This window comes from Drosophila bipectinata, chromosome XL (genome assembly GCF_030179905.1).
Source record: "Drosophila bipectinata strain 14024-0381.07 chromosome XL, DbipHiC1v2, whole genome shotgun sequence".
Classification (NCBI taxonomy): Eukaryota; Metazoa; Arthropoda; class Insecta; order Diptera; family Drosophilidae; genus Drosophila; species Drosophila bipectinata.
In genome coordinates this window covers 2,928,853-3,169,345 of record NC_091734.1, presented here as the reverse complement: position 1 = coordinate 3,169,345, position 240,493 = coordinate 2,928,853, and the positions used below count along the sequence as shown (strand labels likewise).

At 43.2% G+C, this 240,493-nt stretch overlaps 46 protein-coding genes and 1 long non-coding RNA gene across 63 annotated transcripts; 21 read left to right on the top strand and 26 right to left on the bottom strand.

Moving 5' to 3' along the window:
• Positions 1-3,148: 3,148 nt before the first annotated feature.
• On the top strand, positions 3,149-7,538 carry SmydA-4 (SET and MYND domain containing, arthropod-specific, member 4). The gene is made up of 5 exons (XM_070281831.1): positions 3,149-3,609; positions 5,329-6,353; positions 6,645-6,767; positions 6,995-7,188; positions 7,248-7,538. The coding sequence occupies exons 1-5, from the start codon at positions 3,589-3,591 to the stop codon at positions 7,463-7,465; spliced, it is 1,581 nt and encodes a 526-aa protein (XP_070137932.1). The 5' UTR covers positions 3,149-3,588; the 3' UTR covers positions 7,466-7,538.
• Positions 7,539-10,430: 2,892 nt separating this feature from the next.
• On the bottom strand, positions 10,431-11,624 carry LOC108120487 (uncharacterized protein CG1552). 2 transcript variants are annotated; one of them, XM_017234189.3, is made up of 4 exons: positions 11,405-11,624; positions 11,199-11,313; positions 10,683-10,991; positions 10,431-10,609 (listed from the first exon to the last, which is right to left on the bottom strand). In XM_017234189.3, exons 1-3 carry the CDS (start codon positions 11,559-11,561, stop codon positions 10,733-10,735), a joined length of 531 nt encoding a protein of 176 aa, XP_017089678.2. In that variant the 5' UTR covers positions 11,562-11,624; the 3' UTR covers positions 10,431-10,609; positions 10,683-10,732. The 2 variants fall into 2 exon arrangements, with proteins under 2 accessions (XP_017089678.2, XP_017089677.2); XM_017234188.3 differs by having other exon boundaries at positions 10,434-10,609; positions 11,160-11,313; positions 11,405-11,620.
• A 3,973-nt stretch (positions 11,625-15,597) lies between these two features.
• LOC108120494 (uncharacterized) lies at positions 15,598-17,954 on the bottom strand. The gene is made up of 3 exons (XM_017234197.3): positions 17,594-17,954; positions 16,948-17,068; positions 15,598-15,828 (listed from the first exon to the last, which is right to left on the bottom strand). The coding sequence occupies exons 1-3, from the start codon at positions 17,796-17,798 to the stop codon at positions 15,705-15,707; spliced, it is 450 nt and encodes a 149-aa protein (XP_017089686.2). The 5' UTR covers positions 17,799-17,954; the 3' UTR covers positions 15,598-15,704.
• Positions 17,955-20,719: 2,765 nt separating this feature from the next.
• LOC108120490 (uncharacterized) lies at positions 20,720-22,412 on the bottom strand. Its single transcript, XM_017234193.3, has 3 exons — positions 21,783-22,412; positions 21,038-21,170; positions 20,720-20,953 (listed from the first exon to the last, which is right to left on the bottom strand). Exons 1-3 carry the CDS (start codon positions 21,967-21,969, stop codon positions 20,845-20,847), a joined length of 429 nt encoding a protein of 142 aa, XP_017089682.2. The 5' UTR covers positions 21,970-22,412; the 3' UTR covers positions 20,720-20,844.
• A 264-nt stretch (positions 22,413-22,676) lies between these two features.
• LOC108120488 (uncharacterized) lies at positions 22,677-27,062 on the top strand. Its single transcript, XM_070278199.1, has 4 exons — positions 22,677-22,683; positions 25,025-25,225; positions 25,296-25,410; positions 26,347-27,062. Exons 2-4 carry the CDS (start codon positions 25,111-25,113, stop codon positions 26,510-26,512), a joined length of 396 nt encoding a protein of 131 aa, XP_070134300.1. The 5' UTR covers positions 22,677-22,683; positions 25,025-25,110; the 3' UTR covers positions 26,513-27,062.
• A 5,999-nt stretch (positions 27,063-33,061) lies between these two features.
• sev (receptor protein-tyrosine kinase sevenless) lies at positions 33,062-50,147 on the bottom strand. Its single transcript, XM_017234217.3, has 12 exons — positions 49,976-50,147; positions 47,491-48,312; positions 43,661-43,735; positions 43,102-43,167; positions 42,564-42,980; positions 42,275-42,511; positions 41,881-42,209; positions 37,199-41,829; positions 36,862-37,139; positions 34,119-34,313; positions 33,600-34,051; positions 33,062-33,540 (listed from the first exon to the last, which is right to left on the bottom strand). The coding sequence occupies exons 2-12, from the start codon at positions 48,169-48,171 to the stop codon at positions 33,225-33,227; spliced, it is 7,677 nt and encodes a 2,558-aa protein (XP_017089706.3). The 5' UTR covers positions 48,172-48,312; positions 49,976-50,147; the 3' UTR covers positions 33,062-33,224.
• Positions 50,148-52,402: 2,255 nt separating this feature from the next.
• On the top strand, positions 52,403-53,332 carry Vago (vago). The gene is made up of 3 exons (XM_017234246.3): positions 52,403-52,558; positions 52,694-52,829; positions 52,902-53,332. Exons 1-3 carry the CDS (start codon positions 52,474-52,476, stop codon positions 53,170-53,172), a joined length of 492 nt encoding a protein of 163 aa, XP_017089735.2. The 5' UTR covers positions 52,403-52,473; the 3' UTR covers positions 53,173-53,332.
• Positions 53,333-53,521: 189 nt separating this feature from the next.
• On the top strand, positions 53,522-55,316 carry LOC108120530 (growth hormone-inducible transmembrane protein). Its single transcript, XM_017234245.3, has 6 exons — positions 53,522-53,939; positions 54,012-54,123; positions 54,264-54,405; positions 54,481-54,817; positions 54,881-55,013; positions 55,083-55,316. Exons 1-6 carry the CDS (start codon positions 53,726-53,728, stop codon positions 55,162-55,164), a joined length of 1,020 nt encoding a protein of 339 aa, XP_017089734.1. The 5' UTR covers positions 53,522-53,725; the 3' UTR covers positions 55,165-55,316.
• A 333-nt stretch (positions 55,317-55,649) lies between these two features.
• On the top strand, positions 55,650-58,172 carry LOC108120529 (lanC-like protein 3 homolog). 3 transcript variants are annotated; one of them, XM_070279080.1, is made up of 3 exons: positions 55,650-55,792; positions 55,935-55,995; positions 56,135-58,172. In XM_070279080.1, the coding sequence occupies exon 3, from the start codon at positions 56,242-56,244 to the stop codon at positions 57,499-57,501; it is 1,260 nt and encodes a 419-aa protein (XP_070135181.1). In that variant the 5' UTR covers positions 55,650-55,792; positions 55,935-55,995; positions 56,135-56,241; the 3' UTR covers positions 57,502-58,172. The 3 variants fall into 3 exon arrangements, with proteins under 3 accessions (XP_070135181.1, XP_070135179.1, XP_017089733.1); XM_070279078.1 differs by having other exon boundaries at positions 55,652-55,873; XM_017234244.3 differs by having other exon boundaries at positions 55,652-55,873; positions 56,121-58,172.
• A 1,124-nt stretch (positions 58,173-59,296) lies between these two features.
• On the top strand, positions 59,297-66,046 carry LOC108120561 (apyrase). 2 transcript variants are annotated; one of them, XM_017234288.3, is made up of 8 exons: positions 59,297-59,784; positions 60,002-60,227; positions 60,281-60,478; positions 63,388-63,790; positions 65,120-65,277; positions 65,339-65,435; positions 65,489-65,846; positions 65,897-66,046. In XM_017234288.3, exons 1-8 carry the CDS (start codon positions 59,648-59,650, stop codon positions 65,991-65,993), a joined length of 1,674 nt encoding a protein of 557 aa, XP_017089777.2. In that variant the 5' UTR covers positions 59,297-59,647; the 3' UTR covers positions 65,994-66,046. The 2 variants fall into 2 exon arrangements, with proteins under 2 accessions (XP_017089777.2, XP_017089778.2); XM_017234289.3 differs by lacking the exons at positions 65,120-65,277; positions 65,339-65,435; positions 65,489-65,846; positions 65,897-66,046 and adding exons at positions 64,033-64,190; positions 64,264-64,360; positions 64,422-64,776; positions 64,843-65,009 and having other exon boundaries at positions 59,321-59,784.
• A 340-nt stretch (positions 66,047-66,386) lies between these two features.
• On the top strand, positions 66,387-69,899 carry Hsp60A (Heat shock protein 60A). The gene is made up of 3 exons (XM_017234255.3): positions 66,387-66,543; positions 67,640-69,010; positions 69,075-69,899. The coding sequence occupies exons 2-3, from the start codon at positions 67,640-67,642 to the stop codon at positions 69,423-69,425; spliced, it is 1,722 nt and encodes a 573-aa protein (XP_017089744.2). The 5' UTR covers positions 66,387-66,543; the 3' UTR covers positions 69,426-69,899.
• Positions 69,900-70,793: 894 nt separating this feature from the next.
• Positions 70,794-83,216, bottom strand: LOC108120497 (titin). Of its 2 annotated transcripts, none has more exons than XM_017234199.3 (4): positions 82,968-83,216; positions 79,235-82,164; positions 73,907-79,172; positions 70,794-73,847 (listed from the first exon to the last, which is right to left on the bottom strand). In XM_017234199.3, the coding sequence occupies exons 2-4, from the start codon at positions 82,086-82,088 to the stop codon at positions 71,237-71,239; spliced, it is 10,731 nt and encodes a 3,576-aa protein (XP_017089688.2). In that variant the 5' UTR covers positions 82,089-82,164; positions 82,968-83,216; the 3' UTR covers positions 70,794-71,236. The 2 variants fall into 2 exon arrangements, with proteins under 2 accessions (XP_017089688.2, XP_017089689.2); XM_017234200.3 differs by lacking the exon at positions 82,968-83,216 and adding an exon at positions 82,486-82,680.
• Positions 83,217-83,301: 85 nt separating this feature from the next.
• On the top strand, positions 83,302-84,908 carry Rpt3 (26S proteasome regulatory subunit Rpt3). The gene is made up of 3 exons (XM_017234203.3): positions 83,302-83,460; positions 83,518-83,601; positions 83,663-84,908. Exons 1-3 carry the CDS (start codon positions 83,425-83,427, stop codon positions 84,782-84,784), a joined length of 1,242 nt encoding a protein of 413 aa, XP_017089692.1. The 5' UTR covers positions 83,302-83,424; the 3' UTR covers positions 84,785-84,908.
• Positions 84,909-84,986: 78 nt separating this feature from the next.
• SrpRalpha (signal recognition particle receptor alpha) lies at positions 84,987-87,313 on the bottom strand. The gene is made up of 3 exons (XM_017234201.3): positions 87,074-87,313; positions 86,361-87,014; positions 84,987-86,297 (listed from the first exon to the last, which is right to left on the bottom strand). Exons 1-3 carry the CDS (start codon positions 87,209-87,211, stop codon positions 85,203-85,205), a joined length of 1,887 nt encoding a protein of 628 aa, XP_017089690.2. The 5' UTR covers positions 87,212-87,313; the 3' UTR covers positions 84,987-85,202.
• A 2,267-nt stretch (positions 87,314-89,580) lies between these two features.
• On the bottom strand, positions 89,581-91,109 carry LOC138926245 (uncharacterized). Its single transcript, XM_070279650.1, has 2 exons — positions 90,080-91,109; positions 89,581-89,908 (listed from the first exon to the last, which is right to left on the bottom strand). Exons 1-2 carry the CDS (start codon positions 90,980-90,982, stop codon positions 89,585-89,587), a joined length of 1,227 nt encoding a protein of 408 aa, XP_070135751.1. The 5' UTR covers positions 90,983-91,109; the 3' UTR covers positions 89,581-89,584.
• Positions 91,110-93,110: 2,001 nt separating this feature from the next.
• Positions 93,111-100,137, bottom strand: Klp10A (kinesin-like protein 10A). 4 transcript variants are annotated; one of them, XM_017234224.3, is made up of 5 exons: positions 99,958-100,137; positions 97,749-99,030; positions 96,352-96,598; positions 95,460-96,287; positions 93,111-94,069 (listed from the first exon to the last, which is right to left on the bottom strand). In XM_017234224.3, exons 2-5 carry the CDS (start codon positions 98,828-98,830, stop codon positions 93,749-93,751), a joined length of 2,478 nt encoding a protein of 825 aa, XP_017089713.1. In that variant the 5' UTR covers positions 98,831-99,030; positions 99,958-100,137; the 3' UTR covers positions 93,111-93,748. The 4 variants fall into 4 exon arrangements, with proteins under 4 accessions (XP_017089713.1, XP_017089716.1, XP_070137977.1 ...); XM_017234227.3 differs by lacking the exon at positions 99,958-100,137 and adding an exon at positions 99,293-99,407; XM_070281876.1 differs by lacking the exon at positions 99,958-100,137 and adding an exon at positions 99,293-99,368 and having other exon boundaries at positions 97,749-99,197.
• Positions 100,138-100,489: 352 nt separating this feature from the next.
• CDK2AP1 (CDK2-associated protein 1) lies at positions 100,490-101,973 on the top strand. Its single transcript, XM_017234238.3, has 2 exons — positions 100,490-100,781; positions 100,847-101,973. Exon 2 carries the CDS (start codon positions 100,879-100,881, stop codon positions 101,704-101,706), a length of 828 nt encoding a protein of 275 aa, XP_017089727.2. The 5' UTR covers positions 100,490-100,781; positions 100,847-100,878; the 3' UTR covers positions 101,707-101,973.
• Positions 101,974-102,885: 912 nt separating this feature from the next.
• ssp7 (short spindle 7) lies at positions 102,886-103,426 on the bottom strand. The gene is made up of 3 exons (XM_017234241.3): positions 103,289-103,426; positions 103,118-103,229; positions 102,886-103,055 (listed from the first exon to the last, which is right to left on the bottom strand). The coding sequence occupies exons 1-3, from the start codon at positions 103,353-103,355 to the stop codon at positions 102,965-102,967; spliced, it is 270 nt and encodes an 89-aa protein (XP_017089730.2). The 5' UTR covers positions 103,356-103,426; the 3' UTR covers positions 102,886-102,964.
• Positions 103,427-103,526: 100 nt separating this feature from the next.
• On the bottom strand, positions 103,527-103,986 carry LOC108120526 (uncharacterized). Its single transcript, XM_017234239.3, has 2 exons — positions 103,751-103,986; positions 103,527-103,686 (listed from the first exon to the last, which is right to left on the bottom strand). Exons 1-2 carry the CDS (start codon positions 103,984-103,986, stop codon positions 103,578-103,580), a joined length of 345 nt encoding a protein of 114 aa, XP_017089728.2. The 3' UTR covers positions 103,527-103,577.
• LOC108120527 (uncharacterized) lies at positions 103,937-109,068 on the top strand. Its single transcript, XM_017234240.3, has 3 exons — positions 103,937-104,038; positions 108,550-108,762; positions 108,837-109,068. The coding sequence occupies exons 1-3, from the start codon at positions 104,013-104,015 to the stop codon at positions 108,955-108,957; spliced, it is 360 nt and encodes a 119-aa protein (XP_017089729.3). The 5' UTR covers positions 103,937-104,012; the 3' UTR covers positions 108,958-109,068.
• On the bottom strand, positions 104,324-106,591 carry LOC108120524 (uncharacterized). The gene is made up of 2 exons (XM_017234237.3): positions 105,221-106,591; positions 104,324-105,157 (listed from the first exon to the last, which is right to left on the bottom strand). The coding sequence occupies exons 1-2, from the start codon at positions 106,112-106,114 to the stop codon at positions 104,339-104,341; spliced, it is 1,713 nt and encodes a 570-aa protein (XP_017089726.2). The 5' UTR covers positions 106,115-106,591; the 3' UTR covers positions 104,324-104,338.
• Positions 109,069-109,970: 902 nt separating the features above from the next.
• Positions 109,971-110,515, top strand: LOC108120534 (uncharacterized). Its single transcript, XM_017234248.3, has 3 exons — positions 109,971-110,072; positions 110,127-110,289; positions 110,408-110,515. The coding sequence occupies exons 1-3, from the start codon at positions 109,991-109,993 to the stop codon at positions 110,487-110,489; spliced, it is 327 nt and encodes a 108-aa protein (XP_017089737.2). The 5' UTR covers positions 109,971-109,990; the 3' UTR covers positions 110,490-110,515.
• An 862-nt stretch (positions 110,516-111,377) lies between these two features.
• On the bottom strand, positions 111,378-114,711 carry Ran (RAN, member RAS oncogene family). The gene is made up of 3 exons (XM_017234247.3): positions 114,561-114,711; positions 112,532-113,015; positions 111,378-112,467 (listed from the first exon to the last, which is right to left on the bottom strand). Exons 2-3 carry the CDS (start codon positions 112,964-112,966, stop codon positions 112,252-112,254), a joined length of 651 nt encoding a protein of 216 aa, XP_017089736.1. The 5' UTR covers positions 112,967-113,015; positions 114,561-114,711; the 3' UTR covers positions 111,378-112,251.
• Positions 114,712-115,327: 616 nt separating this feature from the next.
• mthl1 (methuselah-like 1) lies at positions 115,328-125,399 on the bottom strand. Its single transcript, XM_017234256.3, has 2 exons — positions 123,203-125,399; positions 115,328-118,274 (listed from the first exon to the last, which is right to left on the bottom strand). The coding sequence occupies exon 1, from the start codon at positions 125,155-125,157 to the stop codon at positions 123,205-123,207; it is 1,953 nt and encodes a 650-aa protein (XP_017089745.1). The 5' UTR covers positions 125,158-125,399; the 3' UTR covers positions 115,328-118,274; positions 123,203-123,204.
• Positions 125,400-125,675: 276 nt separating this feature from the next.
• On the top strand, positions 125,676-129,025 carry Top3beta (topoisomerase 3-beta). Its single transcript, XM_017234269.3, has 5 exons — positions 125,676-126,017; positions 126,099-126,846; positions 127,017-128,067; positions 128,128-128,521; positions 128,583-129,025. The coding sequence occupies exons 1-5, from the start codon at positions 125,927-125,929 to the stop codon at positions 128,927-128,929; spliced, it is 2,631 nt and encodes an 876-aa protein (XP_017089758.2). The 5' UTR covers positions 125,676-125,926; the 3' UTR covers positions 128,930-129,025.
• Positions 129,026-134,962: 5,937 nt separating this feature from the next.
• Positions 134,963-137,498, top strand: Ubi-p5E (Ubiquitin-5E). The gene is made up of 2 exons (XM_017234230.3): positions 134,963-135,128; positions 135,500-137,498. The coding sequence occupies exon 2, from the start codon at positions 135,505-135,507 to the stop codon at positions 137,335-137,337; it is 1,833 nt and encodes a 610-aa protein (XP_017089719.2). The 5' UTR covers positions 134,963-135,128; positions 135,500-135,504; the 3' UTR covers positions 137,338-137,498.
• A 414-nt stretch (positions 137,499-137,912) lies between these two features.
• LOC108120520 (cytochrome b5) lies at positions 137,913-139,727 on the top strand. 2 transcript variants are annotated; one of them, XM_017234232.3, is made up of 4 exons: positions 137,913-138,102; positions 138,163-138,251; positions 138,328-138,396; positions 139,239-139,401. In XM_017234232.3, exons 1-4 carry the CDS (start codon positions 137,995-137,997, stop codon positions 139,306-139,308), a joined length of 336 nt encoding a protein of 111 aa, XP_017089721.1. In that variant the 5' UTR covers positions 137,913-137,994; the 3' UTR covers positions 139,309-139,401. The 2 variants fall into 2 exon arrangements, with proteins under 2 accessions (XP_017089721.1, XP_017089720.1); XM_017234231.3 differs by lacking the exon at positions 139,239-139,401 and adding an exon at positions 139,453-139,727 and having other exon boundaries at positions 137,915-138,102.
• Positions 139,728-139,873: 146 nt separating this feature from the next.
• On the bottom strand, positions 139,874-140,790 carry LOC122321062 (uncharacterized). The gene is made up of 2 exons (XM_043210143.2): positions 140,452-140,790; positions 139,874-140,400 (listed from the first exon to the last, which is right to left on the bottom strand). Exons 1-2 carry the CDS (start codon positions 140,687-140,689, stop codon positions 139,940-139,942), a joined length of 699 nt encoding a protein of 232 aa, XP_043066078.1. The 5' UTR covers positions 140,690-140,790; the 3' UTR covers positions 139,874-139,939.
• Positions 140,791-143,202: 2,412 nt separating this feature from the next.
• On the bottom strand, positions 143,203-146,022 carry LOC108120470 (uncharacterized). Its single transcript, XM_043209764.2, has 2 exons — positions 145,635-146,022; positions 143,203-145,583 (listed from the first exon to the last, which is right to left on the bottom strand). Exons 1-2 carry the CDS (start codon positions 145,870-145,872, stop codon positions 143,242-143,244), a joined length of 2,580 nt encoding a protein of 859 aa, XP_043065699.1. The 5' UTR covers positions 145,873-146,022; the 3' UTR covers positions 143,203-143,241.
• Positions 146,023-146,921: 899 nt separating this feature from the next.
• Positions 146,922-153,957, bottom strand: Spt6 (transcription elongation factor Spt6). The gene is made up of 6 exons (XM_017234211.3): positions 153,821-153,957; positions 153,523-153,607; positions 152,758-152,987; positions 152,570-152,689; positions 152,360-152,511; positions 146,922-152,284 (listed from the first exon to the last, which is right to left on the bottom strand). The coding sequence occupies exons 1-6, from the start codon at positions 153,857-153,859 to the stop codon at positions 147,304-147,306; spliced, it is 5,607 nt and encodes a 1,868-aa protein (XP_017089700.3). The 5' UTR covers positions 153,860-153,957; the 3' UTR covers positions 146,922-147,303.
• Positions 153,958-153,959: 2 nt separating this feature from the next.
• Positions 153,960-156,646, top strand: LOC108120509 (uncharacterized). 2 transcript variants are annotated; one of them, XM_017234212.3, is made up of 3 exons: positions 153,960-154,086; positions 154,332-155,184; positions 156,376-156,646. In XM_017234212.3, the coding sequence occupies exons 2-3, from the start codon at positions 154,366-154,368 to the stop codon at positions 156,484-156,486; spliced, it is 930 nt and encodes a 309-aa protein (XP_017089701.2). In that variant the 5' UTR covers positions 153,960-154,086; positions 154,332-154,365; the 3' UTR covers positions 156,487-156,646. The 2 variants fall into 2 exon arrangements, with proteins under 2 accessions (XP_017089701.2, XP_017089703.2); XM_017234214.3 differs by lacking the exon at positions 153,960-154,086 and adding an exon at positions 154,093-154,115.
• Positions 156,647-157,741: 1,095 nt separating this feature from the next.
• Positions 157,742-158,327, bottom strand: LOC138926793 (uncharacterized). The gene is made up of 3 exons (XR_011443455.1): positions 158,211-158,327; positions 157,980-158,132; positions 157,742-157,916 (listed from the first exon to the last, which is right to left on the bottom strand). It is a non-coding gene; the product is annotated as an uncharacterized lncRNA (long non-coding RNA).
• A 278-nt stretch (positions 158,328-158,605) lies between these two features.
• schlank (ceramide synthase schlank) lies at positions 158,606-168,226 on the top strand. The gene is made up of 6 exons (XM_017234250.3): positions 158,606-159,410; positions 166,164-166,284; positions 166,343-166,564; positions 166,622-166,959; positions 167,024-167,168; positions 167,234-168,226. Exons 1-6 carry the CDS (start codon positions 159,226-159,228, stop codon positions 167,447-167,449), a joined length of 1,227 nt encoding a protein of 408 aa, XP_017089739.2. The 5' UTR covers positions 158,606-159,225; the 3' UTR covers positions 167,450-168,226.
• Josd (Josephin domain containing) lies at positions 164,652-165,526 on the bottom strand. Its single transcript, XM_017234251.3, has one exon. The coding sequence runs from the start codon at positions 165,453-165,455 to the stop codon at positions 164,781-164,783; it is 675 nt and encodes a 224-aa protein (XP_017089740.3). The 5' UTR covers positions 165,456-165,526; the 3' UTR covers positions 164,652-164,780.
• Positions 168,227-168,286: 60 nt separating the features above from the next.
• Positions 168,287-169,837, bottom strand: Spx (Spliceosomal protein on the X). The gene is made up of 3 exons (XM_017234182.3): positions 169,686-169,837; positions 169,541-169,624; positions 168,287-169,478 (listed from the first exon to the last, which is right to left on the bottom strand). Exons 1-3 carry the CDS (start codon positions 169,717-169,719, stop codon positions 168,571-168,573), a joined length of 1,026 nt encoding a protein of 341 aa, XP_017089671.1. The 5' UTR covers positions 169,720-169,837; the 3' UTR covers positions 168,287-168,570.
• Positions 169,838-170,095: 258 nt separating this feature from the next.
• Rbcn-3A (rabconnectin-3 alpha) lies at positions 170,096-185,380 on the top strand. The gene is made up of 15 exons (XM_017234204.3): positions 170,096-170,323; positions 172,534-172,751; positions 172,814-172,962; positions 173,833-180,936; positions 181,003-182,088; positions 182,154-182,378; positions 182,460-182,816; positions 182,877-183,141; positions 183,201-183,288; positions 183,345-183,614; positions 183,682-183,751; positions 183,819-183,893; positions 183,950-184,083; positions 184,155-184,238; positions 184,296-185,380. Exons 1-15 carry the CDS (start codon positions 170,237-170,239, stop codon positions 184,494-184,496), a joined length of 10,413 nt encoding a protein of 3,470 aa, XP_017089693.2. The 5' UTR covers positions 170,096-170,236; the 3' UTR covers positions 184,497-185,380.
• A 2,484-nt stretch (positions 185,381-187,864) lies between these two features.
• On the bottom strand, positions 187,865-190,464 carry LOC108120480 (uncharacterized). 4 transcript variants are annotated; one of them, XM_017234177.3, is made up of 6 exons: positions 190,161-190,464; positions 189,853-190,052; positions 189,393-189,410; positions 188,951-189,224; positions 188,570-188,789; positions 187,865-188,513 (listed from the first exon to the last, which is right to left on the bottom strand). In XM_017234177.3, the coding sequence occupies exons 1-6, from the start codon at positions 190,342-190,344 to the stop codon at positions 188,396-188,398; spliced, it is 1,014 nt and encodes a 337-aa protein (XP_017089666.1). In that variant the 5' UTR covers positions 190,345-190,464; the 3' UTR covers positions 187,865-188,395. The 4 variants fall into 4 exon arrangements, with proteins under 4 accessions (XP_017089666.1, XP_017089668.1, XP_017089667.1 ...); XM_017234179.3 differs by having other exon boundaries at positions 189,011-189,224; XM_017234178.3 differs by lacking the exon at positions 189,393-189,410.
• A 1,714-nt stretch (positions 190,465-192,178) lies between these two features.
• On the bottom strand, positions 192,179-202,831 carry dtn (transmembrane protein 132C dtn). Of its 2 annotated transcripts, XM_017234216.3 has the most exons (13): positions 202,128-202,831; positions 201,633-201,928; positions 200,445-201,575; positions 200,179-200,384; positions 199,958-200,117; positions 199,497-199,897; positions 199,081-199,439; positions 198,596-199,024; positions 198,393-198,528; positions 198,205-198,328; positions 197,752-198,142; positions 197,439-197,692; positions 192,179-197,375 (listed from the first exon to the last, which is right to left on the bottom strand). In XM_017234216.3, exons 1-13 carry the CDS (start codon positions 202,171-202,173, stop codon positions 197,361-197,363), a joined length of 3,948 nt encoding a protein of 1,315 aa, XP_017089705.2. In that variant the 5' UTR covers positions 202,174-202,831; the 3' UTR covers positions 192,179-197,360. The 2 variants fall into 2 exon arrangements, with proteins under 2 accessions (XP_017089705.2, XP_070132341.1); XM_070276240.1 differs by lacking the exon at positions 192,179-197,375 and having other exon boundaries at positions 197,550-197,690.
• A 442-nt stretch (positions 202,832-203,273) lies between these two features.
• sqh (Myosin regulatory light chain sqh) lies at positions 203,274-205,450 on the top strand. Its single transcript, XM_017234268.3, has 3 exons — positions 203,274-203,433; positions 204,400-204,899; positions 204,960-205,450. The coding sequence occupies exons 2-3, from the start codon at positions 204,480-204,482 to the stop codon at positions 205,062-205,064; spliced, it is 525 nt and encodes a 174-aa protein (XP_017089757.1). The 5' UTR covers positions 203,274-203,433; positions 204,400-204,479; the 3' UTR covers positions 205,065-205,450.
• A 52-nt stretch (positions 205,451-205,502) lies between these two features.
• Positions 205,503-211,564, bottom strand: LOC108120547 (uncharacterized). The gene is made up of 2 exons (XM_017234266.3): positions 210,602-211,564; positions 205,503-205,832 (listed from the first exon to the last, which is right to left on the bottom strand). The coding sequence occupies exons 1-2, from the start codon at positions 211,514-211,516 to the stop codon at positions 205,554-205,556; spliced, it is 1,194 nt and encodes a 397-aa protein (XP_017089755.2). The 5' UTR covers positions 211,517-211,564; the 3' UTR covers positions 205,503-205,553.
• Positions 206,096-207,074, top strand: LOC108120548 (uncharacterized). Its single transcript, XM_017234267.3, has 2 exons — positions 206,096-206,429; positions 206,483-207,074. Exons 1-2 carry the CDS (start codon positions 206,192-206,194, stop codon positions 207,040-207,042), a joined length of 798 nt encoding a protein of 265 aa, XP_017089756.2. The 5' UTR covers positions 206,096-206,191; the 3' UTR covers positions 207,043-207,074.
• Positions 211,565-212,611: 1,047 nt separating the features above from the next.
• On the top strand, positions 212,612-213,954 carry LOC108120476 (uncharacterized). The gene is made up of 2 exons (XM_017234173.3): positions 212,612-213,578; positions 213,629-213,954. Exons 1-2 carry the CDS (start codon positions 212,676-212,678, stop codon positions 213,884-213,886), a joined length of 1,161 nt encoding a protein of 386 aa, XP_017089662.2. The 5' UTR covers positions 212,612-212,675; the 3' UTR covers positions 213,887-213,954.
• Positions 213,955-213,988: 34 nt separating this feature from the next.
• Positions 213,989-215,558, bottom strand: LOC138926256 (uncharacterized). The gene is made up of 2 exons (XM_070279797.1): positions 214,592-215,558; positions 213,989-214,523 (listed from the first exon to the last, which is right to left on the bottom strand). Exons 1-2 carry the CDS (start codon positions 215,501-215,503, stop codon positions 214,188-214,190), a joined length of 1,248 nt encoding a protein of 415 aa, XP_070135898.1. The 5' UTR covers positions 215,504-215,558; the 3' UTR covers positions 213,989-214,187.
• Positions 215,559-215,830: 272 nt separating this feature from the next.
• On the bottom strand, positions 215,831-217,319 carry LOC108120471 (metallophosphoesterase 1 homolog). The gene has a single exon (XM_017234167.3). It carries the CDS (start codon positions 217,231-217,233, stop codon positions 216,133-216,135), a length of 1,101 nt encoding a protein of 366 aa, XP_017089656.2. The 5' UTR covers positions 217,234-217,319; the 3' UTR covers positions 215,831-216,132.
• A 2,312-nt stretch (positions 217,320-219,631) lies between these two features.
• Positions 219,632-221,089, bottom strand: LOC108120486 (uncharacterized). Its single transcript, XM_017234187.3, has 2 exons — positions 220,090-221,089; positions 219,632-220,021 (listed from the first exon to the last, which is right to left on the bottom strand). The coding sequence occupies exons 1-2, from the start codon at positions 221,011-221,013 to the stop codon at positions 219,698-219,700; spliced, it is 1,248 nt and encodes a 415-aa protein (XP_017089676.2). The 5' UTR covers positions 221,014-221,089; the 3' UTR covers positions 219,632-219,697.
• A 3,154-nt stretch (positions 221,090-224,243) lies between these two features.
• Positions 224,244-226,897, bottom strand: Efr (ER GDP-fucose transporter). 3 transcript variants are annotated; one of them, XM_070280120.1, is made up of 3 exons: positions 226,575-226,897; positions 226,351-226,449; positions 224,244-225,579 (listed from the first exon to the last, which is right to left on the bottom strand). In XM_070280120.1, exon 3 carries the CDS (start codon positions 225,565-225,567, stop codon positions 224,506-224,508), a length of 1,062 nt encoding a protein of 353 aa, XP_070136221.1. In that variant the 5' UTR covers positions 225,568-225,579; positions 226,351-226,449; positions 226,575-226,897; the 3' UTR covers positions 224,244-224,505. The 3 variants fall into 3 exon arrangements, with proteins under 3 accessions (XP_070136221.1, XP_017089751.2, XP_070136223.1); XM_017234262.3 differs by having other exon boundaries at positions 226,344-226,449; positions 226,575-226,895; XM_070280122.1 differs by lacking the exon at positions 226,351-226,449.
• Positions 226,898-227,400: 503 nt separating this feature from the next.
• On the top strand, positions 227,401-229,310 carry Btnd (Biotinidase). Its single transcript, XM_017234260.3, has 2 exons — positions 227,401-227,481; positions 227,591-229,310. Exons 1-2 carry the CDS (start codon positions 227,422-227,424, stop codon positions 229,211-229,213), a joined length of 1,683 nt encoding a protein of 560 aa, XP_017089749.2. The 5' UTR covers positions 227,401-227,421; the 3' UTR covers positions 229,214-229,310.
• Positions 229,311-240,493: the final 11,183 nt, after the last annotated feature.

Genomic DNA, 240,493 nt, shown 5'->3' with positions numbered 1-240,493 from the left:
CTACAAAATACTAAACTATTATATAATACCATTTTTTGTGATATCCTTTCATTTAAATATAATTTCTCCAAGTGTGGCAACAGCAGCTTGAATCCTCTCGCCTTGCTGACTGGCAAATATTTGCCGCATAGGCAAACTTGTGCCACTGCCCCTGGGCATCCGCCTCCACCCAGGCACCAAGGCATCAAGGCACCGAGGCGGGGCACCAACTCTCCTCCGTGGGCCGAAGGTTTCGCTTTGTTTGGGTGTCGCGCGAATTTGAAGCGCCTCCGGGTGCGATATAAGGGGCGTGATGTTCCAAAGGGGGCATCCGGATGGGAGAAACGATTCGTCGTGTACTCTGTACGTATCGTTTCCGCTCCAGATCATAAACAAAGCGAGCGCGTGCGGGGTTATGTACATAAATACATGCAAATTTGATGTCACTCTCTCTCTCCAAGTGTGTGTGTGAACCAAAGTCACCGATATAGTGCCCGAGGTGTAGTGGCCCACACTCCCACAACTGCCCTAGAGTACCACCACTCCACCCACTTTTTGTATCCTTCATCAGGTATCACAATACCCGCGGCCATTTAGCATTGCATACTTTTTGGCTGCAACAGGCACTTTTCTTGCCAAAATGTTTCTTTCCTCCGTTTTTGTCTGACACTGTTTTGGTCTTTTTTGAAAGTTAATTTTAATTAAACTAAGCAAAAAAAATAAAAAATAAAAAAGCAAAAGCAATTAGTCAAACAAACGCAAGCCAAACAAAAACACACACACTTTTCACACTTTAAATTTATTTAATCAAAAAAATCATTAACTTTTCGCTGACAAACCAGTTTTTTGTTTTATTCTGTTATATCAGTACTCTTTTTTAAGTTTTATGTACATTTAATTAAAATATGTAAATGCAAACATAACTATATTATGAACTGGCAATTTGCAAAAATCAATAAATCACAAAACACAAGTCTGCCTAAAAAGTCAAATTTAATTACTAGAAATATAAAATATTCTTAAACCAAAACAAGAAAGACTATAATGGGGATTCTCTTCTCTGGATATAAAGCTCTCTAAAGCTATAACTCTCCAAGTTCAAATATGACTTATAACCGAAGTACATTCACTGATTTTATATTGGTTTCTCAATAATATGCACCAAAATCCTGGATTTCCATATGAGGCCCAGAGCCATAGCTATATCTCAGCCAATTCCCAACTGATTCTCAAACGAAATACATCAAATGATTTGTGGATCGATTCTCTATTAATCTGCATCAAAATCTGAACACCAAATATTTTTTAGATTTTGTTCAAAATTTTGTGGGGCATCCCCTGCAAAATCCTGGATTTCCAAATGAGGCCCAGAGCCATAGCTATATCTCGGCCAATTCTCATCCGATTCTCAAGCGGGATACACCAAATGATTTGTGGATCGATTCTCTATGAATCTGCATCAAAATCTGAACACAAAATATTTTTTAGATTTTTTTCAAAATTTTGTGGGGCATCCCCTGCAAAATCCTGGATTTCCAAATGAGGCCCAGAGCCATAGCTATATCTCGGCCAATTCTCATCCGATTCTCAAGCGGGATACACCAAATGATTTGTGGATCGATTCTCTATGAATCTGCATCAAAATCTGAACACAAAATATTTTTTAGATTTTTTTCAAAATTTTGTGGGGCATCCCCTGCAAAATCCTGGATTTCCAAATGAGGCCCAGAGCCATAGCTATATCTCGGCCAATTCTCATCCGATTCTCAAGCGGGATACACCAAATGATTTGTGGATCGATTCTCTATGAATCTGCATCAAAATCTAAACACAAAATATTTTTTAGATTTTTTTCAAAATTTTGTGGGGCATCCCCTGCAAAATCCTGGATTTCCATATGAGGCGCAGAGCCAAAGCTATATCTCGGCCAATTCTCATCCGATTCTCAAGCGGGATACACCAAATGGTTTGTGGATCGATTCTCTATGAATCTGCATCAAAATCTGAACACAAAATATTTTTTAGATTTTTTTCAAAATTTTGTGGGGCATCCCCTGCAAAATCCTGGATTTCCATATGAGGCGCAGAGCTATATCTCGGCCAATTCTCATCCGATTTTCAAGTGGAAAAATCGATTTTAGATATAATGATTTGTAGATTGATTTCGGATTAATCACAAAAGATAAAAGCATATTTTCTCCTAATTTTTTTTCCTTAGTTTCACTTCTACAAATACAGGGTAAGGGTATATTCCTTGTACTCTACGACTGCCCGGTATATTCATTATGTTCTCGCTCGCCCCTGGGGCAATTGAAATAAAAACAATTAAATTCAAAAGCAAATAGAAGCAACTGAGATTTTCAACCCTGTGGCACATTTTCAAAACTAATTGAAATGCCCTCGCACATAAGGACGCAAATTGTCCTGAAGATGAAAATGCATATGTGTCCGGGTGTGGGGAAATGGAATTAAAATGGGATGACGGCTCTGAAGTATATTTTTGAGAGACAAATATTGCAGAAAATGCAAAGGTTTTTTTTGTTTTCGTTGGAAAATTTGAAAAGCTTGCTAAGTCGGCTTAACTTGCCGTTGACAGCTGAAATTTTTTGGGCCAAAAGGCAATTTTATTTATTATTGGCCACTTTTGAAATGAAACTTGCTATCAGACCGGAGAGAGAAGGATACTTGCAATATGAACTGATGTCCCTTTAAGCGGTTCAGGTGAAATATGTTGGCTTTTGTGTATATTTTGGCAAATAAATTATTTATTGCCTGGGTTTAAGGATATTTTGTTTCTGCCTTGGTTTGGTTTCACTTTAAATTCTTGGATACTTTGTAACAGGCCTCCATTCATATTTCATTTTATAGAATATTTCTCACTAAGCCTTATGGTCTGAAATATTAAATTCAAAAACAAAAATCATCTCATTCCTTTAATAGTTTTGAGATTTCGATCGGTTCATCTTGACAGTGGCATTGAAGTGGCCGTCAGACGTTTAATCAAATGTGGCCAAAATGCCTTCAATATCATAAATTTTTTAAAAATATCAACCCATACATTTGAGAAGTCTGTGTCTAGACAAGATGCTTTGAGGGTGTGTATGTGTTCTTGTATTTTTTGGCCGGGTCCGTTGAATTTGAATGTGTGCCAAGAGTCTACGTCTCCGTGTCCGTCTCCGGCGGTTTTTGTTCGAAATTTTTCAACGTTGAACGTTCGACGACAACTCGACAGTTGCAATTTGTGCGTCGTGTGGTTCGAACAACGCGTGGCCAGAATTCATTGGCTTTGTTTTCCGATTTTTCCCGCATTTTTTCATCGTATTTTCCGATTTTCCATTTTCCGATTTCCCCTCCCCTCCTCCATCGCACTGACACAATTTGATTCTCGCAGCGCCATTTACAAGCGTAATTAATTGACAAGTTGTTAAACATATCTATTAAATAGCGACCATACCTTTAAATAACTCTTCACGTCTCTCCGTCTCCGTCTCCGTCCACTGTCGCGTTAAAATTATCAATTAAAATCAATTAACGTTGCACCAGGCCAAATAAATAAAATAAAATCAAATTTAAATTTAAATACAAATACAAATAAAATAAAAATCGAGAATGCCTGGCAGAAAAAAAAATGTAAACACCGCAGGTAGCGCGCCAGTTTGGCTGCATAATTAAAAATTAATTTACCACACACAGCGCATGAGAGACACTATAAAAAAAATTGATACTAAAAAGTGCAATACAATTTAATTTAAAAAAAATATATATCTTTATATATATCGACTTTAAATGGAAATGAAAAAATAAAATACACATTGTACTAAAATTCCAAACATCCAACAAAACATCGAGTTCTTTAGTTCTATTTTAAGTTTTAAGAAACAAAAAAAACATGGAACCACTGTGCATTGACTGGGCGGTGGCTCGTGGCCCGGTGGTTGGATGATTGGGCGACTGGGCGGCTGGGCGGCTGGGTGGTTGGGTGGTTGGGCGGTTCTCTGCCGCATTGTTGTGTTTTGTTTTATTTATAACGGGAGCGGGACGCTCGATGTGTGTGCACAGCGATATTCAAAAGCGTCGCCGCCTATAAATAAATCGGATATGAATGAATCCGATATGCAGGCGTCGAAAGACCCCCGGAATATGGAAATTGATTTTCCAAACGCCACGCTCTCACAGCCCCGTGAATCATTATCCGTTCTGATCGCTCCGAAAATGATATATGTGTGTCCGTTAGAACCGCAAAAATGTTACGAAAATTGCTAAATATTTATGCATAAATTAAATGAGAAATGAGATTTATGAGAGGGTTTATTGGAAACACATATTTGTTGGAGAGATTATTATGAAAAGTAGTGTGGTATACAAAGTTGGAAGGCTAATTTAAGTTTTTAGAAGTCTTAGAAAGATCATGTTTTGAAACAAATTAGCTTATTTATTAACCAAATATTTATCAAAAAGAAAACATTAGAAAAGTAAAGTTTTTTAGATATCTTTTGAAGATGAAGCCTTTTTCGGATAAAGAACTATACAAATAAAAATTAAAAGAATTATTTATAGAGCCTAAAAGTATATTAGCCTAATTGTCTATTTAACTATATTATTATCCTATTTGAAATATCGAATATATATAAACTAAATAATATAATAAAGGTACCAAGCCCCTTTTATAAGCCTCTTCAATAAACTATCATAAAAATACTTAATTATTTAATACTTTGTAGTCAGTTTCCTCTAAAGATATTAAAAACATTTAATGATAATTTTCAAAAATAGAATATAGTAATTAAAACAGATTTTTCAGATCAAATGCATTATTAAAATTAAAGTTGGAAAGCTGCCAAGAAACTAAAATCCAAACAAAACAAATCTGAAAACCACAACATAATAAAGACATTTTAAAATCTAAAATTAGCCAAAAAAGTGAAAATTTTATAAAAATTTAATAAATTTCATATCAAATATTAAACAACCTTCTTTGCTTATGTTTTTATTTTATTTTTTATTTGTGTTAAATATTTAAAAATGAATTTTAAAGTGTGCCTTTGAACCGCAAATCCATTAATCCCAGCCGCCTGATCGACAGATTCTGTGAAATACTTGTACATGCCGGGGGCGATGTGGGCTGGTGTACATGTTTGTGGGCGTGGCATGGGGGCACCTGTTGCGGTGGCCTGAATGCCATTTAATGGCCACTCTGGTGACAACGGGCGTGAGGATGTTCTGGCCCCCGGAGCAGGCCGGTGATTAATGACAAAATGCCCAGGGACAGGAAGCAATTAGAATACAATTAGCAGGAGAAGCAGTGGCCACTAATGAGAATCTCTTGCTTGTACCCCGAATCTTCTCCAGAATCACCATCACAAGAACAAAAAGCACCAGAAGTCGCACCACAAAGAACGAAACCCCGACAAGGAGCAGGGCCAGGAGGAGGAGGAACAGGAACAGGAGTCACCTTACCGGATTGAACAATCGGATATTTATGGAAGGTACTTGGTGGCCAGTCGTCAGCTGGAGGCGGGGGAGCTTCTCATCACAGAGGAGCCCCTGGCCATCGGGCCCTGTGTAAGCGGAGATCCTGTATGCCTGGGCTGCTACCAGCCCGTGTCCTTGGAGGCCACGCAGTACCGTTGTCCTGGTTGCCAGTGGCCCTTGTGCCGCGACAGCTGTCCCGGAATCCATAAACCCCATGGCCATACGGCGGAGGAGTGCGAACTGTACGGCGCGAGGAGAGCGGTGGCCGGCGGACTGCTCACGGATCGCACCGGTCCGGCGGAAGTGCGTGATCTCTACGAGCTGGTAATGATTGTCCGCATCCTTCTGCTCCGCCAGCGTGATCCGGAGCAGTTTGCGGCCATCGAACGAATGGAATCCCACACCGAGGAGCGTCGCAAGAACCAGGTTCTCTGGCAGCACTACGAACAGAAGGTGGTGCAACGGTTGCGGGAGGTGTGGCAGTTGGAGGACCTCCAGCCGGAACAGATCCATGAAGTGTGCGGCATATTGGACGTCAACTGCTTCGAGATCGGACAGAATGGAGCCAAAGCGCGGACGTTATATCCGAGCGCCTTCCTGCTCGCGCACGACTGCTCCCCGAATACGGCGCACACCGATCACCCGGAGTCCTACGCCATCATTCTAAGGACATCGCGGCGCGTGCGCGAGCGGGAAGCCCTCACGCTCAGCTATGCGTACACGCTCCAGGGCACCCTCAAGCGGCGCTCCTTTATGTACGAGGGCAAGCTCTTCTGGTGCGTCTGCCGGCGCTGCTCCGATCCCCGGGAGCTCGGCTCCGATTGCAGTGCTCTCGTTTGCCCCATTTGCCGCCAGGGGTCGCTGCGAGCCCAAGAGCCATTGAATCAGGACGGCAGTTGGGGGTAAGTACAGATCGGAATACGATTTTTAATAATTTTTTCCTAAAAAAGAAATAAACTAAAATATAAACTCTACCTAAACTTATTAGTTTTAATATAAAAATTCATAAAAAAAGTCTTCAATTGGCCGCCATTTTGTTCTCTTGTCAGTAAACTTTTATATACGAACTAGTTCTTTCCTAAATACTTGTCCGCACTACTTCCATGGTAGGTTCCATGATTTAGAACTAGTTCTTTAAACTTATTTTAATAAAACCATAAAATTTTGCTTAAAAACTTTTAATTTTTTTACAGCTGCGATAAATGTGATCACAAAATGTTGGCCAAGGATCTGGAAAGTCGCCTCGACCGCATCAACAATGATCTAGAGGCCATAGATGTCCATGATATACCTGGACTCGAAAACTTTCTAATACGGTGGGTATTTCTAGGAAATCTTAAGATCTTAAGAGAATTTAAAAGATATAACTTCACAAATCACTATGGCTTTACCTTTTCTCAAGCTCTAATTAATTTCATTTTCAACAGCCTAACCAAAAGTATCTAAATGGTGACTATAAGCCCTAAGTTTAGGCCATTATGAGAACTTAGAGATAGTATCAATGGAATACATATTTATATTTAATCTATTTGATTATATTTAGTTATCAAGAGGTCCTGCGTCCGAACCATTACCTCCTGCTCTCAGCCAAGTACTCGTTGTGTCAGATCTACGGCCGGATAGAAGGATACTTGTTGCCACAAATGTCGCCGGAGGATATTGCACGAAAGGAGAGATATTGCCGTGAGTTCTTGGAAGTTGTTGATCTCCTAGAGCCAGGACTAACAAGATTAAGAGGTTAGTTTTCCTATTTACTCAATTATCATTATTATCCTTTAATCAATTATCCTGTTTAGGTCTCATTATGTATGAACTGCATGCTCCTGTGATGGTCTTGGCCCAATTGGCTCTCCAGACTGGAAAGATCTCGCGGCAGGAGTTCCAGCGCCGCCTCAAGGAAGTAATCCGGCTGCTGCAGCACAGCAAGGACATCCTTTGCCTGGAGCCTGAAGGATCCAATGAGCATGAAATGGGCAAGGCAGCCGCCGATGCTCTCAGCAAAATGGGTTGCTAATTTATATTGACTGAAAATTAATATAAAAACTGTTTTTTTTTTAATAGTAATTAATAAAATGGTGTATTGAAAATGAACTTTTGGCTTATTTTAAGCTTGAACTTAAGTTTTAAACTTGTTATTCAATCCAAAGCACTTCAGAAACCCTTCTCAGACAAACTGTCTCGTCATTATTGATCCTAAAACTTCAACTTTATTCAAAAGTTATTCCCAATTTTTATTTCTATTTTGATTTTCTCTCGTTTATTGTTGAAGAATGTCAATAAGGAAAAAGTCAAAGTGCTTCTGCGACAAACTCAACTCCGACTCCGCCTAATTGTGTGCCCCCGGAAAAGTCGGCGGCAAAAGTCCGGACGGAATCCATTTATCCACTGGGCTGAGAGTTTCTCCAAAAAAAAAGTTTCGCCAACCCGATGTTAATTAATGAACATTTCGGCATTTTTCTTCTCAATAAAAGGTCGTTGTCGTCATGACACCCAACAACAAAAAAAATGATGAAAACTTTAATTTTTCATAAAACTCTCTACTTAAATTCTGGGAAAATCTTCCTTTTTATCCTTCCTGGAAGGGTTTAAGTAAGGCATGCCTAAGTTGGCTTTGGCAAAGCAAAAACACTATTATGAATGCATTGAATTTTTATAATCATACTCACATTGTGTGGCCACATGCAGATAAAGTATATTATACATCAACACACACGCACACACAATGGTAGATACAAAGATACTGATACTAAGATACAACTGCACTTTTCGCTGCCGCATGTTGCAGGTAGCATGACGACAAAAGGGGCTGCGACACGCCCCACATATCATCCGGGATATGTATGGGTGTGTAAGGATATGTGGCATCGTATATAGCCAAGTATATGGCATCACCAAGGACATAAATGAAACAAAAACATATGGCCAAGATAAACAAAACAACGAAGATTTGATGTCCTTTTTGGGGTAGTAAGGGGTCCTTTTTTTAGAAAAATATATAACTGATATTTATTAAAATTATTTGAGTAATATTTACGAATTGATAATTAATTCATAATATTTTTTTAAAGATTTTTAAAGATGTTTCAAGAAGACCAAAGCTTTCATTGGAAGGCTACAGAGTTATTTTCTTTATCTCATTTTCTTAAAGTACCTAACCTTTAATATTTTATTAATAAATTATCTATCTGATGAAAAATTTTAATTTTAATTAAAATTGCAATCTAGAAAACTGCAAATACCCCATTTTTTAGGGCCAAAACTAACAAAAAGCGTCTAGAACTAAAAGCGTACGATAAATATAAATTGCATTGTGCAATAATCTTCAAAGTGCAACAAAGTAAAAAAAAAAAGGACATAAAAACAACAACAAGACATGACTACAAGGCGCCACACCAACACAAACACAACACACACAGATACACACATGCAACAGCATGAGGCACAATGAGATGTTGCGGCATAAAGCCACATAAAAAATAAGACGATGGTCGGAAGCAGAAGGAGTGGAACGGAGCCCAAAAGGAAGCCCAGTTCCAGTTCCAGGATGTAGCCACACAAAGTAAACGAGGTGGGCTAAAAACTAAAGGATAAGAAAGGGACATGGGGGGCAAGGGAGCTGTTGCCACAAAGCCAAAGACATTGACGTGGCAAGCAGCTTGGGGAGTCTCGAAAAAGTGCCGGCAAATGACTCGTAATTGTTTGCAATTTCCCCCATTCGCTCTGATTGTGATTTCACCTGTTATTGCAGATCCTGATGCCCAGGACCAGGTACAGTTGTGTCCATCAATGGCTGGGCAATCAGTTTTACTTCCTATTTCCCCCAAAAAATGGACACAAAGTATCAATAGGAGTGGACTTTCAAGTTGCTACTTTATTTTACAAAAGTTTTTTAATTATAACTTGAGAAAGTTTGTGAAGGAATGTCCTTGAAAGTGACTAAGAGTACCGGATATTATATAGCTTTTGGTTATTTTTATTGAAATATTTGGGGGAGAAGCTTTTAAAGAAATTGTAAATATTTTAATATTGAAAATTATAGTTTTAGGATGAATTCATAAAACTATTATACTTTTTTGGCTAAAACATGTTTAAGAAAGAATTATAAATGTTTAATCACTTAGTGGATATTTTATATATTATTCTTCTCTCTATTATCTCTATTATTTTCTCTTACACTTTAAAAATTTAATTGTAAAAAAAAATAAACAAATTTTTTAAACCAAAACCCTTTTTTTTTGAAAAGTCGACGCCTCTGTTTTTTGGCGCAACATTATGGCAGGCAACGGTGAGCCGATGATGCCGAGTATCTTTTGTATTTACTGCAGAGCCAAAGAAAGGATGCCAGTCCGGGTCCAGGACAAGGATAAGGAAAAGAAGTCAGAGACAGGAGACGGGAGACAGGAGACAGGAGGAGCATCAGTAGCAGAGCTGGAGACAGGAAGCAACTCCAAGGAGAATGCTCTCTGGCTTGCTCGGGCTATCAAAAGTGTTGCTTATTAAAATAAAATTTATTGCTTGTTTGCAGATAAAAATGAAGACAGAAAAGCACCGAAGCACCACAGCAGCACAGCAGCTGCAGTTGCATCTGCTACATAAAAGTGTTAAAACGATAAGCGGAAACAGGAAGCTGACTAGCAGGATACATGCCACACACACATACCCACAAAAAACCCCTAATGAGAATAACTGTAGATTGGGGCAACTACAAGAGCTCTCTATCTCTGTCGTTTTCTATACTTGGACACGACCACCTAAGGAGTTAGAAAATAAAAAAAAATAAAAAAGAGAAAAATATAAAAAACGTCCCCAAACTTGGACCCTTTCGAGAGGCTGTCTAGACAGAAACCCAAAAAAAAAATAGAGTGACAGGCAGGAGTTCAAAGTTAATGCACCGAAAACAAAATTATAGTTTTAAGGACTCTCCTCCACGCTTCTCATAAAGTTTAGTTAAGAAACCTTTGTTTATCTTGAGAATTCCTTGTTCATTACTATTTTATGTACGTTTTTTTTTGAACTTATACTAACAGTTTTAATATTATAATATTAAGATACGATATACTTTTCAAGATTCTAAGCTATCATCCAGTTTTGTAAACATCTTTGAGGGGCGTGATGTGATGCTATGGTTTTTTGGCTCAGTGTACTGGCGACAGAATGCCTATAATTGAGGAATACAAGTGGACAAGTTCACAAATCACCGCATAATTTGATTGGCCCCAAGTGCCTCTTGCCTCTTTTCCGGACCTCCCGGATGTCCTTCCATACATCTCCAATCCATAGCCTAGTAGTTGTTGTAGACAAATTCGCTAAGCAGGGAGTTGGTGGGACCTTCGCCGCCGGAGGACGAGGAACTGCCAGAGGAGCCGCCGGACGAACCGTCCTGCATATTCCGCAGCAGGCGATGCCGGAAGTGCATGGTGCGGAGGCGCTGCATCCGTCGCTTCAGATTGCAATAGACCGGACAGCAGTCTGGGAATGGCTTGTACATCAGCTCCTCCTCGTCGCCCTGTTCACACTGGTCGGGCAGAATGTCCAGGCAGCTAGAGGAGATCGATCGAAAACAGGCCATATAGTGGCATTAGTTCTGGGTTTTCTTCTGGGAATTCAAATGGATATATCGGCATGCATTTGGGAGATTTGGGGGAGCAGGAGCTAGGACTGGGTAAGTGCACATGCTTAACTACAGTGAACATAAAAATTGCAACTACTCATTCGGCCTAGAAACTTTTTCCACTACGAAAATAGACCTGGAACGCGACATAATGTGATTGTTCTCGCAGAACAGATTGGAGCACAGGCTGAGGAGGACGAGCCGGCGGGGCAGGAACTTCGATTGCTCCCACATGCAACGCCGGAAGGTGCCTGCAGTGAAAGAAAAAAAATATAATTAGCTTTCAAAATCTTAGGTATCTTTTTTAAAACCATTTAATAATTTTCCACCCGAAAAACTTACGTAAAACACTATTATCATTTTCGCTGGAATCCTCTTGGGTATTATAGTTCCTTTGCAGTTGATAGTGTTTCATATGAAACTGGCCAAAACTGTGAACACCGCCAATGGCCACAAGGGTGAGGCCGAGCAGGATACCGATCTTCTCCAGCTGCAACATCTCGGTGGGGACTTGGTGACTCGGTGACTGGCGGGTGCAAACTACGCGCTAAGCTCACACCACCGAACAACACAACACAATACAGCCCAGACCAGAACACAACAAAAGTTATTATTTAGTCCGTATTACGTATACGCAACGTATGACGGCCGTTGTTCGGTCGTTCAGTGTTTCAATGGTTCGTTTGTGTTTTCTTCTTTTTTTTTTTGCTATTTTTTTTTTCGTTGAATTGGCGTTTGTGCCACGGCACTTGATTAAATTAAGAATAAAATTGCAATGAAAATTTTTGCGTTCCACCCATGGATGTGGATGTCCATGATGTCGTCCAAGTCCATGCCCCAAGTCATAACCCATGATTAATGCCACACTCGCCCCAATGCCCCTCTTTTTGGATCCTCACATCTCAGATACGAGTCCAACCAAACAGTTGGCGAGGTGATGAGAACGGCAACAGTTTATCATAATAATAATAGTTTATTTTTTGCGCAAAACAAAACCAAAAAAAAGAAAGAACAAAAAAATACACAATAATGTCAAGTGCAAGTTATATGAATGGCAATAAAAAACAAATCATCACATTTCCCATTCAAAAGTTCAACAAAAATTTACTAAATGAAGGTTGCTTTATTTTTATAAATAGCTTTATAAGATGAACCCCTAAAGACATTACTTTCTAAACCCATCTGTTAGTTTTTCTTTGCCATTCTCCAGTTTCCTATTTTCCTTTTTTTTCTATAGATTTCTTCCCATTTTTTTTGTTGCAACATTGTTTAGGAGGAAAAAGTGGGCGTGGTCTGTCAACTCATTAGTTGCCCCCTTGTTGTAACTAAGTAGCTTAAAAGCTTTTTTCCAGAACAGCATCTTTGTAGCTAAAAATAGTTTCTTAAACCCTGGCCAAGATTTTTTTCTTAAACCAACTACTGTAAAGGACAATTTCTTTGTAAAGAAACAAAAAAAAAAATGTTGATAAATTATCCAGAGGATATAAAATAATTATTTTAAGTTTATAGAGTTCTGGGAAATATGTTGGAGGACAGGGGATTAGCTTTAAAGTTTTGCCAGAGTTGGTCTGCGGCTGGGAACCTGTAAATGGATAAATACCAAAAAACAAAAAAAAAAAAAAACAAGGAAAACAAAAACTAAACTGCATCCACGTTCTGGGTAAACTGACGGGATTCGACGCAAAATGCCACTAGCAGCGGCGGAATGGAAAGTAAAAGTTTCATCTTCTCGGCCTTCTCGAATCGCTGCACGCACTAATACTCCAAAAAACTTTGACTGAGAGCCACGAAAAAAAATAAGGAAATAAATAGAAGAGGGTCTGGAAATGACTTACGGTAGAGACAAAAATTATATACACTTAATAATAGTTATTAATGAAATACTAAGCAAAAGAGGGTTTTTGTTCGAAATTTTAAGAAATACAAGACACCCAATGTTTCTAGAGCTTCAAGATCAAAAGTCTTCAGGAAATATTATATTATGGCTAGAATAACTAAAGGCCAAGCTTTCGGACAGATGGACAATAGGATAATTTTAATACGGACAGACAAACACAAATACCCTTTCATAAAAAAAGAGTATAGTACACTAAACTACAGAGAGTGCGAGTAAACGCAAGGGAAGTGAAAAACAAAATTTTTGAAAACTTCGACTGGCAGTTTTGAAGGACTCTCTGGGAGTTGGAGTTTTCTTACCAAAACTTCGCGATGATGATGGAAAATTGTGGAGAAAGTGTGAGAAAGTGCCGCCTCCTGCCACCACAAATCGAAAGGAGCAACATCAGCCAACCAGTTTTATTTGTACTCACTTCGCCTACACTCGCGTACAGTTTCAACTGTCGTCGGAAAATCGTATAAATAATTTCATGGCATCTTTTCTCTTCTGCTGAAGCATTTTTTGAAGCGCATACAGCGCAAAGAAAATGATTACAAACTTTCCCAAATGACATCGTAAAAAGTTAAATAAGTTTTCAGCGGGTAGCTAGCGACACGATAAGTGCCAGAGAATTCTATGCGTAATTGCATTCTGAATATTTATTCGACAGAGTTGAAGTTGAAGTTGCACAGCGCACACTTGAAACACTCACTCACTCATCCCATCTCGCAACGTACCACCTGACGTATACGTAATATGGTTAAACCGACAAAAGCTAGAAAATTTTGTTGGCCAAAAGTAAGTCTCAGCCGTTAGCCCGGTACAAAATCACCAGGGAGACGCTTTAATTTAATTTATTAGGACTTTTCCTTTGTTCTTGGCGGTTTCTTGGCATTAATCATATTTTCTAACTTTGTTTTTCGCAATTTTTAAATCACGTATACGCCGTGTGGTACGTGTTGTCTGTTTTAATTATTAAAATCTTAATAAAAATCTTGTATAATCTCTATTAATTTCACATTTTGAAATTTTATTAAATATATTGTTTAACTTGCAAGACAATGGCTATGGTTTGGTTATGAAACAGAAACCAAAACCACCCACTAACCACCACCCAACCATCTACCCCGTCCAGCTCGAGCAGCCATTGAAAACTCGGCGATTTCAAAAGCTTTGGAAAGACACTGGTCTGTGTTATATTTAGAGCCGGCAACAATTAAGTTTGTAAAAGTTAAAAGTTTTCCAGTGACAACATTGTCTGCGACGACCTTTTGTTTACACGTGGCTGCTATAAAACACCCCACCCCCACCCCACAAAAAAGGGCCAAAATCCCCCTTCCGCTTGGCCAATTCCACTAAGCCACATCCACTGATACCAGAGATGCCAGGCCATGTCTGCAGTCCAGAGACCACCTGCCGCGGCTACAAAAGGGCTCTTCAGGGGAAGGAGTGATGGTGGTATGGGTGTGGGTGGTGGCCGCGAGACATTCGGTGGGGCGTGAGAGACATCTGTACGTGTTGTTGCGAAAGGCGTAAACTGTATTTTTATGACACTAAGCAAACAATTAACTCGAGCGGCTAAGCATTACGAAAGTGAGACAAATACACTGGAAACAAAAATAATTAAAGAAATTTTAGATTATTCTATGATCGTCTACAATAATAGATTATTCAAAAAAAAAAAATATTCTCCCCAAAATAACTAGATAATGTACCTAAACTATGGTTTCTAAAATAGTAATCTTTCACCAAAAAAATCCAAAATAAATTTAAGAAACACTTTTTGACTCACACTTTCATAAACCCAAGCTTCAAACAAGTTTCTCCCAGTGTTAAGTTAGTAATTTTATTGGCAGAATGAAAAGGCCATGAAATGTTTTTGCCATTCGCCAAGACAATGGCCAGTATCGCGAGAGAGGCTTTTGGCCAAAATACAAATGCAGCCAGGACCTTTAGGACAACAATGAAGGCGATCTGGTGCTTTTGCCAACAATTGGGGGAGTTGGGGAGTTACCAGATTCAGGACCCCCAGGGCTTCAGGCTGGTTACTTTATTTTTGGGCTCGAGTCAATTAGAATGCTAATTTATATGCAAATATTTGCGAATTGAATGAGGTTAGGCTATCCTGTCTATCTATCTAGGTATTTGGGTGTCTCTTTGTATGTGTGTGTGTGTGGGTGTTTCAGGATTCAGGATTGTGTCCCTTTGTTTATTTGTTTGTTTGTCGTTTATTACGGAACCGGAAATAAACTAAAAGCCAGCCGAAAAGGAAAGTGAAGGAAATTGCCTGCAGCCACCGGCCACCAATTCCATAAACACCTCTCTCTGGCAACCTCTCGCCGTGGCTCCCCAAGTGCCTCAAGTGGCAAGTGGCAAGTGGTAAGTGGCAAATGACAAGTGGAGAACACTGGCAGACACAATTCATCATAGACTCCTTGAGAAAGTTCTTCAAGAAAGCCGATTGGCTTTAAAAGACTAAAACTAAATGATTTGTTTTTACTTCAAAGGGGTTGTTTTTAAATACAAAATGTTTAAACTTAATTCTAAAATATTTAAATATTATTATTAAAAATTTATTAATTAATCAATTCTTTAAAACAACAAAACAAACTTTGTTTAAGGCAGTAAACCTCTTTTTATTGAAGCATACATCTCATAGTCATGAAAAATACTCGATTAACAAAAAAAAAAACGAAGCAGGTGGCTCAGGTGAAGGCGTTGCTTGAGAAGGAGGCGTGGCTGGAGGATAACATTTCCCGGATGACGTCAGAGGTTGGGCTCCTTGCCGAAAAAGGAGAAGGTCTCGTTGCAGCGGATTTCGTAGCAGTCCGGGAAGGAGGTGAAGTGCCTCGACAATCGCAGATCGAATATGAATTCGCAGTACGGATAACTGCAATCAAAACAAAAAAATGGAGAAAAAAATAATAAAAAATACAATTCAAGAGAAAGGTTTGTTTAGAACCTCAACTTTGATACCCTTAATGGTTTTGGGAATTTAAAAACAAAGGTCTTGGAATTATGAAGTTAAACATATGGATTTCATGGGGATACTTAAAATTACTTAAGGTTTAAGGATTTAAGAAACATATACATAGGTAGAGGGATATGAAAATGGAAAAAAATAGGGGAAGACCAGTAGGCAGACAACCAAGGACATAGCTTTAAGATAAACTATCGAATAAACTAGAGAAAACTATCGGAAATGAAAACAGGCAAATACCGAAGAGGACAATCAGGCAACAGTATTACGGACAAACTATTGGATAAACGAAGACAATAGGTCCTTAAATAGGCGGGAAAACGCCAAAGGATAAACTATCAAAAATAAAATACCAATTAAAGTATCGAAAAACAAACTATCGCACCAAATTATCGGTTAAACTATCGATATAATTAAAGAACAAAGCTTTATCTTCTCTAAAACATGATCTTGTAACCAAAAAATTGAAGATAATCCCTTTACGATTCATATCATACCCCAAAACCATAATACCCTTTGATAGAGTATCAAAAAAATAAACGTTGAACCAAAAATATACTGAACAAACACCAGAAGCCATTTTTCGATGCACTGAAAATTGAATGGAATACTACTACATGGGTGGCACCAACACCCACCACGGGCAAGAAAACGTACGAGCTACCCCGATAAAATATTTATTCCAATGGCGATGGCGATGGCAGTATAAAAAGAAGCCAACACAAAAAGCCAACTTTGCTGCCAGCCATTTTAATTGTTATGCAATTCAAATACTATATAGTACTCGCATAGAGGAGACGTGTTGGTATGAGAGAGTGTTTGCTTGTTAGCCCCCAAAGCTCAAGTCCAAAATGGCCAAGAACCCCAAAGCTAAAGCCAAACAAGTTTATTTTAAAATGCAATTCACACTACAAAATAACAGGCATGCATAAATTGCAAATTGCAATGGGAGTATTGTATGGTTTGTATGGATTGGGTTTAGTTTTGGGGGCTTCATAGAATGGGTGGTTGAGTGATTACATAACTTACATTGGCGGAAACCAGAGAAAGCAACGATATGTGCAGAGTATACCAAAGGGTCGCTTAAATTGGCCATCTGGCGTTTGAATCGAACCGGTATTCTGTTTCTTCCAGCATTGTGATGCCCAACCTGTAAATGTTTTCAATACAAAGTATATTTTTATAAGTACTTTTTATAGATATCCAGGATTTATTTCTAGATATCTTTCTTTTTAAAGAAATTGCTCTAAGACTCTACTACAAGTTTTTAGGAGGTTTTAAGAATGTTTTTCACTATTTATTATTTTCTGAATTCATTTTATAGCTATTTACTTTGATTATTAAATAAAAATATATAAAATATCCAATACATTGTAAAATTAAATGAGAAGGCTCATTTTGTAAGCCTGTGTATAATATTCTTTTTAAAATATTTACTTAAAACTATATCAATTAGACAGAAAGATTAATTTCATTAATTTCTTATACTTATATACTTATAACCATATAATTGTCAAGTATACTTCAATTGATGACGTCAATTCTATACTATTATTATATCCAATAAAAAAAACACAAACACCCACTTAAAAAAAATTAAATGTTCCAAATACAACAAAAAACACACAATAAAAAAAAAAGAAAAGGAATTTTTAAAGAGAAAAACAAGACATACTTCCATAATTGTAATCACATAAACAACAAAGAATTAAAAGCAAAATAAATGCCACTGTTGTTGCTGTTGTTTTGCGTGTATATATCGGAGTGATCACTGTAGGTTTCGATGTTCTCGATGTTTCCATTTCACAACAATCGTAAACACAATCGGAATCGATATCGGAAACCGATTTTTGACTCTTAAATGATTCTGAAACTGCCATGAAAGTGACTTTTTTCAAAAAAGGCTTTTCGAAATTATGGATTTTTGAATTTTACGTATAACTGTTTACGGAATTTTGGGGTTTTTATTTTTTGTTTGGATTTGCGCTGCGTGGATATGTCTCGGCGCGGTTTTAACCGCGAGTGTGCCGTACCGAAAAACGCTAGCGAAACGAGCAAATCAAAAATAATATAAACAAGCCAAAACGGGCAAAGAAATGCCACGGGCTTCTGTCTGGGTTCTCTGTATTTAAATTGATGCCAATTGATAAATTATCGCATGCAACTGTGTGGGTAGCCAGCCCATCATGCCTTTCTTCCTTTTGGTTTTTTTTATGGGTATTTGCCACCTCAGCGTATTGCTAATGTAATTACTGCACTGGAAGAAAAATATTGTGGGTCTTGAGGCTTACAAGTTATTGAGAGGATAAAGGAACACTTAAATTTAAGTCAAACAATTTTTAATTTAAAAAGAGATACCTAGGGCCTTAGCTTCTATATAAAATAAAAGGCCAGAAGAGTACCGGGTATCATTTATTTTTTTTCCTTAGTCTTCTTTAATATAAATTGTTCATAAATAGAAAGTATTTTATTTAATTAATAAAAAATATATTTCCCCTTAATTAAAAAAAAAACAAAATAATATTATAAATTAATACCTTTCTCCGTGTAATCACCCCTACGTTTCTCAGCTTTTGAATACTCAGTTGAACGTTTTGGTTTCCATTTCGGTTTCAGTTTCGGCATTCATTTCGGAATCCATGCATCTGTATCTGTAATCGTAGTAGGTGCATCTGTATCTTTATCCGTATCTGTATCTGCCACTGTTGTTGACACCTTTTGAAAAATGTGGGGGGGAGGGTGGTGCAGAAGGATGATTGGGTGGCCGGAATAGATTGCATTCTGGGAATGTAAACTGCATTTTCAGTGTGAAAATATTTGATCCATCTAACTGGTCGGGTAATCAGTCATAATCATTGCAATGGAATGCCAAATATTCAGACTGAAATTCGAATATATGTATGATGAATCATATCAAGTACTAAAGGATGCTTTTGAATGATTTATTTCGGTTTCATTTTTCCTCTTGCAGCTAAAGGTATCTATGGTATGCAACTATTTATAAAACATAATTCATTACATGGACACTTAAAAATTGGCATTGCAATTGTGACTGCACCACGACAGCATATATTGTCGTAATACGCAATTAATTTGTTTATAACTATTTCAAAATAATCTAATTCCCAGCCCCCGAGAAATTGCCGTAATTTGCCAATCAACATTGAAATAGAAGCCACCAACGAGAACGACAAACGCCAACGCACTCAACGCACCCATATAGAACCCATATACCATCCACATGCCAGCAAACTACGCACTACGATCTTTTTCCCAGATCCCCATTAATATATATCTATGTACATATATGTATGTCTGTGCGCATATATATATATGGTATTTTTTTTTTTTATATGGCATTTTAAACGCACAACGACCACGACCCAAATCCCAGTTATGAATACAAACAGACGGATCCGAAACAAACCAAACCGAGAATCGAGTTGATTTGAGTTAAAATTGCTTGATCTTCTGTTGCGGGTCCGTTGGCCTTCAGCGATCAATGTCATTTCGTTTGATTCCATTAAAGTGCGGGCCCCATCTGGCCAAACATCAAAATAAATAAGAGTACGTCAACAAAAAAAAATAAAAACTTAAATATTATTAAAACCCTCACGAAGTCTTGGAGTTAAAGCTTCCTTTGCTTAGAAAGGCCTTACTTTAAAACTTTAACCAAAACTTGAAAACCCTTTACTAAGAGTATCCAAAATTAAAGCTACTTCTCAGGTTCGACCCCCAAAGTCAAATAATTTTTATTTCATTTTGTTTGAATACCAATCCAAAAAGCCAAAAGAGGAACCCTTCTTCTGACCCAGGTGCGCGCGTCAGTTAACAGCTCCATTGACTACAGCCACATAATTTATCTTATTTTTAGACACCCTGGAAAAACTCACCCACACCATCCAAATAATGGCCAAAATATCAGGGTGGAGGAGGTGGAGCAGTGTGGGAGTATACAAATTTTTGCAAGGAAACGCTTTGGCATAACTTTGACGGGCTTATAAATGTCCAACGATTTATTTGCGGCTGTTTGGCGCGAAGCAAAAAGTTCAGGTATAACCATTTGGTTGTAGACTATACAAGTTTGGTTAACTCCCCCTCCCATCCCCCTCAAGCTACCAAAAATCCCCACACCACCATTTTGGCCATCAACTTGGAACGGATATATAGCTTTTAACCGGAAAAAAATACCAAAAAAAAAGAAAAGAAACATAAACGTTGGTAACAAAGTGTTTCAAATTTGTTTACTGCAAAAAGTGGATTGCTTTTTGGCCCAGCTCAGCTCAGGTATGTGGCCAGGTAATTGGGCGTGGCCCGCCCCAAACCTCTTACCAAAAAAAAAAGAGAGAGAGAAAGGAGGAGGATGGTCCATTGATAGCTTTTGTGGCTTTTCAACTTTGCCATCAAATGGAGTGCGAACAGGAGCGTTGTTGACTCTTTGGCTTTTCCAGTAACTTTAAGTAGACAATTGCCATGAACTTTGGCCCTTTCTGAACAAAAAAGTCTATATATTTTGCTCTAAGAAACTACTATTTCACACTACTTACCAAATGGGAATTTAGGGGAAAATAAAATCAAAGTGGTTCACAAAATATAAGACACAGATGAGGTTCGAAATTGTTACAGAAACTTTTACCTGTTTATTTTTTCACATTAATAGGAAATGTTCGTGGATATTCTTTAATTATTTATTTAGTTTATTATTGTATTTATTTTTTAATCTCCCCAAAGCCACAAATAAAACCACAAATATTTTCATAAATTAAATTTTTTCTTTTATCATCATAATTACTCCCCCAGACATGATATAAAATTTACCAAATAATCAGACTTATGCTATATAAAAAAAAAAAAACCAAAAAAAAACAAATAACAGAGAATAAAAAAAAATAGCTTAAAACTGCACTGAAAATAAATACACTTAGTTTACTCAAAGTAATTCAAGAGCGTACACTTGACGTTGGTGCAGTCGGGTAGTGAAGTGAACAGCACGCAGGATAACTTATAATCGTAGATGAACTCGCAAGTGGGAAAACTACATTTATAAAAGGATACAAAAAGAGAAAAAAAACAAATTATTAAGAACTCGAAGAATTGGATAAAACACACTCTCACTCACCTGGTGGTGAAGAACCAGGTGCACTTGAAATTGCACAATATGCCGTAGGGCTTCTTCAGTTGTTCCTTTTTATTGACGACTGTGTTCTGCAGATTGTAGCCATCATAGCGACGCCAGCAGTGGTTAATGTTGCCTAAAAAAATGTATTTAAAAATAATTATATTTATTATTAAAGTTTAAAATTAAATATTCTGATCAAACAACATGGTTATCTGCTCGATAACCGATGGTTTTAAGGCTTTTGATATTCTCTAATGCTTTGTAAAAAATCTAAGTATTAAAAAGATCCAATTCGATATGTTTAAACTAAGATTTCGATTTTTTTCGATAAATTTCACTAATTTTTTTTACTTTCCGATAGCCAGCTTATAGTTTGTTTAAGGCTTATAAAGTATTATGCTTTAGAATGAGTCTTAAAATGTTTAATGAACTCCAAAGATAATCCAAATGGTCTCCTTGAGGAAATCAAATTTCAAATTTAAATTTTAGAAATATTTATCGATACATTTCCGTGTTTTTATTCAGTTTTTGTCGATGTTTTAGATAGATCTATTTTATTTTAAACTCTTTAAGATTCTTTCTTTGTAAGTATTTCTTCTATTTGTATGAAGTTTAAACTCTAACTATTATTTTATTCGATAAATTTCACTTTCCAGATAGCTTTTTTTAATCGAATACCTAAACCTTTAATCTAATTTTATCGATTTTTGTCGATATATTTATGAAATTCCTATTGATTACTTACGCCTTATATGATGACTGCCGCCGTGATGGTGAAAGTCTCTTCCCTCCATCTGACCCCCGTGGCCATTGGTGGCCGCCACGCCCACACCCCAGCCACCGGCCCCGCCCCTAGTGCCGCCCCCGAAGAGCAGCAAATACCAGAGCACCAGCGAGCTGACGATGAAGATGTAAGTCACTAATTTTGGCATTCTCACTGACACAAGCCTCGTAGTTTTTGTTTGTGTCTCTAAAGAGGGGTTTTCCTCTTTTTTTTGTTTTTGCTGTGCGCCTTGGCTTGCACTTTCGACTGCACTTTCCACTTTCGCCTGCTTTCTCCGGGTAAGTGCAAGGCTTTGTTTGGCCAGCTAAACGGTGGTGGTGGTGCCGGTGCCGAATGATGGTGTGTGAATGATAGTGGCGAGTGGGTGTGCGAGTGTGTGTTGGGCTGTCGCTATGGCTGTTGGTTTCGTTGCCGCAAATGCGAATGTCGCCCCTGCACTGAATACATTTTCCAAAAAATAATACGAATTTGTCGCTTAAATCTTTTGTCGGATCTCGTCGACTCGTCGGTTCGTCGGTCGGTCTCCCAAAGCAAACTGCCTCCGATTTGGCTTCAGGTCGCTCCGGTCCACTAGTCCATCAGTCCACCAGTCCACCAACCAGTCCACTAGTCCACACAATGTGTGTGTTTATTTTCAGATTGGATTGGATTCATCCATCCATCTTTTTGGACAACGGACACCATCAATTTCAGCGCGTATATGCTCCTCTTGTATCCGTCTGTCCATCTGTCCGTTTGTCACTCATTTTCCTAATTTAAATAATCAAATGTGAATTAGCTGGGTTCGGTTGGGGGTAATAACATGCCGAAAACTAAAGGGGCATTGTGCATCCAGTTGTGACTCTTGTGCCCATCTATGTAGGTGAGTAACTCTTCTCTCTCTCTTCGAAAAAATGTATGTAGAGCATTTTTAGAAAATATTTTGGGATTCCCCGACTTTTTATTATTTTTCAAGTTTCTAATTAATAAAATCAGTGGCATTAGAGTCTTTTCGAGAATATAGATTTTCTTTTAAAATGATTTCCAACTACATTCACCTTTCTCCAGCCAGAAACCTGGGACAATGAGCCAGCTAGTCAAAGCGGCTATAAATTAAAATTTTATTTAGCTGCAGTTGACAATTTATTTGCATTTCATTTACGACAAAAGCGAGCCAGCAAGAAAAGTACAGAACACGAAAAAAAATTAAAAACGATGTTATATGAGAAATTAAGAGTTACGACTATTTTTTATGGTTGGAGGAAGATGTAGCTTAAAAAAAAAGGTTAAAAAGAGCTCTTAAGACTTTATTTGCTAGAACCAGTTGAGAATTGCAATGAAGAAAGACATGTCTAGACATGAAAAATTATTCTAATAAAAGGTTTTGAAGAAGATAAAGACCTAAAGACTTAAAAACCAATTGAGAATTATAATTAAAATAAAGCTAAACGAAATACAGGATAATATTAAATAGAAATATAAAGAGGCAAAGAATTAATGTTTTATTGATTTGTAAAAAACCAATATACCCTGTCAAGCTAATAGGTAGCAAAAGGAAAAAGAAGCCAGCAAAGAAAGCCTTACATCATAAAGGGAAAGCACAGGAACAAGTGTCCACAGGGATTGGCATTGGGAATGGGTATGAGGTATGATGGGGGTATAGCCACCAAGGAAAGGAAGCGATGGTGGGTGAGAAATGCGGTGACACTCCTACAATGTGGTTATGCCACTGTGGTGCAGAAAATGGTTGGTGGGGAGCACATGCAGTGGTGATGGTGGTGGTGCTGGTGGCAACTTGTAAGAAAATGCAATGAAACGAAATGAATGTCGCTGAATGAACGAATGGATGAATGCATGCATAACTAACACGACACAAAAATGAACGGAAAAAGAAGGTCGTCCTGCCAAGAGGGGTGTATGGAGGATGTATGGAGGTGTATGGGTGTGACACGTTACATGTTCCTCTTATGATATCCTTAGGTTTTTGTGTGGAATGGGGTATTTGGGGTGACTCGGTGGGGTTAAAACGGAGAACTGGTTGAATGAAGTGTTTGACAACACTTTAACTTGATTAAAAATTTAATAGCCAGCAGGGCAAACATTGTACCATTGCTGGCAAAATACGGGGGGTTCAAGGGGTTAAGGGGTAAAGAGTCCTGGATTCGTCTCAATTGGATTGCACAAGTTGCCACAACATATCCTGTCTCTCTATCCGTCTGTCGGGTTAAGCTAACGAATGCATTTCATTAAGATTTGCCACCAAACCTTCTGCCATCTGACATTTTCATTTTAAAAATTACCAAAAATTCAATTTTCGATGTCGTTTTTGGCTTAATTGAATAAAAAGCGTTTACAAAATATATCTCAATTCAAGTAAATGTATTACGGAACTGTGTTTTTGTTTGTTGATTACGAGACTTAATAATTTAATAAAAAAGGAAGAGAATTTTAAGCTTTTGATGTAAAAGATATAATAACTTTCCAGTTTTTAGGGCAATAATCCCTTTTTGAGGTATTTTTTTTTAGAATTCTCAATTAGTTCTGTACTTAAAATCACCCAAGAATGGTATTTTTATTAAGAAATTAATTTAAAATATCAGAGGTTTCTTTACAAAAGGTAGGGCTTACCTATTTTAGTATTTAAACTAGTTCTTTTAATACCTTTATAAGCTTTTACTAGTTCCTTTATAATCTATTCCTACAGCCCTAGATTACCGTATGGTAACGGAACCCTTCTCCCTCTCTATCGCTCTTTCTTTCTGTCTTTTATTTGTCTCTTTCAATTAAACATTAATATGTATGATGCTTTTGGCATTAATTGTGCAAACATTCTAGAACAATTTGAGGCAACAAAGTGCTGTAAATGAGAAATGGACGCCGACGCCCCAAAAAGCAGATAAACCGCCTGACCCGAGAGAGTGGCGTCTTCAATTAAATAGTAATACACAATAATCAACGGAGCCGAAAACAAAAAAAAACACAAAATAACACCGAAAGAACCTCGACTTTAAGATACCTTATAATAAATTAAATTTTAGATTTTATAAAATAATACAAGACCTACACATAAGAGTTATTGTTTCTATAAATTTTAAAGATATTATAAGATTTTATTATTGGTCTTGGAACATCATTTAAAAACCTATACTTTTTCTTTAAAATTTATTTACAGGGTATCAAATAACAACTTGATGATTAACTCTCCGTATTTTTTTCTTTTCTAGGCATATATGCCCTATGTACGGAGCAAATATCGCCGATCGGAGTCCGGATCCGAGTCAGTGCAGCTTGGAACACCAACGCGTTCGCAATGTCTCCGGAACGTTACGAAAATTTTGGTTACGGTATCACCGTAGTCCTACTCCTGTTTGTATTCTCTCTAGACCAGGTTGCCGGCTACTCGGGTCTGATACCAGCCGATGAAGGTAAGTGACTCATCTCCCCTGGGAAAGTATTCCCATTTTATATTCCATTTCAAACCATGTGAATCATCAGCTAATCCCGGAAAGTGCATCTACCGTGGGGACACCCTGGAACTGGGAGTCAACAATGGCATCTCGCCCTGCCAGCGGTTGACCTGCTATGAAGATGGTTCCATTCTTATAGAGGGGTGAGTATTGGGTACTGAGGTTTAAAATAAATAGAATAGAGAACTAACTTAGAAAAAATCTAAAGAGCTTTTATTAAAATATATTAAAAAAGATTATTGGCTTGCTAAGTGGAAGTTAAAGCTTGAAAATATTTAAAATTAAAAGAAAACTCTAATAGATTTGATTTTGAGACTAGTTTCTAAACTTCCAAAAAAATATTTAAAAAATAAATATTTTTATTCAAGATTTCGAACTCTTACCTTGAAAATATCGAAAATCAAAGAAGAAAAGCTACTAGACTTCATTTCTTCACTGTTTTTGATTATTTCAACCTTTATTTTTTTGTAAATTAAATTTTATAATATACAAATTTTCTCTAAGTGCTTTTTGTAGCAAAATGTTTGTTGCTGATAAGACAGACTCACTTTGAACACACACGCTCATTCATACTTGTGCTTTTAACGTGACGCCAAAGATGACGCGAGATGTCAAGAACTTGCGACTTTTTTTTTTTTTTATTTCATTCCCCCAAGGAAGCCGTACCCCCCTAGATGTGGGGATCTCTAATTTGTAGGTCAAGCCAAGAGAGAGATGGAGCCAAATGAAATGCTCTGGAGGGCGGGAAACTCGGTTTAGGTTGCGGCTTTTCAAGAAGAAGGAGACAAAACTCAATTGAGGGAAACTGAAAGTTTTGCCCCAGATCCAGAAATGGGATTTGCACTTTAGGTTTTATTTTTATAAAATATATATTATTATTTTTTTTTTTTTGTGCTTTGACAGAGTTTTTTAGAAGGGAGAGCCCTTCGAAAATCTTTTTAGACACAAAGTTATGGTTTTAAGTGGAAAGCGAAAAAGTTTCTCCACCAGTTTTGTTTATTTAATTTTCTTAAATTGAGTAGAAAAAGTAATATTCGTTTAATTATAATTTGAATAATAAGAATAATTTTATCTTTTAGATGTGGCAAGCCACGTTTTGTGGACTGCAACCGCGGCGAGCGCTTAAATCCCGGCGAACCATTCCCGGATTGCTGCAAACTGAGATTCAAGTGCAAGAAACCCGGAGCTGCTCCGGACTATATCGACTGGGATGCTGCCACAAATGCCAGGATTGACCGGAATTAGCCAGAAGTTGGTCCGGACGGAGTGCCAAGGAGATCTAAAATCCCTTTCATTAATTTTCTAATTTATTTTTCAACTTGTACATCTCAATAAGTTTTGTTGTTTTTTTTTTTTATGTATTTCTAATGAAAACCATATGTTTCTTTTTTTCGCGCGTGTGAGTGTTTTTTTTTTTTTGACATCTGGTTGTGTGCTGAATGGTTTTTTTTTTATATATATATTTTGTGTCGAGCCAGAAGAAATTGTTTAATTACTGGGCCAACTCGCTCATAAACAGCAATTAGGGCGGATCCTGCCCCCTCGAGTGGCCCTCCAGTGGCGGTACTGCCGTGGCAAGACCAACAGAAACACTGTAAAAGATTTCTGTTTTTTGATAATTAATTAATACATTTTTTACTGAATAATAAAATGATTAAATTGCTTTTAATCAGGTCCTAACATGGTTTTGTAGTACAGTCCCCTATGAATCTGCATCATAACCTTAAAAAATGTTATCGATAGTTGTGCATTGGCATCATAGCCTAAAAAAAATATATCAATATTCTTAACCATATTTTTTTTGGGAAACTTTCCTCTTTAAGAAGTAAACTAACTTCGGTTTCAGTGCCTCAACAGTTGCAGTACCAGAAAGGCAGCACCAGTTGCAGTTGTAAAAATAAAACGCCACCTTTTGTCGCGAAAACGTTAATTAGTGCGCAATAATGAACGAGAAAATGGCGGAGAAATTTAACCTGAACATGTGTGTGTGTATCTAGGGAGTCTCTCTGTGTGTATGTGTGTGTCTGGGGTTGTGTGCATGTCTGAGAATGGGGAAGGGGGAGGAGAACTCTTGCACGTGTTGCAAGTTCTGTGTGACAACTAACTCCACTTTCCTAACGAAAGCAATCAAGGTGAGCAAATTACTCAATTAGTTCGAAAGCTGCTAATGACCTTCTTCCGCAGCAATTGATTAGAAAGAGAGGTGTGGGATTAAAAGCAGACCATCTCTTTCGGTTTTAAAAGAATCTTGGGGGAAAACTTTTGGAATTTTTTTTTTGGTATTAAAATAGAAAATATATTTAAAAAAATATTTCTTTAACCTTCTGCCCGATTGCTGATTAGCCATGTTGTCCTTACATCGAAATAAATCGATTTTTTCGTGTAAAAATATTGAGAAAACCACTTGCACCTTATGGTTATATAAAAATTTAATTTTCTTTTCCATTCTCAAGGCAATTGCAACTTGCAACATATACACACACGACCAAAGACCTTGTCTGGAACGTTGTCGTTTATTATTATTCTCCGTGTGTGAGAAAGTGCAGAATCATTCCCTAGCCCTGTTGTTGCTACTCAATTTATTTCTGGCTTGTACTAGTTGACTCTTTTAATAACCAATTTGGCACAAAGTCGGTGGCAACTTGAGGGATATTAGCGTTGCTCCGCAGTCCGGACTCCCCAGTCTGGCAGTCCCGCAAAACTTTCTACCTTGGCACAGACTCACAATGTTTGTAGTGGCTTTTACGAGGGGGAGGTCTGAGAAAAAAATATATATATTTTTATATATATACTGCGGCTCAGGTCCGTGTATTATGAAAAGCTCATCTAATTTCAATCAATTGTGTGTCGGGTAGGAAACGGAAATTTAAAGAGATACCTTAAAGGGCGAGAAACGGAAAATGAAATTAGACAACGGATCACATGCACCATCAACTGGCAAAAATGGCAAAAAGTCAAGCAATCTGGAGACGACTCAACCGGAATAGGGCCAGAATCAAGACCCGGATTAACTCCCTGCACTTGTCATAAACTCAGAAATTGGGGAGGAAAGCAAAAAATCGTCGTGGAAGGAGCCCCGAGTTCAGCGAACCACTTAATCATATCAGCACAATAAGTCAACGTGGCACGAGCAGGTGGAGAGGCGGGCAATAAAATTAAATCCTTGCCGCCGCGCTTTTGTAACCCCATAAAAAAAATATATATATGTATATGTATGTACATACATACGTTATAGGAATAAGAATAAAAATACACTCAGTAAAGCCAAAAGAAAAATTCAGCCGTAATAAGTAAGCAAAATCAATGGCCAAGTCACCTTGAAGTCAGCTTGAAAGCCAGTTGCCGTTTCTCGTCACGCAAAAACGAAAAAGTTCTAATAGAATTTTTGGGTTGAAATTTAAATAGAGAATTCCAGAAATACTCTAATATTGAGAATAAAAATTAAAATTTAGCAGGAAAATATATATAGGAGAATATTACTTTTCCAGCGATAGGAATTCCTGGTTTTCGTTACTGCAATTTGTAATATTCTTGAAATTTTGTAAAGACAAAAATCAATATATTTTTTTTTCATTTCTTATATTATTTAACGATAAAATAAAATTATAGGACATCATGAAAGATTGATATTGAACGGAAAAAATAAAGAAAATAGGCTTACAAGTGCGCCACTAATGCGTCTTGTGTTCCAAAATGTATTCTCAGTTTTCGTCAGAGATTTCTACTGAAACAGATATACTTGAAATTTTATAAAGAAAAAAATCCACCTATTCGGAATGGGAACATATATGAATATGTATAAAACAAATTATAAGAGGCCACATGGAAGAGTAATATAGGATGAAAAAAAATGAAAATAAGCTTACAAATACTATATTATATATGTTTTTCGTAAGAGATTTCTACTGAAACAGATATACTTGAAACTTTATAAAGAAAAAAATCCATCTATTCGGAATGGGAACATATACATATGAATATGTATATAACAAATTATAAGAGGCCACATGGAAAAGTAATATAGGATGAATAAAAAAGAAAATTAGCTTACAAGTACAATTCTGTATTTCAGTGTCAGAGTTAGTATTCCCAGTTTTCAAATGATTTTTACGGAAACGGATATTCTTGAAATTTTGTAAAGAACATAGTCCATTATTTAAAATTGAAAAAAATTCTTCCTGCGGAAGCAGCCTTTGGCTAAACCACTTGAAGTCAAGTCGAATATGTAATTCTTCAAAATTCTAGCAATCAACAGTGGACGTGGACGAGTTTCACTTATTACCGCTGCAAGAATATTTTTTTGGATTTTTGGCGCCAAAAGAACAGAAGCGCAAAACGCAGAGGAACTGCTTAAAATGGTTAAAACCACTTTAAATTAAAGGAGGAAATAAGAGTCCACATAAACCATAGTACATAAACCACCAACTTCTAATAAAATAACACCATTTTAACTAAAGAATTAATAAGAACCTCGAAGCTCTTTGACGCCAATCTTAACCGAGGTACATATATTACCACTGAGAGTATTTTTTTTTTTGGCGCCAAATAATGGCGGCAGACTAAAACGGCGGAAAAAATCAGAATTCACATGGCTTTTCAACTTCCGAACTATGTATGTATAAAAAAAATGGATTTTACGCTTTTGAATCCTCTGATAAGAACTCTGAGAATAAATATGAAAATATTAGAGGAAAATATTACTTTTCTAGCTTTAATATTCTTGAAGTTTTGTAAAGACAAAAGTCCACGTTTTTTGTTTCATTTCTTAGATATACTTGAAATTTTGTAAAGAAAAAAATCCATCTATTCGGAATGGGAACATATATGAATATGTATATAACAAATTATAAGAGACCACATGAAAAAGTAATATAGGATGAAAAAAAAAACAGAAAATTAGCTGACAAATGCTATATTCCAAACTTTAGTATTCCCAGTTTTCGAGAGATTTTTACGGAAACGGATATACTTGAACTTTTATAAAGAAAAGAATCCATCTATGCGGAAAATACATCATTTATTCGAAATGGGAACATATATGTACATATGAATATGTATAAATTATAAGAGGCCACATGGAAGAGTAATATAGGATGAAAAAAAATGAAATCCCAGTTTTCGACCGATTTTTACGGAAACGGATATTCTTGAAATTTTGTAAAGAACGTAGTCCATCTATTTAGAATTGAAGAAAAATTCTTCCTGCGGAAGTAGGAGCGACCGCAATACAGCCTTTAGCTTCAACCCATTGAAGTCAAGTCGAATATCTAATTCTTCAAAATTCTAGCAATCAACAGTGGTCGTGGACGAGGTTCACTTATTACCGCTGCAAGAATATTTTTTTGAATTTTTGGCGCCAAAAGAACTGAAGCGCAAAACGCAGAGGAACTGCTTAAAATGGTTAAAACCACTTTAAATTAAAGGAGGAAATAAGAGTCCACATAAACCATAGTACATAAACCACCAACTTCTAATAAAATAAAACCATTTTAACTAAAGAATTAATAAGAACCTCCAAGCTCTTTGACGCCAATCTTAACCGAGGTATATTACCACTGAGAGTATTTTTTTTTTGGCGCCAAATAATGGCGGCAGATTAAAACGGCGGGAAAAATCAGAATTCACATGGCTTTTCAACTTCCAAACTAAGTATGTATAAAAAAAAAATTGATTTAACGCTTTTGAATCCTCTGATAAGAACTCTGAAATTAAATATGAAAATATAGGAGGAAAATATTACTTTTCTAGCTTTAATATTCTTGAAGTTTTGTAAAGACAAAAGTCCACGTTTTTTTTTCATTTCTTAGATATACTTGAAATTTTATAAAGAAAAGAATCCATCTATGCGGAAAATACATCATTTATTCGGAATGGGAACATATACATATGAATATGTATATAATAAATTGTAATAGGCCACATGGAAGAGTAATATAGGATGATAAAATATGAAATCCCAGTTTTCGAGATTTTTACGGAAACGGATATTCTTGAAATTTTGTAAAGAACGTAGTCAATCTATTTAGAATTGAAGAAAAATTCTTTCTGCGGAAGCAGTAGCGACCGCAATACAGCCTTTAGCTTCAACCCATTGAAGTCAAGTCGAATATCTAATTCTTCAAAATTCTAGCAATCAACAGTGGTAGTGGTCGTGGACGAGGTTCACTTATTACCACTATTACAATCTATTTAGAATTGAAGAAAAATTCTTTCTGCGGAAGCAGTAGCGACCGCAATACAGCCTTTAGCTTCAACCCATTGAAGTCAAGTCGAATATCTAATTCTTCAAAATTCTAGCAATCAACAGTGGTAGTGGTCGTGGACGAGGTTCACTTATTACCGCTGCAAGAATATTTTTTTGGATTTTTGGCGCCAAAAGAACAGAAGCGCAAAACGCAGAGGAACTGCTTAAAATGGTTAAAACCACTTTAAATTAAAGGGGGAAATAAGAGTCCACATAAACCATAGTACATAAACCACCAACTTCTAATAAAATAAAACCATTTTAACTAAAGAATTAATAAGAACCTCCAAGCTCTTTGACGCCAATCTTAACCGAGGTATATTACCACTGAGAGTATTTTTTTTTTTTGGCGCCAAATAATGGCGGCAGACTAAAACGGCGGAAAAAATCAGAATTCACATGGCTTTTCAACTTCGATTTTACGCTTTTGAATCCTCTGATAAGAACTCTGAGAATAAATATGAAAATATTGGAGAAAAATATTACTTTTCTAGCTTTAATATTCTTGAAATTTTGTAAAGACAAGTCCACGTTTTTTGTTTCATTTCTTAGATATACTTGAAATTTTTTAAAGAAAAAAATCCATCTATTCGGAATGGGAACATATATGAATATGTATATAACAAATTATAAGAGACCACATGGAAAAGTAATATAGGATGAAAAAAAAAAACAGAAAATTAGCTGACAAATGCTATATTCCAAACTTTAGTATTCCCAGTTTTCGAGAGATTTTTACGGAAACGGATATACTTGAACTTTTATAAAGAAAAGAATCCATCTATGCAGAAAATACATCATTTATTCGAAATGGGAACATATATGTACATATGAATATGTATAAATTATAAGAGGCCACATGGAAGAGTAACATAGGATGAAAAAAAATGAAATCCCAGTTTTCGACCGATTTTTACGGAAACGGATATTCTTGAAATTTTGTAAAGAACGTAGTCAATCTATTTAGAATTGAAGAAAAATTCTTCCTGCGGAAGCAGTAGCGACCGCAATACAGCCTTTAGCTTCAACCCATTGAAGTCAAGTCGAATATCTAATTCTTCAAAATTCTAGCAATCAACAGTGGACGTGGTCGTGGACGAGGTTCACTTATTACCGCTGCAAGAATATTTTTTTGGATTTTTGGCGCCAAAGAAAACAGAAGCGCAAAACGCAGAGGAACTGCTTAAAATGGTTAAAACCACTTTTTTTTGGAGAGTCTATTTCCACTGCAAGAATATTTTTTTTGGGTTTTATATTTATTTTTCAATTGGCGGAAGCAAGAGCGACCGCACTATAATATTTTACGAAAACCAACCAGTGGCGCGTGGTGCGTCTATTACCACTGCAAGAGTGTGTGCAGTTGTGTTTGAAGGCAACCAAAAAAGATGCTCTTCCACTCAACGGTGGATTTGGTGCGTCTATTACCACAACAAGAACTGATTTTCAGCTGAAAAGTTTGGGGTGTTGGTAAGAAATGCACCTGAACCAGTTGCGAATTATAAGAAACCGAAGAAAGCTCAGAAGAAAAAGTTCAAAACTTAAAGTTTGATTTAAGGGGCTTTACTTTTTATGTTTTTTTTTTTTATAAATTTTTATTATTTACTAAAAATGTTTGCAAAGGATTGTGACTTAAAAATAAATCTTAAAATTTAAATGGAAAGCTAATTTGTGACCACATTTGTTTGTGTATTACGTTGTGAGAAAAATAGATCCCTACAGCCTGGAGACGCCTTCGTTGGCGTACAGCTGCTTCTCCTTCAACGGACTCGCATCTCCAGCGGCTACCTCTTGCAGGGACAGACCATCATCTGCCGTGTCCGGCTCCTCCTTTGTCTTTTCCTTCCTTGACGGCTCCTCATCGAAACGCACTTTTGGCTCCGTCCGGGAGATGACCACCGTCTCCTGGCCGGATCCCGCCATCTGACTCCGACGGAGATCCGTGCCAATGGCATGAAGAGTATTATAGCAACGCCGGAAACTAGGCCGCTCCCAAGGGTCTGTGCGCCAGCACAAGATAAGCAAGGAGTAACTAAAAAGGATACAGAATTAGGATATAGCACAGATATATATTATGGAAGTAACACCCACAGCCTATCCGGACAAATGGGCGGCTGCTGCAATCGACCTCCGTCCTTGACGTGAGCCAGCACCTCGAAGTTGTTCCGCGCCGCATACGGTTGCTGGCCCAGCGTCAGGATCTCCCAGCACAGGACTCCAAAGGCCCACACATCCGACTGGGTGGTGAACAGGCCATCCACCAGGCTTTCCGGCGACATCCAGCGAACTGGAAGCAATCCCTCGCCCTCCTTCCGATAGTAATCGCTCTTGTAGATGTCCCTCGCCAGTCCAAAGTCTCCAATCTTCACCGTTCGCCGGCGATCTGATCCTGTGCCGCCTGTGGCTTCCGTAACTAGGCAGTTCCGGCAGGCCAGATCCCGATGGACAAAGTGCATGTCCTCCAGATAGCTACAGCCATTGGCCACGTCCAGGCACATGGCGAGAAGCTCGGAGAGCGACAAGCCCTGACCAGGCTGGGAGTCCTGCAAATTATTTTTAAAGTGTTAGGTCTTCTCGTGCATAAGTTAGTCCTTAGTCCTTTCAACCCACCTGACTGGTATTAGTCCTGGCGGATCGCAAATAACTCAATAGATCCCCAGCCTCCATGTGCTCCATTATCAAGGATATGGACTCCGTATCGAAACAAATCCCCACCAGGCACACGATGTTCTCGTGCTTGAAATTGCTCATCAGCTGGGCCTCCTGGAGGAGTTCCGCAAACTCGCTGGCTCCTTTCCGCAGGCTCTGAAAAGGAAACACTACATTAGCTAGGTGGACTTACAACAAATATAAAAAATCTTTTCTTCCCAGAGCTTGATATACAAATCGTTTAAGGTATTCCCCGCAAGAATCGGATAAAAATTGGCCAAGATATAGCCCTCCCAAGGGGTCATACCCCGAAATCCCACTTTTTGCATGGGTCTCCCCAGGAAAAATATGAAAAAAATTGAAAAAATATTTTGCATCCAGATTTTGATGCAGAATTGTGGCAAATCGATATACAAATCGATAAAGGTATTCCCCGCAAGAATCGGATACAATTTGGCCAAGATATAGCCATTCCAAGGGCTCATAACCCAAAATCCCACTTTTAGCAGGGTCTCCCCAGGAAAAATATGAAAAAAATTGAAAAAATATTTTGCATCCAGATTTTGATGCAGAATTGTGGCAAATCGACATACAAATCGTTTAAGGTATTCCCCGCAAGAATCGGATGAAAATTGGCCAAGATATAGCACTCCCAAGGGCTCATACCCCAAAATCCCACTTTTTGCATGGGTCTCCCCAGGAAAAATATGAAAAAAATTGAAAAAATATTTTGCATCCAGATTTTGATGCAGAATTGTGGCAAATCGATATACAAATCGATAAAGGTATTCCCCGCAAGAATCGGGTGGAAATTGGCCAAGATATGGCCCTCCCAAGGGGTCATACCCCGAAATCCCACTTTTTGCATGGGTCTCCCCAGGAAAAATATGAAAAAAATTGAAAAAATATTTTGCATCCAGATTTTGATGCAGAATTGTGGCAAATCGATATACAAATCGATAAAGGTATTCCCCGCAAGAATCGGGTGGAAATTGGCCAAGATATGGCCCTCCCAAGGGGTCATACCCCGAAATCCCACTTTTTGCATGGGTCTCCCCAGGAAAAATATGAAAAAAATTGAAAAAATATTTTGCATCCAGATTTTGATGCAGAATTGTGGCAAATCGACATACAAATCGTTTAAGGTATTCCCCGCAAGAATCGGATGAAAATTGGCCAAGATATAGCACTCCCAAGGGCTCATACCCCAAAATCCCACTTTTTGCATGGGTCTCCCCAGGAAAAATATGAAAAAAATTGAAAAAATATTTTGCATCCAGATTTTGATGCAGAATTGTGGCAAATCGATATACAAATCGATTAAGGTATTCCCCGCAAGAATCGGGTGGAATTTGGCCAAGATATGGCCCTCCCAAGGGGTCATACCCCGAAATCCCACTTTTTGCATGGGTCTCCCCAGGAAAAATATGAAAAAAATTGAAAAAATATTTTGCATCCAGATTTTGATGCAGAATTGTGGCAAATCGATATACAAATCGATAAAGGTATTCCCCGCAAGAATCGGGTGGAAATTGGCCAAGATATGGCCCTCCCAAGGGGTCATACCCCGAAATCCCACTTTTTGCATGGGTCTCCCCAGGAAAAATATGAAAAAAATTGAAAAAATATTTTGCATCCAGATTTTGATGCAGAATTGTGGCAAATCGATATACAAATCGATAAAGGTATTCCCCGCAAGAATCGGGTGGAAATTGGCCAAGATATGGCCCTCCCAAGGGGTCATACCCCGAAATCCCACTTTTTGCATGGGTCTCCCCAGGAAAAATATGAAAAAAATTGAAAAAATATTTTGCATCCAGATTTTGATGCAGAATTGTGGCAAATCGACATACAAATCGTTTAAGGTATTCCCCGCAAGAATCGGATGAAAATTGGCCAAGATATAGCACTCCCAAGGGCTCATACCCCAAAATCCCACTTTTTGCATGGGTCTCCCCAGGAAAAATATGAAAAAAATTGAAAAAATATTTTGCATCCAGATTTTGATGCAGAATTGTGGCAAATCGATATACAAATCGATAAAGGTATTCCCCGCAAGAATCGGGTGGAAATTGGCCAAGATATGGCCCTCCCAAGGGGTCATACCCCGAAATCCCACTTTTTGCATGGGTCTCCCCAGGAAAAATATGAAAAAAATTGAAAAAATATTTTGCATCCAGATTTTGATGCAGAATTGTGGCAAATCGATATACAAATCGATAAAGGTATTCCCCGCAAGAATCGGATACAATTTGGCCAAGATATAGCCATTCCAAGGGCTCATAACCCAAAATCCCACTTTTAGCAGGGTCTCCCCAGGAAAAATATGAAAAAAATTGAAAAAATATTTTGCATCCAGATTTTGATGCAGAATTGTGGCAAATCGATATACAAATCGATTAAGGTATTCCCCGCAAGAATCGGATATAATTTGGCCAAGATTTAGCCCTCCCAAGGGGTCATACCCCGAAATCCCACTTTTTGCATGGGTCTCCCCAGGAAAAATATGAAAAAAATTGAAAAAATATTTTGCATCCAGATTTTGATGCAGAATTGTGGCAAATCGATTAAGGTATTCCCCGCAAGAATCGGATGAAAATTGGCCAAGATATAGCCCTCCCAAGGGGTCATACCCCAAAATCCCACTTTTTGCAGGGATCTTCACTAAAAAATTTGAAATAATATTTTATATTCAGTGACTCACCTTGATGGCGACACGTTGCGGCTCCTTGGAGTCCTCGGTTTGCAGGTGTCCTTCGTAGACTTCACCAAAAGCTCCACTGCCCAGGAATCTCAACAGCTTCAGCTGACTCCAACTGATCTGCGGCAGGAGGGCGATGTCCGCGTCACTCAGGGTTGTGGAGAAGGCACGGTTCCGGGCGGCCATGAGCTGTTGTTGGGTCTGGAGGGTGGACAGATTGCTCCAGATGCTGGGACGACTCTGCTGGAGGAGTTTCTTGGCGCGAAGACGACGCTTTTGGACTGGAATTAGAGGCGTTACTTTTAAGGACAATCGGAGAAGGAAATGTGGGGTCACTTACCCTTCCGCACCAGGAAGAGGGCGAGGACACAGCTGGAGACAATGGCGGCGGGGGCAATGATGGCCAGGACCAGGGAGCCCCTCTTCTCCGGGGAAACGAACGGCTCCGCCACCCGCTCGCTCTCCTCACTGTACGGACCCCAGCCGTGCTCCTGACTCCTCGCCCTCACCCGGAACAGGAGCAGGCGACTGGAATGCAGACTCCGGACTATGCAGCTCAGCTCGGTGGTGTTGCAGTAGTCCAGCCACTGATCCTCCATCACCGTCGGCTCCTCCGCCCACGGCAGCTGCTCCACGGATCCCCCGCTCTCCGCATTCCTTCGCCGACGACGTCTTCGCCTCCGACTGTTCCTGGCCTGGAGCGCCTCCAGATTGTAGAGCACAACGGCGGCTCCGTTGCCCCTCGCCGGAGTCCAGGTGACGCGGAAGACCTCCCCAGCTATGTGCTCCAACTGGGGCCGCCCCGGCTGGCTGGGAGCATCCCCTAGGGTCTCGTACTCCTCGATCGGCCCGTTGTACGGCGGTGATCCCGGCGTGGTGGCATAGCCGAGAAGGAGACGGCACTGGTAGCGGGTTCGGGGCTGCAGTGGCTCCACCACCATGCGAGTGTGATTCCCGGCCACGTTCCGGCGGAGCTGCTCGCCCGGCGAACGGCACTCCAGATGGAGGGAGCTCAGGGGATCCGGCGTACCCGCCCATGTGAGGGTGAGCGAGTAGGGCCCCAGTTCGAGTAGCTGCAGCTCCGGGAGCTCCGAAAAGCTGCGCACATGGACGCGACCGCTGCTGTTGGCCTTGGTGGGGGTGGCATGGGCCAGGACCCAGAGACGATACCCAGATCCGGGCTTCACGCCCGCCAAGCGATGACTCCCCGCCACCTCCAGGCGCTGCTCCCTGAGATCCTGCACGGAGTTCTCGTCGTCCGGCTCCTGCTGCCAGTAGAGCATGTAGTAGACACTCTCGCTGCGTAGCTGCTCCGGTGGCAGCCAGCTGACCTCCAGCTCCGTGGGGCTCAGGACCCGGGCGCTGAAGTTCCTGGGCGCCGAGGGGGTGGCCGGAGCGGTTAGAAGCTCGGTGGGGGATAGCTCCAGGGTGGGCAGCGCCAGCTTCGTTTGGTAGAAGCTACTGAGGACACCCTTCAGGGTGTATCGGGTGAAGGGCTGGAGATCTGTGATGTTCAGGGCATCCCCTGCATTCAGTAGCCACTGCCCCAGGGGCGCCACTTCCTCGGAATCCTTGGCCAGCGTGAGGTTCAGCTGGTACCTGACACCGGGCACTGGGAGGGAGCACTCCTTTCCGGCCCGCACCCACGGCAACCGGATGTGGCACTCCTCTTCCCGGCACTCGAGATCTTCGTTCATCACGGACACTCCTCCCGTTGCGGGCAGGAACATGCAGCTCTTTGGCGGATAAGCCTGGTAGTTGTGAGCTTGAAGCAGACGCACTTCCTCTGGCTCCAGTTCCACCAAGTACTCCATCTGCTGGCGCCGCCGGCCGTAGGCCCGAATACTGGCGTTCCTCAGGGCGTAGAGGTAGCCCGAATCCTGGGCCAGTTGTCCGGTGGAGTAGTCCTCGCCGAGGAGGCTCAGCTGAGCCCGCAAAGCGCTGGCCGTGCACAGCTGCCGGGCCACGTCGTAGACGCACAGCTTGCCCTGCTGATCCACCAGGTTGAGGGTCTCGGCTCCCGGTTCCAAGCTGCCGCTGTACAGTCGGATCACCTGCTGCTGGGTGGTGAGCTCCAAAGCGGATCCATCCGTCAGGTTCCTGCCTCTGAGGGTACCCTCCCTCGGGGATGTCTCGTTGAACTCCAGCCAGACAAGGGAACTGGCATGTGGCAGAGCCACCAGATCCCGGAGCAGGCGACCGCGCGGAGTGCTCCACATGCGCTCGCCCTGCAGGATTTTGCCCTCGAACCGGCACAGATCCAGGCGGTAGATCACCGCCGACTTCGGACCACCGCCAGCGGCGTCCAGCTCCGCCCAGTAGACCGTCCGCTGGACCCAGTCCACGGCCAGGGCTAGGACCTCGGCCCGCATCCGTGCCAGTTTGGCCGGCGTGGTGCCCGGCACGTGGGTCATCAGTTCCACGTGCTCATTGACCCACAGGAGTCGCTGCTCGCCCTCGATCACCGCCAGGTGCTCCACGGGACTGGCCGTGTGCACGAGACGCCTGCGGCTCCGGGTGTCCAGGTCGAGTTCTCCGATAAACTCCGCGTTGGCGTAGAGCAGGCGGGGCACGGCCTGAACCTCAGGCGCCACGTGCAGAGCATGACTGGCCGCTCCGGCTGCCGCTCCAGTGGCAGCCACCCGGGCCTCCACCTGGAAGTGATACGTTTCGTCCGGCTGCAGGCCCTCCACGCGCGCCTCCAGAGCACTCTGATTCAGCCGGAGCTCGGTGTGCAGCTCCGATCCCAGCCAGCAACTGATATGATACTCCAAGGCCTGCACGGCACTGGCGCCCCCATCTTGTCCCTGTTCCGGGGAGTCCCATCGGAGCAGGGCACTCACATTCGGATCCCTGAGCGGAGCTGCCAGGCGTTCCACAAAGACGCGCAGTCTCCGGGGCTGGGTGGGCGCCGCCTGCGGTGTCGTCAGGACCACTCTGGTGGTGGGACCACTTCGCCATGCCGTGCGCGGTGTGATGCTGATCTTCAGCTGCAGCTGGGCCTGGGGGAGCTGAGTGAGCCGGGCGAACGGGGTGCTCAGATCCAGGGCCTGGATCCTCTGGCCAAACTCCAGGAGCAGCCGGTAGGAAATGCTGTGGTTTCCGCCAGAGGTGGAGGGCTGCCAGCGGACATGGAAGTCGTCCCAGTGTCCGTCATCCAGACGCACACTCTCGGCGGACACTGGCTGGGGAATTACTCCATCGTCCGGCATGGGGGGCACCTCATCTCCCTGCAACTGCAACGCCGTAGCCGGAGAAGCTTCCGACGGGGTTTTCAAGACCATGGCACTGGTTTCCGGGGAGGTGAGGCGAAACAACCGGGCCCTCTGGCCACCTCGTTCCAGCCAAGTCAGGGCCCCCAAAGGACGCACCAGTTGGAGACTCCGCGGCAGGTTGTGCTGCCGTTTCATTTCCCAGACCATCTGGGGCTCCTCTTCGGAGAAAGTCATCGTCGTCCTGTATAGCCGAAGGATGGAGGATCCCGAGGTTAGCCCATAAAGCAGATCCTGCTGGGTGTCCAAGACAAAGGAGACGATGATGCCCTCCAGTCCAGTCATACGAATGTAGTCCAATGACTCCTCCGGAGTACCACCTAGTCGGGATATGCGGGACCTGGTGGAGTAGTAGAGGTGACCCTGACGGGAGTCTGCGGCCAGGGAGCGGGCATCGAAGATGGGCAACAGTTCACGCTTCCCACTCCTGGGATCCATGCGAATCACACAGTGCCGCGCGAGATCCGTCCAGTAGAGACGCCCTCCCCGCCAGTCATACGTCACGGATCCCACATGATTGGCGGGCTCGGGCATCGGGCATGTCCCCGGCTGATGCCTCAGATTGATGCAGTGCATCTGTCCGCTTTCGGTGACATAATATCCCGTACTCTCGTTGACCATTGTCATGGGTCCTGGCTGCTGGGCCAGAGCGGGAAATCCCGTCTGCTCCTCCAAGCCCTCGCCCAGCTCGTCCGTGACATAGAGCCTTCCCTGCTGGCTGGACCAGCGCAGCCGATGCGGTCCCAGTGGCCACGTCCGGGCCGAGAGGTAGGGCGTCCACTCCCGAGGCTCGCCCTCCGCTGTGACGGCCCGCACCCGGAGCTGGTAGAGATTGTCCGGCTGAAGGCGTTGCAGGCCGAAGAAGGGCACCCGGATGTTCCTGATATTGAAGACACTCTGACTGGCCACGTCCAGGACCTCCAGTTCGTAGCTCCAGCTGCGAAAGACCTTCGGAGACTGGTATGGATTGTGCTCCGGTTCCAGCCACGAGATCTTGGCTGCCTGCGATCCCAGGAGGGCCTTAAGACGACGCGGTCTTCCTCCGGAGCTGCTCGGCGGCTGGAGATCCGCATCCAAGAGTATCATCGAGTAACAGCAATCGGGAACGTTCCTTAGGGGCCACGTGGCGGCCACTGCCTGTGTTCCTTGGTCCATCAGGTTCAATTGCTTCAGATCCTTGGCCAAGAGAAGGTGGCGACCCAGCAGGGCGAAGGCGGAGGCAACTCCTCCAGCGGCCAGTGGCTGTTTGAACTCTCCGTCGTAGCTCAGCTCCAGCATCTTCTCCTCCTGCGGCAAGTGCAAGCGGAGCAGCCAGTTCCTCGGCTGCAGGACAAACCATCCTGGTTGCCGGATCCTGGCGAGACGCAATCGGTCCCCACCACTCATATCCCGACGCCACAGATCCTGCTCATCCGTCCAGAAGACCCAACCGTTTAGGGCATCAACTTCCATCTGGAGAACTGGCAACTCGAAAGGACTTCCCAACACCGCAACAGCTTCACCCTTGACATCCGTGGACACAAATTGGTACTTCGGAGGGGAATCCCTTCCCAGGATCTCCATGGCGAAGTACAAGCGGTGCTGTAGCCAGTCGTAGCTCAGTTTCCTTGGCGTCCACTGGTCTCCATTGGTTGCATTCCTCAGCTCCAATTGAAGCTTCTCGGCGGGAGCCTTCAACTGTCCGGAGGATATCTGGAGACTGCCCGGAAAAGAACTATAAAGTTGGTCCACCCTGGTATCTCATCCTTACCTTCTCAATTCCCCGTAGGTGTCCAGTAGCCACAGCTGCTGATGCTGCTGTGACCAGGCTATGTCCAGTAGCTCCGCCTGCGACTGATAGATCATCGAACTCTCGCCACCCGGCTCCAGAGATTGCCAAACGATAGTCCTCTTTCCGGCCAGGAGCACAGCCTCGGTTAGATCCTTAACGGGCTTTTCATTTCGCGCCGGAAGAGTGGCTATATAAGCCCTTCCGGCCGGACCCTCACCATGTTTATTGATCGTCGTGATCTCCAGACTATAGTTGGTAGCCGGTTGGAGTTTGGAGAAGACATAGCTACCCCGCATCGAAGGCATTAACTGGATACCAGAGACAGGATATAGAACTTTAGTAACTCCTTAAAGGATATAAGATCAAGACCCACCTGTTCTGTCATGTTTTCTGACCCTGATCCTAAACGCAGGCGATAGCCCTCAACGGGTCCATTGGTGAAGCGTCCCGGATGCCAGTGGACGGCCAGATGGCTTTCGTCCAGAGCCACTAGATGGTCGATAACCGGCGCAGAGATGGGAGCTTCTTCGGGCGGAGTCTGATAGGCCGGAGTGGGTGGCGAATAAAGGACATCCTCGCTGCTCTCCCCGAAAGGTAGCTCGAAACGAAACTATAGAGGTTTGGTCAAATTTGGTATCTTGGAATCCTGGAGTCCAACTCACCCTATACTGAGTGTATGGCATCAGAGTCTCCAATATCTCGCACACATAGTACTCATCACAATCATAGTCCACCAGATTCAACCAAGTGCTCGACCGCTCATCCTCAGCCGACTGATGCCCCTCTACAACCTGCTCATCCTCGTCCTCTTCCACATCCTGTTCGATGCCATGATGATCGAGAAACTGATACTGGATATTGAAGGGTTGACTGGCCAGATAGTGCTCCGGAAAATGCATCGCCCAGCGTATTGTGAGGGGAGCCGGCTGTCCATCTGAACGCGGCGAACGCTCCAACTGGGGCTGGGTCCGTTCCACCAGCTGGGTCATAGCCAGGCGCTGGAGATGCCAGTAGTCCCGCTGGGCCATCTCGCAGGCGGCGATGCAGGGCATATCGTGGGGGTAGAACTGCAGTGAGGACTGTACAACAGGAAACAACGTGGTGGAGGATCATTCTGGTGAAGATCTGGGGTCTGGGGATGTTTGTGGCAGTGGTGGAGAGAATGGGAGAGTGCGTTCTGGGATTTGGGAGCTCACTTACGCAGGCCTCCTGGCAGGGTTCCAGTTCCTTGAGAGCGCGATACCACTGAGAACAGCCCTTGGTGCACTGAAAGGGATAACATTTTGTTGTTAGTCATAGAATCCATAAATCCTGTCCGAAACCTTTGCTTTAAAAGCCAAACTTGCTTTATTAAATTATGTGTGTTTTGAATTGTACAGTTTTCCAAAATTTAAAGTTTTTAACTCAAGACCATATATAACCGAAGACTAGGACAAGGATGTCCTTGTCAGCGTTAAGAAAACCTGAATCCTGGAACAGGTCCAAACCAAAACCGAATCGGCTACAAATTCTTCTAAATGGTTTCCTGTGCTTTTTGGAAAAAGAAAACGATTGGGAAAGAATCATGCACTTTGAGTTCTTCTCCAACTAACTGGTCTTTCTTTCTTTCTTTTTTTTTTTTATTGTTGTTAAATGCGGTCAACAGGTGGGTGTCGGATTACAGATCACCCTTTGTGGCTACCCTGGAACACCATTCATTACTCGTCCCTTAAAACCCATATCCCATTACATGGTGTCCAGTTGAAATCTAAATACTTACTCGTGTCTTGTAGCACTTGTCGCTGTTGTCGGCTTTTTCGCATTGAATGCCGAACTCGTCCAGAAACAGATCCTCCTGGAAATTCAACAAAAATAAAGTAAAAGTGTAAACAATTAGTATATTGTGGGTCCTGAGAACGGAAATTGTGGGGTTTTTGATGTCGTGGGAAACATTTTAAAACAATAAGGGAGTGACTTTTAAAGAAACCACTGAAAAAAGTCTTTTAATTAATTTTTTTTAATTACTGTTGACTTTTGTTTCTTAAGAAATTAATTTTAAAATCGAAAATTTATTTTGAAACAACAAATCTAAGCCTATGCTATAAAAACTAGTTTAATTTTGCATTGAGTTTAAGATTTCCGAGAATTTTTGCATAAATTTGAGTTAAAATTTGTTGCTTTTTTGAGAGAAACAAGTTTTGAGTTGAACAAGTTGAGTTTGCCGATTTGAATGGCCTGGACTTTGGTCAACAAAGGGTTAAATATATATCCGCAAAAATCGGGGTCACCAAAAGTGATAAGAACAAGATTTTAAAAGCGAATAAAACTAAGACTGTCTTTAAAATGTTTTCATTGAAAATTATTATTATAAATATATTTAGTTTGATTTATATTATATAAATTACTATTTAAACATTAATTCAGTTAAACGGGGTCACCAATAAAATTATATAAATAAAGAAAAGTAAACAATAAAGAACCATACCTATTTCCTAATCAAATAAAATGTTAAAATTAGCACACCCAACATAGTTCAAGATAATTATTAAAAAAACCCCTTGGCAACAATGACTTTTATGTTTTCCCAAAGGCATAAAATACTCTGTTTTAGCCTTGAAAGTCAGAAAATCCTTTTAGCCATGGCTCACAGTTCCCTGACAAAGAAAACATACAAAAAAAAAAAAAGTAAAAAGAAAAAGGAAATGGAAACGGAAAGCTGGCACTTAAAACCCGATTTAGACCATTTGGAAGTGCCCCCTGCGCCAATTACAAACTCCTTAAAATGGCAAACTTTGTTAATTGTGTGTGTTGCCTTGGCTTACTAAATGGACTAGTAATTACCAAGGGATTTCCCCCTCACATGGATTTCTTCTTTTTTTTCCACTCCCCCCCTCACAAAACACACACACGTTTTGAGAAAATTGTGTGTATATATTTTGTTTTTTTTTCGCACATGCTTCAATTTAATTTAGAATTCTACGTAATATTTTATTAATTTAGCTTGATTGGCTTTTTCACAAAGAGAAATAGCATTCGAGAGCAGTCTCCTGCCCTATTTCTTCCAAAAACGTGGACGGGGGAATCCAAAGTGAGAACTGAGTGGAGAATTGAGAAGAGCCAGAGGCCCCAGAGTTCTACGACTAATTGGCATTGGGGGTTTTCATGTCGTCATTGCTCATCTTTTGTTGTACAATTTCTATTACATTAACTTGGAGACCTACTCACACACACAAACAGGGCGGGAAGGGGGCGTGGCAAGGCAGACTGGGCTGGTGTGTTATTGACACCATTATTGTGGCATTGTTGTTGCTGGCGGTGCCGCTGCCGTCAGGCTCTGGAAAAGCAAAGCCAAAGAAAATATACAGGCACAGGGTGAAGTATACCCAAGGTGACAATAATAGGAGCAGATATTTATAAAAAAAAAGAGATAAAATATAAAAGCCTCTCCTTTAAATATATTTTAAACTAGAAATTATAATGTGTGTAATATATTCTATTAAAAAAAAGGCATTTTTAATTAAAATTGGAAAAAGGAGTACGTTTCTAAAAAAACTTGAAAGTTTGATAGTTTCAAACAAAACAACATATGAATCATCGCAAAAATCATCGATAGAACTTCGATGTTTCCCCACCTCTACTTGCTTTTGAGAAAACAAAGAACTGTACTTGAATCTCATAACCTAAAAGTAGTATTAAAAAACTTTAAAGAATATGTACAGAAACAGCTTATTTAAATTTAAAAAGATTTTGTAACTTCTATTCTCTTAAATATACAGTGATATAATCTATAATTTAAGCTGATATAACGTTATTTTTTTAACTTTAAAAGGTTCTATAGAAATAACCTAGAATGTAAATAAAATCTATGAACATGTCCCCCAGAAAATACACTCTCACATAAATTGGCTAAACATTTTGCTCACTGACGATGCGAACAAGGCGAAAAATCTTAATGGCATCTCTTTTGTTCGAAACTCTAGGTTTCTAGGTTATAAGAAAATTCTTGATAGAAAATAAAGCTATAATTTAAGAACAAAAAACAGATAAAATACAAACGGGTTATATAGCATTTAATTGTAGAATAAACCTAGAAATACATTAAAGTTTGCTAAAACAATGGCTCAATTTATGAATAGAGCAGAGCGCATTAATTTCATCCATAATCTGTGAAAATCCTTTCGCTCATTCAGCCATATCTCATTCATATTACCAATCAGAGAGAATCGTTCGGTTATCATTAATTTTAATTGGCAGCCAGGGGCGTAGGCATTGACAGGGTGGGGAGGTGGAGGTGGTCTGTTCTGTGCACCAGAAGGGATTACAACAATGGCGTTTGGCTAATGAATGAAGTGCAAGTCGAACCACTGATTAACATGCAGCTTACTCCTATTACACACGCTCTGATAATAATATACTAATTACGAATCATACGAATGCCCATTGGCATTGGCAGGGATGTGGTTATCAAGGTGGATATGAGAATGTATATTTAGGACTTTGGTCAATATAATTTAGATGCTGATGCATATATTCTGGCAAAATGCTTGGTTGCTTTTCTAGAAACTCAAGGCAATTTTGTTGAAATATTATCTAAAGAAATAAAATCAAAATATAATTTAAAGTTATAATTAAAGCCACTTTCCATAGAAATTATTGTGTTATAATCATATGCAAATGTAAAGAACAAATATGCAAGTAAACTGAATTAAATGTCAAATTAAATATTCTATTGAAACGAGGGCTGTACGAGCAGGCGACATCGCACCATCAGTACTCATCCCATCCAAAACCACCCACCCACCTACATTACCAACCGTTCTAGTATGCAAATTGCAATAAAGCTTTCGAGTAACCCAAATAATATATGAACATACAATCATATCATACATATATAGTTTTTGGTCTCGGAAAATCTTTTAATCTCGATCTGTTGGACAAAATTGAAATGTCAACTCTGGCACGGACACGGAATTTGCTTTCATCATCCGCCCACAAAACTGCAAAATGCTTGGAATTTAATATCCGACGATCCTCCATTATCTAGTACACACACATATCACTTAATTAGATGTTACAGGCCAGAGATTAAACCGATTAACTGCCACTCTATGTAGCAATCAGTAAATCCCATTTAACCCATTTATATACAAAAAAAAAACTCTACTCTCTGTTGGCTTTTTTTTTATTATTTTCTTTTTTTTTTTTGTTAAATGATAAACTACAATTTAAACGTTTTGTTGTTTAACATTTAAATGGCATTGGAGTTTGGCTTGTTGTGCTGATTCTACTGTTGACATATGCAAAACTAGAAATAAACATTTCATTCAACAAAAAGTACTTCACTTTTTTCACCTTTTTTTGCTCATTAGGTTTAATATTTCTTAAAGATAACATTTAAGGGCTTTTTCAAGTAAACTGAGTAGAGTTTGTGCTGAGCTTCTGAATATACATGAATTATGGTGGAAGTTATAGAAAATCTATTTTTCGGAGTTCTATAACATTTCCCTATATGATACTCGAAACTATAAACAAGGTGAGAGCCAAGTATAAAGAGTTATATAAGAGTTATGAACGTAAAACCAGATAATATTTATATATTTGTTAACTCACCTCCACAATACAACGCTGCACACAATCCCGGGTGACCCGTTCCAGTACCACTCTCTCATCCACACTCTGCTCCTGATCCTGACCATGCTCCGGCTCCAGCTCCGGCGAATCCTTGTTAGGGCTAACCAAATCCGGCGACCCTGCAGCCGGACTACTTATGGCTATGCCTTCGACAATGCTGGGAGGATCGGCTGCCGCGTGTTTGTGCCAAATGGCCACCTTTTCCACTACATCGCTATCCAGTTTCGGTCGGAGCAGGCCCATCTGCTTGAGGTCCTTGAGTGGTTCGGGACTGCGAGGAGCCGTGTAGTTGAAGGCTCGGCCATCGTGGGAACGGCACACATCGCAGCAGATGGAGAGCAGGATGAGAAGCAGGAGATTGATGATCAGAATCGTGGAGATGCCACCATGCCCGTCCTGGCCGCTGGTAAGTTGGCGACCCAACCGGGTGAGTTTCTGGCGGAGATCGAAGGTATTGCGGCGTTCCTGGACGATATTCTCGCAGGACGACGAGGCCTGCTGGCTGAGGTGGCTATTGCACATCCTGGTGTTCACATTCACGGCTATTTTCACATTAAAACTGATGTTAAAACGCCGCGAAGGACTCTTAGAACCCGCAGGGCTTTCAGGATTCTTCTGCTTGGATTCTTGATCTACATTTTGTTGCCAAAACATAATCATCAAAGCGCTGAAATGGAGAGACTCTCCGCAAAACCGGCTGTTTAACTTTTAATCGATTTTATTAATTAATTAAGTTTCGGTTTTATTTTTTTGCTTGCTTCGCGGGCACTGTCGAATTTACATTTTAGCTGCCGCATTTAACTGAAAATAAAATTAATTAATTAGCAAGAGAGAACATTAAAAAATCAAATTTAAAAGTCAAAAACCGTATTCAATGGAGAATGTAAAGTGCATAAGTTAATTCCAAAGTTATGTTAATTTAAGCAAAAAAGAATGAGAAAGCAAAGCCAATCATCAAGTCATTGGCTTTGATACTCTTTTTTTTGTTTTAAAAATAAAATATATAGAGCTGCTTAAAAATAGGGACTATAAATACTAAATTAAGGTACTGAAAAATACTTTTAAAATACTATTTCCAATGGCAGAGCTCTTCTCCTCGCTTCTCATAGGTTACAGCTAATGAAAAATATCAAAAAAATACCAATTAAACTCTCTTTAATCTTTAAAGAGTCTTTATTCCTACTTTTTAGTCTTAAAGTAGTCCAAGCCATACTCAATTATATTTATTAAAATTTAAACTGTACAAATACCAAGAAATAAACCTCTTAATCGCCATGAAAAGCCAATTAAACGCCTAGCCCCTTGAACATTTGGAACTACACTAATTAATATCGAGTCTGCATAATTAGCTAGCCAAGCGACAAGTTTCAATTAATATGGCATAATGCATTGGGCCAATAAGTCACACTCCATGGATGCCCCGCCCCGCCCACTACCCAAACATCCCGGTAGGCATCCCCTATACATACTATAGTACATATATAGTACATCGTTTGGACAATAACAAATTTATCCTCATTAAGATGCAAAAACATCCATCGATCCGGCGAGTGTGGCTCTTTGAAACGGAAATCCCTTTTAACCCACAAAAACCATAAACCAAACAACAGCAACAACAAAAAGAGAAGTAATAATAGTTAATTACACTTTAATTTCATATTTATCAGCCATAGAGGGAATGTTAATTAAATTGTTCAAACTGGAAAATAAATTGCAAAATAAAATTCAATATTCGCGTAAAATTGTGGAAACATTAAAGATCACAGCCGATTAATTACATCAAAAAGTTATTAAAAAAAAATTAGCATTAATTGGTCCAGAAAATAAAGGGTGTCGACTACACGGGTCTCTGAGTCCAGTAACTAGAATACCGGATTCCGGGATGCTGGAGTTACAATACCCGGAGAGTTGTCTCACCCACATTTCAATCGAGTCTTTGGCTGGTTTTGTTGTTTTTTTTTTGTCGTGTTGACGCGGTTTAATTCAATTTATTGTTGATTTGAGCAGCTTAATTGCATTTTATTGTTGCAGTTGTTGCCTTAACTTAATACACTGTGAATAATAATTGAGTAGATTCATACTTTTTAAGGAAGAAAAGTTGTTTAGAATGTGAGAATTTGGCTTTTAAAAGTACAAAACAAATATTTGGCTTAAGAAAATTGTAGTTTATAAATTCATAAATTATTACTTTAATTTACTTTACTAAAAACATATATTATCATAAATTTAATATTAATTTATACAGTAAACTCTACTGTAAAGTTATAGCTTTTATAGTATAGTTACTTAAAAAAAACCGTAAACCTTAAGGTTCTTAATCTTAAAATTTGTCTTGTATTCTTAACATATTTCCTTGTTTATTATAAATTTTTTTTACAGTGCACTGCCTACTTCACACTCACATACACTTTGAAAAAAAATGAAATAAAAATAAAAGAAATTAGAGAAGAGAGTAGAAACTCACTCGGCGAAATGTCGCATGAAATTGCCGGACTCTGGAGCTCGCGAAACGCACGGATACTCGTATTCACGTAATTCTTAATTTCTCGTGAAACCCGGTTTTCTCGAATTGGTCGGCCGGCCGGTGGTGGTGCGAAGTGCGCTGTGGCGCGATCGGAACAAAACTGATTCGCCGGCGAGCAGCAAGTAACAGACCAAGCCCCAAGTCCAAGTCCAACCCCACGGCCTAGGCCTCAGAATGGAGAATCGAGAAAGCCGAGAACCCCAAAAGCCCCCGACGAACACGAAACAAACTGCAAACATTCAAATACTTGACGAATACGAAAATCGAAACCTTGTCTGAAACCGAAACCTTGTCTGAAAACCGAGACGATCCATTCATTGATCTTCTTTCGTTGCGTTTTTTTATTCCTTATATATATTTTTAGTTGTATTTTTTTGTGGTGATCATAATGACGCATTAACTGTGGCGTCATGGACAAGGGTAACCCCTAAACTGGATTCTCATTTAAGTTTCTCACTTCAGACTCGCACTTGGACTCTCAGCAACCCCTTGTGGGTCAAAGATCAGTAGAACTGGATTTAAGCAAAAGCCTTTAAGCAAATGCGCTTTACTTTTGTAAAAATTGAATAAAATATTTTTAAATGCCTTTTTTTAAGACATTTTTAAACCTTTCCTCATTGGATAAAAATAAGCAATGCCCTTGGAAAGGACAAATCAAGTTATTTGGCCTCTTTTTGCCATTTTATTTCCCATTAAATTAACATGACATAGAGGTTTTTATTTTAAGAAATAACTTTTAAATTGATAATTAATATCAATGGAGTCTTCAAGAAATTAAATACTAATTCCACAAACAAACCAAGTCTAGACGCTTACAAGACACTTTTTTGTGTCAATTAATTGATTCAAGTTTAATTGATTAAAACCTTAAAAGTCAGTCTTACGCAGCTTAATTTTTATGGCATTATTATACATTAAGGTTAACAATAGTACTAAGCACAAGTCAAGTCTAGACTAGTCAAATTATTATATTTAAAATGTATAATAATTAATTGTTGTTTAGCTAAAAAATATGCCAATAATTGGCTTGCGAAATTCCTAAAAATAGGCAACGATTTTAGCCAATAACCAACTTGGCTTTCATCTTTACAGACTTAAGTGAAAAATTGCCTAGCGTCGAAAGTAAACGGCTAAACTGTCACGTTGACAGCTTCCGCCGGAAATGCTGTCCACAAAAAAATTTGCAACTGCAGTCGTGCGAACATTACGGTACTTCTTCATCTTCTTCTGCCCTCTCCGGCCGGATGGGGTCACACTGGGTTCATCGCATTTCTTGTAATCGTTTCAGAATTGATTAGACGTCGCCACTGATTACAAAGTATATGTATAAAATGTGATTTGGTTTCGGGATTGGAAGGGCTTATCGCATGAACAGATTCTGAATGAATCTGATGATTAGTTACGAATTGAAAAAAGTTAACCAGGTCTACCAATCGATTTCCGTGTTTTCAAAAAAAAAAAGGGTATTTCCCCGTAAAAATCCATTCAACTGGAAACTTTATACTGGCAATTTTTGAAAACAAAAATTTTTGGAAACAAAATCAAGGAGTATGAGTCATCAAATGTTGCCCCAGTGCCCCAATGTCTGCATAATGAAGATAATGGCGCTGAGCAAATCAAAATATAAACAACGAATTCGTAAAATTGAACTTCAGAAAATCAACAAACCGCTTATAAATAAACATACACAGAAAAAATGTTTATTTTCGCTGGAGAAAAAATATACATAAGCAAAAGTATAGTTGGAAAGAAAGCAGGGTTTGTTTTTTAAACTATTTATTTATTTTTTTTTAAATGAATTTAAAACAGTTAAGCATAGATTCTACTATTTTTTATGTGTATAGTGTCTACAGGACTGATAGAGAACAGGTCAAATGGAAAAAAAACCCCATACATATAGTCATGAGCCGATATTTGTTTCATTTTGCATATTGATGTTGCTATTGTTCTTGTTGTTATGGATCTAATTGCGGCAAAGCGATAAGCAGAACATTATACAGTGCTTTCCATAGCTATAAGGATATTGTATCTTTACAATCTTTTTAAAAATAAATTTTGCTGTTAAATATATAAAATTTACATGTTAAAATACCAGTTTTTCAGAGTTTTAGGAACATTATAAAAATTGAAATTTTGTCCATTAATTTATTTATGAAACACACTGTAAATGGGCCATTTACACATATAAACATTCAAGTAAAAATTGTTAAATTCATTGTAGAGAGAAAGCACGCAAATGTAGCAAGTGTGTGATTTAAAATATATGTATATATGTACATATATAGACAAAACCCAGACATCGACAAAAATGTACTTTGTATAATTTTTTGTTGTTGGTTTCCTCATTATAAAAATGAAGAAAGATTAGTACAGAGATCAGTTGTGCGGTAAACTTTGCAAACGTCGGGCCAGAAATTCTGTCCATCCGTCCCCCCAAAATGGAGTTACTCAAAACTTTTAGATATATATTCCTGATCGTATCCCTAGTTGTAGTGGGAATTGACGCGGGCGTGCCTTATCGACGTAAGAATAAAAGGATCATTGACTAATAAATGGTTTTTGGAAATCCTTTTAACAAAAAATTAATGAAAAATCAATTTTGAGACATTGAATGTTTTGATTTTTAATTCCTTAATACATAATTTTCTATTTCAAAAGAACCATACGTGTACGAGCATCAATTCTGCATGGATACAGTGACTGGAAGACAGCTTTACGTGGGTGAGGTCTTCACCAGACCGGGTCAGTGCATTCGGATTCAGTGTTTGGGGACACTGCAACTCTGGGAGGACAGGTGAGTTACAATTTTTAAAAATATTATATAAAGATTAAATAATGATATTTCAAATTAATTTCTAATTTGCAGTTGCCTTGTGCCGAAACTTTCTAAGGGTGACTGCCGTCCAGTTCAACCCGAGGAGGAAAATCTGGATTATCCCCGATGCTGCCCAATGTACGAGTGCAAAACCTATCAGTCACATGCGGGGGGTAGGGTAGAGCAGACCATCACCTACGACCATTACGGCACTGTACGAAAGTCCCACCTCACGGAGGTGATTGTGATCAGGCCCCAGAAGGGATCTCCAGTGAACGTGGAGGATCCCGCAGCGCCCTCGCCGCGCAAGTATCAGGTGTAGCTCTCTGTTTCACTGTGATTGAGTGAGATTAGGCCTAGTTAGTAATTAAAGCATCATAACTTAAAAAATGTAACAAAAAATGCAACACCAAAGATGTGTCTTAGGTGAAAAAAAAACTATTTTAAAATATAAAAATAAACAAACGAATATAAATTTTAAACATTGTAATAAGTTTCCTAAAATAATAGATACAGATAAGATATTAAAGCTTTTTATTTGCCATGGCGTCTTTAATATTTTTGAAAACACCGCCACCTCGATACTTATCGCACCATTGATAGAGATGGAAGATTTTTCGATCGGTAATATATCGATATACAGCAGCCATATGTGTATCGCACAGAAGGTGACATATCTAAACACAGTTACTAGAACTTGCTACGAAACAACAATAATAGAAATATAAGCTGCACGAAAAACGAATAAACGCAGTTATTTTGAGGAAAATAGAAACGAATACAAAGGCAACCGAAATTCCCAGCAAGACTACATTATCGCACAGCTGTGAAACGTGACATTCGTATTATCCAGAGTATTTCATCACAACAACAAAATGTTGCGCCTTGCACTTTCGGCCGTCCGTCCTGCCGCCGGCAGTCTCAATCTTCTTAACCAGGCTCCGGAGCATCTGCTCCGCGCCAAGCCCAACATGGCGGTGGTGCGCAACTACGCCCGTGGTCCGGTCCGTACCCGGGCTCCCGTGGAGCAGCAAACATTGCGGGCTCCCTCGCTCAAGGAGAAACTGATGGGTCCGCCAAGCGCCAATGGTAAGAGATGGCTCTGTAACATCACTCGGGTTCTTGTGTAATCACATTTTTCCTTATGGTCGCCTCTTTCAGCTTATTCCATGGGCAAGGGCGCTGCCGCTGGAGCCGCTGCTGTGGGACTGGGCGCTCTATGCTACTACGGCGTGGGATTGGGCAAGCACACCAGCATTGCCGACAATGCCATGTGAGTTTACCATAAGCTGATGGCCCTAAAGATGCATTTTTATGCTATCTGATGTCATGAATCATCTCTTTCGTGAAATTCTGATAGTCATCCATAGTCTTGTAGAAGTAAGCTTATAAACTTTCATTCTTTTATTACAGAATGTGGCCGGAATATGTAAGGGATCGCATTCAGAGTACATATGCCTTTTTCGGAGGATCTTGTGTCCTGACTGCAGCTGCTGCCGCAGCCGTTTTCCGTTCACCTCGCCTCCTGGAGCTGACCTCTCGTGGTGGTATTTTGGTAAGTCTGATTCGAAACCCCATGTTGGCGGCACACACATGAAACACAACATAACCAAACACTTCATCCGGACAGGCAACCATTGCTTCTCTAGCTCTTGTTATCGGCAGCGGGGCCGTGGCCAGGTCAATTGACTACCAGCCGGGTCTGGGGCCCAAGCACCTGGCCTGGGCGGTGCACTGCGCCATTCTGGGAGCCGTTATCGCTCCCATCTGCTTCATGGGCGGACCGATTTTAACGCGCGCCGCTCTCTACACTGGCGGCATTGTCGGAGGCTTGTCCACGATCGCGGCGTGTGCCCCCAGCGACAAGTTCCTGGCTATGGGTGGACCCCTGGCCATTGGTCTGGGAGTGGTCTTTGCTTCCTCGCTGGCCTCCATGTGGCTGCCGCCCACCACAGCCCTGGGAGCTGGTAAGTCCTATCGAAATATATTCCTTTCGTAGGGAATGGTGTTATACTTGTTTGTTCTTCCAGGTCTGGCCTCAATGTCCTTGTATGGAGGTCTGGTTCTGTTCAGTGGTTTCCTTCTCTACGACACCCAGCGTATGGTGCGCAAAGCTGAAGTTTATCCACAGTATGCCTATGCCCCATATGATCCTATCAACGCGTAAGTATCTATCTATCATGGCACAACCAATGGAATATTTTCCTAACTAGGATTTTTGTTTCATTTTAGATCGATGTCCATCTATATGGATGTACTGAACATCTTCATCCGCATCGTCACCATTCTGAGTGGTGGTCAGCGCAGGAAGTAAACCATGCAAATGTGATCCAGGGATAATAACCTACATGTATACATAAATTTATATTCTTGTTAAAATAAACCGATTGAGTTGATAAGCAAATCATAAAAGTTTGTTTTAAAAAGGACTATCTCAAAAATAAATGTATTTTTTAGTTTAAAAAATGAATTTTAAGTGTTTTTAGTTGCTAACTTTAGTATTCAGTATATGGCTTTTATTTTAGTTGTTTTGATAATTAAATAATTATATTTTTTATGAAAATGCAAAGTTGCTACTATCGTATGTTGTAATACCACTTATTAAGTTAAAAAAATGGGATAATCTTAATCTATAGTATATGTTCTTGGTTTTTTTTTTAGTAGGAAAATATTTTTTTTAAGCTTCTAATTTAATAGTTAATTGTTTACATAATAAACTTTAGACATTTTAGTCGGAATTTACCGTAGCTGTTATCGATATTTCAGCCGATAGCCGGCACTCGATAGTCGCGCAGCTTTAAGAAACTTTGCAGGACACTTTTAACAAGCCGCCAGGACCCTTGAATATTAGCCGACAAGCTCGGCAATCGTAAAGTTGTATTTAAAAAATATAGAAATAAAATATAGCTGGCTTTGAAAGAAGTGTCAGGCCGACTGCAAAGGTTGTGATTGATTTTCAAAAGAATAAACACAAAAAATAAGCTTCCTCAGCGAGCTCGACACTTGAAACACGACCTTTTTTGGTAATAAGTGAAAATTATAGTATTAATACGTGATATCTACTTCCATATGCCTGATTTGCAGGTTCGCAATACATCCAGGGGTTACTGTTCGAAGGCTAAGCATCCGTTTCCACCTGAGACAGGTGAGTTGTGACAAGGAGTGTGGGAGTGTGGGGCGGGGCAGACGCCAGACCGCAGACCGCGCCCTTCAAAGCCGGCAAATCGATTTGCCACCTGACTACATATATACAGATGTATTAATATGAAGGAGTTTCGTTACAGCCGCTATTGCCAATCCTGCTGAAGACCAGAGGATAGCTAGCCAGAGCGGTTATCTCAACACTCGCCAGCAGGCGGAGCCCCAAGAAGACGAGCAGGACCACGACGAGATGGAGCGCCGCTACCTTAAGAATCCATTTCCCGATTTTGCCGGCGGCGAGAACACTCCGTTCGCCAGCGATGAGGAGCACATCAAGAATCTCATCTGCACCTATGTAGATGCCATCTTGGAGTCGTGCCATCCCAGCAGCGAGGAGGAGGACCATCGCGGGGATCTGTATGTGGGCAATGCCGGCATCGCCTTCATGTTTTGGAAGCTGGCCAGCTGCGAACAGACCCGAGATCTCTATCCGGCATTGGAGCACGCCACAGCCTTCATCCGGAATGCCAAAGCGAATGCCAAGCGCTACAAGAAACGTTCCGCAGAGCGATACTCATTCCTTTGCGGAAATGCCGGCATCTACGCCGTATCGGCGGCCATCTCACAGGCCAACAAAGACACCGAAGAGCTGTCCAATGACCTGGCCAACTTCAAGTCGGGCATCCCGTCCAGCAAGGAGTTCACCCACACCAAATACGGCTGCGACGAGGTGCTGGTGGGTCGGGCCGGCTACTTGTCCGGCTGCTATTGGCTGAACGATATTCTGCCGGAGAAGAAGATAACCGACGACGATCTGATCTCCATTTGCCAGAAGATTGTGACCAGCGGACGGGAGTACAGTCGACAGAATGGCTCACCGCTGCCATTGATGTACCAGTACCATGGCACCGAGTATCTGGGCGCGGCCCACGGCCTATGCGCCATCCTGCACATGCTGCTGGACAGCCCATGGTTCCGTACCATGCCCATTTCAGCTCCGGCACCCGAGTTGCGCGACATTAAGCGATCGATTGACTTCTTTCTGGAGCTTCAGGATAGCGAAGGTAACTTCCCAGTGGCTCTGGAGGATTTGCGCTCTGGTCGGGACAAGCGTCTGGTGCATTGGTGTCATGGAGCTCCCGGGGTTGTGTACGTGCTGGCCAAGGCCTATCTAATCTTCAAGGAGGAGAAGTACCTGGCTTCGCTGCGACGCTGCGCCGATTTGGTGTGGAAGAAGGGCTTCCTGCGCAAGGGACCGGGCATCTGTCATGGCGTGGCGGGCAACGGCTATGTCTTCTTGCTGCTGTTCCGGCTGACCAACGAGATGAAGTACCTGTATCGGGCCCACAAGTTCATGGAGCTGCTGACCAATGCGGAGTTCAAGTTGCGTGCCCGTACACCCGATCGCCCCCACAGCCTGTACGAGGGCGTTGCCGGCACCGTTTGCTACCTGGTGGATCTGCTCGAACCGGAGGAGGCATACTTCCCCTTCATGGACGTATTCCACTAGGTGGCCAAGGTCGGGGCGGAGGAGTAGTCATTATGCTCAATCAGGGAGAGTTAACCCATCAATTCTAGTCATTTGTTTTTCGATTTTTCAGTTGTAGTTCTCTCATTGTTGCCTTTGCGTTAATCCCAGAGGAGTGGGAGTTGCATACGGATTGGGAATTGAAGTGGGCGTTGGAATCAAAATCCGGAATCGATATCTGAATCTGAATCTGAAGACAAAAACTTGAAGCCTGAATCGGAACGCTCATCGCTTGCAGAAATATTCTCAGTCATTCTCATATCAAAATTCTTTGTGCTTTACGCTAAGCAATTAACTTAATACATTGATACTTATATATACACAGACATATGCATTATATTTATATACAATTTATATTATATATATATACATATATATATGTATATATATACAGATACTTGCGCTGACATCTCTATATACAGACAAACATAAATACTTACATGCATAATGTGCTTTATACCTACGAGTAATCCACAAAGAGCTCTAAATCTATTGTCAATGGGAGTGAAGAATAAATAATTGTACTATATTTTATATAGATATATATATATGTACAATCCTGTGGCCACAATCGATGCACCAACCCCGCTGGTCATCGATGCGTTTCATATGGATGAACACCCCAAGAATAAAACCAAAGTATTTTCATTCAACCCTCCCTTTTTTTTCATTCTTTGTGGGGTTTTTTCATCGAAAAGTTATTGGAATGTAAGGTCTCAAGTACTTTGACTTACATAAAGCCCAAAATAATCGTTGAAGTAATGATTAAAATCTGGATTTCTTATCACAAGGGTGTACTTAATTCACAGATTGTAGGAATGCTTTATATATCTTATTCACGCCTAAGATTCCTGGTAATCCTATAAGGTAATACCCTAAGATGATAGCTGAGATGATATCCTTCTCCTTTCTATCCTAAGATTCCTGGTATTCCTAGAAGATAAAGCCCTTATAGTACAACTTAAAGTATTCCTCCCTATGGAAACCCCACTTTTAAATAGTTTATAATGATCTATCCTTTCTTATAACTATGATACCTGATATTACTGAAAAGTACCACCCTTCGATGACTGTTTTGAGTGGCGCACAGGTGCTATTAAGTGTTTGTATATTCCCAATATGGAGTATATTCATTCAGAGATAGTAGATCCGAGATATAGAGCACTTGGAGCTAAGCCAATATTATTCTTTTTTTTTTTTTTACTCGCCAAAGGTGCAATAAATCGATTCGTGTGAAGCTATCAGGTTAGCTGTTCTGCTCCCACGCTCATATATTTTATTTTTCGGGCCCAGAACGTAATAAACATTTTTTCATTAAGTGCGGAGAGCATGTGTAACACATGTCCATTCAATAAATATACTATATAGAACTGGTAGTACCCGCCGTATCCGACTCATAACACTCATTTGTTTAAGATAAGATTTTGATCAAATGAATGAATATTTAATAAACAGCTTTTTTATCGCATCATAAAAATAACTCTGACCGATATAAATATAGTATTCACCAAGATCTAACTAAGAAAATTAAATTATTATTTATTTTTCCATTTTTTACATTATTTTTATTACTCATACGACACGTTTGTCAGTTAGAATGTATAATTATAACCGAAGGCTTGAAATGAGGCGAGAGATATGGTTAGTTTTTAGTAATCTTGACTAAGGTTTGTAAAGTTTTACAACAGGTTTAGATAATGCTTATGAGGTGTTACAAAAACCTAAAAATCAAGTTCAAAAACAAGCTGTTCCAACACTGATCATAAAACCTTTTCTAAAATTGTTGAAAGATTTAAAAAAAAAATTTTTAGAATTTAATGGATTCTAAAACATATATCCTTTCCTTTGGAAAATCTTTTTTTGAAAAAACCTTAAAATCTCTTTATGAAACACCAAGAGATCTTTTCTTTTAGTGTACAAATCAATAGCCAATCAATAAGGTGACAAGTAGAGGGTTTATACCGATCCGATCGCAACGAGTACGAGTATCCCCCAGCACCCGAAGCCCACCAGATTTGGCAGACCTCGAACTGGTGGCGATTTTGGCCATTCAGTTGCCTTATCGACGGCCATCCGGCAGGGTGTAAAAAATATATACATTATTTTCTCCGGAAATCGACAACAAAAAATGGCCGACAAAAATCAATTTATTTTTTTGATTTTTATAATCATTGGGATTGTAATTCAGCAGGGAAATGTCAGTGAGGCTGCCGACAAGGATGGCTTCCCGGTGGCCATTATTCACATCAACGACTTGCACGCGAGGTAAGGCGGAAAGTAATAACAACCCGAGTAATCAGATTCATTCGGTTTATGGCCATCATAATCGTTGAGCAGCTTTATCTCAGACTTATCGCGATTCCGTGATCCCGATAACGTATAACGATGACGCCCAACCCCCATCTACAAAACACGAGCCCACTTCAAATCCGGATTTTGGTCACTAATCCCCGCTTCGATTACGATTTTTTTGCTTTTAAAGGTTCGAGGCCACGGACACCTCTGGTGGCACCTGCGACGAGGGCGAGACCTGCATCGGAGGCTATCCCCGTACCGTCTACACGATCCGCCGCCTCCTCGCCGAGCAGGCCGAACTGAATCCCATCTACATCAATGCGGGCGACAGTTTCCAGGGCACCTTGTGGTACAACTTGGGGCGCTGGAATGTCACCCAGCAGCTGCTCAATATCCTGCCCGCCGATGCCATGGTAAGTACTCCTAAAATTTAATATTAGTCCACCTTTAATGCCCTAATTTTCAGACCCTGGGCAACCACGAGTTCGACAATGGTGTGGAGGGTGTGGTGCCCTTCCTGCAGACGATCAACACCAGCATGTTGGTGGCCAACATGGACTGCGCCCACGAACCCACCATGGACGGCTTGTACAAAAAATCCGAGATCATCGAACGGAACGGTCGAAAAATCGGTCTCATCGGTGTTATCCTGGAAACCACATACGTGAGTTTATTTTTTGTATCTCAAAAATATTTTGTATTCAGATTTTGATGCAGATTAACAGAAAATCGATCCACAAATCGTTTGGGGTATTCCGCTTGAGAATCGGATGAGAATTGGCTGAGATATAGCTATGGCTATGGGCCTCATATGATAATCTAGGATTTTGCAGGGGATGCCCCACAAAATTTCGAAAAAAATCTAAAAAATATTTTGTGTTCAGATTTTGATGCAGATTAATAGAGAATCGGTTCACAAATCGTTTGGGGTATCCCGCTTGAGAATCGGACGAGAATTGGCCGAGATATAGCTATGGCTCTGGGCCATATATGAAAATCCAGGATTTTGCAGGGGATGCCCCACAAAATTTCGAAAAAAATCTAAAAAATATTTTGGGTTCAGATTTTGATGCAGATTAAGAGAGAATCGGTTCACAAATCGTTTGGGGTATTCCACTTGAGAATCGGATAAGAATTGGCCGAGATATAGCTATGGCTCTGGGCCTCATATGAAAATCCAGGATTTTGCAGGGGATGCCCCACAAAATTTCGAAAAAAATGTAAAAAATATTTTGTGTTCAGATTTTGATGCAGATTAATAGAGAATCGATCCACCAATCGTTTGGGGTATCCCGCTTGAGAATCGGACGAGAATTGGCCGAGATATAGCTATGGCTCTGGGCCATATATGAAAATCCAGGATTTTGCAGGGGATGCCCCACAAAATTTCGAAAAAAATCTAAAAAATATTTTGTGTTCAGATTTTGATGCAGATTAATAGAGAATCGATCCACCAATCGTTTGGGGTATCCCGCTTGAGAATCGGACGAGAATTGGCCGAGATATAGCTATGGCTCTGGGCCATATATGAAAATCCAGGATTTTGCAGGGGATGCCCCACAAAATTTCGAAAAAAATCTAAAAAATATTTTGTGTTCAGATTTTGATGCAGATTAATAGAGAATCGGTTCAAAAATCGTTTGGGGTATTCCGTTTGAGAATCGGATGAGAATTGGCTGAGATATAGCTATGGCTCTGGGCCTCATACGAAAATCCAGGATTTTGCAGGGGATGCCCCACAAAATTTCGAAAAAAATCTAAAAAATATTTTGTGTTCAGATTTTGATGCAGATTAATAGAGAATCGGTTCACAAATCGTTTGGGGTATCCCGCTTGAGAATCGGACGAGAATTGGCCGAGATATAGCTATGGCTCTGGGCCATATATGAAAATCCAGGATTTTGCAGGGGATGCCCCACAAAATTTCGAAAAAAATCTAAAAAATATTTTGTGTTCAGATTTTGATGCAGATTAATAGAGAATCGATTCACCAATCGTTTGGGGTATCCCGCTTGAGAATCGGACGAGAATTGGCCGAGATATAGCTATGGCTCTGGGCCATATATGAAAATCCAGGATTTTGCAGGGGATGCCCCACAAAATTTCGAAAAAAATCTAAAAAATATTTTGTGTTCAGATTTTGATGCAGATTAATAGAGAATCGGTTCAAAAATCGTTTGGGGTATTCCGTTTGAGAATCGGATGAGAATTGGCTGAGATATAGCTATGGCTCTGGGCCTCATATGAAAATCCAGGATTTTGCAGGGGATGCCCCACAAAATTTCGAAAAAAATCTAAAAAATATTTTGTGTTCAGATTTTGATGCAGATTAATAGAGAATCGATCCACCAATCGTTTGGGGTATCCCGCTTGAGAATCGGACGAGAATTGGCCGAGATATAGCTATGGCTCTGGGCCATATATGAAAATCCAGGATTTTGCAGGGGATGCCCCACAAAATTTCGAAAAAAATTTAAAAAATATTTTGTGTTCAGATTTTTATGCAGATTAATAGAGAATCGATTCACAAATCGTTTGGGGTATCCCGCTTGAGAATCGGACGAGAATTGGCCGAGATATAGCTATGGCTCTGGGCCATATATGAAAATCCAGGATTTTGCAGGGGATGCCCCACAAAATTTCGAAAAAAATTTAAAAAATATTTTGTGTTCAGATTTTTATGCAGATTAATAGAGAATCGATTCACAAATCGTTTGGGGTATCCCGCTTGAGAATCGGACGAGAATTGGCCGAGATATAGCTATGGCTCTGGGCCATATATGAAAATCCAGGATTTTGCAGGGGATGCCCCACAAAATTTCGAAAAAAATTTAAAAAATATTTTGTGTTCAGATTTTTATGCAGATTAATAGAGAATCGATTCACAAATCGTTTGGGGTATTCCGCTTGAGAATCGGATGAGAATTGGCCGAGATATAGCTATGGCTCTGGGCCATACATGAAAACCCAGGAATTTGCTGGGGATGCCCCACAAAATTTCGAAAAAAATCTAAAAAATATTTTGTGTTCAGATTTTTATGCAGATTAATAGAGAATCGATTCACAAATCGTTTGGGGTATCCCGCTTGAGAATCGGACGAGAATTGGCCGAGATATAGCTATGGCTCTGGGCCATATATGAAAATCCAGGATTATGCAGGGGATGCCCCACAAAATTTCGAAAAAAATTTAAAAAATATTTTGTGTTCAGATTTTTATGCAGATTAATAGAGAATCGATTCACAAATCGTTTGGGGTATCCCGCTTGAGAATCGGACGAGAATTGGCCGAGATATAGCTATGGCTCTGGGCCATATATGAAAATCCAGGATTTTGCAGGGGATGCCCCACAAAATTTCGAAAAAAATTTAAAAAATATTTTGTGTTCAGATTTTTATGCAGATTAATAGAGAATCGATTCACAAATCGTTTGGGGTATTCCGCTTGAGAATCGGATGAGAATTGGCCGAGATATAGCTATGGCTCTCGGCCACATATGAAAATCCAGGATTTTACAGGGTTATGGAAATAATCCTTACATTCTAATACTAATTACCTAAATATTTGCCTCAGGAACTGGCCAATACTGGGAAACTGATCTTCCGGAACGAGAGCGACACAATCCGTGAAGAAGCGGCGTTGCTGAAGGCCCAGGGAGCCAACATCATCATCGTGATCTCCCATTGCGGCTATGATGTGGACCAGGATATTGCCGCCAATGCCGGTGATGTGATCGACGTAATTGTGGGCTCGCACTCGCATACATTCCTTTACACGGGTACTCCTCCTGGTCCTCACAATGCTGCGGGTCCCTACCCCACGGAGGTCGTCCACAGCACCGGACATCGTGTCCTTATTGTCCAGGCATCGGCGTATGCCCGGTATGTGGGTAACTTGGTGGTCTATTTCGATGACAATGGCGATGTGGTGGACTTTGAGGGAGCTCCTCTCTACATGGGACAAGATGTACCACAGGGTAAGCTATTAAAATTTTTATTTATGTTTTAAACTTTATAAGCTTTGACTTAAAATCGGGTTTTATGTAAATTCCTTTCTTTATTCTTGTCTTGAGTTCCTCATACTTTTCCTCAAGTTTTCGTTTTTTATCCAAAGTTTTGTGTTTGTGATCGTTTTAAGTGTGACCCTAGTTTTTATTATCATTTTAAGTGTGACCAAGTGGCTTATTTGTCTAAGTGCTGTGATCAATCCTATATGCAGATGAGGATGTTCTGGTGGCCATGGCACCATGGCAAGTGGAAATCGACAAAAAGGGCAAGGAGGTGATTGGCAGCACCAAGGTGGATCTCACCAAGGACGACTGTTCCGAGGGCGAGTGCAATTTGGGGAACTTCTTCTGCGATGCGATGGTGCATTCCGTAAGTTCTTTAATTCTTGACTTTTTCTAGAGTTTTTAAATTAAATTATTCATTAATTAATTAATTCTATTAGTTTGTAGGAATGGCTTCTTACGAGCAAAAGGCCTGGACAAATGTTTCCGCAGGACTTATGAATATTGGAGGATTACGAGTACCTCTCACCAGGGGAAGTAAGTTTAGAAAGGGAATATTAATCATAAACATACAAACTAATTATCCTTTTAATTAAAGACCTCACCTATGCCCATATGGTCAGCATGTCACCCTTTGAGAACACCCTGGTGGCCTACAGCTTACCTGGCACCAAAATTGTGGAGGCGATGGAGCATGCTGTCAGTAAAGTGGACTTGGAGAACGAAACAACTGGCTCGTATATTAATCTCCAGTTCTCTGGTATCCGGGTGAAGTATGACTTCACCAAGCCCGTCGGATCCCGGGTGATTTCTGTGTCGGTACGCTGTGCCGACTGCGAGGTGCCCAAGTATGAGACCCTAGTGAGCGATAAGCTCTACAGGCTCACCTCTCCGGACTTCCTGCAGCAGGGCGGCGATGGATATACCATGCTGGCCGAGGGCACTGATATCCAGTAAGTGATTATGGAGTATAACCTTTAATATAGTTAAATTATTAAATATTTCAACCCACTTTTAAGGCGAGGAATGACCGATCTGAATGCCCTCATCTCGTACAGCAACCATATTGGTCCCATTATTCATGGTCTGGAGGGACGCATCACTGTTCTTAACTGATCTACGAATCAAAAATAAGCTGTACTGCCATAAAGTTTTTTTTTTTAACAGTAAAAACTTTTTAAAAGTTAAAAACATTGTTTTTCTTTAAGCTAATAATTAATTTAAAAATCACTAGAAATAAAAGCATTTTCTTGTGTGTTTCTTAAGTTTGTAATGTTTTTAAAATAATTTTTCAAGATGAACAAGTTTTGGAGGCCATGCTTCCCTGGCAGGATGAAATGGAATCTATTTCCAAGCAGGTTGTGGGCCAGAGTCGGGTTTACCTTCAGCAAAGTGAATGCTCCCATGGAGAATGTAATCTGGGTAACTTTTTCACAGATGCCATGGTCTATTCGGTGAGTTTGGATTCATAATCAAGGGATTATTCATTTTCCTATAATCCTTATGGTCTGGCAGTTTGTCAAGGATGCAGTGACTACGAATGAAAAGTGGAGTAACGTCACCATGGCCATGACAACCCAGGGAACCTTTCGAGTGCCCATTCATCCTGGCAGTGAGTTTTAAACAAAAAGGATAATTAAACACCTTAATATTTGAAATCCTCAGACATAACCTATGGCCAACTGGTGACCGTGTGTCCCTGGCAAAATCAACTGGTTGCCCTTAACCTTTATGGCCATCATATCCTTCAGACTTTAGAAGTCGGTGTGGCACCAATGAATGCGAGCTCTGCTTCGCCCAGATCCTCGCGCCTTTTGCAGGTTTCCGGGCTGCGGTACGTCGTCGATTTAAAGGCCGAGGTTGGCCAGAGGATTACCAGTGTCCGAGTACGGTGCTCCGAGTGCCAGGTACCCGAGTACAGGCCACTTGATTTGACGAAACAATACCGCCTGGTGGTCATGTCTTATCTGGCGAGTGGAATGAATGGCTTTGGAGTGATTAGCGAAAATGCCGAAGATTTGGAGTGAGTTTTCCTATTATATTAGAAACTAATTAAATTAATTATCATTGCAGGATGGGCCCAATAGATGTGGATGCCTTTAAGGACTATATGGATGCAGTGGGTCCCATTACCACGGGAATCGAGAACAGGATTCAGATTTTGAAATGAGACAATAATTGTGATTTGTGGAGTGCCACAGTGATATTTTTTAATTGGCTTTAATTTTCCTATATTAAGTGTATTTGATCTTATTATATTTTGTATTAAATGCTAAATGAAATATAAACTCACAGCAAAGCGCGCGCTTATTATTTTTTAAGTAAAAAAGTATTTAAAGATCCAGGCCAATGTTTTAAAACCAAAATTTTAAAAATTAATAAAAACCTCCCAAAATTCAAAGACAGCATTAGCAAGTTAATCTTTTGAATATTTTACAAATCTTTATTTTTTAAAATTTCAAAGTTGATTGCAATATCGATATATCGATAAGAAAATAAAATGTTTGTATCGACTTGTCTCTCAATCGATATATCGATACTCTTTTTTCAATCGATACCCAGATGGTTTCATCGCTGATCTTCCACCTCTAACAGCACTTACCGTGGGCACATTTCGAATTCGGAAGCAAGTGGCTCCCTTGTTGAATTTGACGTCAAAAAGAATCGGAAGCATTAATTTTACTGTCTTGTAAGCCGTTGCAGCATCAGTTTTATTCAAAGTAAGTTGCAGTTTATATCTATTTTTCAATTAATTTATACCAATTGTGTATGCGAGTCGCGTGTTAAAAGCCAAGGTGCCATATCGTGCGAGAGTGAGTTATATAAGAAGGAACTATCTGGGGGTATAGCCGGCAAATCGTGTTTCCAGAAGGTTCGGTTAATTGATTAACCTATCATTAAGTAATATCCTTACTAATTGTAGCCAACTACCTTTGGATAATAGAAATTATTTAATTAAACACACCAACTAGGCGTAGATAGGAGGAGGATTTAATGAAAAAAAAAAACTTGAGCAGCAAACGCACATGTTTTCTGCCCCAACCAGCCGGCAATCGAAAGTTATTTCACATTTACCGGGAGAATTGCATGTGCTCTTGCCTGTCGCTATGCTCCCTAATGGGAGGGATTTCGTAACAGGCCCTTGGATGACATTCTTCTAACTTGGCGGGTATCTATTTTCTGGCCCAACTTGATTACATAAATGGTTTCTTCTGGAAAGGCGATGCTACCAGTGTGTGGTGTCGGGGGAGGGGGCCTGGCCGGCACAGTGAACCCTCTGATAAGACTGACCCGACCGTGATACAGACTTGCTTGTAATATTATTTTGGCATTTTTAAATACTATTCCAAATGGGAAACTTTCCATGTAATTTCCAATTGGTGTTTATGTAATTTCTTGTTTAAAATTTTGCTTAAATATTTCATAATTATTTTAAGAAACCAAGCAAGCTTTGAAATTGGAATTAAATGTCAAAAATTGTGAGATTCCTGAGCCCATCTAGTCGTTCCTAGTGCCTCTCAGTTTTCATCTGAATTTCGAGACACAAACACACGTCTGTATTTCCGAAATAAAATTTCATCTGAATTTTTAAACATCTTTTTTTTTTAAATATTTTCCAAATTTTTCTATCAACGAGTGGTATTTGAAAAATTGAAAAATATCTCAAGCCTTGCGGGTATTGTACTTTGGACCTTGAAGCCATAGCACCAGACTCCGGGGTAAATAATGAGAGAAGAGAGCACGTGTTTCATAGTCTCCCCCCACCTCCTGACCGATACTCATCCGTAATTGCATTCCCTCTCCACCTCTCTGTAGATGTTCCGTTTACCCGTTTCTCTGGCCCGCACCTCCATCAGCCGCCAGCTGGCCATGCGCGGCTATGCCAAGGATGTCAAGTTCGGACCCGAGGTGCGCGCCATGATGCTCCAGGGCGTGGATGTTCTGGCCGATGCCGTGGCCGTCACCATGGGTCCCAAGGGCCGTAACGTGATCATCGAGCAGTCGTGGGGCTCGCCCAAGATCACCAAGGACGGTGTCACCGTCGCCAAGTCCATTGAGCTGAAGGACAAGTTCCAGAACATTGGCGCCAAGCTCGTCCAGGATGTGGCCAACAATACCAACGAGGAGGCTGGTGACGGCACCACCACTGCCACCGTACTGGCCCGCGCCATTGCCAAGGAGGGCTTCGAGAAGATCTCCAAGGGCGCCAATCCCGTCGAGATTCGTCGCGGTGTCATGCTGGCCGTGGAGACTGTCAAGGACAACCTCAAGACCATGTCGCGCCCCGTCAAGACGCCCGAGGAGATCGCCCAGGTGGCCACCATCTCGGCCAACGGCGACCAGGCCATCGGCAAGCTGATCAGCGACGCCATGAAGAAGGTGGGACGCGACGGCGTCATCACCGTCAAGGACGGCAAGACCCTCACCGACGAGCTGGAGGTGATCGAGGGCATGAAGTTCGATCGCGGCTACATCTCGCCCTACTTCATCAACTCGACCAAGGGCGCCAAGGTCGAGTTCCAGGACGCCCTGCTGCTGCTCTCCGAGAAGAAGATCTCGTCGGTGCAGAGCATCATTCCCGCCCTGGAGCTGGCCAATGCCCAGCGCAAGCCCCTGGTCATCATTGCCGAGGACATCGATGGCGAGGCTCTCAGCACACTGGTGGTGAACCGTCTCAAGATCGGCCTGCAGGTGGCCGCCGTCAAGGCGCCCGGATTCGGTGACAACCGCAAGAGCACCCTCACCGACATGGCCATCGCCTCCGGCGGTATTGTCTTCGGCGATGATGCCGATTTGGTCAAGCTGGAGGACGTAAAGATCTCCGACCTGGGCCAGGTGGGCGAAGTGGTGGTCACCAAGGACGACACCCTGCTGCTGAAGGGCAAGGGCAAGAAGGAGGATGTGTCGCGTCGCGTCGACCAGATCAAGGATCAGATCACCGAGACCACATCCGAGTACGAAAAGGAGAAGCTGCAGGAGCGTCTTGCCCGCCTGGCCTCCGGTGTTGCCCTGCTGCGCGTCGGTGGCTCCAGCGAGGTGGAGGTCAACGAGAAGAAGGACCGCGTCCACGATGCCCTGAACGCTACCCGGGCTGCCGTCGAGGAGGGAATCGTTCCCGGAGGCGGCACTGCTCTGCTGCGCTGCATCGAGAAGCTGGATAGCGTCGAGACCCAGAACGAGGACCAGGTGAGATGGGATTTCAATGAAAATTGTACCATAGTTTCTCTAACTCTTGTTGTCATCCACTTAGAACCTTGGTGTGGAGATCGTGCGCCGTGCCCTGCGCATGCCCTGCATGACGATTGCCAAGAACGCCGGTGTCGATGGCGCCATGGTGGTGGCCAAGGTGGAGACCCAGCAGGGCGACTACGGCTACGATGCCCTGAAGGGCGAATACGGCAACCTGATCGAGAAGGGCATCATCGATCCCACCAAGGTGGTGCGCACTGCCATCACCGATGCCTCTGGTGTCGCCTCTCTGCTGACCACCGCCGAGGCCGTTGTCACCGAGATCCCCAAGGAGGATGCTGGTCCGGGACTGGGCGGCATGGGTGGAATGGGCGGTATGGGTGGTATGGGCGGCATGGGTGGCATGATGTAAGCCACTCCCAATGACGATTCTGTTTAAGCCACCATGTTGACAAGAGCGGCGTGACGGAGAACCAAAACGTACGCAGCTAACCAACCTACCCACATCCATCCAACTAGTCGCGGCGAGCCATCACCAATATCTCTTACGTCGGTGCATCCAGCCAGCCTCCTCCTCCTACCCCCTCCCCCACATATACATTCTAATCCTTGATGGAACATGATCCTGCTTCGCATTTATCCCTCGTTTTTTTGCCTTGGAAGCAGGACGCACTTCACACACACATCGAACTAAACAGGCACATCTGGATGAGCGCTCGCCAAGATCAGGCTGCGTCCGTCTTCCCCGCATTCGCGTCCTCCGCTCCATGGTGCTTTACGTTTTTTTTTAACTATTCCTTAATTCTACTTTTTACATGTTATATATGTAAAGCTACCGTTAGTTGTAAAATATAAAATAAAAATAAAAGTTACTTTGAGGACTAAATTTTTTAACTTTTCTATTTTTTTGAGAGTGTAGCAACACTAAGTTCCTACTAGCCTAGCAACCCTTGTTGGTACTAGGATTTAGGGGGTAACATGGATCTCACGATTAAAAAAAATTGTTTTTATTTAAAACTAGAATATGTGAATAATGTTTTCTTAAAATTTAAAGTCGCTCTGAACTATAGTTTCAGAAATATCCTTGAAAAAAGGGAAACTACCTTGTTTTCCAAACTTTAGATGCTTTTTTTTCATTTCTTTCTTGAAAATGGTTTCACGCTCTTGAAGATTTCTCGAAAACGAATTAACCGATCTTAATGAAATTTTTAACAGGTGTTCTATTAATAATAAACTAGCGAACTATTTAAGAAATAATCGATTTTATTCCTACATAAAGCTACCTTGTCATTCAATACTTAGAGGCTTTTTTCTGAAAACTATTTTTTATTAATCGGTTGACTTTTACGAAGATTTCTGGAAAACTACTTATCTGATCTTGCTAACATTTTAAACAGGTCTTCTTGATAAGTTAAGCTATTCAATAAATAAAAGATTTTATTTTTTAAGATGCTTTAACGCTTTTAAATAGGTCTTTTAATTTAAAAAAACAAAAAACACCTCCAATTTGAATGAATTTGGGGTTATTTTCTTAAAAACCTCTACCAATAATTCAGTTTTAATTATTTTGCTTATTTCTTTTAACCCTTCATGAGTTTAAACTATTAACTAAATATAGTTTTTATTATTTTTAATTCTAATGCTCCTACTCGGAGATATGCTTAATAAAACTTCATGAAAAAATCGACCTTAAGTCACCTTTTCTATTAAAAATATAATCCAAAATATATCCCTTTTTTGAAGGCCTTTAAACCCATGTAACCCCTTAAAACATCCTTGATTAATTGTGCTCAAATGTATATTTGTTTCTTTTTCGCTTTTTGTTGTTTTTGCTTGTTTTGTTTATTAATTATAAATACATTTAATAAAAAAAAAACCTAAATAATGTAACGCTTAGATGTTTAAAAGAAAGAAAAAAATACGTTGCATATACTCCGCATTACGGTTAATGGGACCAGCCCAGGAGACGGCCCAGCTCCAGCTCCAGCTCCTGCATCCTTCCTCCGCCTTTACACAACATGATGATAACCCCCCGGATCCTCTCCTGGCGCTGGCCTCAACGATTAACGATGACACAATGGCAGTACTCGTACGTGATCGTATTATGATCGATGGCGATGGGTGGTCAGCTGCCTATGGCTATTGACTCTTCCAGGTGATCCTATAATGCTCCTATTCCTATTCCGGCTATTCGTTCTTGTGCTCCGACTCCGATTCCCACTCCTAGCACTTGCGCTTCGGCGTCCGCCGCTTGACGCCGCAGTTGTCCACCTTCTTGCTGCCCTTGGCGATGGCCAGTAGCTTCACTAGCTTCTTGTGCGAGTCCCCCACAATCCAGCCGTGCTTCTGGTACGGCTCACTCTCCTCAAAGTGCTTGCCCGGCGAGGGCGAGGCCTCCTCCTCCTCCGCCGGCTCCAAGTCCAGACGCTCTCCGCCTCCACCGGACACCGATCCCGCACCCGCTCCGGCTGTACTGCCCCTGGTGCCGCGGTCACCCGTGCGACTGCCCTCGCCGTCGGCCTCCAGGCGCCCGAACTCGTCGTCGCTGGAGCTGCTCCAGTAGTAGAGCTGCTTCTCGCTGGCCGGGCGCTTCCGACGAGCAGGAGATTGGCGGTTCGTTTGCGACTTCCGCTTTGTTTTCAGATTCTTGTTGCTGCTGGTGCTGTTGTTATTGTTGTTGGTGGTGGAGGAGCTACTCCTGGCACTGGAGGAGACTGGGACTGGCACAGCGGCCAGCTCAGGTGTGGGCACGAGAGCCCTCGGGGCTGTCTGGTTGCTATTTCGAGCCTTCTGGCGTTCCTTCGGCGGCAGCGGCTCCGGTTCACTCTCCGGCTTGATTTTGCCCTTTTTGGGTTGCCGGGAGCTGCGCGTCCTGGTCGGTGGTTCCTTCAGGACCTCTCTCTCCGCCGGCTCCTCTTCCGGTTCCGAGTCCTCCTTCTCCTTGAGCTTCTCGTTGGTTCTCCTCTTCCGTGAGTTGCTGGCTTTGGTGGCTGCCGAGGATTTCGGCGCCTTGGGAGCTGTTGGCTTGCTCTTGGCCTTGACTGGAGCTGCTGGAGGATCGACTGGAGGTGGTGGTGGCAGTGCCTGGTTCCTCTTGGCACCCCTCGGTGGCTTAGGCGGCGGCTCCACCTCTGGCTCCACCTCCACGGTCGGCGCGGGCTTCTTGTCACGACCTTTCCGTTGCGGAGTGGTGGCCTTCTTGGGGACCACCGCCGGAGGAGTGGCCACCGGCTCTGGCTGGGTGCTGGCTTCACTGGTCTTGCGTTTGCGGCGCTGCTCCTGCTGCTCCTTCTGCTCGATCAGCGCTATGATGTCCTTGGTGGAGAGGAACTCCTCGTACTCGTCGGAGCTCCAGGTCTCCACCAGTTTCTTTGGTCGATTGGTGGCGCATCTGCGCTTCGACTTCCGCTGGCCCTCGTCGATCAGCTGCTCGATCTCCTCGTGACTCATGCCCAGCTCCGACTGCAGCTTGGTCAGATCCTTGCGTGGCTTTCGGCTGGAGGCGGTCTCCGTGGCCGGCGGCGGCGGCGGCGGAGGTGGCTTTGTTTGTGGCTTCTTCCGAGCATTACCGGCCGGTGTTTTGGTCTTCCGGCCGGGTGGCAGGGCACTGGGCGCCGGCATGGCCGCCGGAGCGGCAGGAGCAGCTGGCGCCGCCATCGGTTCCACCTGGTGGTGGTGGTGGTGCTGATGGTGGTGGTGGTGATGCTGGTGCTGCCAGTTCTCCTGAATGACCGCCGGCGGTGGATCCATCTCGGGCGCCTTTCCAGCTCCCCCGGCGCGCAGTTCATCGAAGATCTGGTCCAGATTCGCCTGGTTCTTGGGCAGCGCCTTGATCTTGGCCAGACTGGGCACTGGATTGCCTGCTCCCGCTGGCGGCATCGCGGCAGCCGAAGGCGTCACTACGGGGGCCGTGTGTTTGGCGCTGCTGGCATGCTTGAAGATCCTGCCCATGATCAGGGACTTGTTCTCGAAGGTCTTGGCGGTGGCCCTGCTGGAGCTGCTGCTACTGCTGCTCCGGCTCCGGCTGCGACTGTGCTCCGGCGACGAGGAGGACGACGACGACGAACTGGACGTGGACACGGTACGGCCGCCGCCTTGTGGCGCCCCCACTCGGCCCACATCGCCGCCCACTATCGGCCCCACCTCTCCGCCCACTGGCGGCCTGATCGGCGGCTCTGGCTCCGGTTCCGGGTCCACATCTCCGTCACAGCTCAGCGTTCCAAAGTCGTAGTCATCCCGATCCGAGTAGCTGGCCGTGGAGACGCTGTTGTTGTCCTGCTCCTGGAGCAGGTTGACGCACGTCTTCGGCTTCTGGAACGTGATGGGCGCCTTCTCCTCCAGCCCGATGTTCTTGAACGGCCGCTCCGGAATGATGATCCGTCCGGAGGCAGGCGGCAGGGTTGCCGAGCTGGCCACGCCCGCCGCCGCCTTGATGATCGAGGCGTGCATGATGGTCTTCGAGGACGTGGAGCTCTGCTGCTGCTCCATGGGCCCCGTCGGTGTCACGGTGGGCGTGCCCGTAGGCGTCACCGTCATGGTCTGCTGCATCGCGGCCGGCGGGGGCGCTGCCGGTGGCACTGGCGGTGTCGCATTTGCAGGCGGCAGATGCGGAAGGAAGTCCCCACCCGGCTTCTCGCTGCCCAGGGCGATGTCCGCCAGCTCCGTGAGCTTGCAGACCTGGACCCGGCCGGACTTGGGCAGGTCCAGCATGTCCAGCTGGAGGGGCACATTCTCGTAGCCCTTCATGGCGGCCTTCGTCTTGAAGCGCGAGGTGGTGGTGGTGCCCGAGAACTGTGAGACGGCCGAGTAGCTGGGCGACATCCGATGGTGGTTCCTGGTGGGGGAAGGGATTCTAAAATAAGGAGCTCTTAGGGATCAGATTCGGGCACTTACGTGGGCGTGGTGGTGGGCGTGACGGCTGGAGGATTGCGGAAGAGCTGCTGGATCACCGGCTGGTGGCAGACGGCCGGAGCTGCTGGCTGAGGGACGGGCGGGGGAGGGGCCGGCGCCGCCACTAGAGAACGGGGTGTCCTGGGATCCACTGGCATTGGCGGCGGCGATGGCGATGGTGAGGGCGATGGAGAGGCCGGCGGCGGAGGCGAAGGCGACGGTGATGGCGACGGCGAAGGCGATGCTGGCGGCGGCAGGGGCTGCTTCCTGCCAGCTGTGACAATCACCGAGGTGGCCGTGGGCCCGGCCGAGGATCCTCCTCCTCCATTGCCGCCTCCGCGCTCGGCGCTCTTCAGGATGTTGCAGCACTCGTAGAAGAGGCGCTCGTCGGGATTGAGGTTGAGGCGAGCTGCCGAGGGGGCGGTGGGACTGTGCTGGTTGTCGTGGAGCCTCAAACTGGCTTCGGTTATGACATGATGCACTTGCTCCTCCCGCTCCAGCTGCCGTTCCTGCTCCAGCAGCAACCGCTCCCGTTCCCTGTCGCGTTCTCGCTCCCTTTCCCGTTCCCGCTCTCGCTCCGACTGACCAATCTGGGAGGGCAGCATCAGAACCGAGGCCCGCATCTGCTGCTGGGCCACGGCCAGGGATGGTGCTTCCACTGGCCTTAGTGGCTGGGCGTCCATCGAGTGCTTCTCCCGCTCCAGTTCGCGATGATCCTGCGGACTCGAGGGCGCCGTCTGCGACTGCAGGTACTCCTGGGCCGACAGCTTGGAGACATGGGCCAGGGTCATGTTGTGCTTGGAGAGCGAGGTGGCCGTGAAGAAGGACTTGCCGCACAGCTGGCACCCGTACTTCTCCGCGTCCAGTTCGCTGCGCTGCGCCCGCTTCTTGGGCCGGCGGGTGAACAGGACACTGCGGCGTCGTCGCCGCCGCCTGCCCCGTCCGCCCCTGCCCAGATCCTGGGAGTAGCTGGTGTACACGCTCATTTCGTCGTCCAGGTCCATGTCCATCACCTCGGTGTTGGTGTTGTCGTCGCACATGGAGCCGAAATTGGAGTGCTCGTCGTTCAGGTTGGGGGCGCTGCGCACACTCATGGACGTGGGCGGGCGGTAGCGATCGTTGTCCTGGTCCTGATCCCCATCCGGATCGCCGTCCCCGTCGAACTCATCGTTGGCGAACTCAAAGTCCTCGTTGGTGGTGGCCGACATGATCTTCTCGTTCACGTTCTTGGCGATCTCCGTCAGGTAGTTGTCCTCCTCCTCGGGATTGGGATTCTCGCCGGTATGCGCCGATTTCGGCTGCTCGGCGGGTCCCGTCTTGTGGATGTTCTTGTTCAGGCGCGGATCCCGACTGTAGGTGGGTGGTGCCGCCGCGGCGGGTGCGCTAATCTTCTCCTGCTTCTCTTGCCGGCCGGCCTTGCCTGTCGGAGGCTTCTGCTGGCCGCGCGGATCCCTGGCGGCGGCACTGCTCAGTATGCTGGGACGCAGGATGGAGCTGACCGGCAGCTGAGCCGCCGACGCCCCCAACTCCTTCGCCTCCTTGGCTTCCTTGGCCTCGCGCTGCTTCAGCTGCTTCTCGATGCCGATGGAGAAGGATTCCAGCGAGGATTTCAGTGCGCTGATGTTGTCGTTGGTCACCCCACCGGCCGTACCTCCGCCGCCGGTGCCCTTGCCGCCGTCGAGCGCCGCCTTGCCCCGCCGATAGTAACAGCTCTGGCGCCGCTTCGGCCTGCCCCGTGCCGGCGGATTTGGAGTCGCATCCGTCACGGACTCGGCTTCGTTTTTGGCCAGCTTGGCGGCGGGCGCGAGGGCGGCGTTGCGCTTCGTACTGGACATCAGCAGCATTCCGGTGAGCAGCAGGTCCTCGCTCTTCTCGTACGCCAGGTTCTCCAGCTTCTTGAGGTTGTCCCGGCGGGCGTTGTCGATCTTGAAGCTCTCCAGCAGCTGGTCCGCCACGATGGCGGCCAGCTCGTTCTTCCGCCGTCGCCGCTGCTTCTTCTTGACGGGCATCTCCTCCTCCGGCTCCTTCGCGGCCCCGACCTCCGGTTCGATGGGCGTGGGCTCTTCTGATGGCGGCGCCGTGTTGGTCACCGGCTGCTCCGACTGCGCCAAGCTGTGGAAGCCCGACGAGGTGTTGTTGTTCATGTTGCTGCTGTTCTGCTCCTCCAGCAGGGAGCTGCAGTTCGTCTCATGCTGGGTGCTGGTGGGCGTGGCACTGCGAGGAGGCAGGTGGCTGGGAAGCGCTGGCGCCACCGAGATCACGGAGACGGGCACAGGAGCGGGTGGCGGGACCTCGGCCGGCACAGGTTCTATCACGGGCGGGGGTGTGGCGGGCAGGATCGGCTCCAGCTTCTTGTCTTCAACTAGGGCGGGTGGAGGAGCCGCATCCTTGCGCTTGGCGCTGGGCATAGGAGAAGCCTCCTTGAGATCACCATTCACGGCCAGCGGGAGTATGGGAACAGCCGCCGGGGTAATCTCGTCCAGGGGCAGCAGAGCCGAACGACAGTCGATGGTGCGGGAGCGCATGGAACGCTTCTTGGGCGTCAGGTTCTTGGGAGGAGCAGGCGAGGCCACCACTGGAGCCGGAGTTGGCGTAAAAACGGGAGCAAGAGCAGGGGCGGGAGCCGCAGCTGGTGCCGGGACAGGAATGGAAGCAGTGGCTGGCGCCGGAAGAGCAGCGGGAACTGTGGCGGCGACGGCTACCGGAATAGTGGGAGTCGCCGGGACAGCCGGAGCGACCACAACCGATGGGAGGGCCGGAACAGCGGCCAGAGGTGCTGGCAGAGGTGCAGCAAGAGGTAGCTTCTCCAGAACTGGCGGAAACAGTAATCCCGAAGCGGGTGCCAGGGGCAGGATGCAGTTGCCCGACTTGGCGAACGGCTCCTCCAGTTTCCTGAGTCTCTCCAGCTTCTCCAACTCCTTTTCCTTCTCCAGATCTCGTTCTCGCTCCCGCTCCCTCTCAAGATCCCTTTCCCGCTCGCGCTCCTTCTCCTTCTGCTCCTCCTCGTCGTCCTCGTCCGGCAGACTCGCCTGGCCAGCCAGAATGACGGAATTGATGGCATCATCGATATGGTTGTTCACCACCTCGTCCATCCGCGGACACGACTTCATCTGGCTCTTTCCATGATCCTTCTTGGTGCCGGCGGAGCTCTCCAGGGAACGCTTCTTGCCGCTCGGGGTCTTGACGGGATGGGCGGGCGTGGCAACGGCCACGGGCACTGGAACTGGAGGCGGCACGGCAGAGGCCACCACCACACCGGTGCCGGGGTTGCGCACCTGTGGTATCTTCAGCAGGTCCAGATTGGAGTAGTAGTGCGCCGCCAGAGCGGCTCCCGGCAGAGGGATCGGCAGAGGCGGCAGGGGAGCGGCAGCCACTGGAACTGGAACCGGGACGGGTACGGGAACGGCAGTCGACGCTGGCGGAGGAGGAGCTCCGGTGACTAGGGGCAATGGCATTTGTGGCATCCGTGTCGGCGGCACGGGCGATGACTTCCGGCTCGACTTCTTGGACAGATCCAGCGGCTCCATGTCCATCTCCATGCTGAGCAGATTGCGCGCCTCGAATCCGCAGATCGTCTGCCGCCTGGCCGGCATGCCACCAGCCCGGTGATGCGGTGCTCCCACCAGGCCGGGATCTCCCGACACGCCCACTCCCAGCAACGGCTTCTGAAGGACACCACGCTGGCTGGTCAGGTTCAGGGGCTGGGAATCCATCACGAACATGGTGGCAGCAGCCGGAGGATTGGCAGCCGTGGGCATCGGATTCGGAGCGGCCGGATTGCCCGGCAACTGGGGCATGTAGAGCGGCAGCTTCGGCAGCATCTTGACCGGAACGGGCAGCGGAGCTGGCAACGGTGCCGGCATCCCGGGCATGCCCAAAGGTAACTGAAGAGGAACAGGTGCCGGATTGGCGGGGGGCAGCGGTACCTGCGCCGGCAGGGCCATCGATGGCGGTTCCAGCGGCGGATACTGCTTCAGGGCGGCCAGCGAGGATGGTTTGGCCGGCGGAGGTGGAGCCACCATTTGCTTGGCAGCCGCTTTAGTGGGCGTACGCCTGGTGGGGGGCAGAAGGGCCGGTGGAACCGGAAGCGGCACTTCCACGGGCACGGGCACGACCGGAATAGGAACGGGAGTGGCCGCCAGAGCAGGCGGAGGAGCGGCCGAGGTAGCAGTAGGCAGTGGCAGGGGCGGCGGAGGAGCAGCGGGCAGAACCGGAACAGAAACCTCGACCTGCGGTTGTGGCTGTGGAATCCTCTCAGCTGCCTCCCGCCCATCCACCACCGGTGGCTTCTCCACAACCGGAGCTTCCGGCGTCACATCCATCTTGATGATTCGTCGCGAAACCGCCTTCCGTTTCGGTGTCTTCGGCTGCAGTGGCTCCTCTGGTGGGGCTTTTGCCGGCTCCGGCAGCTCCTTGGAGGGCAGCGACTCCTCCGGTTTCTCCTTCTCCTTGGGCGGCTTCTCCTTTGGCGGCGGCACCTGTTCCGTTTTGAGCTTCTCCTCCAGTTTGCCGGTGAGCATGGCGATGCAGTCGCTGATCCTCTTACTCCGCTTCACATTCGGGTTGAGATTGACGAGGCGTGGAGTAGACGCTGTCCCCGCCGCCGCAGTGGCGGCCAGAACCGGCGGCGACTTGGTGGCCGGAGCCGGTGTTGTGGGCGGCGTGGGCATCAGTTGTTTGCTGGGCGTGGGCGAGGCCGGCTCCGACTCCTGGCTGGGGGTCGGTAGCGGATTAACTGGCTCGGGTAGTGGAAGAGATAGCGCCAGTGGCTGGGGCCTGTCCACAGCGGGAGATCTTGACTTGGTCTGGACAATGGCAGTGGTGGTAGTGGTGGTGGTGTTGGTGGTGGTACTGATTTTTCCCGGCTCCTGCTTGCTAGCCCCTTGTTCTGGCGTTTCTGGCGGGGATTTGGAGGTGCGCTCCAGCTTGGCACGTCGCTGCTGTTGTCGCTTCTGTTTTTGGAGCTTCTTCTGTTGTTGCTGCTGCTGCTGTTGTTGCTTCTGCTTGCGTCCCGCGGACGCCGTGGCCACCAGTGAGGATCTGGACCGGGAGCGGGTCGTCCGCAACAGATGCTGATTGTAGATCCTCTTGGTGCTGCTTCGCTGCTGTTTGGATTTCGACTTTGACTTGGACTTGGACTTGGCCAGCGACTTGGCCATCGACTTGACCATCGACTTGGCCTTCCGCTTCGCCTTGTTGTCCACCGGGAAGATCTTCTTGCAGACGCGTTTGGCGGGCAAGTTCTCCAGCATCTTGCGAATGGACTCCGCTGGGAAAAATGGGGAATCATTAGAACCTCTGGAACTCTGGTTGGGATTTCAAAGTACTCACCGTCGCTGGGCCGTTGGCGGGGGGAGTTCTTCAACTTGGAGGACCCGGAGCCGCTCTCCTCCCCCTCGGCCACATCGCCCTCCTCCTCTCCTTCCGCCTCCGCATCGACCTCCACCTCCAGCTTCTCCTTCTTGCGGGCGGAGAACTGCTTGAGTCGCTTCTTGGAGAAGGCGCGACGCTTCTTGGTGCCGCAGTAGTAACGATACTTGCGCTTCTTGGCCAGCGACCACACATAGTCGCCGGAGCAGTCGAGCATGTGCCGGTAGAGATCCATGAGGCCGCTGCACTTGCGCCCGCACTTGGTGCAGCTCGACGGGGCGGAGGCAGAGGACGAGGAGGCGGAGCAGGTGTTGGTGGAGCTAGTACAAGTGGACATCGACATCGACATAGACATGGACATGGACATGGAGTTGGACATGGGGGTGGAGGCAGACGATGAGCTGGGGGAACAGGAGGAGCCGCCAGAGCCGGAGGCCGAGGCAGGAGACGGCTGCTGCTGCTCCAGTCCGGATAGGGGCGTCGGGGTGGACACTTCGTACGAGGAGCGCGACGAGGCGGACGAACGGGTCTCCTCCTCCGGCTGCAGGCGTTCCGGCTCCTGCTTGGGCTGCTGCCCCGCCGACCCGGCACCCGACTGGGCCTGAACCTGCGGCCACCGAAGGCAGTTGGTGGCAGAGGCGAACCGCCCTAGCGCCCGCTTGGGTATGAACAGATGCCGCAGAAGATTCCCGGCCAGCAGCTCCCGGCCCACCACCTCGTAGTGGGTGGCGTAGATGTGCGAGTGGCGGAAGGTCTTGTGCTCCTCCAGGGACTTGCGCTGATCGAACTTGGCGCCGCAGCAGATACACAGGTACAGACGCGGTCGCGCCCACTCCCCGCTCAGCACCAGCCGGCTCCGGATCCGCTCCTCGCCCCGCCCCACCGCCTCCGAGCTGCGCACCAGGTGACTGGTGGCAGTGCTTCGACTGGGCTTCGGCTGGAGCTGCAGCAGCGAGAGGAATCCCTCGTCGGCGAATCCCTGGGTGAGGAGATCATCCGCCGGATCCCGGTGTCTCGACCCGACACCATCTTCGTCGTCCTCGTCCCCGTCATCGTCCTGCTCGCACTTAATCACCGCCTGCTCGTTCTGCTCCAGGATGATGTGCGGCAACAGGCGGTGGTCAAGGATCAGATTGAGCTGCTCCAGCAGACGGCGCTGCTCCTGGTCGAGCTCCTGCTCGGCCAGCGTCAGGGAGAGCGTCGAGAGATCGTGCTTCTGGCGCATCGTCAGCTGCGTCCACATGTCCAGCTTGGAGAGATCGCGCTGGCCCAGGCAGCTGGGCTGCTTCGGCTTCTTCACCAGCCGCCCGCCCTCGTTGATCAGGGTGAACTTCTTCACATAGTCCCACTTCCACTTCCAGCTGTGCTTTGTGTGCGGCCGCCGCCGGAACTTGGCCATCGGCAGCAGTTCACTGCCGGCTCCATGGCCGCCAAACTGCTCGGCGGTCAGCAGTGTGGGATATGTGGCTCCGCCGGCACCCATCGACTGGGTACTGGGTCCGTGCAGCAGGAATAGCTCCTGCTTACTGGTGCTGGTGCTGGTGGATGTGGTGGTGGTAGTGGTGGTCATGGACGAACTGAATATCCTTCCGTCCAGATGATTCTGCAGGTTGTGCCGCACATTGTTAACCACATCCCGATAGAAGTTGTCGTCAAAGGCGGAGGCAGTCGCCGCCATATTCGGCAGCCGAAAGATCGCCTCCGGATGCATGGAATCCTGCTGCGATGGCAACGATATAGTCTGTAGGGATGGCTGTTGGAGCTGCTGTTGTTGTTGTTGTAGCTGTTGATGTTGTTGTTGCTGATGATGCTGCTGCTGTTGTTGTTGTTGTTGCTGCCGTTGGGCCGCCGCACGACTGCTGCTCCTCGACTTGCTGGCGGGCGTGGCCAGGGGCGGTGGCTCCTCCTCCTTGCGCTGGCCACGATTTCGATTGCCGGGCAAACGATTCTGGGTGAGACCCAAACGAAAGAGCACCGGCTCATCGGCGCCCATCAGACCCGGCTTGTGTTGAGCTCCGGCCGACTCCGGCGTGGCCATGGTGGCGGGCAGATGCTGGTGATGCTGCTGCCGCTGATGGCCGGCCAGGTGATCGGCGTCCTGGAAGCGCAGACGACACGACCGGCAGCCAAAGTACTTGTCCGCATGCTGTTCGCTGAGGTGCTGGAACAATTGCTCCAAATGCTTCGCCGGCAGACAGATCTGGGGCTGGGGCTGGGCCTGGGAACGTCTATTCGCCGGCGGGCCGCACATCTGGCAGCCGGGGTAGCCGGAGGAGCTAGTGCACTGAGTGTTGGTGGAGCTGGTGGAGCGTCCGCTGCAGCGTCGCTCCTGCCGCTCCGTATGGAACTTGTCCACATGCTTGGCCTGCAGCTTGCTGGACGCAAACTTTCTATCACAGTACAGACACAGGACCTTCGAATGGCCATAGATGGAGGAGCCATCGTCACGTTCCCGTTCCCGTTCTCGCTCCCGTTCCCGTTCCAGCCTTTCCTCGTTGAGCAGCTGCAGCTTCTCCACCAGACGCGGCAATCGTTCCAGCGGTAGACTACAGATCAGGGATAACGGTTCACGCTCCTGCTCCTGATAATCCTGCATCATATCCTGCTGCTCCGGCTGATGCTGGTGATGGTGATGATCTCCAACTGGCGGTTCAGGTTCCGGTGGCTCCAACAATTGCCGTTTCTTACGCGACTGTGTTGGATTGGGGGGCGTGGCCGCCATGGCGCTACCGCTGCTGTTCTTGCCATTGACCTGCTGCTGCTCCTCGGAGAGCTTGAAGCCGCGGCGCAGGCCGAAGCGCGACATGGTCTTCATGTGGAGGCCACTATTGGATCAAGCGGTTCGTTGCACAAATTCAGTTTATCCTCTTTCCACAGTTCCTAATCCTGTCCTGCAAATCGGAGAGAGGGAGAGAGTTAGATAGTGTGGGAGAGAGAAAGGGAGAATGATTGGGTTAACGGTTTTTATTTTCCAATTTTGTTGACAAATAAAAAAAACCGCCATAAAATAAATAAAATAAAAAAAACACACACACATACAGAGCCACACACACACCTGCAAAGAGGGGCAGTATTACATACACACACACACCACACACACACACACACTCGTTAGTGGGGGAAAATTATACAATAAACATTTTCGATTGGAGTTTTATGTGTTGTTTTTGTTATGATCGGGTGTCTTGTTGCATTTTTGTTGTTTTTTTTACCCCGTCGGATCGTTTTTAGTTTATTCCTTTCGCTTTGATATCCAATTCTGATTATCGGTATCGTTAGCGTTTCGTTTCACACTTCGTATTGCACTTTTTTTCTTTTTTTTGTTTCTTTCATTTTTTTTTTCTTTTTTTTTTTGGAGGGGGCCCCTGCATTTTCTCCCCCACGCGATTAAAACAAAATAAAAATGAAAACAAAACTACACCGGGATTTTCTGTTTAATTCATTATTTTATGTTTTTCTTTCTTTCTGTGGTCTGTTATTTTTTTTTTTTATTTACTATACTCGTATTATTTTTTTCCACCCTAACAACTGCGTTAGGAGGTATCTAACGTTTAGCCCAAATCGATGCGTGCGTACAACGGTGCGAGGGGGTGAAGAGGGTGTCGCACGGTGGACACAAGGGCGGGGGAGGCAGAGCACAGAGGAGGGGATGGGGGGGGGCTGTATTCGGGCAGCCCAGGACAATGATACTGACACTTTAAAGCGGCTGCAGGCAGCATTTTCATCCATCAGGCAGCGGCGTGCACTGGACAATAGCACACTAATTCAATTGCACTGTCCAGCTCATGGGTGGCGGATTTCGTATCGGTACACACGCACGTCGAAAATCGAAGCAGAAAACAGAACTCGAGAGTTAAATGTGTTTTTCTTATGAGAATTAAAAATGGTCGGGTGCCAGTGTGTACACACTGCGGAACAACAAATGGGAGCAACGCCATCGATAGTCGCTAGTGATGGCAGTGCGATAGTTATCATAGGTGGCACCACTAGGTGCCATCCATGGTCGCAAGTGTTACCACACCGTGGCTAATATATACCACCGACAGGGTTGTCGTCCAGCGATAACACTGGCTTGTTTTTGACGAGTCATTTTCTCGTCTCCGCCGCAAATTGAAACAAAAAGAACACAAACTCACTGCGATACGCAAGAAATGCCGTACAACATGGACGTACTGATGCCGGAGAAGGTAAATTAATTGAATCCCAAAGCAAGTACTATTCCACTTTCATGTCCAATTATCCAGGATGAGCTCTCCGATTTGAAACTGAAGGATGCCCACAGCTCCCTCGATGAACTGGACATCGATGATCTGTATGTGCGGTACAAGGTAAGCAGCGACAGGTAATCCCTTACCAGGAAATACTTACAAAGCATTGATTTTGGTGCAGAAACTGCAAAAAACCCTGGAATTCATCGAGGTGCAGGAGGAGTACATCAAGGATGAGCAGAGGAACCTGAAGAAGGAGTATTTGCATGCCCAGGAGGAGGTGAAACGCATCCAGTCGGTGCCGCTGGTAATCGGCCAGTTCCTGGAAGCCGTCGATCAGAACACTGGCATCGTCGGCTCCACCACAGGCAGCAATTATTACGTTCGCATCTTGTCCACCATCGATCGGGAGCTTCTGAAGCCCTCGGCCTCGGTGGCACTGCACAAGCACAGTAACGCCTTGGTCGATGTATTGCCACCAGAGGCGGACAGCTCCATATCGATGCTGCAGCCGGACGAGAAGCCGGACGTCAGCTATGCCGACATCGGTGGTATGGACATGCAGAAGCAGGAAATCCGCGAGGCAGTCGAGCTGCCCCTGACCCACTTTGAGCTCTACAAGCAGATCGGTATCGACCCGCCGCGCGGTGTCCTCATGTACGGTCCCCCCGGATGCGGCAAGACTATGCTGGCCAAGGCTGTGGCCCATCACACCACTGCCTCGTTCATCCGCGTAGTGGGATCCGAGTTTGTCCAGAAATACCTCGGCGAGGGTCCGCGCATGGTGCGCGACGTCTTCCGCCTGGCCAAGGAGAACGCGCCGGCCATCATCTTCATTGACGAGATCGATGCCATTGCCACGAAGCGTTTCGACGCCCAGACCGGTGCCGATCGTGAGGTGCAGCGTATCCTCTTGGAGCTACTCAACCAGATGGACGGCTTCGATCAGACCACCAACGTCAAGGTGATCATGGCCACCAATCGTGCCGACACCCTGGATCCAGCTCTGTTGCGTCCCGGCCGTCTGGATCGTAAGATTGAATTCCCACTGCCCGATCGTCGCCAGAAGCGACTGGTCTTCTCCACGATCACCTCGAAGATGAACCTCAGCGAGGATGTGGATCTGGAGGAGTTTGTGGCGCGACCGGACAAGATATCCGGCGCTGATATCAATGCCATCTGCCAGGAGGCCGGTATGCATGCTGTACGTGAGAATCGTTATATTGTACTGGCCAAGGACTTTGAGAAGGGCTACAAGAACAACATCAAGAAGGACGAGCAGGAGCACGAGTTCTACAAATAGATTAAGCCTGAAAGTTAACCCCAACCCCATTTCCCAATACCCCCTCAAAAATCGCCCCCTTTGTATACCTAAAGTTATAAAAATTTAATAAAATCACTCGCATTTCCATGTCTGTGAGAAAGTATTCGAGGAGTTCTTGAGATTTATTGGGTTTATGGGCTGGTCATCATAGATCCCTCATTAAAAAATAATAGAAACCATATTTTTTTTAATAAAAAAAATCATTTTAATTGTAAAAAAATAAAATGGAACATAAAACCCCGATAATATATATAATCTGATATATTTCCAACAAAACAAAATGGACAAAGGTGCTCTATATTTAATTGTTGCCCTAAGGGATTAGGGTAGATTAGATGGGAGCATGTAAACAAAGATTGGAATAGTGGGGAGCCTAACAGGATGGATGAGTTGCGTCCTATTTCATCAGCGAGTTGACCACCGCGGTCACGTTGATGGCCTTCAGGTCGGCATACGTCTGGCCGGTGCCCACAAAGACAATGGGCTGGCCGGTGATGTAGGTCATCGAGATGGCAGCGCCCACTTTGTCGTCAATGGTATCGAACTTGGTGAGAACGATGCCGTCAATGATGTGCGGATTCTCGTTGGAGGAGTAGTCGGCCAGGGACTGATTGAACTTGACCAGTTGATCCACCGCCTCGTTGCCCACGAGAGCCTCACCGACAAAGAGCACCAGATCCGGATTATTCACCTTGATCAGCTTCGAAAGGGAACGCATCAGTGGCTCGTTGTCCTGCATCCGTCCGGCAGTGTCCACCAGCACCACATCGACCTTGGTGTCGTGAGCGAACTTGATGGCCTCCATGGCGATGCCGGCCGCATCCTTGCCATAGCCCTTCTCGTACAGCTGGACCATGGTGCGGCCGTTGTGCTTGGTGGCCGGATGCAGGGCATTTAGATGGCGGGTATGGGTGCGCAGTTGCTCCACAGCTCCGGCTCGGAACGTGTCACAGGCGGCGATCAGTACGTTGAAGTCGTTCTCAATCAGCCAGAAGCATATCTTGGCCAGGTTGGTGGACTTGCCCACACCGTTCACGCCGCAGAAGATGATGGTGTAGGGTCGACCGTTCCGCTTCGATTCCAGGGCATCGCGTATGATGTCGATGCGCCGCTTGGGCGACAGAATCCTGACCAGCGACTGTGTCAGCGCCTCCTTAACCTGTCCGGCGACACTGTCGAAGGTGCCCATTTGTTTGCCCTCCAGACTGCTGGCCACCGAATCGCACAGCTTGGCCGCTATCTCGGCGGCCACGTTCTTGGATATCAGATGGTCGCGCATCTTCTCCAGCGCCGGCTGCAGCTCTGCCAGCGTCATGGTCTTGGCGCCAACGATGCCCTTGAAGTACGATAGCAGGCCGCCGCCACGTTTGTTCTTCTTTGACTGCACCAGCTCCTCAGTCTCCTCCTCGTCGCTACACTCGGTGCCGTTGGCCTCGTCATCCTCGCTCTCCACGTCCAGGTCAGGAATCACGCCCTGCATGGTGCCCACCAGCTGAAAAAACCGAAAAAAACCGAGATTAGGCCACTATACGAGCACAAATAGACTGTAGCTTACATCGCTGTTGATGCTCTGGTACTGTACATCCTCGGGAGTATCTTTGGACCGGTCCAACAGCACAGCATCCTTGGAATTACCGCCCAAATCCCAGACGCGTGGCTTCTTACCCGCCTTTTCGCTGGCCGAGGGCTTGCTGGCTTTGGTGTCGCCCGGCGAGGTCTTCTTGGTGGGCGTCAGCTTCTCCCTCAGCTTGCGCCTGTTCTCGGCTATGATTTCCTCCTTGGAGCGCGGCGACAACGGTGCCTGCTGCTGTGGCTGCGTCTCCTGTATGTTTACCCGCTTCTCCGTCACTGGCTTCTTGCCATCGTCCTGGATCATCGAGGCAACGGTCTTCTTAGACTTTTGTGATTCGTTGTAGGAGCGCATAGCCTTGGGTGCCTTCACCTGCTTGGCGGATGCCTCTTCGGCGGCACTCAGGACGCGTTTGAATTCCCGATCAAAGTCATACGATTCCGACAAACGTCCAGCGGCTGGGATGCCGCCGAACTTCTCCCTGAAGGCCACCTGCATTTCGGCCAGGAAACTGTCCAGGTAGGTGAGCTTAATGACCTTTTGGAATACGGCTGCATACACCAAATCCAGTTCATTGTCCAGCTTGAACTGCACAGCCAGATGGTCCTCCTCATAGTACTTGGCCTCCGTATTGCGTTCCTGTATGTTGGATATATTATTTCGGTGCCACACAGTCAACAATAACAGGTTACACTCACCTCCAGGATCACGCCACGGACCAGGCCATTGATGCAGGAAGAGAAAGTGCTCTCCGGCGGGCTAGTGGTGTTCCCATTGGACTTGGAGTTCCACAGTACGACGCCGCCCTTCGTGAATACCACCACAAAGTCCAACATTTCAGCTATCCAGCAATCCGGCAGTAGCAATTTAATTCAAATCCAGCAGCGAAGTTTACACGCTCGAGCATTGCTAGCGTTCCACGTCACTTGAATATAGTGCTGCCCACTTGGCTATTTTCCCGCTTTATTTAGCTGTTTTTAATAAGTACATAAGTCACAAGAATTAATAAACAATATTCAAGTAACAAATAATATTAATTATAATTATTTTCAAGCAAAATTATTAATTCATTAGGTATAAAGTTTTTAAGAAATCTAGCTTTTTTTTTGCAAGTTTGTCTGCACACCTCTAATTGACAACGATCTGGCAACGCTCCATACTCCATGGCCGTGGTAATCGGGATATAGTGCTGATCTATATAGTATAATTCCCCACCATTCTGCATCAAAATCCTGAGACAAAATATTTTTTCGATTTTTTGTCCATTTTTCCTGATGGACCCCTTGAAAATGGAGTTTTCCCCTATAGGGCCCACAGGGATGGCTATATCTTCCCCAATTCTCATCCGATTCTCAAGCGGAGTACCTTAAACGATTTCTGGGTCGATTTGCCACCATTCTGCATCAAAATCCTGAGACAAAATATTTTTTAGATTTTTTGTCCATTTTTTCTGATGGGACCCCTAGAAAATGTGGTTTTCCCCTATAGGGCCTACAGGGATGGCTATATCTTCCCCAATTCTCATCCGATTCTCAAGCGGAGTACCTTAAACGATTTCTGGGTCGATTTGCCACCATTCTGCATCAAAATCCTGAGACAAAATATTTTTTAGATTTTTTGTCCATTTTTCTTGAGGGAATCCCTGAAAATGGGGTTTCCCCCTATAGGGCCCACAGGGATGGCTATATCTTCCCCAATTCTCACCCGATTCTCAAGCGGAGTACCTTAAACGATTTGTGGATCGATTCTCCACCATTCTGCATCAAAATCCTGAGACAAAATATTTTTTCGATTTTTTGTCCATTTTTCCTGATGGACCCCTTGAAAATGGGGGTTTTCCCTATAGGGCCCACGGGGATGGCTATATCTTCTCCAATTCTCATCCGATTCTCAAGCGGAGTACCTTAAACGATTTGTGGATCGATTCTCCACCATTCTGCATCAAAATCCTGAGACAAACTATTTTTTAGATTTTTTGTCCATTTTTCCTGATGGGACCCCTAGAAAATGTGGTTTTCCCTATAGGGCCCACGGGGATGGCTATATCTTCCCCAATTCTTATCCGATTCTCAAGAGGAGTACCTTAAACGATTTCTGGATCGATTTGCCACCATTCTGCATAAAAATCCTGAGACAAAATATTTTTTCAATTTTTTGTCAATTTTTCCTGATGGGACCCCTAGAAAATGTGGTTTTCCCCTATAGGGCCCACAGGGATGGCTATATCTTCCCCAATTCTTATCCGATTCTCAAGAGGAGTACCTTAAACGATTTCTGGATCGATTTGCCACCATTCTGCATAAAAATCCTGAGACAAAATATTTTTTCAATTTTTTGTCAATTTTTCCTGATGGGACCCCTAGAAAATGTGGTTTTCCCCTATAGGGCCCACAGGGATGGCTATATCTTCCCCAATTCTTATCCGATTCTCAAGAGGAGTACCTTAAACGATTTCTGGATCGATTTGCCACCATTCTGCATAAAAATCCTGAGACAAAATATTTTTTCAATTTTTTGTCCATTTTTCCTGATGGGACCCCTAGAAAATGTGGTTTTCCCCTATAGGGCCCACGGGGATGGCTATATCTTCCCCAATTCTTATCCGATTCTCAAGAGGAGTACCTTAAACGATTTCTGGATCGATTTGCCACCATTCTGCATAAAAATCCTGAGACAAAATATTTTTTCAATTTTTTGTCCATTTTTCCTGATGGGACCCCTAGAAAATGTGGTTTTTCCCTATAGGGCCCACGGGGATGGCTATATCTTCTCCAATTCTCATCCGATTCTCAAGCGGAGTACCTTAAACGATTTGTGGATCGATTCTCCACCATTCTGCATCAAAATCCTGAGACAAAATATTTTTTCGATTTTTTGTCCATTTTTCCTGATGGACCCCTTGAAAATGGGGGTTTTCCCTATAGGGCCCACGGGGATGGCTATATCTTCCCCAATTCTTATCCGATTCTCAAGAGGAGTACCTTAAACGATTTCTGGATCGATTTGCCACCATTCTGCATCAAAATCCTGAGACAAAATATTTTTTAGATTTTTTGTCAATTTTTCGTGAGGGGATCCCTTGAAAATGGGTTTTTCCCCTATAGGGTCCACAGGGATGGCTATATCTTCCCCAATTCTTATCCGATTCTCAAGCGGAGTACCTTATAAGGAATAGCTTAAGGAATAGTTATTTGTTTGACCTTTATTGTTTATTCCCTCCACTTTTGGAATCGCTCCACGGAATATGGAGGAATATAGCCACCACAATCCATTTGGTCGAGGATGAGACCCAATTTCTGAGATTGTGTGGAGTTCGAAGACCCTGACTCGGCCAACATGCCTTTTGCCTTTGACCGTTGGCCTTCACAGAATGAGGAGGCTGCTCGACGGGCCCTAGACTTGATCTTCTCATAAAGGGGAGCATTGGATGAGTGCCACTCCACGTAATCGGTGCACGCATTCTGGAGATTCTGGATGTCTGGAATGAAGCTGGCTCGAATGAACGGGGCCTCCATCAACAATACTTTTTTGTTCTAAAATAAAAGAATTTAAACAAAAATATAAATTATAGTATTGAACAAGAAAGTAATCCTCTTTCTACAAAGGTAGTTATACCCGGTACTTAATCAGCAGAAACAGCTGACTTTGTTATAGCCTAGAGTACCGGGTATAAACCTATTATTTTTTTTGGTAGTAAAACTTACAATATTGGCGCCATCAACTAGTCCTCGGAGCTCGTGCAGATTATTTTTGTCCTCCACCAGGGCACTCTCGATATCCTTCACTATTTCGGTGGCATTCTCAATCTTTAGGGTCAAGTTACCAAAGAAACATTCAACCATATTTATTTGATCCTCAATTGTTTCAAATTTGCTCGTGGCATTCATTATGCCTAGTGCTTTACCAATCGGTCCTGTAATCAGATGCCAAATCTTTTCACACAAGTATTCAAGGAATCTAAGTAATGAAATGTTCACCAGTTCGTCCTTTTTTTTGACGAAATCGTCGTTGATGTCGTGCTTAATAGCTTTAAACAGATTCTTGAGGGCAGCAGTTTTGTACTGGACCTCGGAAAGGAGTGTCAAAGAATTTCGGGTTTTATTGATGCCCGAATCCAGAGCATCCGTTGTCATGATCCAGATCTCTTTCTTTTCCTTTTCCGACAGGTCTTTGGCGTCAATGTAGGGGATAAAGTAGTTGGTGGTGCGTTTCATGGCGATGCACCACTCGAAGACAGGAGCCACACAGTTCCCGTAGGTGAGTCGGGCGTCGTCGTTTAATGATCGAATCAGTGGCAGCTTATCCTTGGCTTTGCCCTGGTATCCCACCATGGCTGTATCGATCTCATCGATGGCCTTCTGCAGCTGCACAAACTTCACCTTCCGGTCGAACTCGTTTTGATATTTCACCATGATATTCGACAAACTTTGTATGCCTTTTCTGATTATAATCTCCTCGGTTTTAATGGACGTGACAAATATCGGACGCGGCTCCTCAAACTCCTCCTTCCGGTCGACATGACATTCTTTTGATGTGACAAATAACGGACAGAAGGTACAAAATGCCAGTGCCGTTGCCACAAGGATTGCAGAAGGATACTTTCCCATGATTGTTCAAGAAGAATAAATGCACTGCCAATTGTTCAAGATCTGACTGATGCTGATTGTATTTATACCCAAAAAATTTATTCAAGAATTGTTAATGTGAACTGTCCCATTATTCCAAAATTAAATTTTATATTCTTCTTAGAAATTGATTAGAAAATCCATTTAAAAACCCAAAAAAAACCCAATTTGGTTGGGAAAACCCAACCAAAAAATGTTAGATAAGGAAAATAGGTTTTTCAAATATATTTCTATGGAATCTATTAATTTAACTAATAAAATCCATTTGTACAATTCATTCTTAAAAGCATTGTTGTCCAATAAACATTAATTTTATCCCATATCCTGTTTATTTAAAAAATGTATAATTTATTAATTTATATTTTGTTTGTTTCGAAGTTAGTGCTGAAATAAAATATGGAAATTGAATAAAACTAATCGTATTCCCTTCCACGTCAAAAATTAAAAAAAAAAAAAAAAAAAAACAAGAAAGGAAAGCTAACTTCGGGCGGACCCGATATCCCGATATCCTTGAAGTTAAAGCCGGATGTATATCGCAAGCATCGGATATAGTTTACCTAAAAAAGTCCCAAGCTTCTATCTTCAAAAGTAGCAAAATTATAATACCCTCTGCAAGGGTATAAAAATAAAAAAAACCACTCAGTTTTCTTGTACACATCTTTAATGTTAAATTTAGTTGTGTATGTTCACGTTTATTACAATATAAATTAATATTTATATTTAATAATACATTATTAGAGTCCAAGTCCTAACACTTTATTTATACTGCATAATATCGAAGCACTCATTATTCAGTTTCATTTTTTTCGTATTAACATTTTTTCGTTTTAAAAACTCGCATTTAGTGGATTAAAAAAAATTGTTGTCATTCGTCTGATGCTTTATCATTTAGCATTTATCCATTACAATTTATAATTTATTATTTATCATTTATAGTGCTCTAAGAAAATGCATTAACAAACATAAAAAAAAAGAATTAATTAAACGCCTTGACTGGATAAATACCTTAGGAGAAGCACGTGAGTATGTTTTCTTCATTTTCGAAATACTTTTTTTCATTTAATTTTCATTTTTGTTTGATTTATTAATGGTTTTTTTTTTTATTTATAAGGCTAGGTTACTACGCCCCCAGCTATTTGGGGTACGATTTTAGTGTTACAACTTTATATTTTTTATTTTTTAATTAATTTTTTTTTTACTTTTTAACGCAGTAGAAGCGGTGTGGTCGTGTGTGTGTTTTGGTTATGTTTTCATTTGATTTGCTTTCTAGATAGTTTTATCTTCTTTTTCGTTTTTTTTTAGTTGTATAAAAATAATTAAAAATATAATAAATATTAGTACAAAATGAAATGCAAATCAAATCTTTCAAAATAATATTAGCAAAGATATTTGGGGTTTGCATTCTAAATTCTTCTTCACCAAAAGTCGCTTAAAATGAATACGAATACGAATTTAAAAAAAAAAAATACATTATAAATTATAATAAGTAAGTAAATATATATAGTATGTATATCAGAAAATCAGTTGAGGAAACAATGGGAAAACTTTCAGGCAAAGATTACAGTTCGATTTTTGTATAAATATTTATATAGAAAAATTGTAAAGAATATAGTATATCATTAATTATAGTTATGGTTTAATTGGATTTGGTGCAGTGTGTTTCATCATTTTTGTGTGTGTGTTTGTTTGTTTTTTAATAAATTAATACAAATTAAATACAGTTTTTTTGTTTGTGGCCTTTAAATAAATACAATACGCAATTAATTCATAATAGTTAAATGTGTGCCGTGGCATTTAAACGAGAAACTTTCAAATGGAAATAATTCGCATATAAAGGTATAAATTATCATAAATGGAATCTCATATTATATGTGTAAATAGTAAAATAGTATGTAAGAGATAGTAAGTAATAGTAATTAAAATATATATATATAGTAAATGTCTTTTTCTTTCACAAAGTATTATCGAGACTGCAATAAAAATCATAATAATCGCAACCTCTTCACTATTTTGGTTTTTAAGATCTCAAAAATAAAGAGTTATAGAGAGATGGGAGGGATAGGAGAGCCTGGGGAATAGATGGATGATGGATGGATGAACACACCTCGTGTAGAACTGATGCAGAAATTTTATTCATATGCCAAGACTACAAATCGGTAAAAATGCCCACAAATGGGGTTGGGGAAAAATACAGTGAAGATATTTCTTTTTGTTGCTTCTCATTTTAAACACACATCTATATATATATATAGAGGTTACTTCTGGCCTTCTCTGGTCTATCTGACGTCTAACGACAATGTTCCAGCATAGTATCATGGGTATAGGTAGTAGTGTAGTCATTCGGTCAGTTCTGCAGTCCTTGAGTCCTTGGATGTTTCTTTATGGATGTGTCTTGATTTCATTTTTTCCGATTTGCGTTTGATTTGCATCTTGATTTCCATTTGCTATCATTTCCATTTTCTTGTTTTTTGAGTAGAATTTTCCAACAATCGTCCAGGCAACCAATCAACCAACCAACATCCTCCCACCCACTCGACAGACCGAGAAACGAGCAGAAGGAGTGGTGGGAATGGTGTTGCTTCTGGAGATCATCGGATTGAAACGACAAAAAAAAATAAATATAAACTAGAGAAGCCAGAAGCCAGAACAAATTTTCAAGAAGTGAAGTGAGGAAGGGGGATTGATTTGTTGACCAGAAACGATTTTGGAAACATATCCCGGAGTGCCAGCCAGCTTAGGAGGGGCTGCCTAACGTTTGCTGTTCGGCGAATTGAAACTGCACGACAGCATCTCCTCCTTGGCCAGCTTGGTGCGGTATTCGGCCATCATGTCGCGGCACTGAATGGCAATGTCCTGCAACTGGGTGAACATCGATTCGCCGCGCTTGCAGTAGCCCTCCTGGTCATAGTCCACATAGTTGGTTAGATTGTACAGCGCCTTCGATTCGTTCAGGAAGGTCTCCAGTGTGGCGTTCACCGTGCGATGGTATTCGACCACCATCTCCTCGGTCTGCTGCAGATCATCGATGGCCTGATGTTGTACAATCAACTCGTCTGACATTTCATGTTCCTGCAAAGGACAAATAGTTGGTTAGTCTATATAAAATCTAAGGCTTAGGAGGAGGAGGAGGAGGAGGAGTATCCCAAGAGAGCTACATTATACCTTTCCATCACCCAACGAGTTCACCGATCTGAGTAACAATTCGAAGCATAAAACCATAAAGTTCCTGCATCAGTTCAGGGATAGTAACAAAATAAACAAGGAGCCTTGCAAGGATTAGGATCTGGCCTTGGGCCGGATCGACTTGGGATCGGATGGATCGCGAACGAACGGCAACTGGCAGGCATACTCGTACAGCACCTGGTCGCAGTTGTAGGTGGAGAAGACCGTGCTGGTCTTGCTGCGCTCCAGTCGGGGGCGCTGCTCCTCCGCAAACTGCGGCGGTGGCGGCAGCGGCGGCACATCCTCCACGGACATCGGCTCCTCCGTGTCCACCAGATGCTGCTTGACGCTCGCTATAAGGCTGGCCATCTGATCGATCTCCTGCGCCGTTTGCATCCTTAACTTGTACCGCTCTCCGGCCGGACGCAGTTTCTGGAAAGCCCGGTACAGCCCCTGCTGCTCCTCCATCGCCTGATCCTTCCCAGGGCCGGAGCCGGCTTCGTTGCGTTGGGTGCAGCGCTTCAAGTAGCGTTGATGGCGTTTCACCTCCGCCAATGGATCAGGAATCGGCATAATCGGCAGCCCCTTCTGATCATCCAGCGGCACAAAGAATCCCTGGAGATGCGGCTTCGCCACAACGCTGTTCTCCTCGAACGGAACGTAGAAAGTCTCGTAGTTGCGATCCCGAGTGCTGCGTTGCCTCTCTGCCCGGTCCCGATGAAACGGATACGGAGGATTCACCCACGGCTTCGGTGGCTTGCTGACCTTTCGTGAGGATGGTGCTTTGCCCGGAGCCGGTTGCTTCGCGTACACATTGTAGCTTTTCGGTTTCTTTGGCTTGTTGCTGTTCCACACCCGCGTTGGATTCTCCACTACCTGATCCATTGGCTTTGGCATCGGCTCCCGCTCCAGGCCACCGTTTCGTCCGCGAGTCATCATAATGATGCCGGCCGCATTGGCGTCGACACGACCGGGTCCGGTGGCACCGTAAACGGAGCGTAGAGTACGAGGTTTGGTATACGGCGCGGTGGTCGGCATTTGGCAACGATCGGTCTGGGAGCCGCGGGGCTGGAACACCGCCACGTTGGAGCAAGGGTTCTTTGGAAATTTTGGCATTACGGAGAAGGAGAGTGACGCTTCGTAACGACCGATCGACCCGGAAATCCAAACAGAATGAGATCCCCAGCTTTGAACCGGCTTGGAAGGCAAACCCAAGGCCTATGTAGATGGTTGGGATTGCCTTCCAAAGCCTACTCCTACTCCTACTTAGAGCTAGAATTATGGAAGTAATACTTACGCTCAACGAACTCAACATTGCCAGGTCCATGTTGCCAGCATTTCCGTTCTTGTTATTGTTGTTATTGTTGTGGAGGCCAGAAGCCGAATGATGAGAGCCATTGCCGCCGCCACGCTGGTTCATCGACTGACCCACCGAGTTCTGTGAATGTGTGTGCGGATGTTGGACCTGCTGTACGTGCGAGAGAACGGGATTATTCTCCTCCTCCTCGTCGTCGTCCATGACCTCGACAATGTCGTTGTCGCTGCCGGGACCCATTATCTCGGCAATGTCCTTGACCACCAGCTCCTTGACACGATCCGCATAGCGCAGCGTGTTGAGCGTGTGCTCGCAGGAGCTGAGTCCCGGCGATATCATGGCAATCATACAGGTCTTGCTCTTCTCGCCGATGAACGAGTCGCGCAGCACCTGGGTGAGCTTGGAGACGCGGAAGGGCAGATGGGCCGATTGCTTGCCGAGGGCGCGAATGCATTCCTTTAGCGCCAGCAGCGACTTGTTGATCTCGGCACCCTCCATGCGGGTCTGGCGATCCGCCGAGGACGTGTCCACGCCGCGCTCATTGCCCGCCAAATCGATGAACGAGAACTTGCCGTGTATCTTTGTGGAGCCCATCGGACGCAGCACGATCTGGAAGACGGCGTGCGAGCGCGATGAGTTCGAGTTAGCCGACGTCTGGCCGGATGTTCGGGCGGCGTTTCCATGCTGGATTAGCTTCAGCACTTCCTCGACACTGTCCACCACCTTCTCGGTCAGGCCAACCACCTGCACCTGCTGCTTGCCATCCTCCAAGACGCGTAGCTTCTGTTTGTCCGCCAATAGATCAAAGACCTGCCCCAAAAAGAATCATTCTCACTCATCATATCTCTCTCTCAGTTCAGAAAAGTCAACTCACCTTGCCGCTGTAGATCTCAAAGAAACTGGCCGAAACGACCAGGTTCATGGAGCGATAGCGCTGCGTATTCAAGGTCACAAACACATCCTTGGCGGCCATCGCATAGATGCCATTCTTGCAGTCCTGCACCTTGCCGTTGAACTCGCCGCCCATGGTGTGCGTCTTGCCGGATCCGGTCTGGCCGTAGGCGAAGCACGTCGCCATGCCGCCCTCGAAGATGGTCCTCACCAGTGGCTTGGCTGTGTATCTGGAGGATGGGATACATTTTTTTGGGATTAATTAATCAGGTTTAGGTTTCACGGGGAGATTCTCCAGTTCGAAGTGACGTTACGTGACGTATATATGACTACGTGACGCATTCGCCTTGGTATCGTTACCGATTCCAGACTGGTCTTAGCCACTGACTCATGCGCAGAGCCGGAAATAAGAGAGAGAGTGTTAGGAGGGGGCAGTCGGAGGAGGTTTACTGATTTAATTCAATTGAAGCCAAGTGCCGGGCCAGAAGCTACTTGCCAAGACTATAATATAGTCTGGGGGTTAGTCATGAGAGTCACATACAAACTTGGCTATTTTGGGAGCGACTGCTTTTTGAGTTTGGTCGGGTTGCGGTTGCATGTATATGTGGGCATATCGGTGCTCCACATGAATACATATATTAGTCGTGTGAATGATTCGCTTGGCCACAGATGATGAGTAGTATAGTAGGCTGAGAAACAGATGTTCCAGCTCTGGACAAAATGGTCTTTTTCAAAACAGATGTATTTCAGCTGTTTTTAGTGAAATCTTGATTGATTTTTAAGAAGAATTATCTATAAGGAGGTAGGGTTCTCTAGAGAACTGGGTTTCTAAAGAAGATATTAGTCTTGTAAGACATGGTAGGCCTTAAAAAAGGTAATACTTTTCAACAGAAATGTCTGAAATATGTACACCATCTTCCTGGATATAGTCCTCATCCTAGGTTCCTAGGTATGAGACCTAAAAGAGCCTTAGTCGGACTTAATTTTCAATAAAATAATCAAAGCGATTAAGGAGCTTAAGAGTCTAAGACTAGGCATCTTCCCGGAGCTTGGAATAAGAGATGATCCTGCCGACCAGAGATCCTCTGAAGCTATAACTAAATATAAACCATTATTATCCTTATATTATTAAAAGCCACTAACTAAAGCTAATCTATATAGTTAGTTAGCTCTACTATGATTATCCAAAACCCAATATATGTCAGTGGACTTGGACTCGGTATACAAACAATATGTCAACAATATATGTGCCAATATCAGGCTTCCAGTTTAGAGACTGGCTAACAACACCTCCACATATGGTCAGTATTGGAATTCGGGTTTTTTTTTTAAACATAAAACCAATCGAACATAGTAAATGAAAGGAATTTGGATACTCACTTGTACACCATGGCATTGTCGCAGGTGTCATTGAAGGCATAATCGAAACGAAACTTGTGATTCTCAAGGAACTTGGTGAGGTCGACCTTGCTGCGCGGCTCATGGACGATGAGCATGTCCTTGCGCGGCACCGAGATCACATCGATCTCCTTGCGATTGACCTCCTTGCGGCTGATTGGACGCTTTCGTACACAAACGGTGATCTGATGATCATCCACCGCCTGGCCATCGAGCAGCGGCACAAACTCCAGTGTGCTCTGGTATTCCCGAATCATTTGTGCCGTCTCCCAGTTGGGATTGCCCGGATCCTGGTTCATCAGCGCCACCTTTTCCTCCTTCATTTCGGCCTGGCGGGCGCGACGTTTCTCTCGATTCTCCTTCAAACGTTCCACCTCCTTGAGGGCGTGCGATCGGCGTGCTCCGCCCTGTGACGTATTGTTGCTGCTCAGTGAGGCGGCAGTCGCTGCCGTCGCCCCCGAGCTCAGGGACGTCTGCTGGCTGGTCAATGTGTTGTTGGGAACGGCGGACGCGATGCGCGTCTGTTGGCCAACGGCTCCAACCGACTGTGTATAGCGTGGCCGCTGCAATCCCGTGGTGTTGCTGCTCGAATTGATGGCTGTGCTTGGATTAGTGGTGCTGATGTGGGTGTTGGTATTTGTGCTTGTATTGGTGTTGCTACCATTACTATGGCCCAATGGATGCGGCACGATTGACCCGGTGGATGACGATGTCGATGCCGCAGTCTCGTGTATCTTGTTCAGCTGATTGCCGCCCATGGTCATGCGGCTGGTCAGATTGCCGCCAATGGCCGACTGTGTGGGATTGCGCGACAGGTTCATCGGTGCTGTTGCCTGTTTCTTTGGCTCGGGCGCGGCATGCTGCTCAACAGTATCGTGCACCAGCTCTGGATTGAGGGTCAGTATGGCATCCAGTTCCACCTCCTTGCCCTTGGTCTCGCCCCGTTCGTACCATTCGACGGTGATGCACTTGCCAGACGGATTAATCACCGCCACCACGGCCGCATGGACGCGTCCATCGGTGCGCTTAATTTTGACGCTCTGCCCGACTGTAATCATGTCCATAATTATCGTCTCTAACCTCTCTCCACCTGAATCTGGATCTGGATTTTCAGAGTATCTGTAATCTGGGTATCTGTATATATATATGTATATCTCTTGATCTGTGTAATCGTTTCTTCTTGCTTCTTGTTAGTGGCGTTTGGTTATGCTGCTATGTAGTAGTACTTGTTCCTGGTGCTTCCTCCTGGTCGTCTGTTGCGATCCTGCCAATGGAGTGAGTGAGTGGATGGATTATTCAGTGGATGAGTGTTATCTCAGCGAATTGTCTTCGGGATTACAGTCTGCGATCTCCCATAGCACTGCCTGGCTAGCACTATTTACTACTAATGGGAGGACCAGTATTTGACTAGTGCAAGAATGACTATATTGTCTGCAATATATAGTTTTCATAAAAAAAAAAAAAAAAAATTCTAAATTTTTCTCCTGACCGAAAATATATATGTTTTGTGAAAGGCTTGAACTCACTTGAACTACTGCTGTCTCGACATCTCCTACTTCCGAATACAAATCACACACCTGGCAAATGTTACTAGATTGAAAAATTTTCACCTTTCAAACAAATATTTTTCAAATTTCCTAACAGTTAAATTTTCTTTGGATGTGTGTGTGTGCATGTGTGTGTGTGTGTGTGTTTTTGCAGGAAATTCAAATGCCAACTGTCGCTTTGGTCGCGTCAGGCAACGAATAACAAAATAAACAGCCAAGAAGTTTAAATACAAAAAAAACAAAAAAAAAACCTAATAGGTTACCAAGCTTAGGGGGTTGGGAAGATATGAGCGGGAGGGTTCTCGGGGGATTCATCGCGACGCTGTACAACACTGACCGCCGCTTTTGCGGCGCCACACATAGCGACACATATGCAGCTGTCCGTACAAATACAACAAAAATAACAAACAAAAAATAAATAAAATTCGAAATATAGCATTGCTAACTAATCAATGCCTTACGTTTTGGCTAATTAGATGCGTTACGAACGTTACGTTACCCGCTTTACGTCATGCACAGGGCACCCACACACACACGCACATACATAGACGCGCTCACACCGATGCAGAAACAGACGGTCGCGGAAATGTAAGTGAATTTTTTTTTTTTTTTTTTTTTTGCAATCTGCTTCTGCCTGCGCTCACCTTTACTGCTGCTATCCCAACCGCTGCAATTTAATAACACATTCCATAAGATTACTAAGGGATTTTGCAACCGATCACAACGAAATATCACGAAAAGGGTTTGAAATAGCTTCACAAAGCGACCAGATGTCAACAGCAGAGTTTTGTAGTTTCACAGTTTCTTCGCTATTGTTTTTCGCCACACTGTCATGACAATTACGCGCCATTTTCCAACACTGCCCGCGCCGCTGCCCAGTGTTGGTAATCAACCGTTGCGTTTGAAAATGTAAAAGAGTGACTTTAAAAATTAAAGGAATAGAAGATTTTTACGGGTATAGGAATCATGATCCCTTTTAATTATCTCCGTTAAAAAAAGTTTTAAATAGTATTAAAAGAGATATCAGTTTAAACTTTATTTTGTTGTAAATTACATCGGTATTTTCCAATACTCAAAAAAAAAGTTTAAAATCGCATCAGCTGTTTTTGAAAAATAAATATTTTTTATTTTCCCATAATGAAATTTCAAAAGAAAATAATAAAATTCAAACTTTAGTTATTAAAATACAAAAATTAAAAGCTTTCTAGTTGCATAACAATAAGAAAAACGAAAATTAAACCGATTGCAGCTGACTGATAGTTTTGGTATTTTTTCTGGTATTTGCATCTTCCCACGCTGCCAACACTTAACTGTAACACCGTGCGTGTGAGTGTGTGTGTCGATTTGTGTTGGTGGTGGTTGCAATAGATTTTTGTTTGTGCGTAAAAAAAGGAAAGCGTAAATTGCTGGATTAAAAAACCCGCAAACATATAGTCGGAGGGTTTTCCAAACTGCCAAAGAACACAAGGTGAGTGACGTGAAAGAAAACATCCAAGATCAAGAAAACATTCATAACGGTACTGGTTTTTGCAGCAACAATACCAATAAGAAGAGCAGCAACAGCAATGGACATCATGGACATCCAGGCCGTCGAGTCCAAGCTGAGTGACGTCACGGTGACACCGATACCCCGCTCGCAAGTGCAAAACTTCTACAACTACCAACAGCAGCGGGAACAGCGCGAACAACAGCCCCAGATCCAGATATCGGCCATTCATCATTCTCGTGGCTCCAGTTCTGGCTCCGGCGGGGCATCGGCCACAGACTATTCCAGTGGTAAGCGTGATCGCTCCAGTGGCGGCGGCGGCGGCGGCGGTGGCGGTACCGACTACAGCAAGCAGAGTTCGGTGGCCGCGGCCAATGCAGCTGCGGCTGCCGCTGTCGCCGCACTGCAATACAGCCCGCAATTCCTGCAAGCCCAGCTGGCCCTGCTCCAGCAACAGTCCAACACTACAGCCACACCGGCGGCTGCCGCTGCAGCTGCCCTATCGCTGGCCAATATCGCCGCCGCCACAAACGGAGCCCGCAACTCGAGCGCCGGTCTCGGCTCGTCATCCAGCTCGAACAACAGCAACAACATGGGCCTTAACCTGAGCTCATCCCAGTTGAAGTACCCGCCACCGTCCACATCGCCGGTGGTGGTCACCACCCAGACGTCGGCCAACATAACCACGCCGCTCACCTCCACGGCCAGCTTGCCGGCCCTGGGACCCGGCAACGGTCTGACCAAATACGCCCAGTTGCTGGCCGTTATCGAGGAGATGGGCCGCGACATTCGGCCCACATATACAGGCTCGCGCAGCTCCACCGAGCGGCTGAAGCGCGGCATTGTCCATGCCCGCATCCTGGTGCGTGAGTGCCTCATGGAGACGGAGCGTGCGGCGCGACAATGAGAGGAGGAGTCTCTGGTGCCGCAGCTGGCGTCGCCGGATTAGGTTAAATCCCCCGTCCCAATCCACATCCCAACCCATCTCACTTTGGATGGAAAGAAATCGGGAGTAGTTCCTCAGAAGAATATTTGAAAAAAAAAAGACATCATCGGCCCAGAAGGCTCTCTCTTTATTTTGCAGGATAATTCATTCATTCACCGGTTGTTTAAGGGCTTTTCCCAAAAAATCTCAACTTGTAGTGCAAATATATATCAGATTATTATTTATATATTTAACATATTTATCCATGGAATTGAAGAATATTTTGAATTTTATTTTGATGGCCAGTAGGAGGGCCTGCCCGATGTTCTGCCCGATTCAGTGAGATCGATACCAATCCCCAATCACCCAATTAAGATTAGCAATGTGTACTAACTTGTAAGGATATGTACTAACCCGTATTGAACTAATCTGGCTAATGAGGCCAATGGACCATAGTTAAAGAATGTTTAGACTAGCTCAGGTTACAATCGGTTACAGCTGGAACATGAGAGTTATCTAGCCAAATCCGAAGCTCTATCGCTACGGATATAGCTACGGATTTGTTCCCTTTTTACCATATATATATATACAAATATTATATATATTCATAGTGCTAAGATACATTTCCTGTGTGCTTTTGTGTGTGTGAATGTGTTGTGCGAGTGTAGATGTAGCGGAGGAGGAGGAGGAGGAGGTGGTGGAGTTACCAACTATGATCCTCAATGCCTGCACTGCCGCCTGACTGCCTGTGCTGCCTAAGCCTCCTCCTCCTCCTCCTCCTGCTCCTGCTCCTAATTCTTATTTTAGAAAACTATACAAATTCAAATAAAAAATTTATATATATACATATGTAGTTAAGCAGAGAGATATATGTATACATATATATACTTGTTATGCAAGAAAACAATGTGCATGTCCAAGCGAATGGGTGAACCTGCAAAATTTAGTGGCAATTGACACACGAGAATATTTATATATGTATACACATAGAACAACACAACTTGTAATATTTACTATATTACTATATATATATACATACATACATATATGTATAAAATCGAGCAAATACGACTAAGTTCAAGCCTGTATACCAAACCAAAATCGAAATAAATGCGCAATTTTGGTTTTTTTTTTTGTAAAAACAACAACAACTTTATCCAATCGATGGCTATGGAGGATTATAATGTTATCAAGTATGTATTTGAAGCATCTTTATAAATTTGTAATCATTAAAGGACATCTAGCATTCATATTTGGGGCAGCAGGCCGGAAAGGGCTTCGAGACATCGCCCACAAGCTTGCAGGGCTTCAAGGTGGCCTCCGAGGGACAGCTGGATAGGGGAGAAGAGAGTGGATTATGTGGAGTCCCTTCCGCTACGGCCTAGTTACTTACATCGAGGTCTGGATTCGGGTCGGGGCTCCCAGGCAGGTGTGCTTAACGCAGCGTTCTGGCGGCTTGTACGAATCTCCTTTGTTCAGCTTCTGGCCGCTTATTTCACAGTCGGCTGAAAGAAGGAGGATTAGATCAAGGATTAAGAACCATCTGGGAGAGAAGAGGACTAACCACCAAACACCAGGAGCGAGTGAGCGCCCAGCACCACCAGGCAGAGTACGAACGTCACCGGTTGCATCTTCTCGAGCTATGGATCGGACTGATCGAACGATCGCTCATTCCGCCACCCAGATGCCAGCTATATTTGGCTCATCAGTGATTAGATTGGAAAGGTCAAGATCTCTGAGGGGCCATATAGGCGATTATTATAATTTCGTCTTTTTAGTTCAGAATATTATTTATTTATGTATATATTTTTGTAGGCAAGACATGGGAACTTGTAATATAGGCGACCTGGATCTTAGACTCCATTGGAACACTCCATCTGGGGACAACATTCGGGATACTGGAGCTCAAAGTTGCCGGCGGACAAGTGGCAGCCACTCCGTGGGAACGGCATTGGATCACAGCTGAAATGAAGCACCGTTTTTTTTAGAGACGGTATTAAGTCCATCAGCAATCCTCATTACTCACTGTCGTATCATCAGCAGGTAGTCCTCGGTGCACATGGCCTTGACGCAGTAGCCCCGATAGCCGGTGGGCAAAGCCGAACCGTAAAGCGGAACGGTCAAGTCCAGCTCCTCGTAGATGCAGTGATTCGGCAAGTCGGGATGCTGGGTTTTGCCCCGATACTGGGTACTCAGACCATTGCCCGTCACTGCCGAAAATAGGCTGCAGATCAATAGGAATTCCCAGAGAGAACCGGACATCGTCTCGCTCGATTTTGGAATCTGGAATGCGGTATAGCGGATCACTTGTATGGTGAGGCGATGCTCTTGACTTATCAGCTTTCACGTATCACTGCTACTGTGCCCCCAGAGGTCGATACGATGTTGATGATTGGAGCGGGATAGGAGTTTGGAGGGGAAACACATAGTGGTGAACCTATGGGTCAGGATGTATACCTATTTGTGGAAGATTCCTATTTATTAGAGCCACCTGGAAAAGCCACCGTTAAGAACTGATTGAATTCCAAGTCTCGAACTTTAATAGGAAAATGTTTTTATTTCGAATTCTAACTTTTCACATGAATTACAATATTCTAAAAAAAATAATATTCGGTTATTTGTTATACGGATATCCTGTCGGACTTGTATTGCCGGATTGTGTTGATCGTTGGGTATATCTTGTATCCTGGTTATGGTTAGTCCTTGTTGCCAAACTTAATTTTTCTTTTAGTGCTTCCACTTCCGCCTTCAATTCTTTATTTTCGTTCTTCAAATTGTCGTTTCCCTGGTTTTCTTCTTGTCCTTTAAAAATCGGCTGTACCTCCATCCGTACATTATATCCTTGTCCTTCTAAGCCTTGATTTCCTTGGACACCTCCTTGGTGTCCGGCTTGACGATAACTACCTCTCCTACTACCTGGTGCTGGTGTCGATTGTACATTCGTATTATATTGCGTTTGCTGGACATATCCTTGTCCTTCTAAGCCTTGATTTCCTTGGACACCTCCTTGGAGTCCGGCATTCGTATTATATGGCGTTTGCTGGATATATCCTTGTCCTTCTAAGCCTTGATTTCCTTGGACACCTTCTGGGAGTCTGGCTGGACGAGAACTACCACTCTTACTACCTGGTGCTGGTGTCGATTGTACATTCGTATTATATTGCGTTTGCTGGACATATCCTTGTCCTTCTTGTCCCCGGTCAGCTCCATTATATCCACTTGGTTCTTGTGCTCCGCCACCTGGTGAAGGTTCCTTTGGATGTTGCTGAATGGGATATAGTGGCGGGTAATCTATCCACGGTCTTCGTGATCGGTGCCCTTGAGTGGCAGACAAACGCAGGGTAGTGTATTCCGTGCAGACGTTCTTCAAATCTATAATGATCGGGTCCAAATTTTGACGCACCTCTTCGTTGCCAAATAAAACTACAATATCCTGCAACGAATATATATCCTTGAATATAATTAATAGATCGATTAATAGGTGGCTTTCACTTACCATTTGGGGGGGAATGACGGCTGCCAGTTTCGGTTGCTCAGCATCCAGGCCCACCTTGACTTCGTGGGCAATGCGGCCGGCGTTCGATAGCTTATCCATCATTATATCGAAGAACTTAATGATTATCTCCATTTCCGTTTGCTTGGATGCAATCTTTTCCCGTTTGATACAACTCCAATGGTTGGTGGTGAAAAGCTCACTAAATATGTTCCCACTAGGTTGATTCATGAATTCAACGATGATTTTAAATATCCTTTCAATGATCATGTTCCAGTTTACTGGAGCCTTATTTATAGAGGAAACCTCTCTCGTTAGTTGAATTTTTTTTTGATTAAAATCATATTTGAGATCCCTATTCATCAGGTTCAGTGTACGTGCCACATCATTTGCCTGGCTCTCAAAGAGACTCAGTCTGGATAGTGAGTCGTATGCCGTAATCAGACCATTCTGCAGGCCGGTGGCTAATATATCCCAAAAAAGATTCCTATCTGAGGCTTTAATGCTTGTGTCATTGGCGAAGGCGAGGAAACTGTTGATGGTGGGTTTGATCGAAACGCACCACTCAAAGATCGGATCCACGCACCGCTCGTAAGAGAGACGAGCCGTACTGAACTGGGTACGCAACCCATCCAGATGCGTACTGGCCATGCCTTGGTAGCCCAACATAGACTTGTCAATCGTCTCGATTGCGTCCTGCAATTCCGGCAGTCTAACTTTTGTGCGGATTTGCCTCTTGTATTCGGATATGATGGTTATTAAGCTTTTCAGGCCGTTGGCGATTTGGAGATTTGGCGAACTTCCTCCTGGTCGGGTATGAGTAGGAGACTGGTTTTCACCTTCAACGACGGCAAGTCCCAGAGCCAGGACGAGCACAAGACTAGCCACTTTCTTCATGACTGGTGGCGGTGGTATTCCAACTTGTTCTTCAAGACTTTCAAATGTGAACTGATCTTCGAATGGATTTGTCAGCTCAATTTAACGTCTTCGTCCCATGAACCAATTAAAAAATTCCTAAAAAAAAATCTTAAACGAATACATAAGAATTGGAATGCTCTATCAGAGGGTATATACGTTTTAGAGTGCATCTGGTTTGTTACTGATAAAATGGAAGGAAACCATTAAGCTACTTTCCCGACTATATATGATATCTGATACTCACCTCCTTCTATCCTTCTGTATTAAAAGTGATAGTATTTTCGGTTTCATAAAATTTCAAAAAATCAATATACCTCAGTATAAATTTAAAAATATAATGTGTAAAATCATACATACTAACTTAACAATACTAAAGTGTCAATTAAATGAAGAGTCTTTGTGTTTGAGAGCACGAGAGTTCCTTATCAATTGCTGCCTTTTCCCAAGAAATCTCATTTTTTTGGAATTTCCTGGAAATAAATTAATTTTATTAAATAATCCAAATGATTTCAGAAACGTGGACCTTATTTCATAGAAGCCATAGATTAATGATGGGCCATCGAATACGAGGAAACCCAATTAAGAAAGAACGCTGGGGAAGATCTAAGACCTCTGATCCACGTCTTAAAAGAGAAAAGAGGCAAGATTGGATATTTTCAAAAAATTTTAAAATAAATGAAAGTTTGAAAAACCCACATTTTCATAGGGGTACCCCATGGAAATTTTTGAAAAATTTTAAAATGATATTCAAGCAATGTTTTGAATGAGGAAAGGAGGCATTTTGAGCACTGATTCCAGAATGGTATTAATTTTTAATATCGGATATCAGTTGAAAAAGTTGTGCATATCGAAAGGGGAGAAAAGTGGGAAGTTTGAAAAACCCACATTTTCATGGGGGTACCCCAGGGAAATTTTCCAAAAACTTTAAAATGATATTCAAGCAATGTTTTGAATGAGGAAAGGAGGCATTTTGGGCACTGATTCCAGAATGGTATTCATTTTTAAGACCGGATATCAGGGGGAAGAGCTGTCCATATCGGAAGGGGAGAAAAGTGGGAAGTTTGAAAAACCCACATTTTCATGGGGGTACCCCAGGGAAATTTTCCAAAAACTTTAAAATGATATTCAAGCAATGTTTTGAATGAGGAAAGGAGGCATTTTGAGCACTGATTCCAGAATGGTATTCATTTTTAAGATCGGATATCAGATGGAAGAGCTGTCCTTATCGGAAGGGGAGAAAAGTGGGAAGTTTGAAAAACCCACATTTTCATGGGGGTACCCCAGGGAAATTTTCCAAAAACTTTAAAATGATATTCAAGCAATGTTTTGAATGAGGAAAGGAGGCATTTTGAGCACTGATTCCAGAATGGTATTCATTTTTAAGATCGGATATCAGATGGAAGAGCTGTCCTTATCGGAAGGGGAGAAAAGTGGGAAGTTTAGAAAACCCACAATTTCATGGGGGTACCCCAGGGAAATTTTCCAAAAATTTTAAAATGATATTCAAGCAATGTTTTGAATGAGGAAAGGAGGCATTTTGAGCACTGATTCCAGAATGGTATTCATTTTTAAGATCGGATATCAGTTGAAAAAGTCGTGCATATCCGAAGGGGAGAAAAGTGGGAAGTTTCAAAAACTCACAATTGTAGGGGGTGCACCTTGCAAAAATTCGACAAAATATTTTATTGTTATTTTTGATATTTGCTTTACTTTCGGTCTATATTGCGTTGTTTGTGTTTGTTTGTGTGGCACAGCAACCTTGCCACAGTTTCTCGAACCGTGTCAGTGGATTTCCTCTCACCACCCAGCCCACCCACTCAATACCTGGCCACTGGCCCGGCCCCCTGCCCCCTTTTCGGGCTAGTCCCACCACTCTCGCTTTCAGGGCTGACTTAATTAATTTAAACTAGACGATGCCTTAAGTAGTCGTCAAACAAAAGCCACAACGCAGATGGCATCTATGTACAGAGGTACACCAGCGGGCACAATCGTATATAACAATATTCCAATGAATTATATAATATTAATAATTTTAAAATTATAATATTTTTCCAAATTGGCATATACGAAAAAAAGAGCTTCTTGAAATTGAAATAAAAAAGTATTTGTATAAATTAGTAAATATTTAAATAATTTTATGTGGAAAGTACCTTCAGTATATCCGGAATTGTGGATAAATATGTATATAGTCTGGCTTACCCATATATGTTTATTATTAATTTTATATAAAAGCAACAACAATTAATTGTAATTGACTCAGTCGCTCAGACAGCTCGCAACAGCCAAGTCCGATTGTGATTTTGGATCAGATTTCAGATTTTAAAAAATTCAGATTTTAGTTTTAAAAAACAACTCTTTTTTTTTCTGTGATTTTTTTTGATTAATTGTTGAATTATGCGTTTTTGCATCTTTAGCTCAGTTTTTATGGTGATCCTTACCATTTTTGGTTCAGTCCGAACGGATCTTACCTATCGCGGCAATGCAGTCCATCCAGACTATCCGGGACAGTGCTACTATGAGGAACTGAACCAGGCCATACCCAAGAAACAATCCTACAAGCCCATCAATCGCGAAGGATATTGCCAATCGATCTACTGTCGTCCGGACTATGTTCTTGAGATTGGCTAGTGAGTATCCAAAGACTGATATTCGGTCTAGACTATAGATAGAGACTATGTGGTTTTCTGAATCTCTATTTCAGTTGTGGTCGCCACAATCTCGTGCCCACGGAAAAATGCAAAATCGCCTCGGACATGAGACGCACCTTCCCCGGCTGCTGCCCCAAGCTGGTCTGCCAGGAGTCGGAGAGCAACTACATCTAGGCTGGATCTGGATGTCATAATTACCATCTTAGTATTAGCTACTATGTTTTCTTATTCAATTAAGTTTTTTTTCCCCTCAAACTCAATAATAAATATCATTGTTTTACTATATTTTTAAAAAAGGTTTTAATATAGGTTATCTGAGGAATTAAACAATAGTTTATAAGAGTTTTGAAAAAGATTTTAATATATAATTAATTTAAGGTATTCCGCTTTATAATTTTATAATTTATATGAAGAATTATAGTATAGAACTTTGGGGCATTGATTTAAAAATCTTTTTTGTTTAAAAGGTATTTTGTTTAAGGATCGGTTGGGAATGAAGAAGATATAACTATAATTGTAAGGCATATATAAGAATCTAGACTTTATAGAGGGTTCATCCCATAGAGGGTAAAAGTAGCATTCAAATCCTTACAAAAATCTATTAATTTCAAGAGAATTATTCTAAAAATCCTTAAGAATCTTCTACGAATGGGGAAAGATATATGGATAAAACTATACGATTTCTTGAGGAACTAGGTCTGGGTTTTGAGAACACTTTACAAAGGGTTTATCCCATAAAAAAAACATAAAAATCCTTTAAAAAAAATCTATTTATTTCAAGAGAATTATTTTAAAAATCTTTGAAGGCATTCTGCTTAAATGGGCAAAGATATATGGATAAAACTATGCGATTTCTTGGGGAACTAGGTCTGGGTTTTGAGAACAGACCAGAACTACTAGTGTCCCCTTCCCGATTCCCTCCTTTAGGCAATTAAACAATTAAAAGCCCCAACGGTTGGTGGCACTAAATCAAGATCTTCTCAAATCCCAGCTTGAATACAGACTTCAGAGACTATAGACTACTATATGGCACAGCCGAGTCCGGCACGGTCCGGCCTCTCAATCAAGCTGAGAAAAATGCAAATTACGGATACTAATTTGCAAACAAATACGGAGAACAAATAAAGCAATCTCCGACTAGGTGATATAAATAGGAAACTGGTTGTATGCCGGGCTTTAGTCGATCCAGTATCGTGTCCACGTTCTCATGATGATGCGCCATATTACCGTCTGTCTGGTGTCCACCGTTGTGCTACTGGCACTTTTCCAGCCCAGTGTTATTGATGCTGGTGAGATGACTCCTACTCCTAACTCTATGTCCTTATCCTCTTTGTCCTTTACAGCCAGTGAACCCGTCTGCACCTATCGCAACTTGGAGGATGAGACCATTTTCCTGAAGTATCTGCCGTTGCTGAGACGCGGCGAGGACTATGTGGACTTTGGAAAGGAGGGAAAGTGTCTCAAGCGGGCCATTTGCACGGACACCTTCAAGACCATCGTGGAGGAGTAAGTAGATGACACTATAATATATAGTTTTTCAAATTTAAACCAAGACCTAATTGGACCTGAGATATAGTTACTCTTTGGATATCCTTAATATTATCCTTATTTTCCTATTCAACAGTTGCTCCAAACAAAAAATCACATGCGTTAACAAGGATCGGTTCACTGGCGTCTTTCCTGGCTGCTGTCTCAAGTGTCCTTAAAGTCCTTCCATCTAAAATTCAATAAATATTAAAATTTATTTTATTAAAATATATACTGTGACATACCTTAATCAAAGTAGGCCTTCGAATGGCAGGTTTCTAGAAAATACATATCCAGAGTTCAGTCCTAGCCGAGCTGTCGGATCAGCAACATCTAGAATTTAATTTCTTAAAAGCCTTTTACGAAATTGAATTTTATTTGCGGTTATTCCGACAGCTCGGCTGGGGTTGGCCGGAATCGGCTATAATCGGGAAGAATCAAGAAGTACCATCTGATCTATGGGTCGAGACGGAATATGTGGAGGAACCACAGCAGGTCCGCAGCTGGAGGTCCGTGGACGAAATGGTGCCACATTATTCGGAAGGGCCTTCTGGTTCTATATCTTGGCTTGCATTCCTCTCCTGGCTGATCCTGAGGATGGCAGACCTTTGGGTATGTGATTACATGTCCGGTTTCAAGTGGTCCAGTGGCAGTGTTCCCCGCGGAGATGTCTTCACATAGCCCGGATTCAAGAATCCAGATGCGCCTGACGACCCTTGCCTTCCCCCAGCATCTCCAGCGTCGCCAAGAAACTGGATATCCGGAATAGGACTCTTTTTAACTGGCGGTTGGAGGACAAGGAAGTCAAAAATAAAAATTAAAAAAATTATAGCTATCCTAATAAAAATTATATAAATTTTGACAGCTAAATGACAAAAGTAACCGTTAGTTTGAATCCAAGTAGGTGACGAAGAAAAATACCCAGGCCTTTTATTTTTTATTCTTTATTTTTCATCGTCTTTTTTTATAGCAACCTTTTTTTTTTTTAATTTTTTTTTCTTTAAATACATTTTGACGTTTTTTTTTTAAATATTATTTTTTTTTTTATTTCTTAGATTAATAACATGATGTGGATTCGGAGGCCTTCCCATTCTATTCATTTTGTTGCTTTTATTTTTTATTTTATTTTTTTTTTTTTTAATTCAGTTCTTTTTTTTTGCCTGTTGTTGTTGTTGCTTGTCTCGCTCACTTTCATCTACATCTCCTATATCCATCTCTTTCTATTCCGGGCTTGCACTATTTTATTTTTTTGAAAAATTATTTCCAATACCAGAGGTTGTTTTTTTTTGTAAAAATTTGTTTTTCTTTTTATTTTACTTAGTTTGTTTTTCATCTTTCCCTTTCGGTTGTGTAATTCGCATTTCCACGATTTAGGACCATTTTTTTTTATATATATATATTTTTTTTTTTTTTAGAAGATTTGCCATACCAACGAAATGGAAATAAAACAAAAAAAAAATAATCAATTATAACCGACTTATAAATGAGTGGATCTAAAGTATATATATATATATAAAATGCGTTCGGCGGTCAAACGGTTGCGGCAAGACCGTTTAAAGCCAACCCGAACGCCCAGTTTACAATTATAATCAGTATATTTATTGCTGCGACTCCTAATTCTTTCTTGTTGTTGTTGTTGTTGTTGGTTGTTGCTTTCCTTCTTGGTGTTGTTGTTGTTGCAGTTTCTGTTATTGTTGTTGGTTGGATTGGATTGGTAATGTCTTGTGTGTATTGCAGCTTCCCCACATCCTTGATGTGGCTTTCCAATAATGAATGCTTCCTGCTGCTCTATGCCGTTTTTTTTTTTTTTTTTTTTTTCTATTTATAATTGTTTGTATATGTATATATATGGAGGTGAGGATGGATGTGTGTGTGGGTGTGTGTGTTTGTGTTTGTTTGAGGATGTGTAGTAAGCCGGCCGGATATTAATTATAAATATGCTTATAGATCCTCATCCTCATCGGGCAGAGCGGTCGCCTGGGCCTCCTGCAAGTCCCGCTCGATCTGCAGCTGCCAATCCTTGTCCATTTTAACCTCGGGCGGCAGAAGAGCTGGCATGGCAACAAACTCCAGATTTGGATCACCGACCAGCTTACGAGCCAGCCACAGGAATGGTTTTTCAAAGTTATAGTTCGACTTGGCAGAAATATCGTAATACTGCAAAACACAAATAGAGGATTAGTTTCTCAAGAAATTCTCCGAAGAGTAATTCAAAGCTCACCTGCAGATTCTTCTTCCGGTGAAAGACGATGCTCTTGGCCTTGACTTTACGATCCTTGATGTCGACCTTGTTGCCACACAGTACTATGGGTATGTTCTCGCAGACACGGACCAGATCACGATGCCAGTTGGGTACGTTCTTGTAGGTAACACGAGACGTCACATCGAACATGATGACAGCGCACTGACCCTGAATATAGTAGCCGTCGCGCAGGCCACCAAACTTCTCCTGGCCGGCCGTATCCCAGACATTGAAACGAATAGCGCCGCGATTGGTGTGGAAGATGAGCGGATGCACCTCCACGCCGAGTGTGGCCACATACTTCTTCTCAAACTCGCCGGTCATGTGGCGCTTGACGAACGTCGTCTTGCCAGTACCGCCATCACCGACTAGCACACACTTGAACGTGGGGATATCTTGACCTTCCTGTGCCATCCTGCTATTACTGGTATTTCTTTCTGGGGTTTGGCGGCGATGATGTAGGCTGTTATTGAAGAATAATCCTTTAATTATCTGGTTTCTTGTTTCAGTTCGATGCTTAAGATTGGCGGGATTTGAGATTCAGGAACTAAGGCTGAGAGGATGAGGAGAGGAGTGAGTGTGTGTGTGTTGGCTGTTCGGCGAGCGCCAGGCGACTGACGGACACATTCGGATGTCGTGCTCTGACCAAGAATGTGATGCGGCAAAGCCCGCCAAGGACGACCAAACAGCTGTTCGCCCAAGCCGCCAAAGAGAACAAGAAGAGCAGGGAGAGCGCAAGGATAATGCAGCTGCTGCTCCTGCTGAGAAGCCGTAAAAATAAGAGAAGGGTCGAAGGACATTGAAATGGAGAGGGAGAAGGCAGGTAAGCGCCGCCGGGCGGAAGGAAGGAAAAAAAAAAACATACCTAGATCTGGAACCTTATTATTTTTTTTTCAATTATATTGATGACCAAACTAGACTCAGACTTGTACAGGATTAAGAAAATTAAAGTGCCAGGAGAGAGGACCAAATCCAAACGATGACTAGATAGATGTCTAGATCCTTCTAAAAATTTCGATAATTTTTGAAATTCTTTTCTCGACACCCTAGTAGGCTTTGGCTTCTCCAATGACTCATGGAATTTGGAAATTTGAGGCATGCGGCATGCCGCTGTAAACAGTTACTCTTATATACTATATATATATATGTATATGTAGAAGAAAGAAGGAAGGAAACCTGTGTGCACGACGCTGCAAAGCGCGCCAAAATGCCGCCGCTTTGCTATATAATTGAGTGCACTGGCCAGGCAGGAGGGTTTCACGTGAAGAGCACTTTCCCTGGTAGATGAAATGCTCCTTTACGTTGCGTTTTATTTAAAAAAAACAAATCAAATTCTAACAAACACAATAGCACGCGCCAACACGCACAAACATACATATACACAGATGAACAAACAAACAGACAGACAGACAGAGACAGACGACGACGACGCCGGCGTCGACGGCGCTGTCGGCCAGAAACATGACGCAAATTTCATCGTATTTTTTTTTTTTCTTTTTTTTGCAATTCAGATCTAACCTCACTTTCCGAACGGAGAAATTGAATTTTTTGGTCACTGCCTTTGGCATTTCCAGGTCCTTGGGCTGCCCCACTTGCCATTTTAGTGGCTAGACCATGGTTTTGGTGGCATGACAGCCATAGTTATATGGATTTCAATGTTTTCGCATCATTTTTGGCACAGCACGCGGCTCGACCACGTCGTCTGACGCCGGCAGAGTTCGTCGGGCCCGATGGGGCAAGGGTAGACACAGAGCACGGACGATACGGGATACGGCCCAAATTTGGGGCAAATAACGGAATTGGTTATTCCCGGGACCAAAAGAACGACGCCGCCCGCATCAGCATGTTCAGCAGCCGGGCGCAAAACGAAAGACAGACGCACCGGAATTCTGAGTGCGGCCGAAGCGAAGAATGCGGCTCCAGGCCGCGCTTTGGTGGGGCAGAATTTTTGTGGCCGGTGGGGGATTCCTTTTAACGCCAATAAGATGCTTTAATTTGGGTTACTTACACGTTGCTGGTTGTTCGTTCGTAGGATGGAAGATGGGACCGCTTGCCTATTCACTTATTCACTTCCTCTGCAAAATCGTGTAGCCGCACGGCTATTCAGCTCAGGATTTTCGATAACAGTGGTCTCTAATTTTTTGGTATTATTAAAATCTGGCCTCATTATTTGTTGGAAAGGTGGCAGCACAAACAAAATAATCGATTTTTATTAGAGGTGGAATATCGATATCGAATATTACTAATAACGATAGCCAGTTGCCAGCCCTGGTTGCGTGATTGATCGAGAATAGAGTCCTTTTAAATTTCTCATCCCTAAGACATTTTTTTATTTAAAAAAACTGAATTTTTGTTAATTATCACTATAAATTAATGGCAATTACATAATATTCCACTAGTAGTAATTATAATAACTTTTAATTTTTTGTTTTTGCTTCATTTTAATTAAAAACAAGATAATGCTGACGCTGCATATATTTTTTTTGTGAATGCAGTCGGACTTGATTGTGAATTTTGGGTCAGTAACATGGCCAATATGCCTACTCGACAATTAATATATATTTTTTTTCATTTTTGCTATTTGGAGAGGCGATGACGGTGTTATTGAGTGCCGGTGAATTTTTAAATATATTTAACCGGTTTTTCGCTCTCGCAAACATTGCCTTAAAGGTTGATTGCACCACAAACTGTAAATAAAAGCCACACCTGCGGACTGTGGGCTGCATTTTGGGCCAACAGCTAATTCTTAGCCAATCCGATAAAAAATCCAACTGATCATGAGTGTTTTCTTTTCTTTTTATTGGAGATTAAATGCATATATTTTGATGCCAAAAAAACCAAAAATGATTAACCTTTTGGTATTTTGAATCATACCACTCTGTTCTCTTAACTAATTTGCATACAAAAGGGGTCCGGGAGACGAGAGCTGGTTGACAAACTGCCGAAGGTGGCAATAGAAGATTGCGGTTTGAGAGTCCCACGGTGGAAGAGGGTTTCCTCGCAGACACTCGGAGGAATCTGAAGTGGGTCACCATCCTCATCACTCGGCTGGAAAGAGCTTGGGGATTGGGAATTGGAAATTGGGAACATGGGTATCCGTATCCATAAGAAAGGGGGGGAAAAACTGAAAAAACCCGACCATGAGATGCCATCTGTGTTTTTGTTTGTTCAGTTCCATTGATATTTGCCAAAAAGCTTTATTGTACGGTATAAATATAAATAGTTTAGTGGTTGTTTCGGTCAATGACAATTGTTTTGTAGAGTCGTTGTATACAAAATACATATTATATAGAATATATAGCTATATAGCTGCGCATTAATGCCAACAGATCTGCCGAACAGTTTCAGTTTCGGTTTCATTTAATTGCCATTTCGAACAATTTTGTTCCGCATGTTTATCTATAAAAACGCTTTTTCCTCTGTGTGTGCCATAAATTAATAGCACAGACAGGGGCGTCCGTTGGGTATTTAATGGAGGGGGGTGGTGCTATCGTATTGGAGAAAAATATAATGGGATGCTGCCTCATACACGCACGCCTACAAAAGCGAATTATTATTGATATATTCCTTATGAAAGACATACATTATATGATAATTATCGTTTTAAAATACTCTTGAGGGGGAGGGGCGGGGCTTCGATCTACAGACTAAAACTTAATAACTACATTTATTCGATGTTGAGTTACATGGGGTTTCGAGTATAAATTTAGGCATACAACTAGCATATTGGATTTAAAATAGTTAAGCCAATAGATTTACAAAATATATATACGATATCCTTTCGTTTTTATATACAAAATAGTCAATAGTTAGTATCAAAAATATGAACTAGTTGTAAAGTATTCGCTGCCTTTGTTATTATCAGTCATTATTCGTTCATTTCACATTCGATTCAATTCGATTTGAAAAAAATACATACAATATATACTGAATTGACAAAATATATATATATATATATATAAAGTCCTCGTTGGTTATATACAAAATAAAAACATATACAAATTATCGAGTAAGACTTAATATATAGTAATGGGATGAAAAAAAATATATAAACTTTTGGCCTGAACACTTTGGAAGTTCCACTAAATGATAATACAATATTTTAACTTGTTCTCGTTGATGATAATCGTTATCACGCACGTTAAACGTGCCTTAAATTAAAATTAAAATTCTTTTTCACAAAATTAAAAAAAAAATATATAAGAAATAATAATTGTACTGCATTGTAGTTTCTGCGGTTTCAAGAACTAAAATATAAAATACGTTAGGGGTATAGATAGAGGGGGGGATTTCAATTTTTGGCGCCAACTATATGAATGTGTGTGTGTGTAGGGTTTCCATTTTCGGCCTTACTTTTAACCTTGATCGATCGATATCGTTGAACTTTCGATGATCAATTAGATCTTTCACTGATTTCTCAGATATATATATATATATATATGTGTGTGTTTACTATTAACTTTTCGGATGCCCTTTTTTTTGTTTTTGTTTATGCCAGCAAGTAAATAAATTTCAATTGTTTACTCTACACATAAAGAAAAAAATGAGTCGAGTCAGTGGAATCAGATTCCAGCGCATACATAAAAATAGTTTCAGTCAGTATTATTTTCTCCAGAGTCTTAAAAAAGGAATCCACTTAGATGATCGTAAAAACAAAATGATTAGGCAATCGAAATACAAAAACACAAAGAATACATAGCTATACATATGTATATATGTATGTATGTACATATGCAGTTGGTGGAGTCGTCAATGGGAATTTGGCTAATTTAAATGTTAAACACACAACTACATATATATAGATACATATATATATATTCTTTGTTTGTTTGGTTTCGACGGCTGCTGTTTTTCTCACACTTGAGATTCTTTTTTTTTTTTTTTTTTTTTTTTTTTTTAAACTAGCAAATAGAATATCAAACCTCAACAAAAAATTCCTTGTGGTTTGCCTCACCGATCACCGGCGAATAGAGAGAGAGAGAGCGAGAGAGGTGGAGAAAGCACGTAACAATAGATGCGCTTTGTCTATTGTGGAAAAAAAAGAAGAAAAAAAAAAACAAATTCCTGTTTGCCGCACATACCATTGTCCCAAGTGTGTTCTGGTTCTTGTCAAACGGGGTCTCCGATATCTAAATACCAATAGAGAAGGCCCTAAGCCTGTGTCAAATGTGATTTTGCAACACTGACCGACTATCGTCCAATTAGAACGTGCTAATGTGACCTGACCACACTCGATGTACCGTTACTTTGACTGGTTTCTGCCTCCTACCTCTATTGCATTCGCCATCTCTTTCTTTCCCATCTAAGAGACATTTTGTGAATTAAATAGACATTTCTTTTGTGCCTTGCTTTTAAATTGAAGTTGAATACTGAGTACTTTTGTTCCATCTGCGGTTGTTGGCCGATTTCGAAAATCATACCCACACACATACATACAACCATACACATACACATTCATGTACAATTAGCTGGGCCGGTCATTGCGCGTGCTTGAATGCTCCTGTTTTTGTTGTTTTTGTTGTTGCTGACTGCTATTGCGCAAGTGTGCCCTCACTTGCGTCTCAAAAAAAAAAAAAAAAAAAAGACTCGGCTTTTGTTGCTTTTCCGCTGCGGCTTCGGCTTGAGCTTCTGCTGGGCTTGCCCATTGCCATTCGGGGCAACTCTCAGGGTCTGGAAACTTGGATCCGGGGCTCACTTTCGCATTGTCGCTCGTCTCAGTTGTCTGTAGATGATAAAATGAAGAAAAAAAGAAAAGAAAAGAAAAAAGTAGTAGGTATTTATAAACGGTATGATGTATGTACATATATATTACAAGTTCCTACAGTGTCAGTCATTTAAGTAAAGACATAAAGAAAATACATATTTTATAAAATTTTAGCTTGAACTCTTACAAAATCCTTTCACCTTTTATTACATTTTTACAACTTTGGTCACATTATTTTTATTATTTTTTGATTATTCTTAATTCCTATTTGTAGTCCCTTTATTGTAAAGGCCCCGACTGTCCCCATTGAGGCATCAAATGACGGGGGACGATCGTCGGAGTTGCAAATTAAAAAAAAACACACAAAATAATGCCCTGCGTAAAATTTAAATGGGCCACATTGCAATTATACAACTTGAATAAAAAAAAAAAAAACTGCAGAACGTTCAAATTAAAAATTGCCGCTAAATTCAATTAAAGCGAAGCGTGTGCCTCTCATTTTATACAATTTAAATTCATTTTCATTTTCATTTTTTTCTTTCCTGCTAATTTGTATAAAAAGTCAACAGGAAGAAATTCATTAGTGAGAGTTTTTCCAATTAATTTACCAGCCCAGCTGTTCTTTTGGATTTTTTTCATAAAAGTCACGCAAGTAGTTGGATAATTGGTAATTCTTAATTATCATCACGTACAAAAATATAAATAATATTATTAAAAATGAAGAAAAATAAAGGTTTTCAAATAGCAACAACGGTATAAGAAGTATTTTTAAGCTTTAGTGTTGTAAAACGATTTATATCAATTTTATTTAAGGAGTATTTTTCAGAAAAAAAGACTAAATAGTGATAATTGTTAATTTAAATTGAGAATTAAATATAAAAAATCAATAACTCTTAAAGCAAAACCTCTCTAACGGTAATAAAAGATTTTTAAAACTCAAGTGTTGCAAAACGAGTTAGTATTCTTAAAAAAAAACTATTTTATTAATAGAGGTAGTGATAATTCTTAAACAAAGTCCTAATTATATTAAGAATTAAGTAGTAAAAACATATAAAACTCCAAAAACTAAACCTCTCTAACGGTAATTAAAGTCTTCACAAACTCAAGTGTTGCAAAACGAATTATTTTTAGGAAAAACTATTTCGGCCTTGTTTTTCCCCGCAAACTCAACGATGCATATCTGTGATATTACAAATGCTGATGTTGCATTGTGCCCCCGGTGCATCTTGTTGCAATTTGGTTGACAAACGATGCGTTTAACCCCCCCCCTACCACCCTTTTTCCTTTGAGATTTGGCCCTTATTTTTGCTACTCCAACATGGAGGTTTCCCTATGCCATGATGAGGGGATGAGGGAGAAGCGTGACGGGGCATGATGATCTGGGGATTACGCAAAAGAAAAGAAATTGCACAGCAGCTGCAACTTGCAACAAATACGCACACACACGCACACTCGCCCTGATTGCAGGTCACAGTTTTAGAGGAACTGGGAATAAACAGTTTCAAGGCAACTGATGCCCTGCACATTCCATTATTGCGTGAGCCATAGTTTGGTTTTTTTTTTTTTTTTTGGAACCATAACACTCTCGATTGCATAATAGCCAATGGGCCAAAAACCCAGTGTTTGTTTTGGTTTCTCATTCGCTGGGCAAAACCTCGGACACTCAGCGCGGGCCACACATCAAAAAATCACATCTGTTTTCCCACCACCCCTCCCCGACCCCAGGCCGGATTCCAAAAATGACGCCAGCAGGGCCCAAAATATAAAAAAAAAAACAAAAACCGACCAAAAAAACCAACACAAAAATGACCCAAAGGCAAACAGTCAGACAACCAAAAAAAAAAAAAAAACATTTAAAACCATTAACTTCCATATCCGGGTTACAAAAAAGGGGTCTCGTTGGGAAATAATTTTAAAAATTATTTTTTGGTAAATTTTGACTAAGTTTTTATACGTTTTCTAGAAAAATTAATGAACTTTTTGCTTAAAAGCCGTAGATTTCTTAAAAAGAACTATCGAATCAATCGAATACAAAGGCTTTAAACAAAAAACATGTTTAAACTTGATTTGAGGAATCTAAAAAAAAAATAGTTTCTTGTATTTTAATTATTATATTTTATAATTACTTCTAGAAAGTACTAATATTATTGTTGGATAAATAAATACAATTTTTATAAAAAAAAACTATCGCATAAAACGATTAAAAGCTTTAGTTAAGAAACATGTTTAAACATGATTTTGAAACATGTGAAACAAATTCTTTTTTTAATTTAATTTAATACTTTACAGAACTTCTAATAAACTTAAGATTATTGTGGAATAAACAACAGAAACTTTCTTAAAAGAACTATCGAACTAAAGGAGGACTATTGGTGAAAGAATCTAGGCAGAAACATGTTTAAACATGATAAAGAAAAGGTAAAAAACATAGTTTTATGTAGAAAAAATGTTATATTTTTCAATAATTTTTGTTATATTATCAGCTGTTAAAAAACTGATAATATTGTTGAATAAATTCAAAAAACAATTCCCTAATTGAACCATTTTAAGAATCTTTTCTAAAACTTGTTTCTTCTTTTAAGAAGATTCAAGAAGACTTTTAAAATCTTCTTTTTTTTCTTCTTTCTTCTTTTTAAAAAAATAATTTCTTTCTTTTCGTTTAAATATAATAGATACTTTATAGCACCTTCCAAAAACAAATATTATAGTGGAATAAAAAAATCAGCGACTTTCATAAAACATATTTCAAGTTAATCGATAAAAAAGGATCTCTTCAAAGACAAGTTCAAACATGATTAAAAATATATGTAAAAAAGGTAGTTTCTTTATTGATTTCTTCCTCTATTTATCTTCTTATATTCTACAAATAATATTCCCTAAGAAAACAAGTAAGATTTCCAAATTAAACAAAAAACTTGCTCAATGTTTATAGAGTTGGTATGGTATATGGAGGCATTACTGTATCTGGGGATCTTAAGATGTTAAGACCGAGTTTACTTTGGCTCATTTGGGATGTGTCAAGACCACTTGAGGCAATCGAGTTAACACATACCATATACATACATACATATATACATAAATACATAAATACATAAATACATAAATACATACATACATAAATACCAATGAGGAAAATACACAAAACCGAGACCGAGAGACCGAGACGCTTATCACATTGCTCGTCGTAGTCGTCGCCGGTGAGTCCAATTTAAACTCAATTTTCCCCTTTTTTTCTTTCAGATACGAGATGCTACGATCCGAACCCGAATCCATCCGGACATTATCTATCCCGGTTGCGTGTGTGTGTCAAGGGTTGTGCTGATTACTTTATGGCCATGTGGAAATCGGCAGGAAGCTGGAATGCCCTGGTCCGGTCCGATCCGGCCTGGCCTGGCCTAGTCAGAGTTTTTCCAGTGAAAAACAATATAACGCAATGGCAACGGCAATGCCAAAACATTTTCATCATTTTATTATGAAAATTTTGGAAAAAAGAAAATGAGAAAACTCGAGTGGTAAACGCGAAATCGTAAACTTGGCGCATGTCGTAAAGATGGCAAGATGGGAAAAAGTAGAAATGTAAATTCTAGTATCCTACTACTACTAGCTATATAATTCGTTTTTCCAAAACTCATAAAAACCGGACACTGCTGGACTTTATGGCGGCGCCGTGTTGGGAAAACTCTCCAGGTAGCTGCCGAGTCTTCTGGATATCATATGGATGGAAAACCTTAACAGACCAATGGGGTCAACGAGGGCCATAAAAAGGGTATTTCGGAGTGAGGACTAGAAATAACCCTAAATAACCCTAGGAGCTCATATAACCCAAGAGATCTATTAGGAACTATATGATATAGTCTTATGATTCTGTTGAAATTTAAATATATGGTTTATAATGTAGAATTAAGCTAGTGGAGCAAGTTTGAAGTCAATAGCTTTGAAATTGAGAGAGTATTTTGCATAAAAGGGGATTAGCGGACACACGGACACGCGGAAAGGGCTATAAAGCTACTCTAGAGATGAATTATGGACTTCTAGCTTATGGAAGATGACTTTCTAAGTAGAATGCCAAGTTTAAACCCAATATCCTGAAAACTAAGGGAGTATTTTCCACAAAAAGACACTTAAGCGGACACACGGACACGCGGACAGGGCTATAAAGCTTCTCTAGAGATGAATTTGAATCTTATAGAGTATGAAATACGATTTTCTAGTTAATATGGCAAGTTTAAAGCCAATATCCTGAAAACTAAGAGAGTATTTTCCAAAAAAGAGCAATAAGCGGACACACGGACACGCGGACAGGGCTATAAAGCCTCTCTAGAGATGCAATCCTACCATATAATGTCTCATTTATTTAAAAAATGATTCATTTCATTCAATAGTGTACCCATCTTACTCAATATTTGGAATAATATTGAAATATTCAGGTCACATGTGTATGATAATTATCATCATTATTTATGGTACTGGATGGTGATAATCATGAGACCCACCAAGCTACTCTGGAAGACCCAGACGTGGAGATGGTTTATCACAAAATAGCATCACAGAGACCATGAGGGAAAGTGACTTCTGGATTAGATTACTCATCGAGTTAATGGAAGATAGAAGCTCACTCTTACTACCAGACTGGCGACTAATATTTGTGGAAGGTGGAAGGGAGTGGAAGGAGCTGCTCCTCTTTAGTAAGACTTGATACTTGAGCTGGAGTACCTGCTACGATGTATGACAAACAAACAAACAAATAAAATAAATAAATAAATAAACATTGAAATTCTTTGCATTCCTCAAAGCCACAAGCTCCAAGCCCCCAGTCTGTCCCCCTCGGACAAGTCCATCAAGAGACCCGCTTGTCAGTGACGGAGTAGTCCCCCCCACCCAGGTGGTAGATACTCTATAAAGATACCAAGTCCATCATCAAACACCTTATCGGATATTCAACTTACGTTTAGCAGATAGTCTCCATTTTGGGGGGAACTGTTACGGGTGATGATGATGTTGGGTGGCCATCCGCCTTGTCGGTGGTGGTGGTGTCCTCCGGGAAGCCACTATCCGCCGCTGGACTGCTCGGCATGCTGGTGTTTTGCGTGAATTCGGTGCCGCCGGCCATCGAGGGCAGACCCTGGGAGCTGCTCGAATGCTGGACACCGTTGGTGGTGTTGGTGATGTCGTGGCGCAACCGGGGGCAGCAGATGCGACGGCAGGCGGTCCACACCTGCGGCTGGCAGCCCACCACAATGAAGATGAAGACACCCTGGAGGGCGTTGATCAGATCCGTTGCGAACCAGGCGCCATGCGGACCCCCGACCAGCCACGAGATGATGTCCGCTATCCAGGTGACGCCCATCACCACCACGAGCTTGAGACAGACCCGACCGAGGGCGGACTTTTCCGTGGAGGACTTGACGTCGTCGCGCTTCCACAGGCCGCAGGTCAGCTGGTGGGTGGTGGACATGAAGAGGACGATGTTGGCGCACAGCAGGAGGCCGATGGGTCCGTAGAAGTAGGCGAAGATGGAGAGGGAGCGATTGTCGAACCAGCAGTACAACTGGCCGAATCCGGGTCGGAGCAGGCTCGTCTCCGGCAGCTGGTCTACGCAGGCGGCCACAATCGCGATGAGCAGGGGTCCGCCCCAGGCGTACATCGAGTAGAGGAAGAGACGCAGCGCCTCCTGGCTGCGCTCGAGGGAACTGGGCCGAAAGTCCCGGAACGTCCACCAAATGTTGAAGCACATGGTGTTCAGCCAGAAGAAGGCGGCCAGGAAGAAGAAATGCATCGATATGGCCAGCATCAGGCACCAGGCGGTGCCCGGCTCCAGGCCGGTGCTGAACTCCTCGATGGCCAGCAGCACCTTGCCCACCAGCAGGCAGAAGATGTAGCAGATCTGGCACCGCCAGTGGAGGGCGTGATGGACTGCCGGCAGCATGAATCCGGCCACCAGAGTGGCGGCCAGGAAGACAATAGACACGAGTATGCCGCCCGTAAGCACGGCCCTCTGCAGGTTATTGCCGTGAATCTCGCCGGGGCCCAGGTCGGGATCGTAGATCTCCGGACTGAACAGGTACTGGCAGGCAATGATCTTCACCTCGCCCTCGCGCTGCGTATGCTCCAGGCAGTACTGATCCGCACTGAGATTCGTGTGCGGCAGCTGGAGGTGGCGGTTGGAGCGATTCAGCTTCCCCTCAGTCCAGTCCCCGGCGATGGCATAGCCTCCGGGGGAGGAGCACTCCGGCAGGCCGTATATCGTCTCGTAGCTGCCCAGCTGAAGTTGGGGGGCGAGGCGGAGTTGTCCATCCGCTGGATGGTTCGGCTGCAGATCACAGTCCTTCTTCTGGGTGTCGTAGCTGCCGTATTTGCCGCAGCACTTGCGCAGGCGCAGGACATCCGGCTGCTCCTGACGCTGGTCGGGATCGCTGCCGTTCGGCTGCTGTGGCTGCTGCTTGTCGTGGTCGAGGCAGACGAGGGCCACCTGCCAGTCCACACAGTAGTTCTGCGGCTCCACGAACAGGCCGCGCTCCCTCACATACAGACTGCCATTGGGGAATAGCATTACGTTGGTGTTCCGGCTGCGGATGAGCTCCTGGTACTGATCCGGGCACTGGGGACGCGTGTGGGGCAGGAACTTCATGAAGCGCGGACTACCGCCGACGGGCTCGAAGAATCGCTGCTGCTGCACCAGATACACCATAGGCACCCACTGCTCCGGACTGCCGGCGTTGCAGGATCGGGTCGTCTCGTTCAGGTACTCGCCCATGTGGCAGCATTTGTTCAGCTTGACGCGGGGCGGCGGGCGGGCGGGCGACGAGGCAGACGACACCGGTGGCGTCTCTTGGGCCTGGCCACCGGACCAGGCCGCCACCAGAAGGAGCAGCCTGGCAATACTTAAAATAGGATGGTCCATGACTGGTTAAAGGAACGGCTTGGCACTGAAAAGTGGTCAGCAAGTGGAGTTCTCGGAGTTCGGCACGCACATACAACACATCACTTGGCAATGGAACACTTTGGGATTGGCAATTGGCACTTTGCAGCTCGCACGTTGCTGGTTCGGGGTTCAATTCTTGCAAATATTCTGACGCCGCGTTTAAAGATCAACCGTTCGGGCCCGAATTTTTTTTTGTTGTGGCTCGATCTTTTGTGGCTTTTTGTTTGGCAGGGCTGCATCGATATCAGGCAGATGGTCTGGCTACACTATCTTCTCCCTTTCCCTTTCTCTTTCGCGAATCGGGCGGGAGTCTTCGAACCGGTTCAAAAAAAAAAGTTTTTGAGTTAAAAATTATTAAACATTTGGCTTTAAAACCAATAAAACATATCTAGGAGAGATATTTAAATTGCATTATAAAAATTATAAGTATTATTATAAACGTATAAGAGTTTATGCTAATCCTATCGATAACCGTCTATCGATAATTTGCCAACTATCATTTCGTTCCATCTCTATGCGTATTACAAACTTTTTTTTTTTGCGAAAATATTAACAAACATTTTGCAAGCGGAGCCCCATTGAGATAATCTCATGTGTGGCCGAGCCTGAAGCAACTGAATTTCCCGCTAGAGCCGTTACACCGAACTCTTCAATAGCCTCATCGAACCGCCAACGGGAGCCGGTGGAGGAGGAAAAGGAAACAGCCGGCAAATCGCAAGAAAAAGTAGTCATCACTTATATTTAGGCCATGAAGAGTGTACTGATGGTGGCCGAGAAGCCCTCGCTGGCTGCCTCGCTAGCGGCGATTCTCTCCAATGGGCGCAGCACACCGAAAAGGGGTAATTTCAATGCCAACGGGCTTCCAATCCCCTTGTACCGGCACTTTCTCATTTAATCCTTAATGCTCCAAACACTTCTAGGGACTGGAAACGGTTGCTCCACTCACGAGTGGACCGGCAACTTCCGCAACGAGGGCTCGGTTCATTTTCGGATGACATCGGTGTGCGGGCACGTTATGTCGCTGGACTTTATCAGCAAGTACAACTCCTGGGACAAGGTTGATCCCGTGGAGCTCTTCGGCTGTCCCACCGAGAAAAAGGAGACGAACCCCAAGCAGCACATGCGCACGTTCCTGGCGCACGAGGCCAGGGGCTGTGATTTCCTGGTCCTTTGGCTGGATTGCGACAAGGAGGGCGAGAACATTTGCTTCGAGGTGATGGACGCTGTCCAGAGTGTTATCCACAATGTCTACAGTCGGCAGGTGACTTTCCGTGCCCACTTCTCGGCCATTACCGATAAGGACATCAAGGGCGCCATGGAAACGCTGGGCCATCCGAACGAGAACGAGGCCAAGTCGGTGGATGCGCGCCAGGAGCTGGATTTGCGTATCGGGTGCGCCTTCACCCGCTTCCAGACAAAGTTCTTTCAGGATCGCTACGGCGACCTGGACTCGTCCCTCATCTCCTACGGTCCCTGTCAGACACCCACGCTCGGCTTTTGCGTGAAACGGCACGACGACATCCAGACCTTCAAGCCGGAAAGCTTCTGGTATCTGCAGCTACTCGCCGGCCAGCCGGAGTTTACCTTGGAGTGGGCGCGCGGTCGTGTCTTCAAGAAGGACATTGCCATCACGCTCCTGAACCGCGTCAAGGAGCAGAAGGAAGCCACGTAAGATTTTGATTTGAAGATTCCTATCCGAAGATTCTCTCTTTTTCTTGCCTACCGGCTCCCCAATGATGTCATTGGCTAAAAACCTGATCATGACCAAATCCATCAAAAGAAGAGAATCGCGTGTAGGATTACCATAATTACCATCTTATGACATGTTTACTTTGCAGGGTGGAGAGTGTCAGCAGCAAAGAGGCCTTCAAGAGCAAGCCCCAGGCCCTCAACACCGTGGAACTGATGCGGATCTGTAGTTCGGGACTGGGCATTGGTCCCTTCCAGGCCATGCAGATCGCCGAGCGGCTCTACACTCAGGGCTACATCAGTTATCCGCGTACGGAGACCAATCAGTATCCGGCCAATTTTGATCTGCCGGCGGTGCTCCGGGTCCTGCAGCCGTCCGGGGATTTTGGTGACGAGGCTAGGACCATCTTGGGGGATCTGCAGACACCGCGCAAGGGCAAGGATGCCGGCGACCATCCCCCGATCACGCCCATGAAGCTGGGCAGCCGCAGTGACTTTGATCGCGACACCTGGCGTGTCTACGAGTTCATCTGCCGGCACTTCATGGGCACGGTGTCGCGGGACTTGAAGTACCGCACCACAACGGCAAAGCTGCGAGTAGGCCTGGAGACGTTCTCCTGCACGGCGAATGTACTGCTGGATGCTGGATTCACCAAGGTCATGACCTGGCAGGCCTTTGGCCGCGACGAACCCATGCCGCCGTTCGTCCAGGGCACCCAGGTGGCCATCAATGATGTCCGGCTGGCGGAAAGTCAGACGGGGCCGCCCGACTACCTCACCGAGGCGGAGCTGATCACCCTGATGGAACAGCACGGCATTGGTACGGACGCCTCCATACCGGTGCACATTAACAACATCTGCCAGCGCAACTATGTGCGCATCGAGAATGGACGCAAGCTGATACCCACCACACTGGGCATTGTCCTCGTCCATGGCTATCAAAAGATCGATCCGGAACTGGTGCTGCCCACCATGCGTTCGGAGGTGGAGCGGATGCTCACCCTCATTGCCCAGGGATCGGCCGATTTTCAGGATGTGCTCCGGCACGCCATCAAGATCTTTAAGCTCAAGTTCATGTACTTTGTGAAGAACATTGCCAACATGGATGCCCTGTTCGAGGTGTCCTTCTCGCCGCTGGCCGAGTCGGGGAAGGCGCACTCCCGCTGTGGCAAGTGCAGGCGCTACATGAAGTACATACAGGTTGGTACTGGCTCACCCGAAGAGATCCTTATAAGGACATCCTTTTGAACCCTTTTTCAGACCAAACCAGCTCGTCTCCATTGCTCGCATTGCGACGAAACCTATTCCCTGCCCATCGGGAATGTGAAGGTCTACCGTGAGTTCAAGTGCCCGCTGGATGACTTCGATCTGCTGGCCTTCTCGACGGGCGTCAAGGGGCGTTCGTATCCGTTCTGCCCGTACTGCTACAACCATCCGCCGTTCAGCGATATGCCCAATCTGGGGGGCTGCAACACCTGCACCCACGCCACCTGCCCCCACTCCCTGAACACCCTGGGCATTTCCGGATGCGTTGAATGCCCCACCGGTGTCCTAGTGCTCGACTGCACCCTGGCGCCCACCTGGAAGCTGGGCTGCAATCGCTGCGACGTCATCATCAACTGCTTTAAGGGTGCCACCAAAGTCACAGTCGAAGGTTGGTGTCCTGTCCTCCATTCTTGTGTTCTCCAAAGCGAAACTAATCGAATCTTTTGCAGAGGCCAAGTGCCAGGAGTGCGGCGCCCAGCAGGTGACCGTCGTCTACAAGTCGGACAAGAGCAAGTTCAAGGACGGCAGCGAGGAGAAGAGCGGCTGTGTCTTCTGCTCGGCGGACTTCTCCCACCTGGTCGAGAAGCATCGGGCGGTGGCCTCGCGACCTGTACGCGGCGGTGGATCCCGTGGCGGTAAGGCTGGTCGTGGCGGCGGTGCCGGCGGACCGGCTGCTGTGGGTGGAGCCGTGGCTGCTGGCGGTGGTCCAGGTGGCGCTGGAGGCGGTGGGCGTGGCGGACGGGGTGGCCGACAGCCCAAGGATAAAATGGCCCAGCTGGCGGCGTATTTCGTTTAAAGAAGTAAGGAGGAGCCTGCATTTAAATTAAAAAATAAAAAAAAAGTCAAGAAAAACCACAAAACCGAATAAAAGAAACGAAAACTGTATAAAGAATGTAGTATTTTTTTTTTTTTTAATGAAGAGGGTTTTTATTTTCAAGAATAATCCTAAGAATAAGATATTTTTAGTTATTTTATATAGAACTACTTGTTTATAATTTAGTTTTAAATATTTTATTCTATTTTTTTTTTTTAAAGAAACTTTAATTACATGAAGAAAGTATTACAAATGCATTTTATTTTCTTTGGAAATTGAACCCCCCCTGTATATAGCCCCAGGGGGTTGTTTATCACAAAATTTTCAGATGAGTCATTGTTTATATTTTTTTTTAAAAAATCATAATGGGGTTTTCCCAAGTTCTAGAATTATCTGACCATATATTCTGACCAAAGTCTATCATCAGATTTCGTCAGCAATTATCGTTCCAGGAACTTTCCAGATGCAGTTAATCATCTACATATGTATGTATTAACCCATACAAAGACACCTGCATTTATTTAAGATTATATATGTATAGGTTCTTGGGGAAATGACCGTTATATATATATGTATATGAAAAAGGGGGGGGGGTCTGTTCTGTTGTCTGAGGCTGTTGACCAAAGCAAAGCCAAATCTCTCATGCAGCGTCAAAACAAACAAAGGTCGTTTAACTCGACAAACAAAGAACGTCACAAGATGTTCATGGTATATAATATATATATCTGTATGTAATCCCCTTTCCCCACCCCAATTAGAACCAAAAACAAAGTATATAAGTTAACTGAAGTTAACCCAGCAGCGGCAATGTCCGATTATTTAAGAGCTCGCTCTGGCCAAACTGCTGACATAGCGTCTGGCCGGAAGCCCATGCATAGCGGCAAGCACTGCACATTTGCGTGGCCGCTATGAAATACTTTTTGTTAGCTTTAAGTTTCAGTTTGTGTCAGAGTCTCGTACAATAAAGAGCATAAAACCAATCTCCGGCATTGCCGTCAATTTTGTAAATTCACTTGTTGAATTGGTCACCGCGCCTCAAGGGCCGTGACAACGGGGCAAGTGCTCCCATCATAACTTCTGTTACAGGAAGGATTCCCCCCGGCAACCGCTAGGGAACTCAACCACTGCCTATAAGGAGTGGCAACACCCCCTCTGCAACCGCAAGGGGAAATCATCTCACAAATACCTCCGGCGTCTACAGCATCATCGACTGCAGCGAGGGATAACTAACTACCACTATATTTACCTACCAATCAATTTATATTTACTGGCGCCCATCGTAAAAGAACCATGTAAGTGAGCACTTTTATTTACACCATTTTTCTATGTCTGCATGAATTTTTTTTTGTGTATAAAAAAAAAAAAAAGAAAGAAGGGCAAGAATAGTAAAATATTGTGCCTTACGCTAGCAAAAAAACTGCAGCCCCATAAAATAAAAAAAAAAAAATTTTTTTAAATAATCTTTATTAGTTGGCTGACGGTTTGGCATTAACATTGTTTACCTATTATAAAATATCTAAACCATTTCATTTTGTGAACCAATTATTGTCCCAATATTGTTTGCATTTCTATTTTTGTGAATAAATAAATGAATATTTCTACATAACACAAAAAGTGCGGAATAAAAATTCCTAACCAAAACCAAAAAATCGCTGGCAAAAAATTTTAAATTTCAATCGGAAATAATTCATATAATCGCGTGTATTTAATTCAGCTTTTATATGTCTTTTTTGTTACACAAGAATTCTTGGTATTAGCCGCGCAGTTTTGGTTATTTATTTTTCTTTTCCGTTTTGTTTCCCCACTCCACTTTCGAGAACACGATACGGCCGCGCATGCAGTGTGGCACTTTGTTGTTTTTGTTGTTTTTTTTTTCTCTGTTTGCATAAGCGGCGGCTCAGTCCCCGCGCACCCCTCACCTTGCCTCTGCTTGGCAAGGCAACAGCGCAGTTCGACGAGCTCGCACACATAACTGAAGCGGCGGCTCAGCCCCCGCGAAACCCCCACAAGCCCAAATGTCTCTATAGACATGCAATTCGAGCATGCATTAATTCTTTTGGGCGATATTATGGGTACAGCTCCACATGAGCAGCCCTTTTCACCTCTAAAGGAGTATAAGACAATTCCCCAGCGACTCTGAGTCCGAGGCCGCAAATATGGCATTCAGCATGGAACAAATGACGGCCACTATACAGGCGGCCGTTAACCATGCCTTTCGGGAAGCCAATACTGAAAGCCAGCGTAGACAGAATGAGCTACGTCTAGCTATACAAAAACTGGCCGAACGGGTCGACGCAACACAAATCGCTCCCGCCCAAGCGGAAGCTCCCCAAATTAAAGCCTATAAACCTATAGAAATTAGGGACGACGTCAAATGTGACGAGCCCCTAGATGCCGTCAACTGCCTGCCCGAATTTACGGGAGCACAGGACGCATACGTCTCCTGGAGACAAGCGGCAGTAGCCGCATACTATACTTTCAGGAATTATGTAAATAGCTCGCGCCATTATCAGGCAGTTATTATTATTAGGAATAAAATAAGGGGCCCTGCCGATGCCGTACTGTCTTCGTTTGGCACTGTACTAAATTTCGACGCGATTATAAATCGACTCGACTTTACGTACAGTGATAAGCGTCAGATTCACGTTATCGAGCAAGAAATGGGTACTCTCAGGCAGGGAAATCTATCCCTCCTGCAATACTACGACGAGGTCGAGAAAAAACTCACCTTGCTCACCAACAAAGCTACCATGTCGTACGAAGCCTCGGCGGCAAAAGTTTTGTGTGACAAATTCCGGGATGACGCACTCCGAGTATTTATCTCGGGGCTTAAGCGCAGCCTCACGGATGTTCTTTTCTCGGCAAAGCCGAAAGATATGCCTTCAGCTCTCGCTTTGGCACAAGAAGTGGAATCTAACCACGAGAGGTACTCCTTCGCGGCTTCATTTGCTAAAAGCCAGGAGGACAAAGACAAAAATCCGTACTGCGCCAAACAACGCAAGGCGCAGATACACTCTGCTCCACGCAGTGCAAATACCCATGAACCCATGGACATCGACCCATCGCGGTCCAAGTTTCTTAATCCATCTCAGGCCCCGTCATACCAAAACAGGGAGCCAACCGTGTCCGATCGATCGGGCCTACACAACAAGCAGAAAGTTAACCACGTCGCGCAGAGCGCAGGCGGAACCGGGGAGAAATATACAGCCGCAGCTTCAAGCACGGCTCAGAAAATTGACGACGACGTTATTCAAGATTATGATTCGGACGTCATTAATTTTTTAAGGGAATATCCCTGCTACACGTCGGCAAACGACAAGAGGCCAGCCGACCCGGTTCAAACGGAATCGAATGACCCGCAATACGCGATACAGAATACGATTAAACACGCCCAGAATAAGTTCCGCGACAGGAGAAATGCTTCCCGGCAAAACAGGGTTTTCGAAGTTGGCGAAAAGATCCTAGTGTAGTCTAGCAGGCGACTGAGCAACAAACCGTCACCTTTGAAGCGGACATGGGGACCACAGTCCTCATTAAGGGGAGGGTGGTCCACAAAGACAACCTTAGGTAGGCCGAGCGTGACTCAACTATCGCCCGCCTAATAATTTTTCATTCTTTTTTATTGTCTTTTTCCTAGCCACTTGGCATAAGCTTTCGCTTCCATTATTATTTTAATCATGCTCTAATGGTGGGCTACCCAGTTTCAATTGAATTCACAACACATCCAAATCACAGGTTTTCAACCATAACCCTGATTTTCCTTTTGGCCACAACTTCGGCACGCGTCACGGACTATTCCAAAGCCAAATACATTCCCATCGTTGATGGGCGAATCCTGATATGGGAGGAATTTGCCTTTGTAAAGCACTCAGCAAATCTCTCGGAATATAGGCGCGTCATCGAAGAGACTAATGGGATGACCGTCATGTTCCCGCAATCCCACATGCAGAAACTCCTGGTTGTTGACGTCGCCCACCTACGCGACATGCTCGACTCTTTGAGCGTCCACCATAGAGTAGCAAGAAGTTTAGACTTCTTAGGGACTGCGCTAAAGGTGGTGGCAGGAACGCCGGACGCAGAAGATTTTGAAAAAATTAAATTTAATCAATTCCAATTAGCAAATGCAAACAATAGGCAGATTAATATTAACAACAAAGTACAAATTCAAATCAATAAAATTTCCGCTACCGTCAACCAACTTCTGAGGTCAACAAAAAAGTCCCAAATTGATACTGGGCACCTATTCGAGATGCTTTTAACTCGAAATAGGATGATAGCAATGGAGCTGCAGGGTTTGATGCTAGCAGTGGCACTTGCCAAAGTTAATATTGTTAGCCGCAGCATACTAGATCATGCAGACCTGGAAGGTGTGTGGATGGAAGAGCCCACCGAGACCGCGATTAGGGATGTTTTGTCCGTATCGTCCGTTAAGATCTTACAGTCCGATAACATATTACATTTTATCATTAAGTTTCCAAAGATAAAGTCGGCCTGCAGCAAGATTACCGTCTTCCCAGTGTCACATCACGACACCATGCTCAGGCTGGAAGATAACGTCATTGCCGAATGCAACACCGAGATCCACACCGTGGAAAAGTGCTCCCCGACATCAGGAGCTACATTTTGCCGATTGGCTCGTAGAAGATCATGCGCCCAAGAGCTTCACGCTGGAGGCACGGCGCATTGCGAGACCCAGCAAAGCGATTTACACCCCATCACTTATGTTGATGAAGGAATAGTAATTGTGAATGATCGCTCGGCACACGTGTGTGTGGACAATGGCACCTGTGCCCATATAAAAGGCACATATCTCATCACATTTGAGAAGAGTGCCATGGTCAACGAAACCCGATTGGTCAATCATGACACAGCCCAGAAGAGGGCTCCAGGAGTGGCCAGCTCACCTTCCCTGAACATCACCATGGAACGTGACGTTCTCAGCCTTCCATACCTTCACCGACTGAGTGAACGTAATCTGGAGCACATCAAGGAGTTCGGGAAGGAAATTAATCACCAGCTACTACATCAGTTGGTGTTCATAGCGGGAGCAATATGCTGCGCTTTAATTTGCATCGGTTTGACCTATCGGCGAGTCACTCAGGCCCGAAAAACCGCGGCCCAGCTGAAGGAGATGATTGCCCAAATAGGGTCGGCCGAGGGCGGCCTCATTCTTGAGGGGGGAGTAGTTAACTGAAGTTAACCCAGCAGCGGCAATGTCCGATTATTTAAGAGCTCGCTCTGGCCAAACTGCTGACATAGCGTCTGGCCGGAAGCCCATGCATAGCGGCAAGCACTGCACATTTGCGTGGCCGCTATGAAATACTTTTTGTTAGCTTTAAGTTTCAGTTTGTGTCAGAGTCTCGTACAATAAAGAGCATAAAACCAATCTCCGGCATTGCCGTCAATTTTGTAAATTCACTTGTTGAATTGGTCACCGCGCCTCAAGGGCCGTGACAACGGGGCAAGTGCTCCCATCATAACTTCTGTTACAGGAAGGATTCCCCCCGGCAACCGCTAGGGAACTCAACCACTGCCTATAAGGAGTGGCAACACCCCCTCTGCAACCGCAAGGGGAAATCATCTCACAAATACCTCCGGCGTCTACAGCATCATCGACTGCAGCGAGGGATAACTAACTACCACTATATTTACCTACCAATCAATTTATATTTACTTATATATACTATATATACATATAAACACCCCCTACCGAACAGCTGTCGCCTTCCCAAATAATGTGACCGTAGCAGACTTATCGATAGATCAGCTACTACGCATTTTATTTTTCAATGTCTAATATATAATTTTCTAGCCAACTGACAGACTGGCCGCTACATTCCTACAAATTTTGAAAGCGTCCTCTTTGTGTTTTCAATGCTAAACTAAGCAACGTAGTTGGCCAAGACGTGGAAAAGCCAAAAAACATTTCCGCACCGGGGGTCGGTTATCGCAGCAGGTCATGACTATCGGTTTCGACGCCGCTGCCATAAATAGGAGTGACTCGTCGCCTAACGGGTCATAAGCTGTGAAAAAATAGTCGAGTAAACATCGCACCAGAAAACGAGAGCAAGTTTTTGAACATCACAAAAAGTTTTTTATTTCAAAAAGTGCACATCTGGTCAAGGAATAAAAATCCTAAAAGTTAGTTAACGTTTATATTTCGAGCGAATCAAGCGTAAAGGTATGTAAAATGGAGTTTTCCAGAAACTCTTCCATCTTCAAAGCCAAAATGGCGTCGTGAAAAAAAAAGTGCAACAAAGAAAGAGAAAACGGGTTGAATGCGTTAGTGTGTGTGTTAGTTCCATTGGCCATTTTTTTTTTTTTTTTTTTTTTTCTGAAAACCTAATGGGATTAGTCACATTCGTAAAAGTTTAATTTCGTTGTGAAATATCCCATTTGGTGAAAAATAAACACTGCCCGTGTGTGTGTATGCCACAGAACACTTTCTGGGTCACGGAAACTAGGTCACTACGCAGAAAAATCAATTGCGCACTTTCCCACCACATACATACCCGATTTAACAAATTTTCTTCGCACTTTTCTCCTCCGCAGCCAAAATGCAAATTTTCGTGAAGACCCTGACTGGCAAGACCATCACCCTCGAGGTCGAGCCCTCCGATACCATTGAGAACGTCAAGGCCAAGATCCAGGACAAGGAGGGTATCCCCCCAGACCAGCAGCGTCTGATCTTCGCCGGCAAGCAGCTGGAGGACGGACGCACCCTGTCCGACTACAACATCCAGAAGGAGTCTACCCTCCACTTGGTGCTCCGTCTCCGTGGAGGCATGCAGATCTTCGTCAAGACCCTGACTGGCAAGACCATCACCCTGGAGGTCGAGCCCTCCGATACCATCGAGAATGTCAAGGCTAAGATCCAGGACAAGGAGGGTATCCCCCCAGACCAGCAGCGTCTGATCTTCGCCGGCAAGCAGCTGGAGGACGGACGCACCCTGTCCGACTACAACATCCAGAAGGAGTCCACCCTCCACTTGGTGCTCCGCCTCCGTGGAGGCATGCAGATCTTCGTCAAGACCCTGACTGGCAAGACCATCACCCTGGAGGTCGAGCCCTCCGATACCATCGAGAATGTCAAGGCTAAGATCCAGGACAAGGAGGGTATCCCCCCAGACCAGCAGCGTCTGATCTTCGCCGGCAAGCAGCTGGAGGACGGACGCACCCTGTCCGACTACAACATCCAGAAGGAGTCTACCCTCCACTTGGTGCTCCGTCTCCGTGGAGGCATGCAGATCTTCGTCAAGACCCTGACTGGCAAGACCATCACCCTGGAGGTCGAGCCCTCCGATACCATCGAGAACGTCAAGGCCAAGATCCAGGACAAGGAGGGTATCCCCCCAGACCAGCAGCGTCTGATCTTCGCCGGCAAGCAGCTGGAGGACGGACGCACCCTGTCCGACTACAACATCCAGAAGGAGTCCACCCTCCACTTGGTGCTCCGTCTCCGAGGAGGCATGCAGATCTTCGTGAAGACCCTGACTGGCAAGACCATCACCCTGGAGGTCGAGCCCTCCGACACTATCGAGAACGTCAAGGCTAAGATCCAGGACAAGGAGGGAATCCCCCCAGATCAGCAGCGTCTGATCTTCGCAGGCAAGCAGCTGGAGGACGGACGCACCCTGTCCGACTACAACATCCAGAAGGAGTCCACCCTCCACTTGGTGCTCCGTCTCCGTGGAGGCATGCAGATCTTTGTGAAGACCCTGACCGGCAAGACCATTACTCTCGAGGTCGAGCCCTCCGACACCATCGAAAACGTCAAGGCCAAGATCCAGGACAAGGAGGGTATCCCCCCAGACCAGCAGCGTCTGATCTTCGCCGGCAAGCAGCTGGAGGACGGACGCACCCTGTCCGACTACAACATCCAGAAGGAGTCCACCCTCCACTTGGTGCTCCGTCTCCGAGGAGGCATGCAGATCTTCGTGAAGACCCTGACTGGCAAGACCATCACCCTCGAGGTCGAGCCCTCCGATACCATCGAGAACGTCAAGGCCAAGATCCAGGACAAGGAGGGTATCCCCCCAGACCAGCAGCGTCTGATCTTCGCCGGCAAGCAGCTGGAGGACGGACGCACCCTGTCCGACTACAACATCCAGAAGGAGTCCACCCTCCACTTGGTGCTCCGTCTCCGAGGAGGCATGCAGATCTTCGTGAAGACCCTGACTGGCAAGACCATCACCCTGGAGGTCGAGCCCTCCGACACTATCGAGAACGTCAAGGCCAAGATCCAGGACAAGGAGGGAATCCCCCCAGATCAGCAGCGTCTGATCTTCGCCGGCAAGCAGCTGGAGGACGGACGTACCCTGTCCGACTACAACATCCAGAAGGAGTCCACTTTGCATTTGGTGTTGCGTCTGCGCGGCGGCGCTCTCTAGATTTTTTCACCACAGTAATCTCTTAAAATTGATCTTGCCGAGAAGGCGCCACACTACTCTCAGTAATGTTTATTGGCTTCAAAAAAGGAAAGAGCCACCTAAGGCCTAACCGCAAAATGTATTAATATTCGATAATAAATTTTCAATTTGTGTGTTCAAAACTAATCGTATTTATTATAGGGTTTGGTGGGGATAGTACTCTTATTACCCATAGAGGTACAGACTATAGATTACAAAATATATATATATTTTTTTATGGGCTATAGCTTTTTATTTAACAAATAATGAACTAAAATTAAATATTCGATTATTTTTTTGGAACAACGGAGCATCTCTTGTCCCACTGTGCGATATTTTCCAGCCCTGGAATCTGTCACAAGGTTCAGACTCAGTTACTGTTCCACTGCCAAATTATTTTATTTTTATTTAAAATTATGTATTTTATAAAGATAGGTGTTCCAATTAGAACTAAAAACAAAAATCAGCTCCATAGCTACTCAATTTTCCAAGAGAGAGCTCCCCTATTGCGTCTCCAGCCCTGGTCAGGGTTGCCCCCCCCAACAAATCAGCTGTTCCGGTGGGAAACCTCAGTCAGATTTCAACACCCAACAGGTTCACAGCAAAATTTAGGGAACTAGGCAGAGCAGGCAGGAAAAAATGAGCAAGGAAATCCCTTTGGCAACCGTCCAGAAGCACAACAAGCCCAACGACCTCTGGCTGATTATCGACAACAAGGTCTACGATGTGACCAAGTTCCTTCACGAGGCAAGTCCAATCTTTACCCATTCTCCAGCCATGTAACATCGTAGGTCACTCCGATTCCAGCATCCCGGTGGCGAGGAGACCCTCATTGACGTGGCCGGACGCGATGGCACCAAGGCATTCAACGACGTGGGTCACAGCTCCGAGGCGAGGTCTGCCGGTGTTTTCTTGGATCCTTTCAAGGATTCTCTATGAAATACAGATAGTAACTGGTAATTTTTCTTGTAGGGAAATCCTGAAGAAGTTCTACATTGGCGACTTGGCTGCCGCCGATATCCAAAAGAAACGGCCAGTAAGGTGAGCATCCCGTGACAGGACCTCCTCCTGCCATATGCATGTGTATAAAGCCAAAGCCCCTGGGAGTCTGCCTGCCCTGCTGATTAATTCCCGCATTATTTCATCGAAAGGAAAATAAATTCTCGATAAGACAGATCTAAAATCTATATATTATAGACTCTATGTCAGTGTCAGAGTAAACATTTGGTTTACTTCATTCTTTCGTCTCTTTCTAAACTAATTCACATGACGCTATCGCTGGGCAATTTTTATTTCAACAAACGACACAAACAAAAACAGAAACCGGTTCTGCATGAAAGAAAACATGAACATTTTATCTTGTAATCAATAAGTCCATTAACCAATTAATCGACTGCCGATGTAACCAATTATTTTTGGGGCGGAAGCCACGAAAGTGTTTGCCACAAAATGTCTTCCTCTATTTGGCCGAGAAAGAGTCCTTATTGTAGACTATATATTGATCTATTCTTTAAGATCTATTTTTTGGTATTAATTTAATCTTTAATTATGTAATAACAAGCTGCATCCTTAAATCGTTCTCAAGCACGAAAGTCAAATTCTTTAAAAGCTAATCGGATATATTGAAGTGAAGTATTTGTTAGTTTGGCTATCGCATCCTGAAGGATCTGTAAATATAAACTATATTATATTATATATATATATATATAGTGCATGCACAAATCACTAACTTTAAAAACCAAAAACCTGTAAAGTACTAACTCCTCTGCACCTTTGCATTTTTAAGTTAATATTCCAAAAGAGTAGTTTATACCTTGATTTGCATATTTCTTTTGCTTCTTGGTTCTTGTGTCTATCCAAACCCAACCAAAATCCAATTGTAGTGAATCCACGCCCACTGACTCCAGCCCAGAGGCCGTCGTCGCCACCAAGCAATGCTGCATCTTGCATTAATCCCAAAATCAAAAAACCTAACACCTCTTGCCCACTAGTTTGGTTGATGGACTTGCTCGGAATGCCCTATAGCCTTGATTCTAACCATCTGATCTTTCCTCTCTCTCTCTCTATATATCTCTTTCTGTATATATCCTCGTATAGCTGCCGTCAGATCGGATTGGCCCTGGGTGCCGCCTTCCTGGGCATCTCCCTCATTTATGTTATAAGGCGCGGACTAGCCAGGAACTAAGTAGAACTACTACCATGCGCCTTACTCAGCTTCATTCCGTGATTCCACCACTAAATGACCCAGACGATCAACGACTTTTCAAACTTTAATAAGAAATAAATTGTACAAATCAAACAAATCATGTTCCGCATTTTACTTAAAATAGAAAAGAACTTAAAAATAATCAAATAAAAAGAATTTGTTGCAAGGAGTTGATTTTAATGGGAGTCTGAGCTTGACATGGAGGTATTTGACCTGAAATTGGCTGAGATATGGGATACAATTTTTTGTGGAGAGATTCTGATGCAGATCCTCCGCTGGAGGATCGAGGGCCAATTGGAAAAGATACAGACGTCCAATCCCACTGAAGATGCTTTTTATTTTCTTTCTAACTTCAAGATTTAAGATTTTAACAATACTTTAAAGTAAATTTTTATAAATACGCTTCACATTTGAGGACACGCTCCTGGGACTTCTGGGACTTCCCTTATCCTCGTTGTCTGATTCCAATTCACGTTTGGTATCGTCGGGACAATTCGTAGGGTCATGTGCCAGAACCTCTTGCTCTTCTTTTTGGGCCGACATGTCCTTTTCGTCCTCAAGAGCCTCCCTCAAAAGCAATAGCTTGTTAGACACTTCCAGCAGTTGCCGAATTGCATTTTTCTTTAACAATATTTTCTTAAGACTGGCCAACTCATCAGGGGATAGGTTGGGATGTGATGGCTGAGGGTTAGGGTTCTCCGGCGGATTTTCGACCATTTTCTCCAGCTCATCAAGAACCGAACTAAGCTGCATCTGATAGGTTTGTTGTACATGTTGGGTAATTTCATCGCCTTCCTCCCACGGATGAATCATATGAAGTTGCTTCATTATCCCTGAACCTGCATATAATATACTCGTAGAAAAGGATGTTTAATAAATTTAATACTCACATTTGTTCAACACATCGGAATTCTTATTCTTTTCCGAATCAGCATTATCCTGGGATCCCCCGTACTTTTCGGACATGCGCCTGATCAATAAAAGGGTCTCCCCCATGCACCTCTTATTTTGTGAAAATATTGATGTTTCGTTGAATTGTTTGATGGCATCACTGGATGGCTGTTCTTCGTTGTCGTTGGATAGTAATTGTTTTAATTTCAAAATACGATCTATTAAATCAGGCGCCATTTTGAGAAAATGTTTCAAATTTAGCAAAGCAACTGAAGCTGACTACGAGGCGGAATGTAGTTGATATATGTACTATATACCTGAAACTGACACTATCTCAAATGTGACGGAAAAGTAAATGAGTATTTATATTATTTTATTTTATGATTCAAATGTCCCTCGAATAGTTCGAAAAAATGTTTCCTTTTCTTTGAAAAATACTGAAACCAACCAGTCGGGTAAGAATTGGCGAAGGTATAGCCATTTTCAAGGGATTGCCCCACAAAATTTGGAAAAAATTTCAAAAATTTTTTCGGTGATAGATTTTGATGCAGATTTACTGGAAATCGATCCACAAATCATTTAAGGTATTCCGCTTGAGAATCGGGTATGAATTGGCGAAGATATGGACATTGCTGTGGAGCCTATATGGAAATCCCGGATTTTCAAGGGATTGCCCCACAAAATTTCGAAAAAATTTCAAAAATTATTTCGATGATAGATTTTGATGCAGATTTACTGGAAATCGATCCACAAATCATTTAAGGTATTCCGCTTGAGAATCGGATAAGAATTGCCGAAGATATGGACATTGCTGTGGAGCCAATATGGAAATCCCGGATTTTCAAGGAATTGCCTCACAAAATTTGGGAAAAATTTCAAAAATTATTTCGATGATAGATTTTGATGCAGATTTACTGGAAATCGATCCACAAATCATTTAAGGTATTCCGCTTGAGAATCGGATTCGAATTGCCGAAGATATGGACATTGACAGTGAGCTTATATGGAAATCCCGGATTTTCAAGGGATTAGCCCACAAAATTTGGAAAAAATTTTAAAAATTATTTCGATGATAGATTTTGATGCAGATTTACTGAAAATCGATCCACAAATCATTTAAGGTATTCCGCATGAGAATCGGATTCGAATTGCCGAAGATATGGACATTGCTGTGGAGCCAATATGGAAATCCCGGATTTTCCCCACAAAATTTGGAAAAAATTTCAAAAATTATTTCGATGATAGATTTTGATGCAGATTTACTGGAAATCGATCCACAAATCATTTAAGGTATTCCGCTTGAGAATCGGATTCGAATTGGCGAAGATATGGACATTGCTGTGGAGCTTATATGGAAATCCCGGATTTTCAAGGGATTGGCCCACAAAATTTGGAAAAAATTTCAAAAATTATTTCGATGATAGATTTTGATGCAGATTTACTGGAAATCGATCCACAAATCATTTAAGGTATTCCGCTTGAGAATCGGATTTGAATTGCCGAAGATATGGACATTGCTGTGGAGCCTATATGGAAATCGCGGATTTTCAAGGGATTGGCCCACAAAATTTGGAAAAAATTTCAAAAATTATTTCGATGATAGATTTTGATGCAGATTTACTGGAAATCGATCCACAAAGCATTTAAGGTATTCCGCTTGAGAATCGGATTCGAATTGCCGAAGATATGGACATTGACAGGGAGCTTATATGGAAATCCCGGATTTTCGAGGGATTGGCCTACAAAATTTCGAAAAAATTTCAAAAATTATTTCGATGATAGATTTTGATGCAGATTTACTGGAAATCGATCCACAAATCATTTAAGGTATTCCGCTTGAGAATCGGATTCGAATTGCCGAAGATATGGACATTGCTGTGGAGCCTATATGGAAATCGCGGATTTTCAAGGGATTGGCCCACAAAATTTGGAAAAAATTTCAAAAATTATTTCGATGATAGATTTTGATGCAGATTTACTGGAAATCGATCCACAAAGCATTTAAGGTATTCCGCTTGAGAATCGGATTCGAATTGCCGAAGATATGGACATTGACAGGGAGCTTATATGGAAATCCCGGATTTTCAAGGATTGCCCCACAAAATTTGGAAAAAATTTCAAAAATTATTTCGATGATAGATTTTGATGCAGATTTACTGAAAATCGATCCACAAATCATTTAAGGTATTCCGCTTGAGAATCGGATTCGAATTGCCGAAGATATGGACATTGCTGTGGAGCCTATATGGAAATCGCGGATTTTCAAGGGATTGGCCCACAAAATTTGGAAAAAATTTCAAAAATTATTTCGATGATAGATTTTGATGCAGATTTACTGGAAATCGATCCACAAATCATTTAAGGTATTCCGCTTGAGAATCGGATTCGAATTGCCGAAGATATGGACATTGACAGGGAGCTTATATGGAAATCCCGGATTTTCAAGGGATTGCCCCACAAAATTTGGAAAAAATTTCAAAAATTATTTCGATGATAGATTTTGATGCAGATTTACTGGAAATCGATCCACAAATCATTTAAGGTATTCCGCTTGAGAATCGGATTCGAATTGCCGAAGATATGGACATTGCTGTGGAGCTTATGTGGAAATCCATGGAAGATGGGAGATATTGCAATAGCTGTGGTATAGACTCGGTGTTCAAGAAAGCCTTCAAAGAACCCAGAGTGTAATAATAAATGATCTTAATATATAACAAAATATAGAATATTTATTAACTGCAACGGCAGCCTAAATGCTTTGCTGTACCAAAAGTACATAAAAAAATATATTAACGCAGTTTTTCCAGGAAACGGTGTAGTTCCTGAACGAACTCAAATACCTTCTTGAAGTTCGGCTTCTCACGGGAGCACTCCTGGACAAAATCAACGGGGCTACAGAGACCCAGACCCTTGACGACACCAGTACCGAATGCAAGAGTCTCCACCGTTCCAGTACCTTGGAGATACTTGGAGCTAATGAGCTTTGGGCGGTAAGCGTGGATGAGGGCGCATAGGGCGCGACCACTGGTCCAGGATTCGGAAAACTCGTACATGGGAATGCCATGGGGTCGGGTCTTCTCTTGGCACCACTTCAGAGTCCAAAGGCGACGGTCACCGAAGGTCTTGCCCTCGAAGTCTGGAAACGAAGAGACGTTGGAAACGATGCTGCTCGAAGAGTCCTTGCTCGTTAAGGACATCTTATCACTCCACGTCACAGGATAGTTATACGGAAGCATGGCCAGGTTGCTCTTGGAGCTCGTTTCAGATTTTATAATCACATCGCTAGGACCTTTTGTAGAACTCTCTTCCGAGTACTCCAATTTCATGTACCTCCATTTCTTACGGACTGCAAGAAGATTGTCCTGCAAAGAACGACACACTGCCTGCCATTTTATTTCGCAGGCGGGGAACTTCAGTTGCCTATGAAACTGGATGGCTTTGAGGACATTATCGATCAACTGCACGGTGTCTTTCCTGAAGTGTTTCAGAGATTCAAAAGAAGTCATATTGGACGTCTTTATTTTGATTGGGCCTGGCATCTTGGTGGTTGTAGAGCTTAGCTTGGAAATATTCTGTTTCACAAACACGTTTCGGCTGAAAAGGACTCTTAGTGTCTCCGATTCCAGTTCGTTTCGTTCTACTTCAAAGGATTTTCTAGACGAAGTTTTTGGAGGTTCCTGGGTTTTCTCAGGGATAGAAGCTCTTTTGTACAGGTTATCTGTTTGGAGATCCATGTAGCTTTTCTGCAGCCTTTCATAGGCTTCCTGGAGCTTCCTTATATTCCCGTAGGCTGATTCTAACTCACGTTTGGTATCGGCTAGACAGTTCCTAAGGTCCTCTGAGCAGGTTATTTCATTTGCCAGCATCTCTTCGTCTTTAATCTCTTGGGTTTTATAGACTTCTTTTAGCTTCCAGTAATCCTCGTTGGCTAATTCCAGCTCACGTTGGGTATCAGCCAGACGATTCCTAAGATCTGCTGTGGAGCTCCTTTCCATGGCCAGTATCTCTTGGTCTTTCTGTTGCTGGGCTTTATAGGCTTCCTTGATTTTTGAGTAATCCTGGTTGGCTGATTCTAGCTCACGTTGGGTATCGGTTAGACGATTCCTAAGATCCGTACAGGAGCTCTTCTCCATGGCCAGCATCTCTTCGTCTTTCTGCTTCTGGGCTTTATAGACCTCCTTAAGTTTCGAGTAATCCTCGTTGGCTAATTCTAGCTCTCGTTTGGTATCGGCTAAACGATTCCTAAGATCTATACAGGACCTCCTCTCCTTGGCCAGTATCTCTTGGTCTTTCTGCTCCTGGGCTTTATAGGCTTCCTTGATTTTTGAGTAATCCTGGTTGGCTGATTCTAGCTCACGTTGGGTATCGGTTAGACGATTCCTAAGATCCGTACAGGAGCTTCTCTCCTTGGCCAGTATCTCTTGGTCTTTCTGTTGCTGGGTTTTAAAGGTTTCCTTCAGTTTCGAGTAATCCTCGTTAGCTAATTCTAGCTCTCGTTTGGTATCGGTTAGACGATTCCTAAGATCCGTACAGGAGCTTCTCTCCATGGCCAGTATCTCTTGGTCTTTCTGTTGCTGGGTTTTAAAGGTTTCCTTCAGTTTCGAGTAATCCTCGTTGGCTAATTCTAGCTCTCGTTTGGTATCGGCTAAACGATTCCTAAGATCTATACAGGACCTCCTCTCCTTGGCCAGTATCTCTTGGTCTTTCTGCTCCTGGGCTTTATAGGCTTCCTTTAGCTTCTTGAAATCCTCTGTGCCTGATTCCAATTCACGTTGGGTATCGGCGAGACAACTCATAAGGTCATTGACAAGCATTTCGTGCTCTTCTTTTTGGGCCGACATGTCCTTTTTGTCCTCAAGAGCCTCCCTCAAAAGCAATAGCTTGTTAGACACTTCCAGCAGTTGCCGAATTGCATTTTTCTGTAACAATATTTTCTTAAGACTGGCCACCTCATCAGGGTTGGGATGTGAGGGCTGAGGGTAAGGGTTCTCCTGCGGATCTCTGGCCATTTTCTCCAGCTCATCAAGAACCGAACTAAGCTGCATCTGATAGGTTTGTTGTACATGTTGGGTAATTTCATCGCCTTCCTCCCACGGATGAATCATATGAAGTTGCTTCATTATCCCTGAACCTGCATATAATATACTCGTAGAAAAGGATGTTTATTAAATTTAATACTCACATTTTTTCAACACATCGGAATTCTTATTCTTTTCCGAATCATCATTATCCTGGGATCCCCCGTACTTTTCGGACATGCGCCTGATCAATAAAAGGGTCTCCCCCATGCACCTCTTATTTTGTGAAAATATTGATGTTTCGTTGAATTGTTTGATGGCATCACTGGATGGCTGTTCTTCGTTGTCGTTGGATAGTAATTGTTTTAATTTCAAAATACGATCTATTAAATCAGGCGCCATTTTGAGAAAATGTTTCAAATTTAGCAAAGCAACTGAAGCTGACTACGAGGCGGAATGTAGTTGATATATGTACTATATACCTGAAACTGACACTATCTCAAATGTGACGGAAAAGTAAATGAGTATTTATATTATTTTATTTTATGATTCAAATGTCCCTCGAATAGTTCGAAAAAATGTTTCCTTTTCTTTGAAAAATACTGAAACCAACCAGTCGGGTAAGAATTGGCGAAGGTATAGCCATTTTCAAGGGATTGCCCCACAAAATTTGGAAAAAATTTCAAAAATTATTTCGATGATAGATTTTGACGCAGATTTACTGGAAATCGATCCACAAATCATTTAAGGTATTCCGCATGAGAATCGGATTCGAATTGCCGAAGATATGGACATTGACAGGGAGCTTATATGGAAATCCCGGATTTTCGAGGGATTGCCCCACAAAATTTCGAAAAAATTTCAAAAATTATGTCGATGATAGATTTTGATGCAGATTTACTGGAAATCGATCCACAAATCATTTAAGGTATTCCGCTTGAGAATCGGATTCGAATTGGCGAAGATACGGACATTGACAGGGAGCTTATATGGAAATCCCGGATTTTCGAGGGATTGCCCCACAAAATTTGGAAAAAATTTCAAAAATTATTTCGATGATAGATTTTGATGCAGATTTACTGGAAATCGATCCACAAATCATTTAAGGTAATCCGCATGAGAATCGGATAAGAATTGGCGAAGATATCGGCATTGCTGTGGAGCTTATATGGAAATCCCGGGTTTTCAAGGGATTCCCCTAAAAAATTTGGAAAAATATTTTTGAAATTTTTTCTAGAGATATTCTAATGCAGATTTGTGGAAAACGGAGCCCCAAACTCGAGAAGATATTCCGCTGTAGGATCGAAGGCCAATTGGAAAAGATACAGACGTCCAACCCGACTGAAGATGCTTCTTATTTTTTTTTTAATTTCAAGATTTTGGGTTTTAATATTAATTCTAAAGTTAATTTTTAAAGATCCGCCGCACAAATAAGAACACGCTCCTGGGACTTCTGGTCAGAAAAAATTGAAATTTATTTTTCGTCCTTTGTCACAAAAGTCCCTCCTTGGAACCGGGCTCTCTGCACCTCCTCCATCCGCCTATCCGCCGAGGACTGCTCTGTATATATGTAGGTGTGTGTGTTTGTGTTTGTTTTTGTTTCCGTGTAGGTGTAGGTGTATTTATATATATATATATATATATATAGATAGTTACATATATATAGATAGTGTATTATAATTATATAGACGCGGAATCGGCTTGGACTTAAACGTAAATATCGTTGAGGATCAATGCCCAATCGCACTCTAAACTAAAGTCATCTGTTCTGATCTCGATTTTTGTTGTTTTTTTTTTGTTTTTGTTTTTGTTGTTTATATATCTTATCCTGCCCTAATTCTCATCGTAGAGGGGCGTGGCATCGCCCAGATTCATCGAGTGGGGCGAGGTATTGGTGCGGGGTGTACTGCGCACCGATGACTTGGAGGAGACCGTCGAGGCGCCGTGTCCCTGATTGATGCCCATGCCCCGATTGTGACTGCTGCTGTTGTAGTCGTTGCCATAGCCACCTCCTCCTCCTCCGCCCACTCCACCTCCCGCTCGGGTCGAGCCAGTGCCACCACCTCCCGATCCTATACCTAAACTCAATTCCAAACCCATGCCCATGCCTCCGATCGGCTGTTGCGGCTGGTGCTGATGCTGGTGGGATGATGGCGGTGGTCGGCGCCTGGCCCAGGAATCATTGGCCAGCTGCCAGTCGAGGTTCTCTTTGGCCCGTTGCTGGTGATGCGGCGGCATGTTGTAATTGGAATTGGAGTTACTGCCGCTGCCGCTGCCACTCGTCTCGTAATACCTGGGCGTGCCGCCGCGTCCCGATCCGCCGTAGTGATGACCCTGCTGGCTGCTGGACGACTGCGAACTGGGGCTGGGCACGTTGTGGCCGTAGCGAGGCGTTTGGGAGGCGTGCGGCGTGTAGGGCGTCATGAACGGTGTCTGGCCGCTGGGCGTGTACGGAGTGTTGATGATGGCCCCGAACGAGGGCGTGGACGAGCTGCCGTAATGACTGCCGCTTGAGGCGGCGGCCGCTGCTGCTGCTGCCGATGCCGCCGCAGATCCAATGGACGACGGGCCATATCCCACAATGGTCTGGGTTATGGAGTAGGCGCTGGAACCGCCGCCACCACCGCCGGTGCTAGAGATACCGCTGCGTGGCGTGCCGCCGGAAACACTGCCCGTTATGCTGTAGGGAGCCATGGAGCCGGACACCGAACCCGGACCGCCCGAGCCCATCGACATGGCGGACATGGCCGGGGGCGGGCGCATGCTGTGATTGTGCAACGGTGTGGAATTGGAGCCGCTGAGAGAGTTCATGGCCGGGGAGGCAGTCGGGTCCAGCCAGTGCTCCTTGAACCAGCGCAGCAGGCTGTTGACCGAGTCGAAGATCTGGCCACGGAACCGATACCCCTCCGGCATCACAGTGACGTACTCGTGCCGCACCTTCGTCTTGGGGAGGGAGGAGAGCAGGAACTTGCCGGGCATGCCGCGCGAGGCGGTGAAGAAGTAATGGATCTTCTTTGGATCCCGGGTCTTTTCTTCGCGCAGGATCCCCTCCATGAACTCGCGTTCGTTGCCATTCGGGGGCGTCGTGTTGGGCTTGTAGTACTTGTACTGGATCAGCTCCCGGGCGGCCAGGGCCATGGGGGTGATGTGGCGGGCGATGATCTCGTCCAGATCCTCAAACTCCTCGGTGCCGATCCACAGACTCCGGCCCAGGCTATACTCGTTCTCCTTGCCCTCCTCGCGCACATCGATGTGCTGGAAGATGTCGTCGGCCACCTTCCACGTGGCCGTCAGATGGTCCTTGGACTTGCTGCTGGGCCGCAGGGCCACCTCGCCCTGGTCGGCCTCCGCCAGCATGGCCACCACCTCGGCATACGACTTGTTGAAGAAGCTGGGATGCGCAATCACCCGTCGGGCGTATGTCTTGCGCTTCAGCGCCTTGGCCTTGGCATCGGAGGCCTTCCGGTTGTCCTGCTCCTCCGTGACAAAGTCGTAGAAGGCGTCCCGGCGCGGCCGCCACTCGTTGTTCACGTCCTTGAGGTCCGCCGTCTTCGAGGAGCAGTCCACCGAGAACCGATCAATGTCGATCTTGATGATCCGCACATGGATCAGCTGGGTGACGCGGACACGCTCCTCGGGATTGCGCACCTGCTTGTCGGACAGATTCTTGATGTGTATGAAGCCCGGCAGGCCGTTGTCCAGCCGCACCCTGACACCGGACGCCTGGCCGGGACACGCATTGGCATCGAAATGATTCCACACCTCGGCCAGTTCGGGGAAGTCGTCCTTGTGACAGAAGGGACACTGCCAGCTGTCGCTCGACTCGATGCGCACCGGATTGGCGTTGTCGAGCTGCTCGCCCTGGGGCCGCCGGTACGTGAAGCCCGTCACTACGGCGGTGACGCACTTGCCCACGTAGAACGAGTCCGGGGTCTCTTTGGTCAGCATGTCGAAGAGCTCTTCGGCGCTGGGCTTGGTGTACGGCGTCCGGTAGTCCTTGTACAGGCAACTCAGCTCGTTCCGGATATCGTACAGGGTTATGCTCTTGCTGCCGAATCCCTGACGCTCCAGCTCCACGGCAAACGCATCCAGATCGAGATCCTTGAGGCGTTCGGGTGACTCGAGAATCTCCTCGAGGGCACCGGCCGGATTCGTCTCCTCGTCATCGTACTCCATGGCATCGATGGCCATTTTGCGGGCCCACTCGTACGTCTCGGGATGGACACGCGATCCGTCCAACACCTCCACATACGCCTCGGTGCTGTCGCCCAACGACGAGGTATCGATCTTGATGAAGCCGCTGCAGTTGATGAACACCTTGGGCCCCAAATGGCAGACGGTGACCAGCTGGGTGCGGTTCTCCAGGCGCTGGTTGCTCTGCTTGAGCAACTTCAGCAGCGCCTGGCCCTTGCGCGGTCCCAGGCCGCAGGTGTACTGCAGCAGGTTGACCGTCCGTGAGTTCTGCACCATCAGATTGATGTCCAGGCCCACCTCGCTGGTCCGGTTGATGAACTCCAGACTGAGCTGCTCCAACAGCTGTTCGCGCGGCACTCGCTCCTGCAGCGGATGGTAGCGCAGGCAGAGTATCTCGTCATCGGCATCGCACAGCTGGGAGTACTCCACCAGTGGATCCTGCATCTTGCGGGCCAGCGATACGGCCTGCTTGAGCAGAGCTGGGTACTCCTTGAAGTCGGACTCGCCCTTCTTGGAATTGGCATAGATCTTGGCGAGCTCGTTGTCGATCAGCTCCACTTCGATGGGCGGGAACTGTTCGGAGGTCTCCAGCTCCTTGAGGATCTCCTTGATGTCTGTTTGAATGGCCTGGGCATCCCGGCTCTCCGCCCCAATCACCACCACATGCGGCTTCTTCGTTTTGATGAATTCGCTCAGCTTCCGGAGATCGTTCAGCTTTTGTGTCTTCTCCTCGGCGTTGTGCGAGTTCTTGCGCTTGAGGATGTTGGGCAGCCGGAGGTAGTCGGATATGTCGCCCTCCACGGTGGTAATGGCACAGAAGGCGGCCACCGACTGGTCCGGATCATAGGCCAGCGACAATACCCGGATGCCGCGCAACGTGCTCCACTCCTCGTAGCCGTAATCGGACGGCAGTTCCGGCTTGTAGGGCGCCACCTTGAGCCACTTGTATAGCTTGGCGGTGCAGGAACGCAGCACAAACTGTTGCGCCTCCTCGTGCAGGGTGGCGCGCAGCTCCTTGATCAGATCGGGTATAACCCACTTCTGTAGCGCCAGCTTGACGCACTCGGCGCGCAGAGCATTCCATTCGAGGACATGCTTGGAGAACTGATCGAGATGGTAGAGGGCCTTGGCCTCCTCAACGTAATCACCGGGCGGTCCGTTGGCATTCGCATTGCCCTCGAACTCCTCCAGGAAGGTAATCTCCAGCAGCTTCTCCTCCTCGGCCATCAGCAGCTTGATGAACTGGTCACCGAACAGATCGCCCACCGGCTTCTTGGCCACATACTTCATCGAGTACACCGGTGAGTTTTCGTCGATCAGCACCATGCCGTTCTTGGTCGGCCGGATGTTGAGGCGCGCCCGATCGAAGTACACCTCGCGCATAGTTTTGCGCAGCAAGGGCTCCTGGGCCAGTTGCCGGGCGACCACATACTTGGCGGCATGCAGGACATCGTCGACGGTCATGAAGCGCGGCGACAGATACTTCTTGGCCAGCTCCGTGGGACTGAGACTCTCCTGGGTGACTTCGTTGCGCTGGTAGTTGTCGCGCAGATTCTCCGCAAACTGTTCCGGCGTGAGACCGAAATGCTTGGCAAATCCGCAGATTCCCGCCTTCCGGAACACCGCATACGGACTGCTGTTGGGCGCCTGTTTCAGTTGGTCGTCGACCAGCTCCGGATCGTCGTCCTCCTCGGGATCCGGGATCGTAACCGCAGCACCATCCGCACCCTCATCTCCGCCGTTCTCCAAGGCAGCTGCCTGGCGGCGAGCTTTGGCCTCGCGCCGTTCCTGCAACAGCTTGCGTCGCTGCTCGGCCTGCATGCGCGGCAGCTCGTGGGAATAGTTCAGCAGGAAGTACATGTGGACGTCCTTCAGTTCCTCCATCGACTGGACATCGGCCAGGCGCTCAAAGTCGCTGTCCTGCATCAGCCGGATGTCGTCCGGCAGCGGCTTCTCCGGATCGGAGCAGAGCGTGTCCAACTGGAACTGGCGCATCTTCTCGAAGAGAGCCTTCAGCTTTCGCTTCCGTTCGTTGAGCTGGCACCAGCGCTCATCGAAGTAGTAGACCTTCCACAGGTCATCGATGCTCAGCTCCGGCTTAACGTACTCCTTCCGGTAGAAGGCGATGAACGGCACCTCCAGCTGCTGGTTCCGGATGAACTCCAAAGTCTGTTTTATCTTGTTGACGGCCGTGGGCGGCTTTCGCAACTTCTCCCGATTGTCGGCCTTCTCCTGCTCGGAAACGGTTTGCTTGCAGAAGGCGAATCGATAGATCCAATCGGCCTCTTCGTCCAGCTCATGGGATCCCTCCGGCACTGGTGTCACCGGCACCTGACGCAGCTGCATACGCTCGGGTATGTCGGTTTTTCGAATTTCATTGTCCAGGTCGGTGAAGTGGCCACGCTTCAGTTCGCTCGGCTCATAAATGTCAAAGATCGTCTTTCTGGCCACCTTCTTCTTCAGGGCCTTCTTCTTCTTGACCCGTCCCTCATCCCCGCCGGCCAGCTCCTCGTCGTACTCATCGCCCTCGGAGTCATCCTCGTACTCGTCCTCCTCGTACTTGGAGAAGTCATCATAGTCGAAGTCCACACCAAAGATATCCTGGCCCTCCTGCAGGGATCTATAAAATAATTCATAATTTTAATAATAAATTTTAGAATTAAGTTTTTCTTTTTAGTTTAAAGATTAAACTTACGCATCTGTAAAGATGGGACGACGCTTCTTTTTCTTTTCGGCTATGGGACGACCATTGTCGTCCACAATAAAGTCATCCGCATCCGACTCGGAGTCCTCTTCATCGAAGGCGTCCACCTCCCGAGGACTGCGTTCACTGCGGTGTTCAATGCTCTAAGGATTCGGATTAGAATGAGTGATTCCCATAAAGAGAGATATCTATATGGCCTACCTCATCATTCTCATCGAACAGTTGCTCGGCGATCTGTTCGCGTGCCAGACCCTCGTCCACGTGCTGCTCCTCGCCATCGCTTTCGTTGTCGTGGATGCGCCGCAGACGTTTGAAACGTTTCTACCAAAAAAAAAATATAGAAATATAATTCTTAATCTTAGATCGTTCAATAGAAGTAGAAGACCTACCCTTCGCTCGACTTTCACGCCCAAGTTCTCCTCAATCAGATCATAATCGTCGTCCTCCAGTCGATCATCCAGATCATCATCCTCGTGCTTTTTACGCTTTTTGCCGCTTCCGCCGCCTTCGTCGTCGCCGCCGCTCCCAGTATCGGAGTCATCGCCACTGCCATCATCCTCCTCGATGGGATTGTCGTCGATCAGATCCTTCAGCTCCTCCCGCAGACGTTCTTCGTCGTCTAACCAAGCCAACAAATGAAAAAATTGACTTAATTAAGCAATCTATAGGCAGTATTTGATATTTTTTGTGAAAAGAAAAAGCCCTAATGGCAGCTTGGACTCAAATGCTGAGAGACTGAGACTTGCATTGATTAATCCAGCAGAGGGTCTCGATTTTGAATGCATTATCTTCTAATTCGCCGCATTTCAGCGCCCGACCTCTTGACCAATACATGCAAACATGTTATGGGCTCGACTACTGCTACTGGTGCGGGTACTGGTGGCTATAGCCACGGTAGCACGGTAAAAAACACAAGACCTAACCTCAAACTTGAAAAACAAAAATTAGATGGTCAGGGAGGGGGGGCCGAATAGCATCCCCCTTGCGGCCATCATGTTCATAGCCAGGCCAGGATGATGTTGGCTTTACCCCCCATCCTCCCCTCCCCCCAAATACTATTGGAAGCGGTTGATGGCCGACTGACTGACTGGCTGGATGACATGGCTGGGTTGTTTGTTGATTGGTTTTTAGGAAACCGGGAATGTGTAACGCACCTTCCTCCTCCTCGCTGCTGTCGGATACGGCGGCTTTCAGCTTCTTCAGTTTCTTGCGCTCGTGCACGTCTAATTCTTCCTCCTCCTGCAATGGTAAGAGCAAAGCATTGGGCCAAAAAAAATAAAAAAAAAAAAGGCCGCAAAATGAAAAAAAATGCAATATATGTCGCGCTCGAGCTATACACACACAAACATAGATACGTATATGTATATGCACGCACGCACGCCTACAACACGGAGCTAAACGCAACGCGGGGCATGCAAAAACGGTGCAAATACAAAAATTGCAAAACCCTACCTCTGATTCTTCGGCCTCCGAGTCCAGAAATTCGGCCATCGTAATAAATTAAATAATTAAAATATATGCTTAAAAACGAATTTAACTAAAATTAATGCACAATAAACGTCGCTTGTAGTGTCACAATAAAAAAAAAACCCAGAGATCAAGAAGCAGAAATCTATCAGTGTTGGCAAACGCACGTTGTCGGCGTACACAATTTTCTTTTTTTCAATTATTTATCGATATGTTATGAGTCATAAGAAAATATCTCAGGTATACTACAGGTAAGCTTAACCTTCCAATTTGATATTGAGTAAGTTTTAAGTGCATAATAAAGTTAAAGAAAAAATTCGATTATTTTAATGAGAAGCTTGGGCTTTGGTTTCCGCCCTCAATTACAATCGTATACTGTCTGACGCCCATAATACTATGACGACGTGATGACGTGATAACATATTTTTGCAAAACAATATATCTCAGTTAATTGAATTACAAAAGCCCCACCAATTATAGTCAATTTCTTTTTCAGTTGAAGTCTGGCAACTGCAAAGCATAGAACAACTATGATCGGCAGCGGAGCTCTGTTTGTTTTGCAGGCGTTATTCATCATTCAGTTTGCAATGGCGACACCCAAAGATGAATACACCGCCATTAACGACGGCCTGCAGGCAATTGAAAATGTTTCGGAGAAGCTGAGGCATGAAATCAACAACCAAGTCAATATTCAGGAGCTTCAGCACGTCATCGACGACATTGACCGTTCGATGCTGGGCTACCAGGGCACCGCCAAACGGCATTTGGATGAACTGCGTCGCTTGAACAGTATAGCACGCCTTAAGTTCATGGACGTAAAGGGTTCTTTGCTTGAGTGGTGTGTATCGTCCAACAGCACCCTTCCATTAACCATTGAGAGCATAACCAACCCCATCATCGGTGAGGAGGAAAGAAACATAGTATGGAAGAGCACTATGATGTCCATTGCTAGCGGAGTTAAAAAAACGAAAGAGAGCATTGCTTCTTTTGAAGAAACGAAGGAAATAAGGAGCCAATTGGATGAGTTGTTGGAGGGCATGAAGAAGGATGTCAAGTTTGATTTCAGTCCTGATGGCTACTACGCCACCAAGATGACCACGGGCAGCGCCAGTTCCATCCCATCGATTGTCACATATTTGTTCATCATTTTGTCATCGCTACAGTGTGCTTGGGCCCGTGCCACCAATTCCAATCGCGTGGAACGTGAAGCCAGGATCAACGGGTTTGATAAAGCCGATCTGCTGATGAAAATTGAAAAAGCTGAATCAATTGCCACAATCGATGCTGATTTGTCGGATGCCAAGGCAAGCTTGGAGTCCTTAGGCCAAATGATTTCCCAAGCAGATAAGGTACGTTTACTTCTCACTGGCTACATGTTATCCTTTTGAAAATTCGCATATGGTTGCAAATTTTATTTAAGGGGTTATATACAGTTGTGATATATGAAAAAATCGATTTTTTTTTTTATTGCATATTCTTTAAGTATATTTTATTGGGAATTCATAACGATCGGAGCATTAGAACCGAAGCTGTAGCTATTTATAGCGCACTATCTGCATATAAATCTTGAACAAACTTGAAACTTTAAACGCGATTATCTCAGAATCTTTTTTTTTGGGAAATTACCTTTGCGGTGGACACGATTACTAAAAAACTACTAATCCGATCAACACCAAATTTTGACCACTTATTTATTATGATATTAGCTAGTCCGTGAACGAGGGATTTTCAATTTTTTTGAAAACTCCTTTTTTAAAGCACAAAAAACGAAAATCTTATACGTTGAAAAAGTACATTTTTTGTTAAAAACGTCGCCATTTTTTTTTAAATCAAAATTTTTAAAAATCCCTCGTTCACGGACTAAACAATACAATATACTAACTAAACTTTTTTGAATTTTGGATTTCGGATGAACCGTTTTCGAGAAATCTTGTCCACCGCAAGACACCATCGAAAAAAGACGATCCGGGAATTCGTCTATAACATTTTTGTTATGTAATATTTTTTTATGAAAAAATTTAATTAAGTACCCAGAAACATGTACTAAACAACGTCGGTAAAACATTTTTCGATAAAAATCCATATTTTTGCGCGGTACAACTGTATATAACCCCTTAAATTATATACACCTACTATACACCATAGATTGACTAGACTCGCGATCACCATAGATCACTCACCATAGATCGTCGCGTTGTGCGCAAACGGACCCTTAATAATTGTTGTTGCAAACTCGGGACCGCGGGGTCGGGACCGCAACCTGCCTCGTAATTTGTGTAGCATTGTTTTTGTAAATCTTTACGGCTCACTGACCGCGCGACTCGATCCTCTGGACCGATTTTCTGGCGCCAAAAATTACGAATAACGGGGGGGAGCCTTGAGGGCCCGAGGAGCCATGGGCTTGCCCACCCCTGGACTAGACTATATATGTATGTACCTAGCAACCCCCGGCTTGCCTTAGATAGATAGCTTCTAGAACGAATGACTAATCTTTTCCGAGAAAATCGTTTAAATACTGTGATTCCTATTTTTATTTTTAGAGCCAACGAGTCCTCTTGGCAGACAGCCCAGCACTTCAGGCCGATCTCCTCGAAACCTTCAAGAGTATTGGACATGAGTGCTACCAATATGTCAAAGAGCAGAAGGCCTAAACCTTCCTCATATATATATATATATATATATACAAATGGAACCTCATCACAAATGTATAATGTGTTTTTTGCTTTTCACAGTAATTGCTACAAAAAGTTGTTTTAACAGACTAAAGTCAGAGAGCAAATTCGTTAACCAATAAATAACCAATATTTAAAATGTCAAATCTCATAGTAGAGTAGTGGTCGGCACCCCAATAGATTGATATGATTTTAGCATACATATTACATGTATATCAATGCTTACACGGCCGACCTCCCTGTTCTTCAGAGGCCTGACCTGCTCGCAGCAACCTATGCAGACGACACCGCCTTCCGATACGATGCAATTGCAGCTTGACTTGCTCAGCGACTGGCAAAAGCGATGGAACATTGCCGTCAATAATGAGAAGTCCACTGCCTCCACATTTTCTCTCTGCAAAGGCAACTGCCCTCCAGTTAACCTTAACGGCTCTCCAATCCCACAGGTAGACAATCCCAGGTACCTGGGATTCACCCTAGACAGGAGGCTCACCTGGAAGCCCCATCTGATTAAGAAGAGGAAACAGGCTAATCAAAGACTTCGATCCTTCTACTGGCTTATGGGTACGAGATCGAAGCTGAGAACTTCCACTAAACTCCTCATCTACAAGGCAATAATACGCCCTATCTGGACGTACGGCATACAGCTCTGGGGAACTGCGAGCAAGACGAATGTCCGAACTATGCAAGCTTTCGAAAATAGAGCCCTTCGAATCGCCACTGGGGCCCACGTCTATCATGACAATCGCACCATCCACGAGGTTCTCAATTTCCCTTGGGTCAAGGACGAGATACAAAGAAGCAGCGCACGTTACATGCAGAGGCTTCATAATCACCCGAACCGGTTGGCCAGCTCCCTGCTGGACAGCAGCGAGCAACCCAGAAGACTTAAAAGGACACACCCGCTGGACCTCCCCTTACTACTCTAATTTTTTTTTTTTTCTACCATATTAATATTTAAAAATATCTATACGTGAAGTTTACGTGATAAAATTTAATGGTTGTCCCTAATGGACAGTTTTAAATAAACATTACCCTGCTATTACAAAAAAAAAAAAAAAAAAAAAAAATATTACATGTATATGACATTGTACATATTATACATTGTATATTGTATATGTATACAGTGCTGCCAACTTTTGATTAAAAAAAAAAGCTGTTTTTAACTAGAGAGAAACAAAAAAAAAGCTAAAAATATTAAGAAAAAAGCGCAAAAAAATCGCAAAAAATTTTTTTTGTTTTTAATCTTCTTTAATTGTGTAATTTATAAAATATTTAACAAGTCGTCCAATTCATTGCGACTATCATTAGTTTCGCTATCATAAGATAAGTTTGTTCCGATCATGCGAAGATAATTTAATGGAATTTCGTACTCATAGCAGAATTTTCCCAGTCTTCGTAAACCATATCTGTATATTAAAATAAAAGATATAAACATTGGATTTATCTTTTTACTTACAATAAAATATTACCTTATGCTAAGAATGCTGTTAGTCGTGCTTACGCTCATTGAGTTTCTTAGCTTGGATTTTACCAGGCTAAGCTGGCTGAATACGCGCTCAATCTCAGCGTTGGAGATTGGATCACACCATGGCAACGATAGCATTTGCACTTTTGCTTATAGTCTTTTGGCATTGTGTAAATTTGTGTAAATGGTAGTATTGGCAAAAATCGACAAGAACATATGATATGTTGCCACTTACATATATACACCACTGGTAGGTGTTACCGCGCTATTGTTATTTTTTGTATTTATTTTTTTTCTTAAATTTAGAAAAAGCGGAAAAAAGCCAACTGCGTTTTAAAAAAAATCCAGAATTCCCGCTTCCCGCAATTCCCAAATTTTTCCCGCATTTAGACTTTGAAAAAAGCCAGATTTGACGTGAAAAAAGCTGAGTTGGCAGCACTGTATGTATATGACATTGTACATATTATACATTGTATATTATTATCATTCGTTGTCGTTTTCCAACATATCTATCGAAGCTTTCTGCTGGTGGTGGTGGTTTATCGGGTATCGATAAGAATTGTGTGGCTTAGTGTTACCAGATGTGCACCATTCCAAAATGCATAGAGGGTGTGTGTGGTCACACTGAATTGGGGGAAAGAAACATCGATTCCGCTTCTATAGAATAGAGTATTTTTTTTCGTTCGCCCTTAAAGTTAAAGTTAAGCGCACGAGTGACTCTATTCTCCGGGTCCAGTCTATCCAATCGAAATTCTGAAGTGTATTCCTTTGGCTGCATTTTATTCTTCCTTCCAAAGCTGCTTATTCAATAAGCTAAGCGATATATAAAAACAAAAAAATCAAAAAGAACACACCGTGCATAGAGCAAAACTATATCAAAGACAAGAAAACGCATAAAATTCGACAAGTGAAACAATTTGGCGGCGTTTAGTTATTTTTTTTTCGTTTTTGTTTTTAATGTGAGAGAGTGTGTGCCTAAATCGCGTGTGTGCTGTTTTCTTTTTTTTTTTTTTTGTCATTTGGCGGTGCGGTGTTGTTGTTGCGGCTTGTTTCCATTCCACTATCCATCCACTCGGTAGGAGTGGACAACCCGGCATTCATCGTATGACGCCGATATATGCAAGCAGGACATTTATATAGCACAAAAAGGATATCCTAGAGAAACTGTATAAAAAGCTTAAAACCAAAAAAAAAAAAAAAAAAAAAAAAAGAACCGGCAACAACAGCAGCAGCAGCAGGCCAGTGTCAACATGGAGATAATCAATAAGCTGAGCGGTGCTTTTTGGAGCACACAGATCTGGCTGCCGCCGAATACAACATGGGCGGACATAGCGCCCGGCTCCCGGCCGGATGTGGTGCACGCCAACTACAAGGACCTCATCTGGCCGATACCACTGGCCGCGGTGGTCATGCTGGTTCGCTACACCCTAGAGCGGTGAGTTATAGTTCTCTCTCTCTCTCGCTCTCCCTCTCTCTCTGTGGGGGTAAGAGGGAGGCCCACCCCACATCCCTATTCCCGCTCTCTATTTCATTCATACATTTAGTTAGTTTCTAGCTCCCCCCCCTCCCCAACCCTTTTCTATACATCATGTACAGTTAGTTGTAAAGTCAACTTTATTCATAATTTTCTTTTATTTTTATTTTTATTTTTTTTTTTTTCCTTTCGCCGCCAAACAAAACATAACCTCACGTGGAAACGCCCAACATTTTACCGTACTTCTGAGCATACATACGTCACTTTTGTTTGTACGCCTGTATGTGTGTGTGTGTGAGAGAGAGAGGAGGGGCATGCTGGCTACAACTTTAGGTTTTCCCTTCTACAACAACAAAAACAAACAAATAAACAACAAACACAAAAAAAAGAAACCCCCCCTTGAAGCGCCGGCTGCAGTTTAGTTTTTCCCACAATATTTCCACATAAGAAATCGGAGCGTTTACAATGAAAACTAACTATTCGTACTAATTGTTTAGTTAAAAGTAACAAATAAATATACATTTGTTTACTAAATAGTATATACAATGCAATACATGTGTTATTTAGGCTAGCATAGTGACTAGCGAAGGCGACTCCATGCGGCATGTTTGTGGAAACACATACATATACACACACACACATACCTTTGTGTTCGAGATCGTAAATGAGAACAAGCTCACTACAGTGGGCTTGATGCGATTATTATTGGTCTTAATATTAGAAATAGAAAATTAGATAAAATAAATTAATAAAATGAGAAGTTTTATGAGAAATTTATGTTTTTGGTAAAGAAATTAAGGGTTTTTAATTTATTTTTTTAAGTTTTTTGACGTATAATTTTATCAATTAAGTTTTAAATTGTAAAACCATTAAATAATTTATAATTTTCTATAACCCCTATAAAAATCACCATTAAAAATCATTATTTTTTTATTACTTTTTTTTTTAAATTATTTTTTTATGTCTTCCCCCTTTGACTTTTAACCCACTGTTGGTCTCCAAGAGCACTTTTGACGCTTTTCAGGCCAATTAACCCGCCATTGCCGAGTCGTGTGCCTTCAAAATTCGTTAAAGTTTCAAAGAAAATAGAAAAAACCAAAAAAAACCAATGCCATTTATTGCATATTTTTACCCCCCTAAGGGGTGGGCTTCATGTAGTTAATTGCATGCAAGTTGCATTTCCATGTAACATAGCCTCTAAAAATTGTTGTATATTTTTATTTTGTTATTGTAATTTACACATTTTTTTGTGTATTTTTTTTTTTTGCAATGTTTTGCCCTTAATTTTGGCACAAAAACACATACAAACAAACACTCACACACCCATACACTCATATTGAAAGTCAGTCAAGTAAACATTGCCACAGAAATGTCACAGATATGTTTTGTTTTTTTTTTCTTTTTTTTTTGGTTGAGTGTGTGTCAGTGTGTGAGTGGGCAGTTCCACTGTTAAATACACTGTAACCAAAATTGTTGAGTTAATGGAGTTTTGCTTTTTTTTTTTAATTTATGGGTTAATTTAATAGCAGAGGTAGAGATTTAGAAAACCTATAATTACTCAGAAAACCTATAATTTCGCTCATAAATTAAATATTAATTTTACTATTTTATACTTTTTTTATTGCCTATTTTTGTCTGTTTTTTTAATTTAAATGTTTTTTTTTTTACTTTGTGGTTTTGATATGAATTATTATTTTTTTTTTATATATATTTTTTTCAGTGTATAATGTATGCTGTGGCATTTGAATATGAAACCAAAAAAAAAAATCTCAAATCTGTTTCATGGCAGACAGCTTTTTGTTGTTGTTGTATTTCTTTGGCTTGAGCTTCTTCTTCTTCTTCTTCTTCTTCTTCTTGCTTCTTGAACGAGAATTGACCTTCAAGGTCGCTATTTTGGAATTTCTCTCCGCGCTTGGCATTTATCTGATGATTTCGATACAGTTGGAGGGGATCTGGAGGAGTAACTCTATCCACCTGGCGGGTGGTGTTGGCCAACCACGCCACTGCCGGCCCAGCCGATAAGATTTCCTTTCAAGATTTTCGTATAAAACCTGATAATGCCGTTGGGTGCCTCAATTGTTTTACTCGGAACTCACGGAATGACTGTATAAGGGTGGTGTATATTCTCTATCTAACTATCTGTATATATAGCTTTACCCTCAACACCACCCCCTCTTCGGTTATGAGTCATCTAACCAGAATGGCTTGTATTTCCTAAAAACCTAATAGGATTTATTTTTTTTTTTTTATAAAAATTGAAACCAATTTATCATTTTTTATTGAAATTCTGATTAGATATATATATTTTTTTTATCTTTTTGAATATTTTAGCGGAAATGGTACTGGAAAATTTTATTATTAAATAATATTTAATAATTTTATTTTATTGGGAAGGTGTGTTAGTGAAGGTGTGTAATTTTTAATGGAAAATTTATTAATTCAAGTGCAGAATAATTTCCTCAAAAAAAAAAAAAAAAAATCTTATCAATAGATTAGGGATAAATATTAGTAATAGGATTTGAAATTTTTTTTTTAGTTTAAGATTAGGATTTATGGGTGGTATAGTGGTACAATATATATAGGTTTATATATGTATATAGAAGGTATATTTATGTTGAAAGCCATTGCGATACGTAATCACTAAGAGCCGGCTACCCTCATTGACTCTTTGAATGTATTTGTGCGATAAAATTTCAGGTTAATTATTTTAATGGCTTACTACCTTGCCTCTCTTTCTCTCACACTCCCTCTCTCTCTCTCTCTCTCTCGAAAAAGCATTAGAAATTCTAGGAATGATCTGGTTCTTGATTTTGCAATTCCTTCTTCTTGGAGGCCGAAATGAAACCCGTGTTCAAGATTATCAAAAACTCCTCCTACCTCTTTAACTATTACCTTTTTTTAGAAAAAAAAAATATATAAAAAATTGCGGTCACTTCCATTTCTTATCGCTTCGTATTCCTAAAAAAACGCACGTGCTTCACGCATAAAATGAATGAGAATCGAAAAGAGAGAGCGAGAGAGAGAGAGTGAGAGGGGGAGAGTGAGAGAAACACCTGGTCAGGTGGGCCGAAAATAAAAGAGAATTGGTCGAAATTTTGGTGGCTTGAGAGGGGGGGGGCGTTTGAGGTGGACTATGGATTAGAGTGCAGTTTTATATCAAGAGCCTCTAATTAGCATTATTTTTGTTGGTTTTTTAGTTAAACTTTAAAAATTAATTAGGTTTTGATGGTTATTTTTATTATTGATAGTTCTTAAAAATTCATAATATTTATTAAAATATTTGTTTTAAATATTATTCTAATGGTTATACCTTCTCTAAAGGTCTTGAGATGTTTTAATGATATTATTTCAAAGCCTTATCTATTATTTTTAAAACTTAAAAAAACTAGAAAAGGTTTAAAGAATATTTAAAAGACCTTCTTTAGTATTTTTTAAATTTAAAGACCTTGGGGAAGGTTCTAAAATTATTACAAGACATGATCTATAATATTTTAAAAGCCTAATAGTTCTATATTTTTCAAAAAGAAACCCCACAGATATTCCAAAAAAATTAGAAGCCTTCCCAAGTGCCTTCCAACATGATTTCAAGACCTTATTTAGTATTTTTGAAACCTAAAGTGTCTAGAAAAGGTCTATATTTCTATATTCAATATTCCAAAGTTCTATATTTTTCAAAAAGAAACCCCAGAGATATTGCTAAAAAATTAAAAGCGATTTAAAAAACCTAAGAAAAAGGCTTTCAACATTATTTCAAGACCTTCTTTAGTATTTTTTAAACTTTAAGAGCCTAGAAAAGGTCTATATTTCTATATTCAATATTCCAAAGTTCTATATTTTTCAAAAAGAAACCCCAAAGATACTCCTTAAAAAGACTAAGACTTCCAACATTATTTCAAGACCTTCCCAGCCATGTTTTAAACAAACACCCTCCAGTTACCAACATTCCCAAGCCCCTCCAACCATAAAACACTGCCAACCATAGCTTTTGTAATAAAGATTAAAAGTTATAGTTCCTCTACCACAAACACCAAAAAAAAAGAAGGGTTTTCCATTGCGGTTTAACTATTTGTATATGATGCACGACTCTAATCAACTAATCGCGCTGACTAATGACGCTTATGCTAAAATTTTCTTGACAATCTGGGCAATTGCATGAGTCACACCTTATATGGACGTCGGACCGAACCCAAGTCGGGCCATATGAGGACCTGACTTTACCTAATCGCCGGCACAATCACCGGCTAGCTAGCTAGCGTGTCGTATTATCATCAACAAGCTCAAATAATTCCCCAAACAACAGCCGACATATGTACTTTTAAACATGTATATTATATATATACTATAGTACTAAATATATATATATATATTTATATATATTGGTGATAAGAAAGACCCCTGTATAATTGACAAATCGCGAGCTTTGCAATTGGCAGTCATTGCACCCAAAGTGAAATTTCATTTCAGGGCTTGGCTATAGGATGTTGTGGGTTGGGGGCTGGCTTATCGCCAAATTTTTAAGGAAAAATATCAAATTAAAGGCACGACACAAATTTTAAATAAATTGCCAGGGGATTTGACTTGAAAAGTCATAAACAAAAGTATTAAATCAAATTGCTGGTAATTTCAAGTCAATAAGAGGTCTTTAAATATGATTTTGTTGCATACTTTGGGGGGATAGTTAAAGAAATAAAAGCCTTTAAAATAAAAATGTCTATAACTCTTTTTATAATCCTATGATTTGGCTGAAATTTGTTTTTTGGATAATATATGACCTTTAGAATGGTATAATACTACTTTTAGTTTAGAAAAAAATCATTTTAGGTCTAAAAATCGATTTATATATCATATATCATATTTTCATATATAATTTTAATTAAATTAGCAATCTTTTTAACTTGAAAAGTCATAAACAAAGCTATTTAATGAAATTTAAATCAATTTTCAAGTTAATTTAATTCAAATCAGCATTTAAACCAAATATTATTGCCTACTTTTGGGGGATATTTTAAGAAAAACAAACCTTTTAAATAAAAATAACCATAACTCTTATTACAATCCTATGATTTTGCTGAAATTTGATTTTTGGATAATACATGACCTTAGGAATAATATGGTACTAGTTTTAGATTCGAAAAAAAATCATTTCAGGTCTAAAAATCCATATATATATATCCATATATCCATAACTCTTCTTATAATCCTATGATTTGGCTGAAATTTTATTCGTGGATAGTACTATTATAGTACTATAGTATAGTACTATTATAAGAACGAAAAAAAAATCATTCCAGATCACAAATCCTTATATATATGCCTTGTTTGAAAATTAATTTAGTTTCTAAATTCCGGCAACAGCCAGTGCTGCTTCTCGCTCTCACTTGTGACCATGTCCTCGTCCACCTGGATCACCAGGAAGAGCTCATGATCGTTGTCCGGCAGCAGCTGAGTATGCAGATAGTCCAGGAACTGGGCACCCGTGCCCAGGCACTTGGGCTGGCCCAGCTTCGAGTCCAGGTTGTAGTAGCTGCCGTCGATCTGGCGCAGGGCCAGCCAGTGACGCATCTGGAAGGGCATCTGGACGGCATAGTAGCCGAGCGATATCTGGGCGGGCACATTCAGTATGAAGCCGAATATGTTCTCCAAGTCCAGGCAGTGCGGATCCCGACGACGATCGAACCACACGGTCTCGCATCGCTGCTGATTCAGGGCGTACATGATGACATTGATGTCGTAGTTGCCCCATCCGATCCAGGAGCGATGCGGATTCAGCCAGGAGCGCGGTGTCAAAGTATAGCAGTAGTGATCCAGGTCGGACTTGGAGAACATGCCGGGGCACTGGAAGAGATTGTTGAGGGCATGAAGGCCGCACAGATGACGGGTCTGGCGTTCATGGTAGATCATCCTAGTGACTGGATCCTCCTCCTCCTCCTGCACCTCCTGCAGCATTGATGAACGGATGAAATCCCCGCTAGACTGTCGATCTACCCAACTACTGACCGTTTCCATTTTTTTTCTCCCAAAACTCTGTCGAAAGTAGGAACTGAATTTCCGAGTAAAGCTGAAGTCTCCCTCTCGGCTATCTTGGGTGCAGTGCGTCATTGTACTTGTGACGCACTAAGGGTGTGATAATAATAATAATTCAATTTATTTTTGAAACACTCCCCAAAAGGTCACACACGCAACTCCTCCAGGCCCCCATCCCTCAGAATCATGTCATTTTTGATGAGATGGGATTGGGACATGTCATGCGGGTTGGTTTCTGATGGTGGTTAGGGCATCTACAAGTCGATTAATGAATCCGACTACCATTATCACTTGAACTTGAACCTTCAATTAGTTTTCAAATCAAAAAAAAAACAAATCGGAAATCTATAGTTTATTTTATTACGTGATTGGAATGATTGGGATTGGGTCTTGGAGTGGTGCCCACTTTGGGGAAGTATCTATACTTCCTTGGGGTCCACTCTTTTTGGTGCTGGACTGGGTAATTAGTTATGCATGTCGGTGGGTCGCCACCATGCTCATCATGCTCCGCACGTTCCAGACAATGGAGGAGGTGCGTCCCCAAAGCTTTCCAACCAGAATTTCAATGCAAAAATTAAAAATCGAATATTTCCGCATAGATGAGGAGAGTTGCCAGGGTTATTCAAACTAAAAACTATTTTAAAAACTTAAATTAATTTTAAAAATTATCGTTTTTTTAATTCTCAACAGTTTCTGGATATCACCCATTGGAAAATCGTTGGGTATACGTAGTTCTAGACCTAAGAAAGCAGCTAATGTTCCTATACTCGAGACAGCCTATGCCAAATCCACGCGTCTGGACAACAAACGGGTGAGTTTTATTTAATAATTTAATTAATTAAAAAATTAATTTTAATAATTTTTTAAAGCTGGCTCCGTTGTCGAAACAAACCGACATGTCTGAACGCCAAATCGAACGCTGGTGGCGCCTGCGACGTGCCCAGGACAAGCCCTCCACCCTGGTCAAGTTCTGCGAGAACACCTGGCGATGCATCTACTACCTGTACAGCTTCATCTTTGGAGTGATTGTCCTGTGGGACAAGCCCTGGTTCTGGGATGTTAAGAGCTGCTGGTACGGCTATCCCCATCAGGTGAGTGGTCCAGTACTTGTGGATACTATAGTATACTAACTAGATGATCCTTTCCAGTCGATCAGCAATGATATCTGGTGGTATTATATGATTTCGATGTCGTTCTATTGGTCGCTAACCGGCACCCAGTTCTTTGATGTGAAACGCAAGGATTTCTGGCAAATGTTCATCCATCATATGGTCACCCTGCTCCTGATGTCCCTCAGTTGGGTCTGTAATCTGCATCGTGTTGGCTCCTTGGTGCTCGTTGTCCACGACTGTGCCGATATCTTTCTGGAGGCGGCCAAGCTAACCAAATATGCCAAATATCAGAAGCTATGCGATGCCATCTTTGCGATCTTCACGGTGGTCTGGATTGTGACACGATTGGGCTTCTATCCTCGCATCATCTACAGGTGAGTGACCAGAGCAGGTCCAGACCAGAGCACACTTACTGATCCTCCTCCTCCTCGAAAACAGCTCGTCTGTGGAAGCACCACGCATTCTGCCCATGTTCCCAGCCTACTACATCTTTAACTCACTGCTGCTGATGCTCCTCGTCCTGCACGTCATCTGGACATATATGATTCTCAAGATTGTGGTCGACTCTCTGCAGAAGGGTCTGGTAAGTGTCCTCTCCTAACTATTTTCAACTGAAAACCTTGACTTATATCCATGTCCTTGCTGCAGATGTCCGGTGACATTCGGTCCAGTGATAGTGAGGATCTCACAGATAGCTCGGAGAATGCCCGGCTGGCCAATGGATCGGCGCGTTCCAAGGCCAAGTCGAATAGTGGCGGAGGAGCTGGTGGAGCAGAAACTACAGCCATTCAACGAAAGTCCCTCAACGCCAATAATCACACAACCGAATCGGGTGGAGGAGCTGCGTCAGCGGCGTCCCAATAGGCTAGAATGGAGGTCTGGTTAGGAGGATGGAGGAGGAGGCAGCACCTATTATAAAGGTGCAGGTTCAGGAGCAACAACAACAACAACAACAACAACAAACAAACAACACCCACACCAACATGCATAACCCACACACACACACACGCTACAAACACACACACACAACACACACACACACGCATACAAAAACCAAACCAGTTCAGAACGTTTTTATGTTAATTATTATTTTTTATATATTAATTTTTTTTTAAGATTAAAAACAAACGAAAAAAAAACGAAAAACAAAAAATGAAAAAACCAAATTTTCAATAAAATCGATAAAATTAATGCGTAAAATAATTAACTTGTCTATCGTTGTTAAAAAAAAATTTAAAAACTTAAATTTAAATTTAAAAAAAAAATATAAGAAATTATGCCTCAAGGTTTTTTGTTGTTGTTTTGCTTAACCAAAAAAAAGAAAAAAACAAATTAAGAAACAAAAGAGAAAAAAAAACATGAAATTAAAAATTTAATATTAAATTTAAAAATTAAAATTAAAATGGAAGAAAAGTAATTTTAATGCTAAGCCAAGGACGACAGTGCTGAGAAGACTGTGTGGGACGGAAACCAAAATTCGCTTAAAAAATTGATTAAAAAACAACAAAAACAAATTATACAAAACCAACAACAACAACAAATAGTAGACAAACAAAAACAACTATTGTAAATATTGTACTTGTATGTTTCCCATATTAATAAATTTATGCAAAAAAATAAAACAAATTACAAGACCAAAAATACTTAGTCTTTTTTTTCTTAAAAAATATTGAATTAAAAAGAGATGGCTAGTCTTAAAAATTTGTAATTTCAGAAAATCAGCATTTTATTTTTTTGGTTTTATACAATTTTTTTTATTAATTTTTTATTGAAGAATTGAATTAGATTTGAAATTTTAAATTATTTTTTGGGGGAAAATTCACGAAAATGTGAAAGATAGTCCTTTGGGCACTAATCTTAGGAGTAAGTACCCTAGGAAGGCCATGTATTCCTGAGCAAATACGATGCTGATCTCCAGTTAATGCATTTATAAAACCTATTACACTCTCGTCTCGTCTAAAATTGATGTAAACTATGCCCTAGTCCTAGTATTGATAGCCATCGGGTTGGTAGGGCCGTGCAAAGGGCGCGGGAGCGAACGGCACCGGTGGCGGACGCCAGTTGGTGGGCGGCGGTCTGGGCGGTGGTGCTGGCATACCGGGCGGCGCCCATGCATTCGCCTGCATCATACGCGGCGGTGGTGGTATACCCATTGCCGGGGGCAGTGGCGGCTGGCCACCGGACATGGGTGGAAGCGGAGGCGGCGGTATCGTGGCTGGGAACGGTGTGGGCTGTGGTACTGGCGGTGGCGGTGCAATCATGCTCATGTTGTTGTTGGAGACGGGGACCACGGGCGGTGGCGGTGCCATCATTGGTGGTGGCATTATCTGACCGGGCATCATCTGGCCAGGCATCATGCTCTGTACGGGTGCGTCGGCGAACAGCTGGTGGGGACGATCCGCGTGGGCCGATGGATTTTGGGCAGCCAGAAGACGTTCAGCCGCCGAGCCGTGGCGCTCGCCTTTGTGGTCCTTCTTGAAGGCATAGGAAACCGAGATGGGGCGATTGCAAAGGTACTGGCCGTTCATGGCGTCCATTGCCGCGTCACTGGCCTCGAAACTGGCAAAGTTAATGAAGGCGAAGCTCTTGGACTTGCCCGTCTCGGGGTCACGCATGATCTTCGGCGTCTGCAGGATGACACCGAAAGCTGAGAATGTATCGTAGAGCAGTTTTTCGTCCACTTCCACGTCAAGATTTCCTATGAAAATATTGGCGCCAACGTCGAGGTTCTTCTGGTGAGCCGATGCTTTGTTGACGCGTATAGGTTTGCCATATAGCTTTATCATGTTCATGATTTTGATGGCATAGTCGGCGTCCTCTTCGCTGAGGAACTCCACGAAACCATAGCCCTGGTGCATCTGGGTGACACGGTCCTTGGGCATGTGGACATTCACTGCAGAAGAAAATGTGCTAATGGTGAATTAAACTGCTAGGAGGATAACCTGCCGGACTTACCCACGGGACCTGCTTGGACGAAGAGCTCCCAGAGCAGCGTTTCCGAAACCTTGTCGTCCAAACCGCCGGCATAGATGGTGGCATCTTTGGAAGAATTGGAGAACTATTATCAAAACCTCAGAGAGATGAACCGAAAGAATCTCACCTTGGTTGCGTTCAGCAATTGGACCTGCCGCCATTTCAGTACTATTTAATATCAACTAAAACTTAATATTTCGGCTTTTTTGACAATCTTTCCATGCAAGCTAGAGGTGGCACACCGCTGACAGCTACAGACTCGATAGAAAACAGTGCTGTAAAGCGCTTAAACAGCCGATAGTATCGATAGTTAACAGCAGTTGACTCTGATGGCGGTTTCTGAAAAATAAGTCAGTCTGCTACGAAAAGTGCACTGAAAAGGTGCCCAGCTTTATAAAACGAATAAAATTAATTGAAAATAATAAATTAACTAAGAGCAAAAGGTTTTTTTTTAATTTTGTGTTATTCTGTTGCGGCTCTGTTAACCAGCTGGTGGGCAGATGCATTTATCGATCAATCGATAGACTGCACCGCCAAAGAACCCAACTCTAATTTTTATGTAATGTCACTTTGTTGTCGTTTGTTACAAGCAAGAAAAAATCGTGCTAGAAACCAAACCAAAGAACCGAGAACACACCAATTCGTGCGCTGTGATGTGATAGCCAATCGCCAGGAACCATGAACTGTCACCAGATACTAAGCGGCGCCTGCAATGCGGGCGACCGGTGCTTCGCCATTGGCTCCGTGGAAGGCATCCCATTTACAGTAAGCTCCAGGAAACAATCCGATCCCGTACCGATATGATGAGAATCATCAGGCTGCCGCAGATCATTTGTTTTACTTATTCGTTGCCACCTACTCTTCATTCCACCCATCGAATAGTTGCTGCCCCATTGCCCCGAAAACACGCCCGATTGCCTCCCAACTAGAAACAAAAACCCATCAAATCAGCCCGTTTCGGATACAATTCCAATTGGAATATATCGGATGGGGGGCATCCCAACCAGAACATGAGCACGTCTTAATGTTTTTATTTACATATTTGTGCAAGGTGCAATAGTGTGAGTGTGTGTGTGTATGACATACGTCTTTTTTTTTTTTTTTTGCCGCACTTGGTGGTCAATTAAATCAAATGCAAATGATGAGATAGAGAATTTTTTGTGTAAATTCGATAACAACAACAAACGTGACTGTTGTGTGCTGTGCTCCCTCCCCCCTAACATACCTCTTATAGATGTGTGTGTGTGAGTTTGTCAACTGTTGTATATATGTATGTGTTTGTGCGTAAATTGCTTGAATTTGAGGGCAACAAACATCAATAACTGGCTGAAATGTTATTTCACTTGCATTTACATACTTTTTTTGCCAGCAATTAATTACATTTTAAGGTCAAGAGCTGGCAGCAGTAAACAAGAGGGGTCCCCCTCTCTTGCTCTTGCTCTGGCTCTTCCTCTTGCTCTTGCTCATGTCATATACAAACGCACACACACATGCGTAGGCAGCTGTGTATGTGTTACCCTTCGATTGGTCAGGTGGCCTTTGATGCCCTAATTTTGCAGCTTGCAGGTACCCCCCCTCTCTCCCTCCTATTTTCGCCCTTCCACCCACTCACTTAACTTTCTTCCTTGACCCCCCCGCTCAGTCATCATCTCTCTCGCTTGCACTCATATATTTTTCCCATAAGGAGAGAACGTCACACGTCAATTGAAATTATAAACGGGCCATAAAAAAAAAGCGAAAAATGAAAAAAAAAAAAAAAAAAAAATAGATATTGAAATGGTCGTGAGCACGCATTTATAATGTGCTTTTCGTTCACGATCCGATTTCGATTTTAACTGGTATGTAAAAGTTGAGACGGGTCCGATCCCTCCCATTATTTAGACGCCACTGGGCACCTGCTTTATATTGTATATTTACGTTAGATGATGTTTACCCGAACACTAGACGTCCGAGGTCTGTTTCCCCCTTAAAAATACCCATCGAAAGCATAATTAACTGTGCACATTTCGCCATTCTAATGTGTACATTCTATTCTGTAATCAGGCACCCGTTCGTATTGCTCCCCAATGTTGACATTGCTCCTCCACCCACACAGCCAGACATCGTCTGGTTGGGGGGGGGGGGTATCGTTTGCCATCGTTGCACTTTATTATTATATTTCTAATTCAATACAGATATTCACAAATAAACACCATAGACCACAGAAACATTGGTGACTGGTGGCGCCATCTACTGGGAGGTAGTTAGCAAGAAAAAGGAGAATATTTTTTTTTTATTTTCCTTAGAAATAAGATAGTTTATGTAAATGGAGTAAGCTAAGTAAATTGTCAGAGTAAACCCCAGACATGCATCAAAACACAATTGTTTAAAAATAAACCCGTCACAGAAAAAGCAGTTATATTATAATATAAGGCCACCAAGGTGACTAATATTTATCGCAAAAAAAGCAAATACCCTAGAAATGCCCTAAAAAATGAGAGATTATATATGTTAATTTAAGAAGAGAAAATATTAAACCATATTTTTGAAAAGTTTAAAGCCTTCTCCTCATATAATAAGGCTATTAGAACCCAAATATTAGTCTTGTTAGATTTTAAAATAAATTATTATAAATATAGAACCCTTTCTCCAATTACTTTCTATAGGGTATTTTAAATATATAGGCTATTTTTTCACTCTTTCCACGATAATGAGCATATCAGCGACAGTTCAACAAATAAATCAAATACACTTTAGCTAACCAGGTAACCAAACATGATGTGGCAAGAGCCTTGTCCGGACTCCGGGCCTGATAAGCTTTTCCCCTGGACAGGCAACGGTATCGTTATCGATATACATATACTCCTCGTATACTTGAGACTGTACACACACCCATGTGCCGGAGAGATTAACTAAAAAAAAAATTAGAAAATGCGGGAGTACCCCTTACTTATCAGACCCTTGTGATTTTGTTTTTTTTTTCAAAACACTTTTAGGCCTACGCCGCCGGCTGCAATGTGGTCATCCTGGCAAGCACATTTGAACGCGTCCAGATCATTCCGGGCGCCAATCATGGATACGTGAAAATATCCGCCCTGGACTGCAGCACCGATACGGGCAAGATAGCGGCAGCCTACGAGAACAAGATATGCATTTTTGAGCCCACACCGGTGATCGAGTCCAGCAAGCACAATACCCATTTCCTTGACTACAGGTTTGGATACAATTGGGATGTTTATCTGAGAAACAAAATAACATTTTCTATCTTTGCACTAGATGGGTGCAAACTGGCTCTTTTACGAGCCATTCGAGCGTGGTGACCTTGTCCTGGAATCTGGAGGGCACACGCCTGCTGACCGGCGGCACCAACATCCAGCTCTGGAAGAGCAAATCGCCCACCCACCAGCCGGAGGAGGAGCACACGGGTGAGTCAGAATTGCGTCAGTTGTGTCTTGTATGATGCTGCCTCTGCCAACTATCGATTATGTTGATGATGTCTCTCTCTCTTGGTCAGGAATTCAATCCAATTAATTTAAATATTTATTGGTTGCTTCTTCTCTCGTGTCAGCTCAGCACTTTATGAGGAAATTCATGAAGAGTCTTCCAGTTTCATGGTTTCTGTTTGGGTTTCAGTTTTCATTTTTAAACAATTCGATGATTATTCGAATTACAATCGGAGAAGAGTACTTTCTTGGAAAGTAAGACGATGTAGGCTGAGTAATGGACTTGGAATTCTTTTCTAAATCTGGATTAGTCTTGGTTTCAAGCAATTCGATTTATTTCGATTTTAAAATCAAAAAATTTTCGATATATGGATTTTTAGTTAAAATAGTATAATCATGATACAATTATAAATTGAATAATAATATTAATAATAATATTATTAATTATATACAATTATATATACAATTATATAATTGTATCATGAGTATAATGAGCAATAAATCTATCGATATTTATCGATTTTTGTTTGAAATTTCTAGACCAAATATTTATTATTCATAGTTATCGATATTTATTAGAGAAGACATTAAATAACAAATATCCTTATCGGTATATCGATTTATATTTTAAAAACAATATCCTTTGATATATCGATATTTATTGGAGTTACGATTAGAGAAGACACTGAGTAACAAATATCCTTATCGGTATATCGATTTCTATTTTAAAAACAATATCCTTCGATATATCGATATTTATTTGAAATTGAAGGCGCGATAATTGCAGGACAAACTAGGATTTGCTTCCCAACAACTACTAACCATAATCCTCCCTCTTCCATGACTCCACAGGTGTCAAATTTGAAATCGGCGAAAGCAAGGAGCCAAACAAACCAAACAATGCCCAGGCCGAGGATGTATCCACATGGGAGAACATCTGGAGCTGCCAAACGGCCATACCCATTTACCACATGGCATTTAGTCCGGACGGCACGCTGTTCGCAACCTGCGGCCGCAACGATCGTCTCGTCAAGATCTGGTACGAGAACAAGCAGGTTCTCTTTCCAGCCAAGGGCACAGCGGGTGCGTCCGGATCATCCGGTGTCCGGCACGGTGGCGATGATCTAACCGGCTCCGGTTCGGTGTCCGGCGGGGAGCTGAACTTCACGTACGTGTACATCGCACATCCCCGGGCCGTGTCCAACATTGTGTGGCGCAAGACGAGCAAGTATATGCCCAAAGGATCGGTGGCCAATATGCTGGTCACCTCGTGTCTGGACAACATCTGTCGCATCTGGATCGAGACAGTGCTGCCGGACGACGGGCTGGTGAACATGACCCAGTTCGATCCGCTGGCCTCGCAGAATCCCAAGTTCCGGACACACCGCCACAAGCACCGATTCATGCAGCGGCTGAAGCACATGAAGACCTGCTTCCACATCCGTCGACACATGAAGGCGGGCGCCACAGCCGGCGGCGTGGCCAGCGGAGGAGTGGGCGGCGTGCCGGGAGCTGGCATTGGCGGCGTTGGAGCGACTGGTGGCGGCGGTGGAGGAATGAACAGCTCGCCGGCTAGTTATAGCAATTATCTGGGACCGATACCGTCACTACCTTCATCGTGCAGCGTCCACGACTTTCATTCGTACGGATTCCAGGGCTCGGGAGTCACGCCGGGCATGCACTTCCATCTGGCGGCGTCCATCAATGCGGAAACGGACATACCGCTGGTGCCGTCGATGCAGACCAGCGATCCGGCCTGCCAGAATGTCTTCATCCTGCACTGGCTGAACAACAAGGAGATGCACTTCACCCTGCAGGCGGAGGCCATACTCCAGGAGCTGACCAAGAAGGTGATCGACGAGGAGAACGGACACGATCTGCCGGACGATGCCCACGGATCGCACGGCTCCCATTCGCACTCGCAGACGCAGGCGCATCGCAAGTATCTGCGCTCCTCCAAGTCCGTATCGGTGGACGACAGCGGCGAGGAGTTCAGCCGCTATTCCCAGCACACGGCTGGCGGGGGCACAGGGACGGGAGTGGGAGCTGGCCTCCATCTGAACTCCATGTCCAATACCACGTCGCAGAACTCGCTTAACAACGAGCCGGCCCATCCGATTACCCAGCTGGTGGACTCGCTGGACAACAAGATCGAGTGCCTGCTCCGCGACTGGCACCAGAGTCCGGATCTGCTGTTCGCCATCCATCCGGTGGACGGCAGCTATCTGATCTGGGTGATCGAGTGGCTGGACGACTACTATCCGGGCTCGTTCCGGCAGGCGCAGGTCTCCTTCTCGACCAGGATCCCCTCGGCCTTCCCGTTGGGCGATGCCATGTCCATGTCCACCACGGTCAGCCTGTTCAACACCGGCACCCATCCGCTGGCGTTCCGCGACATCGCCAACAATGTGCGCAGCAAGGACGAGTTTCACAAGGGCCAGGCGGACGACTCCTCGCTGAAGAGTGACCAGCACTCGGGGCAGACGTTCGAGCGGCACGACGAGGAGCAGGAGGATGCCGAAGATGGGGACGGAGACGAGGACAGGGAGGGCGATGCCGATCAGGACGACGCGGGAGGCGGAGCCGGAGATCGTAGTGCCGCCGCCAGTGGAGCTGGAGCGGAGCACAGCAGCAGTTCGCAGGACTCGGCAGCCGGAGGAGCTAGCAACCTGCCGCTGAACGTCTCGCCGTCCGTGTCCATGGTGACGAAGCACTCCAACGGCACCCTCAATCTCTGGCAGCTGACGTTCGCCTTCAAGACGAAGTTCACCCAAGTATTAAGCATCGGCCATGTGAGCCGAGCCTCCGGCCATCGGTTCCGGGTCAACGACATCACCTGCCATCCGGTGCTGCCGCTCCTGGTGTCCACCTCGCATCACAATCTGCCCGATTCGGAGGCCAAGTCGCCCATGTCGCCCTTCGAACAGCCCCTCTCCTCGAACGGTGTGGGCGGCGGCATCGGTGGCGGGGGCTCCGTTGGCGGTGGAGGATCAGCAGCCGGAGGATCGACCGGCGACAAGGACGTCTTCACGCCCACGGGCTTCTGTTCGGAGCTGATATTGTGGCGCGTGGACTCCGTGGGACCGCTCTGTCATTCCGGAGGAGTCAGCGAGCTGGCGCGGATCAACTCGCCGGAGATCTCGGCGTTCAGCAACGTGGCCTGGATACCCACCCTCCTGCCCAGCACCACCCTGGGCAGCTACAGCAACTCACCGTCCGCCTGCTTCGTGGCCAGCGATGGCGAGAACCTGAGGGTCTACCAGGCGGTGATCGATGCCCGGACCCTGCTGGCGGAGATCTCCTGCTCGGAGAACCTGAACACGCTGCACAAGTCGCACTCCCTATCCTCGATGATCTCCAATGCCTCCTCGACGATGCGAGCCCAGCGTTCCGCTCTCCACGACAAGCTCAAGGTCGTCTCCCAGCAGTCGACGGCCCGTCCCGGCTGCATCCTCCAGCTGGACGCCATCTCGGACGCCAAGCACGACTGGCAGAACACCCAGTTCCTGCACGTGTTCCAGGCCCAGCTGATCACCGGTGGCCAGCGTACACCCATCACCGATCCCCACGACCTGGAGGAGCCGCGCCTCAACGCGCTCCTCGAAGCGGACATGGACGCCATCGTAGATCTGCAGAGGAACGCCGACTTCGAGGAGCCCTTCTACATCGTGAACATTGAGAAGACGCTGCGCGGCAGCACCATCCACATGTGGCGGATCGTGATCAGCTCCAAGCAGCAGAATTCCTTCCTCTCCGAAACGGCCATGTACGTCCCGGACAGTAACCTAACCCAGGAGCCGGACGAGGAGAACGGCGGCGGTGGAGGAGGAGGAGGAGCCGGCGGTGGCAATCCCAATCCGCGTAGAATGTCCCAGGGCGCCGAGACCCTGACGGGAGCTGAGCATTTCGGCGGCCATGTGGAGGCACCGCACATTTCCATCACCACCAAGAAGGTGTGCACCCAGGAGCTGCCCCTGCCCGAGGGCGTGGACGTGATCCATGCCTCTCCGGCGGCCGGACACCTGAGCAGCTCCAGCATCTATCCGGCCTGCTTCGCGCCGTACATCATAGTGACCGCGTGCTCGGATTCCATATCGCGTTTCTGGAAATGCGAACCGATACTGGAGTCGGACCTGGATGGGAACGAGGCCGACGAGGTGGATGCCTATCACTGGAGCGAGTGGAAGATGTTCAGTCGCATCCAGCAGTCGGCGATCGAGATACCCGGCCAGCCGCTGAACATCAGTGCCGCCTACTCCGGCCGGATCGCGTGCGCCTACAAGTACGGCAAGAGCTTCACGCGTCCCAACAAGGGCCCGGACCCGGACTCGCGGTACGTCAACCTCTGTGTGGCCATCTACGAGTGCGAGAGCTCCGGCGGCAGCGAGTGGGTCCTGGAGGACACCATCCACCTGAAGAACGTCCACTTGCCGCGCATCAACATCGGCCATGGCATCGATCTGAGCTACCTGCACGACAGCCGGCTCCTGGCCAAGAAGCATCGCCTCAACCAGGTGCTGCACAACTTCGCCCACGATCCGGAGAGCCGATCCCCGCGCAGCGGAGAGACCACCCCGGAGCTGGCCGTTAACCGTCAGCCCTCGGCCGCCTCCTCCGGCCTCCTGACCGTGCCCAGCTTCAGTACGCTGCAGTCCCTCCGGAAGAGCATAGCCGAGAACGGCAACACCTGCCCCCTGACCCAGAAGCATCTGGTGCAGCTGGACTGGGTGAGCAAGGAGGATGGCTCCCACATCCTCACAGTGGCGGTCGGCAGCAAGATCCTGCTCTACACTCCGGTCAGCTCGGACATCGCCCAGGCGAACATCAAGGCGATGAAGGAGTCGCGCTCGGTGAACCGGCCGATCCTGAGGAAGGCCAGCTCCCTGGCCCAGCCCAACTTTGTGGACGAGATCCGGTGGATGAAGCTGCGCCAGATCGATCTCCAGACCGCCGACGGTCTGCCTCCCCTGCCCATGCAGATATCGTGGGTGCGGGACGGCATCCTGGTGGTGGCCATGGACTCGGAGATGCACGTGTACTCGCAGTGGAAGCCGCACTACTCCTCGCACTTCGCTGCCGCCGCTGCGGCCGCTGCCGGGGAGGATGTGCCGGACACGAGGAATCTGCGGGACGAGGATCTGCGCTCCCTCGCCAACGAGTCCACCCAGCTGCGGCTGAAGAACGTCGCCTCCATGCCGCTGATCAGCAAGGTGAGCACCGCCAACCTCCAGCTGCTGTCCCACGACAAGAAGCGCCGCCTGGGCAACACCAGCATGGCCAACATGAACGGCGGCGGAGGTGCAGGGGGCGGTGGCGGCGCCGGTGGGCCCTACTATGTGGGCGCCGGCCAGGATGATGGCAACGATGACTACATGACGGACTTTGGCCTGTTCCAGGCCTCGCGCATCGCCTGTCCCGTCCTGCCCCAGTACCATCCCAAGCAGCTGATGGAGCTGCTCAACTGCGGCAAGATCCGTTGGGTGAAAGCCATCCTGGCGCATCTGGTGCGCTGCATGAGCGGCACCGGCTCCAGCACGGCCGGCCAAGACGATGACGGGTATGCCCGGCAGCGCAGCTGGTCCCGTTCCCGCACCCTCAGCATCAGCTATACGGCGGAGACGAACATCCAGGCGGAGCACCGCGGCAGCACCACCCAAATACCCGAGGAGCTGATGCTCGACTATGCGGAGATCAACTCCATACCGCCCCTGCCGTTGTGGGTGCTCCTCAACGCGGACCGGGAGACCCCGGGACAGGGCACGGCTGGCGCCGAGGGCGACAAGGACTACGACGAGCTCTTCGACATGCACAACTCCGAGGACAATCTCGACGAGCTGCTGAGCGACGGCGAGGAGAAGAAGCGCCAGGAGCGCCGGCTGTCCCTGCCGGAGAAGCAGTCCATCTCGCACTTCGGCCCGCGCCAGGGCCAGCTGCTCTCGCGGCTGCTGACCCACACCCACTTGCCGGGACTCTCGTCCCTGGACCAGATGCATCTGCTGGCCCTGGCCGATACGGTGGCCACCTGCAACACGGACTTCTCCGACAAGTTTGCCGTGGATCAGGGCAAGTCGACGGGCGGAGCGGGCGCAGGAGCCGGCGGTGCAGGCTCTGGTGGCGGCAAGGACGGCAGCACCAGCACCGATTCTCTGGACGATTGCGGACTTCGGTTCCTGCTGGCCATGAAGCACTTCACCTATCTGCTGCGCTGCCTGCCGCTCCAGCAGCGGGCGCAGTTCCAGCGCCAGGGCGTCGGCACCTCCAACATCGTCTGGGCGTATCACTCGGAGAGCGAGGAGGAGCTGCTGAACCTGATACCCAGCTACACCAAGGGCGATCTGCGCTGGGCCACGCTGAGGGACCTGGGCATGGGCTACTGGCTAAAGAACATCAACACGCTGCGTCGGTGCGTGGAGAAGCTGGCCAAGTGCGCCTACCAGCTGAAGCAGGATCCGCTGGACGCGGCCATCTACTACCTGGCCATGAAGAAGAAGTCGCTGGTGTGGGGCCTGTTCCGGTCCAGGCGGGACGAGAAGATGACCGCCTTCTTTGGCAACAACTTTGCGGAGGATCGCTGGCGAAAGGCGGCGCTGAAGAACGCCTTCGTCCTGCTCGGCAAGCAGAGATTCGAGCACGCGGTGGCCTTCTTCCTGCTGGCCAACAGCCTCAACGACGCCATCGAGGTGTGCATGAACAAGCTGGAGGACTTCCAGCTGGCCCTGATCATCGCCAGGCTGTACGAGGGCGATGCCGAGGGCTGTTACTACCACAAGCTGCTGCACGAGCACATCCTCGGCACGGAGGCGGAGACGGGTCGCTGCGACCTGACCCGCGCCCATCCCGATCCCTTCCTGCGCTCGATGACCTACTGGACGATCAAGAAGCACCAGGAGAGCCTGAACACGCTCCTCCTCAACGGCGTTGGCAGCCTGCACAGCAGCTACCGGGAGGAGGATCTGCTTCGTCCCGAGCCCCAGGCCACCAATCCCAACGTCTTCAACTTTTACATCTACCTGCGCACCCATCCGCTCCTGATCCGCCAGAACATTGCGCTGTCCGCGCAGGAGAAGCGCATCGCCCATGTCGTCCTCTCGGGCTTCAACTACGCCGGCGATGTGGCCGGACCCACGGCCTGCGACAAGCAGCTCCAGCTGGAGGACACCATTACGCCCATCGAGCGGCAGTTGTACTTCACCACCGCCCACGGGCACTTCAAGAGCGGATGCCCCGCCCTGGCCCTGGAGGTGCTCAACAAGCTGCCGATGAAGATCAGCGACGACTCCGGCGGCAGTGTGGCCGGCAGCCAGGCCCCCGAACAGGGCCAGCAGAACAAGGAGGATCTGATCAATACCGGGATTATGGACCAGTGGGGCAGCTCTGCGGGAGCCAGTGCCGCCGCCACCGCCGACGCCTTCGACTGGGGAGCTCCGGTGTCGAGCGGCGAGACGGAGGCCAAGTTTGAGATCAAATGGGACGACGACGACGAGGATGAGGCCGAGGAGGGAGACGATGCCGATCTGGATGATCCGGAGGTGGCGACACCGCAGCCCCAGGCCGCGGTCTTGGGCCGCCAGAAGTCCTCGGGCGGCGGCAACGACACCAAAATGGACATCATGGCCCAGCAGCTGAAGTTCGTGGCCTGCCTGAAGATCCTCATGGAGGAGCTGTCGACCCTGGCCACCGGCTTCGAGGTGGATGGCGGCCAGCTGCGCTACCAGCTGTACATGTGGCTGGAGCGGGAGGTGGAGGCGCTGAAGCAGCTCTGCAACTACTGCAGCCAGGCGGAGCAGTCGGGCAACGAGTCCGGCGATCCGGATGCCGACAATCGGGACAAGGAGATGAACGCCAGCATATGTCCCAGCACCGAGCGGCCGACGCTGCACGAGATCCTCATGCAGGACAAGCAGGACTTTGAGGCCAAGGTGATGCGGGCGGCCAAGCGCAAGCGCTGGCTAAAGGGTGAGTGTGTTCGCGCCCCCAATCCCCTCAAGAAACTGACCTAATCCTTTGTATTCTATTTTCCAGCCAACGAAACCCTTTTGCGAACTCTGCTGAGCTATTGCTCGCTTCATGGCGCCAGTGGCGGTGGACTGGCCTCGGTGCGAATGGAGCTGGTGCTGCTGCTCCAGGAACTGCAGCAAGAGAAGACCCAACAGCAGCTGCTCAGCCCGCTGCCCTTCCCCACCACCTTGCCGCTGCTGAGCGCCTGTGTGGCCGGCAACAAGACCGTCATCGCGGATCCCATCAAGTACCTACAGTCCCAGACCGTGGACATGCTGCAGAGCATCATCAAGGTGCTGCCGTTCCCGGGCATCGAACCGAGTGCCCTCAGCGAGATCTTTGTGCTCCGGGATCTGGCGGTGGCCCTGTCCTCCTGCATCTACCAGTCGCTCTGCGACTCCGAGAGCTTTGTCGTCAATAATTCGGCCTTCAACGGCTATCCCAGTCCCGGGATCGAGAACATAGCCAAGATCAACTCGTCGTTCGAGTGCAGCTACTTGGTGGGCAGCCGGAATGCCTATGGACGTAGACGCAAGTATTCCACGGATGAGCCGGCCGGCGTATGCACCACACCCTCCAAGTGGCCGGGTGTCACCAATCTGCGCGCCCTGCTGGCCCGCGAAAAGGACGAGGATGTGCCCAAACTGAATGTCCTGCTGCTGGAGTCGTTCGTCTCCACGTACATGGCGTTGTTCATCTACTCCCTGTCCACCTGCGACAGCCGGCTGTTGTACCGCCTCAGCGGCCAGAGCTTCACCAACGAGACCTGGTCCACCCTCTTCGGCGGCGGCATGAAGAAGCTGCTGATCAAGCCGGCTGCCGCCCAGCCGTCCTCCAACCAAATGTCCGGTGCCGGAGCACCAGGCACTGGCACCGTGGTTGCCGGTCACGGAAATACTGGCTCCACGTCCGAGGAGCCCGCCGACGAGAATAGCGTCTGGAACACCATCACGAAACAGCGCAGGAAGCTCAACATGAAGATCCTGGGCAGCTTCAGCCAGAACAGCACTTCCAGCAACATGAAGGAGGACAAGCCCACGTACCGGGAGCAGTTTATGCCGCCGGAGACGTCCATGTTGTCCTACTTCCTCAGCAAGCCGCCAGCATCAGGTGAGGGGCTACTACGGATGTATCCTAATCCTGATATCCTAATCCCGTAACCCTCTTCCTTTCAGAATGCGACGACTACGATACCGACGACTCGCACGAGTCCGAAAACGAGGAGGAGGAGGAAGACGACGACGATGTGAACGTCAGCCGATCGCAATTGAAGTCCAAGGACAATACGGAGCACACGAATCCCACATCCTATTCGTGGAGCATTCTGCGCCTGGCCTTGATCAAGATCAGCACGCACAAGATCCAGGAACTGGTCAAGGTGGCCGGCATCGAACTGCAGGGTAGTTGTAGCATCCCATCCATCGATCATCTCATCCCAACACTAAGCAACGCCTCTATATTGTCTCCCCAATCCCGTATAGATTTGCCGGTGATCAGTCCACTGTCGCACGAAGTGCTGAGGACCCTCAACCGCTGGCAGGACTTTGCCCTGAGCGACTTGATTGGACGTGGTCCGCCGTCGCGCAGCTACATCCCCGGCTGCTATGCGGAGAGTGGCATCAATGGCCTGGGCATCCACAAGTACCGATCGCTGTTGAACAAGGATAACACGCCGTTTGTCTCTGGATCGGCGGCGGGTCCTATTCGACGATTGTGGAACTATCTGGTGCGCCAGGAGCCCGCCCAGGAGGTGTTCATCAAGAGCATCTTTGGCAAGAATATGGAGCCGAGCACCCGCAGCTCCCATCACACCCAGCACGACAACGAGACGGATGAAGGTAAAGAGTCACCCAATGGAAAGTTGAATCATTTTCGGTAATCCTTTCAATCCCCTCCAGGACAATCGCATTCAACCAATGAGAACACCGATCAAATCCGAATCATCCACAAGGATCACGAGTCGATTCTGTCCTTCTGCCTGAAGAACAACACCTCCTCCATGATTGCCTTCGCCAATCCGCGCGAGATTCAGGAGTTTGATATATCGCTGCTGCTGGAGTCGCCCAACTGGTACGAGGATGAATGCGACTACGATATGATGAACCTGTCCAAGGACGCGGACACCAACAGCTCCTCATTCCTCATCATCCAGAAGGAAGATCAGTGAGTTCTTCCAGACTTGTTTTGGGACTTCATTCTATAGCTTTTGTTTGACCTTCTAGGAACCAATTTGGAGGTGGTAGCAATGCCTATACCGAGTCCAGTGCCAGCACCCAGAGTGCGTCGCAATCGGGTCGCGGAACATCCATGGTAAGTGGATGCATCTCTGCCTTATACCATGATCTTCATTTGAAAATCTTTCTCAGGTTCAGCGCCACAAGGTGGATAATGTGAAGCGCATGAGCGCCCATCCCCTGATGCCGCTCTACCTAACTGGCGGCCAGGATGGCTCCGTGCAGATCTGGGAGTGGGGCCACCAGCAGCCAGTCTGCTCGCCCCGCACCTCCGGCACCTATGCCAAGGTGACGCGCTGTCGATTCTCGGAGCAGGGCAACAAGTTCGGAATCGGTGATGGCGACGGCAAGCTCAGTCTCTGGCAGGCGGGGATCGCTTCGCAGAACAATCGTTCCTTCATTGTGAGTTGTAGTGTCCTTGGATCTGCAAGGCATCTGCCTAACATGTTTCATCTTTTGTGTCCTTTAGAGTTACCAGTGCCACAACAAGTCCTTGTCGGACTTTGTATTCCTCGGCTCCTGCAGTCTCCTGGCTAGTGGTAAGTCTTTCTAAGATTATTGTGGGTATATTCCACGAGCTTCTAACCTGTAATCCTTCCACCATAGCTGGGCAAAGTTCCGAGAACAAGAACATCAATATCTGGGACACCCTGCTGCCCAATAAAAAGTCCTGCGTGTCAGGTAAGTGACTTGGATTGTTGTCTATGAAGCTTGTAACGATTTCCAATCCTTTGTAGCTTTCACCTGCCACGATCAGGGCTCATCCTGTTTGGTATTTGCTCCCCAGCATCAGGTCCTCATCTCCTGCGGCAAACGCGGCGATATATGTGTCTTTGATGTGAGGCAGCGCACGCTCCGTCATCGCTATCAGGTTGGTTCTCGGCCAGAATGTGGTCTCCGTCCCAAAGTCAAGGATTAAACAAATGTCTCTATATTTTTCAGGCCCATGATAGCACAATTAAATGCATAGCTTTGGATCCGCACGAGGAGTTCTTTGTCACTGGCTCCATTGAGGGTGACATCAAGGTATGTTCTCCATAATGACCCCAATCCTTCAAAGCTATAATATCGGATTCATTACAGATCTGGGATATGAACCAGTTCGTGCTGATCAACACGTTCCCGCACGAGCATGCCAAGAACGGTTTCTTTAAGCACACCGGCCAGGGCGTTAGCCAGGTGTATGTGGATCCGTTCGGACGGCTCTTCTCCTGCGGCTCCGATGGCTGTATGAAGGTTCGCCTGCTGGTCGAGAAGGACAACATTGTCCATTCGGTGTATTGAAGTGCTCCTGCTTCCTGCTTCGATCAGTGTTCCGGGTCAGTGTCTGTTTAACCGTAGCGGTAGCCATAAACCGTAATCCTGTAAAACCTGTAACCATGTTACCATGTTACCATGTCCATGTTGCTCCTTGTCTGTCCCATGTCTGTGTATGTATGTGCGTGTATGTGTATGTTGGCTCGGTGGGGCGCCGGGACCCGGAGGAGTGTCCTAAAAAACGCGAAAAATAATCCGTGTATTCTTTGTTAATCGTTGAATTATTGTAACATTATAATTGTATTTGAACTACTTTTCCCCACCCCCTTGTGCATATATATATTATATATATATATATATATATTATATATTATGTTATTATTTTTATTTGCATATATATATATATATATATCCCTCCCTACCCCTGCCTCCCGTTTCTGTGAATTTTTTTTTATAATAATTATTATTCAATGCTATTTAATGTTTTTTTCCAAGTTGAAACGTTGAAACCTTTTTGGAAGAGACTTCGTTTCACGTTCTATGAGTATTTCCTAAACAGACTATATATATATATATATTATACAGATACAAGATACAAGATATATTATATGCTTTAAATCAATTATTAATTATTATATATATTATATACGATATACAAGACATTCGACAGTATGGTAAACAAAACAAAAAAAAAAAAAACTAAAATGATATGCTTACGAATATATATATTACGATCTATGTATGTCTTTGTGTTGAGCTTTGTGCAAAAAAAACTTAAAAAAATGAAAACTTTGTCTGTTGTTGAATCAATCAAGATATATATGTATACCTAAATAAAGAATGAACCTAAATCAATTAACTAAAATTGAATAAAAAAAAGAAATAAAAACAAATATAAACACTTAAATAAATTCAATGTCCACAAAAGAAAAAGACTATCTTTCGGGGGGTGATCTGCTTCGAGGTTTTTTGATGGAGAATGATGGAGAATCGAAATACAAATCATTTAAGCCATTCCGGCCAAGAATCGGATGAGAATTGGCCAAGATATGGGTATAGCTTGGAGTCAAATGTGAAAATCGTACTTTTCCCAGGGGTCTCCCCACAAAAATGGATAAAAATTTCAAAAAATATTTCGATCTCATATTTTGATGCAGAATGATGGAGAATCGAAATACAAATCATTAAAGCCATTCCGGCCAAGAATCGGATGAGAATTGGCCAAGATATGGGTATAGCTTGGAGTCAAATGTGAAAATCGTACTTTTCCCAGGGGTCTCCCCACAAAAATGGATAAAAATTTCAAAAAATATTTCGATGTCATATTTTGATGCAGAATGATGGAGAATCGAAATACAAATCATTTAAGCCATTCCGGCCAAGAATCGGATGAGAATTGGCCAAGATATGGGTATAGCTTGGGGTCAAATGTGAAAATCGTACTTTTCCTAGGGGTCTCCCCACAAAAATGGGAAAAAATTTCAAAAAATATTTCGATCTCATATTTTAATGCAAAATGATGGAGAATCGAAATACAAATCATTTAAGCCATTCCGGTCAAGAATCGGATGAGAATTGGCCAAGATATGGGTATAGCTTGGAGTCAAATGTGAAAATCGTACTTTTCCCAGGGGTCTCCCCACAAAAATGAAGAAAAATTTCAAAAAATATTTCGATCTCATATTTTGATGCAGAATGATGGAGAATCGAAATACAAATCATTTAAGCCATTCCGGCCAAGAATCGGGTGAGAATTGGCCAAGATATGGGTATAGTTTGGGGCCACTTGTGAAAATCGTACTTTTCCTAGGGGTCTCCCCACAAAAATGGATAAAAATTTCAAAAAATATTTCGATCTTAGTTTTTGATGCAGAATGATGGAGAATCGAAATACAAATCATTTAAGCCATTCCGGCCAAGAATCGGGTGAGAATTGGCCAAGATATGGGTATAGTTTGGGGCCACTTGTGAAAATCGTACTTTTCCTAGGGGTCTCCCCACAAAAATGGATAAAAATTTCAAAAAATATTTCGATCTTAGTTTTTGATGCAGAATGATGGAGAATCGAAATACAAATCATTTAAGCCATTCCGGCCAAGAATCGGATGAGAATTGGCCAAGATATGGGTATAGCTTGGAGTCAAATGTGAAAATCGTACTTTTCCTAGGGGTCTCCCCACAAAAATGGATAAAAATTTCAAAAAATATTTCGATGTTAGTTTTTGATGCAGAATGATGGAGAATCAAAATACAAATCATTTAAGCCATTCCGGCCAAGAATCGGATGAGAATTGGCCAAGATATGGGTATAGCTTGGAGTTAAATGTGAAAATCGTACTTTTCCTAGGGGTCTCCCCACAAAAATGGATAAAAATTTCAAAAAATATTTCGATCTCATATTTTGATGCAGAATGATGGAGAATCGAAATACAAAGCATTTAAGCCATTCCGGCCAAGAATCGGGTGAGAATTGGCCAAGATATGGGTATAGTTTGGGGCCACTTGTGAAAATCGTACTTTTCCTAGGGGTCTCCCCACAAAAATGGATAAAAATTTCAAAAAATATTTCGATCTTAGTTTTTGATGCAGAATGATGGAGAATCGAAATACAAATCATTTAAGCCATTCCGGCCAAGAATCGGGTGAGAATTGGCCAAGATATGGGTATAGTTTGGGGCCACTTGTGAAAATCGTACTTTTCCTAGGGGTCTCCCCACAAAAATGGATAAAAATTTCAAAAAATATTTCGGTCTCATATTTTGATGCAGAATGATGGAGAATCGAAATACAAATCATTTAAGCCATTCCGGCCAAGAATCGGATGAGAATTGGCCAAGATATGGGTATAGCTTGGAGTCAAATGTGAAAATCGTACTTTTCCTAGGGGTCTCCCCACAAAAATGGATAAAAATTTCAAAAAATATTTCGATGTTAGTTTTTGATGCAGAATGATGGAGAATCAAAATACAAATCATTTAAGCCATTCCGGCCAAGAATCGGATGAGAATTGGCCAAGATATGGGTATAGCTTGGAGTTAAATGTGAAAATCGTACTTTTCCTAGGGGTCTCCCCACAAAAATGGATAAAAATTTCAAAAAATATTTCGATCTCATATTTTGATGCAGAATGATGGAGAATCGAAATACAAAGCATTTAAGCCATTCCGGCCAAGAATCGGATGAGAATTGGCCAAGATATGGGTATAGCTTGGGGCCACATGTGAAAATCGTACTTTTCCTAGGGGTCTCCCCACAAAAATGGATAAAAATTTCAAAAAATATTTCGATCTAATTTTTTTCATGATCTTTCCATTAATAAAAAATATTTTAAATATTTTCTTTTGTTTATCACTTGAATATATATATATATTAAATAGTTTCATTTCCGTTTGCCATTGAAAAGTGTTTTTCTCATTTCGTTTTTATTATTTCTTTGTTAGACAGACAATCGAACAAATTAGATGCTATTGCCTTATAAGGGCCTTTAATAATAAAACTAGCGCAAAAAAAAAAAATAGTTGGTATATATATTTATAAATTAAACAGTTCACAGAGGCAAAAATAAATGATAAATAATAAAAAAAAACCAAAAGAGGAATTATATTTTATGGATCGGATCGGCGAACGGAAATGTTGGCATCCGTTTGGAGATAATTATCCAAAATCGGGTTATAGAAACTGGCTGGCTGAAGAGTGGAAGAGTAGGAGGGAGGGTCTATATAGGTGGGGTATGGGGTATATGGGTATGAGGGGTATGAGGGGAGTAGGGGCCCCGGATATCACATCTGACATCTGTGTATTTGGCCGGAACGCGTTTCTTTCTTGGTTGTCATCGTCGTCATCGTCGTCGTAATCGATTTTTTCGTATCTGGATCGTCGTGTGGATCGTCTTGTGGGGAGTCGGTTGGCTGGATTGGCTGATGGATCTATGACCTCGGTGGCTTAATTAGCTTGCTGGTGGGCGGTGGCAGCTTGCAGAAGCCAGCCGCATCGAAAACGGGCAGCAGTTCCCTCACCCGTCCGGGAATCGATCCATCAAGCATTCTATAAGAGATGGTTGGGGGTTTAAAGATTTAAAAAAAATTGAAAAATATATATACCGGCGCTTGTAATCAATCTTGGCGCCCTTCAGCGAGATATTGGCCTCAGTGGGAAAGAAGGTGGCATCATAGAAGTTGAGTCCATTCTGCAACAAGATGTTGTACTCATCCATGGAGGCCAGAGTGATCCGGATGACGGCTGGGGGCAGTTCCCGGCGTTCCGGACGCTCCGCCTTCTCGATGGCATCTCCAACCACAGAGCCCACGCTCTTCGAGGTGCCTAGGGACATACAAATTAATTAATTAATTAATTAATTAAGATATAAAAACTAAAGACAAAAGAGTGCAAAAGACCATAAAATTTTGTAAAAAAATTTTGTAAAAGTGGGATCGGGATTTAATGGATTTTGATAGAATGTTACCAATTGGAGGGTACTTTACTTCGGAGGGCAGCTCTGCGCAGGGTCTGGGTCGGTGTCTGCAGCAGCTGCAACTGCTCACCTTCGACGCCCTTGTCGACGCCGGCGGAGGAGCTGGTGGCCACCGTGGCACTGGAGCCGCCGGTGCCCAAACTCGAATAGATATGCAGCCTGACCACCTCCACCACCGAGTCGAACTTGTACATGGCATGTCGGATATCCTCGACGGGCAGATCCTCGGGCACGTCCAGCACATACAGGGTGAACGTTTTCCGGGGCCGGCACGGAATGGCAATCTACGGGCAAAATAGAAATAAAAAAAACCGGATCGAAAGAGAACGGAACGGAACAGATCATATGGATCATATTTTTTTAAAGACAATAATGGTTTTGTGAAAACTGTTAATCTATCTAGGATGTAGGTATTTAATCCCGATCTCAGGACGTGGATGTATTATACTCACACTGCGCGAAAATGTTTGCTGCAAAATGGGGGGAAATAAAATTTGCATTTTTCACTTGTTTTTTGGGGTTAGACAACAAAAATGGACAAAATTATGTTCAAAAAAATGAGGGTTTTAGAAAAATAATTAAATGGCTATATAGATGGGTGATGGGGGATTATGGATAAAGATGGATATAGACAGTGATGGGGGGAGTTTTAAAATAAAATTTAAAAAAGCTTAAAAATTTTTAAAGAATATTTTCAAATCTTTACAATATTATCATTCAAAAGTTCTTTAAAATCTTTGAAGACTTTTAGATTATATATAGGTATTTTCATTGTTTTTTAAATATCTTGTAATATCTTCTTGATATATTTTTACTTTTATTAGAATTCCTCTTTAAAATATAGAACCTAGACCTTATAACCCTTCCCATCACTGAATACTTAATATTTTAATTTCAAAAAGAAAAACTCACCTTGCGATAGAACCGCGCTCCGGTGACCTTGTGGAAGCCCTTCTTGAACACCGCCTGATAGTCATCTGGATGTGAGAATTTAAAGAGAATTCCTGTAGCGGTTTTGGTCAAACTGAAGCATCCCTTGAAGCTCATCTTCTCGCAGATGAGGGCCGCCCTTTCCATGGACAGTTCATAGGAGGGTGTCAGTAGGAAGGCGCCTGTAAGTAATGATGTTACCCGGTTAGTCTACTAGTTTAGTTTCTCAACAAAATGAAATGAAAGCATGCACCAAGATAATAGATAGAGAAACTAAAATAATATAGAACCTTTGGTTAAAAAGTTATCCGGCGATGAAACCTCCGAATCCGAGTCCTCCTCCCGCTTGTCAACCCATTTCGGTTCCGCGGACAGCTTGTGGGCCGCCACTTTGGTGACAATGCCCGTGGAGCGCGGCCTCGGGAACTCATTCTTTTCGCACTCCAGATCCGATGTGTTGCCAATGAACGACATTTTACGATTCCAAAAATTTGCCCAAAAAATTGTTCACAAAAAAAAAAAAATAAATGGTATTCTAGTAAGTTGGTGAAAAGAGTTGGAAAACAATGACGCGGGCAGCGGTTTGGGGCGATAATTTTGAAGCAACTGAAATGTTGGAGCGTTTTGGAAGCGCTTTTATATGCCTCGGTGGGTCCGCTTCGCAGCGCATCTTTGGCTTCTAGGTTTGGGCAGCCGATCAGCGGAATGAAAGTCCCACACATCTGCACAATAGAGTCACAAATTATAGAGCTACCAGTATCTAACAAAATTAAATATACTGAATAAGAGGCACTGGAGAGTCTTTATTGTCTTAATCTGAATCTTAAACCCCTTTAATGTTTTCTACAAAAAAAATGTAAAAAATTAAAATTATTTTTAGTTATATTTTTGATTGTAAAACTTTAATAAAATTCGTTTTCCTCTAAATATTTCTTAGACTTAGTAAAAAATGTTCAACTAGGCGTATGCGTGATTTTTGAAAGGAATATAACGTATACGCCCTGTGGCTTCAAAAAGAAAACTAATAACATAAAAAATATTGCTATAAAAATATACAATAATTATAAAAAAAATATAATAATAATCTAAAAATCAAGAAACAAAAATTCAACAGGTCGTATACGCAATATTATAAAGATTATATCAAGTATACGCCTAGTAGGACCAAAGTAAAGGTTTTAAAAACATGCCTTGACTTTTTAAATTCTTAACTATAAAACCTTAAGATATTTTTCTAAATTTTAAATACTTGCACGATTAATATTTAAAAAAAAACCCTATAATTTCTAGCAACTCAACCTCAATTGTTAACGGCACGGGTTATGCCATCATGTCGGATGTTGGATCTGAAATTGGAAGTTGGTTCTTACAATTAGACGACTACGACAACAACTACGGCACATTATTTGTTTGTTATTGATCCTCTCCCGGGTGGAGTGGGCGAAGGCAGTTCATGGATTGGCATCTCGCATTGGGAATGCTCGGAAAGGTTGTTGGATTTAGATTGGATGGGAATCGGGCTGGGGGTTTTGCAGGTTGACGCCATCTCTCGACATCACCCAAGATCACATTGGCGGCGCCAACTGTTGCGTAAAATTCAAGAACACACGGTCTGCCACATGCCCGTTAGCCAAATCGGGAATTATATAACAACCGGATCGCATATGGCCAACATGGAGGTTAAAGGAGTCAAAACTGGTCCAAGGGCACCCAGTTTTGGGTTTCTTCAAAAGCCAATCCAAAATAAATGATTGAAATTTTGACTATATAATACCCGCTACTAAAGCTTTATTTTTTTTTTTTAAATATATAATTTATATAATATACTGTATTATACCCAAAACCAAGAAAAAAGACAATTTATTTATTTTTATGTCATTTCATAATATGTGGTTTATTAATAAATTATTTTTATTTAAATTAATTTTTGTCAGTTTTTCGTTTTTTTGAATATTTATAATATTTTTGTTTGCTTCTTTGTTTGCCTTCTTTCGTTTAAACAAAATGTGTCCTTCGCTTAATAATATTATAATAATCATAGTTATAATAATCATAATGATAATAATCATAATAATAATAATAATAATAATAGACTACTAAGGTGTTATTACATGGCAACATTAATTTCATTTCGATTCGTTTTTTGGTGACTTTTCTTCCTCTTTATTTCTTTTAATCTCTTACTCTTTTATTTTGTTGCTTTAATATGATATTTTGCTTTCCTTTTGTTTTGTTTTCTTTTTAAATAAGGTACAAACGATCGGAAGGATCAAAGGATCAGCTTTAACCGATGATGGAACTCAACAGCAAGCAGAAGTGTATTATTTTATTTATTTTATTCATATTTTTTTTTTGCATTTTTCTTTATTATTAAGTTTTTTTTTGGATGAATTTGAAAAGGGTTGGTTTTTCTTGCTCGAAAATGTTAGACAATTGGTATGATTTATATATATATATATCATAATCATTATATGCTGTTTAAATATGGGTGTGTATATATATACTATATATCGTAATATAAGCATTTCGCGGAGATCACTCTGAGTGTGGTCTGTCTGTGTGTATGTGTGTGTGTTTTAATGTTTTGTGTGTGTTTGGATAGGATTGGGCAGGATATCATCACGATAGTGATAGTGATTTTATTCCATTTCTTTTATTTTTATATTTTGCTTGCTTTAAAAAAAAAAGGATATTTGTTTTTTGAGAGAAAATCATATATCACTAGCTTTTAAAAGACATGCGCTGCCAATAACAACAAGAATTGAATATTAATTTTTTTTTTTGCTCTTCTCGTGTTCTCTCATTTATCCCATAATCTTTACCGTTACCGTACATCGTTTTATCGTTTATCGTTAATTGTTAATCGTTAGCTTTATCGTTATCGGGGTAAGCACACATTTACATACTTACATACATACATACACAACAACTACGTTTAAATAACCGATACAAATGTTAACAATTATGCGGCGGATCAATCGATTTATCGCTTTAATTGGGTGGAGGGGGTTGGGCATGGGGCGGAGGTGCAAATCAGCAGGGGAGGCGGGGTGTGAAGCCTTGATATTTTTTCTCAATTTTTTTTTTGTTGTAGTTTTGATACACACTTGTTTTTGTAGCATTTTTTGGATTTTTATGTTATTTTTTTTAAGCGGACTCAGGCAGGTGGGACATTCATAGAACTTACATGGCAAAAACATTATATATTTTTTCGTATATATTTGCGAATTTATCGAATTTATCGATAAATCGTACTTTTTACTTCCTTATCTTAATTAGTTTTTAATTTTTTTTAAGGGTATTCCCGTTTTATGCCAAGCGAATTTAGCTCTCGTACACATACACACACACATATATATATTAATTTATACATATATATAGTATATATATATATGGATATATATGATTTGTATGTATATTTTAGGTATAGCCTAATTATAATTCTTACGTTTTCATTTTTGCAAAAAAGCAGCATAAACAACATTGTGATATCTTTTCGATTAATCGATCATTTTCGATCTTTTTTCGATTAAAATTTAATTTTTTTGGTTTTCTTGTTTTTTGTTTGCATTACACATTGCCGTCGCCTGAATGCCACAATATATATAGACATTACGAACTATATATTTCAGGATATTCCAGGATATATGTTAAAAATAAATATTTCAAATAAAATCAAAAGTATTTTTTGTTTCTTTTTCTAAATTTATATATTTTTTCATATTTTTGTGTGCATTATTTTAAAATTGTATTTTTTTTTTCCAAGGATATTACATACAAATACATACAGCTTAGGTGTAAGTGGGCTGGAGGGGCGTGGCACAGGGGGGTGGGCGGTAAAAGCTATCAAACTATGAGTGTATGTGTGTGTATGCGTGTGTGTGTGTGGGAGTATGGGTGACAAAACGAATCAATTTTCAACGCTTTGAACTGACTAGAAAATAAATGAATATTTTTTTTAACTTAAACTAACAAAAAATGGCTCAAAAATGGCTAAAAAACATAAGTCTAAAAATGTATATTTTTTTAAAGTATATTTAAAAAGGAAAATAATTGTAAAAGAAAGTCTTTGCATTGGAACTGCTTCCAAAAATAAATCATATTCTAGTTTGAATAATTTTTGTGTTTTTTTTTTATTTTATTGTATTATTATTAATATTTTTTCCTAGGCAATGTGACAATCAATCAATCAATCGGCTACCGGTTTCATCAAATTATTTTGAACCGATTTCTGTTTCAGTTTATAGATCAGCTACGCGTATGACTATATTTGGAGGGAGGCTGTTGGTAGTTTATATTTTTAATTTTAATTATTTTATTTATTTTAGTTGATTTTTTTTGTTTTTTTTTTTTATCTAACAAGCAAGCTTGGAAGAAGGCCTGTGGTAAGCTCATTGCAGGCCAAGAGCGGCTGCCAAGATTGAGATGTCACTGTGTTCTGGTGTGTCCTGTTTGTGTCATAAGGATGTGCATAAGATAAGTTTATATAAAGGTTTTAAATATTTTTATTAATATATTTTTTTTTTATATATATTTTTGTTGTTTATATGGCACTGGTAAATGCTGGAAGCTTCAAATAGGCCTAAATCTCACTTTTTTTTCACCAATGGCAGTGCAGATCGATGGAAACAGAGTGAGTGATGTGGTGTGGTGTGTGTTTTTGTGCAGACTAGGGAAGGATATGTTCCAAGGATCAAGGATCAAGCTAATAACTAAATAGGACAAGTGACAGGACTTAGTTGATAAACTCAATTGAAACTAGTACTATGATAGACTAAGGATATATCCATGTTTCGTGTGTTTGTGTTTGTTGTGTGATTTGCAGTCCTTTTTTTGATTTTTTTTTCGACGGATAGCAACTCAAAGTTAATATTAATAGTACATACAGTGCCATAGCACTGCACTCTAAACACCTTATGTACAGTTATAGTGCAATAAATGTCCAAAAACACGTTTTAGTCCAAGGACTAATTTTTTCTTACAAAAATCAGATTAAGATTGCTTTCTTGTCGGTTTTACACAATTGTTGGCTTTTGCTTTTCTTTCTCATTATATTTTTCAGCTTTTGTTTACATTTTTCTCTTAATTTGTTTTAATTTTTCTTTTCTTTTTTTGTTTTTTTGGACGGAACAATTTACAACATATGATTATGAAACAATGATTGACGGTTTAACGAAACTAAAAAAAAAATTAAAAGAGAAACGAACATAATACTTAGATGGTATCTAAAACATAAACTAAGTTCTCTGACACATATACTGGTTACAGGATACAGGATAATGCACTTATCGATAGTTTAGATATAAGCTATAGAAAGATTTATAAAAAGATTAGATTAAAAAACAGACTTTTACAGAAACGAAAGAAGACAAAAATACATGTTGCTTTTTGTTTTTTTTTTCTGTTTTTTTTTTCTCTCTATCTCTAATTATGATTTTCTAATGGAATGAAGAGTAGATTTTTTTGTTTTTGGGGATATATATCCATTACACACATTACACAAGTAACTAAGAATATATACGGTATACATATATAGGTAGACAGATCCATAATGGCATTCGATTTGTTCCAGCTGTGGTGTATGTGGGTGTATGGTGTGTGTGGGGTGTGTGTGGGGTGTGTGTGTCTGTCTATTATTTAAAAATTTGTCTATTCAAGCTTTATAATTTGAATTTGCATTGAATTTTGTCGATTTGCACTTGCTCCTTGTTCATAAATACAATAATTGATAGCAATCATAATAATAATCCATAATAATAATAATAATAATAATAATAATAATAATTCATAATGATAATAATAAATATGCTCGTATGCTCTAAATATATGGTAAAATTTGTTATATAAAGCTTGGATCGCTCGATAATATCATATAATATTTGGTTACACATTTTTTTTTACCCCCAAATCTTCTTATATATTTTTGTGATTCTGTTCTGATTTCGTAATCTGATAGACTGGGGATTAATCTTCATTATTTTTCTTCTTGTAGCTTCTTTTTTTTTTTGTTTTCTTTTTTTTTTAATGCAATCGATCAAATAAAGCTCATAAGCGTCTATATATCATTTTTTTGTTGTGTGTATGTGTGTGTTTGTGTTTCTAGTTTTTTCGGTTTTTTAAGATTTATGATTGGTATTCGGTATAGGCTTCGGATTACCAACTTATAAAGCAATGTTTTCGGTTTCTGTTCATTTTTTGTCCCATTTAGATAATGTTTCTTGTAGCATTTCTTTTTTCTTATTTTTTTTCTTTTCTTTTTTTTTTTTAAGTTTTTAGCGCGCACTATATAATCATAAATATATATATATATATATAATTTTTGTTGTATATTATATATATCGTGTATATTATTATATAGTTTTTAAGTTCTAGCGACTTTTGGGAGCGGTGCCCGGCACATTTTTGTGGAACTCTACTACCTCCTAACTCATCTATGGTTCCATCTCCCTCTTATCTTTCTTTTCTTTCTCTTTCTATTTCAAAATACACACACACACACACACACACACACATATGGCGGAGAAAGGATCAAGGACTTTAAGTAGATATGCAGTATCTCTTAACAGTATTTATCTTAAACAGAAATATAAAGTCTTGAAGGATCAAAAGGATAATTATCTAGATAACCAATAGTGTGTGTGTGGGTGTGTGTGTGTAGAGCAGACGGGGAGGAGGGGACAAAGAATGTGCGGATTAAGCTAGGCTTTAGATGGCTGATCCTTAACTACATCATTCATCATATATATATATCGATATACTTATGCAGATACAGAGAGTTAGAATACATATATATGTGTACTGTATGGTATCTTCTTCTTTTTGTTTTTTTTTGTATTTTTCTCGAATCGAGTCCTTTCTGTGTCAGGCACGCGCTCCACACGAGATACACACTCCCAGGATTAGTTCCCAGTTTACATATGCCTATAGGTTTATGCTTTAATATGAACTTATAGCCTAGCAATAAATATGTTTTTCCTTCGATTACGATATCCATTATCTCGCTTGACTCGATTTCAGCACGGTTTTTTGGGGTTATCTAATGGATGTGTGTTGTGGTGTTGATGGGGGTGTATAGTGATAAGTGTGTATGGTCTAGGGAGTTCCTAAGATCTTTTCCAGAGTTTTTTCTTTTTTTTTTTTTTGGGGTTATTGCTAGAATTGCTTTTGAGATGATTACCGCCCTGACTTTAGAACTGCCTGCTCTCGAGGTTCAATGCTCCGTCGTAGGCATCTCCATCATCATCTCCATCTCGATTACCATTACCATCACCTGATACAATTTCAGCTTCTATATCCAAGGTTGTTGGGGTGATTGTTGTTGTTGTTGATGTGGTATTGGGGAATCCTTTACCTGCGGTCACACCGGCAACCAGCTCGTCCAGCAGCTGCATCTGCTTGCGAGTGGGTGTGGTTAGGGGCGTGGCAACCGTCTGATATCGCTGATGGAACGTGGACAATATCTCGCGAATTTTAGCAATAATCTCCTGTACTCAGGCATTTGACTCCTTTTTAAAGGATATTTAACAATTAAAATAAGAAACTATATTACAATAATATCAAAAGCTTACCTTTAGGTTGTCAAAATAATGCATAATCTGCTCGTAGTCCATATCGAGATCGTCCAGACCCAGACGCTCGCCATTGGCGACCGACTCGTCCACAGTGGCCGAGAACATTGGATTGCCCACCACGGTGGCGCGCTTGACACGCGACGATTTCGTGGTGGGCTCCTGGCTAACAGCGCTGGACGGTAGCCGCATGATCTCATCCGTGCCATTAGAGTTCACAGCATCCCCAGTGCTATTCGCCATGCTATGGTTCTCTATAATGGATTTGGAATTAATAAAAATACTAATACTGTTTAATAATAAGGTATAATACCTTTGATTTTGCCCTGAACGATGGCTGTGGGCGGCGTTGCTGGCGATGACGCGGCTCCTTTGGTTACTCTCTTTGGTGTCAGCGAATCAAACTGAAATGCATTCTTCTGATGGGGATTCGTGTACTCCACCAGCTTCTCGGCATTGTGCAGTTCCTCGTGTTGCTGTTGCTGGTGTTGCTGCTGCTGTTGTTGCTGTTGCTTGATTTTGTTGTGAGCCGCCTTGATGATCGGCTCCTGGCTGAAGTTGTGACTATGACTGTGACTTCGTTGATGCTGCTGGGGATGGCCATTGGACTGAACTATCTGATGGGACGGCTGGTTGGCATTGGTATCGTTGCCCGGCAAGTGATCGCGCTTATACAGCTGGCTGTGCCGCTTATTCGGCATGTCCTGTAAGGATATATCGGAGAAGATTACAACAAAGAACATGTCAAGTGAAGAAATCCTATCACCTTTACGGAACCAGAGCCATGGACAGGCTGAATCGGCAGACAGGCTCGAGCTCCCACATTCCTGTGCGGCGGCACCGGGGGCTTGTAATCCAAGGCATTGTCCTTGCGCTCGTTGGACATGTAACTGAAAGGATACCAGGATTGTTAAGGCTCTGTGTTGGACTCCATGTTGTCCGGGAGTTACTCACTGGTCGGCGTGTTGCTTGTTCAGGTTCGAGGCTGGGACAATGTGGGTCTGAAGCTTGGGCTGCTGGTCGAACGAGCTCACCCGCCGACCATTGTCGTAGTTGACAATGGGATTGCTGGTGATGCGCATGCGAGAATCTACATTAAACGTATAAAATTTTATTAGTATAAGGAAAATAAATACAATAATCACTAGTTCCCGTACCCCTGGCATTCAAGTGCGTATTGGATTCGGCCACCATGGACTGGCGATCGATGGTGGAGCGGCCCAGCCACACCCAGTCATGGGCATTTGTTGTCGACTCCTTGAGGCGGACATCCCGGAAGCCGCCCGATCCGCCACCAGCACCACCATTACCCTTCCCAACCGACAGTGGATCCAGGCCAGACTCGATCATTGCCGGCCGGAATTTGGAGGCGTAGACCACACACGAGATGACAAACACAATGATGGCGAAGCAGAAGGCCGTCAGCAGTACGTACATGCCCAGCTCCATGGAGGACATGGTGCCGGTACCGGCGCCGCCCTTGACGCCATGATGGTTCTTATGAACCGCCTGGATGCTGCCGCGATGCTGGCGTGCCTGGACAGTGGGCTCGTACTGTTGGCTGGAGTCTCGCAGCGGAATACCAACTGAAATAGATGGAATATAGAAGATCCCAGGACTGTGGTCATCATAGAGCCCTTACCAATTATATCAGCCAAGTCGCCACTCTGGCGGTATTTCTTTTGCTCCCGGTTGGCGGTGCCATCGTTCTGGATGGCCTCCTGCTTGCTGACAATGTCCACGTTGTTGAAGTCCACCTCGATCGAGGCCAGGGCGCTGGCCAGTGGCGCGGCATTCGACTTGTTCTGCTTGGTGCTGCTCAGGGTGCTGCGACGCTGCCGGCACTCCTCGGAGAGCAGCAACGTGACCCTCAAAAGGTTACCGTTGCCCTCGCCGACGGCGATGACACGCGGATGATGGGATGCCAGCATGGGGGCAAATGCCACCACCTCCGTGTCCAGACTCTCAACCAACAGGAAGTAGTCTTCCACAGCAATGTCCCTGTAAAGTAAACCTCCATGATCTCTCTCCACTTGGTAGCTTTGTAGTCTTCCTTACCGCAACGGCGTCTTGGAGCCATCGGTGAACTCCAGATCGATGTCCAGCAATCCCTCCTGGTACTGGGCCGTCAGCTTGTGGGTGACCGAAGTCTCGGCCAGATAACCATTCTCGATGGTGTTGTCCGGACTGATGGTGAGCTGCAATCCGGATATGACGCGCACGATTAGCTTCGAGAGGTTGACCTTGTCGCTGCCCACGCGGATCTCCTTGGTGCCGATGACGCGACCAGTGATGGGCGACAGCACCTGGACATCGGTGCGACCCATTGACTTGCCCTGCAGGATGCGACCCTTTAGCGAAGCAATCTTGGGATCGGCCACCCGAAGTAGTGGCTGCACAAGATCCGTAACCCTTAAGCCCGTTCGTCGCGAGATAAAGTAGCTGGTGCGTCCAGAGTTCTTCAAGGGAAAGGTATAATCAGTACACGAGGTAACCTCTTATTAGATCCTAGAACTCACCTGATCTACGGCCAAAAACTTGGCATAGACCTCCACCGGACTCTGCTGATATCGGGCCCGGCACACAGTCTTATCCGCTCCCAGATTGCTGTAGTAGTTGGTGCCGTGCTGGCCCCAAACGTAGGATCTCTTCTTCCTGCGACGCGACTGTTTGTTGTGTCTGGAAAAAATTCAAAGAAACCAAGGATTAGCTGCTCCTTCTATGGGTGTTTAATACCTACAGATAGTGATTGTCGTCGGTTACTTTCCAGCCCTTGATCTGGGAGAGGCGGAAGTCCGATATGTAAACCTCTAGTGGGAACTCCGGCATCCATACAATAAACTTGGCCACGCCCACATAGGTGCCATACTTGACAATAACGGAGGCATTTGAGGAGCCACGCTGCTCCGAACCGTCCACATACACCGAGCTGCAGGACGATGAAACCTGCAGGAGAGTCAGGATGTTAGAGAACGACCACCATCTCCAGGGATTCAAGAAACTCACCTTGATGACACTCTCGTCTTCGGCGTGACAGGAACTCTGGAGCGTGACATCGGCCACCTTGCCCGCCTGCGAGACAATAAACACCTTCATGGCCTGGGCCACTTGCCTGCCGGTCAGCACAGCCGTGTTCATAACCTCCCAGATCTTGGCCATCGGCAGCACCGCCTGGATGTCGTCCTTGTTGATTTCCAGCTTGGCGATTAGTCGCTTCTTGGTATCATCGGGCGCCACCAGTTCGCTCGAGTCCTTATCCTTCGGCGTGTCGAACACGTGGGTCACCGACCACACGATCTTTCCTCCGTCCACGATATCATTGGGATCTTCGGCCACTTCCAGGAGCCATGAGAATATTTCCAGAACTTCGCCGGTGAAGTTTCCGCCCGACATCGAAGACTCCAGACTGGATTCTTGCTCCTTGCGGAAGGCGGTCACCCGGGCGGTGGTATGCTTGGGATTCTCCTTCTCCACGGACACACTCCACTGATCTGTGGAGGCGGTGGCGCCCAGTATTCTTAGGCCAGCCTTGACTCGGGCGCGCACCGTGAACGCGGCCACCCGCTGGTCCGGATACTGATGCAGAAAGACGGGCACATGGAGTCGGGAGAGCGGATAGAGTGGGTGCTGCGGCAGCAGGAAGGTCACAGCATCGTCGGCACGCAGCATCCGGTAGGGAGTGCGGGCTGGGAGCAAGGGCACCTGGGCGAACGTGGTCAGTGGCTGGATCTGGACTTTGGGCTCGCACTGCTCGGGATTCCTTAGTGGTGGCTCGAAAACGCTATACGACACCTGGGCATAGCGCTGCGGCACCTTGGGCGGCGTCGGACCTGTACCGTCCTGATTGGGAGGCGGCAGCGATGGCCACCAGCCAAGGGGCACCACAACTTCGGCCACGCACACTCCGTCCTCGCCCTCGGGCATACAACGTCCCTTCAGCGGCTGTTCCGAGCCCATGGCTACGTGCAGGAGAACGCAAACCTTTTGTCGCTGCAGGTGACCGCCAGGATCGGCGCCAGCATGGAAGAGCACCCGGAGAACGGGCGCATCCTGCGAGACACTGGTGCGCACCAGATGAGCGGAGATATCCAGATGCATGTTGGGCTGTTGCAGCTCCAGCAGAGTGGCCGTCGAGTTCTGAGGACGAGTTTAGGTTTCATTCAGGGATTCCACTGGGATTCTGGTGGTACTTACGGTCATGTAGTCGCCCGCCTGGTTATCCATCGTGTCCGGCACAATGTAGCGGGCTGGCACTGTCTGCTTGGTGGAGAAGGGGCCATAGCTGGCGCGTATGGACACCGGTTGCGTGGTCTCCACCACGGTGAAGCGGTCCAGGGACAAAACGGAGTCGTAGGAGGATCGTTGCCGTAGTGGCGGCACTGCCGAGGATGTGGACTGCACATTGGCGATCTCCGGCGTCACAGGTGGTTGGCGGGCGTGCTTGAGGAAGAAGCCGCTGTCGGGTGCCTCGAAGTGTACCTCCACAGAGTCTGGCGGGGATTACGAGCGGGATGCGCAAAACGAGTGGGAGAAGAAAAGATTGTGTTGAAAGTGTGTTTTTGGTGGAAAATCGGAGCAAGTGGGGGGAGCATCTTCCCCTCCTCTACCTCTACCTCCTCCTCCTCTACCACTGTCCTCTACTCCCACACCCACCCCCACCCCACTTGTTTTCTTTATTTTGTTACTTACATGCAATCGACACTAGTGTCGCAATTATCAGGCAGAACCTCATCATGACGTCGAAAGGAATACCAAATAGACTTTAAATCTTTATTTTAACTTAAATTTCAATGGTTTTTAGTTTCCTTTTTTTTTTAATTTTTATTTTTGCCTTGATTTTTTTTTAAATTTAAACTCTTGATACCGTTAGAGGCGCGTTAAGGGCATCGGTTATATCGGATAATATAGTCAATTATATATAAATATATATATATATATATATATATGCAACGATTTTTATTTGATGTGAGGGGGCGAGACCGTGTTTTCGTCCTTTTTCTCTCTCTCTGGGTGCCCAGCAATCCGCAGGACTTCAGCACATCCTTTATTGATTCTTTCAGTGTGGCCACCAACACCAGTGCGCTGGCACACACACACACGCGCACATATACCTACACACTGGTGCTCTCATTCAGTTACTCTGTGGTATAGACACATCTCCTAGGATTTTTCGATTCCAGCACCAAATGCAGCACAAAAGTCACTCGGTTTATATCGACTATTGACCTAATCGCACGCCACGAACACTTATCAGGCGCCAGCCAACGCCAATGCTGCACTTATCAATTAACGCCACTGGTGCATGGCTTTTCATTCAGGTCTCAGAACTTTACGCAAATATTGAACATTTCCCAAAACACCCTTCGACCAGTTTGCAGTAGAGATGTAAAACCATCGACAATCCTATCGATGTTATCGATGGTGGCCAGCTGCGCACTGCCACTGCACTTGGGCGCCAGGATTGTGATAGATGCATTTACAATTTATTGATGCTGACAAAATTTGACTATAGGTTTTTAAATATTTCTAAGGAATATTTATTTTGCTAAGCAAGCGATATTGGTAGTAACAACATTTGTATCCTCAAAGGATAATAAAATATTTCAAGTGCCCGCCCCCACATAAGATATCGATAAATTGGAGTTGCAGTATTTTTTTGGCTGCTAAGTATATTGACTAAAATAGACGCCAAAGCAGAAGCTTGCAATCTATTTTAATAAAAAAATAAAACCTAAAATATTTAAAGAGTACAAAAATATTTAAATTTGATTGGAGTACCATGTTCCAAATAGATTCCACAACTTATCGTTAGTGTTGCCAACTAACGATTGCACCATCGATAGATATGCAACTCTTGGTCACACTGATTCATAAACGACAGCTAAATTAACAGAGTTTTTGGACAAAGACGTTAAAACACATAAGTGCAGCTAGCTCCCGGTTGCATCAACTAAATTGGAAAAGTATTAATCACCACAATCGGCATTCGGCAGCTGTGAGTATGAATTCAAAGGCGCGAATCCACAAGCGGAATTTAAGAAAGTCGTGGGACGAAGGGCGCTGCCCCCAAAGGGCGGCTGTGTGTGTGCATGTGAGTCAGCGCCCAAAAGAAAACAATAGCCTTTCGTGTTCAGAGACTTCTGCCGCTGGTATGCTGGCCCAAAGAAAGTGATAAATCAGCAGCTGCAGCTGCCAGTTGGCCACCATTTTAATAATTCGCTTTAAAGTTTGGCCCTCAAGTGGCGATGTCAGTGCCAACGAGTAGTGGCCGTAAGCCCGGCTGGCTAAGCTGCTGTTTTCGGGCCATTTAAGGCGTTCAATTGAACGGCGCGCTTGTCGCTGTGTGGCGAGTGTTTTCAATGAGCCAAATTAGTTGTGTTGTTGTTTTTGTAAAACCGCAGTTCAACAGCATTGATAAACATGAACAAACACACACACACACACACATACGGACTAGCAGGCGAAGACTCATATCAGTGTTGGCTATTTGGCTCTTTTCTGGCTAGATTTTGTTTATGTTTTTAAACTATAACTTATAAAAATCATGAAAAAAGATAATATCAAACTTTAGGGCTTGTATTATGGCCAGCAAACTTCATCAAAAACTACCTATTTATTTAAAATAATTTTCTTTAAAAATAATCCCATAATTCTTGAAAAACTTTTCATTTTAACCTTCTGTGGGCATCACTGACTCCCCATACGTGTCAGCTTTGGACATTCGCGCGTATGACTCAGAAGCTGCGGCCACAGAAAGGCGGCGAGTGTGTGTGTCTTATGTTGACACAGTTTGGGGAGCGACGAAAAATCGGTTTCATCGGAATTCGCTGCAATATGCCTATATATAGACATTATACTCACAAAGCGAACGATCGATCGCCGCTTGTGTTTGGTGCTTTTACATCGTCGATATGAATACTAATGTTTATCATTCATTTCATTCTGTTGTTTTGTTTTGCAGATCCACGCCACATCACCCCACAAACTCCAACACTCCAGCTTCAGCTCCAGCTACAGCTACAGCTCCAACACAGTATCAAGATGTCATCCCGCAAAACCGCCGGACGTCGCGCCACCACCAAGAAGCGTGCCCAGCGCGCCACCTCCAATGTGTTCGCCATGTTCGATCAGGCACAGATTGCCGAATTTAAGGAGGCCTTCAACATGATCGACCAGAATCGTGACGGTTTCGTGGAGAAGGAGGATCTGCACGATATGCTCGCATCGCTGGGCAAAAATCCCACCGATGACTATCTGGATGGTATGATGAACGAGGCGCCCGGTCCGATCAACTTTACCATGTTCCTTACGCTTTTCGGTGAGCGGCTGCAAGGCACCGATCCCGAGGACGTCATCAAGAATGCCTTTGGATGCTTTGACGAGGAGAATATGGGTGTACTGCCGGAGGATAGGTTGCGTGAGCTCCTCACCACCATGGGCGATCGATTCACAGACGAAGATGTAGGTTTTCTGATCATTTATTTGTATTTGTTCTAAAAAGTAATCATTTAAACTTGGCAGGTGGACGAAATGTATCGTGAGGCGCCTATCAAGAACGGTCTGTTCGATTATTTGGAATTTACACGCATCCTTAAGCACGGTGCCAAGGATAAGGATGAGCAGTAGATACTAGTTATCTATCCGGTTCAGCCAACTACCGGCTTCGGTTCTGCCTTTCCGAACACTATCCATGAGTTTCGTTTTTTGATAATTTAATAATTTTTTTTTACTATCGCTCCTTCCTATTTGATTCCTGTACTTACCTGTGCATTTAAATTAAAAACAAAACAAACAACTAAAAAAACAAAAACAAAAATAAGTAATGGTTATGTACGATAATTTAGTGCGTGAAAAAAAAAAGAGCCTGATAACACGATTTCCCCGAAAAATCCTTTCATAAGTATTAACTCATTGAATATACATATATATTACCTATATACAAATACATACTTATATACAAGAATGTGGCAATAAAGTTTGTTTCTCTCACCATTGTATATACGACAAGAAAATATACATATTTTTGAAAATTTTTCCATCCAACAGAGTACATAGGAAAGATTTTGCTTGCTGTTTAATTTTATTAAAATATTTAGCAAAAGCTATACAATATTTTTATTGAAGGTGCTTCAAAAGGGGCACAACAATGTCCTTGTGCCATGGCAACGGTGATAACCAACCGACAGGATTCGTGTCCTTTGGCATTTCCATCTCTGGAATGGCCAAAATATCCGATGGCGGTGCATCTCGACGGCTTCGAGGCTTTGAGGGATGATAAAATGCTTCATTATAGCCGTGCCACTTCACGTATAGCTCGCACTGCTCCACCAGTCCCTGTAGGGTGGGAGCGTACTTCCTTCTGAGGAATGGACTCAGTTTTAAAAGTTCCTTGTTCTAAAAAGAGTAAAAAAATATTTTATTATTACATGTTGTGATTATTTTCTTGTTAGAACATATAGATTCCCCTTATACCCCATATATTTCAATATAAGCTCCACAGCAATGGCTATATCTTCGCCAATTCTTACCCGACTGGTTGGTTTCAGTATTTTTCAAAAAAAAAGGAAACAATTTTTTTAACTACTCAAGGAATTTTTATATCATAAAATAAAATAATATAAATACTCATTTACTTTTCCGTCACATTTGAGAAAGTGTCAGTTTCAGGTATATAGAATATCAATTTCATTCCGCTTCGTAGTCTAAATCTAACAGCTTCATTTGCTTAGCTAAATTTGGAAAATTTTCTCAAAATGACGACTGATTTAATGAATCGTATTTTGAGATTAAAAAAAATACTATCCATCGACAACGAAGAACAGACATCTAGTGATGTCTCCAAACAATTCAACGAAACACCAATATTTTCAAAAAATAAGCGGTGCTTGGGGGAGACCCTTTTATTGATCAAACGCCTGTCCGAAAAATACGGGGGATCCCAGGACAATGATGATTCGGAAATGAATAAGAATTCCGATGTGTTAAAAAATTGTAAGTAAAAAATTTATTAAACATCATTTTCTACGAATATATATTATATGCAGGTTCAGAGATAATGATTGAACTTTTTATTATTGAACCGATGGAGGAAGACGGTGAAATTAATCAACATATACAAAAAACCTATCAGTTTGCTTTTAGTTCGGTTCTTGATGAGCTAGAGAAAATGGCCATAAATCCGCAGGAGAACCCTAACCCATCAGAGTTCACTGATGAGGTGGCCATTCTTAGGGAAACATTGAAAAACGAAATAGAAAATAGGAAACTGGAGGACTGGACTCACCAGCTAATGCTTTTGGAGCAGGCTACCCAAAAAGCCATGTTGGCCCAAAAAGAACGTGAATTAGAATTAGTCAACGAGGAAATCAGGAAACTATGGAAAGACTATGAAGCGCTGGACAAAAGCTATATGGCTCTCCAAAAAGATATCCTAAACAAAGCAGCTTCTATTCCTGAGGAAACCCAGGAGCAGAAAGACGAAGAGATGCTGGCCATGGATGCCGATACCAAACGTGAATTGGAATCAGACAACGAGGATAAGGGGACCAGAAAGCCCCGGAGCCTGTTCTCATTTGTGAAGCGTATTTTTAAAAATTTACTTTAAAGTATTGTTCAAATCTTAAATCTTTAAATTAAAAAGAAAATAAAAAAGCATCTTCAGTCGGGTTGGACGTCTGTATCTTTTCCAAATGGTCTTCGATCCTCCAGCGAAATACCTTCTGCAGATTGGGACGTAAAAATTTTAAAATTTTGAATTTTTTAAATTTTTTGCGGCAATTCCTTGAAAATCCTGGATTTCCATATAGGCTCCCCAGCAATCTCCATATCTTCGCCAATTCTTACCCGATTCCCAAGCGGAATACCTTAAATGATTTGTGGATCGATTTCCAGTAAATCTGCATCAAAATCTATCATCGACATAATTTTTCAAAATTTTTTGAAATTTTGTGGGGCAATCCCTTGAAAATCCGGGATTTCCATATAGGCTCCCCAGCAATGTCCATATCTTTGCCAATTCTTACCCGATTCTCAAGAGGAATACCTTAAATGATTTGTGGATCGATTTCCAGTAAATCTGCATCAAAATCTATCATCGAAATAATTTTTCAAAATTTTTCGAAATTTCGTGGGCCAATCCCTTGAAAATCCGGGATTTCCATATAGGCTCCACAGCAATGTCCATATCTTCGCCAATTCTTACCCGATTCCCAAGCGGAATACCTTAAATGATTTGTGGATCGATTTCCAGTAAATCTGCATCAAAATCTATAATCGACATAATTTTTCAAAATTTTTCGAAATTTTGTGGGCCAATCCCTTGAAAATCCGGGATTTCCATATAGGCTCCACAGCAATGTCCATATCTTCGCCAATTCTTACCCGATTCCCAAGCGGAATACCTTAAATGATTTGTGGATCGATTTCCAGTAAATCTGCATCAAAATCTATAATCGACATAATTTTTCAAAATTTTTCGAAATTTTGTGGGCCAATCCCTTGAAAACCCGGGATTTCCATATAGGCTCCACAGCAATGTCCATATCTTCGCCAATTCTTACCCGATTCTCAAGAGAAATACCTTAAATGATTTGTGGATCGATTTCCAGTAAATCTGCATCAAAATCTATCATCGAAATAATTTTTCAAAATTTTTCGAAATTTCGTGGGCCAATCCCTTGAAAATCCGGGATTTCCATATAGGCTCCCCAGCAATGTCCATATCTTCGCCAATTCTTACCCGATTCCCAAGCGGAATACCTTAAATGATTTGTGGATCGATTTCCAGTAAATCTGCATCAAAATCTATAATCGACATAATTTTTCAAAATTTTTCGAAATTTTGTGGGCCAATCCCTTGAAAATCCGGGATTTCCATATAGGCTCCACAGCAATGTCCATATCTTCGCCAATTCTTACCCGATTCCCAAGCGGAATACCTTAAATGATTTGTGGATCGATTTCCAGTAAATCTGCATCAAAATCTATAATCGACATAATTTTTCAAAATTTTTCGAAATTTTGTGGGCCAATCCCTTGAAAATCCGGGATTTCCATATAGGCTCCACAGCAATGTCCATATCTTCGCCAATTCTTACCCGATTCCCAAGCGGAATACCTTCAATGATTTGTGGATCGATTTCCAGTAAATCTGCATCAAAATCTATAATCGACATAATTTTTCAAAATTTTTCGAAATTTTGTGGGCCAATCCCTTGAAAATCCGGGATTTCCATATAGGCTCCACAGCAATGTCCATATCTTCGCCAATTCTTACCCGATTCCCAAGCGGAATACCTTAAATGATTTGTGGATCGATTTCCAGTAAATCTGCATCAAAATCTATAATCGACATAATTTTTCAAAATTTTTCGAAATTTCGTGGGCCAATCCCTTGAAAATCCGGGATTTCCATATAGGCTCCCCAGCAATGTCCATATCTTCGCCAATTCGAATCCGATTCTCAAGCGGAATACCTTAAATGATTTGTGGATCGATTTCCAGTAAATCTGCATCAAAATCTATCATCGAAATAATTTTTCAAAATTTTTCGAAATTTCGTGGGCCAATCCCTTGAAAATCCGGGATTTCCATATAGGCTCCCCAGCAATGTCCATATCTTCGCCAATTCGAATCCGATTCTCAAGCGGAATACCTTAAATGATTTGTGGATCGATTTCCAGTAAATCTGCATCAAAATCTATCATCGAAATAATTTTTCAAAATTTTTTGAAATTTTGTGGGGCAATCCCTTGAAAATCCGGGATTTCCATATAGGCTCCCCAGCAATGTCCATATCTTTGCCAATTCTTACCCGATTCTCAAGCGGAATACCTTAAATGATTTGTGGATCGATTTCCAGTAAATCTGCATCAAAATCTATAATCGACATAATTTTTCAAAATTTTTCGAAATTTTGTGGGCCAATCCCTTGAAAATCCGGGATTTCCATATAGGCTCCACAGCAATGTCCATATCTTCGCCAATTCTTACCCGATTCCCAAGCGGAATACCTTCAATGATTTGTGGATCGATTTCCAGTAAATCTGCATCAAAATCTATAATCGACATAATTTTTCAAAATTTTTCGAAATTTTGTGGGCCAATCCCTTGAAAATCCGGGATTTCCATATAGGCTCCACAGCAATGTCCATATCTTCGCCAATTCTTACCCGATTCTCAAGAGGAATACCTTAAATGATTTGTGGATCGATTTCCAGTAAATCTGCATCAAAATCTATCATCGAAATAATTTTTCAAAATTTTTCGAAATTTCGTGGGCCAATCCCTTGAAAATCCGGGATTTCCATATAGGCTCCACAGCAATGTCCATATCTTCGCCAATTCTTACCCGATTCCCAAGCGGAATACCTTCAATGATTTGTGGATCGATTTCCAGTAAATCTGCATCAAAATCTATAATCGACATAATTTTTCAAAATTTTTCGAAATTTTGTGGGCCAATCCCTTGAAAACCCGGGATTTCCATATAGGCTCCACAGCAATGTCCATATCTTCGCCAATTCTTACCCGATTCTCAAGAGAAATACCTTAAATGATTTGTGGATCGATTTCCAGTAAATCTGCATCAAAATCTATCATCGACATAATTTTTCAAAATTTTTCGAAATTTTGTGGGGCAATCCCTTGAAAATCCGTGATTTCCATATAGGCTCCCCAGCAATGTCCATATCTTCGCCAATTCTTACCCGATTCCCAAGCGGAATACCTTAAATGATTTGTGGATCGATTTCCAGTAAATCTGCATCAAAATCAATCATCGACATAATTTTTCAAAATTTTTCGAAATTTTGTGGGGTAATCCCTTGAAAATCCGGGATTTCCATATAGGCTCCCCAGCATTGTCCATATCTTCGCCAATTCGAATCCGATTCCCAAGCGGAATACCTTAAATGATTTGTGGATCGATATCCAGTAAATCTGCATCAAAATCAATCATCGACATAATTTTTCAAAATTTTTCGAAATTTTGTGGGGTAATCCCTTGAAAATCCGGGATTTCCATATAGGCTCCCCGTATATTTTCGGAAGTTTTAGGCCGATCCTCAAGCGGAGTAAATTTACTGATTTGTGTATGGAATTTTTAGTTAAAAATGTTTACTTTTGAAAAGTAATTTGATGTGTAGTTTGGGTTTGTGACTTACATTGTTGGCACCCTCGATCCGTCCTTTGAGAGCCTGAAGGTTAATTTTGTCTTCTTCCAAGGTGACATTGATTTCCTCCACTATTTTAGTAGCGTTTTCCACTTTCTCTTGCAGTACGTTAAAAAACTTGTTAATAGCTTCGATTTGGTCCTTGTATGTTTGCTTTTTCTGCCATTCGATCCTATCCTGCACAGTTTGGACTGCTAATGCCACTTGCAAGCCGATTTGCACTCCAATAGGTCCAAATAGCAGAGTAGTAACAACACCAAACAAAAGTCCGATGAATGCCGATACAGCCGCCTTTCGTAGCTTCTGCTCTTCTGTTAGCTTCTTTCCTAGATCATCCTTCCATATACCATAGAATCCTTTAGGACCGAAATCATCGTCGATCTCATGGGCAATCGATTTCAATAGATCTCTCAAGGTAGTAGTTCGATTAAGAACGTCTTCCAAAATAATTACCGATTCGGTGGTTTTGTTAAGACCCAAGTCGAGTGCATCGACAGTCATATTCCAGATTAATTGCGCATCATTTTTACTCAGGGTATCGTTTTCAATCATGGGTATGGTAAGCCGGAAGGTGCTATTAATGGCTATGCACCATTCGAACACCGGAGCCACACACCGATGGTATTCGATGCGTGCCGCGGAATTTAGTTCTCGAACCATACCCAATCTATTCTTGGCAGTGCCCTGGTAACCTATCATTGATTCATCAATCAGATCGATGGCCTTCTGCAGTTCCACAAACTTGACTTTATTGTCGAACTCGGCTTGGTATACAACCATTACATTTGATAAGCTTTGGAGTCCCTTCTCCAGAGTGACGATATCATCATCGTCGGCTCGACACACCGAAAAAAATAATATTGCAAATGCAAAAATTGAAACGAAAAAACTAGGGGACAGCCTCATTCTGGGCAGCGATTCTATTTCAGCGATTCTATTCCAATAAAATATAAATGTGACTGACGACTTTATAGATTGGGATCGTCTATTTATATATGAATCAATCGGCTATATATATGTATATTAAGTTCATATCAATTGTAGATTTCAGATGTTCTTATATAAATAAATAAATATAATATATTCCCTTGAAAATGTAAATGTATATTCTAACATCTCTATATAGCTTTTTTTCGAGGAAATGATTTATTTCCAAGATTCCTCTAACTAGACTATACTATTGCTGATAATGTTCTATAAATTTCCCAATTTTTTTTTATTTTGAATTCTTTCTTATAATAATAATGTTGAAATAAATTTCAAATATAGTGAAAAAATATAGTCATTTATCGATTACTATTTTTTCAAGAAATATTTAAAAAATGAATTTTTGAGCTCCGTTTTTTAGGGAAACAATATATTTAACTATTTATATATATATATATCTATGATATTAACAAATGAATTAAGGAATTCTTTTGATTCATTCATTTTATAATAAAAGTTTCAACCAAAAATATTATCCTATCGATAACCTCATGACCGAAAAACCGATGAATAGCCGATTTAATCGATAAAAATAAGGAATATATTAGGATGATAATTAAATCTTGAATAAATAAATTTGTAGACAAGAAATTGATTTATTTCCCTAGAAAAATTACTTAGATGACTCAGAAATTGGGTAGGAAATATATAAGAGTGCACTTATTAATCAACTTCAAGGTCATAGGTGTATTTTTATTGATAGTCTGAACAGATATGGTCGAAATAATAGCACTGTTCCCCAGTTGATGCTCTTTGGGAATTTTTTTTTAATAAAAATAAAAAAAGAAAACCAAAAATAAAGCTTAAGCTTAGCTTAAGAATTAACACAAACTATATATTAGTATTAATGTATGAGAATTAAAAAACTTAGCTTTGTTGTAGTATATACTAGCTATATAGTAAAAAGTACGTCAATAATATTCGTCTGACCGCATTCGTCAATAATGCATATGATCCTGTGGTTATCTGGCGATCGATGAACAGAAACTACATTATTTGCGAATCTTGGAACTGATTCAGTTAGCATTTGGTCGTCTTGTGAGCAAAAAGTGTGAAAAACCCTTTCTAGCTTTCCGTCATGAACGAGATATACCTATTGATTTTGGTCCTATCGATAGGGACCATGGCTGGTAATGCCCAGGACCCAGATCACGATGTGGTTGTTAGGTCCCTTCAGAGTTTGGAAAATATAATATCGAAGTACATAAAAGAGATTGATTCGAAAGTTAGACTGACCGACTTGAAGGAGGCTATCGAGGCCATTGACAATTCCATGTTCGGCTACCAAGGCAGGGCCAGGAACCGTCTGGATTCAGTCCGCAGCCTCTCCAGTAGCGCCGGTCTCACCTTCCAGGCATGCGTGGATCCGGTATTCGAGTGGTGTGTGGCTGTCAACAGTACCTTTAACCTTTTCCTGTCCAACATCGATAATTCCGATTTGCCGCCGTCTGACAAGGAGATGCTTTGGACCATGACGGCGACTAGCATTAGGGATGGCATAAAGAAGGCCATCAGCTCGATGAATGCCCTCCATCAGCTGGAGGGGAAGACCAATCAGATGAAGATCGAACTGGACAGAATGATGAACGATCTTCGTTCCGATTTCGGTCCATCTGGTGTGTATACCAGACAAGTGGAAGAACGCCGGATGGATATTGAGGATATTAAGATGGGCATAGGATCCCGCAGACCAATGGATGAAGGTGTGGGGGAGGTTATCAGTCGACTGTATCAGGCCATCCTTGCCTTCTTGAGGAGTCTGTCCGTGGGGGATTTCGTAGAGGCCTTTTCCCGCCACGATTACTGCGCTCTAATCGATAACCGTCGTATAGCCTCGAAGGAGGAGGAAATCGAGATGATCTACAAGTTCTTCGAGGTCCTCAACCAAAAAATCACACATGCCAGCTCCATTGCCGGGAAAGTCGATACTGGTTTGGCGGCCGACAAACCAAATCTCGAAGCAGTCACATCACCCAATAAGGTAATAGAATACTCACAAATAAACACAATTATTTAAATGAATACTTTCAGGACATGGTGACTTTGTTAAATAATCCCAAAGTGCGCGAGGGTCTTCCACAAATCTTTCAAAAGTTGGGAAACCTCTGCTTCGAGTACACTGTCCTGCGAGCAACTCCACGAGCTCCTCCGAAAAGAACGCCTTTGCCACAGGAAACTGAAAGAGATTTCCACAGAAAAGAGTTGCCCCAGGGACTTGGCAAATCAAGGACTCAATCAAGGACTCAATATAACTATTCGCCCTATAATCCTTCATATTACACATACTAGTTCTTTTTTAAATATTTTACAATATTTTTCGCAAAATAAAAAACAAGGTGGATTGAAGACCAAATAAATCCATTTATTAAGAAAAAAACAAATGATTTAAAGCAGGCTCTTTTAATTTCAATCAAAGGATTAATCTCAATTAATCTTTAATATCTCCAGTTCTTAGAAGTTAGAGATCCCTGTTTGAAATTAAAAGTAGTTTCGCAGAATATGGATGCTGCTCGACTGGTGCTGGACACCACAATTATTGGATTTCAGGGCTTAAAGTGGTTTTCTCTTTATTCTGGATGCATTCTTTTTTTTACATCAATTTTGGGGAAAATCTTCCCTTTTCTCTCCACTTCAGAATGGGAAGAATGTGGGCACCACAATCCATTTGATCGATGATGCTACTAATTTTCAGAAATTCTGTGGAATTTGGGGTACTGGACTTGGCTAACGCATTTTTAGCATTTGATAGCTGGACTTCACAGATCGTGGATGCTGCTCGAGTGGTCCTGGACTTGGTCCTCTGATAAAACGGAGCATCGAATCCGTGCCAGAGCACGTACTTGGTGCACTGATTCTTCAGATCCTGGATGTTTGGAATGAAACTGGCTTGCAGAAAAGCGTTAGGCGACACAAGTACTTTTTTGTTCTGAAATGAAAGAAAACGCATAAATTATAAAATTTATAAAAATTTGATTTTTTGGCCCGAAAACGTACATTGTTGGCGCCATCAATTACTCCACGAAGCTTATGCAGATTGGTTTTGTCCTCCTCGAGGGCACTCTCGATATCCTTCACTATGTCGGTGGCATCCTTTATCATTTTATTCAACATCTTGAAGAAGTGGTCAATAGCCTCAATACGCTCCTTGTAGGTTTTCTTTTCATGCCAATGTTCCAGATCCTCGATACCATATCCGACTGCAAATCCGGTTGCAAAGCCCACCACAGTACCAATCGGTCCAAAAATCAGGGTTCCGATCACACCAAACAAAATTCCAACGAAAATCGAAACTCCCAACTGTTGTTCAATCAGATCACGGTTCATCGCCTCCAGTTCCGCCTTTTCTACGCCATAGAAGCCCTTTGGGCTGAAATCATCTTGGACATCATGTGAAATAGCACTAAACAGATTCTTGAGTTCAGCGGTTTTGTATTGGACATGGGTGAGGAGCTCCAGAGATTTGGCGGTTTCTTCGAGCCCCGCATTCAGGGCCGTCACTGTCATGTTCCAGATTATATTCCTATCCTCTGCCGTAAGGTTGCTGGCGCCGATGTAGGGGATGAAGATGTCAAAGGTGCGGTTGGTGGAGATGCACCACTCGAAGATAGGAGCCACACAGTTCTCGTAGGTGAGTCGGGCTTCGGAGTTCAAAGAGCGAATCCGGGGCAGCTTGTCCTTGGCCTTTCCTTGGTATCCACTCATGGCTTCGTCCAGCACATCCACGGCCTCCTGCAACTTCACAAACTTCACCTTGTTGTCAAGATTGGCCTGATATTTGATCATGATATTCGATAAACTTTTTATTCCATTTCGCAAGATGGTCTCCTCACAGGTTGCAAAAAAAGGACAAACGGCGCAAAATGCTAATGCCGTTAACAAAATGGCTACGAAAGGATCTTTTCCCATTCTGAAGGATTAAGGATCTCTTAATTCACCGACGACGCTTCAGTGACGAGGAGAAAAATGCTACTGCTTGAAAAAAGGTACATCGTATCTCTATTTACACCTTCGATTGGAGTTCCTGGAAATTTAAATTCATATTAAATAGGGTTATTATAGGGTTACATTACTGATAACCAGAATCACATTTTCAATAAAATACAGAGTCATATTATATATTCATAGGAATATATAAATAGGGTAATTGGGTATATATTAACAATAACAAAAAGGGAATTTTTTAAACTGCTGATAATTGTAAGACTTAATCCATATATTATATAAAATTACAAATATTGCGCAAATAATATTGCGTATATTATTTATTGTTATCTATCGCCATCAGCGGATATCGGTAGCCATTTTAAACTATCAATATGCGGCATGCAGTGTTGGAAAATACCAAACGACGGTTACTTTTTAAATCAATTTCTAAGCTTAAAGTCGATAGTCGATAGTCTTATAGAGACTAGGTCCACTCTTTTAACTTCTTGTAATAGACGTACTTCTTCCTCAAAGTAACTCTCTTCAAGCCTCCATAAAACCTCCAAATTGATCACATCTCTTGTTTTTTTAGGTTAGGATTGCCCATCCTTTCAAAGATCCTTGGACAATGATGAGGACTTTCTCTTGCTATTACGTTTTGGTAGCTGACAGGCTACGATGATTAGACATAGGATTCCGGCAACCAGGTAACTGTTGATTACAAACTGCTGAGAAAGCATCTTGCACTTGGAGACCATATAGTCATCAGGGGTAATGGTGGTCAGCATGAAGCTGGGATTCACCTTGTTCCTCCAACTGAACGAGGCCACCGTGTACTCATCGATGCCCAGCCGATTCACGCTGTGACAGTAGTGATGCGAGTGCCCGGCAAACGCCAGTCTGGGTCGCAAGAGCTCCCCCAACATGTCCGTTGCCTCTTTGGACAAAACATGAAAGCGCTCGCGGTAGGCTTCGATCAACGGAGTATCGTACTCCTGGCACTGGGTGTCGGAAATTCGGTAAGTGGGGAAGTGCTGGAGCAGGATGGGATGGCTATACAATGGCCGCTCAGAGTAGTCACACTCGTCATCTTGCGGAAACTTCATGCACTGGAGGATACGTGAGAGGTTTCTCAGTTGCTCCTGGGCCTGGGTGCAGATCCGGCATCCATCGGCCTCCATGGCCATGGAATTGATCATCACAAAGTGTATCTGCCTGATGGTGTACAGAGTAACCAGGGAGTGGTTCAGATGCTTCTCGAAGCGAGATATGAAGAAGGGATGCATTTTGTAATGAAAGCCCACGTCATGGTTACCGACGATACTGACGAGTGGTATGCCTGGCGGTAGGTGGAACATCTTAAGGTAGCGCCACACATAGTCCTGGAAGTGTTTATCGTTCACCATGTCGCCCTCGTCAAACAAATCGCCCAGTACGAACACCACGTCAGGCCGAAAGAGACGAGCGGCCGCCTGGAAGGCTCCTGCCATGTGCCATTCCCTATAGAACTTGTCCAGCCAGTGCCCGCGATGGGGACCCAATAGATGAGGGTCTGCAATGATTAAGGCCCGCAATGCATCGTTCATGTACGGTGACTTCCGATTGATCCCATCCGGCCACTTGCACTGTTGGAGGACCACAAAGTCGGCTATATACTCGCAGAATAGTAGGGCACCAATCACGATCACACAGCAGGCGTAGAACCATCGCATTTCGACGAATTTTACGCTAAAATAATAGGAAATATTTAAAATACTCAAAACAGAAAAAAAACCCCAATTTGAAAAAAAAAAATTGAGAGTGACAGTACAGAACTATGTAAAGCATTGATTATGATTTGAATAGAACCACACTGATAAGTATTATCTATTATTATTATATATATAACCCTAGAACCCCCTGCCTTAAAATATGTGCTAGAATAGGTATATTATATTTTCTTTGTTACTAAAAAAAGTCATTGAAATGCGATTCGATTTTATACATTTTTGGAGGCATCTCCAACCCTATAAAGTTTATTCAAATATAGTACTTGGTCAGGATCGATCCATTTTAGGTCAAAAGCTATTATAAAGCTGAAACATATCTGAACGAAAATAAATATCATAAAATTAAGTAAGCATTATTAATAATGATACTTTATAATACAATAAAAATAGCTTTTATTGTGTTCAGAATAATTAAAAGAATAAATATGATCGGGTGAATTATTGGGAACTACAATCCATTCGATTGATAACGCTCCTCATTTGTGTGGAATTCGAAGACCTTGACTTGGCTAGCATATCCTCAGCTATGGATCGTTGCCTTTGGCAGAAGGTGGATGCTGCTCGACGGGCTCTGGACTTGATCTTCTGATAGAATGAAGCGTTGTGTCCGTGCCAATTCGCGTAAAGGGTGCACTGGTCCCTCACTCTTGTGATGCTTGGAGTGAATCTTGCTTGCAGTGTCGGTGTGGGTGAGCTCAACACTCGTTGCATCTAAATTGAAACAAAAACCCATAAACTATAGGATTACTAAATAAGAGTTGTTTACATTGAAAACTTACACTTATGGCAGATTTAATCTCTCCGCTAAGCTTAAGTAGATTGGATTTGTCCTCCTCCAAGGTACTCTCGATATCTTTCACTGTCTCGGTGGCCTCCTCAATTTTTTTCAGCAAAATCTTAAAGAAGTTGTTAATGAACTCGATACGCTCTTCGTATGTTTTTTTATTGAGCCATTGGTCCTTGTTCTCGATCCCATAAGTTATAGTAAAGGTGATCCTGAATCCAATAATTTCACCAATTCTTCCATAAATCAGGTCACCGATCGATATAAACAAAAGATCAACGTATACTATCCTCCGGGATATTACCGATGTAGGCGTCCGTTGATTCATCCTCTGCTCCATTTCCGTCTTCTCTTTGCCATAGAAGCCGTCTGGGCCGAAATCATCGTGGACATTGTGAATCATGGAGCTAAAGGTATTCTCAAGCTCGGCAGTAAGGTTTTGGACATTATAGAGAAGGGTCAGCGATGATGTAGTTTTGTTTAAGCCTTTATGTATTTCTTCGATTATTATTTCCAGAATAATTTTCTTGTCTTCAAATAACAGATCTGGTTTGTTGAAATCTGTAATGAATAAATTGAAGGGATCCTTGCTTGCGACGCACCATTCAAAGACCGGAGCCACACAATTGGCGTAGGTGAGCTTAGCCTCGGCATTCAAGGTGCGAATCTTATCCAGTTTATTCTTGGCATTTCCCTGGTAGTTAATCATGACCTTATCAATCTCATCGATGGCCTCCTGCAGCTGCACAAACTTCACCTTTTCGTCGAATTCTGTTTGATATTTAACCATGACTCTCTCTAAACTATTTAGTCCTTTAAAGTAAACTTGTAACTCGTCGTGTGTATAGCACGTTACGAAAAATGGACAACCGGCAACGAATAAGACAGCCAAGATGGCAAGAGCCGAATTCTTTCCCATGATTGTTGAAATAATTATATTCGGAACAAGCCAAAAAAAATAGAACGATGCTCTTAGACGAAGAGACAAATGCGACTGATTTTCAGTACTATAAATATTTCTATTTATTGCCTGGACGGTACCTTGATAAGAGTTTTAAGAAATTCCCAAAAAATACCATTGGCTATGGTTTCTGTGAATCTTTGAATTATGTTTTATGATTAGCGATAATCAAGGTTTCTGCTGATCAAGAATATATATAGCTTATGAGTACATATATGTATGTATATGTCGAATAGAGGAATACTACTTGTATATACCCTTGAATTCTTCGGGTACCAGGCTTAATAACCTTTGTAGGAAGTCCTTTGTAGAAAGAAGAGTTCTTTGTTTGTTCAATACTGTAATTTCTATTTTTTCTTTAATCCATTAATTTTAGAACAAAATTTATTGGCTGTCCGATATAGATTTAAGCTTTGTTAATCTATCTGAGGCGACTTTATCCACATCACTGTAGATAGCACTCTATGAAGGCCAGGATGGATGGGTAAGCTCTCCTTTGGATCTACTTTTAAAGAAATTCTTTTAAAGAAAAAATCCCTTTAGTTTACAAACTAATTTTTGCTTCATTCTTGATGCCTTAAAATTTTGTACAAATATTTTAAAGTATTATTTCACGCTTTATTAAAAAATTAAAAACATATATAATATTTTCTTGATATTAACTAAAATTTGTTCTCTAAAATCGTATAGATATCTAGCTTATGAACATGGCCACCACAATCCATTTGGTCGATGATGTGACCCAGATCCTGCAATTGTGTGGAATTCGAAGACCCTGACTCTGCCAACATGTCTTTAGCATTTGAACGTTGGACTCGGCAGAATGAGGAGGCTGCTCGTCGAGTCCTGGACTTGATCTTCTCATAAAAGGGAGCATCGTATCCGTGCCAGTTCACGTAGCTGGTGCACTGATCCTTCAGTTTCCTGATGTCTGGAATAAAGCTGGCTCGCAGGAAAACGGCATCCATCAACAATAATTTTTTATTCTAAAATTAAAGAATTAAAGAAAAAATATAAATTATAGATATTGAAGAAGACTTCTTAGAAAATTTACAGTATTGGCCCCTTCTATTACTCCTCGTAGCTTGTGCAGATTGGTTTTGTCCTCCTCCAGGGCACTCTCGATATCCTTCACTATCTCGGTGGCCTCCTCAATCTTCTTCGTCAGGACCGTGAAGAAGTTGTCAATAGCCTCAATACGCTCCTGGTAGGTTTTCTTTTGTTGCCAATGGGCCAACTCCTGGATACCATAGGTGAGTGCAAAGGTGGCTGCGAAGCCCACAGCAGCACCAATCGGTCCAAAAATCACAAAACCGATCACTCCAAACAAGAAGCCAACAAATGCCGAAATTCCTGCCTTCCGTGCCACCTCGTTGTCGTTGATCCTCTCCTGCAATTCGGCCTTCTCCTTGCCGTAGAAGCCATCTGGACCGAAATCATTGTGGACGTCGTGCAAAATAGCTTTAAACAGATTCTTGAGCTCAGCGGTTTTGTATTGTACATTGGTGAGGAGCTCCAGAGATTTGGTGGTTTTTTCGAGGCCCGAATCCAGGGCATTCACCGTCATGTTCCAGATCACATTCTTATCGTGGGCCGAGAGCTGGCTGGCGCCGATGTAGGGGATGAAGATGTCGAAGGTGCTGTTGATGGAGATGCACCACTCGAAGACAGGAGCCACACAGTTCTCGTAGGTGAGTCGGGCGTCGGAGTTCAAAGAGCGAATCTGGGGCAGCTTGTCCTTGGCGTTTCCCTGGTACCCCAGCATGGCTTTATCGATCTCATCGATGGCCTCCTGCAGCTTCACAAACTTCACCTTCCGGTCGAACTCGGCCTGATATTTCACCATGATATTCGACAAACTTTCTATGCCTTTTCTCAAATCTCCAAGGTCCTTTTCTTCGCAAATTGCAAAAAAAGGACAAAGGGAACAAAATGTCAATGCCAATGCCAACATGGCAACAGTAGGATTCGTACCCATAATTAATCAATAATTACTAATTAAGAATGCACTAAAAAAAATAACATTAAAACGATGCTTTACTGACGAGGAGAAAAATGCAACTGTTTTGACTTCTAGGCGATGCACAATCATTAATAATTATCATCATTATCAGTAAAGGTACATACATATATGCATTTTTATACATTTATATAAATTACATAAATCAAATATTAAACTTACGTTTAATCAAATTGTAAGCTGGGAAATTTCTTAAAGATTATCGCTAAAAATGTTTGAAGTCTTTTTTTTTTTAACTGCTGATTATTGAGAAATATAATCCATATAATTTATGTGTTATATTTAATTTTTGCACATAAAGGCATCTGATTTCTGGGAAATTCGTTTTAATACTGATTCAGTTTCTTATCAGTTCATATATGACATGTATGACATTTATAAAGAAGCCCCTTAAGATTCTCTACACTCTCTGCTCTACACTGAAGAAATCAAAAATATATAGTAGGTACATAAATTCGATCATATATTAAATAATCCAAAATATAATCAAATATGATATAAACGTACTTCGGGGCAAGTCCCCATTATATATTAAACATCTGAATATTGCAAGTTATATGTATAATCATTTTATGCCTTTATTATTTTCCCTTTTAGAGGAACGATACAATTATTAGAAACTAATAACATCAACGACTATAATCTTTTATGAAATAATATCTGTCTCTACAGATTTTATGTTTTTCCAACTAGTCTCTTGTACGATATTTCATAAAAGATTATAAAGTTCCAACCTGCCATCTTTTAAAAGGAGACATTGAAAAATTTTACAATTCCGACATAATATTCTCATAATATTCAATTTAATAGATAAATGGTAATAATTTTTGGTTTAAACTAGTAACATGTTTAACCTTTATTATTTATGCATTAAAATTTAATGTGGGTTTTTGGGTAAAATTTTCCCTATTCACTCCACTTTTTGGAATCGCTCCACGGCATATGGAGGAATATAGCCACCACAATTCATTTGGTCGATGATGAGACCCAGTTTCTGAAATTGTGTGGAGTTCGCCTGGGACTCGGACTGGGCCAACATGTCCTTGGCATTTGAACGTTGGCCTTCACAGAATGAGGAGGCTGCTCGACGTTTCCTGGACTTGATGTTCTGATAAAAGGAAGTATCGTATCCGTGCCACTCCAAGTACTCGGTGCACTGATTCTTTAGATTCTGGATTTCTGAAATGAATTCGGGTTTTTGGAACGCGGTTGGCATCATCAAAATTACTTTGTCCTAAAATTGAAGAATTAAAGCAAAAATAGAAATTATAGTATTGAACAAGTTCCGGGATAAACCTCTTAGTTTTTGTTAGGAAAACTTACAATGTTGGCCCCTTCCATTAATCCTCGGAAGTTGTGCAGATTGGTTTTGTCCTTCTCCAGGGCACTCTCGATATCCTTCACTATCTCGGTGGCCTCCTCAATCTTTTTCGTCAGTACCGTAAAGAATTCGTCAATAAGTTTTATTTGCTCTTGGTAGGCTTTCTTTTGTTGCCAATGGTCCAACTTCAGGATACCATACGTAAGTGAAAAGGAGGCTCCAAAGCCCACAGCAGCACCAATCGGTCCAAAAATCACTAACCCGATCTTAGCAAACAATTTGCCAACAAAAGCCGCAGTGTCGGTCTTCTGTACAACCTCCAGGTCCACCTTCTCTTTGCCATAGAAGCCCTTAGGGCCGAAATCATCATGGACATCATGCAAAATAGTTTTAAACAGACTCCTGAGCTCAGCGGTTTTGTATTGGACATTGGTGAGGAGTTCCAGAGATTTTTTGGTTTTTTCGAGGCCCAAATTCAGAGAAGCCACTGTCATGTTCCAGATGATATTCCTACCATCTTGCGTCAGGGTGCTGTCGTTAAACATTGGGATGATGATTCTGAAGGTGCTGTTGACGGAGATGCACCACTCGAAGACAGGACCCACACAGTTCTCGTAGGTGAGTCGGGCGTCGGAGTTCAAAGAGCGAATCTGGGGCAGCTTGTCCTTGGCCTTTCCGTCGTATCCCAGCATGGCTTTATCGATTTCATCGACGGCCGCCTGCAGCTGGACAAACTTCACCTTCCTATCGAACTTGTCTTGATACTTCTTCATGATATTCAACAAGCTTTCTATGCCATTGTGGAATACAACCTCATCGGTGTCATTGGACGTGACAAAGAAAGGACAAAAGGCACAAAATACCAGTGCCGTTGCCACAAGGATGGCAGAAGGATACTTTCCCATGATTGTTCAAGAAGAACTTATGGACTGACGAAGACCTCACGAATAATGATCGTATTTATACCCAAAATTTCTACAAGAATTGGTTCCTGTGAAATGTTGATTATTCTGTAATTGAATTTTATATTCTTCTTAAATCTACTTATGTTTGATTTTGATTATGAATATCCATTATTATATTGTCATGGAATTTTTTGCGTAATTTCCATAGTAAATTGTTAGATACATGAGTCCATAACAAAGTTCAAATGTAGTATTCCAGGAAAGACATTATTTCTGATTAGCTTTGTATGGTGAGTATTTGTACATCTTGAGATCCACGCGATCATATAGACAGACAGATGCCAGTAATATAATATATGTAGGCATTTCCAGAAAATATTAAATATCGTCGAATTTGTTTGTGTAATTTTATAGAGGAATTTGCACAACTTTCAGAATACAATAGTGTTTTTTTTTTCTGCTGAAAGTACTACTCTGCTCTCTGCTTTATAGCTTTTTGTAGCATATTTTAGGGGGCAGTTTTATTTTTAATTATTTTGCATGGAAAATATTGTATATTTTTGCTGTACTTTTACCATATCTCTTTATTAGATGTTTAAAAAAAGAATAAAATTCCAAAACAAGGGAAAAATCGTGTTAAGCATTATCTTGTTAAGTTAATAGATAATTAAACAATAAGTTCGTCGAGATCTTGTATCGTTTTCATGTAAAATAAATAAAATAATAGTATCAATTGAAAGTAATTTCTATATATCGTAAACTACATCGTTTTTAGTGGCCTACATTTGTAGAATTTCTCGGTAGAAGATTTCTTTTTTATCCTAAAATTATTTTTAAATAAAAAGTCTTCAAATCTTACCTTTTGAAAATAAACAGTACTCTCTTTTTTTCAAAAAATCCAACAAAATATTATCCTTTACCCTCCCGGAAATGCCCATATATTAAGTTTGAAAACACATAAATACTTTTTTCACGGTTGATCATTTATTATTTTAAATATAAAAAAAATTGTATTTAAAAAAAAAACTAAAAAAAGAGTTTAAAAGAAACACATCAATATAAAAATTTAGAACTTGCGACGGACACGATTATTCACTTAACGTATACACAAAATTTTTAAAAGTATTCTATTTACAAACAAGACTCTAGGACTATACAATTAATTGGTAATGGCCTCTGCAGCAACTTACAGTGCCGTACCGCACTGTACCGCCTGCCCGCCGCCTAATCAACCTTCTTTGGCTTGGGAGCGGTCTCGAAGCGCTGTTTCTTGCCGGTGGAACGCGCCTGGTAGGCGTCCTTCAGCTGATTGATCACATTGGCGAAGAGAATGGTGCCGAAGAAGACGAGGATGGTGCCCAGCCAGTGGTTGACGGTGAACGGATTACGGAAGTAGATGATCGAGAAGAGGAGCGAGACGAACTTCCGCAACGTAACGACCAGGGTGACGGTGAGCGAGGCGCACTCGGTGGTCAGCAGATAGACGGCACTGATGCACACATACTGGGTGACCACATTGCACAGCAGATAGAATAACATAAGTGGGAACTTCCATTCCAAGCCGATGGCGCCCAACAGGGGAACCGCCACCGTTTCCGAGGACAGGGCAATACCAAAGTGCTGGACAATGTTGCTGGCCATGATGAGGAATCCCGGCAGCGGCAGCATGTGCGTATAGAAGAGTGCTTCGCTGGGATGCTTTCCATAACGCTTATAGATCACCTCCTGGTATATGCCCATGTAGGCCGTAACCAGCAAGGCGATGGTCAGAAGGGCAATGCCCACCGACCACCAGAAGAAGTCGGAGTAGGAGGTCTCCACCCGCAGTGAGTGGTGGGTGTTGTCCTTGACATCGCCGCTGGAGACGAGAGTGCACAGGATAATGCCCGCCGTGATCATGGCCACAGAGCTGTACTGCCGCAGATTGTAGCGCTTCTTCAGCAATATAATCCCCATTATCATGTTGGCCATCAGTGATCCGCTGCGGAAGATCATGTGCAGCGGCATGGGTATGTTGAAGTTGAAGGCATAGTTATTGCACACGTTTGCCCCGAAGAACAACAGCACCAGGATCACATAGTCCTTCAAAGCGATTTTCGGCTTGACCGTAAAGAACTTGGAGGTGAAGACGAGGCCCTCCAGTGCGATAAACAGGAACTGGGCGAACGTGATCAGATTGCCGGCACCAGGATCGATCTGGATGATCAGTTCTAGGAACACAACGTTGCTGCAACATCCCACAAAGACAAAGATCATGCCCAACAGGGCTTTCAGGTTAATGGCCATGGCTCAGACTGTCTGGAAGCAAAAAAGAATATGTCAATATTAGTCAAGTTTTTTTTTTTTCTGAAAATAAAGCTGTTAGGTAATAAGACTCTGTACCAAAAACCTCTATGACCCAGATGTGTGACGTTTATAAAGCTCAGAATATGTGTGCCGAATGTTAGCTCTTAAAGTTAGTACTTTGTTTATATGGAATTTATGATAAATGTTGCTTTTAATTGCAAAGGTAGTTAATGGTTTTATTTAATTAGTTTTAGGGTTTTCAGGTTCATAATTCTTACGATCTTTGACCTTAAACTGTGAAATGTTAAAGCTATTTGGGAATTATAGCTATACTTTGAAGATAGGTTAAAAAAAGAGCATTATTTTATTAGATTAGAATCTACAAATCATTATTCTTTAAACTTTTTATTATATTTTTGAACTTAAAAATGTATCTATCATTAAATTGAAAAAGATAATGCTGATTATTTTAAGACCAAAATTTATTTCACAACCTTTAGTAAGTTTTTATAATTTCAAGGTTTACACACATGCATACATATGAACATATATCTCTAATAGTTTTGATGATCTACAAATCGATAATTAAATATTCTTGTTATCGAATTCCTATCGTCCTTGTGAACGTCACAAAGTGATTTGTACCCACGATCACCGTTAGAAAGCAAATTAGAATGAAACGGGCACGTTTCCGATAAGATGCTATATGTATATATGTTTTGTGGGTATTTGGGTTTATGACTGGGAATTATTGGCGGGCCGGATAGATCACTTACCCCTCACTCGTATCAGATGTGTGTGTTTATTTTTAAAGAATGGGAATCTCCGCTTCTGTCTTTCCGTCTCCGTGTAGCTACAGTCTTCTGGCGATCGCTTTGTTTTCTGTTTGTCATCGTTATAATACAAGATTGATTATATCAGTTGTGTGGCTATGTAAATTGTTTAAAGCACGCTCTCCAACCACACACACAATCACACACCTTATAATACAATGAAAAAAAACTAACCTGCGATTTAATTAGCTCGCTCTCCCTGTTCTCAGCTCTCCTTCTAATGCTCTCCAATACATTTGTTCTTTGGTGGCGCGACCTTCACAGCCTTCTTATAGTCTTTAGTCTTTGTTGTTGTTGTTAATTGGTCTCCTTGGTCTGCGACATTTGTGGCTAATGCTTCTCTTGGTGCCGGAGCATTTATAACTGCGGTTGGGTATGCGAGGTAAGCCTCAATTAAATGTTAACAGCGTGCGATTAGAATCGTAGCTGTTGTCTCTCTGATTGTTGTTGTTTGTTTTTTTAGAATCGAAAACAGCTGAATATTGGCCCCAGCGCCCGCCCAGTGTGACCAGCTGTTGGCGAGCGCCAAAAGCACAAAAGCTTTGGCGAGCTTATTCTCGATATAAAACATGTATATCGAAAGCTTTGAGATATTTAAATTAAGCCGGTTATAAAATAAATTTGATTTTTTTCATGAATTGCTTTAATATATATTAAATATTTGTTTATATAACTAAAAGAATTAAAAATTTATGAGACCTTTATGTATAATTATCTTTTACGAATCTAATATCACTGAACTCTGGGAAGAGTGCATATAATAATTTCGAAAGCCATAATAGCCAAGTTGATAAATATGGTTTATGATCCGCGGAATGATAAGACAGATCAGCCGCCTCCTAATCTGTCAAATGCCTAATTTATTGGCAACGTCAGTGTCCCATAAACTCATCTGTTATAGCTTTATAGATGCTATTTCGGTTTCAATTTTTATTTTCGTTTAATTTTTGTGGGTTTCTTTGTCTTCGTGGTTGGTCAAATCGTTATGGTTTGGCAGTTAGGTTTTGGCCACGTCTAAGCCATGATGGCCTTTAAAGTTCTTGTCCTTTTGCTGATTGCCCTTGTGGGCAATTCTCAACAGGTAGTTTGTTGTTGGCTTACTAGGCGTATACTTAATGTTCTGTACATATCAAGTATACGCCTAGTATAGTAAGATTTTACTAACCACTCTCGTTGCTATTTTTATCCAGCGTTCTCAGCCCAGTGATTCTACATATTATGCCGGTGTAGTGGAGCACATGGAGGCACCGGCTAGTATTACATCGCCCAGGTCGCGTACCATTTACATTTCGAACGAATTCCAAAGGATTATTGCCTCGGAAGAGGCCAAGGACTTGGATATTATTGTGTTCCCGGAGCATGTGACCAATTACAAGGAGACTGCCTCCTTTGTGCCCCACGGTAGCCAGAATGTGACGCCCTGCTACCAAACGGACTACGATCTCTTGCTGATCGAGATATCCTGCGCCGCTCGTGCCCAAGGAATCTACGTGGTGATCAACTTGATTGAAAAGGAGATTTGCGCCAATGGCAGCGGATCGGATACCTTTGATCCGTGTCCGGCGCAGGGTATTCGCTATTTCAACACAAATGTGGTCTTCGATCGGAGTGGCAGAGTGATCTCCCGCTACCGGAAGACCCATTTGTGGCGCCACGAATACGACTCCAGGTCGGTGCTCCGGCAACCGGATGTTGCCACATTTGCTACGGATTTCGGTGTCACCTTCGGTCACTTCATTTGCTTCGATATGCTGTTCTACGAACCGGCAATGGTTCTGGTAAGGGATCTTAACATCACGGATATTATCTATCCGACGTTTTGGTTCTCGGAGTTGCCCTTCCTTACGGCCCTGCAGTTGCAGGAGGGTTGGTCCTTCGGGAATAATGTGAACCTTTTGGCGGCGGATGCCAGTGATCCGGCGGGCAAGACAACCGGATCCGGTATCTATGCCGGACGATGGGGTCGCTTGCAGGCGGAGATCTTCGCCCAGCCGACGACGCGATTGATGACAGCTCGTGTCCCCAAAAAGGATCGAGTCCAGCAACTGGGCGACCAGGTGGAGGAGCTATTCACCCCCCAGCTGATCACTCCACGGATGACCGGAGTGGACACCTATCGGGACTATAATGTGGATATCTTTGAGACAGTACTGTTGGAGGCAGACTTTCTGGAAGTTACCCAAAACCTATGCCACGGCACTTTCTGTTGTGATTTCTCGTTGAAGCGGGCTCTGACTCCGGGCGATATTACGGCGGACCATTTGACCTATCGCTATCGCCTTGCCGCCTATTGGGGCGATGAGACGACCGTTATCCGGGTGGATCGTTCCGAGCAGGCGGTCTGCGCCATTTTTGCCTGCAAGGATGAGAGTCTGCTCAGCTGTGGCTCCATATTTCCCGCATCTGGCGGTCAAGTTGCCAATAAACATCACTTTACGGAGATCAAGATCAGTGCCACTTTTCCGGCTGCACCGCGCGGTCGTCGCCTCATCATGCCCAGCACCCTGGATGGCGGCTTCAAGCCCATCGCCGTGTCCAAGTTTGATTGGGAGGAGACACCGGCTCCGGCTGCCAAAAATCCGGACAAGGAAACCCGTGTCAGCTTGAATCTGATTCGGCCGCAAAACGATCTGCTGACCTTTGCCATTTGGGCCAACTACTATACGGATCTGGCGAGTAGCCACAATCTGGATCACATGCAGCCGACGACAGAGGGCGTTGCTGTGCCCACGACGCCGACCTCCGGGGCCAGCTCCATAGTCTTGACATCTGCCGGATTTTTGGTTTTAATAAGCCTTGTTTACCAATTTTAAATAGAGAGCAGACACTATGATTATTATAATTTAATTATAAATAATTATAATGTCTATTTTTTTTGTACAGCATTTAAAAAATATTTTTTTTTCAGCAAACTACAAATATATCCGATAATACCGATAGTTTTGAATTATTTCTTAAATTGGCGCCAAATTCTTATTTCAAATTGGCGCTTTTGAAATTTTTGAAAAATTCGTCCTAGACCGTTATATTTAGGTCTCCAGATGAAGTTTTGAATGAAATGACGGTTAGAAGGCCGCCAACTGGCAAATGCCACATGCCACTTGCCATCAGCCATCAAACCACCCACCGCCCACTCCATGCGACCTTGTGGAGAGTTGCTTCCAGCGTCGGCGCACTGGGGCGGCATTGGAAGGACGCTGCCAGCGTCGCGGTGCGTTGTTTGCATTTCCAACAGGTAGCGCTGCCGGCGTCGCTGCCCATGCAACAGTGGCCGCCGTTTATAATGAGCCAAGGACGAGGAGGTGGAGGAGGTTGGGCTGAGGGAGGTGGGTGGTTAGTTTGGGGGGTACTGGTGTTTGTGTCCTTTTTTTTTTTTGTTTTGGGTGACAGACTCGGTGGCAATGACAATGAGGCAGCGACTCCCAAGATGAAGCAACTCCCAGCTCCAGCAGCTGGACAGGATTCACGCTGTGACTTTCCGTGCGATTTAACATCATTTGCTTGCCACCATTCCACCTTCGTTCCATCCTTGCCCTCACCCTTGATCCTTGATTTTTTTTTTTAAATAAAAGTTTGAAAAAAAGAGGAATAGATATCCTCGAAAATAAACTTTCTGATTTACCTTAAGATAAAGTTTCTTTCTAAAGACCATAGATCCTAAACCATTCCTACAACTTCCTAGCTAAATATTCCAATTTGGTCTTCGTTTTGTGCTTTTATTATTTTAAATATCTAATTTTTAAATTGCTTAAGAATAAAGCTAATTATTTTGTATACAAATTTATACAATATAAAATTTTCCTCAATTGATAATTTAAAATTTCTGAAATATTTATATGATGAGTTTAGGAATCAATATACATACGTCCTTGTTTTAAATCCTCCTACGATTCTCATTTTTTCCCATTTCCAGGCCTTGGTAAATAATTTTTTATATATTTTTTTTTGGAAAAAAATCTAAAACTTTTGCTGGCTTTGAAGGGGAGTGAATGGGTGGTGGGTGTGTGTTTTTTTTTGTGGAGGCACCTGCCACTTGAAAATTCCACACGGCTTCTGTTACATTTTGATTTATTTGCTGAAATTTATTGTTAAAGTGAATGGAGGCGCAAACTTGCCAGGATCTAGACAGGACGGGGGAGAAGGATATGAAACGAGGAGTTGGATACAGATGAAAGGTGGGGGTGGTTGGGTATATAAACAGGTGGTAAAGTGCAGGTGAAGGCCAAAGTCTCGCCGCAGTTTCCCAATAAAATAAATAGGCATATATGTATATAGGGGGAGAGAGAAGAAGTATACCTTCTGACCGGATTTTTTGTGGCACGACTCCGGCAACGGCAACGGCTACGGCATGTCCTTGTCATCAATCGAAGCTCGGACGGATTCTCAATCAGAATCAGTTCCAGCCATTGCACGTATTCCCAGTATTAAGGACTAACCACATTCAGAAGTCGGTGGCATTCTCCTTCTCAGAATTGAGTTTTCTGTTTTTCTTTTCAAAGTACACTAAGAGAAATTTTATTTATAAAAAATATATGGTTTAAATAGGACTATTTTTTAAAGAAGTTATAGAGGGGTTTATATAAAATAATATATATAAAAAATATTTATTTAAAAAATTATTTGGTAAATTTTTTCTGCCCGTTCAGTTTCAGTCACTTCCCCGAGGTCTGGGGCAGAACTGATTGAATTGAATATCAGTTTTCAGCTGCCACAGCACCTGAAGAGCAACCTTGCCGCCCTGTGGCACCCCGTGGTACCCCGTGCCACCACATGCCACTTTCTTCTGCTGCTGTTCCCTTCCCTGCCATCTTCATCACTGTTCCGGTTTGCCATTTGAATTTGAATGGAAATGATTTCACTTGATTTTCATATTTTTATTATGTTCCCCCTCGGGCTCACCTGGCACACACATACACACACACACTCACATCTAGATTGAAACACCCTCGACTTTCTTTTTATTACCGTCTCTTTCTTACACACATCTACATACTAGTCACATCCGTGTCCTGTCTCTTTCCATTTCTCCGGGCAGTGCCCGTATTAACCCTGCGGCTATTTTGTCGTTGAGGGGCGCTTGGTGCCTGATGCCTGTGCCTGGCGCCTGGCGCCTTTTTGACTTTATTAAAATGTATTGTAAACCTGGCCAAGAGCCCTCCCCAGCTCCCTGACTCCCCGCTCCCTGGCTGCCTGTCTGCCTGACTGCCTGGCTTGCCACAATTCCTTCTCGTTACCAAATGCAATTCTCTAATTGTTTACAGATTTGGCCAAATATTTGCTGTGTTTTGTTATTTTGCAGGAAGATTGCCAGTATAGAGGAAAGTTTCAATAAACTTGTTTCTTTTCGGTGGGAATCGAGAAACGATTTGCATTCTTAAAATAAGCATGGATTTTATAAAGTTAGATATTGAAAAACAAATAGATAAAATAACTAAGGTTTTGAAATAAAAATTCTCAAATTTGGCCCTTGCGAAGGCTATATCTTGGCCAATACTCATCCGATTCTAAAACGGCATACCTTTATTAAAATGTGGATTAATTCTCTTTAAATCTGCATTAAAATCTTGAAACAAAATTTTGGATCCCATTTTTTCAAATTTTTCTGATGGACACCCATAAGAAATGGGGAAAATCATAAGATACCAAAATATGGCCCTTGCGATGGCTATATCTTGGCCAATACTCATCCGATTCTAAAACGGGATACCTTTAACGAATTGTGGATTAATTCTCTTTAAATCTGCATCAAAATCTTGAAACAAAATTTTGGATCCCATTTTTTCAAATTTTTCTGATGGACACCCTAAAGAAATGGGGAAAATCATAAGATACCAAAATATGGCCCTTGCGAAGGCTATATCTTGGCCAATACTTATCCGATTCCAAAGCGGCATGCCTTTAACGAATTGTGGATTAATTCTCTTTAAATCTGCATCAAAACCTTGAAACAAAATTTTGGATCCCATTTTTTCAAATTTTTCTGATGGACACCCTAAAGAAATGGGGAAAATCATAAGATACCAAAATATGGCCCTTGCGATGGCTATATCTTGGCCAATACTCATCCGATTCTAAAACGGGATACCTTTAACGAATTGTGGATTAATTCTCTTTAAATCTGCATCAAAATCTTGAAACAAAATTTTGGATCCCATTTTTTCAAATTTTTCTGATGGACACCCTAAAGAAATGGGGAAAATCATAAGATACCAAAATATGGCCCTTGCGAAGGCTATATCTTGGCCAATACTTATCCGATTCTAAAGCGGCATACTTTTAACGAATTGTGAATTAATTCTCGTTAAATCTGCATCAAAACATTGAAACAAAATATTCGATCCCATTTTTTCAAATTTTTCTGATGGACACCCTAAAGAAATGGGGAAAATCATAAGATACCAAAATATGGCCCTTGCGATGGCTATATCTTGGCCAATACTCATCCGATTCTAAAGCGGCATACTTTTAACGAATTGTGAATTAATTCTCGTTAAATCTGCATCAAAACATTGAAACAAAATATTCGATCCCATTTTTTCAAATTTTTCTGATGGACACCCTAAAGAAACGGGGAAAATCATAAGATACCAAAATATGGCCCTTGCGAAGGCTATATCTTGACCAATACTCATCCGATTCTAAAACGGGATACCTTTAACGAATTGTGGATTAATTCTCTTTAAATCTGCTTCCAAATCTTGAAACAAAATTTTGGATCCCATTTTTTTCAAATTTTTCTGATGGACACCCTAAAGAAATGGGGAAAATCATAAGATACCAAAATATGGCCCTTGCGATGGCTATATCTTGGCCAATATTGATCCGATTCAAAAACGGGATACCTTTAACGAATTGTGGATTAATTCTCTTTAAATCTGCATCAAAATCTTGAAACAAAATTTTGGATCCCATTTTTTCAAATTTTTCTGATGGACACCCTAAAGAAATGGGGAAAATCATAAGATACCAAAATATGGCCCTTGCGATGGCTATATCTTGGCCAATACTCATCCGATTCTAAAAAGGCATACCTTTAACGAATTGTGGATTAATTCTCTTTAAATCTGCATCAAAATCTTGAAACAAAATTTTGGATCCCATTTTTTCAAATTTTTCTGATGGACACCCTAAAGAAATGGGGAAAATCATAAGATACCAAAATATGGCCCTTGCGATGGCTATATCTTGACCAATACTCATCCGATTCTAAAGCGGCATACTTTTAACGAATTGTGAATTAATTCTCGTTAAATCTGCATCAAAACATTGAAACAAAATATTCGATCCCATTTTTTCAAATTTTTCTGATGGACACCCTAAAGAAATGGGGAAAATCATAAGATACCAAAATATGGCCCTTGCGAAGGCTATATCTTGACCAATACTCATCCGATTCTAAAACGGGATACCTTTAACGAATTGTGGATTAATTCTCTTTAAATCTGCTTCCAAATCTTGAAACAAAATTTTGGATCCCATTTTTTTCAAATTTTTCTGATGGACACCCTAAAGAAATGGGGAAAATCATAAGATACCAAAATATGGCCCTTGCGAAGGCTATATCTTGACCAATACTCATCCGATTCTAAAACGGGATACCTTTAACGAATTGTGGATTAATTCTCTTTAAATCTGCATCAAAATCTTGAAACAAAATTTTGGATCCCATTTTTTCAAATTTTTCTGATGGACACCCTAAAGAAATGGGGAAAATCATAAGATACCAAAATATGGCCCTTGCGATGGCTATATCTTGGCCAATACTCATCCGATTCTAAAAAGGCATACCTTTAACGAATTGTGGATTAATTCTCGTTAAATCTGCATCAAAACATTGAAACAAAATATTCGATCCCATTTTTTCAAATTTTTCTGATGGACACCCTAAAGAAATGGGGAAAATCATAAGATACCAAAATATGGCCCTTGCGATGGCTATATCTTGGCCAATACTCATCCGATTCTAAAGCGGCATACTTTTAACGAATTGTGAATTAATTCTCGTTAAATCTGCATCAAAACATTGAAACAAAATATTCGATCCCATTTTTTCAAATTTTTCTGATGGACACCCTAAAGAAATGGGGAAAATCATAAGATACCAAAATATGGCCCTTGCGATGGCTATATCTTGGCCAATACTCATCCGATTCTAAAAAGGCATACCTTTAACGAATTGTGGATTAATTCTCTTTAAATCTGCATCAAAATCTTGAAACAAAATTTTGGATCCCATTTTTTCAAATTTTTCTGATGGACACCCTAAAGAAATGGGGAAAATCATAAGATACCAAAATATGGCCCTTGCGATGGCTATATCTTGACCAATACTCATCCGATTCTAAAGCGGCATACTTTTAACGAATTGTGAATTAATTCTCGTTAAATCTGCATCAAAACATTGAAACAAAATATTCGATCCCATTTTTTCAAATTTTTCTGATGGACACCCTAAAGAAATGGGGAAAATCATAAGATACCAAAATATGGCCCTTGCGAAGGCTATATCTTGACCAATACTCATCCGATTCTAAAACGGGATACCTTTAACGAATTGTGGATTAATTCTCTTTAAATCTGCTTCCAAATCTTGAAACAAAATTTTGGATCCCATTTTTTTCAAATTTTTCTGATGGACACCCTAAAGAAATGGGGAAAATCATAAGATACCAAAATATGGCCCTTGCGAAGGCTATATCTTGACCAATACTCATCCGATTCTAAAACGGGATACCTTTAACGAATTGTGGATTAATTCTCTTTAAATCTGCATCAAAATCTTGAAACAAAATTTTGGATCCCATTTTTTCAAATTTTTCTGATGGACACCCTAAAGAAATGGGGAAAATCATAAGATACCAAAATATGGCCCTTGCGATGGCTATATCTTGGCCAATACTCATCCGATTCTAAAAAGGCATACCTTTAACGAATTGTGGATTAATTCTCTTTAAATCTGCATCAAAATCTTGAAACAAAATTTTGGATCCCATTTTTTCAAATTTTTCTGATGGACACCCTAAAGAAATGGGGAAAATCATAAGATACCAAAATATGGCCCTTGCGATGGCTATATCTTGACCAATACTCATCCGATTCTAAAACGGGATACCTTTAACGAATTGTGGATTAATTCTCTTTAAATCTGCATCAAAATCTTGAAACAAAATTTTGGATCCCATTTTTTCAAATTTTTCTGATGGACACCCTTAAGAAATGGGAAAGTCAAGACATATGAAAACTAGACTAGCTTGGCGAAGGCTTGGTTTATCTTGGGTAAATCTGAAAAAACCATACTCTTTTTTTTATAAATATTGGTATTGAAATACCCAAGACCGCCTTAAAAAGATTCCCTTATTCATAGTGTTGAAACTCCTTTTGTTATGGGCTCGTCATTGATTTCGGGCTTCAATTTTTTGGCCACTTGTCCACGCAGGCTCTACCTTATATGTATAGGATGTAAAATATATGTATTTATATTTTATATATATATTTTTGTATATATGTAGTGAAGCAGATGTATAATTTAGCAAAAAAAAAAAGAAAAATACAAATAAGAAAGAATTTGATTACGTATACGCAACGTGGAACTTCTTTAACTTCAAGAGAGTGTGTATGTGTGTGTGTGTTTTAGCCTGGTCATTACGCACGTAGCATTTGTATGAATGGAAAACAGGTCCTGTCCCACCTCCTCCTTATCCAAAAAAAAAAAAAAATAAACCCACCCACTTTATTTTTCTTGCCGCATCGCTGAGCACATAAAAATAAATCAAGTTTTTCTTCATTTCCTTTGCCATTTTGACTTCTTTTTTTTAATGTGGTGTGTATGGGTGTGTGTGTGTGTATATAATTTCCACAATATGCCATTTTTTATGTGTTTTGTGTTGTTGTGCCTGAAGATTTTAAGGAAAAGGTGGAAAAGCTAACGATGCCGCTGACCGCGTGTGTCTTTAACGCGTTTTTTATGCAAAACTAAATGAAGTCAGAAGCACAGGTAATACAAGCCAACAGGTAACACAGGAATTACAGGTATAAAAATATAAACAACAGTACTTCGAAATGGCCTAAATTAGGCTTAAATAAAATAAAGGAAATTGTTGAAAGCAACAGGCTTTTAAAACAAATATATGTGGATTTTGAAATTATGAGACAAATTTGTTAAGGATTTGACCTAAAAACCATTAATAATTTTATCAGACCCACTATTTTTAAAAAAACCAGTGACTTTTATAATTTACGACAATAATCCAATAAAAGCAACAATCAACCGGCAACGGGCCACAAAATGGAAAATAAATTTTCACAAAAAAAAACTGCTAATGTTGCAATATTTTGTATCAACATTCAGTATCTATAAACATCTCAAAAGGTGGATAAACAAAAAATGTAATTAAAACAAATAATAAGGTATTATAGAGCTTAAATAAATTGAAAATGAAAAGTTGGCCAACAACTCTGATAATTCAATTGAAAATCATTATCCATTGTCCACCATTTTTTTTTGGTATTTTAAACATGTTGGAAAATAAAATATATGTATTTAAGTAGACACACATACATACATATATTCCATTCAGTGTCAGTGATAATTTTCAGCATTTTCCACACGTCAACGGTACGTGTTGATGATGTTAAACAATTTTCCATTTTCATTGCATTCGCTCCAGGGATACGCTTCACAGTTATCCAGTCCCCTGCCAGCAAGGACTACGTATACAGAATTGAGAAATGGAAAAATGAAAAACGTGGCAAAGTCAGAGCGTTATAATAATAATAATAATAATGCCATTGCCAGAATTTATACACGATTGCACGCACAACGTTTATATTTCATTTCCTGTTGCATGCAACAGGATTCTGTTACAGGTGTGGGAAAAAGGGAGGGCTAGGGAGTGATGGTGCATCTAATCGGTTTATGCCACAAGACTCCAGGCCATAAGGCTCCATTTCAAAATGAGTGTAAAGCTATTGAGAGTATATTTCAGAAGGGTTTTGTGAAAAATATCAATGAAAATAAACTTTAAATATATTTATAAAATCTTAAAATTATATTTAGCTTAAATCTTAATTTTAAATTCAAAGTAATAATACTTTATGTTATTTAAAGACTGTTTATACTAGAGCCTTAGTTTCTTTTTGCATTATCCTTTTCCATCTTAATCATCAACCAGCTCCTAATTATAGTTACCTTGTGTGCTAAGCAAAAATAAGTCGATTAAGCCATCGATTTGGAACTATCATCGGTTATTACTTTATTGTTCTATATTTATGAGCGACTGTGGCTACAGTGTCCTTCGAAGGATATACATATACACATACTCTCGCACACTTACACCGTGCAGCTATGTCCTTGCTCCTTGCTGGTATGAAAGTACACTAACCACCCAGCCACACCCATCTCCACCGCACTTGCCCCACTCGCCTCTTCAGAATCGGCCCACATTATTTTCATATTAGTTTTTCGAAAAGCGCATTATATGGACTCGTTCCATCCTGTTTGTGGCTAGTATCCTTGCAGCATGCGCCTGGTTTTTGGCATGTGTAATGGCTCGCATTATTATCCTCATTTCGGCATCCTGATGTCCTGTGTGGTCACAGGCCCCCCCAGCCCCTTCGCCCATTCCCCCGAAAATGAAAATATGCAAATATGCAGACAGTAGCAGCAGCATTGCCACTGATACTGGATACTGACTCAGTTTGCTCCATGAAACTGAAATGGAAAATTCCCCAAAAAAAAGAGAGACATTTTCCGAGGTCGTTTCGGTAAAGGACCAAAAAGGACAAGTACCAAGTATCAAGGACTCGCCAGGTCTCTAATCAAATGAGTAGCAAGTGGGGCACAAACTCAACCCATATTTTGGATTTAATTTTTATAGTTTTCGATTTATAATTTTTAAATTAAATACCTACAAGTATCCTTAAATAAACTCCATGACTTCCCCACCAAAACAAAAGGATATTCAACAAAATATGTCCTTTGCTTCGTTGGCCGTAAAATTAACCCTTGTTTCGAGCAAAGTTTACAAGGATAGAATGCTGAAAGACGTGTCATCACGGACTGGGCTATCCAAAATACTCCCCAAAAAACAAAACAAAACACACTCCATTAGACACACTCACCAATCCCCAGAATGGTTGTTGCCTAGTATCCTAGAAGCAGGACCTAAAGGAATTTCTGTATATAGTCTCTGTGTATATTGGACCAAATCAAGCGTAAACTGTCCGATAAAACGATAAACAAAACAATTAATTGCATTGTGACAGTGTGTCCTGGCGATCCTGTCTACCGACGTTGGCCTATGTCCTCTTTTGGTCCACTCCTTTGGTCCTGTTGGGTCCTTTTTTAATGACTATTTTACACACACGACTTGTCTTTCAGCGTACAATTTATTATGATTGGGGGATTCCTTTCGGTCTGAGGTTTGGGTCACTGACTCGTCGTCGTCCTCATGGGAGGAACCGGAGCAGGAGGAGATGCAAACGAAACAGTTGAGAGTCCTTCTGGCCATGTTTCTTCTTCTGGCCTTTCTTGTTGGAAAAGGCCACCAAAAAAAAAAAAAGGAAAACTGTTTCGAAAGTATGCCATAAATAAGCCCAGAGAGTAAAGTGCATGAAATACTTGTGCCCGGGAATCGTTTTTCCGACATATATTTACCATAAACATAAAGGACATTGAACAGGAGTGGTGGATGGTGGGGAGGATAATATTTAATAAAAGTTCCATGAAAAATATCTTCAAGTAAGTGCCAGAAAAACAAAAATGTAAAAATACCAAAAAAAAAAACGACTTCTTTAAAACAATTTTTGTTGCCAAGACAAGAAAATGCATTTCGAAAAGCAATTAAAAGTTATTTTGATTACAAAAAAAATATAGGAATACTTTATAAGATTAAATAAAAGTTATAAAGTTAAAAGAATTAAATTTTAATTAAAAGTAAACAACAAATAATTGGCTTTTATTCATCAAAGAAGACTCTAGTTTTTTTGGCTACTTTGTGGGAAGTATCTTAGATTTTAAATAAATAAAATAATTATGTATTTATTTTACAATACAAAATAAAAAACCGAAAACAAAACTAGATAAGTAACCAAAATCGAAAAATAAACTTCCGGCAAAAATAAGAGACAGAAAATAACCTGCTTCCTTACCAACTTTTCAGCAACTTTCACCCAACTTTCTCCGCACTCTCTTCCACCCACACCGTCTGCTTTCCTACACCCCTCACGTATTGCCTATAAGCAGCCGCCAATTACGATAGAAATCTAGAGAATGTGCAAAATCGAGCAAAAAATTTGTGACTATAAGGCGCAAAACAAATTTACATGCAAATCCATTTGAGGCAAGGACACGCCAGGAGCCAAAATGGCGACACGCTTCACACAACCTAGCAAGGACTCCCTCTCTGTGTATGTGTGTGTGTGAGTGTATTTGAGCCAACAAATTATCTCAATTTAGCATAATATTTACTGAACTGCATTGAACCTTCCCAGACAGCCAACCAGCCAGACCCGACCAGACCAGACGATGGTGGAAAATGTTGGAAAAAGCGAGGAAAATCCAGCTAAGACTCATGGCTGTGGAAGATGCATTTTAGAGGGGGGAGGAGGACCTAGATAGTTGCCTCAAACTGCGGCAATTGGAGCTGCCGCTAAATAGTGTCTATAATTAAAGGTTACCAGAGCTTAAATGATATAATTAAAAAAGGAAACTATATAAAGATGATATAATGAAGGAAAATTGTCTAAAAAATATAAAAAAATCAAGAAGCGAAAAATTAACAAGAATATTGTATTTTATTTATAAATTAAGGCTTTAAAATGTGTTTGTTTTCTTTCTATGATGTCTCAGGCTTTTGAAAGCCTTTTAACTTAATTTTGTAAGAAATTCTTAATAATTTAAATAAATGTAACAAATATATAACATTCTTAACAATAAATTACTAAAAACTTACCTTTACAATGCCATCTCTGATTGTGGGACAAAAAAATGTGGCGACATTGGCGCCGTTTCATGACAGAAAAAAAAAAATTGGATGAAAATTGAATTGAATTTGAAGTCGGGCTCCGTGTCCTTGTGATCCTGCCAGGGGTGG

Bases quoted from the DNA above. Each gene is read 5' to 3' on its own strand.
- Rbcn-3A (XM_017234204.3), top strand. From the start codon at position 170,237: ATGAACTGTCACCAGATACTAAGCGGCGCCTGCAATGCGGGCGACCGG. The intron at 172,752-172,813 runs GTTTGGATACAA...TCTTTGCACTAG, and splicing joins ACCCATTTCCTTGACTACAG to ATGGGTGCAAACTGGCTCTT. The intron at 184,239-184,295 runs GTATGTTCTCCA...GATTCATTACAG, and splicing joins CCATTGAGGGTGACATCAAG to ATCTGGGATATGAACCAGTT.
- LOC108120520 (XM_017234231.3), top strand. From the start codon at position 137,995: ATGAGCAAGGAAATCCCTTTGGCAACCGTCCAGAAGCACAACAAGCCC. The intron at 138,103-138,162 runs GCAAGTCCAATC...CTCCGATTCCAG, and splicing joins TGACCAAGTTCCTTCACGAG to CATCCCGGTGGCGAGGAGAC. The intron at 138,397-139,452 runs GTGAGCATCCCG...ATCCTCGTATAG, and splicing joins CAAAAGAAACGGCCAGTAAG to CTGCCGTCAGATCGGATTGG.
- LOC108120490 (XM_017234193.3), bottom strand. From the start codon at position 21,969: ATGCCAAAATTAGTGACTTACATCTTCATCGTCAGCTCGCTGGTGCTC. The intron at 21,171-21,782 runs GTAAGTAATCAA...ACATTTTTTTAG, and splicing joins CGGCAGTCATCATATAAGGC to GCAACATTAACCACTGCTGG. The intron at 20,954-21,037 runs GTGAGTGAGAGT...TTATAAATGTAG, and splicing joins ACCTGGTTCTTCACCACCAG to TTTTCCCACTTGCGAGTTCA.
- sev (XM_017234217.3), bottom strand. From the start codon at position 48,171: ATGATTATGTTTTGGCAACAAAATGTAGATCAAGAATCCAAGCAGAAG. The intron at 37,140-37,198 runs GTAAGTGACCCC...CTCTAATTCCAG, and splicing joins CCTCTTCCTGGTGCGGAAGG to TCCAAAAGCGTCGTCTTCGC. The intron at 34,314-36,861 runs GTGAGTCACTGA...TTTCCTTTTCAG, and splicing joins CGCAACGTGTCGCCATCAAG to AGCCTGCGGAAAGGAGCCAG.
- LOC108120548 (XM_017234267.3), top strand. From the start codon at position 206,192: ATGACGACTGATTTAATGAATCGTATTTTGAGATTAAAAAAAATACTA. The intron at 206,430-206,482 runs GTAAGTAAAAAA...TATTATATGCAG, and splicing joins TTCCGATGTGTTAAAAAATT to GTTCAGAGATAATGATTGAA.
- Ubi-p5E (XM_017234230.3), top strand. From the start codon at position 135,505: ATGCAAATTTTCGTGAAGACCCTGACTGGCAAGACCATCACCCTCGAG.
- LOC108120527 (XM_017234240.3), top strand. From the start codon at position 104,013: ATGCGGTATAGCGGATCACTTGTATG. The intron at 104,039-108,549 runs GTGAGGCGATGC...TTGCATCTTTAG, and splicing joins TATAGCGGATCACTTGTATG to CTCAGTTTTTATGGTGATCC. The intron at 108,763-108,836 runs GTGAGTATCCAA...TCTCTATTTCAG, and splicing joins TATGTTCTTGAGATTGGCTA to TTGTGGTCGCCACAATCTCG.
- LOC122321062 (XM_043210143.2), bottom strand. From the start codon at position 140,689: ATGGCGCCTGATTTAATAGATCGTATTTTGAAATTAAAACAATTACTA. The intron at 140,401-140,451 runs GTGAGTATTAAA...TATTATATGCAG, and splicing joins TTCCGATGTGTTGAACAAAT to GTTCAGGGATAATGAAGCAA.
- LOC108120486 (XM_017234187.3), bottom strand. From the start codon at position 221,013: ATGGGTACGAATCCTACTGTTGCCATGTTGGCATTGGCATTGACATTT. The intron at 220,022-220,089 runs GTAAATTTTCTA...CTTTAATTTTAG, and splicing joins TAATAGAAGGGGCCAATACT to AATAAAAAATTATTGTTGAT.
- LOC138926256 (XM_070279797.1), bottom strand. From the start codon at position 215,503: ATGGGAAAAGATCCTTTCGTAGCCATTTTGTTAACGGCATTAGCATTT. The intron at 214,524-214,591 runs GTACGTTTTCGG...CTTTCATTTCAG, and splicing joins TAATTGATGGCGCCAACAAT to AACAAAAAAGTACTTGTGTC.
- SrpRalpha (XM_017234201.3), bottom strand. From the start codon at position 87,211: ATGTTGGACTTTGTGGTGGTATTCACGAAGGGCGGCGTCGTACTGTGG. The intron at 87,015-87,073 runs GTGAGTGTAACC...TCCAACATACAG, and splicing joins TCCGTGGCGTGATCCTGGAG to GAACGCAATACGGAGGCCAA. The intron at 86,298-86,360 runs GTAAGCTACAGT...CGGTTTTTTCAG, and splicing joins ACCAGAGCATCAACAGCGAT to CTGGTGGGCACCATGCAGGG.
- LOC108120494 (XM_017234197.3), bottom strand. From the start codon at position 17,798: ATGGCAGTTTCAGAATCATTTAAGAGTCAAAAATCGGTTTCCGATATC. The intron at 17,069-17,593 runs GTATGTCTTGTT...AAACATTTACAG, and splicing joins ATGTGATTACAATTATGGAA to GTTGGGCATCACAATGCTGG. The intron at 15,829-16,947 runs GTAAGTTATGTA...TTTTGATTGCAG, and splicing joins TTTCTCTGGTTTCCGCCAAT to TTATCCGTACTGCGAATTCA.
- Vago (XM_017234246.3), top strand. From the start codon at position 52,474: ATGGAGTTACTCAAAACTTTTAGATATATATTCCTGATCGTATCCCTA. The intron at 52,559-52,693 runs GTAAGAATAAAA...CTATTTCAAAAG, and splicing joins CGCGGGCGTGCCTTATCGAC to AACCATACGTGTACGAGCAT. The intron at 52,830-52,901 runs GTGAGTTACAAT...TCTAATTTGCAG, and splicing joins CTGCAACTCTGGGAGGACAG to TTGCCTTGTGCCGAAACTTT.
- LOC108120487 (XM_017234188.3), bottom strand. From the start codon at position 11,561: ATGTTGCAGCTGGAGAAGATCGGTATCCTGCTCGGCCTCACCCTTGTG. The intron at 11,314-11,404 runs GTAAGTTTTTCG...CTTTCACTGCAG, and splicing joins AAATGATAATAGTGTTTTAC to GCACCTTCCGGCGTTGCATG. The intron at 10,992-11,159 runs GTAGTTGCAATT...GATCTCCTCTAG, and splicing joins AAAGTTTCTAGGCCGAATGA to CTGCCTGGACATTCTGCCCG.
- LOC108120480 (XM_017234177.3), bottom strand. From the start codon at position 190,344: ATGTCGTTCATTGGCAACACATCGGATCTGGAGTGCGAAAAGAATGAG. The intron at 190,053-190,160 runs GTTCTATATTAT...CATTACTTACAG, and splicing joins GGATAACTTTTTAACCAAAG to GCGCCTTCCTACTGACACCC. The intron at 188,790-188,950 runs GTAAAGTACCCT...GTATGTCCCTAG, and splicing joins GCGCAGAGCTGCCCTCCGAA to GCACCTCGAAGAGCGTGGGC.
- LOC108120547 (XM_017234266.3), bottom strand. From the start codon at position 211,516: ATGAGGCTGTCCCCTAGTTTTTTCGTTTCAATTTTTGCATTTGCAATA. The intron at 205,833-210,601 runs GTAAGTCACAAA...TACTCTTTTTAG, and splicing joins GGATCGAGGGTGCCAACAAT to AACAAGGAACTTTTAAAACT.
- LOC138926245 (XM_070279650.1), bottom strand. From the start codon at position 90,982: ATGGGAAAGTATCCTTCTGCAATCCTTGTGGCAACGGCACTGGCATTT. The intron at 89,909-90,079 runs GTAAGTTTTACT...CTTTTATTTTAG, and splicing joins TAGTTGATGGCGCCAATATT to AACAAAAAAGTATTGTTGAT.
- LOC108120524 (XM_017234237.3), bottom strand. From the start codon at position 106,114: ATGAAGAAAGTGGCTAGTCTTGTGCTCGTCCTGGCTCTGGGACTTGCC. The intron at 105,158-105,220 runs GTAAGTGAAAGC...TATTCGTTGCAG, and splicing joins CCGTCATTCCCCCCCAAATG to GATATTGTAGTTTTATTTGG.
- LOC108120534 (XM_017234248.3), top strand. From the start codon at position 109,991: ATGATGATGCGCCATATTACCGTCTGTCTGGTGTCCACCGTTGTGCTA. The intron at 110,073-110,126 runs GTGAGATGACTC...TGTCCTTTACAG, and splicing joins GCCCAGTGTTATTGATGCTG to CCAGTGAACCCGTCTGCACC. The intron at 110,290-110,407 runs GTAAGTAGATGA...CCTATTCAACAG, and splicing joins TTCAAGACCATCGTGGAGGA to TTGCTCCAAACAAAAAATCA.
- Klp10A (XM_017234224.3), bottom strand. From the start codon at position 98,830: ATGGACATGATTACAGTCGGGCAGAGCGTCAAAATTAAGCGCACCGAT. The intron at 96,599-97,748 runs GTGAGTATCCAA...CCCATCCTCCAG, and splicing joins GACAATGCCATGGTGTACAA to ATACACAGCCAAGCCACTGG. The intron at 94,070-95,459 runs GTAAGTATTACT...TGTCCTTTGCAG, and splicing joins CAATGTTGAGTTCGTTGAGC to GAACATGAAATGTCAGACGA.
- dtn (XM_017234216.3), bottom strand. From the start codon at position 202,173: ATGATGAGGTTCTGCCTGATAATTGCGACACTAGTGTCGATTGCAT. The intron at 200,118-200,178 runs GTAGGTATTAAA...AATTTTTTCCAG, and splicing joins ACCGACGACAATCACTATCT to ACACAACAAACAGTCGCGTC. The intron at 197,693-197,751 runs GTATTATACCTT...AATCCATTATAG, and splicing joins CGTTCAGGGCAAAATCAAAG to AGAACCATAGCATGGCGAAT.
- Ran (XM_017234247.3), bottom strand. From the start codon at position 112,966: ATGGCACAGGAAGGTCAAGATATCCCCACGTTCAAGTGTGTGCTAGTC. The intron at 112,468-112,531 runs GTGAGCTTTGAA...TGTGTTTTGCAG, and splicing joins ACCGGAAGAAGAATCTGCAG to TATTACGATATTTCTGCCAA.
- Top3beta (XM_017234269.3), top strand. From the start codon at position 125,927: ATGAAGAGTGTACTGATGGTGGCCGAGAAGCCCTCGCTGGCTGCCTCG. The intron at 128,068-128,127 runs GTTGGTACTGGC...ACCCTTTTTCAG, and splicing joins GCTACATGAAGTACATACAG to ACCAAACCAGCTCGTCTCCA. The intron at 128,522-128,582 runs GTTGGTGTCCTG...AATCTTTTGCAG, and splicing joins CACCAAAGTCACAGTCGAAG to AGGCCAAGTGCCAGGAGTGC.
- Hsp60A (XM_017234255.3), top strand. From the start codon at position 67,640: ATGTTCCGTTTACCCGTTTCTCTGGCCCGCACCTCCATCAGCCGCCAG. The intron at 69,011-69,074 runs GTGAGATGGGAT...TCATCCACTTAG, and splicing joins AGACCCAGAACGAGGACCAG to AACCTTGGTGTGGAGATCGT.
- Spt6 (XM_017234211.3), bottom strand. From the start codon at position 153,859: ATGGCCGAATTTCTGGACTCGGAGGCCGAAGAATCAGAG. The intron at 152,988-153,522 runs GTGCGTTACACA...TGGCTTGGTTAG, and splicing joins CAGCAGCGAGGAGGAGGAAG to ACGACGAAGAACGTCTGCGG. The intron at 152,512-152,569 runs GTAGGCCATATA...CCGAATCCTTAG, and splicing joins TGTTCGATGAGAATGATGAG to AGCATTGAACACCGCAGTGA.
- LOC108120526 (XM_017234239.3), bottom strand. From the start codon at position 103,986: ATGTCCGGTTCTCTCTGGGAATTCCTATTGATCTGCAGCCTATTTTCG. The intron at 103,687-103,750 runs GTGAGTAATGAG...GCTTCATTTCAG, and splicing joins TACCTGCTGATGATACGACA to CTGTGATCCAATGCCGTTCC.
- Btnd (XM_017234260.3), top strand. From the start codon at position 227,422: ATGATGGCCTTTAAAGTTCTTGTCCTTTTGCTGATTGCCCTTGTGGGC. The intron at 227,482-227,590 runs GTAGTTTGTTGT...ATTTTTATCCAG, and splicing joins TTGTGGGCAATTCTCAACAG to CGTTCTCAGCCCAGTGATTC.
- Efr (XM_070280120.1), bottom strand. From the start codon at position 225,567: ATGGCCATTAACCTGAAAGCCCTGTTGGGCATGATCTTTGTCTTTGTG.
- mthl1 (XM_017234256.3), bottom strand. From the start codon at position 125,157: ATGGACCATCCTATTTTAAGTATTGCCAGGCTGCTCCTTCTGGTGGCG.
- LOC108120497 (XM_017234199.3), bottom strand. From the start codon at position 82,088: ATGAAGACCATGTCGCGCTTCGGCCTGCGCCGCGGCTTCAAGCTCTCC. The intron at 79,173-79,234 runs GTGAGTACTTTG...CATTTTTCCCAG, and splicing joins CCGCCAACGGCCCAGCGACG to CGGAGTCCATTCGCAAGATG. The intron at 73,848-73,906 runs GTAAGTGCCCGA...TTCCCCCACCAG, and splicing joins ACGCCCACCACCACGCCCAC to GAACCACCATCGGATGTCGC.
- LOC108120529 (XM_070279080.1), top strand. From the start codon at position 56,242: ATGGAGCGCCGCTACCTTAAGAATCCATTTCCCGATTTTGCCGGCGGC.
- Rpt3 (XM_017234203.3), top strand. From the start codon at position 83,425: ATGCCGTACAACATGGACGTACTGATGCCGGAGAAG. The intron at 83,461-83,517 runs GTAAATTAATTG...CCAATTATCCAG, and splicing joins ACGTACTGATGCCGGAGAAG to GATGAGCTCTCCGATTTGAA. The intron at 83,602-83,662 runs GTAAGCAGCGAC...ATTTTGGTGCAG, and splicing joins ATCTGTATGTGCGGTACAAG to AAACTGCAAAAAACCCTGGA.
- LOC108120471 (XM_017234167.3), bottom strand. From the start codon at position 217,233: ATGCGATGGTTCTACGCCTGCTGTGTGATCGTGATTGGTGCCCTACTA.
- SmydA-4 (XM_070281831.1), top strand. From the start codon at position 3,589: ATGCCTGGCAGAAAAAAAAAT. The intron at 3,610-5,328 runs GTAAACACCGCA...AATCTTCTCCAG, and splicing joins TGCCTGGCAGAAAAAAAAAT to AATCACCATCACAAGAACAA. The intron at 6,768-6,994 runs GTGGGTATTTCT...GATTATATTTAG, and splicing joins CTCGAAAACTTTCTAATACG to TTATCAAGAGGTCCTGCGTC.
- LOC108120470 (XM_043209764.2), bottom strand. From the start codon at position 145,872: ATGGCGCCTGATTTAATAGATCGTATTTTGAAATTAAAACAATTACTA. The intron at 145,584-145,634 runs GTGAGTATTAAA...TATTATATGCAG, and splicing joins TTCCGATGTGTTGAAAAAAT to GTTCAGGGATAATGAAGCAA.
- LOC108120561 (XM_017234288.3), top strand. From the start codon at position 59,648: ATGGCCGACAAAAATCAATTTATTTTTTTGATTTTTATAATCATTGGG. The intron at 59,785-60,001 runs GTAAGGCGGAAA...TTGCTTTTAAAG, and splicing joins ATCAACGACTTGCACGCGAG to GTTCGAGGCCACGGACACCT. The intron at 63,791-65,119 runs GTAAGCTATTAA...TAATTTTTCAAG, and splicing joins GGGACAAGATGTACCACAGG to ATGAACAAGTTTTGGAGGCC.
- schlank (XM_017234250.3), top strand. From the start codon at position 159,226: ATGGAGATAATCAATAAGCTGAGCGGTGCTTTTTGGAGCACACAGATC. The intron at 166,960-167,023 runs GTGAGTGACCAG...CCTCGAAAACAG, and splicing joins TATCCTCGCATCATCTACAG to CTCGTCTGTGGAAGCACCAC. The intron at 167,169-167,233 runs GTAAGTGTCCTC...TCCTTGCTGCAG, and splicing joins ACTCTCTGCAGAAGGGTCTG to ATGTCCGGTGACATTCGGTC.
- Josd (XM_017234251.3), bottom strand. From the start codon at position 165,455: ATGGAAACGGTCAGTAGTTGGGTAGATCGACAGTCTAGCGGGGATTTC.
- Spx (XM_017234182.3), bottom strand. From the start codon at position 169,719: ATGGCGGCAGGTCCAATTGCTGAACGCAACCAAG. The intron at 169,625-169,685 runs GTGAGATTCTTT...ATTCTTCCAAAG, and splicing joins AATTGCTGAACGCAACCAAG to ATGCCACCATCTATGCCGGC. The intron at 169,479-169,540 runs GTAAGTCCGGCA...TTTCTTCTGCAG, and splicing joins CGTCCAAGCAGGTCCCGTGG to TGAATGTCCACATGCCCAAG.
- CDK2AP1 (XM_017234238.3), top strand. From the start codon at position 100,879: ATGGACATCATGGACATCCAGGCCGTCGAGTCCAAGCTGAGTGACGTC.
- ssp7 (XM_017234241.3), bottom strand. From the start codon at position 103,355: ATGCAACCGGTGACGTTCGTACTCTGCCTGGTGGTGCTGGGCGCTCAC. The intron at 103,230-103,288 runs GTTAGTCCTCTT...TCCTTCTTTCAG, and splicing joins CTCGCTCCTGGTGTTTGGTG to CCGACTGTGAAATAAGCGGC. The intron at 103,056-103,117 runs GTAAGTAACTAG...TCCCCTATCCAG, and splicing joins ACCCGAATCCAGACCTCGAT to CTGTCCCTCGGAGGCCACCT.
- sqh (XM_017234268.3), top strand. From the start codon at position 204,480: ATGTCATCCCGCAAAACCGCCGGACGTCGCGCCACCACCAAGAAGCGT. The intron at 204,900-204,959 runs GTAGGTTTTCTG...TAAACTTGGCAG, and splicing joins ATCGATTCACAGACGAAGAT to GTGGACGAAATGTATCGTGA.
- LOC108120488 (XM_070278199.1), top strand. From the start codon at position 25,111: ATGTCTCCGGAACGTTACGAAAATTTTGGTTACGGTATCACCGTAGTC. The intron at 25,226-25,295 runs GTAAGTGACTCA...GTGAATCATCAG, and splicing joins TCTGATACCAGCCGATGAAG to CTAATCCCGGAAAGTGCATC. The intron at 25,411-26,346 runs GTGAGTATTGGG...TTTATCTTTTAG, and splicing joins GGTTCCATTCTTATAGAGGG to ATGTGGCAAGCCACGTTTTG.
- LOC108120476 (XM_017234173.3), top strand. From the start codon at position 212,676: ATGAACGAGATATACCTATTGATTTTGGTCCTATCGATAGGGACCATG. The intron at 213,579-213,628 runs GTAATAGAATAC...GAATACTTTCAG, and splicing joins CAGTCACATCACCCAATAAG to GACATGGTGACTTTGTTAAA.
- LOC108120530 (XM_017234245.3), top strand. From the start codon at position 53,726: ATGTTGCGCCTTGCACTTTCGGCCGTCCGTCCTGCCGCCGGCAGTCTC. The intron at 53,940-54,011 runs GTAAGAGATGGC...CGCCTCTTTCAG, and splicing joins GGGTCCGCCAAGCGCCAATG to CTTATTCCATGGGCAAGGGC. The intron at 54,124-54,263 runs GTGAGTTTACCA...CTTTTATTACAG, and splicing joins AGCATTGCCGACAATGCCAT to AATGTGGCCGGAATATGTAA.
- LOC108120509 (XM_017234212.3), top strand. From the start codon at position 154,366: ATGATCGGCAGCGGAGCTCTGTTTGTTTTGCAGGCGTTATTCATCATT. The intron at 155,185-156,375 runs GTACGTTTACTT...TTTTATTTTTAG, and splicing joins TGATTTCCCAAGCAGATAAG to AGCCAACGAGTCCTCTTGGC.